We start from the raw sequence: 288358 nt of genomic DNA, 5'->3' as shown, positions 1-288358 counted from the left end.
CTCCAGTCTTGCTTTGAAGGCAAGATGATCAGAAGAGGTGGAAGAAACTAAAGCCCACTTCCAAGACTGAAGCTCCGGAAGTTTCCTAATCCAGGCAGAGTCAGACAAGGCTTCACATTTGCAGCTCTTGCCTGTCTTAAAAGCTTTCAAGGTTCTCGCTTTCTCCAGGGCCACTTATGCCCCCAAGATTTTCCAGTGCAAAGACATTAGCCAAAAAGGCTTTGATGTGATATCAAAGTAGAAGCATCCTATGGCTTTCTCTGTATGAAATCTTGAAGCTTTCCAAAATGTCTTTTGAGATTTAGCACCAAGAGAAGAAATAAATCACTATGATTTGGATAATGATCACAAGGAGAGACATCGTCTCTCTGAACTCTGAGGGAGTCAACAGGCAGATGCACAATGGGAGGAGTCACAAATGGGGTGAAACTCTGAAGATGAGCCCAGGAGTGAGAGAGAAGCTGCTCCCTTAAGGTCTCTTAGAAAATCTCTTGATACTTTCCACCCTGAAAAGAGAAGTTTGGGATGAATCTGAAATGTCAATCCTCAATCTGGATATAATTTATCCTGCTTTAAGGTGGACTTTAGCTGCCTTTATTAAGAGATGGGTGTATAGGAGATAACTGACCCCTTACATTTGACTTGGAAGCAAAGTGGTATCTAAGGCTGTTCATGGAGCAGAGAGGGGACCGGCAGCGCTCCTAATTCCCTGCAAAGAGCCCCGCGGATCTACGGAGCTCTAGCGGCAGACCGCCATTCCTCCGGAAGCTCCTCCTCCCATGTGCCTTCTTTGAGCACCCAATATAGCAGTCAACGTCAATAAACTTCAATGAACTTTGATAAACTGTGTTAAACATTAAAACAGTCCTTTGAGAGACCCAAACACTTCAGAGTCCTGAATTGGTTGGCTTCATCAGTCGGAATCTTGACAGTAGCTTAGGCAGCTGAATTCTACACCAACTGAAGTTTCTGGATACTTTTTAAGGGTAACCCCATGTAGAGCATATTTCAGAAGTCCAAACAGGAGATGAGAGTGGAGAACCTTCCAATTCTGGAAAAGGCATAATTGCTGCACAATGTAAACTTGAGCAAAGGCCCTCCTACCCACATCTGTCACCTGCTATTTGAGCTAGAGCAATTAGTCCAGGAGGATCCCAAGTTATGTATCAGATCTTTTTGGAGTAGTGCAACCTCATCCAAGACCAAAAATGATAAACTCCTGGCTACAGAGGGCTCCCCCCACAGAGATTCTGTCTTATCAGAGTCCAATAGAAGTCTGTTGTTTCCCATTTTGGCCCCACAGCCTTCAGGCACTGTGAAAGAAGGTCCACTTCACTCACTTGGGATTGAGATATATTGCTGACTATCATCAACAAACTGTTGATACCTCATCCCACGATGACAGATGATCTCACCCAGCAGTTTCATGTAGATGTTGAAATGGAGTGGAGGGATCAACTCTGTGCCACACCACAAAACAGGGACTATCAGCTGGACTTCTCGCTCCCTATTCATGCTGATTGGGACCCTCCATGGAGGAAGGTGCTGAACCCCCCCCCCCTCTAAAGGAAGACAGGAACTATCATGGTCCATGTTTAATCTATGTTCTGTTGCTTTTTGAGAACCTCTGTTTTTCTTCGCAGCTGTCCATATTCTTGGGCAATTCCCCCAGCATACTCTGAATCTGTATTCATATTTGCTCATTTGGCCTCTACTTGGATTAGGGGAGATTCAAAGCTCTGAGTTCTGTTCCTTGTGCTGCGACTGGAGGCTCAACACTCTCAGATTCTATGAGGGAATGTGCTGTAGTGACTGCATATCCTGCCTTGCCCCTCTCACCCCACTTTGATAAAACTGGGACCATCACAGTAAAGTTCAAAGTCTACATTAAAGCCCAGTTTGCTAAATCCTCCCTCAGCTTCATTGCTGCCATTCTAATAGCAACAGCAATACCACTTAGACTTATATACTGCTTTTACAGCCCACTCTAAGCAGTTTTACAGAGTCAACCTCTTGCCCCCAACAATCTGGGTCCTCGGTTTACCCACCTCGGAAGGATGGATGGCTGAGTCAACCTTGAGTCTGGTGGGATTTGAACTGCCAAATTGCAGGCAGCTCCCAGTCAGCAAAAGTAGCCTGCAGTACTGCACTCTAACCATTGCGCCACCCAGTGAGGTGCGGTGAGGTTTATGGCTGGTGAGGCTGGTGATGTCATCAGGAAGGCGGGGAATGGGACCACGTGTGCTGGAAGCTGAGGCTGCCTCAGCCTCCAGCACACGTGATCCCATTCCCCGCCTTCCTGAGCGTGCTCCGCCGGCTCGCGCTCCGCAGTCCTCGAAAGTGACTGGGGAACGACGAGAACCTTCCTGCCTCTGCTGGTCTTTGCACGTTCCTCGCGACTGCAATAGACGTCCAGAAGTGGCAGGGGCTGTTGGGCTGGAAGCCCAAACCCCATTAGCCACAAAAGACGCTTCTGGACATATATTGCAGTCGCAAGGAGCGCACGAAGTCCAGCAGAGGCAGGAAGGTTCTCCTCATTCCCCAGTCGCTTTCGTGGCTTCGTCATCCGGGAGCGCCGACAACATTTCTGCCTCCGCAGCTGCCGGGCACAGACGGACGGAGGTAGCCATAGTGGCGCCAAGGCAGTCCGGCGGGCGAGCGACCGAGGATCAGGCTGCCTGATCCTCCATCGCTCACTCGCTCGCTCTTTCGTCCACCCGGACCGCCTTGGCGTCACTCTGGCTACATCTGGCCGGCCGCGCCCGGGAGCTGCGGAGGCAGAAATGTTGTCTGCGCTCCCGGATGACGAAGCCACAAAAGCGACTGGGGAATGACGAGAACCTTCCTGCCTCTGCTGGACTTCGTGCGCTCCTTGCAACTACAATATATGTCCAGAAGCGGCTTTTGTGGCTAATGGGGTTTGGGCTTCCAGCCCAACAACCCCTGCCACTTCTGGATGTCTATTGCAGTGGCGAGGAGCGCGCAAAGTACAGCGGAGGCAGGAAGGTTATTGGCGCTTCCGAGAACCCTCCTGCCTCCGCCGGTTGCCCAGCTGGCACCGCCCCACGCACGCAACTCCTCCTCCTCCTCCTCCCTCCTCTTCCTCTTCACTCCCCAAAAGCTCTTCTCCTTACCGGAACTTAGCGGGAGCCATGTAAATGGGATGGGAGGAAATATATATTATTATTATATATTATTATTTCATGAAGAGAGGTGAGGCTCTGCCTCCCCTGCCTCCCCTGACCGCACGTCCCTGGCGCCACCGAGGTTCTAAAGGACAAACAGCCCTTATGCTCTGTCTGGGAGGCAGGAAGGATTCAGCTGGATTCTTAAGGGGGAACCTTCCAAACGTTAACACTTGAGTTTTGCCAAAGTGTCCTATTAATCAAGGCCTAATTCATCAAATGGCTATGAGCCCCAAACAAGAGAGTCGGTGGTTGGAGCTTCATAAAGGGGCTGGAGCTCTGGGGCCACTTACAGTAGCTCCCCTTGAAGCCCTACATGACAGGCGATGGGGATATTTGAAGGGCTGACGTTTCTCAATTTCATCTGCCCGTCCCACCAAATTTAACAGAATGGGGAAAATTATGGGTTCTGTCATCTAAGGAACTACATTTGGCAGTGCCCAGGTGGCAGGCTTTTCCTGCTGAAGTCCTCATTCTGTGGAATCACCTCCCCACAGATATGATGTTGTCCTCATCACTCCTGAACTTCCAAAGGTCCCTCAAGATCTGGTTATGCAACAGACCTGGGGACCCCAGAGGATGGGTGAGCTCTGAGATGGCTCCATTATTATTGATGTCCTTCCATCTACATTTACCTTCTTTCATGCTGCATTTATAGTTTCAATATTTTAATTATTAATAACATAATAACAGAGTTGGAATGGACCTTGGAGGGCTTTTAGTCCAACCCCTTTCTCAGGCAGGAAACTCTATACCATCTCAGACAAATGGATGTCCAGTCTCTTCTTGAAAGCCTCCAATGATGGAGCATTTACAATTTCTGGAGGCAAGCTGTTCCACTGGTTAATTGTTCTCACTGTCAGGAAGTTTCTCCTCAGTTCTAAGTTGCTTCTCTCCTTGATTAGTTTCCACCGATTGGTTCTTGTCCTATCTTCAGGGGCTTTGGAGAATAGCTTGACTCCCTCTTCTTTATGGCAGCCCCTGAGATATTGGAACACTGATATCATGTCTCCCCTAGTCCTTCTTTTCATTAAACCAGTCGTACTCAATTCCAGCAACCATTCTTTTTTTTTAAATTTTATTGGTTTTTTCAAATATTTTGGGGAAAAGGGTACATAAGTATGGAGAAAAATTTTGACAGCTACATCATACGGAAGGTGGTGCTTCCCCGGGATCTTACATCTCTCTCTTATTTTATACATATCAAAATATCATTACTACATACACATTAGCCGTTTAGATTTCAAATTCTTTAACATCTTCAGTCATTTATTACATCACTTCTAACCATTTCATTGTATTAACAATTGCAAGGTACTTTTAATTCATTTCTGTGACCTGAGCCTCATTGCTGCCTCCTCTCCCTTGTCCTTTGGCAGAGCCATGGCCCCTCTCTCTTTCATATCTTGTGCGCTGTCTCCTGTTCCGTCAAGAAGAGTTTTGTGTTTTTCCATGAAGGCTTCCACCTCCACCACTGTATTAATTCTCACTCTGCCTCCCTCCCAGAAAATTAACAACCCTTCTGGAATTAGCCATCTAAACCAGATATTTTTTTCATACAATTTTTTAGTTAAAGAGTAAAATTTCTTCCTCTTATCTCTTATTTTTTTTGGTATCTGTTTTAAGATTGTTATTTCTTTATCCTTATATCTTAAAGGTTCCCCCCTTTGAACCCTTAGAACCTCATCTCTTGCAATCTTTTTAAAAAATTTAACGTGAACTTCCCGTGGAACATTGTGTGTTCTAGCATATGCTGAATTAATTCTATATATCAAGTCAATATCCCACCCTAGCTGTTGTTTATCTCTTTAAATATAGTCTGCTAACATTGTTGTCATAGTCTCTCTCAAATCTTCACCCTCCGCTTCAGGTATATTTTGAAATCTAAGAAAGAAAGACATCCTTTCAAAGTCCATTTTTTCCATATAGTTTTCAGTTTTGTTTTTGTAGTGCCTTCACCTCTTCTCTCATCCCCACAGCACCCTCCTCCAGGACGTCTATTTTCTGTCTATTTTGTGAAGTTTGTTGTTGATTTTCTCTGAGTTGTTCCTTTAAGTCCACCAGCTGCTTTTTAATTTCATCCTATCCCTTTATAAGCGTCTGGAACATTTGTTGAAACGTTTCTTGAGACAGCTGTTCCCCCTCAGAAGTTTTAGGTTGTAAAAAAGAAGATAATTGTGTTTGTTGGGGAACAGGGCTTGAAACAGAAGATGTTGGAGCCGACGCCGATTTAGGGGGGGGCTTCTTCGCAGGCATTGCAAAACTTGGAGAAAGTTATAAGTCTAGACAAAAATATGGCATCTGTAGAAGTGAACTGTCAGGCGAGATCCACAGGCAGGCAAAGTCCAATGTGGGATATTAGTCTTTCAATACAGCTCCCCGCCAGTTAAAATCAATTTTTTCCAGTCCAAGGAAGATTATCCGAAGAGATGCCTCTAGGATTCACTGGGGTATAGTAATTCCAACCCAGAAGATTTTTCAGAAGAGACAGTTCATTTGTAAAGGCAGTGAGAAAGAGGGAAGAAACACCATTTTGGCTCAGCCCTCCCAGAGGATCAGAGAGCAACAGTTCAGAAAGTTTCCATACATAGTTTATAAAGTCAGCTCAGATTCTTTCTTTTGGAATTGTTCTAAAAAGTCCTTGCCCCATTGCTTAAGAGAAGTGAGTATCAAAAGAGTTTTTTTCAAATTCTCTCTCTCCCCTCTGAGAGTGAGATCGTATAAAGCCGCTTTTATACGTATAAATCCCCCCTCTCCAATCTTAACATTTTTCCAGGATTGAAGAGTCTTAGGAAAACTGCTAATCCTTATTTACAAGGCTATTCAGAAAAGAAAAAAGGAGACCCCGGGGGAACTCCCCTCTCACCGCATTTAAGCTGTTGCCTTCACGTATAGCATTTCTTCCGATCTCCTCAGGATGAAGGCGCGCGTGGCATTGCGCACCCCCTATGCCTCCCGGCCCTAGGGCAATGCTGGCAGCTCCCCTGCGGCTGCCGCCGCTCCAGGGGGCTCCAGCAAGCAGCCCCTCTGGCAGGACGCCCCTACAAGGCACCCTGTGCCCCCCCTAAATCAGGGGGAGCCCACCAAGATGGCGAACGGTGGACAGCATGTCCGTCGTCCCCAGAAACCGGAAGCGGAATCAATTCCAGCAACCATTCTTTATGTTTTAGCCTAATCATCTTTGTTGGTCTTCTCTTCTAATTACTTAGTTTTCAGATAATGATTTTTACATGTTTTATTGGATTGGGATACACTGCTCAGAATCACTTTCTGTGAGATGACTGGCCATATAAATTTGTTTCCTGGGTCCAACAAGACGTTATCGTTTCATAGAGGAGATGCCAAGAATATCTGTGCTAGCCCTGTCCTGGGCCATATTGGATGCCCAAAAGTTATTGACTCCCCCCACTGCACTCTCTGACTGACTCTTTAAAGATATCCAACCAAAGATGGTAGAGTAGCAAATAAAGTAAAGAAGTTTTATAGTTGGTAGATTTTATTAGATGGTAGATTTTACTAGATTTAGTTGCCTCAACAGATTTCATAGGTCTTTCATTTAAAACCTACATGCTATCCTAATTTTACCAATTTATTTATTATTCTCTAAAGATATCCCTATTTTCTCTTTTTGTACTGGTTTATGATGATAATCATCTTTTGGTTTCTACAATGAAGCAGAATAGCTACTTTCTTCAAAATTGAAATCCCCCGACAGTAAAACCTGCAGTCAAACTTTTTATGACCATAACAAATAAAAGTAATCCTCAGGGGATTTTGTTCTGGTTTGGTACCTTATAAGAGAGAAGAATTGGTCAAATGGTTGATCAAGATAAACCACCATCTCTTTAAAAATGCACTCAAAGCCCATCACAAATCAGGATCAACTGTAACTATATTGAGGATTGACATTTCAGACTCATGCTAATATTCTCTTTGGAAGATGGAATGTACCAAGAATCTTTCATGCGATACATTTGTGGAGCCTCTTCTCCCTCCCTCCTTGCTTCATCTTCAGAGTTTCACCCCATTTGTGACTCCTCCCATTGGGCAAACTTGCCTGTTGACTCACTCAGAGCTTAGAGACATGATGCTTCTCCTTGTGGCCATTATCCAAATTATAGTGATCTATTTCTGATCTTGGTGCAAAATCTCAAAAGACATTTTGGATTGCTTTCAAACATCACACAAACACAGCCATAGCATGTTTCCACTTATCAAAGCCTTGTTGGCCAATGTCTTTGCACTGAAATATCTTGGGGGCATAAATGGCCCTGGAGAAAGAACAAACCATGAAGGCTTTCATGACAGGGGATGCAGATGTGAAGACTTGGCTGGACTGTGAATGAGGAAACCTCTGGAGCTTCTGTCTTGAAAGAGAGCTTTGGTTTCTTCCACCTCTTCTTATCACTGTGTCTTCAAAGCAAGGCTTGAGACTTTATCAGGAACACAAATCATGTTGCTGCTTCTGCTGCCCCAGGAAGTTCTGGGAAGTCTCAGAGCCAAATGCATCCTGACTCTGAAGAGGGACGAGGTGCATCCAGAGAACTATCACAAGCCAGGAGAGTTTCTCATTGGTGGCATTGTCTCTGCAACGAGGATGTATCTTCTCCCATTAAGCTTCAACAAATCTCCTTTGACTCAATTTTCTTGGTATGTCAAAGTTCCTGCATAGAATTAAAACCTCTCCATTCCCCCCTGGATTCTAAAGTTCCAGCCACCTCTCTCATAACGAATGATCTCATTAATCTGCTACCTTTTCTCTTTTTATCTCATATCTGTTTTCCTCTTTTCAGCGATATGCCTGATTTGTAACATGTTTCCAAACAATGCAGGGCTTGTGAAAAGCATGGGGGAAGATTTTATCAATCAGGGAGGACTTGGGACATAGCTAAGACATTTTAGATAGCAATTGACACAATAATGCAAATAATTTGAAAAGCTAAAAACTGTGAAGGAAAAAAACATTCCTTTTATTGGGACTTTGGAATAATAAATTAGTAAAAAACATAGTGTTTGAATTTTATATATGGTAACTGCAGCAAAAATATGGTATGCACAATGATTGGAGAATCATGGAATTCACACAGTGGATGACTAAATTGTGAAAATGTCAGAATTTGCAGAAATGAAAAATAAACTATTGAAAAGAAGGTTGGAAGTTGGGTTTCCCCCCCTCTTTTTCATTTCTTGCACCTTTTCTTCCTATGTCTATTTATTCCTTCACTTTTTTATTTTGATTAATATTTCATTTTCTGTAATATGTCTTAATAAATATACATTTTAAAAAGAATTAGAGAAAGCTAATAATAAGTAGATTATTCCAGACATAATGTGCCTTCAGTATCCAAAAAGATTGCTGAGAGATTTTTGGGAGATTTCAAATCAAAACCACAACCACCATCAAATATATAATGAAATGCCTCCAAACTTCTCAACCTTAAATGGATTAGAAATACAATTGTTGAAGGAACAGTTAAATAAATTATTGCTACCATTGATTATATTCTAATATTTACATACTTTCAGGAAATCAGCAACAGAGTATTGGAAAATCCTATCTTTCCTTTTTGCAATCCAAGCGATCAACAAGGATCCCAACACTTTGCTCAATGTCACCCTGGGATACAACATCTACGACAATTATTTCAGAGCAGAAATGACCTCGGAGGCTTTGCTGGACCTGCTTTCAGAGGGGCAGGCCAACGTTCCCAACTACAGCTGTGGAAGGCAGAGAAACACAGTGGCTGTTCTGGAAGAGGCTGACACTGAAATCTCCTTCCAGATTTCGACCATGCTGGGAACCTACAAAATTGCACAGGTGTGTCTTTGTTGGGAAGACCATTTTCAGACATGAAACACAGCAAGATAAGATACCAACTTATCTTCATTTATAACTTAACTGTTGTAAATGAAGAGCAAAGTTCTATTATGGGAATTATATGAAATAAGGATGAAGGTTCTATCAAATGGAAGAGAAGGCTGCAAGCAGAGACGCCTTCTCCCTCGTACACTCATAATGGAAACTGTGTACATCTTTAACAGCCAAATGCTACACTGAAGTGAGAAGAGAAGCAATGTAAGGGCAGAATGACTAGAGACTCGCTACAGAGGGTTCTTCATTGCAAGGAGTGGAACAATTCCTCTGTTAAGGATATATATTTGGTTTGTTGTCTCCAATAAAATAAATGTTTTTTTTTTCATTTTCAGATCAGTTATGCTTTTGATTCCCAGGTTCTGAGTGATGAAAATCCTTCCTTCTACCCAATGCTCCCTGCTGAAGGAGCCCAATACCCAGGGATGGTGAAGCTGCTCCTCCATCTCAGGTGGACCTTGGTCGGTCTCTTTGCTCCAGACACTGAGAATGGACAAAGGTCCATGAGGACGTTGACTTCCATGCTGGTCAGGAATGGCATTTGCCCAGTTATATCACAAACCTTTTCCACAGCTCTTCTTAAAATGATCATAGACTTCAAACCATATCACAATTGGGGAAGAATGAAAGTCTTTATTTATGCTGCAGATATTAATACACTCGCTATCGGGATTAATCTTATGCTTCAAATATTTGAAAGGCTTCCTGAACCTCTTAGAGGAAAAGTCCTAATCGTCACAATCCGCTTGGACATCAGTAGATATTTGACAGAAATAACCTTTCCTGCTCAATACATTCACAGCATATTTTCCTTTCCAATGAAGAAAAAACAAGTTGGAAACTATGATGGGTATTTGAAATTTTACTCTCTTATGAGACGCTTTGTAGAGACCTCCTTCCTGTGTTCCTACACCCACGGTGCCTTTTCTGTGAAAGTCTGGAGAAAGTGCAGGCAGAGAGAAGACCTGGAGTTTCTCAAGAAAGAAGAAATAGATCCAATCCTGAGTGGAGACAACTATTTCATTTACAACACAGTCTGGGCTGTGGCATGGGCCTTAAATGCAGCTTATTTATCCAGATCCAGGAGGACATTTATAAGTGGCAAAAAGGTGAAAACTCCAAAGCTGAAGGCATGGCAGATACTTATTTTCTATTCTGACAATAGTTTTTACTGAATTCTGCATTCTGAATATAAAAATTAAATTAAACTCCAATTTTCCATTGCTCTGCATTCTGCATTCATTTCACCTTGCTAATTTCTTTTCCAATTTCTTTTTACAAGCTTTTCGGTAAATATATTTTCCTCCATCTCTTTCTTCTATGATTCGTTTTTTAAACAAGCAGGACCATTTCCATGTCAAACACTAAAAAGTGTGCTGTGTATTTTAAGCTATCTAACATCTCTGATCCTCTCCCTTCCTGGGCTGCTCTTCTGCTCCAGGACAGCCTTTACGCAGAGTGGGTCTCATTCTTTGGCTAAGAATCCCTTTGATTCTTCTTCCTTGGCTCAAACTTTCAGTAGAATCACAGATAACAAAAAATCTAATCAAGCAGCAACATTTGAAGAAGAAGCCAAGAAGGCTAAGTTCAGGTGAGAACATAAAGGGCTGGCCTGGGAAAAAATCTAGAAGCAGCAAGAGCGAAGGACGTTCCATAATTATTCTACATATGTTCCATAAAATTGAAAGGAGATGGTACCAAAGATCATCTTCCACAATGAAGATCTGGGTTCTTTTCTCCATGCATGTGACCCATCTCCACCTCAGTGCAGAGTTCCATAAGCACAGCCTACTAGCAGAAAAAGGCTTCCTTACTCATCCTCAAAGTGAGCAAAGATTTTTCTCTGCCTATCTGCCCATTGACCTGTACACCAGTTGTTTATGGCATTGTTTCTGTGTGGGGCACCTGATTTCATTTTGGCCTCCTTGCCAGAATTCCTTCTGTGTTGTTGTGCACAACATCCGTTTCCTTTTGGGTTTTAATTTTGGACCTCATTAGTTTGCACTGGAGGTATCCTTTGCCATACTTCTCTTTCGTTTTCCAAACTCTACAGTGACAATTATGAAAGGAAGAGATGAAGGACATCCTTCACCATCCTTATTTTCCAGGCCATTCTTGGTCCTTCTAAGAAGATGTTTATTCTACATTTCTCAGTACAGATCCTTCATGCCAGCTCAGATGGAGGAGTCTTACCAAAGACTCCTCCATCTTTATTCCCATTTTTATGTCCTGTGTAACATTGCCCATTTTCTCTTCCATTCCAGCTTCATCCTTTCCTTGAAACCTCTCAGTTTTATAATAATTCCATCGATGGGGTATATTTGGGTGAGAATGGAAAGCTGGTAGCAGACCTGGACATTGTGAACACGGTGGTTTTCTCCAATAAGTCTCTTAGCAAAGGGACAGTTGGGAGCCTAGAAAGAGTGGGATCCATGGATTTCAAGTTGATGATGAACCAGAGTGCTATTGCAGAGATGGAAATGACAAACAAGGTGGAGAACAGACATTATTCTATTTTTTTATATAAAAAGAATTTACCAAGAGAATTGCAGAGTTGGGTCAGGAACAGACCTGGGATGTCATCTCAGTTCTCCCCGATGGTAAACTTAATTTTTGGTTGGTTGTTCAGGAGTCTAGGAGAAAAATATGCTGAACTATTCCAGTTATCAGTGTGTCAGTCTTCTGCAAGAGAGCTAGAGTTAAATCATGGGACAAAATGGTTGATTTGGACAAAGCAGAAATCTATTCAACTTTCTTTTCAGTAGCCACACATTGAGAACTTAAAATAAAGTTGAAGTGGGAGAAGAATTAGAAGAGAAGATAAATAGCCAAACATCCGAATCAGTTTGATCAGCTTCAAGATTCTTAGAATCTTCAAATTTAGCTAAACCTTGAACTGAAAATGTCCAAACTTTTACCTTCTTTAAGAAATACAATAAATTATGCTGTGGATGTTATTTTTCTTTCTTTCTGGACAGCCCCTGCCTCCTTCCAGGTGTGTGGAAAGTTGTTCTCCTGGATTCATGAAGGTGGCTCAGGAAGGGAAGCCCATCTGCTGCTACAATTGTCGCCCATGTGCAGAAGGAACCATCTCCACCATGGAAGGTGGGTGACAGCAGGAGAAAGGAGAAGACTTTGGGGAGGACCAGAAATCCTGAGGCTTTCCATGAACATGCATTTTGGAAGGCTTAACCAGAATGGGTCCCACCTCTTTGAGTCTTGATCAAGATATACATTTATGTCATAGTGAATTATAAGAACAGATCTTGGAGTTTAATCTGGTATTCAATTTGATTTTTTTGAAGGATTGATCAGATTCTGGCAAGTGTCCATGTCTGATGGGTATTTTGGGCAGCCACAGTTTCAGGTTGCAACCACCTGCTTTTAATCAGAGGATTTACTTTTTTGCTGAAAGTGTGTCATAGGGTGTCTTGGCTTTGCTCTTCATTCTACTTTCTGAGAGCAGAAGGAGCTGGGCAGCCTTACATGATAATCCTTTGACTGCTCTATCTATTCAGATGGTCAGCCTGAGCAGCCTTTTGGCTCAGCCTCAAGTGACTCCTCTTTGTATTTCTTGAGGCTGACATTCCACAGGTTCTGCTGGAGGCTCCTCTTTAAAGTCATTGTCTGAGTCCTCACACATTACAGTTGAGTAGGGGAGGGGAGAGGAGAGGAGAGGAGGGGAGAGGAGAATCATGAGTTGGGACTGAACCACACTTCTTCCTTGACTTTAAGGAAGATGACCCTCTTTCTGCTTTTATAAACAGAGGAATGCATTTAGATGTCCTCACTCCATATCTAACTCATCTTCAATGGGAACTCCACCCAACCTTTCTGTCTCCATGGCAAAAGTAGTGTCCATCCACTTCAGCTCTCATAAGCTGCACTAAGCAATCCTTCACATGTACTTCATTCCATTGTAGGCAGGATCTCTTTGGTGCCTTAAAGCACAGACAAAAAGCTGGGCTCAATTTTCAAGAGGTTCAGCAGTGGAATGGTAGAATGATGGAACTTCCTTCCTTCCTTCCTTCCTTCCTTCCTTCCTTCCTTCCTTCCTTCCTTCCTTCCTTCCTTCCTTCCTTCCTTCCTTCTCTCTCAATGTTCATTGAGGAAATGGTGACATCAAAAAAATAATATTAAGATGTTCTAGATGGAGGGAAATGAAAAAACATTTTGCCTTCATCTTTACACATCTCTATATCTATTCACACCAAACAATGCATTTGATTAAAAGACATACTGTATTAAAGGGAGATGCTACTCTTGCTCTTTTTCAGATGCAGAAAAATGTACCCAATGTCCAGAAGATCAACATCCAAACACTAAGCGAATTTACTGTATCCCCAAGATTAAAAGTTATCTTTCTTATAAGGAAAATATGGGGATTATCCTGACTTCCATTGCCTTGTTCCTCTCTTTAACCACAGGCTTTGGCCTGTGGATCTTCATTAAATTCATGGAAACCCCAATTGTCAAAGCCAACAACCGGGACCTCTCCTACATCCTCCTGGTCTCCCTCCTGCTTTCCATCTTGACCTCCTTCCTGTTCATTGGCCGGCCAAGGAAGGTGACCTGCCTCCTCCGACAAACAACCTTCAGCATTGTCTTCTCCATTGCCATTTCTTCCATCTTGGCCAAAACGATCACAGTGGTGTTAGCCTTCTTGGCCACAAAACCAGGGAATAAAGTTCAGAGATGGTTGGGGAAGAGCTTGGCCAACTCCATTGTCCTTTCTTGCTCTGGTCTCCAAGTTGTCATTTGCATCATCTGGATGGGCACTTCCCCCCCATTCTCTGACTCTGACCTGCACTCCCAACCTAGAGAGATCATTCTCCAATGCAACGAAGGTTCTGTCACCATGTTTTATGTTGCCCTTGGGTACATGGGCTTCCTGTCTGCTGTCTGCTTCACGGTGGCTTTCCTGGCCAGGAATCTCCCTGGGGCCTTCAACGAAGCCAAGCTGATCTCCTTCAGCATGCTGGTCTTCTGCAGTGTCTGGGTGTCCTTTGTGCCAGCCTATCTGAGCACCAAGGGGAAGTACACAGTGGCTGTTCAGGTCTTCTCCATCTTGGCCTCCAGTGCTGGACTGCTGGGCTGCATCTTCATCCCCAAATGCTACATTATTACTTTTAGGCCAGATCTGAACACCAAAGAACATTTGATGTCAAAATAAAATTGAAAAAAAAAATGATTGTAACAAATATATTTTTTTAAAAAAAAACTCCATCCAGTCCTTCAACCATGTTAGTGTTACTGTATAACTCCCAATTTAGTAATGTTAAGCCTCCACAGAACTTTGGCTATAATATTGAATTAGATAAATGGGAAAAAAATTGGGGGACAAATTTAAAAATGACACTATCGTTTGCATACAAGAAAAAAACAGTACAAAATGTTTTACAGATGCCACCTACCACCAGCAAGGTTAGCAAAAATCTTAGCAAGTATATCATCAAAATGTTGGAAATGTGAAATAGCACACGGAACATATTATCACATATGGTGGAGGTGTGAGGAAGCCCAAAAGTATTGGGAAAAGATTAAAAATTGGTTAGAATTGATAACAGGAGTCAAACTTGACTGGAAACCAGAAGTGTTTTTATTAGGAATAATGACAACCAAATATAAAAAAGAAATCCAGTATTTAATTCTACACATAATTACGGCAGCAAGGATTGACTTTGCTCAGAAATGGGGGAAAAAATTGATACCAAGCGAAGACGAAATAATAAGAAAGGTTATGGACTGTGCCAAAATGGACAAATTAGCAAAAGAAATCCAGGGAAAAGAAGAGGCAGAATATTATCAGATATGGGGGAAATGGTATAGGTGGATGGAGGAAAGAAACAAGGGTCAATGAAAAAAGCCAATAAAGCCCAAAAGTAGAAGTTAAGGAGGATTACCACGTATATATGCACTCAAGAGAGTTGAAACGTATTAGAGGTAATCACCCATTATATCACATAGATAAGTAAAATAAGAGGGTTAAAAATGGTGAAACTCAAATGAAATATATTAGAAGGGGAAATAACATAAGGAGAATTGTACCGATTTGAAACTGCTATTAGAAGGAATATGAGGTTCCAAGTAAATTCCCCAAAGCTGTTACCTTTTTGGGAGTTCAACCTTGCTTTTACTATTTGTGTATGGAGTTGCACCTTCCTTGAGCATATGTGATTTTGCCCCTAGAGAGTTAAGCTCTACCTGTCCTTTTGTCCCCAATTGTTGTTTCTGCTGCTTGTCTTCTTGTTGCCAAAACTTGTAACTTCCTATATAATTTGAATAAGTGTTGTTACATTTCCTTTATTTCAAACTGACACAACTATACAGTTCTGATTCTAATAAACAAATTTAAATGCGCACCCCACACAAAAGTGACTTTGGATGGCTTATAACTTTAAATGTAACTGTCAGGGTTCCAAATAGCATCCAAAAGTAAACCAAGGCAAAAGCATTGCTCAAAGTTCCAATTTATGAAGAGAGCCATGTTGGCACATCTGGGAATATCTGAATCTGAAAGCTTCCCAGTTTTCCCCACCTAGTTGAAAGTTCAAGATCTTGCCCCCACACCCACAAGTCCATCCCAGGGTCCAATCTCCCACTGCCATGCTGGCAGCTTTCACGCATCCAGTTCTGGTCAGGTGCAGAAACAATTGATGACCTTGGCTTTCTAGAAAGAATTGTGTTATGGCTACATTGTATGTGACTCCTTACAATCCTCCCTCCCATTTTCCCACAATAGAAAATGCATAGTAGAATGAATGTGGCAGGCCAATGATCCAAAAAAAAAGACTGCTGCAGGCCTGACAATAAGAACATGAAAACTCATAAAAATCACATCACATTATGAGTTGGGATGGAAGACTATGATACGACTGTATCTCTTTGTTTGAAGGAGTTCTTCCTATGATTTGTCTCCAGGCCTTTAATCATCTTAATTGTGGGGAAGCCATCTTAATATTATTTGAGGGAGTTCCACCATAGCATGCAAATAAACACCGGAGTAGGAGTTCATTAGGGATGTTTATTCAGTTTGCCTTGGGCGTCCTGAAGCATTAAGGATCATAAAGCTTAGATATGAAACTACTAGCCATCACTTCCAGACAATATGTAGATAACAACAATGTCATTTACTTGAATTTGGTCTTGGAATTCCTGAGAAAACTGCTAGAATAATTCAAGGAGATTCCAGCTCTGAATACACAAAGGGTCTTAAAACACAGCATAAAAAGAAAGAGTCCAAGAAATCAGATGGGGGAAAAACACTCTTCTTCAATGAGGAGTCTTGGTGTGACTATGAGTGCCTAATAAAAATGTCTGTGACAAAATGGTATACAAATCATTAATTTTAGATAACATCAGACCATTGCTGATTTTAACGGGTTCTATTATAACAAAAGAGGTGGCTCAGTGGCTAAGATGCTGAGTTTGTTGATCAGAAAGGTCAGCAGTTCGGCGGTTCGAATCCCTAGCGCCACATAATGGAGTGAACTCCCGCTACTTCTCTCAGCTTCTGCCAACCTAGCAGTTCGAAAGCATGTAAACATGCAAGTAGAAAAATAGGAACCATCTTTGGTGGGAAGGTAACAGTGTTCCATGCACCTTCAGCGTTTGGTCATGCTGGCAACATGACCACTTTGGACAGTGCTGGCTCTTTGGCTTTGAAACAGATCCGAGCACCGCCCCCTAGAGTCAGGAATGACTAGCACCTATGTGTGAGGGGAGCCTTTACCTTCAGGAGTTCATTGCTTGCTTTGGGTCCTACATCTGATTTCCCCAAGCAGTAGAATACTGAACACAAGAAGGTACCAGAGAATAGAGGAATTTTCCCTTTTTAAAGAAAAAAAATATTTGTTTCCACTGCCAACCATCAAAGGTCACACTCTCTGATAAGGTGAGGATTTCCCCTTCAACCCTCTTCTGGTTACTCAGAGGGCTGGAGAGGAAGAAGGGAGGGAACAAGGAGAGCAAATTGGGCAGTAGCTGCCCCCCCCCCCCATAGCTGGGTCTCTTCAGAACTGAACGAGCTCAGAAGAAAAGAATGTTTGGCCTTGAGGACACTTTTTCCATCATTATAGGGTGGTAGAAGAGAAATATTGAACACTAGGGAGTAACTAGGGAATCAAAAGGTTTCTTTTTTACAAAAAATATCTTCCTTTGACAATCAGCAGAGTTCGCATACCAACCACAGGACTTTATTTATCCCCCCCACCCCCCTAGAAACTGGCAATGGTGGACAGGCTAGGTAATGCTAGAACAGGCACACAGCTGACAAGAGACAAAGACTACCAGTATGCCAATCCTCTCAGAAAGGCTCAGGCTACGAAGATCTCTGCTACAGAAGATTCCTCACCAGAAGGCAGAAAGTCTGTTCAGCACCTCAGCCCAGAGAAGCTGGAATGGGAGGCTAAGAGAGAGGAACCCATGAAAAGGGTGAAAGTTGATCTGGAGCTTAACTTAAGGGAGATTGATGAGAAAGAGCATCAAACCCAAATAGGGCTCTGGAAGTTGCAACACTGATTCATCTACACTAAACCTTCTCCTGCTGACAGAACCAGACCTTGAGGGAATTGAAATGCCAATTCTGAAAGAATCACGAATGGTTCATATATCTCCTCTCTTAAAGAATTGCTTAAACCAAATATTGGCTAAAATGCTGAGGAAAAGGAGGGAAAATTTTAAAATTAAAGTTTTAAAATACAAGTATTAACTATTTGTTAATTTTATTGTTTGATCATTATCTTGATTTTAATTTGATTTATGTAACTATTGTTATTTCCTTTAAATTTAAATAACTTAAATTGTAAAACAGAGGCAAACAAAGCATATAAACCAACAATTGGTCAAGAATCAAATGTTATGAGCATAAAAAACAATTTAATTATCAGGTCCCTGCTTTTATCATTAGTTGTTCCTTTGTGTTTAGATCTGGTCTCAGAAGGATAATGTAGCACTTGGGGATGAAGATGCAGCCCAACAGCCCAGCACCAGAGGCCAAGATGGAGAAGACCTGCACGGCTACCATGGACTTTCCTTTGCTGCTCAGGTAGGTGGGCAGGAAGGAGATCCAGACACTGCAGAAGACCAACATGCTGAAAGTGATCAGCTTGGCTTCATTGAAGGCCCCAGGCAGGTTCCTGGCCAAGAAAGCCACTGTGAAGCAAATGGCAGCTAGAAAACCCATGTAACCAAGGACAACATAAAACATGGTGGCGGAGCCTTCGTTGCATTGAAGGATGATCTCTCCAGGCTGGGAGTCCATGTCAGAGTCAGGTAATGGGGGAGAAACTCCCAGCCATATGGCACAGATGAAAATTTGGACACCAGAACAAGAAATGATGATGGAGTTGGCCAAGCTCTTCCCCAACCATCTTCTCATCCTGTTCCCTGGTTTTGAGGCCAGGAAGGCCAGCACCACCGTGATAGTTTTGGCCAACACAGAAGACACAGCTACTGAGAAGACAATGCTGAACATTGTTTGTCTGAGAAGACAGGTGGCTTTCCTTGGTTGCCCAATGAAGAAAAAGGGGGACAAAAAGAAAAGCAGGAGGGAGATCAGGAGGACGAAGGAGAGGTCCCGGTTGTTGGCTTTGACAATGGGAGTTTTTAAGGATTGAAGGAATAGGATTAAAATGAACACTGTGGTTAGGAACAAGAGTAGGGCAAAGGAGATGAGGATGATGCCCAGATGTTCTTCATAGGACAGGAAGATGATTCTTTTTGGGATACATTGAATTCGGTTCTTGTTTGGATATTGATCATCTGCGCACTTGGTGCATTTTTCAGTATCTAAGAAAACAAAGCAATATTTCTTTTATAGTATTTTCAAATTTCAATAAAACCTTTGGGTGAGATGCGATACTGAAAGATGGGAAAGCCTTAGTAAATTGTATATACACTCCAAACAAAAAATCCCCAGTGTATAAAACTATAAAAACAGGAACAAGACAAAAATAAAGTTTAAAGAAGAAATATCTGGTGGCACAAACTCCCTTCTCTGAGGTAATCCTCCAGATTCTTATCTTTCACTGACTTTAGTTTGAGTTAGTTAGTTAGTTAGTTTTAATTTTAATTTTTGACAGATGCTAGACATATGTTTCTCCCAGGAATGTTTAAACTCAGTTACTGATGATTGATCCACCAATTATGCTCTCAATCAATTGCTGTAAAAATCCTGGACACAGGGTAAAAGTTGTCTAACGTGGTTGGATCCATGGAGAGCCTCCTGAAAAGGGTTGTAACACTGCCTACTTTAGGAAGATTATACAGCTAAACTTTTAACCCTTCCAGTTAAAAATCACAGACTACCCTGGATTAGGGAGTATCTCCAAGCTGTAAAGCCTTCTAGAAATCCCCGAAAATGTGATTCTGTCAACAGCCCTGGGAATCACCTGGTAACAGAGCCCTGTGTGCTGGTTGTATAGTTGGTAGCATCTTCATGTATTCCTGTCTTGCTTTCTTGGAATTTATTTCTCCTTGTTCTAATTTTTAATTATTGCTTTAATTGCATGCCAACAAGGGTCTCTTTGTGTGAAATAGACAGCCATATAAATTTGATAAATAAATTTGAAAATAAAAATATCTTAAGAAAGATTAATTCATGAAATAATTCAAGAAGAGGAACTGAATCCATTTTGTAAATTTGGGCAACAATTTTAAATGGAGAATGAGTTCAACATTAGTATCAATGGATATTAAGTAGATTGATCTTTTATTAGTTCTCTCTCTCCCCACACACTTTCTTTTCTTTTTAATCCTAACACAGCATATTATACTTTTTTTCCCTTTCAAAAGTAGGACTATATTCCTTTTTTGTTGGTATTATAACTGTTTGTATCTCAATATTTAACAATATAAGAAAATTGGAAAGATAAGAAAAAGTGGATTAGATAAATTAGATATTTCAGCTTATTATGATTTATGATCTTACTAAAGATTAATTGATTAAATGTATGATTGATGTATCTTTTGGCCTGTAATATAAAGTTGGTTTGAGTGAGTAAAGCCCTTTGAACTAAAACCATTTCTCAAATTACAAAGAATTCATAGAAAGATCTATCTAAGAAGGATAAATATTGAAGGATACGTTCAAATTGGCAAATAAAATAAACATTTCCTAACCAATTCACAACGTCCTTTTCCTACCTCATCCTTCATAATCTTTTTCTTATCTCACCCATTATGGAAGGAATTGGACACCATGAAAATTAAGAACAAAACCATCATAATTTCATTTCTCCTTAAAATGCACCTTCCTGAGTGGAGATGGTCCCCTCTGGACAAGGAACGCAGTCATAGCAGCAAACTGGCTCTCCTTCTCGAGGCTTCCTGACAAATCCAGGCTGACATTTATCCACACAATTGGACTGAGGCAGAGACTGAGAAGAGAAAGAAGAAATGCCAAAGGAAATATGTTGAGGTTCATCATTCATGTAAGACGGAGGTAAACATGAACATTAGTTCACAAACCGTCTCTGGGTTCACTTAGGCCTATAGGAAATCTCTAGAAACTTCCAAATTGTTTCAGAAGATACAATTGCAGGCAGATGCCTCATTTACTTCCTCCTTTTTTTTCTTGGGACGTATCAGATAGCAAAAAATGTACCTTTCTACTTAACAAAGTCTGGAGGGATGAAATTGAGAAAACATTTAAGCATCAAGTGACAACCAGGGGATTCCGCCTAACAGTGGAAGTAACATGCATTCCTCTCTTCTTCATATAAGAATGATTGTGAAATAAGATCAGGGGTGAAATCCTCCCAGTTCGACCCAGTTCGCTCAAACTGGTTGCGATGATAGGCCATGGTTCTCTGAACCTGGGGTAAAAATCCCTTGTGGCCCCTCCCTCACCCGGTCGTCCGATCGCTTCTCTCATGGGTTCTCTTCCGGCCGCTTGGCACTTTGCTTCCACCCCACCCACCCCGCCTATGTAAGGTCCCTTTGCCACGTGGCCTAGCTACTCGGTTCACCAACCCCTGCTGGATCAGAAGCCTCTCCTGGAACTTCTAAGAAGCCTCCTGGACAGCCGCCCACTCAAAAAGGTAAGCATTGCCAGTTGCAGGCTAGAGTGGTTCCCCCCACCCACCCACCCGGATCCCCTGCCTCCCCTGCCTGGCCTGGCTAAGCCGCCTGGCTAACTGCCAACTTTCCCTCCAGCCTCCAGCTTGCTTCCCTTCGCCCTTCAGACCGAATCCGGAGCTGCCTTCCTGTTTCTGCTTTTGAAATCCCCGGCTTTCTGCCTGCAATCCATCTCTTTGGCTAGGAACTGAATCTGCCTTCTGCCTTCAATTGGGTAAGTAAGTGGGGTTTTTATTTTTACTTTTTTTAAAAAAAAAAGGTTACTTGGGGCTTTTTTTAGGAATTTATTTTTTAAGGAAATGATAGCCATTTATAAAGTTTTAGCTGCTTTTATAAATTTATAAATGTTATAAATTGTGCAGCTTTCTGAGATTTTGTGTGTTTCTGTAGTGTTTCACACACACTACACAAACACACACAATCACACCCAGCTGTATGTGACATTTTGAGGCTTGTGATAGTTGGTATTGTGAGTTCTCTGTGACTGTGATTTTGCTGCTTGTTGTTGCAGGGGACATTTTGTGTGCTTTTACATTGTGTGAGAGTTGCACAATGGCATTGTGTTTTTGTTAAGTGTGAAAGTTGCTCTTTGAGCTCTTTGTGGCTTTGTGAGTTTCCTGCTTGTGGCAGGGGCCATTTTGTGTGCATTTGCAATTCTGCTTGGGCAGGAGGTTGGACTAGATGACCGGCAAGGGCCCTTCCAACTCTGTTAATCTGTTAAATCTGTTTAGTCTGTTGTAGAGACTGTTGTAGTCTGTGAGGTACAGCTGTTTTTGCATTGTGTGTGAGTTGCACAATGTTGCATTGTGAGTTGAACAATGTTGTGAGTCAGTTTTGTTGTTTTTGTGTAAAGTGTGAGAGTTTCTTTTTGAGCCCTTTGTGGCTCTGTGAGTTTCCTGCTTCTGCAAGGAGCTCGTTTTTTTGTGAGGTGCAGCTGTTTCTGCATTGTGTGTGAGCTAGTTGTGTTGCTTTGTGTTGTTTTTGTGCAGTGTGAAAGTTTTCTGCGAGTTTTCTGCTTGTGGCAGGAGCTCTTTTGTGTGAGGTGCAACTGCTTCTGTGCTGTGTTGCTTTTGTGTTGTTTTTGTGTTAAAACTAGTTTGTGTTTTTGTGTTTTGTGTGCTTTTGTATTGCTCCCATCACTGGACCTCAGCTAACAAAACTCTTTTTCTTCCTTTTGCAGTAGCAGCCTTTACCAGCAAGAATGAAAAGGCAACAAACTTTTATTGCTCTTATGTAAGTATTCTTACTTAAGTATTCTTCATTATTCTTATTTAAGTATTAAATGCCTGAAATAATTGGTATATTTTCTTTTTGTAGGTCATAAAGGCAAAGAAGTGACGTTGACTTGGCCATGCCCACCCAGTCACATGACCACCAAGCCACGCCCACAGAACAGGTAGGGAAAATGTTTAGATTTCACCACTGAATAAGATATCTCATTTTAAAGTAAACTTTACTGTAAAAAGTTTCTTAAATGTTTAGTCCGTTGGATTTATTAAAATAAAACTGTGGTAAAGAAAGAAATATCTGACCAGTAGGATCTGGAAAGGTTTTTTTCTGGATTACCTAAAACATTGCAAAGTTGCTTCCCTTTGAAAGAAATCCAAAACTCTCCCTCACTTAAGATACAGAGGAAAAATTCCTTACAAACAAGGGATGACAACCTTAAAGGACACACTCTTTATTTCTACATTTATTTGTTCAATTTATATGGCTACTATGCTGGTAAACTAAAGCTAAAACTGATTGACTAGTTTCTAAAACTATAGTGCCCTCTTAAAAGCCAAAGTTCAAATTTAAGTAATTTTTCCCTTGAAATTGTCCCTTATTACTTCTGATATTAGGATTCTTTTGCACCAAAGTGAGTCTTGAGTACTTCAGTTTTCAAGCCATTATCACGGTAAAATGGGCAGCAAATAAATTTAATCAATGAATGGATAAATAAGCTCACATCAGACCAGCCATTATTATTTCATGTGAACTGAAAGCTTTGGACCTCCTTCCTAAATTCCACTATCCCAGTGGGGTTAAAGAGAGCACTGGAGGAGAAGCTCTCCAGGGCAGCCATTTCTAGGTGGGGGAGGGGAAAGGCTCTTCCAGGACTTCAGCCTCTCCTCCCTCTGCATTTCTCTCAGTTGTTTTTCTTCTTCTTCTCTTTCTCATCCCACTTAAAACTGTTTTTATTTCATCCTCATTTGAAATTCTCTCCCCTCCCCCACCTTTATCATTGTCTGTTCAATGTATTTATTTTAAAATCTTCTCCCCCCATCTTTATTTATTCAACCTCTTCTCCATGAGGGTGATTGGTGGCTAAGCTGCCAGGCAACCATTGTCTCTTCCCCTCTTGATTTATTGGCTGCTGCTGGGTTGCCATGATGACAGGGGCAGGGCAGGAACAGAAGCAGCCACTAGGAAGCAAGAGGGGTGGGGCTTCTCTATTCCCTCAGAACTGGAGGGGCTGAAGTGGAAAATATTCTCTCTTATAGATCAGAGGCAGCCCTGAGTGGGAAAAAACATGGAAGAATATTCAAAAATATTTTTTAAATGAAGGGAAAATTAGAGACCTTGAGAGAAGGAAAATGGGAAATGGGAACTAAAATCAGATTAAAAAGTAGAAGATGTAGTGAAATTGGACATTGAAGCAAAAGCCAAATGAAAGGCTTGGGAAGAGTCTTGAAGATAGTGGAGGCTTTCAATTTATTTGACTACTGGTTTCCTCGTGAGCATGTGACACTTTTTTACCGGTTCATCCGAAGTGGCAGAAATGCACCTCTGCTTGGAGACCACGGAGTCTCGTCTTTCTCGAACTCAGCAACTGTAAGAAGGTGTGGACCAACTCCCAGGATTGTTCAGGCAGAATGGAGTTGAAGTCTACACTTTTAAAAGTGGCTGAGATTTGAAAATCCTGTTCCAAGGATAAATATATAAACCAGAGGCTGGCTGGTTCCCCTCCCAGTTCTGCCTGCTGTAAGCTTGACGGGCATCTTCAAAGTTAATTAGCGAGGTCTCAAGCTCATCTCTTTCATGGTCTTTTATGAATTGGTTTCTCCATTCCTTCAACTTATGGGTTCTCCTGGGGAGAAGAGAGTTGGGGAAGATGACATGGTGTTGCAACTTCAAAGTCTCTCACTGGTGTTGGTGCTCCTTCTCTGTCTCTCTGTTGTTCTCTTTCTCAGCAACCTCCTTCATTTCAGCTCCAGATCGAGTTCTCTCCTCTTCATGGCTTCCTCTCTCAGAGCCTCCAGTTCCAGCTTCTCTGGGCTGAGGGGCTGAAGAGACTTTCTCACTATTAGTGAGTAATTTCCAATAGAAGACATTTATTTATAGCCTGTGACTTCCTGGAAGTTTTGGCATATCGGTATTCAAGTCGATCTGACTGAAGAGGATGGAAGATAAAATTCATCCTAGTCTCATTTGGGGAGTCAGTAGCTCAGCCAAGCTGAGGCAGGTCCAAGATGGCCATGGGTCAACTCCTGGATTTAAATGAAAATCAACTTTACTAAAGGTGTTGAAAGCAGATAATCTTTCACAAAGGAAACATCGTTAAAAAGGATTTTTTTTAAAAAAAAAAACCCAAAACCTAACACAATTGAAACAATTCAGTTTTCATCTTTCCCAGCTTCATCCCCTAATTCAGTATTTCAAAGTCTCTCAAAAGAAACCCAAAGTCTTTCCACCTGGTTTTCCATTATTGGCTTTCTGGTAAGTTGACTCTTATGGAGCCCATAAGGCCTGGCTTCATATTTAAAAGATCAGCTTCTCCTCAATACCCCACTCCTTTCCTTCACCCATATCCCTTCCCCTCCCTTTCTTCTCTCTCTCTCAACCCTCCCAGCTATATTTTCAACCAATCATCTGCAAGTACCACATTTTTGCCCATCAATCACTGCCTTAGAACTGGAATCCCAAATGTCCTCATTTTATACAGTTAGAAGGAAAATTTCCCCACAAATTTATTTTAGAAGCAAATTTGTGTCTTCAGTCCAAAATAAACCAAATAAAACCTAAATCAACCTTAACCTCCACATGCTTCAACAAAAAATCTTACATGCTTTTATTTTTATTTATATATTTAAATGGAGATGGTGCCATTCCCAAAGACTCTGTAGGCTTCACAGATTCAAACATTAGCCACAAGAAAAGTGGAGTAAGAGATTACAAAGAAAAAAAAATGGCAAGGATAATACAACAAGGATAGGAATGAAAAAGGAACCCACATAATCCAGGGAAGCTCATCAGTCACCTTGTCAATGTCCGGGGGGGGGGGGGCTCTGCATCATTCAGGGAAGAGCCCCTCTACAAGGGAGATGGGGGATTAAGAACTTTGATAAATAAACAATAAACAAACAAAACTTGTCCAATTCCTTAGGAGTCAGCATAGCAAACATGTCTGGGATTACACCACTAGGCCATGCCCCTTGCACCTTGACCTTCCCTGTCCAGGTCAGCACAAATCTCAATAGTTTTATCCTCCAGAGAGCCTGAATAAATCTCCCTGAGGCCCAGCAGATGTTCTGAGTCGATCTCCCTAAACAATAAGAAACAGGTCACCCTAGATAAAGCTACTGCATTACTATTAGCATATACAATGAGGGTGGGGAAAATATTCATGTTTCATGGCCCATATCTCCATGAAATTTGAAAGGATTATCTTAAGATGTTCTGTCCGACTCCCTTCATCTTTTCCTTCAATGGACTCCTTCAAGTCTTTCATTTTCTACCCCAAATTACACTCAAGGATTACCACATGGAGGGAGTCATTCAAGACCCAATCCACCTGCCCATTCCAGGTAGTGGCACAGGACTTACCTGGATTCACAAATCCTATGAAAGAAAACTTCTTATGCAAAAACCTGGTGTTCAAAAGCAACAATCAGAACTTGGTAGCTGGGCACTGAGAGTAGAAGCCATAGAGTGGGGTAAGCTTTGAGTAACAGATCAGATGACAGCAAGTATGGCCCACCTTCCATCTGTCACTCTCAGAATGGTCATATCTATTGCAAGAGCTCCTCTCTCTCATTCAAAACACAGGTCAACTCTTATAGGCCAAGGTGTAAGCATCAATATCCCTTCCTCCAGATAAGAGAAATTATCCCCCCAATTCTACACCCAGATATGTCATGAACACAGGGACTCTTAACCATGCCTACCAAGCACTTGGCAATATTTGGGGGCATGTTTACACACAGTCTCAGAGACGAGCCCCACCATACAAAGACTGTCTACACAAAAAGAAGAGTGATCAACCAAATCCCCCAAAACAGCTTCTGGGTTAATGTGTCAAGAAATCCTGTCTCATCATTCACCCTACTCGGGTTGAATACTGTTGCCATCAAAGCTTCAGACCTCACAGCTGAGAGTTTACTTAATAAGTTGAGATGCTTTTTTAAAAAACAAAATTTTATTGGTTTTTTAAAACAAAATATTCAAGGAAAGGGGTAATGGATAAAGTACAAATTTTGACAGTTACATTATGCAGGAAATGGCCCTCCTCCCCCATTCTCATAACTTTCATTTACTAATACATTGGTTTGTTATTACTTAGTACTATTTTGTCAGAAATAAACTTTTATCTTAAGATAATTTCAATCATTTTATATCACACAGATTTTCAAGTTCATTTTTGTGATCTGAGTTTTCTCAATGTTGCCTCTTCTCCCCCCCCCCCCCCTGGCAGAGCTCCGGCACCTCCTGTGTCCTGTATGTCCGGTGTAGTGTCTTTAGGTTTATCTAGGAGGACTTTATTTTTTTCCATAAAGGCCTCAGCCTCAGTGGTCATGTTGATTCTAACTCTTGTGTCCTCCCAGAATATTAGCATACCTTCTGGCAACAGCCATTGAAACCACACCCCTTTCTGGTATAATTTATTCGCTAAGAGCGAATATTTTTTTCTTTTATCTCTAACTTTCTTTGGGATCTGTTTCAGAATGGCTATTTCTCTATCCTTATATTTTAATGTTTGCCCCCTTTGTGCACTCAGAATCTCGTCTCTTGTGGTCTTTCTAAGAAATTTAATGTGTACCTCCCTTGTAACATTGTGTGTTCTAGCATATGTTGAGTTTACTCTATAAACCAGGTCCATCTCCCACCCCATCTGTTGAATAAGTTAAGATGCTTGAAAGGATCTCAGTATGTAACATAAATGTGGAAAAATAATAGAGAGAGTTTCAAGGAAGTAAAATAACAACTTCTATCCACTGTACAACTTTCTCCCTATTTATCAAATGGCACAATCCACAGGTGGTCCTATTCCTGTCTCTTAGTCAGCTGTCATCGAAAAATTAATATTTCTAGAACACATGAGAAATAAATTTCTCTCCAGTGAGAACCAATTTAAAATCAGCCCAATTTAGGATTGACGTATGAAATCTAATAGAAAATAAAGTCATGGGCCCCATTCTTAACACTAGGCAAGGTTCAAGGTAACTGTTTGCTTTCTTGGTGTAAGAAGATAGGAAGCATTGGAATTAAGTGTCACCAAATTCTGTAGCTCTGAGTGATCTTCCCCAGAACACACTGGGAGACATGACACCACATAGAAGGACAACAGAAGTCAATTCCCTGAGTATTGAACTTTCTTTCTCCAGCATCACTTTCTGGACTTGTTGTGGGTGTTTCTGTGACTTTTCACTAACTTGCATTTCTCACACAGCTCCTCTGCATGATGAAATTCAGAATCCTCGCAGGAGAAGTGCTTCTCACTGTAATTATCACCATTGTTGTCTTCAAGACTTTTTTAAGCCACTTCTCCATGGATGGACTTTGAAGTAAACATCAGGCTCAAGCAACATGGAGGTAATACTGCATCAGAAAAGTATAAATGCTTCAGGTCCTGCTCTATGAGACACAGGTTTTGGGACAGGCAGTGGCTATGCTCTCAAATCTAGCTTTCTTTCCTTTCTAGGAGAAGCTCAGTTTCTCTATGACTGAATCAGGAAAACCAAGGGCATTTCCATCTTGTGAGAATTATTTCAACTCTTCAAAGTCTTCTTCTCATTCTTATTTAGAAACAGGAAGGGGAATTGCTTCATCCCCATAAATTATGGAGCTCCAGCTGCTGGTTCTGATGCTGCTGGTGTCCCAGACAGTCTCTGGGAAGCTGAGAATGAAGTGCCCGCTGAGTTGGGAGCAGCAGGATAGACAAAAACCATGGAGCTATTACAGCCCAGGAGACCATCTCATTAGTATATTGACAACGATAACAGAAATATCACCTATAATGCAGACTTTCAACATACATCCTTCTAGTCAGTCTCACCAGTAAGTCATTCAGTGAGATGGAATTGCAAATCCTTCCGTTTGCAGTTCTAACATTGTCCCTCTTTTCTTCTTATTCACTTACTCCTAATAGCAGGACCTCTTTTCTTTCCTGAATTAGTTTGATTTCTTTATCTGCCCTCTTTTGTCTTATTTTGTGGGAGAGACACAGATGCAAAGATTGGACAGGAAAAAATCCTGAAACAAGTCCAGATTATTTTCCCCTCCCCATCAAATTCTGACTTCAACATTTGAATCATGACTTTTATTTAAAGTTTTTATCAAAAGGATCACAGCTGCCTCTGCCCAACCCATTTACATATTTTTATAAATGCTGATTGATATTCAATATTTGATCTTTGTATCCATAGAGGATGTCTTGTTTATAGAGCTGTTTTTCTGGGTCACTTATGAAACATCCTCTTTTTTTATGGTGATTCTGATTTTCATGATTCAATCATTTTGAATCCTTATAATTGGTAGATTAAAATGAGTAATTCTACAAATAATGGTGTATTTGTAATTATTAACTCCATCCCATCTTCTCAATATTCATGACAAATAAATGGTGAAAGATGGCATAATTTGCTTTTTGTTTGGGAATAAGACTGAATAAGAATTGTTCCTGTTGCTGATGATGTTTATGATAACATGAGCATTATTTTACAGAATTTTATCTACTGATAAGAATGGCACTGTGCGATTTATTTTTGCAATTGAGGAGGTCAACAAGAACCCCCAACTCTTGCACAATCTCACCCTTGGCTACAACATCCATGACAACTATTTGAACACACTTGGCACTTCAGATGCCTTGCTGGACATGCTCTCGACTGGAGAAGCCAATGTTCCCAACTACAGTTGCGGAAGGAAGGACAACATTTTGACTCTTCTTGATCTAGCTCACAGGGATTCCTCCACCCAAATGTCAACATTAGGAGGCCCCTACAAAATCCCACAGGTTTGTGTGTGTTTCTCTATCTGGTAATGCGCATGGGGAGGTTGGGGATCAGCAATATATCCAAACTATATTTTTCCTATGGAAATTCAAGAGCTGGTTTTCAGGACAGCCATTGTAGGTGTCATGGCTGGGATTGGGATACACAGTGGAGAAGAAACAAGAGTCCAAAGAGACGACACCATCCCCGTTGCTTCGAGGGCCTCTGCTACACAGTTGTGAAGGCGAGGAGAGGCTCTGTGTTCAATCAAAGGGACTTCTGTAGAATAGGAAGGTGCAGCACTGATGGAAAGCTCACATTTCACTCATGATCTTAACCAATATTATAATATTTCCATGAAATATACAATGGGAAGTAGTGAATGTGCTGCTTAAAACAATCATAGCTACCATCCTCCTCAGCCCCATTTATTAATGTATATAATGCCAAGGATGCCTCGTACTGTTATGGATTTAAATATATATCACTGGTAGACAAAATCCAATCACAGCATCTCAGAAGTATCTTGGGGGTCGATAAAAGGACTTCAGCTGCTGCTTTGTGAGTTGATTTTAGAATGTATACAATTCTATTTTTTGCCTAAAATCAAGGAATATAGTTATGGAGTCTGACAAACTTCCCAAATTCTCTCTTTTTGGAACAGACAAATGTATAAGTAATAACCTCTCAGAATTGACAGTTGACAAATTATAAATAAAAATATTGTTGCACATAGAATCTTGGATAACAAAGCAGAGAAAGATAAAACCATCCTCAGTATGTTTAGCATATTGAAATAGAAGCACTGCTACAAACAGAGTTTCCAAATCACCAAGTACTGAAATGCAGAAATATCAAACTATCTTATGGATAAACATGGAAGATACAACCAAGTCTCTTGTAATGAACAGAGTTGTATTTGTTAAGCTCCAGAGATAGAAAATGGTCTTTTATTATTTCAATGTCAGTTGTAAAAGAAAGAGAGAGATCAGTACCTTAGGCCATATTAGTAGCATGATCTATTGGGATTACTTTTTAAACAACATATATTCTCTGTGGTCAGAATTCAAAAATTACATATAAGAAGAACCTTTATTGGAAAAAAAAGAATTCAGTTGAAATTGGCAAATGTTGATCTGATTGTGGAAATTGTAGGGGTAAATAAATATAATTTGCATTTTATTCTTATTTCTTTTCACATAATTTGTTTCTCCTACTCCCTTTATATATACAGCATTATCACTATTCTGTGTTTATTAATTGGTATCTTATATGGTCTAATGGTTAATCAACAATAACCTATTTTTTGTATGTCAGAACAACGATGGATTTATTAAAAGCTCATATTTTGGATTCAATGTGACACCAATTATAACACAGTTTTCTTCGTTCCTGTTTCAGATCAGTTTTTTTCCTTCTTCAGTGACTCCAAGTGATAAAATGCAATTCCCTTTTTTACATCTGATGTTCCCCAAAGAAGGGTTCCAGTATCCTGGAATGGTCCAATTGCTTCTCCATTTCAGATGGACCTTGATTGGCCTCTTTGCTTCAGACACAGAGAAGGGAGAGAATTTCATGAAGACTTTTACTCCTATGCTTGTCAAGAAAGGAATTTGTATTGTTATGTCACAACGATTCTCAACAACCGGATATACAAAACCCCTCAGGGATGCCCTCTCTAAGTGGAGACAAGTCTATGTCTTTGTTCACTTCATAGAATTTGAGTCCCGTTTTCACAGAATTCTTCCTTTCCATTTAACGCTTATGCGTTTGCCTGGACCCATTGAAGGGAAAATCTGGATCACCACAACTTTGTCAATATATTCATTGAAAAAGCACAGACTTCTGAGATACGTGCATAGCATTTGGGCCTTTACATTTGTGCTAAAAGAAAGGCCAGAAAATGATGTCTTTGAACCTTATTTCTTTCTGGATCCCCAGTTTGAAGCTCAGTGTTTTTCCTGTTCTTTTTCAAAGCACGTGTTTTCTGTCAAAGGCCGGAGAAGATGCTCCCAGAAAGTGACACTGAAGTCCCAATCAGGATCGAACAGGATCAAAATGATAAATGCCGTCTATTCAGATAGTGTCATTAGGTCACTGGCACATATCTTGAAGGCTGCATATTCCTCCAGATCCAGGATAAGGAAAGAGGGTAAAGAGAAGTCGGAGGCTGTAAGGCTGCAGCCATGGCAGGTAAGGGTTTCCTTTAAGCATCCATCAAATTTAGTTCCTTTGGAGGAGGAATCCAAAAGAGAAGGAGGGGAACCATCTCAACTTCCTTCTACTATAAAACGGCAACAGATTTTACCAATTCAACCACTCAGAGCACAATGTTCCAAAGAGACAGGACTATGATAGATTAATTTTGATATTAAACACTGCTAATTTTAAAAGGATCTGTTTATTTTAAATAATTTTTTATACAAGTTTCTTTGTTTGTGATTAGCATCATACAGTTTTACCTTTATAAAATTGAAGGGGCACCTTAGACAATCTAGCCTAATTGCTCCCCTCTAGAGGGGTCCCAATTAAAGCTTTTCTTTTTATGCTTGCTTCCTCTTTGCATTAAGATAATCAATGAAGGGGGACTGAATTTCCCTGCTTTACTTGCTCAGTTCTGAAACTGTTCCACCTCTTGTTTGTATTTTGTATTTGTATTTATTTAGTTGTTGAAAATATACAAGATAAGAGGTATAAGTATAAACATGGACATGAACAGGGTGAAAACGGTCCTACGTGCAAACTGGAAGTCCATTACTGAACTTCCAGTTTGCCCTAAGGGCCATTTTTTTTCACTTTGGAGGCTTCAGGGAAGCCTCCGGAGTGAAAAATGGCCTCAAAAGAAGGCTGAAGTCAGCTGGCCAGTTGGATTGATGAAATTTACAGGGTCCATACAAGATACACTATAAGAAATAAATTACCCAGAGAGATACATGTAAGATTTAAGAAAACACTGAGAACAGAGATATAAAAAAATGAGTTAATTTCAGATGGTTAATACCAAAAGGAATACTAGTAACTTGGCAGGAATGAAGACATAGGCTGGATACAGTACAGAAGAGAGAGTTATTTTATGAACAATACTTTGGACCACAAGAAGAAGAGAGATAGAGAGAGGAAAGAGGAAGAAAACTACAAGAAGAGAACCCTAACCCTAAATAACAAGAAGAAAGAGCATTAAGAGAAGAAGCAAGAGCAAAAGAGATAAAAGAACAAATGGAGATGAGACTGACTAGATCAACTAAAACTACAAATAACTAAGACATGGAAGAAGAAATAAAAATAATCTCATTAAACATAAATAGACTAAATTCGAGCATAAAAAGAAAGAGGACATTTAATAAATTAGAGATATTGAAATTAGATATAATATGCCTGCAAGAAATACATATTAAAAAGCAACACAAAAATATTTGGATTATCTCAAATTGGGGAAGCTATATATGACAGTTGCTGATCAAAGCAAAAATGGTGTGGCACTATATATCAAAAAGTCAATACAATCAAAGCAAATATTTGAAGATGAAGAAAGAAGAATACTGATAGCGGAAATAATGATGAAGAATAAAAAAAATATTGATGGTGGTGATATATGCACCAAATGAGAATCAAGAAGGATTTTATGGAAAACACCACAAAAAGATACTAGAATATTAATTTGAAGAAATATGCATATTAAGGGACTTTAATGCGATAGTAAATAATGATTTGGATTATAAAACTACAAAGTCGAAAAAGAAGTTAAGGAGAACACTGCTTAAAACATTCTTTACAATGATGGATGAATTAAGTCTACAAGAAGAAGGAGAAGAAGACAATTGAGAGAAAACAATATACATTTTACTCAAACAGACATAGGGCATGGTCAAGAATCGATATGATTTGGGCAACAACAGATCTAATTGCTAAAACACAAAAAATTGATATAGAAACAAGTATATGGGCAGACCACAATCCAATAATAATGACGTGGAAAGGTCAGAGAAAAAAAAATAGTGTGGACATTAAATCAAAATCTATTAAATCAAAAAGAATTTCAGGAATATATGGAAAAAGAATTGATTTTTTAAAAAGACAATAAGTAGGAGTACACATCCCTACAGAATGTGTGGGATACCAGCAAGGCATATACTAAAGGACTAGTAATGACTTATCTGAGACAAAGAAGCAAACAAAACAGACAAACACAAAAGAAAATAGAGGAGGACCACAGGAGCCTGGAAATAGAACTACAAAGAAACCCACAAAATGCTAAAATTAAAAATTTGATGGACCTAGAAAATAATGGTTGGTGGATGATGGTTGGCATACAAGATGAAAAAAGTGAAAGAAAAAAAATCCTTAATCAATTATCAGACCAAGAAGGGAATATTTGTTATCAAAAGGAAGAAAAGGAAAAAAAAGTAGAAAAATGTTATAAGGAATTATACCAGCAAGACACAGTGGCAGAGGAAAAGATAAAACAGCATCTAGAGAAGGTTGAAATACCTAAGATTCCAGAAATTTTTTAAAAGGCACTAGAAGAGAGAATAACAATGATGGAAGTAATAGAAGCAATAAAAGGACCAAAAAAAGGGAAAACACCAGGTCTGGATGGTTTAACAGCAGAATTTTGCAAAACAGTACAAGATGTGTTAAACAACATCATGCTAGAAGTATTCAATGAACTGTTATTGAAAGCAAAAATACTGGATTCTTGGCCGGAGGCTTATATAACTCTTATCCCAAAAGAAGAAACAGACTTGCAGCAAATAAAGAACTATAGTCCAATTTTTTAATTAAATGTGGATTACAAAATCTTTGCATTTATAATGGCGGAAAGACTCAAAAGATTGTTAAGTGAATTTATACACTCAGATCAAAATGTGTTTTTTTTTACCCAAGAGACAGATTAGAGACAATATGTGGATTATATTGAATGCATTAGAATATTATGAAGCACACCCAGGGAAACAAATGGCATTGTTATTTTTGGATGCACAGAAATCTTTTGATAATGTAAATTGACCATTTATGATAATCCATTGCAAATGAGGGATTTGGGGGAGGGATTCATAAATATGGTTAAAACAATTTATAAAGAGCAACAGGCTAAAGTAATGGTAAATGGGGATATGACAGAAAAGGGACCTATTAGAAAAGGGACCAGGCAAGGATTCCTGCTATCTCCACTATTATTTATACTGACACTAGATGTTTTGAATAGAAAGATAAGGCAAGACAAAGATATAAAAGGACTGAAAGTTAAGAAAGAAGAATATAAATTGCAAGCATTCACGGATGACTTAGTATTTATTATGGAAGGTCCAATAAAAAAAGGTCCAAAACTACTTGAGCAAATAGAAGAGTATGGAGAAGTAGCTGGATTGAAAATTAATAAAGATAAAACAAAACATCTAGTGAAAAATATAACAGAAAAACAGAAAAGATAAATAATGGAGAAATTAGATATTCAAATAGTAAAGAAAGTGAAATATTTGGGGATACAGCTGACTTCAAGGTGTGTAACTATCAAGGAAGATAATTACTATAAATTAAGAAATCAAACTGAAATGAATGTAGATAAATGGAAAAACTTACAGTTATCATTAATGGGAAGAATAATGGTAATTAAGATGAATATACTATCAAGAATATTATTTTTGTTTCAAATAATACCAATAAAACTGGGAAAAAGTACTTTGAAAAATTAAATTAAATAATTGGAAAATATATTTGGCAAGGAAAGAAAGCAAGAAGTAGCATAAAAATGTTGCAAGATTCAAGAACTAGAGGTGGATTTGGTTTACCAAATCGGGAGTTATACTATTAAGCAGCAGCTTTAACGTGGATAAAAGAATGGATATTATCGAGAAATATGTGGTTATTGTCTTTGGAGGGAAGCAATATGCAACTGGGTTGTTAAACATTTTTGTGGTATGGGAAAAATAGCATACATAGTTATTTTCAGAGACATTAGGTAAAAAATGGTTTATTCACAGTATGGGAAAAAGTGAAAGAAAATACGAAAATACCAATGTGGCTTTCAACAGTGGAAGTTTTGACACACCCGGACATTAGTAGTATGAGAAATGTCATTAGATATAAAGATATATTGACAGCAAGGGGAGAATTAAAACAGAAGAAAGGATTAGAAGAACAAGGGATTGATATAGGATGGTTTAAACAAATGCAAATATAAACAAGATATGAGAAGGATGTTAAAGAGTACGTTTTTAACATGGAGAAATCAGAACTAGATAAGATACTCATGGGAATAGATGAAAAAATGATCAAAAATGTATAGCTACTTACTTTGAATAATCTTAGAAGAAGAAGAGGTTAAAGAAACAATGATAAGATGGGCAAAAAATTGGATACACAATAGAACTAGAAAACTGGCAACAATTATGGGAAAGCAACTGTAAATTAACAATGGCAACAGCATATAAAGAGAATTTGTATAAAATGTTTAATAGATGGCACATGCCACCTGAAAGATTAGCAAAAATGTTTAAGGATAAATCAGCCAAATGTTGGAAGTGTCATCAATTGCCAGGATCATATTATCATATGTGGTGGACATGCAGAGACGCAAAAAGCTATTAAACTAAAATACAAATATGGTTAAAGAAAATGATACACCAGCCCATAGACTTTAGACAGAGGTATTCTTATTGGGTATTCTACCAGAGAAATTTAGTAAAGAAGATTCATATCTGATTGTACAGATAATAAGAGCAGCTAGAATTGTATTCACACAAAATTGGAAAACAGATAAAATACCATCAGAAGGAGAGATGATAAACAAGACATTAGATTGCACAGAAATGAACAGGTTGACATTGAGAATAAAGGACAAAGAGGAATCAGTGTTCTACAGGACATGGGGGCGATTTTACAATTGGCTAGAAAAGAAATACAAATAGAAAGATGAAGGAACAAAGTGTAAAATAAAGAACTCTGATGATACATTATTAAATTTGGGGGGAATAGGAAAGTATTGAAATGCAAGTATACAAGTTAAAAAATGATACAAGTGGAATTATTATTAGAAATAAAATGTAACAGATAAAATTATTTGTATGTAAATATAAAGTTGGGATCACTGAAACACCACCCCGAGAACCCATCAGAGAAAGTAAATAAGCAAGGGCAACAACGGAAAGGAGGGAGGATGAGGAGGGAAAGGAAGACAGGGTAAAGCAGAAGAAGTAAGGGAGGAGAATTAAGAGAAGGAAAGAGGGTAAGAAGGAGGAGAAGAGAGAAGGAGTGGGGGAAAGAGAGGGGAAGAAGAAGGAAGGAAGGAGGGGAGGAAAGAAGAAGGCAGAGAAGGGAGGTTGAGAAGATGGAAGGAGCAAGGTTATTGCAAAATAAGCTGGACGCATGGGGTGGCATGAAAGTGACCCAAACTGCATTCTATATATTTGTAAGAAAATAACAATAAAGATTAATGATGAATAGATAAATGTTAATAGCAATTATAGGAATGTATATTTGTGAATGAATTTGAAAGGGAAAAATAAAACTTTTTATAAAAAAAAAAGAAGCCAAGGGCTCAGCTTTAAACATTCCTCCATGTTTCCATTATAGTTTCATCCATTTGTGGAGACAAATGAATTGTTCAATTTTTCCCCTTGTAAAATCTACTTGGACCAAAATGGAGATGTAGCAGCACATCTGGCCATTGCAAGCTTATTAGTTCTCCCCAAAGAGGATCCCATCATAGAAAAACTGGGGGATTTTGAAAGACAGAGACTTATTATCAACAAAGATAGTCTGTCACGTCTAAAGTTGCTCAACAAAGTGGGTGAAATATTTGTGCCTTTTCTCTCCCCCCCCCCCCCCCCGATAGCCTGAGAACCCATTTCAAGTAGACTAAGTCTACTCCCTAAAATGAATGAGTTTCCTTGAGAATTATCCTTAGAAATTAAATGTGGGAAGTAGAAATTCTACCGGGTAGAATAATAGCTCTTCAACTGTTTCTAGATGCCAGTTGGTTTTACCTAAGTGTAGTTCTTCAACAGAAAGGATCTTTTCTTGGCTATAGCTAGCTGGGTCTCTAAAATATCTCCTTCTGACAATGGGCTCTTACTCATGTCCCATGTGCAGCAACTTACCCTTCACTCCAGTTCTAGAACGTGGGCAGAATTTATTCCTAGTTTACCAGTGAGCTGAAGAAATAAATATATAATTAAACAATGAACATCTCCTTTAAGGTTGACAGATCTCATTTGTAAGGAATTTTCTTTGATGTCTTAATTGAAAGTTGGTTTTGGGCTACTTTCAAAGGAAAGAACCTTTGCTCTAACCCAAAATAAAAACTTCCAAATCTGAGGTTTCTCTTTTCATCACAGTGCTGTTCTATTTTAATAAATAGAATAGAATAAAAAATGTTTACAATACATTTTATTCTAAAATTTAATATGAGTAGATCATCATACTTTAACATTATGGGTGTAGGAAGAGTGGAGGAATTGATGTTAATACGGTCATCAGGAGGAATCCAATGGTTGCTGCTTAACTCTTAAATCGTTCTTCAATTGCATTCCTCCAGACTTTGTTAAATGCAAAAGTCTTATATTGAAAATTAATATGTTAATATTATTAATTCAAACTCATGTCATCACGGCTGCATCATGTGATATATCAGGACTTTTCCCCCTTCACTAAACCAGGTGTGGGTGTGGCCAGCAGGTGACAGAGGCTGGGAGTGTGACATCTCTGCCTTAGTCAATTGCTTAGTTTATTTATCAATGCTTCATACTTAACCACCTCTTTCCCTCACAGAGGGTCTTATACAGTTATAGTTATATCACCTATATCTGTTTGAAATCAGTCAGTGATTTCATATTTACCAAAGTGAAACCATTAGACAACTTGGCTAATGTTTTTCTCTACCTCCATGTTCCATGGATGATAAATCCTAACACATTTCCTTTGGCATTCCTTGTTTTTCTGCTTAGTCTCTGCCTGAGTCCCGATGTGTGGAAAAATGTCAGCCTGGAGTTGTCAAGAAGGCTCGAGAAGGAGAGCCAGTTTGCTGCTATGACTGTGTACCTTGTCCGGAGGGGACCATCTCCACTCAGGAAGGTGGGTGACACCAAAGAAAAGGGCAGGCCTCTATGGAATGGAGCATATCCAGAGCATTTACATGGGAATTTGAGTGAAATGATGCCTTGAAATGCAAGTGTTTTCTTCCTTATTGTATTTCTTATCAAAAAAAGACGCATACCAAAAAGATATTGAAAGAAGGACTGGGAAGAGTTAAGACGGGCAAGCTTTATTATTTTCAGAGAAAACTTCTTTTTTGAAAATGATATCCTTCTTAGTTTCTTTGTATGGAAATGTTAGGAAATGCATCTTAGGAAATTCTTCTGCTATGAGGTTTGGTGCAAGAAGGTCGCCCTTGGAAAGTCAAATATGCTAAAATATATATGTTTTGGATTTCTCAGATACAGAAAAATGCATCAAGTGTCCGGATGACAAATGCCCAAATGAGAATCGAGTTCAATGTATCCCCAGAGTTATAACCTTCCTGTCTTATGAAGAATATCTGGGCATCATCCTGGTCTCCATCGCTCTATTCTTCTTCCTAACCACAGGCCTTGTTTTAATCATCTTCATTAAATACCAAGAAACTCCCATTGTCAAAGCCAACAACCGGGACCTCTCTTACATCCTCCTGGCCTCCCTCCTGCTTTGCTTCTTGTCTCCTCTTCTCTTCATTGGTCAACCAAGGAAAGCCACCTGCCTTCTCCGACAAACAGTGTTCAGCATCATTTTCTCATTTGCAGTTTCTTCTCTCTTGGCCAAGACAATCACAGTGGTGCTGGCTTTCCTGGCCACAAAACCAGGAAACCAAGTGAAGAGATGGTTGGGGAAGAGCTTGGCCAACTCCATCATCCTTTCTTGTTCTAGTGTCCAAATTATCATCTGCTCCATCTGGTTGGGAGTTTCTCCCCCATTCCCTGACTCTGACCTCTACTCCCACTCTGGAGCGATCATCCTGCAATGCAATGAAGGCTCTGTTTTCATTTTCTATATCACACTCGGCTACTTGGGATTTCTGGCTTCCATCTGTTTCACAGTGGCTTTTCTGGCCAGGAATCTCCCTGGGGCCTTCAATGAAGCCAAGCTGATCACCTTCAGCATGCTGGTCTTCTGCAGTGTCTGGGTGACTTTTGTGCCCACCTACCTGAGCACCAAAGGGAAATACATGGTGGCTGTGCAGGTCTTCTCCATCTTGGCCTCCAGTGCTGGTCTGCTGGTCTGCATCTTCATCCCCAAGTGCTACATTATCACCCTGAAGCCAGACCTGAATACAAAAGAGCAACTTACAACAAGAAGAAATGTAGATATATGAGACAGAGGAATTTGAAATCTTAATTTAGCAACACCCACATCTTAAAAATGGTACAAACTGCTCCCCACACATAAGTATAAATATTGCTTGAAATATATAAAGTGTATTTAAATATTGTCCCCAACCTTGTATAGTAAAATTACCTAATACCCACTGAGCTTTTTGGGATCCTTAAGACACCATGTCTATCCAGTACCCTTAGCCTACCTGAGGCCTGAGATGCCACATCCGGTTTTTTTTTAAACATGACTCTTGTGCAATGGGAATCTTGTTGATACACCAGAAATATATAGTTGATGGTTGGTCTCTAAAAATTCCATTACTTTAAATGTGGTCCTTAGGGACAAGATTCTTTCAATCTCTTCCTGGGAGAGAATCCAAGTCATTTTTCTGCAGCCATCTTGTCCAGCCTTTCTCTGAAAATTGGTTTTTGGCAATTAGAAAAGTTAAATGATTTATCTACAACTTGTTTAATAGAAACAGAAAGGTACTGAATGTCACTGATTTTTTTTTCTTCTGAAACAGAGGATGGAAATATCACATTAATAGCATTCCATAGTGTCAGCTGCCTTTTTCACAGAGAAATAAAATTATTATAAAGATGGTAGTTGTTTTGGAGAAGCAAGCATTTTCTCCTCTTGCAGATGAAAACTTCAGCCCAGGAAATGCTTAGTTTCTCCTTATTTACAGTCATTCACCTCTTCTTATTGGGACCTACAACATGGGAAGAATGCTGTAGAATGAGATGGACATAACTGTAGTTAGGAATGTTGGCCTCCCCAGTTGAGAGCAGGTACAACACAGCATCCCAACTCATCCTTAGGTTTAAATAGATGTCATTGAGATTGCAACCCAGGTGGACATTGGGAAAGGTTGGAGAACCTGGTTGATCTCAGTTGACCTTGAGGTGTCCACTCAGATTCCAGAATACAACAGAGCAACTGGCAAAGCATAAGGTGACCATCCATTCTGATAACAGGTCGTCCCATCTCATTTGGCTCCTGATAACCTAATAATGAGATGATTAGAATGTGATCCTTGAAGAGATACTTTAACCTTTGCTACGTGGCTTCTTTGCCCACCTGAAAATACAAATCACCAGGTAATTTAAGCCAAGCAAAAAGCATTTATCAAAGGGGGAAAGGAGTCAAGTCTTTTTATAGGGTAGAGAAACACATGATACATACATTTGCAATATAGCAAGTGATCAAACAATAAAAGACATCGATGACATTTGAGGCTTCCACAATGGAAAACATGGATTCTACAGTAGAGAACATTCTCCAAGTGGCAGGTTTACTGCTTACAATACTCTTTAACTTAAAACTCACAGGTTTATTCAGGTGGGTTTAAGTCTATTTATGGGGGACAGGAACAAATGTTACATGCAATACATTTGGTGTGTGTAATACATCAGAAAGCAAGTGATCAAACTATAAAACTCAATGTTATTGATATTTTTTTTTCATTTTGATGTTGCACATTTGATCTAGTTTTTTCCCGATTGTTAGCCATCTAGAGTCACCTCTAGTCAAAGCATGCAGTATATAAATAATAAATAAATAAATAAATAAATAAATAAATAAATAAATAAATAATAAATAAATAAATAAATAAATCTCCACGTAACTTTTTCTTCTTTTTTGGGGGTACAATATTTCTTTTTGGAGGTATCAAAAAACCCTTATTCATCCAAGCTAACTCTGTCAGTCAAATTAGACTGGTGAGACTGTCCTGGTCAAAGTCCCCATCCCAGGAGGGGAGCCAAAGGCAGCAGGCCTGTTTCCTGGCTCCAACCTCTGATGCCAGAAGAGGGGAGGAGGGAAAGCATCATCCATGGAGGTAGCCCTCCTCTGTCCCCATCAGTCGGGAAATCACCATGGCAGAGGCTGTGCAGGAGCTACAGACAGAGAGGCTTCTTAAGAAAGGGGAGGAGCTGAAGGCCCTGCATGTCCTCCATCCTCCAAAGAATAACATGGCTATTAAAGGTTTAAACCCCAAAACTTCATTTTGGTCTTTGGGAATCCCTACCATATAACTTCACACGAGCATATGGACTGAATTTTGATCAGGGGGTTTCTCCTCCTCGATCCAAGAGAAAATTATGTTCCCTCTTAAACCCTTAAGTCAGTTCTCATAAAGAATTGCTTCGTTTTCTTTTTTTTTTAATATTGTAAAATTTTTATTGGTTTTTACAAATGTTTTAAGGAAAAGGGTAAATAGGTATAGAAAATTTTGACAGCTACATCATGCGGGAGGTAGAAATCCCCCCAAATCTCACAACGTTTACAAAAAAGAAGAAAAAAAACCATCAAAATTTGAATAAACATTGGCAGCTTTTGATTTTACATTCAATCATCAATATATTCAATCATCTTTTGAATCACTTCCAAAAATTACATTATAACAACAATTGAAATAATGTTTCAACTCATTTTTGTGACCTGGGTCTTCTGAATGTTGCATCCTCCCCCCTGTCTGCTGGCATAGCCACAGCCCCTCCCTCCTTCATATCTTGTGTACTGTCCCCTGTTTCATCTAGGAGGGCACTATGTTTTTTAATGAAGGCCTCCGCCTCCACATCTGTGTTGATTCTAATTCCGCTGCCCTCCCAGAAAAATCAGCATTCCTTCTGGCAATAACCATCAGAACCAGATTCCTTTATTATATAATTTCTTTGCTAAAGAGGAATATTTCTTCCTCTTATCTCTTACTTTCTTTGAAATCTGTTTAAGAATGGCTATTTCTTTGTGTTTATATTTTAGTGGTCCCACCCTTTGAGCTCCTAAGACCTAATCTCTTGTAGTCTTTCTAAGAAATTTAACATGTATTTCCCTTGGCACGTTGTGTGTCCTAGCGTATGCTGAATTAATCCTATAAATCAGATCAATATCCCACCATAGCTGTTGTTTATCTCTTTTAATATATTTTGCTAAGATTGTGGTCATGATCTCCTTGAGATCTTCATTCTCTGTTTCTGGCAAGTTTTGAAATCTAAGAAAAAAAGACATTCTCTCAAATTCCACCTTTATCATATGATTTTCAAATTCTACATTCCCCTTCTGGAATGTCTTAACCTCTTCCCTTAGCCCAGTCGTGCCCTCCTCCAGCACACCTATTCTCTGTTTATTTTGTGTTGTTTGTTGTTGCGTTTCTCTGAGCTGATCACTTAAATCTGCCAGTTGTTTTTTCAGTTCGTCCTGTCCCTTTATAATAGTTTGAAACATTTGATCAACAGTTCCTTTGAGCTATCTTCAGTCGCTTTAGGCTGTAAAAATGAAGCCAATGATGTCTTTTGGATGACCGGGCTGGACGTAGAAGATGTTGGGGCCGAAGACGGCTTACCAGGCGGTAATTTTTTAGGACCCATATTAAGTTCAGAGATAGCTATAATTCTGCACAAAGAAATGGTTTCTGTGGAAAGACACAACTGGGAGAAGTCATACGGCAAGCAAGTCCAGAGGAGAACCTTGGTCTCTATACAGCTCCAAGCCAGGTGATATAAATCAAATGTTCCAAATCCAAGGGAGATACGTGCAAGGAGAGGCTCCTGGAGATCTCTAGGGTGTGGTATAATGCAAAGCCAGAAATTCTTTCAAAAGGGAAACTTCATTCATAAGTGCAAAGAAGAAGGATGAAGTTGGCCATCTTGGCTCCGCCTTCACAGGAGATCAGAAAGCAACGTCCAAAGTTTCCATAAAATAGTTTAAAAGAATCCACTCAGCAGTCCTCCTTTGCAATTGTAGCAAGAAATCATCCTCCCATTGCTTAAAGGAAGAGAAAGTAACTTTTAACTCTCTCTCTCTCTTCCGAGAGAGAGGGATTTTCCAATTGTCGCTTTTCCGATGGGGGGTGGAAACCCCCCCTCCAATCTTAACACTTCAAAGGATTGAAACCACAGTTTAAGAAAGGCTGCTGTTCATCAATTAAGTAGTTAAAAAGGAGATTGAGGGAAGCTTCCCACCTCACCGCATTTCAGCTGTAACGTCCGATTAGTTGTTTCCTTCCAGGCTCCGCTCAGCTAAGGCACACTGTTGCACACACCCCACACTCCCCGGCTTCTGGGGTGAAGCTGGAGACCCCTCTACGGCCGCCGCCGATCCAGGGGGCCCCAACAAGCTGCTCTATGGCAGGGAGCCCCTCCAAGGCTCCCTGTGCTCCCCCTAAGCTTAAAGGGAGCCCACCGAGAAGACGAGCAGCGGACACAAACATCAGTCGCCTTCGGGGACCGGAACTGCTCTCCAAAATCCACACTTTTAACAGTGGCTGAGATTTGAAAATTCTGTTCCAGGGATAAATATGTAAACCAGAGGCTGCCTGGTTCCCCTCCCAGCTCTGCCTGCTGTAAGCTTAGCAAAGCATCTTCAAGGTTAATTAAGGAGGTCTGAAGCTCATCTCTTTCATGGTCCTTTATGAATTGGTATCTCCATTCCTTCAAGTTATGGGTTCTCCTGAGGAGAAGAGAGTTGGGGAAGATGACATGGTGTTGCAACTTCAAGGTCTCTCACTGGTGTTGGTGCTCCTTCTCTGTCTCCTGATGGGCTCTTTCTCAGCCACCTCCCTTCATTTCAGCTCCAGAACAGGTTCTCTCCTCTCCATGGCTCCCTCTCTCATAGCCTCCAGTTCCAGCTTCTCTGATCTGACTGAAGAGGATAGAAATTCATTCTAGTCTCATTTGGGTAGTCAGTAGCTCAGCTAAGCTGAGGCAGGTCCAGGATGGCCATGGGTCAACTCCCAGATTTAATTGAAAATCAACTTTACTAAAGGTGTTGAAAGAAGATAATCTTTCACAAAGGAAGCATCATTAAAAAGGTTTTTTTTTTAAAAAAAAAAAACTCCCAAAACCTAACACAGTTGAAACAATTCATTTCTCATCTTTCCCCGATTCATCTCCTTATTCAGTATTTCAAAGTCTTTCGAAACATCCCCAAAGTCTTTCCACCTTGTTTGCCATTATTGGCTTTCTGGTGAATTGTCTCTTCTGGAGCCCATAACGCTGGCTTGATTTTTAAAAGATCATTTTCTCCTCACTACCCAACTCCTTCCCTTTACCCATTTCCCTTCCCTTTTTCTTCCCCTCTCTCTCAACCCTCCCAGCTATATTTTCACCCCAATCATCTGCAAACACTACATTTTTGCCCATCAATCACAGCCCTAGAACTGCAATCCCAAATGTCCACATTTTATACAGTTAAAAGGAAAATTTCCCCACAAATTTATTTTAGAAGGAAATCTGTTTCTTCAGTCCAAAATAAACCCAAATAAAACCTACATCCACCTAAACCTCCACATGCTTCAACAAAATAAGTCATGTGCTTTTATATTTATTGATATATTTAAATGTAGATGGTGCCATTCCCAAAGACTCTGCAGGCTTCACAGATTGAAACATTAGCTACAAGAAAAGTGGAGTAAGAGATTGCAAAGAAAAAATGGGAAGGATAACAAAACCAGGACAGGAATAAAAAAGGAACCCACATAATCCATGGAAGCTCATGACTCAACTTGTCAATGCCCAGGTGGGGTGGGGGGCTCTGGATTTTTCAGGGAAGAGCCCCTCTACAAGGAAGATGGGGGCTAAGAGTTTGATGAATAAACAATAAACAAAAAAAACCCTGTCCAATTCCTTAGGAGTCACCTTGACCTTCCATGTCCAGGTCAGCACAAATCTTAATGATTTTATCCTCCAGAGAGCCTGAATAAATCTCCCTGAGGCCCAGCAGATGTTCTTAAGGTCTCTCCCTAACCTATAAGAAGCAGGTCACCCTAGATATAGCTACGGCATTACTATTAGCAGACACAATGAGGGTGGGAAAATACTGGTGTTTCATGGCCCATATCTCCATGAAATTTGAAAGGATTATCCTAACGTGTTCGGTCAGACTCCTTTCATGTTTTCCTTCAACAGACTCCTTCAAGTCTTTTATCTTCTACCTCAAATTACACTCAAGGATTACCACATGGAGGGTGTCATCCAAGACCCAATCCACCTGCCCAAGGACATACCTGGATTCACAAATCCAATGAAAGAAAGCTTCTTATGCAACAATCAGAACTTAGTAGCCTGGCAATAAGAGTAGAAGCCAGACAGTGGGGTAAGCTTTGGCTAATAGATCAGATGCCAACAAGCATGGCTTCCATCCATCACTCTCAGAATGGTCCTATCTATTGCAAGAGCTCCCCTCTCTCATTCAAAACACAACTTAACTCTTATAGGCCAAGGTGTACGTATCAATATCCCTTCCTCCAGATAAGAGAAATTATCCCCCCAATTCTATGCCCAGATATGTCATGAACACAGGGACTCTTAACCATGCCTACCAAGCACTTGGCAATCTTTGGGGGCATGTTCACACACAGTCTCAGAGACGGGCCCCACCACACAAAGACTGTCTACACAAAAAGAAGACGGATCACCCAAAAACCCCAAACCATCTTCTGGGTTAATGTATCAAGAAATCCGGTCTCATCATTCACCCTACTTTACTTTTACTTTTTTACTTTTATTCATATTTATAGACCGCCCCCTCTCCCAAAAGGGACTCGGGGCGGTGTACAGTCAATACATAAAAAGAATACATAGATAAATCAATACTTAGATATTTAAATACATAAATAATTAAATGCTTAGATGGAGGAGGTTAAAAGAACTGTACATTCAAGTAAAGTATTTTAAATACAATCTTTAAAAAGACCCCTAAAAACACCCCAAAGAATTAAATTTAAAATGGTTCCCCAGAAATTCCAATTAAAATATATCTGCCAGGAGGTAAAAACTATGAGTGTGCCAGGCCAGCTAATCGAAACAGGTGAGTCTTTAGTTTTTGTCGGAAGGAGCGGAAGTCGGTGGTGGTTCTAATGTTGGGGGGGAGGTCATTCCAGAGGGTTGGGCCCATCACAGAGAAGGCTCTACTCCTAGGCGCCGCCCATTGGCATTGCCTGGTGGACGGCACCAGGAGAAGTCCCTCTCTGTGAGAGCGAATTGGTCACAGGGATGTGTGCGGCAGGATGCGATCCCGCAGATAGCTAGGTCCTGTGCCATGGAGCTCTTTAAAGATGGTAATCAACACCTTGAAACGCACCCGAAAAACCACAGGCAGCCAGTGCAGCTCGCGCAGGAGAGGTGTTACGTGGGAGTACCTAGTACTCCCCATGATGGCCCGCGCGGCTGCGTTCTGGACTAGCTGTAGTCTTCGGGCGTGTCCCAAGGGAAGCCCCATGTAGAGAGCATTGCAGTAGTCCAGGCGAGACGTCACCAGCGCATGAGTGACCGTGCGTAGGGCATCCCGGTCCAGTAGGGGGCGCAATTGGCGCACCAGGCGAACCTGGTGGAACGCCCCCCTTGCCACGGCTGCCACATGGTCGTCCATCGACAGCTGGGCATCTAGGAGGACGCCCAAATTGCGCGCCCGTTCCACAGGAGGCAATTGCTCGCCCCCTATGGCCAGTGATGGAGTCAACTGGCTGAACCGAGGTGCTGGTAACCACAGCGACTCAGTGTTGGAGGGGTTGAGCTTGAGTCTGTTGTCCCCCATCCAGACCCCGACGGCTTCCAAACACCGGGACATCATTTCGACAGCCTCGTTGGGGTGGTTTGGGGTGGAAATGTACAGCTGAGTATCATCAGCGTACAGATGATACTCAACCCCAAAACCACGGATGATCTCCCCCAGTGGCTTCACATATGCGTTGAACATAGGGGCAAGAGGACCGACCCCTGTGGCACCCCACAAGTGAGTGGCCTCAGGGTCGACCTCTGCCCCCCTGCCAACACACATTGCGTCTGGTCGGAGAGGTAGGAGCCGAACCACCGCAAAACGGTGCCTCCAACTCCCATCCCCTCCAGCCGGCGCAATAAGATACCATGGTCGATGGTATCAAAAGCTGCTGACAGATCTAATAGGACTAGGATAGAGGAACAACCCCTATCTCTGGCCCTCCAGAGATCATCAACCAACGCGACCAAGGCCGTCTCCGTGCTGTGCCTGGGTCGGAAGCCGGACTGGCATGGGTCTAGATATTCGGATTCGTCAAGGTGTCGCGGAAATTGCTGCGCCACCACATTCTCTACAACCTTCGCTAAAAAGGGAAGGTTGGAGACTGGACGATAATTAGCTAGCTCCATCGGGTCAAGTGAAGGCCTCTTGAGTAAGGGCCTCACCACCGCTTCTTTCAAGGCGGTTGGTAAGGACCCCTCACCCAACGAGGCGTTCACCAGGCCCAGGAGCCAGCCTCGTGTCACTTCCCAGGATGCCAGTACCAGCCAGGAGGGACACGGGTCCTTTAAACATGTGGTGGGTCGCAGCCGTCCATGCAACCTGTCCAAATCCTCGGGGGCAACAGAATCAAACTCCTCCCAGAATGGTCTCACAAGACTCACTGTTGACGGCTCCCCTGGTCCACTGAAGGGGGCCCATCCGCTCTGGATCTGAGCGACTTTGTCCTGCAGATATTCCCCAAACTCCTCTGCTCTGCCCTGCAAGTGGGCTTCCCACGTCCTCTGCGATAAGAGGGAGCGGGTTACCCGAAACAGGGCGGCAGGGCGGTTATCGGCGGACGCAATAAGAGCGCACAATGTCTGCATTTGGCCGCTCTTAAAGCCACAAGGTAGGTCCGTAAATAGGCTCTTACCTTTGTTCGGTCAGATTCGGAGCGTGAGGACCTCCACCTGCTCTCTAGACGTCTCCTATGGCGCTTCATCACCCTCAGGTCCTCGGTGAACCAAGGAGCCCGGGTGGGTCGCTGCCGTAGGAGAGGCCGCAAAGGCGCAACCCGGTCCAAGGCCCCAGCCGCCGCCCTATTCCAGGCGGCCACTAGGTCCTCCGACCGAGAGCGGGTCAGGGCTACAGGTAGTGGCCCAAGCTCCGTCTGGAATCTATCCGGTTCCATCAGGTGCCTGGGGCGGTACCAACTTGGACAGTCTGGTTCCGCCTCCTCGCAGTGGGGGGCGGTGGGGGGTAGCGCCAGGGAAGTCCAGCCGGAGAGATGAGTGATCTGACCATGACAGGGGAGTAATAACTAAATCCCCTATTCCCAGATCACTCGTCCACTGCTCAGATACAAAAACAAGGTCCAGTGTGTGGCCACCTTCATGTGTGGGGCCCTGAATTAATTGGGTCAGGTCCATGGCCGTCATGGAAGCCATGAACTCCCGAGCTACCTCGGATGCTTCCCCCGTCGACGGCAGGTTGAAATCCCCCATAACCAGAAGTTTGGGGATCTCAACTGCCGTTTCTGAGATTAGCTCGAGGAGCTCGGGCAGGGCTGCTAATGCATAGCGAGGAGCCAAGTATACAATCAGCAGATCCCACTGCCTCCCTGGGCCCCATTTCACACCAAGGGACTCACACCCGGGTATCTGAGGGACAGTGAACTCCCTCGGCTCCAAACATCCCCGTATAACTACCGCCACCCCACCACCCTTACCCAGGGCCCGGGGCTGATGGAATGCACGGAAACCCGGTGGGCACATTTCCACGAGGGGTAAACCACCCTCGTGGCCCAGCCAGGTCTCCGTTATCCCTGCAAGGTCCAGCTCCCCCTCTGAGATCAACTCACTGATGAGGGGGGCCTTGTTGGTCACGGACCTTGCATTGCAAAGCATCAGCCGCAGGCCCTGGCTCTGTAGTTCCTGGCCACCTAGACTGCTGGGGTTGGTACAAACGACCGGGAGTAACCAACAGCCACGGTCTCCCAACCAACCTTGAGATCTTCTCCTGTCTTCGCATCCCCCCCTCCCCGCGACCGTTGTAATAAAACAACCCTCTGTTGAAATAGCCTTTTCCCTCCCCCCCCCACCACCACACTCACTTCCCTCCTGGACTCACCTGTTCGCCTGGCTCTGGCTCCCCTCCCGGCCTGATTAACCCACCCCCCCACCCTGGAACCCCCTAAAAAAGATACAAAAGATTTTGTTAAAAATCCCCTTAGCTTCCGCTTCCTCCACCTCTCGGGGTTCACAAACCCGTCATCAAGGCGGGCCCTTGAGAGAGCCAAGGGCCATGCCTGCGAGAGAGGGGCCTCCCGCAGGCGGGGCAGGTCTGACCTCAGGTAAATTGTTAAAAAACCCGGTGGAGTCAAGGTGCTGCTGATGGTAAATTAATAGTCAGTGGGTCAGGGTCTCAGCAGGAGGTAAGAGGCAGTGTCCTGTTTGTACTTGGATGAGGGGGGGGGGGGCAGAAAGTGGTCGAATGTCCAAATGTCCAAATGGTAAAAAGATGGCAAAGATGACAAAAGGTGGGTGGCAGTCCCCGGTGGTCCCAGGTGGGTGTGAGCTCATTGATAGAGATCTAGGGTCCTCAGTGGGTGGGGGGAGGCGTTCTTGGCCCAGGCGTTCTTGGCCCAGGCACCGCTCCGGCCTATCCATGGCCCTAGGGCAGGGCTTCTGGCGGCCTCCGATGTTCTGGACCACCCCCAGCCACTGTCCTGCATCTTCATACTCTCTCCTGGCTCCCACCCAAAAAACCCGGTGTCCCTGGCTCTCACCCAGCGCTCCGATGTTCCTGGCGTTAAGCTTTCAGCGTCTTCTGCTGGCGCCGGCAGGCCTGAGGGCATGGGAGCCGCCGGGAGATAACAAAACCTCAGCGGAGCCCCTGGCAGCGGCGTCACTCCTCTCGCTCTTCCCGCCGCCGCCGCCGTCCCCATCTGCTCTCCCGTCTGCTTCGGTATTGCCAGCCTCTCTCTCTCTCATTCGGTGTTGCCAGCCTCTCTCTCATTATCACCAGTCTCTCTCTCTCCGTCACCGCACGCCGCACGCCGCGCGCCATCGCCATTACTTTCCTGCTTTCTGCCCTGACCCTACTGGGGACACTCCTGTCATCACAGCTTCAGACCTCACAGCCGAGAGTTTACTTAATAAACTAAGACGCTTGAAAATATAGAGGATCTCAGTATCTTACTTAAATGTTGAAGAATAATAGAGTTTCAAGGAAATAAAATAACAACTTCTATCCACTGTACAAGTTTCAATCTATTTGCCAAATGGCACAATGGCAAATGGCACATTTTATTACTGCCTTTTAATCAGCTATCATCCAAAAATTAATATTTCTAGAACAGATGAGAAATAAATTTCTCTTCAGGCACAACCAATTTTGAAATCAGCCCAATTTAGGATTGATATATGAAACCTAATAGAAAATAAAATCATAGGCCCCATGCTTAACACTAGGCAGGGTTCAAGGTCAATGTTTGCTGTCTTGGTGTTAGAAGACAGGAAGCATTGGAAATGAGTGGTCTCTACTAGAGTGTAACCAAATTCTGTAGCTCTGAGTGATCTTCCCCAGAACACACTGGGAGACATGACACCACATAGAAGGACAACAAAAGTCTATTCCCCGAGTATTGAACTTTCTTCCTCCAGCATCACTTTCTAGACTTCTTGTGGGTGTTTCTATGACTTTTCACTAATATGTATTTTTCACACAGCTCCTCTGCACATGGAGCTCTGATGATATTCAGAATCCTCAAAGGAGAAATTGCTTCTCCCTGTAATTATCTCCATCTTTGTCTTTGAGAACCTCTTAAGCCACTTCTCCATGGATGGACTTTGATGTAAACATCAGGCTCAAGCAACATGGAGGGAATATTGCATCAGAAAAGTAGAGAGAATTATTTGAACTCTTCAAAGTCTTCTTCTCATTCTTATTTGGAAACAGGAAGGGGAATTGATTCATCCCCATAAATTATGGAGCTCCAGCTGCTGGTTCTGATGCTGCTGGTGTCCCAGCCGGTCTCTGGGAAGCTGAGAATGAAGTGCCCTCTGAGTTTGGACCTTCAGGATAGACAAAAACCATGGAGCTATTACAGGCCAGGAGACCATCTCATTGGTATGCTGCGCACTATAATACAAATATCACCTATGATGCAGACTTTCAACATACATCCTTCTAGTCAGTCTCACCAGTAAGTCATTCACTGTGATGAAATTGCAAATCCTTCCATTTGCAGTTCTAACATTCTCCTTCTTTTCTTCTTATTCACTTACTCCTAATAGCAGGAGCTCTTTTCTTTTCTGAATTTCTTTGATTTCTTTAGATGCCCTCATTTGTCTTATTTTGTGGGAGAGATACAGATGTGAAGAATGGGCAGAAAAAATCCTGAAAGAAGTCCAGATTATTTTCCCCTCCCTGTCAAATTCTGACTTCAACATTTGAATCATGACTTTTATTTAAAGTATTTATTGAGAGGATCATATTTGCCTCTGCCCATTTACATATTGTTATAAATGCTGATTGATATTCAATATTTGATTTTTACATCACTAGAGGATGACTTGTTTATAGAGCTGCTTTTCTGGGTCACTTATGAAACATCCTCTTTCTTTTAGGGTGATTCTACTTTAATGATTTGATTCTTTGTGTTTGTGATTCTTAACTCTAAAACAGGACTCTCTCCATTCCATCTTCTCAATATTCATAACAAATAAATGGTGACAGATGGCTATAATTTGCCTCTTATATTGGTAAAAACGGGTTTAAGACTGAATAAGAATTGTTCCTGCAGACAATGTTTATGATAACATGAGCATTATTTTACAGAATTTTATCTACTATTAAGGGTGAAATCCAAATAATAGTTTTAGCTTTTCAAGCAGTCAACAAGAACCCCCAACTCTTTCACAATCTCACCCTTGGCTACAACATGCATGACAACTATTTTCACACACTTGGCACTTCTGATGCCTTGCTGGACATGCTCTCGACTGGAGAAGCCAATGTTCCCAACTACAGCTGTGGAAGGAAGGACAACATTTTGGCTCTTCTTGATTTATCTAGGATGGATTCCTTCACCCTGATGTCAGCATTAGGAGCCCCCTACAAAGTACCACAGGTTTGTTTGTGTATGTTTCTCTATCTGTTAATGTGCGGGGGGGGGGGAGGATTAGCAGAGTATCTAAACTATACTTTTCCTATGGAAATTCAAGATCTGGTTTTCAGTACAGCCATTGTAGGTGTCATGACTGGGATTGGGAAATGCAGTGGAGAAGAAACAAGAGTCCAATGAGACTTGACATCATCCCCATTGCTTCGAGGGCTTCTGCTACACAGTTGTGAAGGTGAGGAGAGGCTCTGTGTTCAATCAAAGGGACTTCTGCATAAAAGGCAAGTGCAGCACTGATGGAAAGCTTACGTTTTGCTCATGATCTTAACCAAAATTACAATATTTCCATGGAATACACAATGGGAAGCAGTTAATATTCTGCTTAAAAATCACAGAAACCAATCTTCCTTAGCACCACTTATTAATGTCTATAATGCCAAGGATGTTCCCTTACTGTTTGGGATTTAAAATATATCATAATTAGGCGAAATCCAATCACAGCATCTCAGAAGTATCTTGGAGATGGATAAAAGGATTTCAGCTACTGCTCTAAGAGTTGATTTTGGAATGTATCCAATTTTATTCTATGCCTAAAATCAAGGAATATGGTTATGGAACCCAACAAACTTCCCAAATTATGTCTTATGAAAGAGACAAAATTATAATTAATGACCTCTCATAATTGAGAACTGACAAATTATATTAGGAGTTGTGGTCTCCAATGAACAATTGGAGAACAAGCTACAAAATAATCCAGGTGGTATACAAATAAATACAAATAATAAAACAAAAACAAAAAAGATTGCTGCACATAGAATCTGGGATATGGAAGCAGAGAAAGATATAGCCATTCTCAGTATTTTTAGCATATTAAATTAGAAGAGCTGCTACAAATGGACCTTCTAAATCACCAAGTACTGAAATGAGGAAATGTCAAACCATTGATTTTCATTTGAACTTTCCTGAGGCTGGTGATTGGAGCTTCTGGCTACAAGGGGGGGGGGGGAGTCAGAGGGACAAAGAGAACTAGGTAGAATCATCTATCTATAAACCAAAATAGCAATAATACATTCTAGATTAGTGCGCTTGAGATTGTGATTTGATTTTATTTCAAAATGACCAGCTTAGTTCAATGTAATAGTTGTTTAGCACCTATCTTTGGCAGCACTCTTTTCAAATTTGGATATGTCCCCTTTGTAAACAAATTATTAGTCTACATAGACAGATTACTATCTAGAATCTCTAATCTGCTAGCAGATATTAGGTGTCCAATTTGGCCATTCCACTCTATGAAAATGCCAAGCTATCAGCCTCCTCTACCTCAAAGATCCTGCAGGAGAAGAGCAGTCTGGACAACCCTGGGATCTGGCAGGATGAGAGCTGTGAACCATAAACACAAAGCTTTTGCTGTGACCTAGTATAACAGATATAGCGCTCTTGCTGACCTTAAAGGGGACACCAAAGGGACAGGTGTTAGGGTGTAACCAACAAGTTGGGTAGACAATATATTGCACAAGGCATGTTATATATCTTTAAGAGAGGAGATCTACTAATTAGTAGATTACAGCATATAAATTGCAGCTGATGTTCTCTCTCTCTCTCTCTCTTGCCTGATGTATGATAACTGCTGTCTAACTGTTATTACTGTTGCTACTACTTACTGTGTGTAAGTTATTGGACTGTTTTTCTCTGTGTATGACTTTTTGGCTGTGTTTATGGATTTTGCTATATTCTTCAGAAAGTAAAGTTTATTTTTGTTACTTTACTATCCATTATTCAGTGTGGTTGCTTTATATATCGCACGCTGCGTATACTTTACAGGGTTGCTCTGTTATAACCTCGACCTGGGGTTCATTGCTAGTGCTTAATCGCACTAGTACCACTAACATTGGTTATGGGCCCAGACACCCTGCCTTAATATTTTATTTTTAAGCACCACTTTTTGGATAGTTTATTTTTGTGAATATGGCACATGAACAGTCTGCTGCACTCTCCATGATTACCCGGTTTGATGGAACCAACTATGTTTCCTGGTCCTTGAAGTGTTCCCTACTTCTGCGTAGAGAAGGACTGTGGTCTGTGGTTCAGAACCCACCGGATGTTACAGATTGGGATCCTGCTGATAATGAGGATGCGAAGAAGATTGCGCAGTTTAACAGGGACAATGAGAGAGCTCTCTGCATTATTGGACTAACACTGAATGACCAGCAACTGGTCCATATTCGTGGCGAAGAGTCTGCTGCTAGGTGTTGGAACACATTACGGAGAATTTATGTTCGGGACAGTGTGGGTGCTCATATTCATCTCACACGGAAACTGTTTAGAGCCCGTTTGCAAAAAGGTGGTGATATGTTGGCTCATTTAGACTTCATGAAGAAAACTTTGCAGGATTTGCAAGAAAAAGAGTTAATTTTTTCTGAGCTTCAACAGGTGTATATTATTCTATCATCGCTTGATGAAAGCTACGACTCTTTTGTTTCCTCATTGGAAGTTCTTTCACGTGATGAACTGACATTATCTGAGGTTACCGGGAGATTGCTTGAAGAGTCCAGACGAAGAGAGGATAGAGTTCAGTTCAGAGACAATCAATCACAAGAAGAAACACAGTTTTCAACTGTAAATTTTGTTAAGAAATGTTATTCTTGTGGTGGTAAGGGGCATATTGCTAAGAACTGTAAAAATAGCAAGAAAAGGAGTGTTGCTAATAGTAAAAGAAAAAGCAACAATGTTACTGTAACTGTAGCTAAGGTAGATAAGCCTGTAAACCATAGTTTCTGGGTGGTTGACAGTGGCGCATCCCATTCTATAGCTAAGGTTAAAGAAAGGTTTGTTACTATGAAGGCTAGCAAACAGCACATTTCCTTAGCAAATGGTTGGAAAATTAAGGCTTCAGGTGAAGGTACAGCTTATTGTCCATGTATTAATGAAAAATTGGAAATGTTATATGTACCTAAAATGAAATTTAACCTATTATCTGTAAAAGACCTTGTGAAATGTGGGTTTACAGTAACATTTAAGAATGATAGATGCATTATTGAAAAGGAAGGTAATAGTGTTATTGCCAATTTGGAGAATAATTTATTTATTCTACATGAGAACTCTTTAAATATTGCGAGTTCTGAACCTGATTATAAGAATAAACAGCCCCATGATAACTGTATACATCTACTTCATAGACGTTTAGGCCATGTAAATTTTAAAATGGTACGTCAAACTGTTATTCTATCTAATGGAATCAATTTGAAACCTTGTTCAAAATATCTTAACTGTAATGCCTGTAACCAGGCTAAAAGTAAGGTTACTCCTGCAAACCGGTTTCAAGGATTCAAGACATCTAAACCCCTGGATGTAGTGTTTGCAGACCTAATTGGCCCTAAGAAACCTAGCTTAGGAGGTGCCTGCTATATACTCAGCATTATGGACCATTATTCTAGGTATGGTTTCTGTTATGTAATGAAATCAAAGGCAGAAACTTTCCAACATTTTACTAAATGGTTAAAGTTTGTTGAACGTAAGATGGATAAAAAAGTACTTTGCCTAGTCACTGATAATGGGTCTGAATTCACTAATCATAGGTTTACATCAATGTTGGAGAATGCTGGTATAGAACATAAGCGTTCTGCCCCCTATAGGCCAGAACATAATTCATTTATTGAAAGACGTGGTCAATCATTGCAGGCAATGACCAGAACTATGCTAGTTGATTCTGGTTTGTCAGAAAAGCTTTGGGGTGAGGCTATAATGTGTGCAAACCATATTCTGAACATAGTAGTTAACTCAACTACTGGTAAGATTCCTTATACTCTTTGGCATGGTAGGAAGCCTGATTTGAGTTATTTACACACATTTGGTGTCCCTGCTTGGGTGCATATTCCCTCACAGACTAGACGGAAGGATCAAAGCAGAGCTAGGAAGATGGTTTTTGTTGGGTACAATTCCAATCATAGATCGTTTAGGTTCTGGGAACCTGGAACTCGGAGAATTATGCACAGTGCTAGTGCTAAATTTTCAGAACATGTTGGTTGGGAGAAGCTAGAACAAGAGTTTCACAAGGTTTGTGATGATATAGATGTTGATCGTTTGGTTAATCATGATACACCAAATGAGCTGTTAGAGAATCAGGATAGTCCATCAATTACTCTGAAAGGGGAGGAAGATGTAGACGTAGAATCTACTCGTGAGGTGGAACAGGATGATCCTGCAAGTCCTGTATTGCCTAGGAGGTCTACTAGGGACAGGCATCCACCCGACAGATACCAAGCCAGTGTAGTATTGCAAGTTAGCATAGAACCTTCTAGTTTTGCAGAGTTAAGGCTGTATCCTGAAAAGGAAAAGAAATTGTGGAAGACAGCTATGGAGAAGGAGTTGAAATCCTTACAGGAATTGAAAGTTTATGAAGAAGCTAAGCTCCCTTCAGGGGAGAGTGCAATTGGCTGTAGATGGGTGTTTAAAATTAAAAACGATGCTGCTGGCAATGCTATTTATAAGGCTCGTTTAGTTGCTCAAGGGTTTTCCCAAACTGAGAGGGATTACGATGAGGTTTTTGCTCCGAGCTTGAAAGCCTCTACGTTGAGGGCAGCATTGGTGTGGGCTGCTAAGTATCGGTGTAATGTTACCCATATTGATGTTGAAACAGCGTATCTGCATGCTCCATTGCAGCATACCATTTATATGAAGATGCCACCAGGTGTGGATTCTAGTGGCCAGACTGGTTGTTGGAGACTTAAAAAGAGCCTTTATGGTTTAAAACAGTCCGGTTTTGAGTGGAACAGATGCATAGTAAATGAACTAAAAGCTATGGGATTTATTCCAGGTTTGGCTGATCCTTGTTTATTTAGACGGGTGAAAAATGGTTTGATCTCGTTGTTGCTTTTGTTCACGGACGATATAGCTATTATTACTAGGTCTGAGCAGGAAGCTATTGACATTGTTTCACAATTAGAGAGTAAATTTAAAATCCGGAATTTGGGTGAAATTAAGCATTATCTGGGCTTAGACGTGGTTAGAACCAGTAAAGGTTTTAAGCTGTCACAGGCTGGTAAAATTAATCATTTGCTTAAGAAATATAGCATGGAGCTATGTAAGACTGCAAAGACACCAATGGCATTGGAGTTTAAACCTGAGGTTACTGAGGGTACTGGTTTTGATAAGGGAATCTATCAATCTTTGATAGGTAGCCTAATGTACCTAAGTAATTGGTCTAGACCAGATATATCATTTAGTGTGAACCAACTGGCTAGATTCAATGATAGTCCTTCAGAGAGGCATTGGCAGGCAGCAAAGCGTGTGCTGCGTTATTTGAAGAAAACTATCCACTATTCATTGTATTTAGAACCAAATAGGGATTTAGTTTTGACTGTTTATGCTGATGCGAATTTTGCAGCTGCTATAGATAATAGGAAGTCAACTTCCGGCATAGCCTTTATGCTAGGTGGTGTACTGATTGGATGGAAGTCGATACGACAGAAACACATAAGCTTATCCACAATGGAAGCTGAGTTTTCATGTTTGTCGTTGACATGTACTGAGCTGATATATTATAAGCAGTTGCTTATAGATATGGGATTAAGTATGAATGAACCCTTTACTGTGTATGAAGATAATCAGGCAGCAATAAAAATGGCGACTAGTTTAGCTATAAAAACGAGGTCGAAGTATACTGATTTGAGGTATCTTAATGTTCGACAAAGCATTAAGGATGGCCTGATAAAGTTGGAATATTGTTCAATTGAAGACAATTTAGCAGACAACTTCACTAAGGCACAAAGTTCAGTGAAACATACCTCATCATGTGAAGGTTATCATCTTACATTGTGAGTGGATATATTGATCTACCCAAAGGGGAGAATGTTAGGGTGTAACCAACAAGTTGGGTAGACAATATATTGCACAAGGCATGTTATATATCTTTAAGAGAGGAGATCTACTAATTAGTAGATTACAGCATATAAATTGCAGCTGATGTTCTCTCTCTCTCTCTCTTGCCTGATGTATGATAACTGCTGTCTAACTGTTATTACTGTTGCTACTACTTACTGTGTGTAAGTTATTGGACTGTTTTTCTCTGTGTATGACTTTTTGGCTGTGTTTATGGATTTTGCTATATTCTTCAGAAAGTAAAGTTTATTTTTGTTACTTTACTATCCATTATTCAGTGTGGTTGCTTTATATATCGCACTCTGCGTATACTTTACAGGGTTGCTCTGTTATAACCTCGACCTGGGGTTCATTGCTAGTGCTTAATCGCACTAGTACCACTAACAACAGGTCAAGGTAGTTGTGATAATGATGATTCAAATAAGCAGGGGATCGTGGTCAAAAATGAAGAACTTACTTCAGCAAGGCGAAATGGGGAACCTGGTATCACAAATCAGTCGCACAAGAAGAGCAAGGTATGCAAAAAGAGAAGTCACCTTCTGGTTGATGATTCAATCGTAAGGGATGTAAATTTAGGAAAGGATATCAAGGTTTTAAAAGAGGTCATATGTCTGCCAGGTGCTACCGCCAGCAGAGACAAGAGGCGTGTTCTTAAGATAGTCAAGAATGTAAGTAAGGACTGTGGCGTTGATGCTATTATACATTTTGGCACAAATGATCTGTCCCAAAAACATGTACTTTCTATGCAGAATGATTTCCAGAGCTTGGGTATGAACTTACTAGTATAGGTTGGAGGCTTATCTTTTCAGAGGTTTTACCAGTATATAAGTAACAAAAAGGGAAGGGCCAGCATGTAGCAGAGTTTAATGTGTGGCTAAAGGAGTGGTGTAAAAGGGAAGGCTTTGGTTTTATTAGTCATGATTTTTGCAGCTGGTCCAATGAAAAACTGTACAAAAGAGATGGTTTGCACCCATCCAAGAAAGGGACTGAGTTACTTGGCATTAAATTCATAGATTTTCTGGATATACATTTAAACTGAAGAGCAGGGACAAAGAATTAATTGATACAGAACATTTCTGTCCCCAGCAATCTAAAATTCATAGGATTATCAGTGCATGCAACATAGATGTTTGTGTGGGTAAGATTATCACTCCTGCTGTCAAGCAAAACCAAGCATTTAATAATGAGTGCCATACCATGTGCATGAATCACACAAGTGGCAAGAAAATAGGGGCAGTCAGGCATAACACAGGTTATGTAGTCAGTAAACACAAGGTCAATCAAAATGGACTCAAATGTCTATACACCAATGGAGGAGGAGGAATAAACAGGGTGAATTAGAAATTCAAGTAAATGAGGACAGATACAATATTGCTGCCATTACAGAAACTTGGTGGGATGAAACCGGCAAAAGGAACATACAGCTAGAAGGATTTAAATTATTTAAAAGAAATAGACCAAATAAAACAGGAGGTGGAGTTGCACTATATATGAGAAATAACTACATCTCTACAGAAATAGAGCGCAACAATGATGAGAACTATCGTGAATGTATTTGGGTCAATATTAAAGGTTGTGGGGGAAATGACATTGCCATAGGTCTATACTAAAGGCCACCCAACCTAGCAGAGGAAGTAGATGCACTTTTTGCTAGTCAGCTAACTAAGGTATGTAGGAAGCACACCACGATAGTAATGGGAGATTTTAACTACCCTGACATCAACTGGGAAACAAACTCTGTACCAAGTGGAAGATCCAACAGGTTCCTAACAAACCTAGCAGACAACTTTGTTTCCTAAAAGGTAGAGAAGGGGATCAACCATATTAGACTTAATTCTCACTAACAGAGAGGAAATGATAGAAGGTATTGAAGCCACAGGAACCCGGGGGCAAGTGACCATGAAATATCGGAATTCAACATTATGCAAACACAAGTAGTAGAACAAAGTCAGACTAGAGTCTTGGACTTTAAGAGAGCTAATTTCAATAAACTTAGAGAGAGCTTGGGAAGAATTCCATGGATGAGAATCCTCAAGGGGAAAACAACTCAAGAAGCTTGGGAAATTTTGAAAAAAAATGAGATTACAAAAGCCCACTCTAGCACAATACCAATGAAGAAGAAAACTAACAGCTCCCAAAAGAAACCAGTATGGCTGCACAAAGAACTCTCTGACAAATTGAAAGACAAAATAGATAAGTATAAAAAGTGGAAAGAGGGGGACATACAGTAACTAAGGCAGAATATCAGCAAATAGCCCGACCCTGTAAAGATGAAGTGAGGAAAGTGAAGGTTCAAAATGACTAGAAGACCTCCAAGGTCCCCTCCAACTCTGCTATTGCATTGCATTGCACTGTATTGTATCTTAGGATGTGTTTATTCGAGCAAGATTTCAGCAGCTGGACACAATGGTTAAATATGGAAGATATAACCAAGTCTCTTGAAATGAAAACAATCATATTCGTGAAGCTCCAGAGATAGAAAATGGACTTCCATTATTTCAATATCAGTTGTAAAAGAAAGAGAGAGATCAGTACCTTAAGCCATATTAGTAGAATAATCTATTGGGATCCCCTTTTTTTAAAAAAAACATATATTCTCTGTGGTCAGAATTCAAAAATTGCACATAATAAAAACCTTATTGGAACAAAACAATTCAGTTCAGATTGGCAGATGTTGATCTGATTGTGGTAAATTGTAGGGGTAAATAAATAAAATTTGCATTTTTATTCTTATTTCTTTTTACTTAATTTGTTTCTTCTATTCCATTTACATATACAGTGTTGTCACTATTCTGTGTTTATTAATTGGTGTCTTGAGCTGGTCTAATGGTTAATCAACAATTATCTATTTTAACTTGTACATCAGAACAAATATGGATTTGTTAAAAGCTCATATTTTAAATTCAATGTGATCCCAAATATAACACAGTATTCTTTGTTGCCCTTTCAGATCCGTTTTATATCTTCTTCAGGGGCCCTGAGGGATAAAAATCAATTCCCTTTTTTCTATCCGTTAATCCCCAAACAAGGGACGCACTACCCAGGAATAGTCCAACTGCTTCTCCATTTCAGATGGACCTTGATTGGTCTCTTTGTTTCAGACACAGAGGAGGGAGAGAATTTCATGAGGACTTTTACTCCTATGCTTGTCAGGAGTGGAATTTGCATTGTTATGTCACAACGATTCTCAACAACTGGATATACAGGATCCCTCAGGGATGCCCTCTCTAAGTGGAGACAAGTCAATGTCTTTGTTCACTTCATGGAATATGAGTCCCGTTTGGACAGAATTCTTCCCTTCCATTCAACATTTGAAGATATGCCAGGACCCATTGAAGGCAAAGTCTGGATCATCACAGCTTTGAAAGAAATTTTCATGAAAAAGCACAGACTTCTGAGATACGTGCATAGCATTTTGACTTTTGCTTTTATGCTGAAAGAAAGTCCAGAAGATGATGGCTTTGAACCCTATTTCTCTCTGGATCCCCAGTTTGAAGCTCAGTGTTTTTCCTGTTCTTTTTCAAAGCACGTCTTTTCGGTCAAAGGCCGGAGAAGATGCAACCAGAAAATGACACTGAAGTCCCAACTGGGATCGAATAGGATCAAACTCAAAAAGGGCTTCTATATGTATAGTGCCTTTAGGACACTGGCACATGTCTTGAAGGCTGCCTATTCCTTCAGATCCAGGAGGAGGAAGGAGGGTGAAGGGAGGTTGGAGGCTCTAAGGCTGCAGCCGTGGCAGGTAAGGGTTTCCTTGAAGCATCCCTCACAATTAGTTCCCTTTGGAGGAGGAATCCAAAAGAGAAGGAGGGGAACCATCTCCATTTTCTCGTACTACAAAAAGGCAACAGATTTTACCAATTCAACCTCTCAGAGCACAATGTTCCAAACAGCCAGGACTGTGACATATTCATTTTGATATTAAAGACTGCATCATACTATTTTACCTTTATAAATTTGAAGGAGCACCTTAGTCTATCTAACCCAACCCTTCCTCTCTGCAGGAATCCCACTTAAAGCTTTTCTGACTGATGATTGCTTGCTCTTTGTATTAAGACAATCAGTAAAGAGGGACTGAACCTCTCTGCTTTATTGCTCAGTTCTGAAACTTCTCCCCGTCCTGGAATATTTTTCCTTTCATTCAGCCAGAATATCCTCTCTTGTCACTGGGTTCACCTAATATGTACCAGACATTGGAATAACAGCGAAAAGGCCTTACGCTTCTTTGTACCATATTTCAGCTATTGGAAGAGTGCTGTAACCTCCCTTCTCCAACTGAGAGGTTGTGTAAGGTGAAGAAGCTGTTGCAAGCTTCATTATTTTCCACTCCCATAGATTAACTTGGCTCTTCTCATGGTTGTCTTTCATTGAGGCTATGAGCTTTGATCTCTTTCTTGGCTTCTTTGCCATTCTCTAAAGCTAATCCAAGTTTCCTGAAATGTCTTTTGTAAGCCTGGTGCCTGCAACAGGACCTGAGATTGAGTGAGGGCGTCCCCCAGGGATGGGTTTCAATTCTTTTTACTACCTATTTTGTGGGTGTGGCCTATTTTGTGGGTGTGGCTTGGTGGTCATGTGACTGGATGGGTATGGCCAACTTGATGTCACTTACCAGGAGATGTCATGGATTGGGTAAAATGTGGTGAAGCTCACTTAACAATGCTGTTGCTTAGCAACCAAACTTTTGGCCTCAATTTTAGTCATACGTTAAGGACTATCTCTGCCTTCATCTGCCTGGCAGCAAAGTTTGGCAGCAAAGTTTGGCTCCATTCACAAGCAGGGAATCATCCAATCATCCTTTTAAAACACAAAGCCCATATTGCACAAACCCCAAAACTTCAAAAGCATAGAACCATATAAGAATCCTTCCTTTTATCCAGTTTGTTGTTCAGCTAACCCAGAAACAAACTGCTGAATGTTACTTTGCAAATTTCCTTTTGAGCAGCTTTTCAATTGAAAGCTTCCATTTAAAGTTTGCAGCATTAAGACTTGTGGACTTCAACTCCCAGAATTGTACAGCCAGGCATGCTCAGTTCCTATTTAAAGTGACAGCATTTGTTTTTCTCCGTTGCTGAAACTCCCAGCTGAAAAGCGAGTTTCCTTCTTTCCTTCTCATTTAACTCATTACTAAACAGTTTCTTTATAATTTGCTAAAACTGCGTTATATGAATATCACTCCCACAATCTATTGAGGAAGTGTAATGTTAAGTGAAAATGACTTCTGGGGAGGGAAGAAGAGATCTGCAGAGGGAATGATCAGTAAAGATCATTGCAGCTGGATAACAGGAAGAGAGAAAAAAAACAGCTGAAAAAACTTTCAACCTGCAAAACTTTCTAAATGTAGCCTTCCAATAAAGTAGAATTAACTCATCTGCTTGGGTTTCCTGTCTGTTTTACCAAGGAGAAGATTAACCAGGTAAACTTTCAACTTGAACAATCCATGCTTTCTATTTATCACCCTGTCGTTTTCTAAGAGTTTAGAGTAGAGTAGAGTAGAGTAGAGTAGAGTAGAGTAGAGTAGAGTAGAGTAGAGTAGAGTAGAATAGAATAGAATAGAATAGAATAACAGAATTGGAAAGGACTTTGGAGGTCTTCTAGTCTAACCACTTCAGACAAATGGCTATCCAATCTCTTCGTAAAAACTTCCAGGGTTGGAGCATTTACAACTTCTGAAGGCAAGCTGTTCCACTGTTTAATTGTTCTAATTGTCTATTTAGATCTAAGTTGCTTCTCTCCTTGATTAGTTTCTACCCATTGCTTCTTGTTCTACCCTCAGGTGCTTTAGAGAATAGTTTGACTTCCTATTCTTTGTGGCAATCCCTGAGATATTGGAATAATGCTATCATTTCACCCCAGTCCTTCTTTTAATAAGACTAGACATAGCCAGTTCCAACAACCATTCTATATGTTTTAGCCTCCAGTCCCCTCTTCTCTACACTCTTTCTAGAGTCTCCACATCTTTTTTACATTGTGGTGACCAAAACTGAATGCAGTATTCCAAGTGTGGCCTTACTAAGGCATTATAAAGTGGTATTAAAACTTCAAGTGATCTTAGTTCTATTAGGTTCAATATGGCTGATTCCCTTGTTCCCTTCTCTACTTTTTCCGAGTCAAAGTTTTCTACTAGGTTTGTCAGGAACCTGTTTGATCTTCTACTTAGTGCAGAGTTTGTCTCCCAGTTGATGTCAGGGTAGTTAAAATCCCCCAGGGCTATTGTGATGTGCTTTCTACATACCTTATTTAGCTGACTAGCAAAACGTTTGTCTATTTCCTCTCTTTGGTTGGGTGGCCTATACTATACACCTATGGCAATGTCATTTCTTTCCTCCCCACCTTTTACATTAACCCAAATGCATTCCTTGCAGTTTTCATCATTGTTGTGTTCTATTTCTGTAGACATTTAGTTATTTCTTATATATAGTGCAACTGCACCTCCTCTTTTATTTGGTCTTAGGAATAATGTCTTTTTTCTGTTGTTCAATTTAACTGGGTCCTACTATGACATATTTCCTATAAGTGACCAATTGCATTAATTGTGTTTTGTCAACCTATTTTATCAACATATTATTGACAAATTTTGCTGAACATTTTTCGTTCACTTATGAAGAGAGTGGTAAGACTTGTTCTACTAATTAAGCATATTTGTAAGTTATAAAACTGTAAGTTAGAAAATTTCAAATGTGAAAAGACCATGAGGTCTAAGAAGCCAAGTGTTCAGCTATAAACATTCCTCCACATTTCCACTGTAGTTTCATCCATTTCTGAAGAAGAATGAGTTTTTCAATTTTTCTGAATTTAAACTCTACTTGGACCAAAATGGAGAGGTCGCAGTAGATATGGACATCATGAGCATGTTGGTTCTCCCCAAAGAGGATCCCATCACGGAGCAACTGGGGGATTTTGAAAGACAGAGACTTTTTATCAGCAAAGATCGTCTGTCACGTCTAAAGTTGCTCAACAAAGTGGGTGAAATATTTGTGTCTTTTCTCTTTTTTCCCCATAGCCTGAGAACCCAATTCAAATGGACTAAGTCTATTCCCTAAGATGGACAACTTTCCTTGAGAATTCTCCTTAGAAATTAAATGTGGGAAGTAGAAACTCTACCGGAGAAAATAATAGGTCTTCAACTATTTTTACATGCCAGTTGGTTTTACCTAAGTGCAGTTCCTGAACAGAAAGGATCTTTTCTTGGACATACCTAGCTGGCCCTTTAAAATATCTCCTTCTGACAAGGGGCTCTTACTCATGTCCCATGTGCAGCAACTTATCCATCACTACAGTTCTAGAAACTGGGCAGAAATTATTCCTAGATTACCAGTGAGCTGAATTAGTAAATATATTATTAAACAATGAACATCTCCTTCAAGGTTGACTGATTTGTAAGGAATTTTCCTTGACATCTTAACTAAAAGTTGGTATTGGGCTACTTTCAAAGGAAAGAACCTTTGCTATAACCCAGAATAAAAGTTTCCAAATCTGAGGATTCTCTTTTCCTCACAGTTTTGTTCTATTTTAATAAATGGAATAGAATAAAAAGTTAATAAATTTTACAATACCTTTTATTCTAAATTTTGATATGAGTATGCTTTAACATTATGGGTGGAGGAAGCGATGTTAATACAGTCATCAGGAGGAATCTAATGATTGCCGCTTAACTGTTAAATCTTTTCTCAATTGCATTCCTCCAGGTTTTATTAAATGCAAAAGTCTTTTATTGCAAATTAATATTCCTTAGTTCAGGGGTGTCAAACTCATGTCATCATCGCTGCATCACGTGACATATCAGGATTTTTTTCTCCTTCGCTAAACCAGGCGTGGCCATGGCCATCACTTGACACAGGCCAGGATTTTGACAGCCCTGCCTTAGTCAGTCAGTCACTTAGTTTACTTATTTATTCTTCATACTTAACCATCCCTTTCCCTCACAGAGGGCTTATATAGTTATAGTTATGTCACCTACATCTGTTTGAATTCCATCAATGATTTCATATTTACCAAAGTGAACCTGTTAGACTTCTTGGCTCATGTTTTTGTCTACCTCCATGTTCCATGGATGATAAATCCTAACACATTTTCTTTGGCATTCCTTGTTTTTCTGCTTAGACTCTGCCTCAGTCCAAATGTGTGGAAAGTTGTCATCCTGGGTTTGTCAAGCGGAAGCGAGAAGAAGAGCCTGCTTGCTGCTATGACTGTGTTCCTTGTCCAGAGGGGACCATCTCCACTCAGGAAGGTGGGTGACACCAAAGAAAAGGGCAGGCCTCTATGGAAGTGGGTTTATCCAGATAATTCTCCATGGAAATCCGTTTGTTTGTTTGTTTGTTTTGTTTTATTGGATTTATATGCTGCCCTTCTCCCAAAGGACTCAGGGCGGTGTACAACATTAAAAAAAACACATCCCGAAAGTTAAAAAGAAATTAAATACATATCCAAAAAACCAAACCCAATTTATAGGACAATACATATAAAAAATGAGTTAAAATTAACAGGCCAGGCCGGCTTGCTAGAAAAGCCAACTTTTTAGGGCGCCTTGGAAGGACCAGAGGTCAGGGATTAGTGTGAAAGGATGCATTATTTTCAGAGAAAACGTCTCCTTTGCTTGGTACTTTGGATGTGTCCTTCCACTTTTACCTCTTTAAGAACATGTGAGTTCTTCGAAATGTGAGGAATTGTCTTAGGTTCATGTACTGAAATGATTATTGGAATGTCTTCTACATGGGCCTCCCCTTGAGGATAACTAAGGAAGCGTCACTGGTTCACAATGGGGAGAGTTATGAGTGCACCACACTACATCCATATCACCACTGTTCCCAGTATCCATTATAGATTATTTGCAGGACTAGCGTTCTTGGCCAGCTAACCTACATCGCACAAGCTCTAGGTAACCTCTGGATCCAGATTCTTATGGAGAACTCATAAAGTGTGCCTAGCAACATTAACTGATTTGTTATTTTCCTGTAATAAATTCCCTTGGAGGTTAAGCACATTAAACAAGCCATTCAGGTCTTAGGACTACCCCCAATTTCGTAGATCTTATCTGTGTCTGCCTGTCTCTCTCTCTCTCTGTCTGTCTGTCTCTGTCTCTCTCTCTGTCTCTCTCTCTCTGTCTCTCTGTCTGTCTCTGTATCTATCTATCTATCTATCTATCTATCTATCTATCTATCTATCATCTTTCTATTAGAAAATGGCATCCTTCTTAGCTTTGTTGTATGGAAATGCATCTTAGGAAATTCTTCTGCTATGAGGTTTTGCCCTGGAAGGTCACCCTTGAAAGGTCAAAGGACAGAATGCTACAATATATTTTTTTTTATTTCCCAGATACAGAAAAATGCACCAAGTGTCCGGGTGACAAATATCCAAATGAGAATCGAATTCAATGTATCCCCAAAGTTATAACCTTCCTGTCTTATGAAGAATATCTGGGCATCATCCTGGTCTCCATCGCTCTATTCTTCTTCCTAACCACAGGCTTTGTTTTAATCATCTTCATTAAATACCAAGAAACTCCCATTGTCAAAGCCAACAACCGGGACCTCTCTTACATCCTCCTGGCCTCCCTCCTGCTTTGCTTCCTGTCTCCTCTTCTCTTCATTGGTCAACCAAGGAAAGCCACTTGTCTTCTCCGACAAACAGTTTTCAGCATCGTCTTCTCAGTTGCCATTTCTTCTCTCTTGGCCAAAACAATCACGGTGGTGCTGGCTTTCCTGGCCACAAAACCAGGAAACCAAGTGAAGAGATGGTTGGGGAAGAGCTTGGCCAACTCCATCATCTTTTCTTGTTCTATTGTACAAATTATCATCTCCTCCATCTGGCTGGGAGTTTCTCCCCCATTCCCTGAATCTGACCTCCACTCCCAGTCTGGAACAAACATCCTGCAATGCAATGAAGGCTCTGTTGTCATGTTCTACATCACACTCAGCTACTTGGGATTTCTGGCTTCCATCTGTTTCACAATGGCTTTTCTGGCAAGGAATCTTCCTGGGGCCTTCAATGAAGCCAAGCTGATCACCTTCAGCATGCTGGTCTTCTGCAGCGTCTGGGTGACTTTTGTGCCCACCTACCTGAGCACTAAGGGGAAATACATGGTGGCTGTGCAGGTCTTCTCCATCTTGGCATCCAGTGCTGGATTGCTGGGCTGCATCTTCATCCCCAAGTGCTACATTATCACCCTGAAGCCAGACCTGAATACAAAAGAGCAACTGACCACAAGAAGAAATGTAGATATGTGAGACAGAGGAATTTGAAGTATTAATGTTTTCCAACATCCACATCTAATGTGGATTCCCTAATGTCCACTGAGCTTTTTGGGATTCTTAAGGCACCATGTCTATCCAGTACCCTTAGCCTACCTGAGGCCTGAGATGCCACATCCAGGTTTTTAAAATGTGACTCTTGTGCAATGGGAATCTTGTTGATACACCAGAAATATATAAAATTCCATTCTTTTAAATGTGGTCTTTAGGGACAAGATTCTTTCAATCTCATCCTAGGAGAGAGTCCAAGCCATCTTTCTGCAGCTATCTTATCCAGTCTTCCTCTGAAAATTGGTTTTTGGAATTAGAAAAGTTAAATGTTTTATCTATCAATTGTTTAATGTAAACAGAAAAAGCCTGAGTGTCACTGGGTTTTTTCCTTCCAAAAGAGGGAATGGAAATATGAAATTAATAGCATTCCATAGTGTGAGTTTACATTTTCACAGAAAAAGAAAATTATTATAAAGATGGTAGTTGTTATGGAGAAGCAAGCATTTTCTCCTCTTGCAGATGAATACTTGAGCCCTGGAAATGCTTATCTTCTCTTTATTTACAGTCATTCACCTCTTCCTAGTGATACCTGCAATAGAATGATGTGGACATACCTGGGGGAATTCTGCAGGTGGCCAACATGGTGGCAGTCTGAGAAGAAATCTCAGTCTTAGTCCCCTTCAAGGGCAGTGAAAAGGTCCTTCTGCCTTCCACAATTGTATTTAAGGATATTGACCTCCCCAGCTGAGAGCAAGTCATCCTTAGGTGCAAATAATTGTCACTGAGATTGCAACTCAGATAAATGTTGGGAAAATTTGGAGAACCTGGTTGGTTTGAAATGGTCTAAAGAAATTAGAGGAATTTCCACTAGCAGGTGAATCCTATTCTGAAAATGTAGGAGCATTGTTCATTCATCCTTCCTTTAGTCCATATAACACATTTCATTTTTACTGGTACCTGTATTTTTTGGAGTATAAGATGCACCGGAGTATAAGACGCACCAAGGTTTTGAAGAGGCTTTAAAGAAAAGTAGGTAGGTAGGTAGATAGAGGGATAGAGAGGGAGAGAAAGAGAGGGAAATAGAGTAGGGAGGGAGGGAGGGAGAGAGAGAGTAGTTAGGTAGGAAGGTAGGAAGGTATATAAAGGGATGCAGAGAGACAGAGAAAAAAATAGAGAGATAGAGAAAGGGTTAGGGTTAGAGGGTTCTCAAGGTAGGGAGAGGGAGAGTGTGTGTGTAGGTAGGTAGGTAGGTACGTAGGTAGGTAGATAGAGGGATAGACACAGAAATAGAGAGAGAGAGAGTAGATAAGTAGGGAGAGAGAGAGTAGGTATGTTGGTAGATAGAGGGGAGAGAGAGAGAAATGCAGTAGATAGGTAAGGAGAGAGGGGGGTAGGTAGGTAGATAGAGGGAGAGAGAGAGAGAGAGAGAGAGAGAGAGAGAGAGAGAGAGAGAGAGAGAGAAATACAGTAGGTAGATAGGGAGAGGTTTCCAGGTGTATTTATCCATGTGCTGGAAAAGGAAATCACTGACAATCTGCAGCACCTAAGACTTTGTTTCTGCTGGCAAAGCACTTGATCAATCTAATCAATTACTCATCAATCAGTTAAAGAGCTTTCCGAAAGGGGGAAAAAAGTTTTTCCACTCTGCAAACCTCCCAGCAATGGCCCGTTTTTATAGAAAATGGTCGTGTTTTTTTTTTAAAGGCATGAATGGCCTTGAGGGGCTTGCAGAGTGCTCCTGGGGGACAGGGGGAGCAAAAAATGGCTCGTTTTTCACTAAAAAGGGCCCATTTTTGGTCAAAAGAAATTGCATCCATAGTCTTGTGGAGGCTTATAGAGTGCTCCTGGGGGCTGAGGCGGCAAAATTGAGCAAAAAACAGCCCAATTTTTTGCTCATTTCTGCCCTTCCCAGCCCCTAGGAGCTCTCTGAAAGCCTCCATAAGGCTATGCACCACCATTTTTGTGGTGTCTTCAGTGTATAAGATGCACCCAGATTTTCAGCCTCTTCTTTGAGGGAAAAAAGGTGCGTCTTATATTCAGAAAAATACTGTACTTTTATTCTATACCGTAGTCCTTTGGAAGAAGAACTGTTGTGCAGCTCATTTGTGGATATGGACTTGGCTCTACAGTCCCAGCCTGGAGGCTCAGGGTCTATCACAAGGGGGCCCCTGAAAGTCCATTGTTCTATTAGCTGTGCCTGTTGTTCTGGGATGCTGGTTTTCTATCAGTTTTGGGTGGTGCTTGTCTGCAAAGCCAATGGAGGTTGCATAGCACAGGGCTTGCCAGAGGCTCTGTTAGCAACTGCAGCTTCTAGTTCCCTTGGCTGGATGTCACAGTGGCTTAGTGTTTCTGTCACAGAGTCCTTCTAGCTCTTCGACAGTTGACCTTGAGGTGTCCACTCAGATTCCAGAATACAACAGAAGAACTGGCAAAGCATAAGGAGACCATCCATTCTGATAACAGGTCCTCCCATCTCATTTGGGTCCTGATAACCTAATAATGAGATGATTGGAATGTGATCCTTGAAGAGATACTTTAACCTTTGCTAAGTGGCTTCTTTGCCCACCTGAAAATACAAATCCCCAGGTAATTCAAGCCAAGCAAAAAGCATTTATTAAAGGGGGAAAGGAGTCAAGTCTTTTTATAGGGTAGAGAAACACATGATACATACATTTGCAATATAGCAAGTGATCAAACAATAAAAGACATTGATGACATTTGAGGCTTCCACAATGGAAAACATGGATTCTACTGGAGAGAACATTCTCCAAGTGGCCGGTTTAGGGGTTACAATACTCTTTCCCAGCAGGGATTTCAGGTAACTTAAAACTCTCAAGTTTATTCAGGTGAGTTCAAGTTTATTTATGGGGTACAGCAACAAATGTTACATGCAGTACCTTTGGTGTATGAAATAAATCAGAAAGCGAGTGATCAAAGTATAGAACTCAAGTTTATTGTTATTTTTTAAATGTTGCACATTTGATCTAGTTTTTTCTTGATTGTAAGCTACTTAGAGTCACCTCTTGTCAAGGTGGGCAGTGTATAAATAAATAAATAAATCTCCATGTAACTTTTTCTTCTTTTTTTGGGTAAAATATTTCTTTTTGGAGGTGTCAAAAAAAAAACCATCCATCCCAGCCAACACTGTCAGTCAAATTAGACTGGTGAGACTGTCCTGGTCAAAGTCACCATCCCAGGAGGGGAGCCAAAGGCAGCAGGCCTGTTTCCTGGCTCCAACCTCTGATGCCAGAAGAGGGGAGGAGGGAGAGCATCATCCATGGAGGTAGCCCTCCTCTGTCCCCATCAGTCGGGAACTCACCATGGCGGAGGCTGTGCAGGAGCTCCAGACAGAGAGGCTTCTTAAGAAAGGGGAGGAGCTGAAGGCCCTGCATGTCCTCCATCCTCCAAAGAATAACATGGCTAAAGGTTCACACACAGAAACTTCATTTTGGTCTTCGGGAATCCCTACGATATTACTTCACACAAGCATATGGACTGACTTTTGATCAAGGGGTTTCCCCTTCTAAATCCAAGAGAAAGTTCTCTTGTCTCTTAAACCCTTAAGTCAGTTCTCATAAAGTCCTCTGAAGATTGACAGCAGAGACGGCATGATTGACAATCGTCTTTGCCTGAGACTCAAAATGACCCATGTACAGTGATGGGTTCCAAATTTTTTTACTACCGGTTCTGTGGCCCTGGTTTGGCAGACATGTGATCGGGTGGGAGTGGCTTGGTGGACATCTGACCAGGTGGGAGTGGCTTGGTGGTCATATGACTGGGTGGGAGTGGCTTTGCAGTCATGTGATTGGGTGGACGTGGCCAATTTAGCCGTCCATTAAACAATACATATTAGCCCCATTTTCTGTTCTTTTTAATACTGCATGAAGTTTGGCAATGCCTGGGGATTTCTGGGAATTTCTCCACTAGTGCCAGGTTTGTGGTCCTTCCTTCCTCTCCTTTTTGTCTCCCTCACTCTATCCATGCATCCATCCATGCATCCATCCATCCATATCTCATTCCCTTCCCTTCCCCCTTTCTCCCTTCCTGTGAAGAACCCCAGAAGGTCTTTGGTGGGAGGAAGAAAAGCCAGACGTTTTGATGTCCATTGATCATCTGGCATTCTTAGAGCTCCACTGTTGGTTAGCTTAGCCTGAGCAAGGATAGCTAGCAGACTTTTAATAAGCTCTCAACTCAAGCTCCATGCCACAGGTCTTCAAACTTGGCAACGTTAAGACTTGCAGAGCCAGCAGAGATGAATTCTGGAAGTTGAAGTCCACAAGTCTTAAAGTCCCCAAGTTTGAAGACCTCTCTGCTCCATTCACTTGAGGATCTCCAAACAGCGAGGATTTCTTTCTTTCTCCCATTTCTGCTCCCAGGGGGCTGCAGGGAGGTTTGTTAGCCCACCCCCCACTCTATTTTGGGCCTAGCAGGCCTCCCTGAAGCCCCTGGGAGCCAAAATGAGGCTGGCGGGGATCCCAGAAGGGGCAGGGGAAGGGAAGGTTGCAGGTCCGGTGGGGGTGGGGAGCAGCAAGCTCCATGTGTGGGGGGGGAGGAGGGGGGCTAGAGAGACTTGCCTGTAGGCAGGAGGAGGCGGCAGCTCAGTTGGGGCACAGGGCTGGCACCACGTGGCAGTTGAGGGTAGGGAAGCCACCCGGGAGGTGAGTAGTGACTGGGTGGGGTGGGTGGGCAGGGCATTTGCACTTAAAACGGTCTGCGCAAGCGAACAACAGTAAAAAAAGGGAAAAATCACATTTTCCCATGAAGATTGTTCTGAGCATGTGCAGAACAAAAAACCAAGATGGCGCCGTGGAGGTATGGCCGTGTGTCTGCTGGAGTTACTACCTATTCAACCGTACCGGACTGAATAGGTAGGAAGCCACCTCTGCACTAGAGCAACTCCAAGGTCCCTTCCAACTGTCTTGTTCTATGTTCTAAGTGCATCCACACAACTAGAGGAAGGGCCTCCTGTTTCCCTCAAAACCTCTCAATGGGTGTGGGAAGAAATCAGGTTGTATCATCTGCAAAGACCTCACATAAGAGGTCTTGCAATGGACCTCTTTTATTTAACGTAAGTATATAATTCAAAATATAAAGGATGTGTGTCTTATACGAATATGGAAGCACAATAGGGAGAGGGCCAAGGAAATAGAATAAAAAGTGATATCCATTCTATAACCTTTTTCCAAATTCTCCAACTATATAGTTGACAGTCTGTCAATTTCTTGTCTCTTTCTCAGCTCTAATATAAAAATTGATATATCTGGAATAGATATTCAACAAATGTCACTCCAGGCCCAAGGAATTGTAAATTAAGCTCCAATTTAGGATTATTACGTGAAGATCTAATAGAGATGAACAATCCAAAATAGTCCTATTCTTAACATTAGGCAGGGGTCAAGGTTATTGGTTCCTCTTTTTTGGGCATCAGAAGATGGGCAGTCAAAGAGTTAAATGTCATCAGCCTAGAGTGGCACCCAGCTCCACAGCTTTGGGTGGCCTTCCCCAGCAGTCTCTGTAGACAAGAGACTATGTTGAAGGACGGCAATCGTCCATTCCCTGGTTGTTGAAATATCTATCTCCAGCATCACTTCTTGCATATGTCCTGACTGGAAGCACCACAACCACTACAGAACAATGTCCCAAGGTGCGCACCTTGGATTTTTTCCTTACGTGCTTTTCTCCAGCTGACACTCTACACATGGAGCACCGAAGAAGTGAAATCCCCAGAAGATAATTTGCTTTTCATTGTAATTATCATCATCTCCGTCTATGAAGCCTCTTCTGCTACTTCTTCAGTAGAAAAAAGGTTCTTGGACGAGAGACAAGAAAGGTGCCTCTTGAAAAAGCATATTTGGGACTACCTTTGATGTAAATATCAGATTGAAGCAACATAGAAGGGATCTTGCATCAGAAAAGGATAAAAGGCAGAATATTTTGCACAAGATGTAGGACAGGCAGGGGCTGGGCTATTGGATCTACTTTCCCTTCCTTTCCATGGAAAGGAAAGCTTGATTTGTCTTTGCCTAAATCAGTAAAGCCACTAACATTTCCAACTTCTGAGAGTGCTTTGAATTCTTCTAACTCTTGTTGTTCTTGTTCAGGCACAGGAAGAGGGATTGATCCACTCCTATGAAATATGGAACTTCTTTTTATGATTCTCTCTCTGATGCTACTCAGGTCCCAGCCGGTCTCTGGGAAGCTTGGAATGAAGTGCCTGCTCACTTTTGAGGACCAGGATGGAAAAAGACCATGGAGCTATTACAGGCCAGGAGACCATCTCTTTAGTATAGTCGTCTCTACAACAAAAATATTCTCTACAACATTATCTTTCAACATGGTTCCTCATAGTCAGTCTCAACTGTAAGTCATTCAGTGTGTGAGTGTTGCGTTATAACCATCTGTGCTGCTAACACACTCTTTCTTTCGTATTCACTTACTTCTGCACTGCAGGACCTGCTTAATTTCTTGAATTGTTTTGATTTCCATGGCTTCCTCTTCCTCTTATTTAGTGGCAGGAAATAAACTGAAAGGAGTCCAGATTATTTTCCTCTTCCCATCCCATCCTGAGTTTATGACTTGGATCCTTTGTTTAAAGAATCTAAGTGATAAAGCAGTGCCCATTTCCATATTTTTCTAACCGCTCATTGATATTCAATGCCTAATCCTCAGAGAAATAGAGAAGGTGCTGTTTTTGGAATAGCTTTTCTCAATCATCGATGAAAAATCCTTTAATGATGGTCATAATTTAATTTATCATTTTCATTCCTTTTAGTGGGCAGATAAAAATAATCATTGATTCAAATAATGGGGTATTTTGTGATTCTTAACCTCTATAGAGGATTATGTGGAGACTCTAATAAGAGTGCAGAGAAGAGCAACAAAGAGGATTAGGGGACTGGAGGCTAAAACATATGAAGAACGGTTGCAGGAACTGGGTAGGTCTAGTTTAGTGAAAAGAAGGACTAGGGGAGACATGATAGAAGTCTTCCAATATCTCAGGGGTTGCCACAAAGAAGAGGGAGTCAAGCCATTCTCCAAGGCACCTGAGAGTAGAACAAGAAGCAATGGGTGGAAACTAATCAAGAAGAGAAGCAACCTAGAATTTAGGAGCAATTTCCTGACAGAACAATTAATCAGTGGAACAGCTTGCCTCCAGAAGTTGTGAATGCTCCAACATTGGATGTTTTAAAGAAGATGTTGGATAACCATTTGTCTGAAGTGGTGTAGGGTTTCATGCCTAAGCAGGAGGTGGGACTAGAAGACCTCCAAGATCCCTTCCAACTTTGTTATTCTATTCTGTTCTGTTCTATTCTATTCTATTCTATTCTCTCTATCTTGCCTTGTCAAAAGTCAGAAAATTTAAATGCTGATAGGTGACTATCATATGCCTCTGGTTTTGAATCAGCATCAGTTAAGACTTGGTTGGCTTGTAGAGAGAAAGAGAATACATTTTTAAAAGTATTTTGTTATTGCTGTTCATGACAGTGGTAATAACATAATTTTTTTTTATACTAGTGAACCTTTCAATCAGTTAAAAATACTCCAGTTCATTTCCACCATTCAAGTGGTCAACAAGAATTCCCAGTTCCTACACAATCTCACACTGGGCTACAACATCCACGATAACTTTTTTAACACACTCGGTACTTCAGAGGCCTTGCTGGACACGCTCTCTACTGGAGAAGCCAATATTCCCAACTACAGCTGTGGAAGGAAGGAAAACCTTTTGGCTCTTCTTGATGGAACTCACAGAGACATCTCCATCCAGATGTCAACATTAGTAGGCACCTACAAAGTTGCACAGGTGATTTTGTTTGTATCTCTATAGGTAATGTGAGTGGGATGGTGGTAGGTGAGCCATGGATCTAATCCTATCTTCTCCATGAAAATGAAAGGCTACTTTTTAATCGTGGTTGTTATAGGGTTGTGGCTGGGATTGGCATCCACCTGGTTGAGTGGGCGATGATGAAACTAACATGCAACCATGCCCATTGTTTTGGGGCCTCTTTTCCACCCTTGTGAAGGTGAGGAGTAATCCTGTGTCCACTCTAAAAGTCTTCTGTATAAAAAGGAAAGGAATATTTTGGATTTATCTGACCCCCCAAACATAACACAGCATTCTTCACTGCCTTTTCAGATCGGTCGCATGACTCCTTCAGAGGCTCTGAGTGATAAAAGTCAGTTCCCCTTTTTCTACCGGATGCTCCCCAAAGGAAGTTTCCACTACCCTGGGATTGTCCAAATGCTCCTCCATTTCGGTTGGACCTTGATTGGTCTCTTTGCGCCAGACACAGAGAATGGAGAGAACTTCATGAGGGCTTTCAGTCCTTTGCTGGTCAGTCATGGAATTTGTGTTGTTATATCACACCGATTCTCAATGGCTGGAAATATAGCACCCATCAGAGATGCCATCTATAAGTGGAGACAAGTCAACGTCTTTGTTCACTTTATAGGATATGATTCCATTTTTGACAGAATTCTTCCTTTCCATTTAATATTTATGCATTTGCCAGGACCCATTGAAGGGAAAATCTGGATCACGACTACCTTGGGAATATATGCAATAAAAAAGCATAGACTTCTCAAATACGTCCATAGCAGTTGGAGCTTTGCTTCTCTAGGAAAGAAAAGGCCAAAAGATGATGCCTTTGAACATTATTTATTTATAGATGTCTATTATAAAGATAAGACTTTCCTCTGTTCTTTTTCAAAGCACAATTTTTCTGTCAAAGGCCGGAGAAGATGCACTCAAAAAGCACCACTGGAGACCCAAAGGGGAATAAGAAAGGTCCCATTTCAAAATGACAGCTATTTTTACAGTGTCATTAAGACTCTGGCTCATGCCTTGGATGCTGCATATTCCTCCAGATTCAGGAGAAGGAAAAAAAGGGAGGGAAGTTTGGGAGTCCCAAAACTCCAGTCATGGCAGGTATGGCGTCTAGAACGAATTCATTATTCTTAGCTCCTTTTGAGAAAGAATCCACATGAGAAGGGGGGGGGGAGAAATCTAAACCTTCCTTACCTACAAAAAGGCAACAGATTTGGCAATCTAACTGTCTGGGGGATAATTTTCCAAAGAACCAGTACTATTGATATTAAAACCTGTTAATTTTAGAAGGATGTATGCATTTTAAATAAATTCCGGTAGCTACAGCCTTCTGAGGGAATTGTAGAATTTTACCTTTATAAATTTGAAGGAAAACCTAAGACCATCTAGCCCAACCCCGCCTCTCTGCAGGGATCCCAGTTACAGATTCTCTGAATGTTTTCATTTAGTTTCATCCATTTTTGGAGAAGAATGAATTTTGTAATTATTCCCAGAGGAAACTGTACTTGGACCAAAATGGAAATCTAGCAGCAGATTTGGGGATTACAAGCTTGTTGGTTTTCTCTAAGAAGAATAGTATTCAATATAGAATTGGGAGCTTTGAACAACAGAGACTTATTATCAGCCAAGATATTCCTTCACAGCTAAAGTCGATCAACAAGGTGGGTAGAATATTGCGGTGTTTTCTCTGTTTTACAAAGCCCATTTCAAGTGGTTTAAACCCTGTCACCAGGGTGGGTGATCTCAGTGAAATTAGTGATGATCTTAGAGATCTGAATATAGGGAATAGAAACCTTACCCTTTTCTTAGACGACTTGTGAGGCTTCTCTACTCTCCATACAGATGTTCTTCAGTTGCTATAATTTGGAACATCGATTTAAGCAGATTCAGCTGTTGGAAGAAATTTCCCCATTTCGTTCCCAGCTGGGAAGCAGTCACCGATGCTGAGAAGAAATAGACATGGAAGCAGCTAAAAGGGTTCCTTTAATTCAGGAAGGCAAGAAAAGTAGTGACACAGCTCCAGTGTTCCTGGCTTGCAAGAAAACTTGGAAGTCTGACTCTGAGCCTTTTATTCTTAACTCCCCTTTGAATCTCCTGCAGCTTGAGGGGTTTATTTGTGTGCCTCTAGTTAAATTGATTGCCCTTGATCCTGTCTTCCTGCCTTAATGGGTTAATTCTGATCCTGGGCCTTTGCCTTTCCTATCCTGAGGATTAATTCTGCCAGGAAAGAGGAATAGGGGAGTTCTGGGTGAGTTATTTTTAGCCCAATTCCCCTTATCTTAATGTATCTGCTTAAGTAGAGACATCTCCAGTCCGCCTAGGCAGGGGGTTGGACTAGAAGACCTCCAAGGTCCCTTCCAAACCTGCCATTGTATTGTAAGTATTTCTATTGTCAGCTCTGTTGGCAGGGTTGATTTGTGTTTTTCTTTCAGGTGGTGCTTCTTGGTTTTCTTAAAGGGGGGAGGTCTGGCTTGAGTTTCTTGACACTGTTTTCTGAGCTTTCTGGTGCTGTGAGGTTTCTGGCACTGTCATTTTGGGGTAGACTTCCCACACAGCCAACATTCCATACTGGGTGATTATTCTTTACAGTGGCTCTTCTGTGTCCCCTGCACAATTCAGAATCACCATCAAAGTGGCAAGAAACCCTGAAATATTGTGGATTGTGTTGCTAAGAGCCTCAGTTTAGGTAAAGGAAAAGGTTCCCCTCACACATATGTGCTAGTTGTTCCTGACTCTAGGGGGCGGTGCTCATCTCCGTTTCAAAGCTGAAGAGCCAGCACTGTCCGAAGACGGTCTCTGTGGTCATGTGGCCGGCAGGACTAAATGCCAAAGGCGCATGGAACGCTGTTACCTTCCCACCAAAGGTGGTTCCTATTTTTCTACTTGCATTTTTACATGCTTTTGAACTGCTAGGTTGGCAGAAGCCTCAAAGAGCAAAGAAGAAGGCGATTCTGTTGACTGATGATTGAATTCAGGTTTGGACTAAAACGGATGACATTGAATCATGGCTGGATAAAGGTCCCGTTTGTCTCACTGTGTACTATGTTTACCTTGTCCTGGTTCGGGAATGTGTCCCCTGAATGGGTAGGTCTGTGGCCTATAAGGTTTCAAGCCCAGACGTTGCCAGTTGCCAACTGGCAACGTCTGGGCTTGAAACCTTATAGGCCACAGACCTACCCATTCAGAGGACACATTCCCGAACCAGGACAAGGTACCTATTTGTACTTAAATAGAAAGAACATTTTCTTGGACACCTTCTCCTTCTGACGCAGGGCCCACACTCATGTCCCACATGGCATAGCAATGGACTACTGGCTTAATTCAGCAATCCCTTTTTGAGGGACACCTTCTCATTCATTCATCTCCATCTCCCTCCATCTCCCTTCACTGCAGTTCTAGAAACCAAACAGTCAGTTTTAGTCTCATTTCACCAGCATGGCAGCCATATGACTTGAAGAGATAAATAACAAATCTACAAAGAACAACTCCTTTAAAAGAGAGACCTAATTTTCCTTTATATCTTAATTGAAAGGTTTGGGGGACATTCTAGGTGAAAAGGTTTCTTAATGTTTTCTGTAACTTACAAGAAAACTTTCCAGATTCTACTGCTCAGAAATCTCTTCATCCAAATTTGACTCTATTTTATTAAATCTAATAGAATAAATATTTAATCAACCTGTTCAAATAAATTTTATTCTAAAATTTAATATGAGTAAATCATCACGCCGTAAAGTGATGAGTATCTGAAGACTGGAGGAATGCATGTTAATATGGCCACGAGGAGGAACCCACGGGTTTCCACTTAACGCTTAACTATTTTATCAGTTCTGTCCCTCCACAAATTATTAGGTACAGAAGTTCTTTGCAATAGTGGTGAATGTGTAGCTTGGGTGTAGGATGAGGGTAAAGGTTCATTCTCCGAGCTTGTGGGTAAGTAACTCACAGAGGTCCTTTAATACAGTGAGTTACTTCAAAGTGAAAGGAAGGAACGACATGAAGAATCTGCTTGTAATTGTATTTCCTACATCTGTTTAGAATGGGTAATATGTAAAGTCAAGAAACAAATGTTAATTTCCACCTTCATTTTGAGTGGTGAGTCTGACATGTTTCCTTGATATTCCTCATTTTTCCACTCAGTCTCTTCCTCAGTCCAAATGTGTGGATAATTGTCATCCTGGGTTTGTCAAGAAGGCTCGAGAAGGAGAGCCAGTTTGCTGCTATGACTGCGTTCCTTGTCCAGAGGGGACCATCTCCACTCAGGAAGGTGGGTGACCCCATAGGGAAAGGGAAGGCCTCGTGGAAGTGGACTCCTCCAGAACATGTGCAAGTTAAGATGCAGATTGAAACTTGACTGTTTTCTTCTTTATTTTCAACTGTTCTAGCAAATAGACCTTGAAGGAGAGGCTGGGAAGTGATAGGAGGCATGGCAGATTGGACAAGGTTTACCCCTCTCAAAGAAAATGCATTCTGCTTTTTAGTTTGGGTGCGTCCTTCCAATGTACTTCTCTAGGAATATCTCAGTCTTTTAAACATTTAGAAATTGACTTGGGCGAAACTCCTAGGTTTACTGCAACACAGTCTACATGGGCTGCCCTTGAGCAGTGGTGCATTAACCATTAAGCAGACTAAGCAAGTGCTTAGGGCACCAGGCCCAGGGGGGCACCACAAAGTTGAGAAAGAAAGAAAAAATAAATGGAGAATTGCACAGTATGTACAAAAGAGGGGGGGGGCACCAAGATTTGTCAGTGCTTAGGGCACCAGTAGGCCTTAATCCACCACTGCCCATGAGTATTCCTGAGGGGGTGTGGAGATTTATGGGTGCACCTTGTTGTGTACATATTACCACTGCTCAAAGTAGCCATTCCAGATTATTTGCAAGAGTAGCTGAATGCTCTTCCTCTGACTCCATTATATTAAAATGTGATATCTGGCAGGACTCGGCAAGGTTATCAAGAAGGTTAATGGCTTCATTATTTGCCTCTAATGATGTAGGTTCCTTTGAAGTTTCTGCATATTACACAGGAAATCCACTAGGACTTCCCCCAGTTTGACCAATGCAGACCCAGACACTCACACTCACACTGAGACAGAGGGGGGGGAGGGGAGGGAGATTTTATACAGGGACACAAACACACACACATGCACATTCTCCTACTTCTTTGAAAGTGGTATCAGCTATTGTCTTAAAAATATATTACTTAAAAAATTGTTGGAAGAAATGTCCTTCTGGGTTCAGTTCCAAGTGGGGAAAAAGAGACTGGAAACATGGAGGCTGCTTGGAAAGATGGTTTTAATGGTGGACAGGATCACATGGCTTGAGCTCCTGAACAGAAAAGGGGGAATCACATGCTTCCAGATGTTGGGTGAAGAAGAGAAAAGGGGCACAGATGTTGAAAGTCCCTGGTTTTATGCCCTCTCTGGGCTTTGATCTTGAGCTTGTCTTCTGATTGGTTGTCAGACTCCCATGGAGCCATGCAGGGGCAATAGCTGTATGCTGAATTTTGAGTTCAGGTTTGGTTGAGCATTGTTTCTTCCCAGGTGCCCTGTGGTGAGATGGGTAAAGGATACTATCATGCCTTAATCCCATCAACCTGGAGCTGAAGGGGCGATATCTTTGTCATGTAGAATAGACTGGCTCAGGCCTTTAATGGCTCATTGACAAAGGTGGGGGCTATTAAGAGTGAATCTGTTTCCTGGCTAAAAACATTTTTCTCCATTTCTTATCCATGGAAATATAATATTCTGCCATTTCAATATTTCCCAGGATATTTCATTCTTCTAGGAGAGGGGTGGGTTTTAGCTTCCTACAATATCAAAGGACAGAATGTTAAAGAAAAAATGCTTTTGGGTTTTCTCAGATACAGAAAAATGCACCAAGTGTCCTGATGATAAATATCCAAATGGGGACAGAATCCAATGTATCCCCAAAGTTATAACCTTCCTGTCCTATAAAGAATTTCTGGGCATCATCCTGGTTTCTTTTGCCCTATTCCTATTTCTAATCGCAGGCCTTGTTTTAATCCTATTCATTAAATACCGAGAAACTCCCATTGTCAAAGCCAACAACCGGGACCTCTCCTACAACCTCCTGGCCTCCCTCCTGCTTTGCTTCTTATCTCCATTTCTCTTCATTGGACAACCAAGGAAAGCCACCTGCCTTTTCCGACAAATGGTTTTCAGCAACATCTTCTCAATTGCCGTGTCTTCTCTCTTGGGCAAAACGATCACGGTGGTGCTGGCTTTCCTTGCAACAAAACCAGGAAGCCGAGTGACAAAATGGTTGGGGAAGAGCTTGGCCAACTCCATCATCCTTTCTTGTTCTGCTGTCCAAATTATCATCTCTTCCATCTGGCTTGGAGTTTCTCACCCATTCCCTGATGCTGATCTCTACACCCAGCCTGGAATGATTATCCTGCAATGCAATGAAGGATATTTTGTCATGTTCTACCTTACCCTCAGCTACTTGGGCTTCCTGGCTGCCATCTGCTTCCTGGTGGCTTTCCTGGCCAGGAATCTCCCTGGGGCCTTCAATGAAGCCAAGCTGATCACCTTCAGCATGCTGGTCTTCTGCAGCGTCTGGGTGACTTTTGTGCCCACCTACCTCAGCACCAAAGGGAAATACATGGTGGCTGTGCAGGTCTTCTCCATCTTGGCCTCCAGTGCTGGTCTCCTGGTCTGCATCTTCATCCCCAAGTGCTACATTATCCTTCTGCGGCCGGATCTGAATACAAAGGAGCAGCTTACAACCAGAGGAAATGACAAACTATGAGACAGAGGACCTTGACTATCAGCATATTCAATTTTAGAAATAGGCCATTTGTAGGAAATGGTTCCACCGTTCACAGTATATGAGCTGTGCCAATGATTTTGCTTGAAATAATTAAATGGCATCTGGAAGAAAATGTCTCTCAATCTTGTTCAGTAGAATTGCAGGATGGCTACCAAACTCTTTTGTGCCATCAACACAGCTTATCTGTCACATATAGTTGGCCTACCTAAGGCCTCAAATGCCACATTCACTTCTTTGAAGCATGACACTTATGCAAGTGGAACCTTAATAGGCTAGAAACAACTGAGTGAGGCCTCTAAAAATGCCATTATTTTTCTTCTATCACTGTTTATTTGCAATTGGCTTTCCTTGAGGTATTGGACTCAAGATCTCAGCATCATCAGCAGAAGGAGAGTAGAGAGATATCTGAAGGATAATAAATTGCATTTGTTCAACTAAATTATTATATAGTGGTAAATAAGAGAGGTATGCAGATAACACTTCTGCCCCAGTTTAGCGAGTTGGAGTCCACTTGGCTGGTTTTGCAGTACTGAAGCCAGAGTCAGAAAGTTCCACAACCTCAGCCAGCTGTGTGGAAAGGATCAGAAAGACTATAATAATAATTTTTTAATAATAATAATTTTATTTGATTAGCCGCAACCCTCTCCCGAAGGACTCGGGGCGGCGTACAATCAAAACGGATAAAAATACACATAGGACAAACATATATACAAAAAGAACAGAGACATATACATATGTGCATGGAGGAGAGTTGACTTATAAGTGAAAGACAATTAAAACACAATTTAAAATCCCCTTAAATAAAATTACTAAATTAAAAAACCCATCAGGAGCGTTACGAAGTTATGGTTGAGCCAGGCCAGCTATTTGGAAAAGGTGGGTCTTGAGCTTGACACGGAAGGAGCGGAGGTCAGTAGTGGTCCTAATATCCGGGGGGAGGTCATTCCACAGGGCTGGGCCCGCCACAGAGAAGGCTCTGCTCCTAGGCGCCGCCCCATGACACTGTCTGGTGGACGGCACCTGGAGAAGTCCCTCTCTGTGTGAGCGGATGGGTCGTAGGGATGTATGGGGCAGAATACGATCCCGCAGGTAACTAGGTCCTGAGCCATGGAGCGCTTTAAAGATCGTAATCAAGACCTTGAAACGCACTCGATAGACCACAGGAAGCCAGTGCAGCTTGCGCAGGAGAGGTGTCACATAATCACCCGCGCGGCCGCATTCTGGACCAACTGCAGTCTCCGAGTGCATTTCAAGGGAAGCCCCATGTAGAGAGCGTTACAGTAGTCCAGGCGAGACGTCACCAGCGCATGACTGTGCGTAGGGCGTCCCGGTCCAATAGGGGGCGCAATTGGCGCACCAGGCGAACCTGGTGGAATGCCCCCCTGGCCACGGCTGTCACATGTTCATCCATGGACAGCCTGGCATTCAGGAGGACGCCCAAATTGCGCGCCCGCTCCACGGGGGCAAGTTGAATGCCCCCAATGGCCAGAAATGGAATTATCTGGTTGAACCGGGGAGCCGGAACCCACAGCCACTCCGTCTTGGAAGGGTTGAGCCTGAGTCGGTTGTCATCCATCCAGACCCGTACGGCTTCCACACACCGGGACATCACTTCGACGGCCTCGTTGGGGTGGTTCGGGGTGGAAATGTACAGCTGAGTATCATCAGCGTACAGATGATATCCCACCCTGAAACCACGGATGATCTCACCCAGCGGCTTCATGTATGTGTTGAACAGGAGTGGCGAGAGGACCGACCCCTGTGGCACCCCACAAGTAAGGGGGCTTAGGGTCGACCTCTGCTCCCCTGCCAACACACGTTGCGTCTGGCCGGAGAGGCAAAACGGTGCCCCGGACCCCCAACCCCTCCAGTCGGTGCAACAGGATACCATGGTCGATGGTATCAAAAGCCGCCGAGAGGTCTAATAGGACCAGGATAGAGGAACAACCCCTATCTCTGGCCCTCCAGAGATCATCTACCAACGCGACCAAGGCCGTCTCTGTGCTGTGCCCAGGGCGAAAGCCGGACTGGCGCGGGTCTAGATAATCATTCTCCTCCAGATGTCGTGGAAACTGAGAAGCCACCACACTCTCTACAACCTTCGCCAAAAAGGGAAGGTTGGAGACAGGACGATAATTGGCCAGCTCCGTGGGGTCCAGGGAAGGCTTCTTGAGCAAGGGTCTCACCACCGCCTCTTTCAAGGCGGCCGGGAGAGACCCCTCACCCAACGAAGCGTTCACTAGGCCCAGGAGCCAGTGGCGTGTAACCTCCCAGGATGCCAGTACAAGCCAGGAGGGACACGGGTCCAGCAAACATGTGGTAGGTCGCAGTCGTCCACGCAATCTGTCCAAATCCTCGATGACAACCAAGTCAAACTCCTCCCAAAAAGGTTTCTCAAGACTCGCCACTGGCGTCTCGACTGGGCCACTGAAGGGGACCCAATCCTTCCGGATTTGAGCGACTTTATCCTGCAGATATTTCCCAAACTCCTCTGCCCTACCCTGTAAAGGGGCCTCCCGTGGCCTCTGAAACAGAAGGGAGCGGGACACCTGAAACAGGGCGGCAGGGCGGTTCTCTGCGGATGCAATGAGAGCGGCACAATATTGACGTTTGGCCGTTCTCAATGCCACTAGGTACGTCCTTAAATGGGCTCGTACCTGTGCTCGGTCAAATTCGGATCAGGAGGATCTCCAACGGCTCTCTAGGCATCTCTTGCGGCGCTTCATCACCCTTAGCTCCTCGGTGAACCAAGGAGCCAGGGTGGATCGTTGCCGCAGGAGAGGCCGCAAAGGCGCCACCCGGTTCAAGGCCCCGGTAGTCGCATTATTCCACGCGGCCACCAGGTCCTCTACCCGAGGGCTGGTCAGGGCTGCAGGAGGTGGCCCAAGCTCCGTCTGGAACCTGTCTGGTTCCATCAAGCGCCTGGGGCGAAACCATCTAGTGTTTTCCGGTTCCGCCTCCCCACAGCGGGGGGTAGCACCAGGGAAGTCAAGTCGGAGTAGTGAGTGATCTGACCATACAGAGGAGTGATGGTTAAATTCACTGCTCCCAGATCACTCAACCACTGGCGAGAGACAAAAACAAGGTCCAAGGTGTGACCTCCCTCGTGTGTCGGGCCCTGAATCATTTGAGTCAGGTCCATGGCTATCATGGAAGCCATGAACTCCCGAACCCCCTCTGATGCTTCTCCCACCGACGGCAGGTTAAAATCCCCCATCACTAAAAGTTTGGGGGTCTCAACCGCCACCGATGAGATCAGCTTGAGGAGCTCAGGCAGGGTCGCTGATGTATGGCGGGGAGCCAGGTATACTATCAGCAGGCCCAACTGCCTCCCAGGGCCCCATTTCACAACAAGGGATTCACATCCGGACGTCTGTGGCACAGTGGACTCCCTCGGCTCCAAGTCCTCCCAGATAATCACTGCTACCCCACCGCCCCTTCCCCGGGCCCGGGGCTGGTGAAATGCTTGGTAACCTGGTGGGCACATTTCCACGAGGGGTAACCCTCCCTCGTGGCCCAACCAGGTTTCCGTTATTCCCGCGAGGTCCGGCTCCCCCTCCAAAATTAGATCATGAATGAGGGGGGCCTTATTGACAACGGACCTCGCATTGCATAACAACAGCCTCAGGCCCTGGGCCTGCAGATCCTGACCACCTAGAACGCGGGGGTTGGTACAAGCGACCGGGTGTAACCAGCACCCACGGTCTCCCAACCGACTATGAGTTGTTAAACTGTCCTCGTATCTGCCCCTCCCTACGACTGTTGGAATCAAAGAGCCCTGTATAGGAATGATATCCTCTCCCCCCTCCTCCTCTCTGCTCCTTCTGCTCAAGACCCCACCTGGTGACCTGGCTCTGTCATCGCTCCTGATCTGACCCACCCACCCCCAACCCCTAAACCCCTAAAAGAATTTAAAAAACATAAGTGACAAAGCTTTTCAGAAGTGGTTTGCCATTGCCTCTTTCCAAGAGCTAAGTGAGATTGGCTGGCCCAGATTTACTCTGCTGTCTTTGTGCCCAAAGCAGGACTAGAACTCATGGTTGCCTGTTTACTACCCTGATGCCTTGACCATAGACATGGCTCTAATCACAGCTATATACAGCAACCCACTTAACCTGATCACTTCACTAATGACTGCATTCACACTTGCAACTTTTAAGCATAGTTTGTTTTTGGAGATTGTGTAAAAATGGCAGGAAGGATCCATTCTTGACTATGATAGCAAGTTGGCTGATGGGTCAATGAATTGTGTATATTAAATCAGCAGGGACTAGTTGAATAATCATTTATAACAGAAATAAGCTGAAGTCACTTTTTTTTCAGGTAAGTGCTGTAGGAAGTTAAAACCCACCTCTCTCCTAGAAAAGTGAAAAATTGTGGGAAATATTGAAAAGGCAGAATATTATATTTCCCTGGATAAGAAATGGAGAAACGTGTTTTTAGGCAGGAAACAGATTGCCTCTTAATAGCCCCCATCTTTGTCAATGGGCCATTAAAGGACTGAGCCAGTCTATTCTACATAACAAAGATCTCCCCCCTTCATCTCCAGGGTGATAGGATTAAGGCATGATAGTATTAGCCCTTTACCCATCTCACCACAGGGTGCCTGGGAAGAAGCAATGCTCAACCAAACCTGGGTCTCAACACAGCTACAGAGTTGCCCCTGCACCGCCCTCTGGGAGTCTCACCACCAATCAGAATGCATTTCTTACACAGGAACGGGAAGATCTGGGGTGGGGCCCAACAGAGGGCATAAAACCAGGGACTTTCAGTATCTCTGCCTCTTTTCTTCTTCACCCAAAATCTGGAAGCATGTGATTCTGCTCAGGAGCTCAAGCCTTGTGATCCTGTCCACCATTAAACCATCTTCCCAAGCAGCCTCTATGTTTCCAGTGTCTTTTTCCCCACTTGGAACTGAACCCAGAAGGACATTTTTTTCCAACAGCGCCAGATTCACACAACATACTTCACCAGGCTGAGGAAGTGTTCTAGCAGCCACCATGGGACAAAAAGACAGCTCTAGGGGCAGCCTCCTGAAAGGCTATCATAAACAAAGCCACCCCCTTCTCCACTTCCCTGGGCTCTCACCTGAGGCAAACCCACAAAATAGGTGGCCGCATTTCCAACTGAGGAAAGTTTTCCTCCCCTTAGGGTACAACTAGACTTCTGTGAGAGATGGCAGTAACATGAGAGAAGCCTTCTTACACACCAACCTGGCATTCAAAAACAACAGCAGGAACCTGAAGCCACCACAGATCTGATAGCAGGTACTGAGAGTAGAAGTTGAGAACGGTACAGTGGGACAACTTTCAAATAATGGACCTGGGATATTGGTCATCGTATGTTCCTCATTGTAAGGATGGACTTGCCCATCCCAGTAGCCCCCCCCCCCCTTCTCACTCAAATCCCCAGTTCTCCCTTCTAGGCCAAGCTGTAGATATTAACATCTCATGTAAGAAATATAATCCATCAACAATTGAGCAAGATAAACCAAGAACACAGGAGCTCCAAACTGGTCCTTTGAAGCACTTGTCACAATAGTTACACCACACCATGTGCATCTACAAAACCAGAGGAATTGCCACCAGGTTCCCCAACAACAACTTCTGAGTAGTTGTGGCAAGAAATTTGGTCATACTATCCAACACAGTGTGGGCACTGCCACCATCTCAACTGCAGATCTTACAGCACACTGTGGTTGTTAAGAAACCAAGAAATTTCAAACTTTAAAGGCTCTTTAAAGGTTTTTATCAGCATGGAAAAACAACACAGACTGTGTCAATGAAACTAAAACAGAAAATTCTACCAGCTCTATGATTTTCCCTCTCTTAGCCAATGATGTGGTCCACAGGCTGTCACTTTCCTGTCTCTTAGTCAGCCTCCCATGCAAACATTGGTATTTCTAGAATGGATGCCAAATGAAGTTACACTTCAGTTACAAGGAATTCTAAAATCACCTCCAATGTAGGATTGATGCATTGAGATCTCATTGATAAGAAAATCCCAAACAGGCCCTACTCTTAACATTAGGCTGGGTTACAAATGGCAGCCTACCCTCAGCCGGGACAAGCTGACCACAGCAATAAAATCAGCGCTGCCAACTGACCCCTGGCTCAATGACAACAAGGACATCCTGACGATGAGAGATGGCTTAGCCTGGAAAGGATCCAAAATGTATGTTCCCACGAACCTGAGGCTGGAAGTACTACAATGAAGCCACGATGCGAAATTAGGAGGCCACTTTGGATTCCTAAAAATGCTCCACCTCACCAAGCATCAATTTTGGTGGCCAAAAATGAAAGCAGAAGTGGAAGACTATGTGAAAAGCTGTGCCAGATGTGCAACCATGAAAATATGGCCAGGGAAGCCCCTGGATTATTGCAACAGGTGGCCAGTCCTGGCTGACCATGGGAAAAGATTGTAATGAACATCATCGAGCTCCCAGACAGCGGCGGCAATAAAGTAATTTGGAGAGTCATTGACTTATTTCCCAAACAAGCTCATTTCATTGCTTGCTCAGGATTACCATCCACAAAGAAGCTAGTGAAGATGTTTGTTAAATACATTTACCACCTGCACGGAGTACCCAGGAGGATCATCTCAGACCGTGGAGCTCAGTTCACCACCAAGTTCTGGAGAGAGCTCCTGAGGTCCATTGGGTCCACACAAGTTTTGCAAGACTGAAAATATTGCTCCCTTCCTCTTCTTGCACTCTCCAGAAAAATATGGAATATCTCTTCCCAAACATTTCCCATGCTCCCTCTTCCTCCGGTGGACTGTAGGTCTTTTACATGCCACTTGTCCAGTCTGTTGATCTTCCTCCTGTCTCACAAGTACATTTTCACATATCCTTACAATACTCTTCCCATATTTATTCAACCTATGTGTTGAATATATAATAAAGGAAACTGGATTCAAAGAAGATGAGTTTTGTTTGAAAACTGAAGGAAGAAAGATCAATAACCAAGCTTCAGAGCTGAAGAAGTTTCTTGGATGAGAAGCAAAATGCCTTCAAAGAAAAACCAAAAAGTCCAGTTGTCTCTTAAAACAGTACCTTTGGAATGATCAATAACCAATATCTTGCTGATGACACAACTTGCATAGCCAAAAATGCAAATGATCTCCAAGCTCTGATAGTGAAAGTAATTAAGCAGAGAGAAAAAATAGGACAGAAGTAAAATAGGACTCAAGTTCCAAATAAAGTTTAACCTGAACTCTTTTTCAGCTCTGTGGTTTTTCTCATAATGATGCCCAGATTCATTTCAAACTCCATGCCAGGTGCAAGGTTTTCAACCTTTCAGATCCTCCTATATGGATTAAGAGATCTGCTCTTATTATATGTCATTTCATAGTCCATTCGTTGTCCTGCATGGACAATATATTCAAAATGAAAGATTTTTTTAAAAAAATGGTGGCTCAACAAATATAAAAAGTCTCTAAGAGATGACAAAGAAAAGGCAGAATTACTTTATTTTTATTGGTCCCAGGTTTCTGAGAGTTTGGGATTCAACAAAGTTGTGATGCACCAATGGAGAAAACCAATGTTACACCAATGGAAAAAACAAACCTGTACCTTGAGACTGGGAAAATCTTGTATGTAGTTTAGGGAATAAATTTTTACTTTCAACCCATACAAATCTCAGGGCCAGGGAGAGATGAATTCAGTTCTAGGATCTTGAAGGAAATGGTCTGACTGATTTTTTTTTACCTTTGAGAAGCCAGAAGGAACCAGTGGCGTAGCGTGGGTTGTCAGCACCCGGGGCAAGGGAAGTAATTTGCGCCCCCTAACCCGTGGATTTTAGCACTCGAGTCTCTTCCACTAGATTAGTTAAAGAAACCCTTACCCCCTAAGCACATGTATTGTTTGTTATGAAAATACTGATGTAATTAAAGTAAAATGCATCTAAATACAAGTTTATTTTCAAACACTTTATTGAGTGCGAACATGCATTACACATTCTCCACATTTTCAGCAGGTCTATGAATACAAATCTACAAATGTAGTAACCTAGCATGGGCCATGACACTAGACTATCACGTTTTTCATGAGAAAATAAAGCCAATGCTTTTAACTTTTGCACGCATTGATCAAGCGCAAGTCCTTCTTGCTGCAGGTAGATCTGAGTATCATTTACTTCGGTTAGTACTGGGTTCCAAAAATGCAAGAAAGAGAAAAAAACATATGCCATTATGCAAACTAAAAGACTTCCTGCATCACCCCTGGTTTCAGAGGTTTCTTCTGGCCCATCTCTCAACGCTTCCAAAGCGTCTATTATTTTCTCAGTGTGTTCAGCAAGTACGCATACAGCTTCATGCTTTGAACTCCATCTTCAATAGTCCCTCGCTCTCTCTCCGCACCGCACCGCATGCCTGGCACCCCCCCCTCCACAGTGGGCGGCGACTCGGCGGCTCGGATCGGATTCGCACAGCCAGCACTGCAGTGAGAGAGAGTGAGTGAGCCAGGCAGGGGCAGAGAGCTGCGAGTGCGAGTGCGCCCCCCCAGATGTTGCGCCCGGTGCGGCTGGCCCCCCCTGCACCCCCCACGCTACGCCACTGGAAGGAACTGGTGTCATGCAAGAGTATATCAATAGGCAGGCAGAGCTCATTGTTAGTCCAGCCAAACAAAACCACTACTAAGAAAGTGTTACACTTAACATTCTAATGGGGTAACTTTCTTCAGATGGATGGATCCTCTATGTGTAATAACCTTCTCATGGAGTAATCCCAGTATTCTATTTAGCAAATGTTCAGGTTGACTGAATCAATATAGGATAAGAGTGTTTTAATGTCCATCTGGAAATAAATTGAAATGAGTCTTGAAAGACTGACATATCACATTTCTTAATAATATCTCTAGAAGAAAAGACTCATGAAGGCCAGAGTCTGAAATTATGCAGTGATTCGTAGTGTTTAAATTGTAGACTGAGCCAGGAATTATCTATATTTAGGGCTTTCTGGCTCAGGACAGGACATTACTTTGCATTATTTCTTGTATTTGCCATTCACTGAACCGGTTTCAAAAGGGACAGCTGGAAAACTCCCTGGAGAGAACAGAGGAAGAAAGAAATCCCCAGCACTCCCATAATTATAGGGGAGAAGTTGTACATTTGCCATGGCTTCTTTGCAGAGCTGGAAGTGAGCCAGTAAACAAGAACTCAATTGCAAAGACACATTCTCCTATTTTATGTGTGTGATATTTTTTTTAAACTATGCAAAGTTTTAATGATTACATTTTCACTAAACTTGATTTTGGATCAGGTTTTTAGTGGTGGTGCCCTTGAGCATTAGCTGTCAGAGTGAAGTAAAATTTTGCTCCCACTTAGCAAGCAGCTATTTCAGATCTGTGACATGCTCAGACATTAAATAGTCCCCAGGGTTCTCTCTTTAATCAGTATGACAACAAATAGCAGACTTCTTTTTCTTCAGTCACAATTGCCAGGTATTGAATTGGAAATCTTATTGTGTGGTAGTGGTGAACATATTATTGCTAAGGTCTATAAAAAGTAATTGAACTTAAATTTGGAAAGTGAACATGTAAAGCATTCTATCATTCAAAGGACAAGGAACTTTGGATATAATTTAATGCTTGAACAATGGAAGAACATATGGAAGAAAGATTTAAAATTTACATTAAATTACAATTTATAAGAAGACTTCTATAAGATGATATATCATTGGTATTTAGCTCCAGATAAATTATCACAAATGTATAAAGGTGTTTCAAATGAACGTTGGAAATGTAAATGTAAAGAAGGGAGTTTTTATCATTTATGGTGGACATGTGACAAAGGAAAGAAATATTGCAGTAGGATTCATATTCTAATACAGAAAATTATTAAAGTGAATATAAAGATAAAACCAGGGACTTTGCTTTAGGCCTTAATGGAAAAGGAGAAAAAAATGGATCTTTGATGCTATACAAGTTGACGGCAGCAAGATAACTTTATGCTCAAAAATGGAAGGACCCTTTGACCCTGACAATGGACGAATGGTTGCAAAAGTTGACGGAGTTGGAAGAGATGGCTAAATTGACTGCTTTGATTAAGGAAAAAAAAACCCACAAATACCTTTGTTTCTCCTTGGAAATCACTTCTGGACTTTGTGCTTGAGGTGGAAAAAAATGAAACTTTGATTTTGGGTTTTATTGATTAGCTGGATTCAATGGTGGGATCCTACTGGTTTAATAACAGGTTCAGGTATTGCACACTTTGTGTGTGTGTGCTCACTTTGCTCGTGCATGTGTCTGACACATTCAGAATCCACTGAGCCTGGTCACTTCACCAATGGCTGCATTTGTAACTTCTAACTATGGTTTGTTTTCTGAAGTCAAACCTGTTGACTGATGGATCAGTGACTTACTGGAACCCTGAAGTACTTTAATTAGTGGAGACAAGTTGAACAATAATTTGTAACTGAAATAACCAGGGATATTTTTCTTCCTGAAAGGATGATGTTCACACAACAGACTTCACCAAAACAGGGAAAGTTCTCATAGCCAAACTGAGACAAGAAGCAGGTCTAAGTCCAGCCTCCTGAAAGACCATAAAAAACCACAAATGACAACAGCCACCCTTCCTCTTCTCCCCTGGGGAAAAAAAACACTACATATTGGCAAGGGCACATATCTGACCGAAGAGGGAAATTCCTCCCATCTCAGGAGGCCCAGACCCTGAGAGTAGAAGTTGAAGGCCATACAGTGGGAAAATATTATCACTTTCTCTGTTCCTCCCTTCAGGATGGACCTGCCTATCCCCTCAACTCTCTCCTCTCACTCAAACCCCAGTTCTCCATTCAAAGCCAAGCTTTACATGTTAAGTGACAGTTCATTTCCATCTGTTCTCCAAGTAAGAAACATAACCTCAACCATAAATCACACAGATAAACCAGGAACTCAGGTCTCCCAAATGCTCCTCAAAGCCACACAAAGCGTGAGAGATGGGAATGTCAAATGGGGCCCATTCCACCGAGTCCATCCATAGAAGCAGAGAAAGGGCCACTATGCATCTTTAAACCAGTTTCTTCCTAAGTCTGGCAAGAAATCAGGTCACACCAGAGGTCGGTTCCTACCGGTTCAGTCTGGTTTGCCTGAATAGGTAGTAAAAATCTGGTGTACTTTTCCTAACCGATAGTAATGGCAGCCTGGCCACACACCCAAACTGTTTCCCTGCCGTTGCCGGCATGTTTTTTTGGCTGGAAAAGGAGGCAGAGGGAAACACTCCTATTGACAAGGTATGCAACAGAGGGGAAAAGAAATTCCAACTTCAGTCTCCTGGTGCGGCACGTGGCTTTGGGTGAAGGCAGGAGGGAGGTTGAGCAGCAGGTTGAGTGGGGGATGGGTGGTGGCGTTTTTCTCTTCTCCTCGCCTCCAGAAGCACTCTGCAGGCTTCAGCAGGGCTGGGGGAAGGGGAAAGTGCCCCTGTTTTTTGCAAAAATGGGGAGGTTTTTCCCTTCTCCCAGCCCTGCTGAGGCCTACAGAGTGTTCCCGGTGGCCGCGGAGGACAAAACCTTTTTTTCTTACTGCGTAGTTTGCAGGTGCTCCCTTAGCTCTGGTGAGGCTGGAGGCCCCCCCCCTCAAAACTTTTCAGCACCGTTTCAGTGGGTATGGCTTGGTGAGGGGACCGTGTGATTGAGTGTGCATGAGTGATGTCAAGTTGGCCACGCTGACTCAGTCACATGCCCCCCTCCCCCATCTAGCCATGCCCACAAAAGTGGTTTTTTTTAAAAAAAAAACCACCCCTGGATCACAATATACATCACACTATGAGCACCACCACCATCTCAGCTGCAGACTTCACCCCCATTCTTTATTTAATAAACTCTGAAACTTCAAAATATAAGGGATTTCAGTCTTGGACAACAGAGAGTCAAGGAAAATAAAATTTTCTATCCCTTCTATAAATTTCTTCCGATTTATTCAAGAATATAATCTACAGACTGGCTCTTTCCCGCCTCTTAGTCAGTTCTCATCCAAAAATATATATTTCTGCAACAGTTGGAAATGAAATATCAAAGAGCACTAGAGTTAAATGCCTCCAAACTGCATAGCTCCAAGTGACCTTCTCTAGCAATCTCTGGAGACCATAGGCCACAATGGTGGACAGCAGAAGTCAGTTCCCTCGGTATTGGAGCATCTTCCTCCAGCATCACTTTCTGGACATGTCCTGGCAGGAAGGGTGACAACCATTATTGAAGAGTGTCTCCAGGGGTGTATCTGCAACATTTCACAACAATCCTTTTCTCCAGCTGACCTTCTGTACATGGAGCCCTGGAAGAGATCTGAAGGACAAATTATCACTCATAGTAATTATCACAGTCCCAGACTTTGAGACATCTACTGCTACTTTTCCAGTGTCTGCCTTTGCTATAACATCAGAGACTGAAGCAACATGGAATGGATCTTGCGTCAGAAAAAGATATAAGCCTCTGCTAATGCTGAATGCTTTGCACAAGATTGAGGACACAGGCAGGGGCTGTGCTGCTGAATGTACCTTTCCCTCTTTTCCAGATGAAGCTCGGTTTGTTGGAAAAAGGAAAACCACTGGACATTCCATTTTCTGAGAGTGCTTTGAAATCATCTAACTCTTCTTTGGAATCAGGCGATTGATTCAGCTCTATGAATTATGGCCCTCCTGCTTCTGCTTTCGATGCTGCTGGTGTCCCAGACAGTCTCTGGGAAGCTTAGAATAAAGTGCCCACTGAATATGATGCACCTGGATAGAGAAAGACCATGGAGCTACTACAGGCCAGGAGACCATCTCATCGGTATGGTCACCAGTGCAGTAACACTAAAACAGGAAATGTTGTTTTTCAACCTGCTTCCTTATAGTCAGTCTCACTTGTAAGTTATTCAGTGTGATGAAATTGTATTCCTTTCATCTGCAATTCTAACACTCTCATTCTTCTCTCCTTATTCTGCTTACTCCTAGAGTTCAGGAATTGATTAATTTTGTTGATTGATCAGATTTCCATCGGTTTCCTCTTTTGTCTTATTTAATGGAAGAGACACAAATACAAAGATGGAGCAGAAAAATATACCTAAAAGAAGTCCACATTATTTTCCTCTCCAACTCCAATCTAGAATTTATAACTTGAATAATGATTTCTGTTTAAAATAGTGATTGTTGTAGTTAACCTTGACCAGATCATTTCCATATTTTTATAACTGCTCATTGATATTCAATGCTTGATCCTTACAGGAACAGAGGACTAATTGTTTTTAGAGCAGCTTTTCTGGGTCACTTATGAAATATCCTCTTCCTTTTATGATGGTTGTACTTTAAAACATGAGTTATTTTGCAGACTGGATAACGTACTGATGAAAATTACTGCTGCTATAAATAATAGACTATTTGTGATTCTTATCATCTTCCCATTTTCTCAACTTCAACAATTATGAAATGTTGAATGGGTGACTATCATTTGCCTCTTGTTCTTTGATCAATATTAGCTTCAGACTCAATAGTCACGTGTTGATAAAGAGGATGAAATTGGAAAAAGAGTATTTTATTACTGCTATTGATGATGCTTGTATTAACCAAAGCCTTTTTTCTACACTAGTGAACCTTATACTTCCAAAGGAATAGAACGCTTCATTTTCACCATTCAAGAGATCAACAAGAATATTCAGCTTCTGTGCAATCTCACACTTGGCTACAATATCCATGACAACTATTTGAACACACTTGGCACTTCAGAAGTCTTGATGGATGTTCTCTCTGCCGGAGAAGCCAATGTTCCCAATTACAGCTGTGGAAGGAAGGACAACATTTTGGCTCTTCTTGATGCAGCAGACAGGGAGAATTCCATCCAGATGTCAACATTAATAGGCCCCTACAAAGTCCCACAGGTTTGTGTGCATGTTTCTCCATATAGTGAAGTGAGTGGGATGGTAGTGGGTATATCATAGATCCATCCATATCTTCTCTGTGGAATTCAAGAGCTACTTTTCACTATGTCCATTATAGGAACTGGAAATTGGAATAAACATTAGAATGGGAGCATGTATGAAAATAGTGATATTCTCTCTTGATAGCATCTCTAGTGCTTTGGTGGCTTCTGCTGTGTGCTTGTGAAAATGAGGAGAGGCTCCGTGTCTAATCACAAGGTCTTCTGTAGAATAGAAAAGTGCAGCACTGATGGAAAGCTCACAGTTTGTACATGATCTTAGAAAAATGATAATGCTGAACAAATGCCATATTCATGAAAATAATTGTGAAAGAGATTATTCCCATCCATCAAAGAAAAGGACTGAATTACTTAAATAAGGCATTAAATTCATGGATTATCTAGAGAAACATTCAAACTGAACAATGGGGACAGACAGTAAATTGATACAGAACACATTCGTCCCCAGAAATCTAAAACTGATAGGATAATCAGTGATTGTAACATAGCTGTTTGCACAGGTAAGAATCTCAACCTTGCTGTCAATGAAAATCAAGCTTTTGATAGTGTGTGTTATATCGGGCACTAATCAAACAAGTGATAAGGAAGTAGTGGGACTCAGGCACAAAACAGATTATGTAGAAAGTAAACTCAGGGTCAGTTAAAATGCACTGAAATAGCTATACACAGAGTATGAGCAAGAGGAGGAATCAGAAATTCAAGTAAATGATGGCAGATACGATATTGTCCTTACAGAAACCTGGTGGGATGAAAGCCACAAATGGAATATACAGTTTGTTTTAATTAGTTAAAAGGAACAGACCAAATAAAAGGGAAAATGGAGTTCAACTACATATAAGAAATAACAGCATCTTTACAGAAATAGATCACAACAATGATGAAAACTGTCTTGAATGAATTTGTGTCTATATAAAAGAGGGGAAAATAACATTGCCACAGCTGTATACTATAGGTCACACAACCAAACAGAGGAAATAGATGAACTTTTTACTAGTCAGCCAACTAAGGTATGTAGGAAGCAAATCACAATAGTAATGGGGAACATTAACTACCCTGATACCAACTTGGAGACAAACTCCACAACAAGTGGAAGATGAAACAGATTCTTACCAAACCTAGCAGACAACTTTGACTCCCAAAAAGTGGGGAAGATAAGGAGGGAATCATCCATATTGGTCTTACTTCTCAGTAACAGAGGTGAAATGATAAAAAGTCTTGAAGCTACAGGAGACTTGTGGGGGGGAGTAATCATGTGATGTTGGAATTCAACATTATGGAAGCACAAGCAATAAAACAAAGTCAAACTAGAGTCTTGGACTTTAAGAGAGCTAATTTCAATAAACTTGGAGAGAGCTTGAGAAGGATTCCACGGATTAGAATCCTCAAAGGAAAACAACCCAAGTAGCTTGGGAAACTTTGAAAAGTGAGATTATAAAAGCCCAGTCTAGCACAATACAAATGAAGAAGAAAAATAACAGCTCTCAAAATAAAACAGCATGGCTGCATAAAGAACTCTCCATTAAATTGAAAGACAAAAAAGACAAGTATAAAAAGTGGAAAGAGAGACACATATCTAAGGCAGAATATCAGCAAATAGCCCGACCATGAAAAGATGAAGTGAGGACAGCTAAGGCTCAAAATGAACTCAGGCTGCAACAAAAGTAAAAAAAAAAAGCAAAAAACATCTCCTTTGTAAAAGGAGTAACATGTAAACATGTAAAAAAAACAAGACAAAAGTCAAGGAAATGATTAATCCACTAACAGGAGAAAGTGGCAAGAAGGTGAGAAGGGAAAATGCGGAACTGCTTAACTTGTTTTTTGCACCTGTCTTCACACAAAAGGGGGAAAAACAGTCCAACCTATCAAAAATAGTATCGTAAAGCACAGATTAGGAATGCAAGTTAAAATAGGCAAGAAAATGGCAATTCCATCCTAGATGAGTGCAAATCATCAAGACCAAATGGATTAAACCCCTATGTTCTGAAGGAATTGGCAGACGTGATCTCAGAACTACTGAACTATATCTTTCAAAAACCTTAGACCATTGGGAAACTGCCAGAGGACTAGAAAAGAGGTCATGTAGTTCCCATCTCCAAAAAAAAAAGGGGGGGGGGACCCATCAATCCAGAAAACTTTCAGCCTGACCTCCATACCTGGGGAGATTCTGAAAAAGATAATCAAGCAAAGAATCAGTGAAGACTTTATAAAGCCTTGGTAAGGCCACACTTGGAATATTGCATCCAGATTTGGTTGCCATGTTGTAAAAAAGATGTGGAGACTCTAGAAAGAGTGCAGAGAAGAGCAACAAAGATGATTAGGGGACTGGAGACTAAAACATTTGAAGAATGGTTGCAGGAACTGGGTATGTCTAGTTTAATGAAAAGAAGGACTAGGGGGTGACATGATAGCAGTGTTCCAATATCTCAGGGTTTGCCACAAAGATGACAGAGTCAGCCTACTCTCCAAAGCACCTGAGGGTAGGACAAGAAGCAACAGATGGAAATTAATCAAGGAGAGAAGCAACCTAGAACTAAGAAGAAATTTCCTGACAGAACAATCAAGCAGTGGAACAACTTGGCTCCAGAAGTTGTGAATGCTCCAACATTGAAAGTTTTTTGGGAGAGATTCAAGAACCATTTATTTGAAATGGTATAAGGTATAGAAGACCTCCACAGTCACTTCCAATGCTGTTATTCAGTTAATTCCAATCTTATCTACTGTTGATAAAAGATATATAGCTTATAGCCTCAAAGTGACAACTACCATTAATTAATCACTTTATTTAAAAAATGTTACAAGTATATTAGCCAAAATGTCAACTATCATCATTTTTATATAAAGTCTTCTTAATATTCTGTTTAATATTTTAAACAATGGCTAATCAACAAATTAGTCTAAGATGTTTATCAAAACAAAGTTGGATTTGTTAAAAACTCATATTTTGGAGTTGATCTGACTACAAATAAAACACAGCCTTCTTCATTGCTTTTCCAGATCAGTCACAGAGTTGCTTCAGAGATTCTGAGTGATAAAAGTAAATTCCCTTTTTTCCACCGGATGCTCCTCAAAGAAGGGTTTCAGTATTCAGCAATTGTCCGAGTGCTCCTGCACTTCAGGTGGACCTTGATTGGCCTCCTTGCTCCAGACACAGAGGAGGGAGAGGATTTCCTCAGGATTTTTCCTCCTTTGGTTGTCAGGAATGGAATTTGTGTTGTTATATCACAACAATTCTCAATGACTGGACATCTAGCACCCTTCAGGGATTCCAGCTTTTCTCAGTGGAAACAAGTCAATGTCTTTGTTCACTTCATAGAAAATATTATCATTTCAAACACGTTTCATATTTTTCATCTAACAATTGACATTTTGTCAGGACCCATTAGAGAGAAAATCTGGATCACCACGGCTTTGGGAAACTATATAATTGGGTATCGTGAATATAACAAATACATCCATAGTATTTGGAGCTTTGAATTTATACAAAAAATAAGGCCAAAATATGGTGCTTTTGAACCCTTTTCCTTTGTAGACTCCCAGTATGAAAAGAATAATTTTCAGTGTTATTTTTCAAAGAATCTTTTTTCTGTCAAAGGCCGGAAAAGATGCACCCAGAAAACTCCAGTGGAGACAGAGGATGAATTGAATGGGATATTAGTTGAAAACAGTGACTCTATTTACATTATCTTTATGACTCTGGCCCATGTCTTGAAGGCTGCATATTCATCCAGGTCCTGGAGGAGAAGGAAGTTGACCCAAGAGACACTGGAGGCTCCGAAGCTGCAGCCATGGCAGGTATGGGGTCCCAACAAGGATGTAACCAACTAAATGCCTCTGGAGAAGGAATCCATTAGAGAAAGAGGGGAATCATATCAACATATCATACCAATTCAGCCAGAATATCTTCGCTGAGTTCATTTTATCATGTTCCAGACTCTGGTTTAACCACGAACAAATCTTAAGCTTCTGTGTAACATTTTTCAGTTTTTGGAAGAGTGCTCTGTCCTTCCCTTCTCCAGTTGCAACCCTATTAGAAAAGGTGCTTCCTGACTTTTGATCCTCAGCTTCTGTAGATCAACATGACTTGAAAGATTCTGTTAATAGCACTCCAATAAAGTAGCATTAGCTCCTATGCTCATATTTCCTGTTTGGTTTACCTGGGAGCAGATTATCTTGGGAACTTTCATCTTGAAAAAAATCCATGCTTTTGGGCAATCAACCTTTAAGAAGTTTATGAATAATTTCTTTTTTTGCTATTGTTCAATTTATTTGATACCTGCTGTATTATAACAATAGTACTTATGGTTATTACATTTTCTCAATACATATATTTTCAATATATGATTGACAAATTTTGCTGAACCTTTCTCTTAGTGGTAATACTTGCTGTCCTAATTAAGCATGTTGGCACATTAAAAAAAACTGTACAAGAAAAATTCATACCTGAAAATACCAGTAGGGAATGAAGGTTTCTGCTTCTAAAACTCCTGGACATTTCCATTCCAGTTCCATCCCTTTCTGGAGAAGAATGACTTCTACAATCTTTCCCACTGGAATCTTTATGTGGATCATAATGGAGAAATAGCTGCAGATATGGACATTGAGTTCTTCGTGTTTTCTCCTGAGGGGGATTCGACAAAAAGAAAACTGGGGAGTATTGAAAGACAGAGTATTATTATTAACGAAATTGCTCTTTCATGGCTAAATCTGCTCAACAAGGTGAGTCAAATATTGCTGCGTTTTACCTTTTTTGTAAAGATTATGACCCATTTCTTTTTTTTAAAAATATATTTTTATTATTTTTACATTTAAAACAATGCAATACCGCGGAGTCGGAGTGACCATACATTCACATTATATACAGCTAGTTTAAACCATTAACAATTAATCTATTTAATACATTGTCTATCCTTCTGTCCAATCACAATATATACATTTGTTCCAGTCTTGTCATCTTGCCTTATACCAATCATAAAATCTATTCCATACTTCAAAATATTCTGATTCCCCTTTATTTTTAAGTTCAAGAGTGAGCCTACCTGCTTCTGCACAGGCCAACCCTTTTCTGATTATATCTAGCTCTGATGGTGTATTTTCTTTTTTCCAATACTGTGCATAGGTTATGCGTGCTGCAGTTAGTATATGTATAATTAAATAAAGTGTATCTTTCTTAAACCCCTCCAGTATTATGCCTAGGAGAAAAGTTTCTGGTTTAAACATAATTTGTTCTCCCACCATTTGTTCTAACCATGATTGAATCATTTTCCAATATTTTTTTGCCTCATTGCACGTCCACCACATATGATAGAAAGTGACTGGTGTTTTTTTACACTTCCAACAATTTGGGGCCAGATTTTTGAACATTTTGGAAAGCCGTGCTGGGGGGAGATGCTATCTGTAGAACATCTTATAAAGATTTTCTTTATACGCCGTAGCCAATGTTAGTTTCTGATTAAGTATCCAAAGTTTTTCCCACTTAGCCAATTCCACATTGTAACCGAAATTTTTCGCCCAGGTGACCATGGTTTCTTTGACATGTTCCTGGGAAAATAGCAGGTCTAAAGATAAATATGACAAAGACCAAAATGCTGACTAAAAATATGACATCAAAAGCAAAAGAGGAGTTAACGAAGAAATTGGGTATCCAAATTGTCAAAAAAGTTAAATATCTTGGTATACATTTATCTGCGAGGTGAACCATCAAAGAAGATAATTATACTAATTTGATTAATAAAACTAAGAAAGATCTAGAAAGATGGAAAAACCTACAACTGTCCCTGATGGGCAGGATCGCAGTTATAAAAATGAATATATTACCAAAATTTCTTTTCCTATTTCAGAATATTCCCATTAAATTAGAAAAAGGTGTCTTCAAGGATTTGAATCAATTGGTTTCAAAATTTATTTGGCAGGGAAGAAAACCAAGAATAAAACTTAAGGCTATGCAAGACACTAAGGAAAAGGGAGGATTTGGCGTACCAGATTGGGAACTCTATTATACTGCGGCCATACTAACATGGCTAAGGGAATGGATAATGCTGAGAAATAAAAGATTACTCAAATTGGAAGGCCATGACCTGCAAACAGGCTGGCATGCCTTCCTCTGGTATGAAAAAGGATCTGCACACAAATATTTTAGTAGACATTACATCAGACAATCTCTGTTACTAATATGGAACAAAATTAAACATGACCACTATACTAAAATACCTATTTGGCTATCTACGATGGAAACATACATACACCCAAATTTAATCAACATGGAAAATATAGTCACATATAAAGAGTTATTGAACAGGCAGGGGGAGATCAAAACTAGATCAGAATTGACATCACTAGGAGTACAAGTAGAACGGTGGTCTTATTTACAGATACAATCAAGGTATGCACAGGATAGGAAGAACGAAGGTATTGCCAAAGAATGCACAATATTAGATAAACTTTTGATACAGACAGAAAACAGACTGATCAAAGATTATGACTCATTTCAAGTGGGTGAACTCTAGTCACCATGGCTGATGATGACCTTCACTGGGAACTGAATGTAGAGAAGAGAAAACCTTTTGTTAGATGGCTTGTGAGGACTTCAATGCTGTTCACAAAAGTCTCCTTCAGATGCCATGATAAGGAAAATCCTTTTAATCTGATTCAGACATGTCCAATATTGGATGCTGGGCAGGGGTGGGATCCTACCCTTTTAACAACCGCTTTGCTGAGCACCTGCAGCTGACATGCATGGCACATGCGGAGTGTGCATGCGCAGTTCAAAGGAAAACAGCTGAGGCACCTCTGCTGCGCCAATCAGCTGGGCTAAAAACCAAGGAAATATAGGGGACTTTAACCTGGGGGTGGGCAAGTGGACCCACCTGAAGGTCGGAGGGAACCGGTTCGCTCTCAGCTGATCTTCGGACTTACCGGTTTGGCCGAATTGGTAGAACCCCCCAATTGATGCTGGGTGATTATTCTTTAGACCATGGATCTAGTTGGTGTCCCCCAACTGTAGTTCTTCAGTAGAAAAAAAACCCGGATCCAGAGCTGGACACAAGTCTCCTACTCTTGTCCCATGTGCTGAAGATGAAAAGATCCATTTTTGAGGGACTAGTTCTCATGCCCTCTCCTGCATCTCATCTCACCCCAGTTCTAGAAACTAGGCAGTCAGTTTTAGTCTTAATTGAGAACCATATGAATTGAGGGAAGAAACACACAAATAAATCAAGCCCTAATTTTTAAGGATTTCCTCCCCTTTCTACTTAGCTGGGGGATGGTTTTGGATCACTTTCAAAGGGAAGCAGTTTTGCCATGTTCTATATACTCCAGAAGAAGCCTATCCAGATCCTACTGGTATGAAGTTTCTTTCTTCATTACAATATTATTTTATTTAATAAATCTTATATAATAAAAATAATAATAAACCTTTCACAATAATTTCTTTTCCAAAATTTAATGCAAGCTCATTGTACTAAAATCATATTTATGTGAAGAATGGAGAAATGAATGTGAAGAAGGCTAAGGGGAGGAACCAAACTGGTTGTCACTTAAAGCTGAAGTCTTTTCAATTCAATCCCTCCAGTCTTTCTTAAGTTGAAACATCTTTTATTTCAATGTTAGAGGCCAAAAGCAAAGGGGAGTGATTAAATGAACAATCTGCCAGTATTTATCTCTCCTAAATCTGTTTGGAATGAGTCAATGTCTTCATATTTATCTAAGGGAAGCTGAGAAACTATTGGGCTAATGTTAATGTCTACATCCATTTTCATGCATGCTTCGTCACAATATATTTCCTTCGGCATTTCTTCTTTGTCTGCTTAGTCTCTGCCTCAGTCCCAATGTGTGGAAAGTTGTCATCCTGGATTTGTCAAGTGGAAGCGAGAAGGAGAGCCTGCTTGCTGCTATGACTGCATTCCTTGCCCTGAGGGGACCATCTCCATTCATGAAGGTGGGGGACACCAAGGAAAAGGGCAGGCCTTGTGGAAGTGGATTCATCTGAAACACTATCATGAAAGTGCAAGTTAAAAGAGACATTGAAGCTCAGTTGTTATTTTTTCTCTTTTTGCTAATAGTTTGGCAGTTCGATTCTCACCAGCTGAAGGTTGACTCAGCCTTCCATCCTTCTGAGATTGGTGAAATGAGGACCCAGGTTGTTGGGAGCAATAGGCTGATTCTAAACTGCTTAGAGAGGGCTGTAAAGCACATGAAGTGGTTTATAAGTCTAAACACTATTGCTATTATCTTCAAATTGCACAATTTTTACTTAGAGAGAGGAATAGTAGAAACACCCTGAGGGAGGGACTAGGAAGAGATAGGAGGTTAGGACGTTTTAGTTGGGATTCCTGATTATTTGCAGAACCAACTTTTTTTATAGCTCATTCAGTGTCAAAAGATAGGAATCCAGAATCAAGTATACTAAGAAGTGCATATCTGGCAGGATCCAGGAAAAGTGTCTAAAAAAATTAACTGATTTATTACCTACCTCTAATAACATAGATTCTTCAAATTACACAAGGAATAATACAGGTTCCAGGACTTCCTCCAATGTCATAAACTATAAAAATATATCTTGGTTTTTTTTTCTTCTTTTTAGAAAATGTTATTCTTCTTACCTACTTTCTGTAGAGATTTTAAGCAATGCTTTTCAGAAAATGTTGCTGGTAAGAGTTGTTGCCCTAAGAAGTTATTTCTTGATCTATGAAAGTACAGAATACTTTTTTAAAATGTTGCTTTTTTGTTTTACTCAGATACAGAAAAATGCACCAAATGTCCGGATGAAAAATATCCAAATGAGGACAGAATCCAATGTATCCACAAAGTTATATCTTTCCTTTCTTATGAAGAACATCTGGGAATCATTCTTGTGTCTTTTGCCCTACTCTTCTTCTTAGCCACAGGCCTTGTTTTAATCATATTCATTAAACATCAGGAAACTCCCATTGTGAAAGCCAACAACCGAGACCTCTCTTACATCCTCCTGGTCTCCCTACTGCTTTGCTTCTTGTCTCCTTTTCTCTTCATTGGTCAACCAAGGAAAGCCACTTGCCTTCTCCGACAAACAGTTTTCAGCATCATCTTCTCAGTTGCCGTTTCTTCTCTCTTGGCCAAAACCATCACAGTGGTGCTGGCTTTCCTGGCCACAAAACCAGGAAACCAAGTGAAGAAATGGTTGGGGAAGAGCTTGGCCAACTGCATCATCCTTTCTTGTTCTAGTGTCCAAATTGTGATCTGCTCCATCTGGTTGAGAATGTCTCCCCCATTCTGTGACTCAGACTTCCACTCCCAGCCTGGAGAGATCATCCTTCAATGCAATGAAGGCTCTGTTACCATGTTTTATGTTGTCCTTGGCTACATGGGTTTCCTTGCTGTCATTTGCTTCATGGTGGCTTTCTTGGCCAGGAACCTGCCTGGGGCCTTCAACGAAGCCAAACTGATCACCTTCAGCATGCTGGTCTTCTGCAATGTCTGGATCTCCTTCCTGCCCAGCTACCTGAGCACGAAGGGGAAATACATGGTGGCCGTGCAGGTCTTCTCCATCTTGGCCTCCAGTGCTGGGCTGCTTGTTTGCATCTTCATTCCCAAGTGTTACATTATCATTTTGAGGCCAGACTTAAATACAAAGGAGCATCTTACAACCAGAAGAAATGTGTAGATGTCAGTTAGAGGAATTTCCACTCTCAAAACATTCCAACAGACCAAGCATAGAAATTGTTTCAAACTGCCCCCGTACATGATCTGAGACAACAATTTTAAGTGAAATAATCAAAGGGCAATTGGAAGATAGGGTCCTCCATACTTATCAGTATAATTACAAGATGTGGATAATCTGGTGTTCTATCCTCACTACATGTCAGCCTGTGGGCAGCTTGACATGAAGCTAAACCCACCTATCCTCCAAGAAAACAGACCATATGCATAGATCTGAATACTTTTTTGAAAGAACAGGATATGGTGAAACTGGGGAAAATAGGAATACATACAATGAAAACCAAATACAAGATAGGCAGTATTGAGTTACTGCTGAAAATAACAATTTATACATACAAATATTTTAAATCTCACCAACGGTGCTCTATGTGTGGGTGTGTTTGTCCTTGGATGACCATGTGCCACAGATTAAGATGGATTCTTCTTTGTGCTTCTCCAAATGCTAAAGGAAATGGAGTCTGGCTTCCCAGCATGCACTTGTTTGAGAGTGTAGGCTGATGGGTAAAATGGGTTGGGTCAGCTTCAAACAATGTAATTGTTTCTCCGGCCACTAGATGGGGCGAGAGAGCAGCAACATATGTAAAATTTAGATGCTGGGGCATGACATCTAAATGATCCATCCAGCTGGTCAAATTATGTAGAAATAAAATGGGAGCTGAAATACATCCATATAAGAGTTTTACCAAACAATTCCTAAAGAATTGAGAGTGAAAGGATGAGACCATGCAAAGAGTGTAACTAACTCAGCTTTTGATATTCTTGCTGAGCTGAACTTCATTGTAGCCTAAAATGCATCACCTGCAGAGTTAAAAACTCCAGGCTAAATACCAAGCTTAGCCTTCTTAAGTGTAACCTTGGTGTAACTTTAAAATGTGTATTTTATCTGCTGTAACTCATCTTTTCAACAAATCCATGACAAAACCTCCCAGTTTAAAACTGAATTAGTTGTAGGATAGGGGAGAATGTTCATATAAAGTTAGGCTGAAAGAATACCTTATAGAAGACAAAAAGATGCAATGCGTGTTAATACAATATTGGGTGTTTTATGTGGGTTCTGCAGTCCCTTCATATAACTGCAATTATTGAATAAACCATGCCTAAGTGAATGGGGTTTCAATTAATCAATCAGAATAGAGCTGGACGGGACCTTGGAGGTCTTCTAGTCCAACCCCGTTCAAGCAGGAGACCCTATACATTTCAGATAGGTGGCTGTCCTGTCTCCAGTGCTGAAGCCCTTACAACCTCTGAAGACAAGCCATTCCATTGGTTAATTGTTTCTCTTTGATTTCCAATTTCTTCTCTCCTTGATTAGTTTCCATCCATTGTTTCTTGTCTTGCCTTCTAGTGCTTTGGAAAATAGATTGACCCTCTATTCTTTGTGGCAGTCCCACAAATACAGGAACATTGCTTCCCTATCCCCCTCCCCAAGTCCTTCTTATCCCTAGACTGGCCAAACCCAAATCCTGCAGCCCTTCTTCATATGTTTCTCTCTCCAGGCCTTCAATCATCTCACTTGCTCTTCTCTGTACTTTTTCCACAGTTTTCAAATATCTTTTTTTTTTCATGTGGTGACCAAAACCTGTAAAGGAAAGACCCAACCTAGAATGAAGGAAAACTTAATTCTGACAGTTGGAACAACAAACCCCCTGCTTGAGCAGAGGAAAGGACTAGAAGACCTCCAAGGTCCCTTCCAACTTTCATTCTGCTATTCGGTCTACAGTCACTGGGGAGACATTTCCATTTCCTAAAAGAAAACCTTACACATTTATTCAAAAAAGGAATGGCAAATTATAAGTATTTTCAACAAATGCCAAAATTAGTCTTCCTACTAAAATATTAAAACTGTTTCCTGTTTCAGCTATTTTCTATAAGCTCCTTATCCAGACTATTTCCTTTTATTGTACAATTTTACATCCATCTTCCTATCTTTTATCTGTTTTTAGTTTCTGTTCCCTCTTTTCCTTCTCTCAAGGTCTTTTCCCTTTATTTTTAAAATATTTGTAAAATATTCTTTCACGTTTTCCTATCGGGGGCTGCATCTGAGGAAGGTTTTTCCCTGAAAGAGAGAAGATTTCGCCTTCAACTCCTCCAGTTCTGAGGGAAGACAAAAGCCCCGCCCCCTCTCTCTCCCTAGTGGCTGCCTCTCTTGCTGGCCTACCCCTGTCGTCATGGCAACCCAGCAGCAGCCAATCAAACAGGAGGGAAGAGGCTATGGTTGCCTGGGAACTCAGCCACCAATCAGCCCCAGGGAGAAGGGGTTGAACAGACAAAAGTGGGGGAGGGGGGAGAGAATTTCAAATAAGGATAAAATAAAAAGGGTTTTAAGTGTTATGATAAAGAGGCAAAAACTCCCAATGCTCTGCTTTCCCCCCTCAGTGTCCTATGTGTGGAAGGGAGTGGCAGTGGAGCATGGGTCCCCCTTCCCTCCCTCCCTCCCTTCCGTGGGGTGAAAGGCATCCCTCATTTCTCCCATTGCAGAGAGACTGGCTCAGGCAGGAACAATCAGCCACAGGATTCAGCCAAAGGTCGACAAAATCAGCTCAGACAAAGGCCTGGGATTTGCATCCCCCCTTTGGCCTACAGAGCCAGCCATGAGCCCATAGGAATCTCACAAAAGCCCATGGACCATGAAAGGACATGTCCTTGCACAGGAACAGGAAGCTCAGAGAAGGGGCAAAGAGGGGATCAAAACCCTCCCACCCTAAACTCCATTTGCCCAGAATCACTTGTGGTTGGTGGTTCTGCTCCCTCAATAAAGAGAAACTTTCTTTCCAATCAGCCTCCCTTTTGTCTGCAGTGCCTTAGCTGGGAACTGAACCAGATGGGTTTTCCTTCCAACAAATGCAAAGCCCCCATGACTAGATTTTAACTAACATATTTGGGGGGGAGGGTTAGTGTTCACACTGTTGCATTAATCTTTTTGTGATGGAGCCTTTCAGCATTAACTTTCAAAACAAATTAAACTTTGGCTCTAACTCAGTAGGAAGCCATTTCAGTTCTGTGACATGTTCAGGCGTTAAATAATCCCCAGGGTTTTCTCTTTAACCTGCAAGCCAACAAATATCACACTTCTTCTCCTTCTTCAGCCACAGGTGCCGTTTATTCCCTCTGGGCCAATTTCAAGCATGGAGCTTTCAAACCTCTCAATTCTTGGTGACCGATTTAATTCCATCTCTATCTTATCATTTTGAACCCTGTGGGGATTGTTTCCCTTCCGTTTCTCTCCAGAGAAAAGCCCCACAAACTCTGAGTCCAAGAACTGGTTGAATTAGCCAGGGATCTCTAGTGAGAAGGAGAATTGTTATCCTCAGAGTTTCATCTCTGCTCTTTGGCCGAATCCTCCAGGGGAGACTTTGGGCAGAGACAGAGGGAGTCAGCTGCAGTTCCCTTCTCAGACTCACCCAGAAGTCCCTAAATGGAAAATCTTTCCCGGTGGAGAACTTGGCTTTAGGCAAAAAGTGTCACTGGATGATTTCAGACTTTGGACTTCCCTCCCCACTAAAGATCAGGGCTCTCTGTCTTCCTTCACATCAAAGTGTTTTACCCTGGAGAAAATAAGATCTGAATACAAATGCAGCCATGTTTCTGCTTGCAGGGGTCACCCACCACCACGAGATCCCCCTTTGCCATCTCTTTCCCCCAAATGTGAGCTCTTTCTTCAGGGGGTGAAAGCCTCCCCTTGACGTCCTTGCACCCCCATCGAGCTCTCTTTCTGGTGTGGAAGTGTTGGGGGTCCTGTTTCTATCCAGATGTGGTTTGGTGACATCTTCCCCTCTGGCTGGAGGCCTCCCCTCCTTCGATCATGCCCCAATGGGATGCTGCAGTGCTTGGGCCTGGTCCCCATTGCCTCCTGGAAGTGGCCCCCATTTTCCATACTCTGAGAAGACCTTGGAGAAATGCTGGCTGCTTTGGAAGCCTTCCACCATGATCCTCAGGCTGTTGGGAGACTGCAAACCTCTCCTGGCTCTTTCTAGCTTTGGGAATGCAGACACTGCTGGTCCAAGGCAGGTTCAGGATGAGCTTCCTACAAACTTTCCCTTCCTCCTTTGACGCCCTTCCTCCCCTCAAAACCCACATTTCTTCAATAAAGAACAAAAAAACCTGAGAGAGACAAATCCAATCCCCAAAAAAATTTGGTACTGAAATGAAACTCTCCACCTCTGCCCTCAAATCTCTACCCCCTTTAATAACTTAATGTGCTAAATATATCGCCTGCCTGAAGGAGAATAAAAGAATAACAGAGTTGTAAGGGACCTAAGAGGTCTTCTAGTCTCACTCTCGGCTCAAGCAGGAAACCCTCCTATTGGTTGTCCAATCTCTTCCTAGGAAGCTCCAGTGTTGGAAGACCCACAACTTCTAGAGGGAATCCATTCCACTGGTTCATTGTTCCAACTTTCAGGAAATTTCTTCTTAGTTCTAGGTTGGTTCGAAATCTGTAAGCTTCTTACTTTGACTGGAGAGAGTCAAAGAGTGGAGAACGGGAAGGAAGGAAGCAAATATTTATTTTATTTTTTGCTCTGTGTTGACAATGCTGACTTTGAGGTCATTGTGGCTCAACTGCTTGTGAGGTTTCTGACCACACCCAAGGCTGGGTCAAGTTGGCGGCTTCACCTGCCCATGCTGACCTTCCCAAAAAGGCCTCCAGACCTCCAGTAGCCCCCCTGTCACTCTGGGCTCTCTAGGACCCTTGCTTCATTGCCCCCCAGTTGCCTTCATGAGGACTGGAAATCCATGATTCTCCTTGTCAGGATTGGGAGTTTCTTGTTGCCTCTCTGCAGCAAAACCAGCTGCAAAAATCAGCCCAATATTAGTGAGTTGGAGGCCACCTGGCTGGACAGGACAAAGCCCGGCACAGCAAGGCTCACATCCTCACCAAATTGTCTGTAGGTGGTCAGAAAGACCCCAGGTGGAGCTGAGCCTGAGACCTTGGCAAGATTTTCAGGAAGTGATTTGCATCCTGACCTTCCCTGTCCAGGTCAGCACAAATCTCAACAATTTCATCCTCCAGAGAGCCTGAATAAATCTCCCTGAGGCCCAGCAGATGTTCTGAGTGGATCTCCCTAACCAATAAGAAGCAGGTCACCCTAGATAAAGCTACTGCATTACTATTAGCAGACACAATGAGGGTGGGGAAAATATTGGTGTTTCATGATCCATATCTCCATGAAATTTGAAAGGATTATCCTAATATGTTCGGTCGGACTCCCTTCATCTTTTCCTTCAATGGACTCCTTCAAGTCTTTCATTTTCTACCCAAAAGTACACTCACAGATTAACACATGAGGGATGTGATCCAAGGCCCACTCCAACTGCCCATTCCAGGTAGTGGCTAAGGACTTACCTGGATTCATTGATCTAATGAAAGAAAACTTCATATGCATAAACCTGGTGTTCAAAAGCAACAATCAGAACTTGGTAGCTGGACACTGAGAGTAGAAGCCATAGAGTGAGGTAAGCTTTGATCAGATGACAGCAAGTATGGCCCAACTTTCATCTGTCATTCTCAGAATGGTCCTATCTATTGCAAGACCTCCCCTCTCTAATTCCAAACACAAGTCAACTTTTATAGGCCAAGGTGTAAGTATCAATATCCCTTCCTCCAGATAAGAGAAATTATCCCCCCAATTCTATTCCCAGATATGTCATGAACACAGGGAGTCTTAACCATGCCTACCAAGCACTTGTCAATCTTTGGGGGCATGTTTACACACAGTCTCAGAGATGGGCCCCACCACACAAAGTCTGCCTGTACAAAAAGAAGAGGAATCCCCCAAATCCCCCAAAAGAGCTTCTGAGTTAATGTATCAAGAAATCCGGTCTCATTCACCCTACTAAGGACACTGCTGCCATCACAGCTTCAGACCTCACAGCCGAGAGTTTACTTAATAAACTAAGATACTTGAAAATATAGAGGATCTCAGTTTCTTATATCAATGTGGAAGAATAATAGAGTTTCAACTTTCGCCCTATTTACCAAAGGGCACAATCCACAGGTGGTCCTATTCCTGTCTCTTAGTCAGCTCTCATCCAAACATTTATATTTCTAGAACAGATGAGAAATACATTTATCTTCAGGCACAACCAATTTTAAAATCAGCCCATTTCAGGATTGATATATGAAACCAAATAGAAAATAAAATCATAGGCCCCATTCTTAACATTAGGCAGAGTAGCTGTTTGCTTTCTTGGTGTAAGAAGACAGGAAGCTCAACCTAGAACAGGGTTGCCAAACTTGAGGCCCATGGGCCAAATGCCAGTAGCCACTCCCATGCCCAGTTTAACAAAGGGGGGGAGAGGGTGGAAGTTGTGAGACGTCATGTGATATTGCTATGACTACATGAGTTTGACATCCCTGACCTAGAATGTCACCAAATTCTGAGGGGTCTTCCCCAGAACACACTGGGAGACATGACACCATATGGAAGGACAACAAAAGTCAATTCCCTGAGTATTGAACTTTCTTCCTCCAGCATCACTTTCTGGACTTGTTGTGGGTGTTTCTGTGACTTTTCACTAACATGCATTTCTCACACAGCTCCTCTGCACATGGAGCTCTGATGAAATTCAGAATCCTCAGAGGAGAAGTTGCTTCTCACTGTAATTATCACCATCTTTGTCTTTGAGACCTCTTAAGCCACTTCTCCATGGATGGACTTTGATGTAAACTCAAGCAACATGGAGGGAATATTACATCAGAAAAGTATAAATGATTCAGGTCCTGCTCTATGTCATACAGGTTTTGAGAAAGGCAGTGGCTATGCTCTCAAATCTACGTTCCTCTAGGAGAAGCTCAGTTTCTCTATGACTGAAGTAGGAAAACAAGTGGCATTTCCATCTTGTGAGAATTCTTTGAATTCTTCAAAGACTTTTGAAGATTTTTATTTAGAAACAGGAAGGGGAATTGATTTTTCCTCGTAAATTATGGCTCTCCAGCTGCTGGTTCTGATGCTGCTGGTGTCCCAGCCAGTCTCTGGGAAGCTGAGAATGAAGTGCCCGCTGAGTTGGGAGCAGCAGGATAGACAAAAACCATGGAGCTATTACAGCCCAGGAGACCATCTCATTAGTATATTGACAACGATAACAGAAATATCACCTATAATGCAGACTTTCAACATACATCCTTCTAGTCAGTCTCACCAGTAAGTCACTCAGTGAGATGGAATTGGACATCCTTCTGTTTGCAGTTCTAACATTCTCTTTCTTTTCTTCTTATTCACTTACTCCAAATAGCAGGACCTCTTTTCTTTCCTGAATTACTTTTATTTCTTTAGCTTCCCTCTTTTCTCTTATTTTGTGTGAGAGACACAGATTCAAAGATTGGGCAGAAAAAAATCCTGAAAGAAGTCCAGATTATTTTCCCCTCCCTGTCAAATTCTGACTAACATTTGAATCATGACTTTTATTTAAAGCATATATCAAAAGGATCATAGTTGCCTCTGCTCAGGTCATTTAGATATTTTTTTTTATCAATGTTGATTCACATTCAATATTTGATCTTTATATCAATAAAAATGACTTGTTTATAGAGCTGCTTTTCTGGGTCACTTATGAAACATCCTTTTTTCTTTTATGGAGATTCTACTTTTCGTGATTCAATTATTTTGAATCCTGGTAATGGGCAGATTAAAAGTACAACAAATAATGGTGTATTTTTGATTCTTAACTGATAAAGGACAATCTCCATCCCATCTTCTGAATATTCATAACAAATAAATGTTGATAGATGGGTATAATTTGCCTCTTATTTTGGTAAACATGGGAATAAGACTGAGTAAGAATTGTTCCTGTTGCAGATGATGTTTATGATAACATGAGCATTATTTTACAGAAATTTATCTGGTGATGTTGTACGATTCATTTTTGCCATTGAAGAGGTCAACAAGAACCCCCAACTCTTGCACAATCTCACCCTTGGCTACAACATCCATGACAACTTTTTGAACACACTTGGCACTTCAGATGCTTTGCTGGACATGCTCTCAACTGGAGAAGCCAATGTTCCCAACTACAGCTGTGGAAGGAAAGACAACGTTTTGGCTCTTCTTGATGCAGCTTGGAGGGATTCCTCCACCCAGATGTCAACATTAGGAGGCCCCTACAAAGTCCCACAGGTTTGTGTGTGTCGGTCTATCTGGTAATGCACGTGGGGAGGTTGGGGATCAGCAATATATCCAAACTATATTTTTCCTATGGAAAGTCAAGAGCTGGTTTTCAGTACAGCCATTGTAGGTGTCATGGCTGGGATTGGGATACACAGTGGGGAAGAAACAAGGATACAAAGAGACTTGACACCATCCCCGTTACTTCGAGGGCTTTTTCTATACAGTTGTGAAGGTGAGGAGAGGCTCTGTGTTCAATCAAAGGGACTTCTGTAGAATAGGAAGGTGCAGCACTGATGGAAAGCTCACATTTCACTCATGAAAGTTATAATATTTCCATGAAATACACAATGGGAAGTAGTGAATGTGCTGCTTAAAACAATCATAGCTACCAACCTTCCTGAACCCCATTTATTAATGTATATAATGCCAAGGAAGCCCCTTTACTGTTTTGGATTTAAAATATATCACTATTAGGTGAAGTCCAATAACAGGATCTTAGAAATATTTTGAGGTGGATAAAAGGGCTTCAGCTGCTGCTCTAAGAGTTGATTTTGGAATGTATATAATTCTACTCTTTGCCTAAAATCTAGTAATATAGTTATGGAATCTGAGAAACTTCCCAAACTCTGTCTTATGGAAAAGACAAAATGTTAATTAATGACCTATTATAATTGACAATTGACAAATTATATTAGGAGCTGTGGTCCCCAATCAACAATTGGAGAAAAAGCTAAAAAATAATCAAGATGGAATACAAATAAATAAAAATAATTAAAAGATTAAAAGATTGCTGCACATAGAATCTGGGATATGGAAGCAGAGAAAGATAAAGCCATCCTCAGTATGTTTAGCATATTGAAATAGAAGAACTGCTACAAACGAACCCTCCAAATCACCAAGTACTGAAATGCAGAAATGTCAAACCATCTTAGGGTGGTGTTTATTCGAGCAAGATTTGAGCAGCCGGACACAATGGTTAAATATGGAAGATATAACCAAGTCTCTTGAAATGAACCGAGTTTTGTTTGTGAAGCTCAAGATATAGAAAATGGACTTGTATTATTTCAATGTCAGTTTGATAAGAAAGAGGGAGATCAGTACCTTAGGCCATATTAGTAGAATGATCTACTGGGATCCCTTTTTAAACAACAAATATATCTCTATCTATCTATCTATCTGGTGTGGTCCAGAGGTGGGTTGCTCCCAGTTCGGACCAGTTCTGGAGAACCGGTAGTGATAATTGGCATGGGTTGCTGAACTGGTAGTGATGGCTGGCTGGCCATGCCCCTGAACCGGTATGCTCAGACCCTCGCCCTGCCTCGTCTTTGCCACGTGCATCCACACAACTGCCTCCTCATGCCTACACATAGGTAAGCAGCATTCGCACTAACCTTGCCCCCATTTCCCCACTGGCTTCGCATGCTGGAGAGGATGATGGGAGGAGAGAGCAGTGGCAGCAGGAGGAGAGGGCGGCAGGAGGAGAGAGCAGTGGTGGTGGGAGGAGAGTGCGGTGGGAGGAGAGAACAGTGCCGGTGGGGTGGGCAAGGTTAGGGTGCTCCCAGCCACACCCTACGGTGCCTGATTCCGCTGGCTCAGGACAGCAGGCTCAGCTGAAGCCGGCCGAGCTGGGGAAGTGCAGGGAGCCTCAGGTATGTTGCAGAGGGGGGCTAGCCTTTGCACATGCCTCCATGCAGGCCAGTGTCTCTGAAAGCTGCTGCCATTTCAGCTCATTCTATCTTTTTCCAAATTCAGTAAGTGAGGTTGAATGTGTATAGTTTCAGAAGAGCTCTGTGTGTGTGTGTGTGTGTGTGTGTGTGTGTACATACACATACAGTATATATAGTAGATAATGTATCATTTTGTATGTTTAACCCTAACAGTTAAACAAAAAAAAAGTATTTTAACTTGTACTTCAGAACAAAGATGGATTTATTAAAAGCTCATTGTCAGAGTTCCAAATAACATCCAAAATTAAATCAGAGTCGAAGGCAAAGTATTGCTCAAAGTTCCAATTTAGTAAGAGAATCATGTTGACGAATCATATATCTATAAACCAAAAATAGCAATAATAGGTTCTGGATTAATGCGCTTGAGGCTGTGATTTTATTTTATTTCAAAATGACCAGCTTAGTTCAATGCAATAGTTGTTTCGCACCTGTCTTTCGCAGTACTCTTTTCAAATTTGGATACTGTCCCCTTTGTAAACAAATTACTAGACTACATAGACACATTTCCTATCTTGAATCTTTAATCTGTGCTCTCCAAGCAGAAATTAGGTGCCCAATTTGGCCATTCCACTCTATAGAGATGCCACGCTACCAGCCCCCTCTACCACAAAGATCCCACAGGAGAAGAGCAGTCGGGACAACTGTGGGATAGGGCAGGGTGAGAGCTGTGAACCATAAACACAAAGCTTTTGCGGTTTCCCAGCATAACAGATATAGCGCCCTTGCTGACCCTAATGGGTACACTAAAGTGACAGGTCAAGGTAGTTGTGATAATGATGATTCAAATAAGTAGGGGATCGTGGTCCAAAATGAAGAACTTACTTTGGAAAGGTGAAATGGGGAACCAGGTATCACACATCAGTCACACAAGAAGAGCAAGGTATGCAAAAAGAGAAGTCACCTTCTGGTTGGTGATTCAATTGTAAGGGATGTAAATTTAGGAAAGGATATGGTGGTTTTGAAAGGGTTCAGGTGTCTGCCAGGTGCTACTGCCAGCAGAGACAAGAGGCGTATTCTTTTTTAAAAAAACAAGTTTTATTGGTTTTTATATTTTTTTTCAGGGAAAAGGGTCAAAAAGGGTATAAAAAAATTTGACAGCTACATCGTGCGAGGGAGAGCAGTCCCCCCAAGTTTCACAACATTTACAGACAAGGATAGAGATACGTCAACATTTAAATAGAAGTTAGCAGTTTTAAGTTTAACACTAAGTCATCAGTATATTTCAATCATTTTTTTTGTATCACTTCCGTAAAGGTACATTATAACAATAATTGCAAAAATGTTTCAAGTCACTTTTGTGATCTGAGTCTTCTAGTTGTTGCATCCTCCCCCCCCCCCCCCGTCCATTGGCAGAGCCTCAGCCCCTCCCTCCCTCATCTCTTGTGTACCATCCCTCATTTCATCTATGGGTCTGAGTGGGGTTCCTTCTTTGTGTATCTTGGGGAGACCATAGAGCTTAGGGCATCTGGATGATTTTTCTCTGGGAATGATTCGTTGCTGGAACTCTTTGCTGATGGGGGAGGCTTTTATTTTGGATCTGGTGGTCCAACCCCTAAGCACGGATCCCACCGCCTACTTAGAAAAAGCCACCAGATCCAAAATAAAAGCCTTCCCCATCAGCGAAGAGTTCCAGCAACGAATCATTCCCAGAGAAAAATCATCCAGATGCCCTAAGCTCTATGGTCTCCCCAAGATACACAAAGAAGGAACCCCACTCAGACCCATAGTCAGCTCCATAGGCTCACCTCTACAAAACCTAGCCAAATTTCTCACCAAACAACTACAGCCCTATGCAGAATCCATCACCTCACACGTAAAAAACTCATTCCAGTTCATAGAGATCATAAAGAAACAAAACTTACAGCCCAGCGACCTACTCGTGAGCTTCGATGTCGTATCACTCTTCACCCAAGTACCAATCAAAGAAGCATTGACAGCTATCCAAAACAAATACAACCCCCCCAAACATATCCTAGATCTGACCAACCACTGCCTATCCAACACATACTTCATCTATAATGGACAAAAATACAAACAAATAGAAGGAGCACCCATGGGATCACCCCTCTCACCTGTCATTGCCAACCTCTACATGGAACACTTTGAAACCCAAGCTCTAGAAAAATCCGATCACAAACCCAAACTCTGGCTCAGATACGTAGACGACACCTTCATAATCTGGCCACACGGGAAAGATAAACTGGACAACTTCCTCACACACCTCAACAGCCTACACCCCAAAATACAGTTCACCATGGAAACAGAAGCCAATAACCAACTCCCCTTCCTGGATGTCTTAGTCTATAAGAAATCCGATGGATCCCTAGGACACACCATCTACTAGAAGAAAACACACACAAACCGCTATTTGCACGCACTCTCACACCACCACCCAGCACAGATCAACTCTGTAGCCAAGACACTCATCTCCAGAACAAAACGCTTAGCTGACGAACAACACCTCAAAACCGAACTACACACTCTCACCAACGTACTAACATCCAATGGATTCCAAAGAAACAATATCACTAACCTAATCCAAAAAGAAAATCCCACTAAAATCCAAGACAGTGAACAAGAAAACGGCAAAGCCCTCCTCCCATACATAAAAGGCACCACAGACAGAATCAGCAAGATCCTCCACAAACACAACATCAAGACAGCATTCTACACAAACTGAAAAATATCCACCATCCTGAGAAACCCCAAAGACAAAATAGAGTTAGAAAATCAAGGAGTATATGAAATCCCATGCACCACCTGCCCCACCACATACATCGGACAAACCAACAGAAGAATAAAGGCACGCATTGAAGAACACAAAAACTCAGTCAGAAAGGAGGAACCAACTTCTTCCCTGGTCCAACACCTCAAAGCCACAGGGCATGATATAGACTTTAAAAAGACCAGAACTATTGCCAAAATTGAACACTTTAACAACAGAATAATCAGAGAAGCTATTGAGATAGAAAAACGACCACACAGCATGAATAAACGAGATGATACCTCCCGCCTACCAGCCATTTGGAAACCCGCCCTCACTGACAAACGAGTCCCTAACACTAAGAATGATACCAGACCCACACTCACGAAAACCACACAGGATGTCACTATCACACATCCACGCAAAAAGCAAGCCCAAACCCACACCGATAATGACCACAAACCAGAAGCCCGACCACAAACCAGAAGCCAGACCACAGCTGCATTATTAGCCACTTTAAACCCCTCCAATCCATACATCAAGCAAACTGATGCCCACCACGGAGATGTGGCACGACCACAAACGCGAAGCCAAACAACAGTAACGCAGCTCACCAGCTCAAATCCCTCTGCAACTCAGACTAACACAAGCACAACCAGGCCCCCACCCAAACAGAACACGCCCCCATCCAATCAGAGCACAGCCAAACTCCCATCCAATCAGAGCATAGCCAAGCCCCCTACCAATCAGAATACACCTCCACCCAATCAGAATGCAGCCAAGCTCCCACCCAATCAGCACAAACCCCCACTGGCAGTTAAAAAGAGGAACCGGCTGAGATCTCACATTGCTCCTGGAAGCACCAAGCCGGAAGCACCAAGCCGGAAGCAGCAGCCTGAAGATGATAAATGAGACTTCATCGAAACGTCGTGAAGATACTTCCAATTCTATGCAGGAGAAAACCCGAACAACCAAAGACGTACATACAAACACCCGCGAAAACCTCAGAAAACAAATATATTTTTTTTATATATATATATAAAATGTTGTATTTGTGTATTAGATCTATTTCAAGCTATTTAGCTCTCATCAGCTAGCCATACCCTTACTGGGATTTGAACCTGAGCTGTGTTACATATTAGGCAGATTTGTTAGCCACTAAGCCACAGGCTCTCCTCCTTATCAGCTGAGCCAGGGAAATAGGTATGTATTTGTGTTACAACCCCTGGTATGCCCAAATATGGGAGGGAGCTTAGTTCTTGGTTGCTTCTCTCCTTGATTAGTTTTCACCCATTGCTTTTTGTCCTGCACTCAGGTGCTTTGGAGAATAGCTTAACTCCTGCCTCTCTGTGGCAACTCCTGAGATATTGGAGCACTCCTATCATATATCCCCTGGTCCTTCTTTTTATTAAACTAGACATACCCAGTTCCTGCACCCATTCTTCATATGTTTTAGTCTCCAGTCCCCTAATCCTCTTTGTTGCTCTTCTCTGCACTCTTTCTAGAGTCTCCACATGTTTTTTACATCGTGGTGACCAAAACTGAGTGCAGTATTCCAAGTGTGGCCTTACCAAGGCATTATAATGTGGTATTAACACTTCACGTGATCTTGATTCCATCCCTCTGTTTATGCAGCCAAGAACTGTGTTGGCTTTTTTTGGCAGCTGCTGCACACGGCTGGCTCACATTTTCCACCTTATCTGTTAGAAAATCACTAGCCAGGATATTAGGAACAAGAATAGCTCGGTTGTAAGAAAAACACCCCCAAACCATAGAGCTGGCACATGAAACTAGGACACTTTGCAAGATATGCGTGACCTGGAGTGAAAAACATGTGAAGCAACATTTAGCTATTTAGCATAGCAAGCATAAAGGTTTTAGGGAGATGTAATCCAGATAACAAATCAATATTATCTGTTATGCATGTATTATTAGGAGAAAGGCAAAGGGTTAGATAAGACCATCCTCTGACTAAAAGAATTGCTTTAAGACTGTAATCGAGGCCTGGGTTAATTTTTTCCAAGTTCCTTATATCTTGGTACCAAAATAAAAGTATCATTCTGTATCACACCTTGTGTTCAGTGACTTATCGACTTTGAAATCAACACAGAACACAATTTTGGTGTCAACAACACCACATAGAAAGACAACAGAAGTCAATTCCCTGAGTATTGAACTTTCTTCCCCCAGCATCACTTTCTGGACTTCTTGTGGGTGTTTCTGTGACTTTTCACTAACATGCGTTTCTCACACAGCTCCTCTGCACATGGAGCTCTGATGAAATTCAGAATCCTCAGAGGAGAAGTTGCTTCTCACTGTAATTATCTCCATCTTTGTCTTTGAGAACCTCTTAAGCCTCTTCTCCATGGATGGACTTTGATGTAAACTCAAGCAACATGGAGGAAATATTACATCAGAAAAGTATAAATGCTTCAGGTCCTGCTCTATGTCATACAGATTTTGAGACAGGCAGTGGCTATGCTCTCAAATCTACGTTCCTCTAGGAGAAGCTCAGTTTCTCTATGACTGAAGTAGGAAAACCAGTGGCATTTCCATCTTGTGAGAATTCTTTGAATTCTTCAAAGACTTCTGATTTTTATTTAGAAACAGGAAGGGGAATTGATTCATCCCCATAAATTATGGAGCTCCAGCTGCTGGTTCTGATGCTGCTGGTGTCCCAGCCGGTCTCTGGGAAGCTGAGAATGAAGTGCCCGCTGAGTTTGGAGCTTCAGGATAGACAAAAACCATGGAGCTATTACAGCCCAGGAGACCATCTGATTAGTATACTGACCACTATAACACAAATATCACCTATAATGCAGACTTTCAACATGGCTCCTTCTAGTCAGTCTCGCCTGTAAGTCATTCAGTGAGATGGAATTGCAAATCCTTCCCTTTGCAGTTCTAACATTCTCCTTCTTTTCTTCTTATTCACTTACTCCTAATAGCAGGACCTCTTTTCTTTCCTGAATTACTCTTATTTTTTTTAGCTGCTCTCTTTTATCTTATTTTTGCAGAGACAAAGATTGGGCAGAAAAAAATCCTGAAAGAAGTTCAGATTATTTTCCTCTCCCTGTCAAATTCTGACTTCAACCCTTGAATCATGACTTTTACTTAAAGTTTATCGAAAGGATCATCGTTGCCTCTGTCCAGCCTATTTACATATTTTTATAAATGCCAATTGATATTCAATATTTGATCTTTATATCAATAGAAGATGACTTGTTTGTAGAGCTGCTTTTCTGGGTCACTTATGAAACATCCTCTTTCTCTTATGGTGATTCTACTTTTTGTGATTCAATCATTTTAAATCCTGGAAATGGGTAGATTAAAATGAGTAGTTCTGCAAATAATGGTTTATTTGTGATTCTTAACTCTGATACAGGACTATCTCCATCCCATCTTCTCAATATTCATAACAAATAAATGGTAACAGGTGGCTATAATTTGCCTCTTATTTTGGTAAATATGGACTTAAGACTGAATAAGAATTGTTCCTTTTGCAGTTGATGTTTATGATAGCATGAGCATTATTTTACAGAATTGTATCTACTAATAAGCGTGACACCCCGCTATTCATTTTTGGCATTCAAGAGGTCAACAATAACCCCCAATTCTTGCACAATCTCACCCTTGGCTACGACATCCATGACAACAATATGAACACACTTGGCACTTCAGATGCCTTGCTGGACATGCTCTCGACTGGAGAAGCCAATGTTCCCAACTACAGCTGCGGAAGGAAGGACAACATTTTGACTCTTCTTGATCTAGCTCACAGGGATTCCTCCATCCAGATGTCAACATTAGGAGGCCCCTACAAAATCCCACAGGTTTGTTTATGTGTGTTTCTCTATCTGGTAATGTGCATGGGGAGATTGGTGATCAGGAGCATATCCAAGCTGTATCTTTCCTATGAAAATTCAAGAGCTGGTTTTCAGTACAGCCATTGTAGGTGTCATGGCTCGGATTGGGATACACAGTGGGGAAGAAACAAGAGTCCAAAGAGGCGTGACACCATCCCCGTTGCTTCGAGGGCTTCTGCTACACAGTTGTGAAGGTGAGGGGAGGCTCTGTGTTCAATCAAAGGGGCTTCTGTATAATAGGGAGGTGCAGCACTGATGGAAAGCTCACATTTTGCTCGTGAAAGTTATAATATTTCCATGAAATACACAATGAGAAGTAGTGAATGTGCTGCTTAAAACAATCATAGCTACCAACCTTCCTGAGCCCCATTTATTAAAGTATATAATGCCAAGGATGCTCCCTTACTGTTTAGGATTTAAAATATATCATTATTAGGCGAAATCCAATCAAAGAATCTTAGAAATATTTCGGGGTGGGTAAAAGGACTTCAGCTGCTGCTCTAAGAGTTGATTTTGGAATGTACATAATTCTATTCTTTGCCTAAAATCAAGGAATATAATTATGGAATCTGACAAACTTCCCAAATTCTGTCTTTTGGAAGAGACAAAATTTTAATTAATGATTTCTTATAATTGCCAATAGACAAATTATATTAGGAGCTGTGGTTCCCAATCAACAATGGAAAAACAAGCTCAAAAAGAATCAAGGTGGAATGCAAATAAGTACAAGTAATGAAAAAATAAAAAGATTGCTGCGCATAGAATCTGGGATATGGAAGCAGAGAAAGATTTAGACATCCTCAGTGCATTTAGCATATTGAAATAGAAGAGCCGCTACAAACGGACGTTCCAAATCACTGAAATGCAGAAATATCAAACCATCTTAGGGTATGTTTATTCGAGCAGGATTTGAGCAGCTGGACACAATGGTACAATATGGAAGATGCAACCAATTCTCTTGTAATGAATATATTCGGTGTGGTCAGAATTTAAAAAAATTACAAATAATAAGAACCTTTATTGGAACAAAGCAATTTGGTTGAGATAGGCAGATGTTGATCTGATGGCTATAATTTGCATTTTTATTCCTTTTCACTTAATTTGTTTCTTCTATTCCCTTTATATATACAGTGTGGTCACTATTATGTGTTTATTAATTGGTATCTTGAGATGGTCTAATGGTTAATCAACAATAATCTATTTTAACTTGTACATCAGAACAAACATGGATTTATTAAAAGCTCATATTTTGGTTTCAATTTGATCCCAAATATAACACAGTATTCTTTTTTGCCCTTTCAGATCCGTTTTATATCTTCTTCAGGGGCCCTGAGTGATAAAAATCAATTCCCTTTTTTCCATCCAATGTTACCCAAACAAGGGATCCAGTATCCAGGAATGGTCCAATTGCTTCTCCATTTCAGATGGACCTTGATTGGCCTCTTTGCTCCAGACACAGAGAAGGGGGAGAATTTCATGAGGACTTTTACTCCTATGCTTGTCAGCAGTGGAATTTGTATTGTAATGTCACAACGATTCTCAACAACTAGATCTACAGGACCCCTCAGGGATGCCCTCTCTAAGTGGAGACAAGTCAATGTCTTTGTTCACTTCTTGGAATATGAGTCCGTTTGGGGCATAATTCTTCCCTTCCATTCAACGTTTGAAGATTTGCCAGGACCCATTGAAGGGAAAGTCTGGATCATTACAGCTTTGGGAGTATTTCCTGTGAAAAAGCAGAGACTTCTGAAATATGTGCATAGCATTTTGAACTTTGCTTTTGTGGGAAAAGAAAAGCCAGAAGATGATGGCTTTGAACCCTATTTCTTTCTGGATCCCCAGTTTGAAGCTCAGTGTTTTTCCTGTTCTTTTTCAAAGCACGTCTTTTCGGTCAAAGGCCGGAGAAGATGCTCCCAGAAAGTGACACTGAAGTCCCAACCGGGATCAAATAGGATCAAAATGAATAATACCTTCTTGATGTATAGTATTGTTAGGACACTGGCACATATCTTGAAGGCTGCGTATTCCTTCAGATCCAGGAGAAGGAAGGAGGGTAAAGGGAGGTTAGAGTCTCTAAGGCTTCAGCCATGGCAGGTAAGGGTTTCCTAGAATAATCCCTCACAATTAGTTCCCTTTGGAGGAGGAATCCAAAAGAGAAGGAGGGAAACCATTTCAATTTCCTCGTACTACAAAAGGCAACAGATTTCACCAATCCAACCACTAAGAGCACAATGTTCCAAAGAGCCAGAACTGATTAATTTTGATAGTAAGCACTGCTTATTTTAAAAGGAACTATTCATTTTAAATAAACTCCTTTATTTATGTGTTGATGATTAGCATCATACCATTTTACCTTGATAAATTTGAAGGGCACCTTAGTCTATCTAGCTCAACCCTTCCTCTCTGCAAGAATGCCCGTTTAAGCTTTTTCTGACTGATGATTGCTATCTTTTTGCATTAAGAAAATGAGTAAAGAGAGAGTGTACTTCTCTGCTTTACTGGCTAAGTTTTGAAACTGCTCCCCGTCTTGGGATATTTTCCCTTTAATTCAGCCAGAATATCCTCTCTTTTCACTGGATTCATTCAATATGTACCAGACATTGGAATAACAGCAAAAGGGCCTTAAGCTTCTTTGAACCATATTTCAGTTATTGGAAGAGTGCTGTAACCTCCCTTCTCCAACTGAGAGATTTTGTAAGTTGGAGACACTTTTGCCAGCTTCATTATTTTCCACTCCCATAGATTAACTTGGCTCTTCCCTTTGTTGTCTTTCATTGAGGCTATGAGCAGCTCCTTTGATCTCTTCCTTGGCTTCTTTGCCATTCCCTAAATCTGACCCAAGTTTTGTGAAATGTCTTCTCCAAGTGTGGTGCCTGCAACAGGACCTGGTATTGAGTGAGGGTCTCCCCAAACCATAACATGGATTTCCTGAGATTCTTATGGATGCACTTGCCTCCCTTCCATGAGGATCACACTGCTGACTCACAATTGGTTTGCAATCATCCAGTGTTTTGTGATCCTTTTCACAAAAATTCCTACAAGTTGGGTCACCCTTCTTTCAGTGCATGGTTAAGGTTCTTATAGAGGATGCTATCATTTGATCCTACTTGCTGAAAAGTTAATGACAGGACAAATTATTTTTTGTAACATCCCAGTTTTATAATAAATATCTAAATAATTAAAAATGTACAGATTTGAAGAAAGTTTTTATCCACTTAATTATCATACTATCTAACCTCACTTAACTATGTTCATAATCATTACTAAACAGTTTCTTTATAGTTTGCTGAAATGAGGTTATATGACCAACACTCCTACAATCTATTGAGGAAGTGTAATGTTATGTGAAAATGACTGCTGGGAAGGGAAGGAACCCTAAACCCCTAACCCCTAACCCCTGACCCTAACCCTAACCCTTCTTCTTTGTGGCTGCCTCTGAGATATCAGAACACTGCTATTATGTCACCTCTAATCCTTCTTTCCTTAAGACTAGGCATACCCACCTCCAACAACTGTTCCTCATATGTTTTAGCCTCAAGTCCCCTAATCATCTTTGTTGCTCTTCTCTGCACTCTTTCTAGAGTCTCCACATCTTTTCTACATTGTGGCGACCAAAACTGAATGCAGTATTCCAAGTGTGGCCTTACCAAGGCATTATAAAGTGGTATTAACCCTTCACGTGATCTTGATTCTATCCCTCTGTTGATGCAGCCTAGAACTGTGTATTGAGTAAGGTACCACATATGCTGTCCCTGTGCATTTTGTATTTCTTGCCTAAATGTAGAACTTTACCTTTTTCACCATTGATAGCTTTGTTAGATAGGGCCCAATGTTTGAGTCTGTCAAGATCCTTCTGCATCTTAAGCCAATCCTCTGGAGTTTTAGCTATTCCTGCTTAGCTTGGTGTCATCTACAAATTTGATGAGTTACCCATCTATTCCACTTGTTCAAATCATTGATGAAGATGTTGAAGAGTATTTGGACTAAAACAGAGCCCTGGGGTACCCCAATGAATACCTCCCTCCATGTAGGTGCAGATCCACTGAGGACTACATGTTGAGTGCAGTTGGTCAGCCAATTACGAATCCATCTAGTGATGATGCTGTCTAACCCACATTTATTTACTTTATCAAGTAGTACCATTGGTTATGGTCTACTTTATCAAATTCCTTACTGAAGTCCAAGTTAATTATATCGACAGCATTCCTCTAGTCCACTATTTTTTTCACTTTGTCAAATTATGCAATAAGATTATTTTGGCATGACCTGTTTTTGACAAACCCATGTTGGCTTTTGGTTATTATTTTGTGTTTGCTGATTTGTTGGTTGATTATCTCTTCCAGAATCTTCCCTGGTATTGAGGTCAGGCTGATGGGTCTATAGATTCCTGGATCTATTTTTTTTTCTTTTTTTGAATATGGGAACTACATTAGCTCTTTTCCAGTCCTCTGGCAGTTCTCTGGTGCTCCAGGATCTTTGAAAGATGTAGTTCAGTCGTTCTGAGATCACATCTGCCAGTTCTTTCAGAACCATGAGGTGTAATCCATCAGGTCCTGGTGCATTGAACTCGTGTAGGGTAGACAGGTGCTCACTTACCATTTTCTTCCCTATTTTAACTTGTGTTCCTAATCTGTTTTTTGTGCTGCTGTTTTTGATAGGTTAGTCTGTTTTTTTTCCCTTTGGGTAAATACAGAGGCAATAAATGAGTTAAGTAGTTCTGCTTTCTCCCTGTTGCTTGTCACCTTCTTGCCACTTTCTCCAAGCATTTGAGCCAATTGTTTCCTTGACTTTTTTCTTGTTTTTAACATATTGGAAGAAGCTTTTTTTAAAAAAAAAATCATAAGCCTTTGTTCATTGTAAGCCTTAGCTTTTCTCACTTCATCTTTGCAGGCTTGGGTTATTTTCTGATATTCTTCCTTTGTTATTCTGCCTTAGTTAGTGCCACACTTTCTACTTTTTATACTTGTCCTTTTTGTCTTTCAATTTGTCAGAGAGTTCTTTATGCAGCCATGCTGGTTTCTTTTGAGAGCTGTTTTTTTCTTCTTCTTCATCCGGAGAGGTTGGACCCACTCCAGTGCTCCAGTGGGGACGTCCGAGACTAGTCTTGAGAGACCATGCTGGGAGGAGTTTGACCCTGTTGTCATCAAAGATTTGGACAGGTTGCGCGGGCGACTGCGGGCCACCACATGTTTACTGGACCCGTGTCCCTCCTGGTTGGTGCTGGCCTCCTGGGAGGGCTCACGAGGCTGGCTACTGGGACTGGTGAACGCTTCGTTGGGGGAGGGCCGGATGCCGGCCGCCTTGAAAGAGGCGGTGGTCAGGCCCCTGCTCAAGAAGCCTTCTCTGGACCCAAAGGAACTAGCAAATTATCGTCCTGTCTCCAACCTTCCTTTTTTAGCAAAGGTTGTTGAGAGTGTGGTGGCTCAGCAGTTTCCGCGTCACCTGGAGGAAGATGATTATCTAGACCCGCGCCAGTCCGGCTTCCGACTCGGTCACAGCACGGAGACGGCCTTGGTCGCGTTGGTGGATGATCTCTGGAGGGCAAAGGATGAGGGTTGTTCCTCCATCCTTGTTCTATTAGATCTCTCGGCGGCCTTCGATACCATCGACCATGGTATCCTATTGTGCCGGCTGGAGGGGTTGGGGATTGGAGGCACCGTGCTACGGTGGTTCCACTCCTACCTCTCTGGCCGGACGCAATGTGTGTTGACGGGGGAGCAGAGGTCGACCGCAAGGCCCCTCATTTGTGGGGTCCCACAGGGGTCGATTCTCTCGCCTCTCTTGTTCAACATATATATGAAGCCGCTGGGCGAGATCGTCCGTGGTTTTGGGGTGAGTTACCATCTGTACGCTGATGATACTCAGTTGTACATTTCCACCCCAAACCACCCCAACGAGGCTGTCGAAGTGATGACCCGATGTCTGGAAGCCGTACGGGTCTGGATGGATGACAGCAGGCTCAGGCTCAACCCCTCCAAGACAGAGTGGCTGTGGTTCCCGGCTTCCCGATTCAATCAGCATATTCCATCGCTGACCATCGGGGATGAGCAATTAGCCCCGGTGGAAGGGGCGCGCAACTTGGGCGTCCTCCTTGACGATCGGCTGACCTTAGAAGATCACGTGGCGGCCGTGGCAAGGGGGGCGTTCCACCAGGTGCGCCTCGTGCGCCAGTTGCGGCCCCTTTTGGACCGGGAGGCCTTGCGCACAGTCACTCACGTGCTGGTGACGTCCCGCCTGGACTACTGTAACGCTCTCTACATGGGGCTCCCCTTGAGGTGCGCCCGGAGACTGCAGTTGGTCCAGAATGCAGCCGCGCGGGTTATTATGGGGAGATCGAGATTCTCCCATATAACACCTATCCTGCGCGAGCTGCACTGGCTTCCTGTGGCCTACCGGGTGCGCTTCAAGGTACTGGTTACCATCTTCAAAGCGCTCCATGGCACAGGGCCTAGTTACCTGCGGGATCGCGTCCTGCCCCATACATCCCTGCGACCCACTCGCTCACACAGGGAGGGGCTACTCCGGGTGCCGTCCTCTAGAGAGTGCCTGGGGACGGTGCCCAGGAGTAGGGCCTTCTCTGTGGTGGGCCCTACCCTTTGGAATGACCTCCCCCCAGACATCCGGACAACAACCGATCTTCGCTCCTTCCGTACGAAGCTGAAGACCTACCTGTTTTGTCAAGCCGGCCTGGCATAACGTTACTATCTTGCCACCCCAGGTCATTTTACAATGGGAAATTTTGTTTTTAATATTTTTGGGGTTTTAAACTTTGTAAGTATGCTTATTTATGGACTTATTTTTACCTCCTCTGCACGATTTTATGGTGCTATCTTGATTATTGCTCTGTACGTCGCCCCGAGTCCCTGTGGGGAGAGGGGGCGACTAATAAGTTCAATAAAATAAATAAATAAATAAATTAGTATTGTGCTAGACTGGGCTTTTATAATCTCACTTTTCAAAACTTCCCAATGTTCTTGAGTTGTTTTCCTCTTAAGGATTCTTATCCATGGAATCCTTCCCAATCTCTGTCTAAGTTTATTGAAATTAGCTTTCTTAAAGTCCAAGACTCTAGTTTGACTTTGTTCTATTGCTCGTGCTTGCATAATGTTGAATTCCATTATTGCATGATCACTCCCCCGCAAGATTCCTGTAGCTTCAACACCTCCAATCATTTCATCTCTGTTAGTGAGAATTAAGTCCAATATGGATGATCTCCTAGTTCCCTTCTCTACTTTTTGGGAGACAAAGGTGTCTGTTACGTTTGTCAGGAACCTGTTGGATCTTCAACTTGTTGCAGTGTGTCTCCCAGTTGATGTCAGGATAGTTAAAATCCCCCATTGATATTGTGATGTGCTTCCTACATATCTTAGTTAACTGTTTGTCTATTTCCTCTTTTTGGTTGGGTGGCCTATAGTATATACCTATGGCAATGTCATCCCCACCCCTTTTACATTGACCTAAATGCATTCCAGGCAGTTTTCACCATTGTTGTCCTCTATTTCTGCAGAGATGTAATTATTTCATATATAACGCAACTCTACCTCCTCTTTTATTTAGTCTTATGAATAATCTTTTTTTCCTGTTGTTCAATTTATTTGGTACCTGCTCTGATATATTTCCATAAGTGACCAATTTCATTAATTGTGTTTTGTCATCCAATTTTATCAACATATTATTGACAAATTTTGTTGAACATTTTTCATTCACATATTAAGATAGTGGTAAGGCTTAATCTACCAATTGAGCATATTTGTAAGTTAGGAAACTGTAAGTTAGAAAACTTCAATTGTGAAAGGACCATGAGGTATAAGAAGCCAAGAGTTCAGCTTTAAACATTCCTCCATATTTCCATTGTAGTTTCATCCATTTCTGAAGAAAAATGAGTTTTACAATTTTTCCCACTTTAAACTCTACTTGGACCAAAATGGAGATATAGCAGGAGAACTTGGCATAGCAAGCATTCTGGTTCTCCCCAAAGAGGATCCCATCATGGAGCAACTGGGGAATGTTGTAAGACAGAGACTTATTATCAGAAAAAAATGTCTGTCACGTCTAAAGTTGCTCAACAAAGTGGGTAAAATATTTGTATCTTCTCTCTCCTCCCCCCCACATAGCCTGAGAACCCATTTTAAGTAGACTACCGTATTTTTCGGAGTATAAGACACATCTTTTTCCCCCTTAAAAGAGTGTGGAAATATTGGTGCGTCTTATACAACAAATGCAACCATTTTTTGGCTCCCGAAGCAAAATGGGGGTGTTTTTGCCTTCTCTCTTCAACTTTATTTAGATATCAGTTGGTTTTAACCTAAGTGTACTTCCTGAACAGAAAGGATCTTTTCTTGGATGTAGTTAGCTGGGCCTTTAAAATATCTCCTTCTGACAAAGAGCTCTTACTTATTTCTTTTGTGTAGCAACTTACCCTTCACTACAGTTCTGCAAACTAGGCAGAATTTATTCCTAGATTACGAATGAGCTGAATTAGTAAACATATAATTACACAATGAGAAATCTCCTTTAAGGTTGACAGCCCTGATTTGTCGGGAATTTTCCTTGATGTTTCAATTGAAAGTTGGTTTTGGGCTACGTTCACCGTTGCTATAATCCAGAATAAAAGTTTCCAAATCTGAGATTTCTCTTTTCATTACAGTGTTGTTCTATATTAATAAATGGAATAGAATAAATAGAATAAATGGAAAAACAAAATTTTGTTACAAAACAATTTATTCTAAAATTTAATGTGAGCAGATTGTCATGCTTAAAAATTATGGATGTAGGAAGAGTGGAGGAATTGATGTTAATACAGTCATCAGGAGGAATCCAATGGTTGCCACTTAACACTTAAATGTTTTCTCAATTATATCCCTTCAAGCTTTATTAAATGCAAAAGTTTTTTTTAATTGCAAATTAATATGCCTTAGTTCAGGGGTGTCAAACTCACAGTGTCACAGCTGTGTCATGTGACATATCAGGACTTCCCCCCCTTTGCTAAACCAGATGTGGGTGTGGCCAGCGCATGACACAGGCTTGGAGTTTTACAGCTCTGCCTTAGTTAGTCAATTGCTTATTGCAATTTTTATTGCAATTTAATATGCCTTATTTAATCACTCACTCACTTACTTACTTTCCTTGTTTGTTTGTTTGTTTGTTTATTCTTCATATTTAACCACCCCTTTCCCTCACAGAGGGGCTTATATAGTTATGGTTACATAACCGTTATTTGTTTAAAATCTTTTTTTTCTCCTTCGCTAAACCAGGCATGGGTGTGGCCAGCACATGACATAGGCTGGGACTTTGACAGCTCTGCCTTAGTTAGTCAGTTACTAATTTATTTATTAATACTTAACCACCCATTTCCTTCACAGAGGGGCTTATATAGTTAGACTATTAGACCCATTAGACTATTTGGCTCATGTTTTGTCTACCTCCATGTTCCATGAATGGTGAGTCCCAACATATTTTCTTTGGCATTCCTTGTTTTTCTGCTTAGACTCTTCCTCAGTCCAAATGTGTGGAAAGTTGTCTTCCTGGATTTGACAAGCGGCCTCGAGAGGGAGAGCCAGTTTGCTGCTATGACTGTGTTCCTTGTCCAGAGGGAACCATCTCCACTCAGGAAGGTGGGTGACACCAAAGAAAAGGGCAATGAAAGTGGGGTTATCCAGATACTTTTTGGATGGAAATCGGTGTGAAAGGACACATTGAAATGCAAGTGCTATCATCTTTATTTAATTCTTTATATAAAAAAAAGAAGCATTCTAAAAAAACCTTGAAAGAAAGACTGGAAAGAGTTAAGAGGGAATTGCATATTGGGCTGCCATGTGACAGCCGTGGCAAGGGGGGCATTCCACCAGGTTCGCCTGGTGCGCCAATTGCGCCCCCTACTGGACCGGAGTGCCCTGCGCACGGTCACTCATGCGCTGGTGACATCTCGCCTGGACTACTGCAATGCTCTCTACATGGGGCTTCCCTTGGGACGCATCCGGAGACTGCAGCTGGTTCAGAACGCAGCCGCGCGGGTTATTATGGGAAGCACTCGTTACTCCCACGTAACACCTCTCCTGCGCGAGCTGCACTGGCTACCTGTAGCCTTTCGGGTGCGTTTCAAGGTATTGATTACCATCTTTAAAGCGCTCCATGGCAGAGGACCTAGTTATCTGCAGGATCGCATCCTACCACACACGTCCCTGCGACCTATCCGCTCACACAGGGAGGGGCTCCTCCTGGTGCCGTCTGCCAGGCAATGCCAGCGGGCGACACCTAGGAGTAGATCCTTCTCTGTGATGGGCCCAACCCTCTGGAACGACCTCCCCCCAGACATTCGAACCACCACCGACCTCCGCTCCTTCCGGCAAAAGTTAAAGACTCACCTATTTCAATCAGCTGGCCTGGCACCGTCTTAGTTTTACCTCCCGGGATTTATTTATTTTAATTGGGTTTTAAGGGTTTATAGGCTTTTAACGTATTATATTTATTATTCGATTACAGTCTCATAACCTCCTTCACCAGTATTAATTTAATTGTTTATGTATGTATTTTAGAATGTATTTTAGTGACTGTACACCGCCCCGAGTCCTTTCCGGGAGAGGGGGCGGTCTATAAGTGTGAATAATAAATAAATAAATAAATAAATAATATTTTCAGAGAAAAAACATCCTTTGCTCATTAATTTGAATGGGTCCTTTCACTTTTACCTCTCTAGAAACATGTGAGTTCTTTGAAATATGAGGAATTGTCTTAGGTCCACGTACTAGAATGATTATTAGAATGTCTTCTACATGGGCCTCCCCCTTTGAGGATAAATAAGAAGGTATCCCCGGTTCACAATGGGGACAGTTATGGGTGCACCACACTACATCTATATCACCACTGTTTCCAGTAGCCATTCCAGATTATTTGCAGGACTAGCATTCCCAGCCAGCTAAGCTACATCTCACAAGCTCTAGGTAATTTCTGGATCCAGAGTCTTACAGCAGAACTCATAAAATGTTCCTAGAAACATTAGCTGATTTATTATTTATCTCGAATAATATAGATTCCCATAGAGGTTAAGCACATTAAACAAGCCATTCAGGACTATCCCCAATTTTATAGATCTTAGCTCTCTGTGTATATATATATTTAGAAAACGATATCTTTTTTAGCTTCTTTGTAGGGAAATGTTAGGAAATGCATCTTAGGAAATTCTTCTGCTGTGAGGTTTTGCCCAAGAAGGTACCCTTGAAAGGTCAAATACGTTTGTATGTATGTATGTATGTATGTATGTTTGTTTTGGATTTCCCAGATAAAGAAAAATGCATCAAGTGTCCGGATGACAAATATCCAAATGAGAATAAAATTCAATGTATCCCCAAAGTTATAACCTTCCTGTCTTATGAAGAATATCTGGGCATCATCCTGGTCTCCATCGCTCTATTCTTCTTCCTAACCACAGGCCTTGTTTTAATCATCTTCATTAAATACCAAGAAACTCCCATTGTCAAAGCCAATAACCGGGACCTCTCTTACATCCTCCTGGCCTCCCTCCTGCTTTGCTTCTTGTCTCCTCTTCTCTTCATTGGTCAACCAATGAAAGCCACCTGCCTTCTCCGACAAACAGTGTTCAGCATCATTTTCTCATTTGCAGTTTCTTCTCTCTTGGCCAAGACAATCACAGTGGTGCTGGCCTTCTTAGCCACAAAACCAGGAAACCAAGTGAAGAAATGGTTGGGGAAGAGCTTGGCCAACTCCATCATCCTTTCTTGTTCTAGTGTCCAAATTATCATCTGTTCCACCTGGCTGGGAGTTTCTCCCCCATTCCCTGAATCTGACCTTCACTCCCAGTCTGGAGCGGTCATCCTGCAATGCAATGAAGGCTCTGTTTTCATGTTCTACATCACACTCAGCTACTTGGGATTTCTGGCTTCCATCTCTTTCACAGTGGCTTTTCTGGCCAGGAACCTACCTGGGGCCTTCAATGAAGCCAAGCTGATCACCTTCAGCATGCTGGTCTTCTGCAGTGTGTGGGTGAGTTTTGTGCCCACCTACCTGAGCACCAAAGGGAAATACATGGTAGCTGTTCAGGTCTTCTCCATCTTGGCCTCCAGTGCTGGTCTGCTGGTCTGCATCTTCATCCCCAAGTGCTACATTATCATACTGAAGCCAGACCTGAATACAAAAGAGCAACTGACCATGAGAAGAAATGTAGATATGTGAGACAGAGGAATTTGAAGTCTTAACATTTTCCAACATCCACAACTAAAAAATAGTCCAAACTGCTCCCCACACATAGGTATTTTCCAATATCCATATATAGAAATAGTCAAAGCTGCTCTCCAGACGTAAGTATACATATTGCTTGACATATTTAAAGGGTGTTTAATATATTTTCTTCAATGTTGTACAGTAAAATTCCCTAATGTACACTAAACTTGTTTGGATCCTTAAGGCACCATGTCTATCCAGTACCCTTAGCCTATCTGAGGCTTGAGATGCCACATTCAGGTTTTGTAAATGTGGCTCTTGTGCAATTGGAGTCTTGTTGATATGCCAGAGATAAATAGTACGTGGGGGTCTCTAACAATTCCATTCCTTTAAATGTTGTCCTTAGGGACAAGATTCTTTGAATCTCTTCCTGGGAGAGAGTCCAAATCATCTTTCTGCAGCCATCTTGTCCAGCCTTCCTCTGAAAATTGGTTTTTGGAATTAGAAAAGTTAAATGTTTGATTTACAAACTGTTTATTAGAAGCAGAAACATCACTTATTTTTTTCTTCCAAAACAGAGGATGAAAACATGACATTAAGAGCATCCCATAGTGTGAGCTGTCTTTTTCATAGAGAAATAAAATTATTATCAAGACGGTACTTTTTATGGAGAAGCAAGCACATTTCTCCTCTTGCAGATGAAAACTTGAGCCCAGGAAATGCTTGTTTTCTCATTAGTTACAATCATTCACTTATTTCTAGTGACACCTACAACATGGGAAGTATGCTATAGAATGATATGGACATACCTGGGGGATGATGGCAGTCTGAGATGAGATCTCAGTCTCAGTCCCTTCAAGGACAATGAAAAGGTCCTTCTGCCTTCCACAACTGTAGTTAGGAACATTGACTTCCCCAGCTGAGAAAAAGTCATCTTTAGGTTCAAACAATTGTAATTGAAATTGAGAACTCAGATGAATGTTGGGAAAAGTTGGAGAACCTGGTTGATCTCAGATGGCCTAAAGAAATGAGATGACTTTCCAGGAGTCGATGAATCCTCTTCTGGAAATATAGGAGCATCTTTCCTTTAGAGCATATAAGACATATCATTTCTACTGGTACCTTCACTCTATATGGTAGTCCTATGAAAGAAGAGCTGCTGTCACAGCCTGGAGGCTCAGGGTCTAGCACAAAGGGGGCACTGAATGTCCTTTGTTATATTAGCTGTGGGTGTTGTTCTGTGATGCTGGTTTTCTATCAGTTTTGGGTGGTGCTTGTCTGCAAAGCCAATGGAGGCTGCATAGCACAGGGCTTGCCAGAGGCTCTGTTAGAAGCTGCAGCTTCCAGTTCCCTTGGCTGGATGTCACAGTGGCATAGTGTTTCTTTCACGGAGTATTTCTAGCTCTTCCTCCCTTACTTTGAGTTGCAGCTGGTGCAGCTGGAGTGTGTTTGCAGTAGTGCCTCCCGGTTTTATTTTATCAATTTTTAGTACTCCCATTGGAAAGTTTTTTATTTAATTAACATTTTTGGTGGAGTTAACAGCGTAGAACATAATACAAACTTTTGTTGCTGCCGAGAATTAAAAAAACATGGGAAAAAGAAAGAAACGCCATGGCACCAGCCCAGGATCTCTCCCACCAGTGAAGACAGCAAAACAACCAAGAATTGAGGAGCTCTTTGTTGGCAAGAGATCTGTAAGTAAAACTAACCCCCATCCCCATCCCCAACAATCTGGAGATATTAGAATGGGACCAGCAAAAAGATGTGGCAAAACAGCATTTACTAGACTTTCCTGATCTGGCGGGGGGGGGGGGGCGGACCAAACTGAAAGCCAGTTCTTCTCACAAACAACTATCTCAATAACTTCCTATATGGAGACTGAGCTGAAGGCAAAAAAAGGCGACCAACAACCAGATAATTCAGAGTATGGAGGGTTTACCTTAGGAAAATTCAACTGAGTTTATGGCAAAGCAATGCCTTCTTACAGTGCAAATTGTGGTTTCAATATTTGAACAATTAATTGCCATCCAACATGATGTAGAGACATTGAAAAAAGATTTAGCTGTTTTTCTTCAAGTACAATATCTGGCCCAGGTACCCTCACTGAAGTTCTTGCAGAAGACTTGGTTAACTCCCATACACAGGATAAGGAAAAGGAAAAAGAGCAAAGAGCCAGAGAAACAGTTAAAGAGTCGGATAAAAGGTGGCAGTCCTCTCAGAAAAACCGTCCCTCCCCAGACAAGGCAACGAGAGGAAAAGGTATCAATAAAGAAGAAATCAGGAAAGAATCCCTCCCTCAATTACAACAATCACATCGCTCTCTACAAACCCAACGGATAGCTTTTAGAATCCATATGAATGGACTTAATTATGAATGTTGGAATTCCAGAAGTGCAATACTAAATTCCCTAAGCCAGCTTCTTCACTGTCACAGGGGCATGATTGATCTCCGTGCTGTGGAGTGGTTACCTGAGGCCCCAAATTGGAAGTGGATTCTCCTGTCTTTCAAACAGCCCACCATATCACAGATGTTATTAAAGATGAAGGCATGTTTAGCCTCCTTCCAAATCTTTCCCATCAGAGTCTTTGGTAAGGAAAGGGTTACTCCGTTAATAGCTAACATGCGAGCTCCCAAGGTGGCTGCCTCCTCCTCATTTTCAACCTTGGAAAAGAGAGATAGAAAGACAGTGGGACTCAACCAGCCCTGCCCAGTGAAGAGATACTTAACAGCTCAGAAGCTGGTATGATTAACGCTTTTGGCGCTCTCCCAAGGAAAGAACAAGACAATATATTATACAAGTTAGAAAATTTAAAGAAATTCTTCTTGGTCACAATGGACACAGCAGAGCTGCTTATAGATCTGGTTTCCCCAATAATTGAGCCTCTCACTTCTCCCCCAAAGGACAAGGGATTATATGAATACAAGATCATGGAAAATAGAAGCCAAGACCCAAAGGGGGTATTAGAAATCCCAGTAGAGATGGAGATGTTTTCATCCCTGTGTGAATATTCCATGGCACCTTCAGCACCTTCAGCACCAAACCAAGAAACTGAGAGCCAACCCACGTCAGAGCCACCATCTCAAAGAATGAAAGACGACCTAATAACGCCTTGATCTACACCCAGAGAAGAGGGAATGGCAAGCTCTGTTAGCTGGTGCTAAAACCTCTTACCCTGAACAAGTTCCTCAAGAGTCTACACATGACCTAGACGGGACCTCCCTATTTTTAAAGAAGGCCAATTTTGTGTGCAATGACACCTCAATCCATGGTAACAACCAGAAAACTTCCCTTTGTATAAATCAAGTTTCCTGATTGAGCTGCAAAAGATGACCCACTTTCCTTTATAACCTGGAATATAGCAGGTTGGTCTGTTCCATCAAAAGGCCAACTCTTTTTTGACTATATAGCACAATTAGACATCCTCTTCTTGCAGGAAACCTGGGCCTCCACAGAGATTCAGTTAGATGGCTATTGGGTTAACTCAAACCTGGCTGTCTCAAGTAAGGGGGGGGGAGCTAAAAGGGGTATTGTGACATTAGTTAATACATCCTTGCAATTTAAATGTGTACCACTGTCACCTTTCCAGCCATGGCTTGTAACTACATTACTCTTATTTAAACAGGTGGAGATTTTGTTTTTAATATCTATATTCCTCCACTTAATAAGAATAATGTGATTAACAAGATTTGCTACAGCATAGAAGATTCCCCAAAGCTGCAATAATTATAGGGGGGCGGGGCTTAAACACTAGAATGGGACCAAATGATCAAGCATTATTTAATCATTTTAAGATTCACTATGATGAAACTGTAACAGGAGAAACTTTGCATTCCAGACAATTTAAAGACCCTAAAGCTAATCGGGCAGGTTTGTGTGTAAGACAAATGACTGTATGTTTGGATCTTTGTATCCTTGATGGGTCCCCATGGGGTGACTTTCCAGCAGAATATACTTATCAGGGAGCAGGAAGAAACTCCACAGTTGATTACTGGACAATATCATATGACGTCCTGAAGCTCTTACAGAAGATGGAGGTAGACTCGTGACTGGAAAGCGATCATAATACAATACTCCTTACTCTCACATTGCACCAGAAATCTCGAAGGGCAGGCACAGCCTACCTACCCAGGTTAGAGACTCAAAATACCCAGGTAAAAATTAAATAGAATGAGAGAAACGCTAAGGAAGTTACCAAATGGATGTTAGCCCCTGAAACCATAAAGCTATGTACATCTCTACTAAGAAATAAGTGTGGAGGATCTTAACTAGAGGGGTTTGAATCCTTAATTTTAAATTTGAATTTGGTTCTCAGTAACAGATCACTAGCTCACTCCAAAAGGCCGGTTTCAAAGAACAAAAAATGGTTCGATAGAGATTGTGTGTAACTAAAAAGGATATATAATATGGAATACAGGAAAAGTAAAAGTGCCCCCTTTGAGGATCACGCTGACTACTTAAAGCAGCTGAAAGCACAATATAAGAACCTTCTAAAAGAAAAGAAAAGTGCGGCTCTGAAGGAGTCTTGGCATAGACAAATTACGGCAGTCAGGACAAAAAATACATCCCTTTTTTGGTACAACACCAGAGGATTGGGAAAACCTCCCCTACCCCCAACAAATCAGGTTCCGATTCATGCCTGGGAAGAGTATTTAGGGAACTTTATACAGATCCTGACTATGTAACTAAGGAGAGCCAAGCTAGTTTGGACCAAACTCCTTACTGGCCCCCTGTTACACCAGAAGAGATATCCCGGTTGATCGGAGCCCTAAAGGCTAATAAGGCACCCGGGGCTGATAATGTCCTGCCACAAATAATCAAAAAGAATGCCAGTTGGTGGGCTCCACTTTTAGCATCACTGTTTACATTTATAGATAAAACAGGCCATGTGCCTAGAGATTGGGGAGTAGCAATTATCATACCAATTTATAAAAAAGGTTATAGAAATGACCCAGACAATTAGAGACCCATTAGTCTTCTAAGCGTTATTAGTAAACTGTATGCCAAACACCTAAATTATAAACTTCAAAGATTGGCTAATTTCAGGGGGGATAATCAAAGATGAACAAGCCGGTTTTAGAGAAGGAAGATCTACAGTGGATCATATCTTGGTACTCCACCATTTAGTACAAAAATACATATATATATATATTTAAAAATCCTCTCTTTTTGTGGCCTTCCTTGATTTTAAGCAGGACTTTGATTCAATATCCAGGATCACCCTCTGGGAGAAATTAAAATGCACCACTGTCGATAAATGCCTCCCCTGACTGATTTCCAGTACTTGCACACTCACGACTCTATCCTTGGAGAATGGCCAGCAGTTAGGTGGTAGAATGATGCTTAGGAATACCTGTCAATCAGGCATGTGGACCAGGAGACTTTGACTTCCTTGGATTCTTCTGTTGCAATTCCAGGAAGTTAGATATTGGTTGAGATATCCCCCTCTGATGTTGGTGGTTCATCCCACCTTTCACTGGGAAGTTGTATTGTACTATCTGCGCATGATTTCCCTTCAAACTCTATACATCACTTTATGTGGAATCCCAAGTCAGGACCACAAAAAACACAACAATCAAGGCTTACTGCAGTTATTATTTATTCCGAATACACTGGAGGAATTCCCTCCAAAAAAGAGAGGGGGAAAATCCTTCAGAAAAAAAAATGCACTGACATTTATACATTTCAGGAAAGCAAGACATATGTGTGTGTCTGTGTGCGTGTGTGTGTGTGTGTTTATATGTGCATATTTAATACATCACATAAGAATCCTTAAGAAATATTTTTTGTCTAAATAAAAAGAAACATACCATTTAAACTGTGATGCCACGTTTGATGAAACATACTGAGAAATGATGCGTCAAGGTTACCTCATGCATTCCTTCCACCATTCTAACCTGTTAATATACTTCCACTCTTCTAAGAACTTATTTTCCGGACAAAGTCTTTTCCCTCTACACTTTAATAATTTCAAGGAAAAGAACTGGACCCTGGCATACATAGGGAACACCTTCGGCCATTTTCAAAGTTTAGCCTGTTTGTTTGCTTGTTTCCCTCTGGATTCCTTTTTGTTTTTATCTTTTGAATCAAATAAAAATTTAAATGGAAATTCCTCTGTGTCACATGTCTACATTTCTTCTTGTCGTAAGCTGATCCCTTGTATTCAAGTCTGGCCTCAGAAGAATTATGTAGCACTTGGGGATGAAGATGCAGCCCAGCAGCCCAGCATTGGAAGCCAAGATGGAGAAGACCTGAACAGCCACCATGTATTTCCCTTTAGTGCTAAGATAGGTGGGCACAAAACTCACCCACACACTGCAGAAGACCAGCATGCTGAAGGTGATCAGCTTGGCTTCATTGAAGGCCCCAGGGAGATTCCTGGCCAGGAAAGCCACTGTGAAGCAGATGACAGCCAGGAAGCCCATGTAGCTGAGGGTGATGTAGAACATGACAACAGAGCCTTCATTGCATTGAAGGATGATCTCTCCATTATGGGAGTGGGGGTCAGAGTCAGGGAAAGGGGGAGAAACTCCAATCCAGGTGGAGCAGATGATAATTGGGACAGCAGAACAAGAAAGAATGATGGAGTTAGCCAAGCTCTTCCCCAACCATTTCTTCACTTGGTTTCCTGGTTTTGTGGCCAGGAAAGCCAGCACCACTGTGATTGTCTTGGCCAAGAGAGAAGAAATGGCAACTGAGAAGATGATGTTGAACCCTGTTTGTCGGAGAAGGCAGGTGGCTTTCCTTGGTTGACCAATGAAGAGAAAAGGAGATAAGAAGCAAAGCAGGAGGGAGGCCAGGAGGATGTAAGAGAGGTCCCGGTTGTTGGCTTTGACAATGGGAGTTTCTTGGTATTTAATGAAGATGATTAAAACAAGGCCTGTGGTTAGGAACAAGAGTAGGGCAAAGGAGATGAGGATGATGCCCAGATGTTCTTCATAGGACAGGAAGGTTATTCTTTTGGGGATACATTGGACTCGGTTCTCATTTGGATATTGATCATCAGGGCACTTGGTGCATTTTTCAGTATCTGAGAAAATAGAATGTAATTTTTCTTATATAATCTCTCCTTTCATGTGAAGACAGACCTTCTTTTGATGTGCTGATACCGAGAGACCAGAAAGCCATAGTAAATATTAAATAGGAGCATGTATAGAAACACATATTTCTCCTTATGCAGCTCTATGATCTAAAAACAAAATTATAATTGATTGATTGATTGATGTTTGAGTGAGGTCAGGTCAAGAATCATTGACCTGAAACCATTTCTCAAGTTTTAAAAAATTCAAATGTTCCTAAGAAAGGTAAACATTTCCAACTGACAAATGGAAGAAATATTTCCTCCAGCAGAATTAACTTGCCCAATTCATGAATGTCCTTTGCTCTCTTCCTATCTCATCCTTCAAGATTGTTATTGTATTTTTCCAAATGTTGAAAATTAAGAACAATAAAATAGTCAGTTGATATGTCTCCTAAAACATGCACATTGATTGAAATGCTCTGGATGAATTCAGTAGCCTTTCCTCTGGTGTCACCCACCTTCCTGAGTGGAGATTGTCCCCTCTGAACAAGGAAGACAGTCATAGCAGCAAACAGGCTCTCCTTCTCGAGCCTGCTTGGCAAATCCAGGATGACATTTTTCTACACATTTGGACTGAGGCAGAGACTGAGGAGAAGAACAATGAATTCCAAAGAAAATATGTCAGGACTAAACATTAATGACAAATGGCAGTCAAGATGAAATTAGCTGTTTCTGAGCTTCATTTAGGTAAATATGAAATCTCTAGAAAGTTCCAAACAGTTGCAGGAGATACAACTACTCACAGATTCTATATTTTGTTCACCTCATTTACTTCTATCACATCTCATTGCATTAATGGGCTTTTCTACTTAATAAAGTCTGGAGAGATGGAATTGAGAAAAGATATAAGCATTGAGTGAGAACCAGTGGATTCCTCCTCTGACTGTATTTACATGCACTCCTCCATTCTTCATTTATCTGTGATTTTAAATTTTGATGATCTATTCATGTTTAGTTTTAGAATAAATTTAAAAAATAATTATTAAATTTTAATGTATCAGATTTAATGTCAGAAAACAAAAGTGTGATGAAGAAAGAAACGTATGACTGATAGAACACGGAAAGGTTTCTTCTGGACTACATAAAACATCACCAAACTGCTCCTCTTTAAACATAGTTCAAAACAGTCCCCCAGTTAAGATACAGAGGAAACCTCCTTAGAAATTAGGGCCATCAACTTTAAAGGAAATGTTCTTTGCCAAGGTGGCGCAGTGGTTAGAGTGCAGTACTGCAGGCTACTTCAGCTGACTGCTAGCTGCAAGTTCGGCAGTTCAAATCTCACCGGCTCAAGGTTGACTTAGCCTTCCATCCTTCCAAGGTGGGCAAAATGAGGACCCAGATTGTTGGAGGCAATATGCTGACTCTGTAAACCACTTAGAGTGGGATGTAAAAGCACCATGAAGCAGTATATAAGTCTAAGTGCTATTGCTAAGTGCTATCATTCCTCCGTTTATTCATTCAGTTGATATAGCTACCATGCTGGTAAAGTGGAACTGAAATTGATTGTTTAGTTTCTAGAACTGCAGTGACATAAGATGGAGGTGAGGCCATGAGAATTTTCCCCTCAAACAAGCTAAGACATGCATCTCTTGCTGCAGCAAGTGGGACATGAGTATAAGCCCTGGGTCAGGAGGAGAAATTTCTAACACCAGCTAGATATCGAAGACACAAAAGGACAATGATCAATCTAATGTATAATCACCAAGTTGACATCAAATGTTGGACATGGCTGAATCAGCTTAAAATGATGTCCCGTATTATGGCATCTGAAGAACAAAATAGTCCGTAGTACCGAAGCCTCCCAAATAGACTAAGGGCAGGGTAAGGGTTATACACCCCTCATACAGTTCTCAGTGACTGTCATTCATTTTGGGAACTTAGCCTTAGCCCACTGGAAATGACCCTCAATCCTTTGGAAAACAGAGAAAAGAGAACAATATTTTTCTCCACCTTGTTGAGCAACTTTAGCTGTGAAAGATGAGCTTGGTTGATAAAAAGTCTATTTCTTTCAAAACTCCCCAGTTTTTTGCTGATGGTATATTCCTTGGGGAGAACTGCCCAGCTGTTGATGGTCATATCTGCTGCCACCTCTCCATTTTGGTCCAAATAAATTTTCACCCAGGAAAAATTGCAGAACTTATTCTTCTTCAGAAAGGGATGGAACTAGAATTGAAACATCCAGAAAAAAATTAAAGCAGACAATCTGGTTTGTTATCCTACAGGGTCTATTTGAATTTGAATTTGAATCTTCCTTCTGCATGTTAGTAACTTGCAATCATGTTTACTTGATAAAACAGGTGTTACTGCTATCCTGAAAAATAAATAAATATTGAAAAAAGTTTTCAACCATATCACTTCTAATTGACCAAATATCATTGTCAGAATTTTTAATCATCAGGAATATTTTAAAGTGGACCATCTACAAAAATATATATATATGAAGAAATGAAGAGATTATTTACATCAGCTCCTTCAGAATTCCAACTCCTGGACAAGGACTTGTCAAGAAAAAAATTAGGCTAGTTAATTAGCTAGGCGAATCAGAACAGAACAGAATAACAGAGTTGGAAGGGACCTTGGAGGTCTTCTAGTCCAACCCCCTGCTTAGGCAAAAAAGCCTACACCATGTTCTGCCAGGTAGATCAGATAAGAAAAAATGACAAAAAATATGCATTAAAGCAATACACATACCCTGTCCCCGTGAGATGAATACTGAGATGTATATTTCAACAACAATAGTTCTCCCCTTGCAAAACAGATGCACAATTTGTGAACTCCTACAGCTCTATTTACCCAACCACCTTGACCTTCTCAAGTGTGAACTGCTTCTGACAACTATTAGAAAGACTTATTGCTGTTCAAGTTGCCAGAGAACTGGGTGAAAAGAAGAGTGAGAAGGAATGCAGGCAATCCAAGAATATACCGAATATACCTTGTGAGCCAAGAAACCACCAAGGTCACATCTGCAGGTGTCCAACAAAGAAATAAAGTCTTCTCAATTCATTATTGGACAGCATGATCATAATGATGGGTGGGAAGAAGGGAACCTTAATGTTTAACTATATAGTGTTGCACGGGAAAACCTCAGAGCTGGTTTTAATTCTTCAGTGTCAAAATGGTGTATCCGATAAATGTTTACTTTTGGGATTTTAAAGTTCTCAAGAGTGTCTACTTTATTTGGGGGGGGGGTTCTCTAGTTGGATGGTTGACAGACCTACTATGAATCAACTGAAAAAAAGGACAGTTAACAGATAAGCCCAACTGAAAAGCTAAACTTCAAAGACCTCTGTTAAAAATCTGTTCTTGTATTTAACATGCAGAAAATCCATAACCCAGTCATTGATCTCTATTGTAAATATCTAGACACCAGTGCTTATTTGTAAGGTTTTCCCACGAATGGAAGCACAGCATTCTTCATGAACAGAGGGATAGAATCAAGATCATGTGAAGTGTTAATACCACTTTATGATACCTTGATAAATCCACACTTGAAATACTGCATCCAGTTCTGGTTGCCATGATATAAAAAAAGTGTGGAGAGTCTAGAAAGAGTGCAGAGAAGAGCATCAAAGATGATTAGTGGATTGGAGGCTAAAACATGCAAAGAATGTTTGTGGGAACTGGGTATGTCTAGTTTAATGAAAAGAAGGACTAGGGGAGACATGATAGCAGTGTTCCAATATCTCAGGGGCTAGCACAAAGAAGAGGGGGTCAAGTTATTCTCCAAAGCATCCAAGAATAGGACAAGAAGCAATGGATGGAAACTAATCAAGGAGAGAACCAACCTAGAACTAAGAATGAATTTCCTGACAGTTAGAACAAGTAATAAGTGAAACAACTTGCCTCCAGAAATTGTAAATGCTCCAACATTGGAAGTTTTTAAAGAAGAGATTGGATAACGTTTTGTTTGAAGTGGAGTAGGGTTTCCTGCCTAAGCAGGGGGTTGGACTAGAAGACCTCCGAGGCCCCTTCCAACTCTGTTATTTTGTATTCAGCATTTCTTGACAGTCACCTTCTGATTGCATATGTCTGTTCCACAATCTCCATTGACCCCCATACCTGCCATGGCTGCAGTCTTTGGGCCCCCAACTGTCCCTCCCCTGTCTTCCTTCTTCTCCTGGATCTGGAGGAGTATGCATCAATCAAGGCGTGGGCCAAAGTCCTAAGGACACTGTAATAATGGTGTGCATTTGAGACCTTGACCTTGTTCCGAGAGTGGGACTCCAATAGCTTTTTCTGGGTGCATCTTCTCTGGCCTTTGACAGAAAAGACATGCTTTGAAAAAGAACAGTGAAAAGACTGATCTGGTTCCACAGAGAAAGAATTTTCATAGGCATCACCTTTTGGCTTTTCTTTCATCTGAAAACCAAAGGTCCAAATACTATGGATATATTCATGGGATCTATGCCTCGTCCAAGACAGCTGGCCCCAAACTGTGCTGATCCAGACTTTCCCTTCAATGGGTCCTGGCAAAAGCGTAAGTGCTAAATGGAAAAAAATAATCATGTCCCAAATAGCAACATATTCCATGAAGTGAACAAAGACATTGACTTGTCTCCACTTAAAGAGGGCATCCCTGAGGGGAGTTGCAGATGAGATTTGTTGTGATATAACAACACAAATTCCACTCTTGATAAGCATAGGAGTCAAAGTCATAATGAATTTCTCTCCATTTTCGGTGTTTTCAGCTAAGAGACCAGTCAAGGTCCATCTGAAATAGAGAAGCAGTTGGACAATTGTTGGGTAGAAGATCCTTCTTTTTGGGAAAAGCCAGTGGTAAAAGGGCAATTGACTTTTATCACTCAGAGCCTCTGAAAAAATTTCATATCTTATCTGAAAAAGTAATGAAGGACACTGCGTTATATTTAGGGTTGAATCAATTTCTAAACATCAATTTTTCATAAATCCAACTGGGTTCTCATGAGCATATAGAATAATTTATTATTGATTAGTCATTAGGCAATTCAAGATACAGGATATAAAAACCCATAAGATTACACGATCGCATATAAAATACTATCAAAATGAAATTAAGTAAAAAGAATAAAAATAAAGAATGTGATTCATATTTCTATATCACTCCTACAATTTACTCCAGTCAGACCCACATGTGTAGATTGCAAATGAACTAGGATTTTTTTTTTACCACACAGGAAATACGCTGTTTCAGTATAAGAATCTAAATAAGTGGGATCCTGATCTCTCTTCTTCTTATATCACTGGCACGTAAATAATAGATATGTTACATCTTCTAGCATCACAAATATATGTCCTTCCATTACAAGGAAGTTTGTTACATTTTTCATGTTTAACCATTGTGTCCAGCTACTCAAATCTTTCTCTGTTAACTATGACTCTAAGATGTTTAGAGATTTCTGTGTTTGAAGAGTTGGAAATCAGGAAATTGTGTTTATAGTAGCTTGTTTGTTTCAAGGTGCCAACCATATTAAGGATGACTATTCTCTTCCTCTATACTGGGATTTTTTGTGCGTCAGTCTTTGGACCTTGTTCTCCAGTTGTACAAGAGAAATGGAGACCACAGCTCCTAAGATAATTTATCAGTTCTACAACCCCACAGATCCTTAACTGAAATTTTGTCTGTTCTAGCAAATGCAATTTTGTCAGCTTCCATAGCTTTAATATTACACCAAAAACTATATGCCCTGATTGTAGACAAATTGTATGCATTCCATGTCAGTTCTGAGGGCAGAAGATGAAGTCCATTAATCCACTCCCATGATTCTGTGCTGTGATCATTTTTATTCCAGTAGTTGTGTATTTTAACCTCCAAATTTCAGCCTCATATAAGAACATGTGGTTAACCTTGGTGTTATATACCTTAATGATTGTGACTAGGGAAGTTGGATTTTTTCCCCAATTTTAACAGTACATTCATTCGTTACTTTGTTCTAAGTGAGTTGAATTGATGGTGCGTGAGTCAATATCTCATCTCAGAGAAAAATACTCCAGCTAAGGACATGCATTAACTTGCTGTACCATCAATGAGGTGCATGTGGTTATGACATCATGTTTAAAAGATCACAATTTTTGACTTTGATTTATTAACAATCAGAGAATTATTATGAATGTATGAATGAACTTTTTTTCCCAACAAACTACACAATCCAACTTGAAACTATAATAATATCATACCATCTGTCAGATGAAATCATGGGGTTACAATAGGCATGGGGTAATTCAGGATCCTTCATTAGCCCCAATAGGTCATTAATGTCTAGACTGAATAACAGTGGTTCAAATATACATCCTTGCCTTGACTCTTTGTAATTAGCGGTCCTAATTCTCACGCCTCCATTGGTCCAAACCTGAAAGTGATTGTCAATAATGGACCAGCTCTGTCTAAAGCCTTCTTCTTCCCTCGCAATGAATGCATTTTTTACATCCATCAACTCACTGTTCTACTCCTGTGGAACCCAGCATACATTAGACAAATGGCTCAATAGTTCAAATATATTTATATCTCTGAAGGAACCTCAAATAGACTCCCACCTGTCTGGATATTTCTTGAATAGTTTTACCCTGTGGAAAAGTCCTCTCCAGGAGCTTTATTGCTCTCCAAGTCTTTTATGATTAATTTTATCACAGACATAATAGGGTAAAAATAGCTGACATGTTGGCAAATATGCTTGGCATTTTTTAACAAGGTGACTATGTAACAATTCCCACAAGTCCATAAGACATACATGTTTTATCCACCATAAGAATCAATTATAATGATAATCCATGATATGATAATGATAATCCAATTGGATTCCTTTCAAAAAGTAGGGAATCTGGGATTTTTTTCACCACTGTAATTATCATTATTTTGGCCAACATTATAAAAAAAGTTATCGACTTCCCATCACTGCTGCAGTTTCCTTTTATATAGAATGCCTTTTGATTGGTCCCAGAGCCTCTCCTCACCTTCAGGAGCCTGCAAAGCAGCAAGGACGGTGTCCTGATTTGAAACGGCTGCTTTGATCCTTGCTCCCTCCCCACTGAGGATCCCAATTCTTGGCCATGGCAACCAAAATGGCCATGGTGAAAAGCAGATCTTGTATTCCAAAGACAAGTGGCAGTTTAGAACTGCCACTGGTATATGACCACCTTAAACAATGTACAAGATAGAGAAACATACACAAACCTGTGGGATTTTGTAAGTGCCTCCTAATGTTGACATCTGGATGGAGGTGTCACTGTCACTTGCATCGAGAAGAACCAAAATGTTGTCTTTCCTTCCACAGCTGTAGTTGGGAATATTGGCTTCTCCAGTGGAGAGAATGTCCAGCAAGGCATCCAAAGTGCCAAGGGTGTTCAAATAGTTGTTGTGGATGTTGTAGCCAAGGGTGAGGTTGTGCAGGAATTGGGGTTCTTTGTTAACCGTTTGAATATTGAAAATGAAGCACAATATGCTTGACTCACTAAAGGGTAAGCTAGGGTAAAAAAAACGTTAAAGTTATTACCAGCATCATCAACATCAGTAACAAAATACTTTTTAAAATTTAATTGCCTTTGTCTCCATAAGCCCATTTAGTCTTAAGCCAAGACTGATCCAAATTCAGACACAAATCAGAGTTATTCATCACCGCTTAATTTTAATGACTGTTGAGAAGACATAAATAGTCCTCCATCAGGGTAAAGAAACACAAATAACTACTATTCCAAACTTCAAAATCATTCAATCACTACAATAGAACCAGCAAAATAGGAGGAAGCCATTTGTCATAAGTGACAAAGAAAAGCAATTCCAAAAACAAGCCATTATCTAGTCCTGTCAGCTGTTAGATATCAAAGAGCAGTTAAGAAACCATGGAAATGGGCTGGGTGGGCTATGGAAACTACAACAACCCATTGAAAAACTACTTCAAAGAAACATTGGTATTCAAGTATCGAACTAGAGGATTGGAAGGAGAAGGAGAAGTAATATGAACTGTTTTCCTTCTTTGTTTCTCCTCTGGATTTAAGGCTCTTTCGGAAAATAAGACGAAAGTTGGAAGTCACGGAAGACAAGGTAATTCAAGAAATTAGTATGGTCTCGTTTTTACCAAAGTAAATGAAGAAAAGAAGGAGAAAAGGAGAGTTTTAGGACCACAAATGGAGGGAATACAGCTCCATCACACAGAACAACTTACGAGTTAAACTGACTATAAGGAGCCGCATTGAAAGGCTGCACTATAGGCAATCCTTCTGTTGCAGTGTTGATGATACTAATGAGATGGTCTCCTGCCCTGTAGTAGCTCCACGGTCTTTTTCCATCCTGGTGCTCGAAATTCAGAAGGCACTTTGTTCTAAGTTTTCCAGAGAGTGGCTGGGACACCAGCAGTATCAGAAGCAGAAGCAGGAGGTCCATAACTCACGGTGTGGAATCAATGCGCTTCCATTTTCTAGACAAGAACAACAAGAAGAAATAGGACAAGTTAAGAATTCTTGCAAGATGGGAATGCCAGTGACAAACTGAGTTCCCCGTGGAAAGGAGGGAAAGGAACATTCAAGAGTACAGACCCTGCCTGTCTCAAAACTTGTGGCACCCAGAGGAGGACCTGAGACGTTTATCCTTTTCTGATGCAAGATCCTTTCTATATGGCTTTAGTCTGATGTTGACATCAAAGGCAGCCACTGCAGGAGGAGGAGAAGAGGACTTGTTGACTGGGATGGGGATAATTAAAGTGAGAAGTAACTTGTCCTCTGGGGACCCTGAAATGTTTTGCTCTTTTTCTCCATGTGGAAAAAGGAACCGGAGAAAAGTGTGTTTATGAAAGATCTTAGATGTACCTCTAGAGGGCACTATTCTGTAGTGATGGTGTCCTTCCTATCAGGACATGTCCAGAAAGAGATGCTGGAGGAAGATCGTTCAAGACCAGGGAATTGACTTCTACTGTTTTTCCACATGGTGTCTTGTCTCCAAGGTCTGCTAAGGAAGGTCACTCAGGGCTATGGAGTTTGGTGCCATGATAGATGGATGACATGTAGCTTGTAGTGCTGCCTGCATCCTAACACCAAGGAAGGAAGCATTACTTGAACCATGTCCAGTGTTAAGAATAAGGCCTGTTTCTTGGGTTTTTTTTTAAAATTAGATCTCCATGGATTATTTCTCAATTGAAGCTGATTTTACAATTGCTTGTTTCTGAAGTGAGGTTTTACACTGTGTATATTTTGAAGCATTTTTTAAAATAAACAGTGGGGCTGTGAGTCCCAGGAGGGTGCTCTTTCAAAAGGCAACTGGACTTTGTTTTTCCTTGAAGATGTTTCACTTCTCATCCGAAGAGCTTCTTCAGCTCTAACTGAATGACAGAGGATGGAATGATTTGGGTTCCTTGTTCCTGGCTGTTAGCTCTCTTTCTTGAGGCCCTTTGGAGGTTTATATGTGCCCTCGGGGACACCTGGATAGTGCAAATGGGTGTGGAACCTCCTTGGACCTGCAGAAAGGACTGTGTTGTAAATGGGAGATAGGTGGTGTCATGTCCCACCCACCCTCTCTTGAGAGAGGGCTGTTCAACGTCAATGTAGACGGCCTCTTTGACCTCACTTTCAAATCAAAAAGTACAGTTGCCTTTTGAAAAAGCACTTTTGGAACAAGCAGGACCTCCACAGAATCTCCACAGGGAGTGGGGTTGGGAGGTTTGCAGCTGAGATGATGGTATGTCCCATCTGGTGGATGGGGTTACTTCACCTGGAGTGAATACTCTTAATGGGTTGGGGTCATGTTGGCGTTTTGATCTCTTGAATGTTAAGAGTTAAATGCAAATGTACCCATGTTTCTGCTTGCAGGGGTCACCCACCACCACGAGAGCCCCCTTTGCCATCTCCTTCCCCCAAATGTGAGCTCTGTCTTCAGGGGGTGCAAGCCTCCCCTTGACATCGTTGTACCCCCATCGAGCTCTCTTTCTGGTGCAGAAATGTTGGGGCTCCTGTATCCATCCAGATGCCAGGTTTGGTAACATCTTCCCCTCTGGCTGGAGGCCTCCCTTCTATCTTGCCCCAAGGGGCCCCTGAAGTGCTTGGGCCTGATCCCCATTGCCTCCTGGAAGTGGCCCCCATTTTCCATACTCTGACAAGACCTTGTAGAAATGGAGGCTGCTTTTGAAGCCTTCCACTCTGATCCTCAGGCTGTTGGGAGACTGCAAACCTCTCCTGGCTCTTTCTAGCTTTGGGGAACCAGACACTGCATGCAGTGGTGGCAGGTTCAGGATGAGCTTCCTAAAAACTTTCCCTTCCTCCTTTCACCCCCTTCCTCCTCCCAAAACCCAAATTTCTTCAATAAAGAAAGACAAAGGAAACCTGGGAGAGACAAATGTCTTTATATTTCACTTCTTCCCCCTCCCCCCAGAATTAGGTGCTAACACCAAACTCTCCACTCTATCCTTAAATCTCCATCCCCCTTAACAATTTGCTAAAAATGCAGCACGCCTGAAACAGAATAACAGAGTTGGAAGGAACTTTGGAGGTCTTTTAGTCTAACCCTATGTTAGCAACCCTAGTTGCTATGTTGTTAATTAGGGCATACAAAACCTTTGCTAGACCAATACTTGTATACTGCTCACCTGCCTGGAATCCACACTGTATTTTTGACATCAATACATTAGACAGGGTCCAGAGGTATTTTACAAGAGGTGTACTCAACCCCACTACTCGTAATAAAATTCCATATACCACAAGGCTTGAAATTTTAGACCTGGATAACCTTGAACTACGTAGTCTACATTCCGACCTGAGTTTAGTGCACAAGATAATCTGCCATAATGTCCTACCTATTAATGACTACTTTTACTTCAATAACACAAAGGCTATCAATAGATACAAACTAAATGTAATCCGTTCTAATCTTGATTGCAGGAAGAACGATTTCAGCAATAGAATAGTAAACGTGTGGAATACATCTCCAATCCTGTTGTTAGTTCCTATAATCCCCATACCTTTTACGTTAAGCTTTCTACCATGGACCTTGTGCATTTCTTAAGAGGTCCCTAAGGGGGCGTGTATGAGCTCTGTCCTACTGTCCCATTTATATATACTCTTTTTGTGTGTTTATTTTTATGTTTTATTTATTTATATCCATTTATTTGTGCCATTTTATGTGTTTTTCATACTTGTTTCCTTGTACTTGTTGACAAATAAAAATAAATAAATAAAAATAAATAAATAGAACCTCCTGATCAAGCATACACCATGCCTGAAACAGAATAACATAGTTGGAAGGAACTTTGGAGGTCTTCTAGTCTAACCCACTGCTCCAGCAGGCAACTTACAATTTACCATCTCAGACAAACCGTTCTGCAATCTCTTTGTACAATTCCCCAGTGTTGGAGCGCCCATAACTTCTGGAGGCAAATCCTTCCACTGATTGATTATTCCCTCTGCCAGGAAATTTCTCCTTAGTTTTAGGTTGGTTCGAAGTTACTCACTTTGATTCCAGGGAGTCAAAGTGAAAAGGAAAGAAGGAAGGAAAGAATTTTTTTTCTTCTCTGTTGGCAAAGCAAAATCTGAGTTCAGTGTTGCCTCAAGTGCCCCACCGCATGTGAGGAGGTCCCCTCCCTCAGAAGAGAGGTTTCTGAACACACCTAAGGCTGCCCTGACTGGATGGGTTGGGGGGCTCCATCCACCTTCCTCTTTTCCAGCATGCCCTCCTTTCCCTTGACAGGAAGGGACCTCCACCTCTTGCAGCCCATCTGGCCTTCAAGGAATCCTGCTTTATCTCCTTCCCTGCAGCTTTCATGATATTTGAAATTCATGGTCAAAATTGGAGATTTCCTGCTGCTTCTACAGAGACCAAACTGCCTGAGTTTAGTAAGTTGGAGCCCACTTGGCTGGTCTTGCAAGACTGAAGCCAGACTCAGGAAGGTCAGAGCCTCAGTCAGTTGTGTGTGAAAGCTATCAGAAAGACCATAGGGGAAAAGGTTTTTCAGAAGTGGTTTGCCATTGTCTCTTTCCTGGGGCATCAGAGATTGGCTGGCCAAGGTTCACCTAGCTGGCTTTGTGCCCAAGGGAAGACTAGAATTCATGGTCTCCTGGTTACTATCCTGAAGTCTTGACCATAGACAGGCTCTGCTCAAAGCCATACAACCCACTTAACCTGGTCACTTCACCAATGGCTGCATTCACACTTGCAACTTTTAACTCTGGTTTATTTTCTGAGGTTGAACCTGTTGGCCAATGTGTTAGTGAATCATGTGTATTAATTCAGCAGGGAACAGCTCAACAATCATTTATAACAGAAATAAGATGGAGACAGTTTTCTTCTTATAAGGGTCACATTCACACAACATAATTCACCAGACTGAGGAAATGTTCTTGCAGCCACCCTGGGACAAAAGACAGTTCTAGGTGAAGCCTCCTGAAAGGCTATAATAAACCATGGATGACCACAGTCACCTCTCCTCCACTTCCCTGGGCTCTCTCCAGATGCAAACCCATAAACTAGGTTGCCACATTTCCAACTGAGGAGAGTTTTCCTCCCCTCTGGGCTAGGCTTCAGTGAGACATGTCAGTAACATGATGGACAGGAGAAGCCATGTTACACATCAACCTGGCACTCCAATTCACAGACATCAACTGGAACCTGGAGCCACTAGCAGACACTGAGAGTGGACACTGAGGACTCTACAATAGGAAGACTTTGAAATAATGGAGCTGGGATATTGGTCATCCTGTGCTCCCCATTGTAAGGTTGGACCTGCCTGCTCCTTCTGCTTCCCCTCTCACTCAACCCTCACCTCCCCATTTCTCCCTTCTAGGCCAAGCTGTACATATTAACATTCCCCCTCCAGATAAGAATCCTAATCCATCAACAATTAACCACCTTAAACAGAGACTCCAAACTGGCCCTTTGAAGCACTTGGAGGTCTTCTGGGTGGAGTTTTACATAAAGCCTCAGAGATGAGAATGTCACAGGAGTTGCACCATCTACAAAACCAGAGAAACTTACATCAGGTCCTCCTAAACCAACTACTGGGTGGTTGTGGCAAAATAAATCAGGTTACACCATCCACCAGACTCTGGGTGCTCCCACCATCTCAGCTGTAGACCTCACAGCACACGGTGAATGCTAAGAAACCATGAAATTTGAAAATTTAAAGGCTCTCAGTGTGGAAGAGACAACACAGAAAGTAAAAAGAAAACAAAAACAAAAACTTATATTTATATCATTCTATAATCATCTTTCTATCAACTAATGATACAGTCAACAGGCTTTCCCTTTCTTGTCTCTGAGTCTGCTCTCATGCAAACATTGATATTTCTAGAAAAAATGGCAAATTAAATTTCTCTTTAGTTATAAGGAATTCAAAAATAATCTCTAATTTGGGATGAATATATGGACATCCCATTGAAAAGAAAATCCCAAACTCTTAACATTAAGTTGGGGTCAAGGATAATGATTGCTTCCATGGCATTAGAGCAAAGGCAGCACTAGAGTTAAGTGGCACCAATGTAGAGTGGCACAAAATTCCTCAGCAGTCTCTGGAGGCAAAAGGCCACATTGAAGGACATCAGAAGTCACTTTTCTGGCTGTTGAGGTATCTTGCTCCAGCATCACTTTCTGGACATGTCCTAACAGGAAGGACTGTGACCACTACACAACACTGTCCCAAGAGGTCTATCTGTGATTTTTCACTGATATGTTTTTCTCCACCTGCCCCTCATCAGATGGAAGAGGTTCAGGATCCCAAAAGGATAAGTTCCTTCTCATTGTAATTATCACCTCATAGGCCTTGAGACCTCTCCTCCTCCTCCTCCTCCTCCTCCTCCTCCTCCTCCTCCTCCTCCTCCTCCTCCTCCTCCTCCAGTGACTGCCTTTGATGTAAACATCACATTGAATGACATGGAATGGATCTTGCATTAGAAAAGGATAAATACTACAAGTTATGCTTTTTGTGGCTCGAGTTACAGGACAGGCAGGAGCTGTGATCTTCTATGTACTTTCTCTCTCTTCCAGCAGAATCTTGGTTTGTCTCGGTTTGAGTCATGAAAGCCATTGGATATTCCCTCCTGTGTGACTGCTTCCAATTCTTCTAATTGTTCTTTAGAAACAGGAAGGAGATTGATTCAACCCCATGAATTATGGACCTCCTGCTTCTGTTTCTGATGCTGCTGGCGCCCCAGTCAGTCTCTGGGAAACTTAGAATAAAGTGCCCATTGAATTTGGACCACCAGGATGGGGAAAAGCCATGGAGCTATTACAGGCCAGGAGATCTTCTCATTGGTATAGTCATCTCTGCATCTGAAATAACACCTGCAATATTACCTTTCAACATGGCTCCTTCTAGTCAGATTCGGTTGTAAGTCATTCACTGTGATGGAGATTCATTCCCTCCATTTGCAAGTCTAAAACCTTCTTTCTTTTTTCTTCTTATTTTAGTTACTCTTATATTGCAGGACCTGACAAATTTCTTGAATCCTTTTGATTTTCCGCATCCTCTCTCTTTTGCCTTATTTTCCTGGAGAGGCTCAAATCCATATTATGAGGAAAATAAAACCTTATAGAAACCCACATTATTTTCCTCTTCCTGTTCAGTCCTCAGTTGATGACTTGAACACTAAGTTTTCTTGAAAGCAGTGATACTTGTAGTTTCCTCTAGCCAGGTCATTTCTATATTTTTATGACTGTAGATTGATATTTATTCCTAAAAAATAAGGGATTGAAAAAATAAGAGGATGACATCTTTAAAAAACAACAACAGTTTTTCTGAATCACTTATCCTCTTCCATGTATTATGTTTTTGTTTTCATGACTGAAATATTCTCCATTGGGCTGATGAAAATTAGTTATGCTACAAATAATGGTATATTTCTTAATTTTAGTCCTTTTGGAGAACTATCTCCATCCAATCTTCTCAACATTCACAATATTAAAGAATGATGGGTGACTATCATTTGTCTCTGATTTGGATCCATATTGACTTAAGTCTCAGTTACCTTGTGGAGGAAAAAAGGTTTGAACAGAGAAAAAGTGTTTAATTTTTACTACTGATGATCCTAACATTAACATGATTTTACACTAGTTTACCTCATTTCAAGGCTAGAATACTACGCATGATTTTCAATATTGAGATGGTTACCAAAAATCCCCAGCTCTTGCACAATCTCACTCTTGGCTACAACATCCATGACAACTATGTAAACACACTTGGGGCTTCAGATGCCTTGCTGGACATGCTGTCTACTGGAGAAGCCAATGTTCCCAACTACAGTTGTGGAAGGAAGGACAGCCTGGTGGTTCTTCTTGATGCAGCTTTTGAAGACATCTCCATCCAGAAGTCAACATTAGTAAGCCTCTACAAAGTTGCCCAGGTTTGTCTTTGCGTTTCTGTATCTGGTAAAGTGAGTGGATTGTTGGTGTGTGAGTGATGAGTGAGTGATAGATCCAACCATTTCATCTCTATGGAATTCAACCTTTGCTTTTCATCATGGCATTTTAGGTGTCATGACTCAGGATTGGGACAACAATGGGGAGGGAGCAATGTGGAAAAAAGAAATATTTACTCATGGCAGCCTCCCCATTGCTTGAGGGCTTATGTTGCATGTTTGTGAAGGTGAGGAGAGGCTCTGTGTTCAATTAAAGGGTCTTCTGTACAATTGGAAGGTTGTGGAATGGAAAGCTCACATTTATTTCACAATATTAGCCAATGTAATGATATTATCAAATATTAATTAATCATTTTATAAAAGAATTATAAATATGTAATTCTACAAGATGGCCATTATAGTTTGTACATATGAAAAGGGAATAATAAGGACCCTAATTCTCTAACAGATGTTGTGTCTAAAATACATGCCATCTTCCCCTTGACTAGAGTTGAGAGTAGGTAGATGAAAAGTGCATTCCTTGTAGAAGAACCAGAAGCAGATTTGATCCACTCTTGGTAATTCTGTTGCTTTGAACCATCGAACTATAAAAAATATCAGACAGAGGAAAGAATGCCTCTGCTGCCTTTATAGCATTTGACACAGTAAACAAAGGAATATTATGGAGGAAACTGATGGCTTTTACAATGGAGCTGAGAATGTTGACCCTGCTCAGAGTCCCTTCTAAAAGCACTGGCAGTGAGAACAATTAACCAGTGGAAGAAGCTCATGAAGCTTATGGTGCTCCATTACTGAAGGTTTTCCAAAAGAGCTGGGCTTTCATACTTGGAAGGGCATACGATCTGCTCTATGAGCAAAGGGTTGGACTGGAAGACCTCCAAGTTCCCTTCCGTCCCAATTCTTCCATGTTCTACATTCATTTGTTTGAGAGTGTGTTTTAGGACAGAGTTCCCCAATGTTTCCCAGCTTTGCAGATTGGGGGGGGGGGGTATTAAAGGGGACGTTTCTGTGCAAGTGGATCATTTAAATAGACCATGTGTGCACATACTCGCATGCTGCTCAGGCAAGTGAGGATGCACTTGTGCACGTGGATGCTTGCCATCCGTTTCTATGGCCTCATTGCAAACCCCTCATGGACCACTCGTCAGCCGTGGCTCATTGGTTGGGGAACCCTGTTTAAGGACCCATGAAGCCCTGAGAAGTAGGACTGATTCTTACCAGAAGGCAAGACCAGGGTGCTGCCTATATGACCTTTGGTTTCATATACTGTTAAGAAGACTTGGCTCCTGTTCTTGTAGCAATTATCTGATTATTGATAAGTCAACCTCAAAAGTTATGATCTTTAGAAAATGGTATCATTGCCATATAGGGCTATTTGATGATGAGTCAATAGAGCAAGTTCACACCTTTCCTTACCTGGGAGTATTTTTCTCTCTGATTGGATCTTGGCTCCCTCAACTTTGAAGGAGGTCATTTAGACCAAAGGGACAAGTGAATGTACTATTTCTTTCTTTTTTAAAAAATCACAACTATGCAGCTTCCTTAACCTAAATTATCAAAGTCATCCTCTGAGAAGAATCTTAAGGATGGATAAAAGAACTTCAGCTGCTGCCCTCAGAGCTGAATAGGGAATGTATACAATTTACAAAATTTGGGCATGCATTTTTTAAACAAAATTAATGATATGCAAACTGTAAGAGTCTCAAAACTCTGTTAGAACAAACAAATTTCAATTAAAATGTATTGAAGTGTGCAATTGATAAATTATTTTGGTAACTGTGGTCTCCCTGTCTTTTTACAACTGAAGAAAAATTGGGGAAAAAAGCTTCAAAAGAATCAAGGTTGGCAAAACAGAGAAAGATCATAGCTCTACTCAGTAAGGTTGGCATATTGAAATGCATCAGATGCTACAAATGAACCTTCCAAGTATTGAGTTGAACCTTCCAAATCCCTTTCAGTGAACATACTTTTATTTATGGAGGTTCAGAGAGAGAAGAAGTGATACATCTATTACTTGAATGTTAATTATAGAAGAAAGAGGGAGATCAACTTCCTGGATTGCACGTTAGATAAATGACCTATTGAGATCCTAATATTAAAAAAGGTATTTCCTGGGTGCTCAGAATTCAAAAATTACATATAATGAAACCCTTTTTGGAAGGAAATTATGGTCTGATTGTTGTAAATTCAGGGGTCATAAAATACTATTTTCATTCTTTATGCTTTTTCTATTGAACTATATATTTTTAAAAAATCTACATTGACATGCTATTTTGTTAATGCTCTGCCTTTTATGTTCTGTATCTTGATATGTCCTTATGACTAATCAACAAGAAACTGTTCCATGAGAAAAAAGTTGGATTCATTGAAAGCTAAAAATTGGAACTTGGTAAGACCCTAAAAGTAACAGAATTCTTCACTGCTTTTTTCAGGTCAGTTGGAAAATTGCTTCAGAGGCTCTGAGTGATAAAAGTCAATTCCCTTTTGTCTATCCGATGTTCCCCAAAGAAGGATTTCAATACCCAGCAATTGTCCAACTGCTCCTCCATTTCAGATGGACCCTGATTGGCCTCTTTGCTTCGGACACAGAGAAGGGAGAGCATTTCATGAGAACTTTTACTCCTATGCTTGTCAGGAATAGAATTTGTGTTGTTATATCACAACAATTCTCAAAAACCACACACACAGCATCCCTCGGGAATGCCATCTCTAAGTGGAGGCAAGTTAATGTCTTTGTTCATTTCATGGAGTTTGATGGCATTTGGAACAGAATTATTCCCTTCCATTCAATACTTGAAGGTTTCCCAAGACCCATTGAAGGGAAAGTCTGGATCATGACATTAGTTGGGATCTTTGCCATGGGTAACCATCATCTTCTCAAGTATGTCCATAGTTTTTGGACCTTTCCTATTCAGTGGCAAAAGAATTGGCACACAGATGATGCCTATAAACAATATTTCTTTGTGGAACCTGAATTTCAAAAAGAGTATTTTCACTGTTCTGTTTCAAAACACGTCTTTTCTGTCAAAGGCCGGAGAAGATGCATCCAGAAAGCACCAGTGGGGACCCAAGAGAAAAAGAATAGGATGCAGATCGGAAATGACAGGTATACTTACAATTTCATTAAGATTCTGGCTCATGCCTTAAATGCTGCATCCAAATCCAAGAGGAGAAGGGAGAAGGGAGAAGAGAGGTTGGGGGCTCCAAGGCTGCAGCCATGGAAGGTAAGGGGTCCCAACAAGGATCCATCAGACTAAATTCCTTTTCAAAGTCTTTAGTTCAATTTCCTCTAGTTGTTTAAGATCCTAAGCTTCTGCACAGCATCTTATACTTACTGGAAGAGCTTTGCACCCTCCCTTCTACAACCAAGATGTTTTGCACATTCAAAAAAAAAAATCTTTTTTTCTGATTTTTAAGCTTCTGTAAACCAGCATGGCTCTTCTCCTTGCAGTCTTTCCTCATGGCTAAAAGCAGCTCCTTTGATCTCTTCCTCATCTCCTTTGTCCTTCCCTAAAACAGGTAAAAATTTTCTTCTCCAAGTGTGGCTCCTTCAAGAGGACTTTTATGATTCAACTGGGTCATCAATGACATTATTGTTATTATTATTTGACATTATTATTTTAAAGACAATTGTATCCATTTAATTATCATGCCATGCATTGCTCAATTAAGAAGATCCCCATGCACCACATCAGGAAGGATTTTGTTGATTCTTTGCTAAAATCAAGTTATATCACCACCATTCACACATTTTAATAAGGAAATGTGATGATATGTTGGAATGAATTTGGAGGATGAGAGAAAGAGATGCTGCATAGGGAAGAATCTGATAAGATGTGGGGGAGGAAACGAGCAGCTGCATAAGAGGCAGAAAAAGAAAGTCAGATAAGTTCCTCCCTAATTTTTTGGACCGTTAAAAGAGTTCATTAAAATATTTGGACCTTCCCATTGATAATATAGTCTTACAATAAAGTAGGATTGGTTCATCTGATCATTCCCCCCTTCTGCTCTACTTGAATGAAGATTAGCCTTGCAACTATTTTCTTGACAAATCCTTGCTTTCTCCTAATCACCTTGTTGTTTTCAAGGAGTTTATGAATACCCTAGTTATTTGTGTTTTTTCTTCAAATGATTTATGACCTTCTCTAAAATGAACCCTAAGTTTCAGGTAATGCACCCATTGAAAGCAGAACCCCGAGGCAGATAGATTCCTCAAAGAACAGTTTATTGGATACGTCATATTGACAAAATGTTGAACGCTGACTCTGAAAGGTCCCGTTTTTTTCACCTAATATAAAAATGAAAGTTCCCCCTGTCCTCCAAGTCATCAGTCACATTGTCTAATAAAGGTTCTGGCAGGTTGCTTGGTTACTCCACTCCTCCTCTCTAAGCCATCTGTTGGAATGACCTTTGTTCCCATAGGAAAACCTTTTTTTCTTTTGATGGCAAAATTCCAGCTATCTAATTTTCCCCCTCCCTCTCTCCTCCTCTGCATTGTGGCCACCCTGAAGCCAAAAAAATGGCCTCAGCCAGGTTCACTTCAAGGTTGACATAGATCTTCTCTCTATACTTTTGGTCAATAAACTAAGTGATTGAGAACTATGACTGAACCTTTGTTCTTGAGTTTTGAAGCTAGTGGCAACACTTGTTCTCCCAACTCACAATACTTAGAAATTAAACAACCACAGAAGAAAGATTCAAATGTGAAAAAGCCATTTGAGGCAGAAAAAAAATTCAAGATTTCTGCTTTTAAAATTCCTGGATGTTTCCATTCTAGCTCCATCCATTTCTAAAGAAAAAAGAATTGTACAATATTTCCCTGATGAAAATCTACTTGGATCAAAATGGAGACCTAGCAGTAGATGTGAGGATTATTAGTAGGTTAGTTCTTCCCAAGGAGGATCCCATCAACAAGCATTTGGGATCGTTTGAAAGGCAGCGACTTATAATTAAACACGATGCTTTGTCACAGCTACAGTTGCTCAACAAGGTGGGGAAAATCTTGGTGTCTTTTTTTCATTTTTTCCAAAGAAGTAGGACCCTTTTCAAGTGTGGTAAACCTAGTCAAAAAAGTGGTTAACCTTCACTTAGAATTGAATATGTGGAGTAAAACTAATAATTATATTAGATATATGGGGACCTTCAGTTCTATTGACCAAAGTATCCTTTAGATACTATAATGCTGAAGCTGTTATGATCTGATTCAGCTATATCAAAAATTGAGATTTGGGGAGATTATTATTTGGGACACAAGTCATTGCCAATTAATGTCTCTTTTGAAATTTATCACCATGAAACCGGTGAGAGAGACACTCATATACTGAAGAACTTCAGATTAATAGCTTCAGGTTCACTTGTTCCTTGTCTTCAAATATTAGGGATGAAGGCAATTCTGTTAACCAGAGCCTAACTTCAGGTTTGGATTGAATCCAATGAAATGAAAACAAGATTTGATGGAAATTCTGTTGGTCCAATTAGGAATAACAGGGAAAAAAAGAGTCGAAAGGCACCTTGTAGGCCATTTAGTCCAACCCCCCTCTAAAGCAGGAGACCCTACATCATTTCTGACAGATGGCAGTCCAGTCTCTTCTTGAAACCCTCCAGTGATGAAGCTCCCACAATTTCTGAAGGCAACTTCTGTTCCATCGGTTGATTGCTCTCACTGTCAGAAAATTTCTCCTTATTTCCAGGTTTAATCTCTCCTTGTTCAGTTTCCCTCCATTATTCCTTGTCTGGCCTTCAGGTATTTTGGAAATAGCTTGACCCCCTCCTCTCTTTGACAGCCCCTCAACTATGATCCTCAAATATGAGAGAGAGAGAGAGAGAGAGAGAGAGAGAGAGAGAAAGAGAGAGAGAGAGAGAGAGAGATGGGAGGAGAGAGGGAGGGAAAGAGAGAAAGAGGAGAGAGAGAAAAGGAGAGAAAAAGAGAGAGGAAGATAAGAAAATGATGGAGGGAGAGAATGAGAGGAAAAAGGGATAAGCAAATGAGCAAGAGAGAAGGGGTGAGAAAGGGAGAGGAACAGAAATGAGAGAGTTGGAGGGAGAGAAAAGAGAGGGGGGGAGGGAGTGATCCATTTCCCACAGAAAAACTGGGAGCCACAAAACCCAGGTAGGTGTGGCTGTGTGTACCATGTGACTGGATGGGAGTGATGTTGAGTTGGCTACACCCACCTAGGTATTGTGGGTCCCAGTGTTTTCTGTGGGAAATGGTTCCAAATGGCTCTTTGGGTATTTAAAATTGCAACCCCTGGCCTAAGTGAAGCCCAGCGACTACTTGGGTAATGTTCATGTCTACCTCCATCTTACATGAATAATGAACCTCAACATATTTTCTTTGGCGTTTCTTCTTTCTCTTCTCAGTCTCTGCCTCAGTCCAAATGTGTGGATAAATGTCAGCCTGGATTTGTCAAGAAGGCTCAAGAAGGAGAGCCAGTTTGCTGCTATGACTGCGTTCCTTGTCCAGAGGGGACCATCTCCGCTCAGGAAGGTGGGTGACATTATGCATTTTAAAGACAAATGTAAGTTTGAGGGTTTTGTTCTTAATTTTCATTGTGTCCAATTACTACCACAATGGGAGAGATAAGAAAAGGATTTTGAAGGATGAGGTAGGAAGAAGGATATTGTGAATTGGTTAGGAAATCTCTCTTTTATTTGCCAATTTGGATGTGTCCTTCCATATTTATCTTCCTTAGGAACTTCTGAATTCTTTGTAACTTGAGGAATGGTTTTAGTGAATGAAGTTTGCTCACTCAAACCAACTTTATATTACAGGCCAAAAGATAGATCAATCATACATTTTATCAATTAATCTTTATTAAGATCATAAATCCTAATAAGCTGAAATATCTAACTGGAAGGAACAATTGAGGGAGAGATTTTGGGTTGAAGGAACAATGATCAAGTGGATATTTCCTTCTCACCTTTTCTTATCTTTCCAATTTTCTTTATTGTTAAATATTGAGATACAAACAGTTATAACAATAAAAAAGAAATATAGTCCTCATTTTGAATGGGGAAAAAATCCTAAAAAGCTGTGTGAGGATTAAAAGGAACAGAAAGTAGGGGTGGAGGGACAGAACAAATAAAAGATCAATCTACTTAATATCCATTGATATCAATGTTTAATCCATTCTCTATTTAAAATTGTTGCCAAATCTAGAGAGAATAAAATATACTGCTTGAATGTTTGAACATTGGAAATTTTTAAGAAGTGGGGTAGGGTTTCCTGCCTAAGCAGGAGGTTGGAATAGAAGACCTCCAAGGTCCCTTCCAACTCTGTTATTCTATTCTATTCCATTCCTTTCCATTCCTTTCCATTCCTTTCCATTCCTTTCCATTCCTTTCCATTCCTTTCCATTCCTTTCCATTCCTTTCCATTCCTTTCCATTCCTTTCCATTCCTTTCCATTCCTTTCCATTCCTTTCCATTCCTTTCCATTCTTTTTCATTCCTTTCCATTCCATTCCATTCCATTCAAAGTGACTCTTTTTTTTTAAACAAAGTTTTATTGGTTTTTTTTAAATTTACAAGGAAAAAGGCAGTGGAAAGGTGTACAAATTTTGGAAGTTGCAAAGTGTGGTAGGCGCCCCCTCCCTCCAAACTCATAGTATACATCTGAGTATAAAACATTAATACATAGTCATATATAATCAGCATATTAGTTCTATTGGTACTTTCAATCAGTTTAATACATTGTAATATATAGTCCACATGTTAATTCCATTACTATTTTCGGTCAATTTATATCAATGAGATTTTCTTATTCATTTTTGTGATCTGAGCTTTCTTGGTATTGCCCCTTCTCCCCTGCTGGCAGAGCTCTGGCCCCTCCTGTGTCCTGCATATCCGTTGTAGGATCTTCTGTTTTTTCTAGGTGTATTTTGTTTTTTTCCATAAAGGCCTGTGCCTCTATGGGTGTGTTAATTCTAATTCTTGTCTCCTCCCAGAATATCAACATACCTTCAGGCATCAACCATGTAAACCACACCCCCTTCTGGTATAATTTATTCGCCAATTGCAAATAATTTTTCCTTTTTTCCCTAATTTTCTTGGGGATCTGCTTCAAGATAGTTGTTTCCCTATCATGGTATGTCAGGGCCTGCCCCCTTTGTACACCCAGAATTTCGTCTCTTGTGCTTTTTCTAAGAAATTTAATATGTACCTCCCTGGGCACATTGTGTGTTCTGGCATAAGCTGAATTTACTCTATAGACCAGATCTATCTCCCATTCCATCTGTTGTTTTTCTTTGTGTATATATTCAGCCAAAATGTTTGTCATGATGTCCCTTATGTTTTCATCATCTGCTTCTATCACGTTTTGAAATCTAAGATAAAAGGACATTCTCTCAAATTCTGTTTTCATTTGTTGGGTATCAAGTTCTTTGTTTCCCTTCTGCACCGCTTCTATCCCACCCTCACCTCCGCCACCCCACCCTCCACAAGGTCCAGTCTCTGTGAGTTCTTATAAATTTGGACTTGGTTCTCTTTAATTTCTTCTTTCATTTCCTTTAATTGTTTCTTAATTTCCTCTTGGCCCTGTATGAGTTGTTGAAGCATTTGTTGCAAATCCATGTCTGTACTTTTAGGTTGCATCAGGTCTGTAATCTTTGATTCTGTAGCAGGGCTGGATGTTGGTGATGTCGGGGCAGAGGTAGCAAAGCCAGGTTTTCCAGGGGGTGGTCATTTAGGAGACATAGTTTATAGAATAGAGAGTTCAGTCAGTGTAGAGACTGGACAGCTGGAGCGGCAGAGCAGCCAGATGAGTCCAGGAGGCAGAAGATCCAAGCAGGAGAGAATTTCTCTAGTCAGCCTGGCAATAGAGTAAAAATTTTCCCCCCAGAGAGTTCAAAGAATAACAATCCACAAGAGATTCTTCTAGGTAACACGGAGACAAAGACCGGAAGCCTGAGTTTTTAAAGGTGGAGTCAGGTTTCACAGTTCATGAAGACAACGGAAGTGTGCCATCTTGCCCTGCCAACTTCAGGCTCAGAGGCATAACAAAGTTTTCAAAGTTCCCAAAATCCTCAGATCATCAGTAAATTATGGGGTTAAGTTCAATGAAAGTCACTTTAGGCAAGGGTGTGGCATCATTGGTTGGCTCTCTCCCCTCCTCCTTCCCCTGGGGCTGAGAGCAAAATTGTTCCAAGCCGCCTGTCCGAGGGGGGGGGAATCCCCCTCCCTCCAACCGCGCCTCCAAAGTTAGCCGAGAGTAAAAGTTTTAAAATGCTGAAAGGTTCTTCAAATCAACAAGGGGAGTGAAGGGGGGCCTGACCACACCACCGCTGCTTCCTTCTGCTTTTTCATTCTCCGATCAGCCTGTTGCGAAGACGCTTTACGCGCCCTCCGATACTGCTCCCCGGTGCCTGGAGCGAGGCAGCCCCCCCCATCAGCCGCCGCCGATGCAGGGAACCTCCGTGATGCCACCCCTCCGGCAGGACGCCTCTTCGGGGCGTCCTGTGCCCCCCAAGGAGTGGGGAAGCCCACCGGGGAGCCGGAGTGAGCAAACGAGTTGCCCGTCGCCGTCAGCTGCCGGAACCAGAAGTCTCATTCAAAGTGACTCTTGTTGGCATATAATTAAAGCAATAATTAAAAATTAATATAATGAGAAATAAACACTAAGAAAGCAAGAGAGGAATGCCTCAAGATGCTACCAACTATACAACCAGCATGCAGGGCTCTGTTACCAGGTGATTCCCAGGACTGTTGACAGAATCACATTTTCAGGGGTTTCTAGAAGGCCTCAAAGTTTGGAGATACTCCCTAATCCAGAGTAGTTAATGGTTTTTAAGTGGAAGGGGCTGTACAATCTCCCCTGAAATAGGCAATGTTGCAACCCTTCTCAAGAGGCTCTCCATGGATCCAACCATGTTTGAAAACTTTTACCCTGTGTCCAGGATCTTTAGAGCAATTGATTGAGAGCACAGTTCGTAGGTCAATCATCAATAATCGAGTTTATTCCTGGGAGAAACATATATGTAGATCTGTCAAAAATTAAAATTAAAACAAACTCAAAGTAAAGTCAGTGAAAGATAAGAATCTGGTGGATTACCTCAGAGAAGGGAGTTTATGGCACCAAATATTTCTTCTTTTAATTTGATTTTGGTGTTCTTATTTTTGTACAGTTGTATATAGGGGAATTTTTTGCTGGAATGTAGGTATATATCATTTACTGAGGCTTTCTTGTCCCTCAGTATCAAATCTCATCTAAACGATTTTTTGAAATTTGAAAGACTATGACAGAAATATTACTTTGTTTCCTCAGATACTGAAAAATGCACCAAATGCCCAGATGAACAATATCCAACCAAGAAGCGAGTCCAATGTATCCCAAAAAGAATAACCTTCCTGTCCTGTGAAGAACATCTGAGCATAATCCTTGTGTTCTTTGCTCTCCTCTTATTCTTAACCACAAGCCTTGTTTTAATCATATTCCTTAAATATTTAGAAACTCCCATTGTCAAAGCCAACAACCGGGACCTCTCCTTCATCCTCTTGATCTCCCTCCTGCTTTGTTTTTTGTCCTCCATTCTCTTCATCGGACAACCAAGGAAAGCCACCTGTCTTCTCCGACAAACAATGTTCAGCATTGTTTTCTCAGTAGCCGTGTCGTCTGTGTTGGCCAAAACTATCACGGTGGTGTTGGCCTTCCTGGCCTCAAAACCAGGGATCAGCATGAGAAGATGGTTAGGGAAGAGCTTGGCCAACTGCATCATCCTTTCTTGTTCTGGTGTCCAAATTTCCATTTGTGCCATATGGCTGGGAGTTTCTCCCCCATTCCCAGATTCTGACATGCGCTCCCAGCCTGGAGAGATCATCCTTCAATGCAACGAAGGTTCTGTCACCATGTTTTATATTGTCCTCGGCTACATGGGTTTCCTAGCTTCTGTTTGTTTCATGGTGGCTTTCTTGGCCAGGAACCTCCCTGGGGCCTTCAATGAAGCCAAACTGATAACTTTCAGCATGCTGGTCTTCTGTAGCGTCTGGATCTCTTTCCTTCCCACCTACCTGAGCACCAAAGGAAAGTCCATGGTCGCCATGCAGATCTTCTCCATCTTGGCCTCCAGTGCTGGACTGCTGGGCTGCATCTTCTTCCCCAAGTGCTACATTATCCTCCTGAGACCAGATCTAAACACAAAGGAACATCTAATGATAAAAGTAGGGAACTGATCATTAAATTGTTTCTTAGGTTCATGACAGTTATTGATTGAAATTTGTTGTTGGTTTATATGTTTCATTTGCCTCTGTTTGACATGGAACATTGAACAATGGAGTTGGAAGGACCTTGGAGGTCTTGTAGTCCAACCCCCTGCTCAAGCAAGAGATCCTATACCATTTCAGACAAATGATTGTCCAGTAACTTTTTAAAAGCCTCTAGTGCTGGATCACCCACAACTTCTGGAGGCAAACTATTCCAAACTATTCACATGCATCCTGCCATCAAAGGAGAGGGAGAAGGAGAAGGGAATTTGGGTATTAAACCTATATGCTTCTATGGTGGGAATTTGGGAGGGGGGAGAATGACAGTTGAAGGGGTGCAAAGCAATTGGGGAACAGATTATGCCAGGCATCTTTGAGGTCATTCACCCTGTGGATTTCACCAGCCCAAACACCTCAGCATTTCCCAAAACATCTCAGTGATGTCGGATTGGCTAAATCCGGACTAGACATGGGGGAGGGATGGGGAACTGAGCGTTTCATTTTTGTATTGCTACATGGGAACTTCAGATTCCTCCTGACTTTACTGCAGCCAGCATTTTAAAATAAAGGTTCTTTTCACTACAGACAAATACATTTGAGAGTTTTACTTTCCGAAGGGATCAGACTGAGCCAGGACTGACATTTGGTGGAATCTGATATGGTGGTCAACCAGGAGAGGACATCATCTCTACTGTGGGGACCATATGCACATGATATCAGCTCAAGGAAGAAATTACGGGGAGATTGAATGGTGGGGGGAGGCTTTGAAGAGGGACTGGATCTTTCGGAGTGGACAGGAGAGGTGGAAAGCTGTGGCAATCTGATGAGATCCAGGAGGTCTCTGGGCATTGGGCAAAAGGAGGAATGGGAGGGGAAGCCCATGGGGTGACTTTCACTCATGGAAGCTGTGACAGTTGCTGGCAGGAACACAATGAGTGGAGCTGGAGGAGGAAGAAGAAGAGGGTGAAGAATTCAATAAAGCTGACTGGATGATGGAGAAAGCCATCAAGTTCACGTGGGGGCTTTCAAGAACCTAAAGGTGTGTAAATACCAAGTCAGGGACACGCAACCTGATGACCTCCAGCCACAATCGGAGCCTGAGCAACAACACCCACCACCACAGCCAGCACCTCAGTCAACCCAATGGCAGCAGCAGCCAGTTAACCTTAGTCAATATTCATTATTTAGTTACACATTTGCTTCATTTTTATTTACATATCGTCCTTGATTCTAAATTTCTAACTTCTGCTTCTTTCTTCTAATCTTTGCTAATATAATTCCCAAGTCAAAAAGTATTCTGTTTCCTCTTCAAGCTTCATTGCCCCCAAGTTGCCTTCATGAGGACTGGAAACCTATTCTCCTTGTCAGGATTAGGAGCATCTCGTCACCTCTCTGCAACACAACCAGCTACAAAAATCAGGCCAATTTTAGTGAGCTGGTAGCCACTTGGCTGGGCTTGGAAGGACAAAGCCAGGCAGAGGAAGGCTCACAGCCTCAGGCTCACAACTGTGTGAAGGTGGTCAGAAAGACCCCAGGTGGAGCTGAGCCAGAGACTTTGGCAAAGTTATGAGGAAGTGGTTTGCCACTGAAGGAAAGGCTGAAACCCCTCATTCTCTAAAATCTTTATAGGAAGAAGCTAAAATCTTAAAGCAGGGAGGCCTTCATTCTTAGTAACCTGCTAGTGTGCAAGAAAGGTCAAGAATGCTTCTGAAAGCAAAAGTAGTCAAGAATGCTTGTTCAAGGGAAACCCCAGACATCGTGCATAAGACAAGGCACCAGCTGGGGAAAAGAGGGATTGAGGGGCAAAACCTGAGGTGCTCCTTCCTTTGCAAAACAGGATCACAAACTAAACTGATCCCTTGTCTTATGAATGTTGCCATGCTGGATAGCCATGGACCCTGAATCCATAACCAGATTGTGTAAAAAGATTTCAAACTTCTGTGGAAAAAATACTCCCTTGGCCATCACATAGATGGTTTGTGGTAAATCCAGATGAGCTCACACAACACCCTTAACTTAAAGGTTAAGGAAAGAGAACTGCTACATAGGCCTAATGCACCATGCCAAAATATATACCCCACATGCTGGTTTTAGCATGATGACCTGCTTCAAAGATTTGCACAGGAGAAAGTTCCCAACCACTGGAATGGATGAAATAAGATAAACCTTTTTTTAAAAAAATCTCACTCAATATTTACAGGGTCTTTGTGGCCAACCATAGCTGAGCCCCCAGTTCCTTAGAGGTTTCTCTGGGGGTGCAAGGGAGAAAGAAGCCACTTTTAATCTGGTTCCCTCTGAAGACCAACATCTTTGCATCTCCCTGTGGGCAGTGCCAGGCTGAGATGGTCCCAGCTAGCTAAAACTAATGTAGAGATGACTGAAAAAAACTGGATGACCTAAACATCAACTTTGAACGCTGCCTGTTAATTCAGTTGATGACTCCACACAGCTCAGGAAAGAGGGTTTCTCCCCAATCCACATTAAGGAGAACACAGGCTTCCATGGTGGTCAATGGAGTTTAACTCACTTGGCTCAATTCTGCAGAGAACGCACAACTGTCAACCACCTGGTGGGACACGCACCCAACACACTCACAGGGACTCTGCAATTGTCCTGCAAAGGGGACTGACGGGGACCCACCAACTCTGGGTGTGGTGAGGTTGTCCTAATGCAAGCATGATTGTAAATAGCTTAGACTCTGGTGAGCTCTCCTAGCCTTTAAGTCTCTGGGACTCTCCTCCTGAGAGGCCTCCTGATTGACCATCCATGCTGCAATGGGCTGCCAACCGAGAGGGGTGCTTTGACCTGGACCCCCAAATTAGCTATTCTACATATCAACCTGGCATTCAAAAACTGCAGCTGGAGCCTGGAATCACTAAAGATCTGGTAGCAGGCACTGAGAGTGGAAGCTGAGGATCTTACAGTGGGACAGCTTTCAAATAATGGAAATAGGTATATTGGTCCTCCTATGGCTCCTTATTGTGAGGATGGACCTCTCCATCCCATCAGCTTCCCCTCTCACTCAACCTCCCAGTTCTCCTTTCCAGGCCGAGCTATAGATATTAACTTCCCCCCTGCAGATAGGAAACATAATCCATATACAATCAGCCAAGAAAACACAGAACACGGGGATTCTGAACTGCACCTTTGAAGCACTTGGAGGTCTTCTGGGGTGGAGTTTCAAATAAAGCCTCAGAGATGGGAATGTCACAATAGTCGTACCACACCAAGTGCACCTACACAACCAAAGGAAATGCAACAAGGTCCTCCTAAACCAACTTCTGTGTGGTTGTGGCAAAAAAATCTGCCACCATCTCAACCGCAGACCTCACAGCACCATTTTATTATTCAAACTAAGAAACATCAACATTTAATGGCTCTCATTGTATCAATATGGAAAGACAACACAGAGAGTGTCAAGGAAACCAAAACAAAAACTTCCATCCACTCCATAATTTTCTATCTCTTAGCCAATGATGCATTCCAAAGGCTGTCACTTTCCTGTCACTCAGTCAGCTCTCATGCAAATTGATATTTCTAAGAATTGATAGCAAATGAAATTTCAATTTCAGTAACCAGGAATTATAAAGCCAGCTCTAATTTAGGATTAACACATGGAAATTTCATTGAAAAGAAAAGAAAAAACTCTTAACATTAAGTTGGGTTAAAGTATCCTGATTGCTTCCATGGAGTGAGACCACAGGGAACACTAAAGTTCAGTGGCACCAACCTAGAGTGGCACTGAACTCCACAGAAAGTAGAACTCCGAGGCAGATATATTCCTCAAAAAACAGTTTATTGGATACATCATATTGACAAAATGGTGAAAGCCAACTCTGAAGGGTCCCACGGTTTTCACCTAATATAAAATTGATATTTTCCCCCTGTCCTCCAAGTCATCATTCATTGTCCAATAAAGATGGTGGCAGGTTGATTAATTACTCCACTCCTCCTCTCTAAGCCACCTATTGGAATGACATTGGTTCCCATAGGAAAACCTTTTTTTCTTTTGAAGGCAAAATTCCAGCTATCTAATTTCCCCCCTCCCTGTCCCCTCTTCTGCCTTGTGGCCACCCTGAAGCCAAAAAAATGGCCTCAGCCAGGGTCACTTCAACGTTGACATATAATTTCTCACTATACTTTTGGTCAATATACTAAGTGATTGAGAACTATTACTGAACCTTTATTATTGAGTTTTGAAAACAATGACAACACTTGTTCTCCCAACTCACAATATTTAGAGTTTAAACAACCACACTGTTAGTGGTACTAGCACTAGCAATGAACCCCAGGTCGAGGTTATAACAGAGCAACCCTGTAAAGTATACGCAGCGTGCGATAGATAAAGCAACCACACTGAATAATGGATAGTAAAGTAACAAAATAAACTTTACTTTTTGAAGAATATAGCAAAATCCATAAACACAGCCAAAAAAGTCATACACAGAAAAAACAGTCCAATACTACCAAGATAACTTGGATACAAGTAGCAAATAACTTACACACAGTAAGTAGTAGCAACAGTAGTAACAGTTAGACAGCAGTTATCATACATCAATCAAGAGAGAGAGAGAGAGAGACAACATCAGCTGCAATTTAAATGCTGTAATCTACTAATTAGCAGATCTCCTCTCTTAAAGATACATAACATGCCTTGTGCAATATATTGTCTACCCAACTTGTTGGTTACACCCTAACATTCTCCCCTTTGGGTAGATCAATATATCCACTCACAATGTAAGATGATAACCTTCACATGATGAGGTATGTTTCACTGAACTTTGTGCCTTAGTGAAGTTGTCTGCTAAATTGTCTTCAGTTGAACAATATTCCAACTTTATCAGGCCATCCTTAATGCTTTGTCGAACATTAAGATACCTCAAATCAGTATACTTCGATCTCGTCTTAATAGCTAAACTAGTCGCCATTTTTATTGCTGCCTGATTATCTTCATAAACTGTAAAAGGTTCATTGATACTTAATCCCATATCTATAAGCAACTGCTTATAATATATCAGCTCAGTACATGTCAACGACAAACATGAAAACTCAGCTTCCATTGTGGATAAGCTTATGTGTTTCTGTCGTATCGACCTCCATCCAATCAGTACACCACCTAGCATAAAGGCTATGCCGGAAGTTGACTTCCTATTATCTATAGCAGCTGAAAAATTCGCATCAGCATAAACAGTCAAAACTAAATCCCTATTCGGTTCTAAATACAATGCATAGTGGATAGTTTTCTTCAAATAACGCAGCACACGCTTTGCTGCTTGCCAATGCCTCTCTGAAGGACTATCATTGAATCTAGCCAGTTGGTTCACACTAAATGATATATCTGGTCTAGACCAATTACTTAGGTACATTAGGCTACCTATCAAAGATTGATAGATTCCCTTATCAAAACCAGTACCCTCAATTACCTCAGGTTTAAACTCCAATGCCATTGGTGTCTTTGCAGTCTTACATAGCTCCATGCTATATTTTTTAAGCAAATGATTAATTTTACCAGCCTGCGACAGCTTAAAACCTTTACTGGTTCTAACCACGTCTAAGCCCAGATAATGCTTAATTTCACCCAAATTCCGGATTTTAAATTTACTCTCTAATTGTGAAACAATGTCAATAGCTTCCTGTTCAGACCTAGTAATAATAGCTATATCGTCCGTGAACAAAAGCAACAACGAGATCAAACCATTTTTCACCCGTCTAAATAAACAAGGATCAGCCAAACCTGGAATAAATCCCATAGCTTTTAATTCATTTACTATGCATCTGTTCCACTCAAAACCGGACTGTTTTAAACCATAAAGGCTTTTTTTAAGTCTCCAACAACCAGTCTGGCCATTAGAATCCATACCTGGTGGCATCTTCATATAAATGGTATGCTGCAATGGAGCATGCAGATACGCTGTTTCAACATCAATATGGGTAACATTACACTGATACTTAGCAGCCCACACCAATGATGCCCTCAACGTAGAGGCTTTCAAGCTCGGAGCAAAAACCTCATCGTAATCCCTCTCAGTTTGGGAAAACCCTTGAGCAACTAAACGAGCCTTATAAATAGCATTGCCAGCAGCATCGTTTTTAATTTTAAACACCCATCTACAGCCAATTGCACTCTCCCCTGAAGGGAGCCTAGCTTCTTCATAAACTTTCAATTCCTGTAAGGATTTCAACTCCTTCTCCATAGCTGTCTTCCACAATTTCTTTTCCTTTTCAGGATACAGCCTTAACTCTGCAAAACTAGAAGGTTCTATGCTAACTTGCAATACTACACTGGCTTGGTATCTGTCGGGTGGATGCCTGTCCCTAGTAGACCTCCTAGGCAATACAGGACTTGCAGGATCATCCTGTTCCACCTCACGAGTAGATTCTACATCTACATCTTCCTCCCCTTTCAGAGTAATAGATGGACCATCCTGATTCTCTAACTGCTCATTTGGTGTATCATGATTAACCAAACGATCAACATCTATATCATCACAAACCTTGTGAAACTCTTGTTCTAGCTTCTCCCAACCAACATGTTCTGAAAATTTAGCACTAGCACTGTGCATAATTCTCCGAGTTCCAGGTTCCCAGAACCTAAACGATCTATGATTGGAATTGTACCCAACAAAAACCATCTTCCTAGCTCTGCTTTGATCCTTCCGTCTAGTCTGTGAGGGAATATGCACCCAAGCAGGGACACCAAATGTGTGTAAATAACTCAAATCAGGCTTCCTACCATGCCAAAGAGTATAAGGAATCTTACCAGTAGTTGAGTTAACTACTATGTTCAGAATATGGTTTGCACACATTATAGCCTCACCCCAAAGCTTTTCTGACAAACCAGAATCAACTAGCATAGTTCTGGTCATTGCCTGCAATGATTGACCACGTCTTTCAATAAATGAATTATGTTCTGGCCTGTAGGGGGCAGAACGCCTATGTTCTATACCAGCATTCTCCAACATTGATGTAAACCTATGATTAGTGAATTCAGACCCATTATCAGTGACTAGGCAAAGTACTTTTTTATCCATCTTACGTTCAACAAACTTTAACCATTTAGTAAAATGTTGGAAAGTTTCTGCCTTTGATTTCATTACATAACAGAAACCATACCTAGAATAATGGTCCATAATGCTGAGTATATAGCAGGCACCTCCTAAGCTAGGTTTCTTAGGGCCAATTAGGTCTGCAAACACTACATCCAGTGGTTTAGATGTCTTGAATCCTTGAAACCGGTTTGCAGGAGTAACCTTACTTTTAGCCTGGTTACAGGCATTACAGTTAAGATATTTTGAACAAGGTTTCAAATTGATTCCATTAGATAGAATAACAGTTTGACGTACCATTTTATAATTTACATGGCCTAAACGTCTATGAAGTAGATGTATACAGTTATCATGGGGCTGTTTATTCTTATAATCAGGTTCAGAACTCGCAATATTTAAAGAGTTCTCATGTAGAATAAATAAATTATTCTCCAAATTGGCAATAACACTATTACCTTCTTTTTCAATAATGCATCTATCATTCTTAAATGTTACTGTAAACCCACATTTCACAAGGTCTTTTACAGATAATAGGTTAAATTTCATTTTAGGTACATATAACATTTCCAATTTTTCATTAATACATGGACAATAAGCTGTACCTTCACCTGAAGCCTTGATTTTCCAACCATTTGCTAAGGAAATATGCTGTTTGCTAGCCTTCATAGTAACAAACCTTTCTTTAACCTTAGTTATAGAATGGGATGCGCCACTGTCAACCACCCAGAAACTATGGTTTACAGCCTTATCAACCTTAGCTACAGTAACAGTAACATTGTTGCTTTTTCTTTTACTATTAGCAACACTCCTTTTCTTGCTATTTTTACAGTTCTTAGCAATATGCCCCTTACCACCACAAGAATAACATTTCTTAACAAAATTTACAGTTGAAAACTGTGTTTCTTCTTGTGATTGATTGTCTCTGAACTGAACTCTATCCTCTCTTCGTCTGGACTCTTCAAGCAATCTCCCGGTAACCTCAGATAATGTCAGTTCATCACGTGAAAGAACTTCCAATGAGGAAACAAAAGAGTCGTAGCTTTCATCAAGCGATGATAGAATAATATACACCTGTTGAAGCTCAGAAAAAATTAACTCTTTTTCTTGCAAATCCTGCAAAGTTTTCTTCATGAAGTCTAAATGAGCCAACATATCACCACCTTTTTGCAAACGGGCTCTAAACAGTTTCCGTGTGAGATGAATATGAGCACCCACACTGTCCCGAACATAAATTCTCCGCAATGTGTTCCAACACCTAGCAGCAGACTCTTCGCCACGAATATGGACCAGTTTCTGGTCATTCAGTGTTAGTCCAATAATGCAGAGAGCTCTCTCATTGTCCCTGTTAAACTGCGCAATCTTCTTCGCATCCTCATTATCAGCAGGATCCCAACCTGAAACATCTGGTGGGTTCTGAACCACAGACCACAGTCCTTCTCTACGCAGAAGTAGGGAACACTTCAAGGACCAGGAAACATAGTTGGTTCCATCAAACCGGGTAATCATGGAGAGTGCAGCAGACTGTTCTTGTGCCATATTCACAAAAATAAACTATCCAAAAAGTGGTGCATAAAAATAAAAAAAAAATATGATTAAGGCAGGGCGTCTGGGCCCATAACCAATGTTAGTGGTACTAGTGCGATTAAGCACTAGCAATGAACCCCAGGTCGAGGTTATAACAGAGCAACCCTGTAAAGTATACGCAGCGTGCGATAGATAAAGCAACCACACTGAATAATGGATAGTAAAGTAACAAAATAAACTTTACTTTTTGAAGAATATAGCAAAATCCATAAACACAGCCAAAAAAGTCATACACAGAAAAAACAGTCCAATACTACCAAGATAACTTGGATACAAGTAGCAAATAACTTACACACAGTAAGTAGTAGCAACAGTAGTAACAGTTAGACAGCAGTTATCATACATCAATCAAGAGAGAGAGAGAGAGAGACAACATCAGCTGCAATTTAAATGCTGTAATCTACTAATTAGCAGATCTCCTCTCTTAAAGATACATAACATGCCTTGTGCAATATATTGTCTACCCAACTTGTTGGTTACACCCTAACACACACACAAAAAAATTCAAATGTGAAAGGTAACATGAAATAAAAAGACCCAAGATTTCTGCTTTTTAAATTCCTGGATGTTTCCATTCTAGTTCCATCCATTTCTAAAGAATCGGGAATTGTACAATCTTTCCCTGATGAAAATCTACTTGCATCAAAATGGAGACCTAGCAGCAGATCTGGAGATCGTTAGTAGGGTGGTTCTTCCCAAGAAGGATCCCATCGACATGTATTTGGGATGGTTTGAAAGGCAACGACTTATAATTAAACACGATGCTTTGTCACAGCTACAGTTGCTCAACAAGGTGGGGAAAATCTTGGTGTCTTTTTTTCATTTTTTTCCAAAGAAGTAGGACTCTTTTCAAGTGTGGTAAACCTAGTCAAAAAAGTGGTTGACCTTCACTTAGAATTGAATATGTGAAGTAAAACTAATAATTATATTAGATAGATAAGGGGCCTTCAGTTCTATTGACCAAAGTATCCTTCAGTTACTATAATGCTGAGCCTGTTATAATCTGATTCAGCTATATCAAAAATGAGATTTGGGGAGATCATTATTTAGGACACAAGTCATTGCCAATTAATGTCTCTTTTGAAATTTATCACCATGAAACTGGTGAGAGAGACACTCATATGCTGAGGAACTTCAGATTAATAGCTTCAGGTTCACTTGTTCCTTGTCTTCAAATATTAGGGATGAAGGCAATTCTTTTAACCAGAGCCTAACTTCAGGTTTGGATTGAGTCCAATGAAATGAAAACAAGATTTGATGGAAATTCTGTTGGTCCAATTGGGAAATAACAGGGGACAAAAGAGTCGAAAGGGACCTTGTAGGCCATCTAGTCCAATCCCCCTCTAAAGCAGGAGACTCTACATCATTTCTGACAGATGGAAGTCCAGTCTTTTCTTGAAACCCTCCAGTGATGAAGCTCTCACAATTTCTGAAGGCAACTTCTGTTCCATTGGTTGATTGCTCTCACTGTCAGAAAATTTCTCCTTATTTCCAGGTTGAATCTCTCCTTGTTCAGTTTCCATCCATTATTCCTTGTCTGGCCTTCAGGTATTTTGGAAAATAGCTTGACCCCCTCTTCTCTTTGACATCCCCTCAAATATGATCCTCAAATATGAGAGAGAGAGAGAGAGAGAGAGAGAGAGAGAGAGAGAGAGAGAGAGAGAGAGAGAGAGAGAGAGAGATGAGATGGATAGATGGGGGAGAGAGAAAAGGGGAGAAAAAGAGAGAGGAATGTGAGAAAATGAGAGGGAGAGAATGGGAGGAAAAGGGGATAAGCAAATGAGAAAGAGAGAAGGGGGGGAGAAAGGAACAGAAATGAGAGAGTTGGAGGGAGAGAAAAACAAGAGAGAGGGAGATAGGGAGTGAGTGATCCATTTCCCACAGAAAAACTGGGATCCACAAAACCCAGGTAGGTGTGGCTGTGTGAGCCATGTGACTGGCTGGGAGTGATGTTGAGTTGGCCACACCCACCTAGGTATTGTGGGTCCCAGTTTTCTGTGGGAAATGGTTCCAAATGGCTCTTTGAGTATTTAAAATTGCAGACCCCTGGCCTAAGTGAAGCCCAGAGACTACTTGGGTAAAGTTCATGTCTACCTCCATCTTTCATGAATAATGAACCTCAACATATTTCCTTTGGCATTTCTTCTTTCTCTTCTCAGTCTCTGCCTCAGTCCAAATGTGTGGATAAATGTCAGCCTGGATTTGTCAGGAAGGCTCGAGAAGGAGAGCCAGTTTGCTGCTATGACTGCGTTCCTTGTCCAGAGGGGACCATCTCCACTCAGAAAGGTGGGTGAAATTATGCATTTTAAAGACAAATGTAAGTTTGATGGTTTTGTTCTTAATTTTCATGGTGTCCAATTACTGCCACAATGGGAGAGATAAGAAAAAGATTTTGAAGGATGAGGTAGGAAGAAGGATGTTGTGAATTGGTTAGGAAATTTCTCTTTAATTTGCCAATTTGGATGTGTCCTTCCATATTTCTCTTTCTTAGGAACTTCTGAATTCTTTGTAACTTGAGGAATGGTTTTAATTCAATGAAGTTTGCTCACTCAAACCAACTTTATATTACAGGCCAAAAGATAAATCAATTATTCTTTATTAAGATCATAAATTCTTTCTCTTTATATATAAAGGTTTTTATTTTTTTCATTTTCATAAGATATAATCACATATATACTATTACATAGCCAAAATTGTATTGTATTATTAATTCAGCTTACCATCAACTCCCACAAACAATTATTGGCTCTTCTGCTCTCCATACACCATATTTGTATGTTATACATCACTTTCATCTCCCTCTCTCCTTCCCCTTCCTTTCCTCCTTTCTTCCCTCTGTCACCCTTCTTTTCTCTCCTTCCCCTTCCTCTCTCCTTTCCACTTCTCCTTTCTCTCCTCCTCTCTCCCCCCTGCCATCTCTCCTATCCCTCTCTTCTTCCCTTACCTCTCTCATCTACTCCACACTCTTCATCTCATTTACTTGGTTGTATTTCAGTTTCTGAGCGAGCTCAATTTTATATTGATGGTATTTATAGTTCCTTTTCAATATACATATTTAATTTTAAAATATACCTTCCTCCTTTTTTAAAAAAATAGAACAAAAAAGTATACATATATAGTCATTGTGCTTTTAAAACCCCACCCCACCCCCAGCCTATTTTTTGGGCGAGATGTAGACCTGGTTACAATTCCCACCTATTCTCATCATTATATTTATATAATTATACATCCTTACACGCCCCCAATTTGTGATTCTGTCTTTAAATCTCAATAGTTTCCCATCATAAGTATATTTCATGTTTCCTCTCCATTTTTACAGATCTTGGATTAGATTACCCTTAATTGTCTATAAAGGGTAATCTTCACTGTTCAATTTTCATTACAATTCCCTTAATCTACTATATAGAATAACAAGTAGTACGTATCTCACTTTGTTCATCCTCTTTAGAGTTCTATATATGTCCATGTTTCATATATTTTAACTCAGGCTTAATTTTCCTTCTATTGTCATATTCAATCAATTAGCAACTCAGTTTAATTATCATGTATAAAAGTGAATCACAAACCTCTGCTTTATACTCTTCCCATAGCAGTTTCATATTTGTCCATATTCCACATATATTAACCTCTATTTAATTATCTTTCCATTATCATATTCAACCAGTTAGCAACTCCATTTTATTATCATATTTAGGCATAATCTTAGCTTTATATTTTCCCATATAATGATTTCTAGTTGTTTGATTTTTTCCTAGTAAGTCTTTTGTCCCCGTTCTCTGTTCCTGCCTTCTCCCTTTTCTTTGTTTTGACATGTCCACCCCCTTCAATTTTCCCTAAGCCACCATCAAAAAAAAAATTTATATTTCTTTTGTTGGGGCGTAACCTCTTGCTTCAATTTTCCTTATGCCATTGACAGCCTCCAAAACATCTTTTGTCTGCTTGTTATTTCCTTTTTTTTGGGACACATCATCCTTTTACAATTTTCCCTATACCACTGCCAAGCCCATGGAGTTTTTTGTCTGCTTTTTATTTCCCACCGTTTCTACCCCTTCATTTTCTTTTCCCCTTTCTTCTTTGCCTTCTTCTGTAAATACCTGCTTCTCTGGGTTCAGAATTCTATTTAGGCTTAATTTTAATTATTTATGCATATTTTTTTTATAATTTCATGTAGTTCTTCAAATTCCCAGCTTTCCATGATGTCCAATTCCAAAGTTACAGTTAGTTATACAGTTCTTATTTCAGGGTTCTGGTCCACCTTAAATTTATCTACAGCTGCTGTGGGGAAGAGCAATGGGAGCCATCTTGGTCTTTTGTTCTTCCTTAATGTCCTGTTCCAAAATTGCAGTTAGTTATACAAATCTTATTTCGAGGTTCTGGTCCACCTTAAATTTAGTTAATTCAACTACTTTGAAAATGGAAGAGAAGCTGGAATCAACTTAATCTTTTGAAGAAAAAAAAGGGGGGGAAACACCTTCATATTTCCCCGTTCTTAATTTTGTTATTATTTTTTTCTTGCTACTTTTCACCTCTTGTTGTTTATAGATGTTCAAAATATATTAATTGGAACCAGCTTGCATACAGCCAAAACTCAGGTATGTTTCTTCTTTGCCTCCTGCTTTTCCAAGTTCTGATTTATGGCAATTGGTTAATTAGAATTTCCCACACAGGCAAGATTAGGTTATCAGTTGTCAGTGAGGAGATAGTGTTTTTTTCTTGATCTTTCTCCCTTGTTACATTCCACCCCTCATTAATTGGGGTTGCTTAAGATATGTTAGTTAAAAGACACTTGGACAAAGTAAATCTTCACATTCCTAGACTCCTTTAAAAACACAATCTTTTCAAGTCCAAAACAAAATTTAGAGTTTGTGTTTGAGTGGGTTTGTCACTTCTCTACTTTCTTCCTTTCTGTCTGAGTTGTTTCAAACAAATGGCTTTTGGGGGGAGGGGGGGCTAGTTTTTCAACCCTCCATTTTCCCTTTCTTTCTATGTCTTTTTAAAAAATCCTGATCTGACCATCAATATTATTTATGCTCTCAAGATTCTCTGCCTTTCCTAAGTTTGATTTATGACTGTGGGTTAGATGAATTTTCTTACCGGTCTTTCATCTCTTCCTCACACTCCTGTTCATTTCCTTTAACTGGAAGTCAGCTTCTTGATCAGGCTTGTGTATTGGTTTTTGTTAATCCATTCATTTTAAAAGGCTTGCATAAATTCCATCCATAAAAATAGCATTTAAGAAGCAAGATAACACACTGATCAAAACCATTCAAAGTTTAATTCTGCCACTTATTTCTTCTGTTCTCAGATTTAAATTAATTTTAAGTTTTTTGTGGGCAGTCTCTTTTAAAACGGTAAAAATTCCTCACCAGCTGTAAACGCTTTCTCTTTCCATTTCCTTCTGATCGGAGCCGTCACAACTTCATCAGCCTAGGGGCTGTGCTTTTATCGCCAGCTAGAAGAACTTCTTCTGGATCGATCAGGGACTTTGCGGTGTCCCTGTGATAAACAGGACATATTATTCCCATTCACCATCATTGCGGGATTGTTTAGGTCCGATTGGACCACCCAGCGATAAATGTTTCGGCAACGATCTCAGAGCATTGAGATTGCTTGTCCGTGTCGTAGCGACGTTGGCTCCTCCTCCTTTTTGTTTTATTTTCTTGTTGCTCTTGTTTTTATAGTTTTCTATTCTGGGGATTTTTTGTCTGTCTGGAGTGTATATACAATTTACTAAAGCTTTCCTATCTTTCAATATCACATCTCACCCAAAGGTTTTATTGAAATTTGAAAGACTATAAAATATATATTGCTTTGTTCCCTCAGATACTGAAAAATGCACCAAATGTCCAGATGATCAATATCCAAACAAGAATCAAGTCAGATGTATCCCCAAAAGAACCATCTTTCTGTCCTATGAAGAACATCTGGGGATCATCCTCATCTCCTTTGCCCTACTCTTGTTCCTAACCACAGTGTTCATTTTAATCCTATTCCTTCAATCCCTAGAAAGTCCCATTGTCAAATCCAACAACCAGGACCTCTCCTTCATCCTCCTGATCTCTCTCTTGCTTTGCTTTTTGTCCCCCTTTTTCTTCATTGGGAAACCAAGGAAAGCCACCTGTCTTCTCCGACAAACAATGTTCAGCATTGTCTTCTCAGTAGCTGTGTCTTCTGTGTTGGCCAAAACTATCATGGTGGTGCTGGCCTTCCTGGCCTCAAAACCAGGAAACAGGATGAGAAGATGGTTAGGGAAGAGCTTAGCCAACTCCATCATCATTTCTTGTTCTGGTGTCCAAATTTTCATCTGTGCCATGTGGCTGGGAATTTCTCCCCCATTCCCTGACTCTGACATGCACTCCCAGCCTGGAAATATCATCCTTCAATGCAACGAAGGCTCTGCCACCATGTTTTATGTTGTCCTTTGTTACATGGGTTTTCTAGCTGTCATTTGTTTCACAGTGGCTTTCCTGGCCAGGAACCTGCCTGGGGCCTTTAATGAAGCCAAGCTGATCACTTTCAGCATGCTGGTCTTCTGCAGTGTCTGGATCTCCTTCCTGCCCACCTACCTGAGTACCAAAGGAAAGTCCATGGTAGCCGTGCAGGTCTTCTCCATCTTGGCCTCTGGTGCTGGCCTGCTGGGCTGCATCTTCTTCCCCAAGTGCTACATTATCCTCCCGAGACCAGATCTAAACATAAAGGAACAACTAATGATAAAAGCAGGGACCTGATTTTGAAATTAGTTCTCCGGATTATAACATTTAATTTTTGATTGCAGTTGTTGGTTTATATGCTTCATTTGCCTCTGTTTGACAACTGATGTTGTTTAAAACTGAAGGAGATAAAAGTAGTTATTTTAATCAATGTAATAATAATATAACAATAAATAATGAAACAATAAAATAAGTTAACAGTTATTATTTGTATTTTAAACCAATTGGTAGCCCTTCTTTTCCTCAGCACACAAGTTAGCCAATATCTGGCTTAAGCAATCCTTTAAGAGAGGATACATATGAACCATATCCTGGGTTTTTGACTGCTTTTAGCATGGTAGGTATCTTCAGAGTTAGCTAGGAAGGTCTCAGCCTCATCTCCTTCATGGTTCTTTCAGAATTGGTATTTCAATTTTCCCAAGGTCTGGTTCTGTCAGGAGGAGAAGGTTTAGTGTAGATGAATAAGTGCTGCAACTGCCAGAGCCTTATTTGGGTTTGATGCTCTTTCTCATCAATCTCCCTTCAGTTAAGCTCCAGATAAACTTTCACCCTTTTCATGTCTTCCTCTCTCTTAGCCTCCCATTCCAGCTTCTCTGGGCTGAGGTGCTGAACAGACTTTTTGCCTTCTTGTGAGGAATCCTCTGTGGCAGAGATCTTCATAGCCTGAGCCTTTCTGAGAGGGTTGGCATCCAAGTATCTTTGTCACTTCTCAGCTGTGTGATTGTCCTAGTACTACCTACCCTGTCTATCATTGGCACTTTTTAGGTGCGGGTGGGGGATAAAAACCTGTGGTTGGTATTTGACCGTTGCTGATTGTCAGAGGATTTTTTTTAAAGGAAAAAACCTCTTGATTCCCTATTTACCCCCAAGTGTTCAATATCCCACTTCTACCACCATATAATAATGGAAAAGGTGTCCTCAGGGTCGAACCTGTCCCTCCTCTGAGCTACTTCAGTTCTGAAGAGACCCACCTGTGGGGGAGCAGCTATTGGCCAATTTGCTCTCCTTGCTCTCTCCCTTCCTCCATCCAGAACTCTGGGGAACCAGAAGAGGATTGAAGGCAAAATCCTCACCCATCTTGAATGCCTGTAGTTAGAGTGTGACCTCTGACAGCTGACAGTGGAAAGAAATTATTTGTCTTGAAGGAGGGAAAATTCCTCTATTCTCTGGTACCTTCCGGTGTTCAGTATTTTACTACTTCTGGAATCAGATGTAGGACCCAAAACAAGTAATGAACTGTTACTGCACTGTTTATTTGCATGCTCTGGTGGGAGTCCCTCAAATAACATGGAGAGAAGGCCCCACAGAACAAAGAGTTGTATTCATATCATCTCAAAATGAAAGGAGAGACTAACACATAAGAAACAAATGATGTAAGCACACAGATGTAAGTATTCAGAGGTAAAGGGTGTCAACTTTCTATATGCTAGTGAGCTCACGTTCCTTCTTCTGTCTGTTTTCCTTCAGGGAAGGAAGGACTAAGGCAAAAAAAACCAAAAACCAATCAAGCAATAAAACAGGGAAGAAAAGCTAAATCAAAAGGAGGAGCCACTTTGATAATGCCAGACCCCTAAAAGAAAGCATTTTCCATTGCAAATCTTTAGGATTGTTGTATTGAGATAAGAAAGGTTGGCCTTATATTGCTTTATGGCAACTTGATTGAGTCAATTCCATTTATCTAAGACCTGATTTTCCCCACAGTCCTGTCTCCCCATTTGACCTCAAGGGGGTCACCATATGGATCTCCCAAGAGAACAGGGTTAAGCCTTGCACTCTCCTGGGAACAATAACTCAAAAGTCCTAAACATTGCCCTGAGCAGAGTAATAGGATAATGGCAGTCAGGAGAATTGGGAATTCTAGAGCCAGGTGTCATAGCCCACCAGTCCCAGGCAAGCTGAGATCATCCAATTCTAGAAACTCCTGGAGGGATTGTTGTGTGATTCGCTTAGCTGGATCTTCCAAATCCTGCATGGTAACTTTTATTTGCAAGGAATAGTTGGTGACTTTGGGTGCCCTGCTCTCATCCCTGGTCACAGAGTTTCTGTAGAATCAATACACTGGACCCAAAGTGACCAATCAGGGCAGTGTTTATTACACGTTACATACTGGGAGTGGATCTTTTCCACAACAGAGAGAAATTCCCTGAGACAAAGGGATACATTCACATCCTCCACTCATATCCCACTCATACTGCTGTGGGATTTTAATGAGCTTTTAATATTGTGAATGTTAAAGTTGTAATCTGCTCAGTGGAACTTATAGGTGAATGTGGCAGCCTTATACATTTGTTTAATAGAAATATATAAATATTTATAAATTGCAGAAAAGAGGGTGAAATGATGGAAAACAGGAGGAGAAAATGGGTTATACGTACATAAATAATAACATAAGAAATCTCAGATTATTTCTTGCCCTTCTGTTATCTGCAAAGAAAAATGGTCTTAGTTCTAAGGAGCCTTTTCATCGTCAGATTCAGGGATTGCTGTGGGAATGTTCTGATAAAACTTCCCACAGGTCAATAGGAGCTGCAAAGCTACATTCCTTTTGTCTCCATTTCCTTACTGGAAAGACTCATTCATCTGGAAAATGACTTTACCGACATTATCAAGACTAAAAATAAGACTTCATATATTATTATTGGTCTGTTTAGGAATACAGAAGAATAGGAACAGGAGTAGCTTTAGGAATAGGAGGGATATCTGTTCTACCTGTGCACCTTCCTCCTCACCTCTTCCCTCCTTTATCGATTTTAAAACAATTTTAGTGATACTATTTATTCTGTGAATGATTTAAAGTTTCACTTGTTTTTATTGATTGTAAGCTTCATAGAGTCATCTTTAGGCAAGACGGGAAACATGTAAGTTCGATAAATAAATGATAAATGAACCTAAATCTGTTAATTAAGACTATAAAATGCCATTTTGGAAAAATAATGAATTTGTAAAAGTTATTTTTCTATTTTATTTTGACATGAGATGTTCTTTGGTATTCAGATCTGGCCTAAAAATAATAATGAAGCACTTAGGGATGAAGATGCAGCCCAGCAGTCCAGCACTGGAGGCCAAGATGGAGAAGACCTGAACAGCCACCGTGTACTTCCCCTTGGTGCTCAGGTAGGCAGGCACAAAGGACACCCAGACACTGCAGAAGACCAGCATGCTGAAGGAGATCATCTTGGCTTCATTGAAGGCCCCAGGGAGATTCCTGGCCAGGAAAGCCACCGTGAAGCAGACAGCAGACAAGAAGCCCATGTATCCAAGGGCAACATAAAACATGGTGACAGAACCTTCGTTGCATTGTAGGATGATCTCTCTAGGTTGGGAATGCAGGTCAGAGTCTGGGAATGGGGGGAAAGTGCCCAACCAGATGATGCAAATGACAACTTGGAGACCAGAACAAGAAAGGACAATGGAGTTGGCCAAGCTCTTCCCCAACCATCTCTGCACTTTGTTCCCTGGTTTTGTGGCCAAGAAGGCTAACACCACTGTGATTGTTTTGGCCAAGATGGAAGAAATGGCAATGGAGAAGACAATGCTGAAGGCTGTTTGTCGGAGGAGGCAGGTCACCTTGGCCGGCCAATGAACAGGAAGGAGGTCAAGATGGAAAGCAGGAGGGAGACCAGGAGGATGTAGGAGAGGTCCCGGTTGTTGGCTTTGACAATTGGGGTTTCCATGAATTTGATGAAGATCCCCAAGCCAAAGCCTGTGGTTAAAGAGAGGAGGAAAACAATGGAAGTCAGGATGAGCCCCAGATTTTCCTTGTAAGAAAGATAACTTTTAATCTTGGGGATACAGTGAACTCGCTTGGTGTTTGGATGTTGATCTTCTGGACATTTGGTACATTTGTCTGCATCTGAAAAAGAGCAAGATTTAAAGTTCCTTTAACATGTCCTTTAATCAAATGCATTGTTTGGGTAACATTGTTTTTGTTGTGAATAACTGGGTTGGTGAAGAAAGTATGTGTATCTTCATTTCTCTCCAGTTAGAACAGCTAAATATGTCTTTTCTTTTTATGTCACCATTTCATCAATGGACATTGAGAGAGAAGGAAGGAAGGAAGGAAGGAAGGAAGGAAGGAAGGAAGGAAGGAAGGAAGGAAGGAAGGAAGGAAGGAAGTTCTACCATTTTACCTTTTCACTGCTGAACCTCTTGAAAATTGGAGCCCAGCCGTTTGTCAATGTCTTAAGGCAGCAATAGAAATCAGTTTATAATGGGATGAAGACATCTGAGAGATTGCTTAGTGTAGCTTTATGCCAGCTGAATTGGATAATCAGCCCTTTTGCCATGGAGCTAAATAACATTAGGTAGAGGTGAAGATGAATTGGATCTGGAGTGAGGATATTAAAATGCTTTCCTCAATTTTCTATAAGCAACAATAGCTTTGCACAAGGTCAAGAAGGACGTTAGCTTCTCTCCTCTCCTCTCCTCTCCTCTTTTTAGGTCAGGAGTGAGACAATGGATCTAAAGAAGAGCCTCTAGGAGAACCCATGGAATGTCACCCTCAGGAAAAAATGTTCATGAAAAATGTCAGCATTATCGTCCTCCCAAAAAGACTTTCTCCTGCTGTCACTCACCTTCCATGGTGGAGATGGTTCCTTCTGCACATGGGTGACAATTGTAGCAGCAGATGGGCTTCCCTTCTTGAGACATCTTCATGAATCCAGGAGAACAACTTTCCACACATCTGGAAGGAGGGAAGGGCTGGGCAGAGAGGGGGAAATTTAAAAAAATCCACAAGTGAATTATTGTATTTCCTAAAGGAAGTAAAAGGAAAAGTTTGGAGCTCTCCAGTTCAAGGCTTCTCTTTGCTAACTTTGAAGAGGTTCTCAAGTCTAATTCCTTGCTCAAGCAGGAGACCTTATACCATTATGGACAAATGGCTGTCCAATTTCTTCTTAAAACCCTCCAGTGGTGGAGCACCCACCACTTCTGTAGGCCAGATGTTCCACTGATTAAGTGTTCTTACTAATGGGTCATTTCTCCTTAATTCTTGCTTGCTTGGATCTCTCTTTGATCAGCTTCCATCTGTCACTTCTTGCCTTGTCTGCTGATGATTTGGAGAATGGGTTGAGATCTTCTCTGTGACAGCCCCCAAATATTGGGAGACTGCTATCATGTCACCCCTAATCTTTCTTTTCGTTTGAATTGGCATTTCCAGTTTCCACAACTGTTGATGATACAGTTGAGCCTCCAGTCCCCCCAATCATCTTTGTAACTCTTGTCATGTACATACTCAAGGGAAAGTTGGAAGGATTCTCTGCTTTGGAGAAGGGAATCATGTTGCCCTATGATTTAAGTCTTGCTCCCCCACAGAAAACTGATAGACTACTAACTGGAAGTAAGGATATTTTTTTCTCAGACAGCTGAACATGTAACCAAAGAAGATGTTTCCTCTCTGGGAGAACTGAAATGACACCACTGCCCCAATTCTGCAATCCTCTTGGTGAGACCTTCAGAAAGGGTTGGATAAAGTCTTTCCCCCACCTTGTCTAGCATTTCCATCACTGCAGTAGCATTCTGGAGGATCATCAACTTGAAATCTTGGTATCCCTCTCTTTCTAGACTTCCAAATGTCACTTTGTTGATAGATACATTAGATAAAATAATCCAATGCATAATGTCCAGGTCTGCCACCAGCTCTCCATTCTGATCTAAATATACTCCATTGATGCAATTATTATAAAACTGAGAGTTTTGAAAGAAGGAATGAAGCTGGAATGGAAGAGAAAAATGACCACATTACAAACGACATACAAAGCTCTATGGCAAAAAAATCCTCAGTTTGTGCTGGAATGATCTGTACTGAGGAATATGCAATAAAATATCTATTAAAAGGACTAAAAATGACCATTCAGAGCAAAGACTGGTAAAAGTTGTCCTTTATCTCTCCCCATTCATAACTGTCACTCCAGAGAGGGATATTAGAAAACCAAAGGGAAGTTTAGGAAAGGAGACACCCAGTGTGAGCTAGTGAGGTCCAAAGTTAAGACCCTGAAGGAAGGGGATGCAGTGCACAAGCACATTGAAAGAATTCTGCCAGTGAGGTCAACATGAAATAAAATGCCCCACAGAGAAACCAGGCTATAAAGAACTGTTTAACGATCAATGGGAGGATAGGAAGAGAAAAATCTTGGCTCACCTTGGGGTTACCTATCGGAGCTTTTGCTCTAGTAGCATGTTGTGCTTAAGAATCTTGTATTATCAACTTGCACTGAGGCGAGAGATGAGCTATTTGGTTTGGAGAAGAGACCCCAGATCCTCACTGGGAAAGACGATTCTCTCTCACCAGTTAAGGTCACCTCCATATAATTTTATGCAAAGTCTATGGAATGTTTTATGGAATGTTCTTCAATCTTGCTCCCTCTAGAATTTCTCCTAGTTAAACCTTTCACCTTGTGAGCTGACCTCAGCCTTCTTAGCTTCTTGGCCCAAAGATGTTTACCACTTTTTGACGTCTCAGATCCTGCTGAGAGTTTAAAGCAGGGGAAGAGGAGTCCAAAGGGGGGTCTTAGAACAGGAATGAGACCCCTCTGAGTCAAGTCTCCTTTGGAGCAGAGGGGCAGCCCAGGAGGTGAGAGGATCAGAGTGTTTAACTGCCTAATATGGACAGCACATTTTCTGAGGTTGGGTGGGACAGGGCAGTGCTCCTGCTTGTGAAGAAAAGAGCCCAAGATAAAAGAGCTGAATGTAAATCAGAAGTTAGCAAGAAGCTTTTGTTAAAAAACAAAACAAAAGAAGTTGGAGGCTAAACATACGAAGAACGGCTACAGGAATTTGGTATGTCTTGTTTAGTGAAAGAAAGAACTGAGGGGATATGAGGGGGTTTCCAATATTTGAGGGGCTGCTACAAGGATGAGGGTATCAAACCATTTTCCAAAGCAGCTGAAGGCAGGACAAGAGGCAATGGGTGGAAACTAATTAAGGAAAGAAGCAACCTAGAACTTAGGAGAAATTTCCTAACGGTGAGAACAACCAATCCATCGAATGGGTTGCCTTCAGAAGTTGTGGTTGCTCCATCATTGGAGGCTTTTAAGAAGAGACTGGACAGCCATTTGTATGAAATGGTATAGGGTCTCCTGCTTGAGCAGGGGGTGGGACTGGATGACCTTCATGGTCCCTTCCAGCTCTGTTGTTCTATGTTTTAGAAATGAGCAAGATAAAATGAAAGCAACAGGGAGACCAATGGAAAGTTGGAACTCAATTTAATTTTTCTATATTTTGATTAAATTATTACTATTGTCAGAATAGTTACACAGTTGTTACAATTGTAAAATTCTCAACATCAGTGGAGAGCTGTGAAAAAGAAAATAAGTACCTGCCAGGCCTTCAGCACTGGAATTTTGAAGCTTTCAATATTTTTAAATGTTGTCCTCCTGGATCTGGATAAATAAGCTGTATTTAAGGCCCGTCCCACAGCCCAGACTGTGTTGTAAATGAAATAGCTGTCCAGAGTCAGGATCCGATCCTGTTCCTCTTTCCTCAGAGTTTCCAGGTCTACTTTCTGCTTGCACCGTCTCCAGACTTTCACCGAAAAGGCATCCTTGGTGTAGGAGCACAAGAAAGACTTCTCCACCAAGCGCCTCATGGAATCATAAAGCTCTATAGACCAATCATCATTTGCCATTTGATTTGTCTTCAAAAGAAAGGAAAAAATGCTATGGAAGTATTGGAAGGAAATACTTTTATTTTTCAAATAATAACTGAAGCTCAAGAGGATTGTTGTGATCATAACTTTTCCTCTAAGAGGTTCAGCAATAAATGCAAATATCTGATGCATAATTTTAAACCCTGAAGCACCTGTATTCACGTCTGCACCATAAATAAAGACATTCACTTTTCTCCACCTGAGGTATTGGTTCAGGTATACAAGTGGGTCCCCAATAGCTGTGGGAAAGGTTTGTGATATAACTGGGCAAATGCCATTCTTGACCAGAATAGAAGTCATTGTCCTCATGAACCTTTGTCCATTCTCCTTGTCTGGAGCAAGGAGACCAACCAAGGTCCACTTCAAATAGAGGAGAAGCTGGACCATCCCTGGGTACTGGGCTCCTTCCGCAGGGAGCAGGGGGTAGAAGAAAGGAAACTGAGTTTTATCCCTCAGAATCTGAAAGTCAGAACTGTAACTGATCTGAAAAGGAAAACAAAGAAACTCTATTTTACTGAAGAGCAGGGGGGGGGGGGAATAACTTTAATGGAGGAATTGTTTCACTCCTTGTAATGAAGAGGTTTCCCTAGACACATTTAGCAGAGTTGTACAATCTGCTTTAAGAGTGGGCCAGAGAGAGGATTGTCTTCTCTGCTCCTTCTCTGCCATTTGATAGAACCTCCATCCTTACTTCATGCAATTCCCACAATGGAACTTTGCTCTTCATTTACAAGAGAGGCTGTGTGGCTGTATGTTGCATGTCTCCAAATGGTCTTCCCAACAAAGACACACCTGAGGGATTTTGTAGGTTCCCAACATGGTCGAAATCTGGAAGGAGATGTCAGTGTCAGCCTCTTCCAGAACAGCCACTGTGTTTCTCTGCCTTCCACAGCTGTAGTTGGGAACGTTGGCCTTTCCCTCCGAAAGCAGGTCCAGCAAAGCCTCCGAGGTCATTTCTGCTCTGAAATAATTGTCATAGATGTTGTATCCCAGGGTGACATTGAACGAAATGTTGGGATCCTTGTTGATCGCTTGGATCGCAAAAAGGAAGGACAGGATTTTCCAGTACTCTGTTAAAGCTTCCCTGAAAGTATGAATATATCAGGACATAATCAATGAAAGCAACATGTCATTTAACTTTCTTTCAACAATTGTATTTCTTTAAAAAAAATTTTTTTTTGTTTTAATTAAACCAAAAAACCACACAAAAACATTCTTCATTACATCTTCCAGAAAGCATGTCGATTGGTTACAAATAAATTTCGTGCTTTACTACAATCATTCTTTATATTTCATTCATATTGAATTGTACATTTTAAATCAAAAATCTTTATACCATCAATATACCATCATTCTCATTTAACTATATTTGTTTAAACGTGCTTTTGTCTAGAATCATTTATATTTATATTATAATAAATCTAGACAAAAATTTATTACTAGAATTTATAAGTATCCAGGAGAGATTACATCTTTATAACAAAATCTAAACAAAAAATATTAATAAAATTAATAAATCTTTTCCCCAGGTCCCATATTATAGTTTATATCCAAATTGTTTTTACCAGTTAGAGTTATTATTTCATTATTATTGTCATGATGGGTTATCTGTTAACGAATAAACATTTTAAAAACAAAAACATTCTATAAGCAGCTACAACGTTCTACTTATTAATTACCAAAAATTAACTAAGTTTTTATTTTTATTTTTATTATTTTTTTCCCATTCAATTATGTTTTATTTGGGTTTCACCATTCTTAACTTTCTTATTTTACCCACAACTATTATTTTTGAGTTTTGTTACATTCCTTCATTGATTCTTGTTTCTTTCCTCCATCCACCTATACCATTTATCCCATATCTGGTAGAATTCTGATTCTTCTGTTCCCTGAATTTCTTTAGTTAGTTTGTCCATTTCAGCACAGTCCATAACCTTTCTTATTATTTCATCTTCACTTGGAGTTAGTTTGTTTTTCCATTTCTGGGCATAGGCAATCCTTGCCGCCGTTATTATATGTAGTATTAAATACTGGATTTCTTTTTTGTATTTCGCAGACATTATTCCTAATAAGAAGATTTCCGGTTTCCCTTCTATTTTAACTCCCGTTATTGCCTCCAGCCAATTTTTGATCTTTTTCCAAAACTTTTTAGCCTCCTCACAAGTCCACGATAAATGGTAATACATTCTGTGTATCGATTCACATTTCCAACATTTTGGGGAGGTATTTGATGATATTTTAGCTAACCTTGTTGGTGCCAGGTGCCATCTATAAAACATTTTGTACTGGTTTTCCTTGTATGCAACTGAGAGTGTCATTTTTAAATTCAACAATTGTATTTCTAATCCACGTAAGGTTGAGAGGTTTGGAGGCATTTTCAAATCTCCAAAATATATATTTATCTCACCTATCTGAATGGAACTCTAGGATTCTTTCATTTAGGGATATTGAATGCATATTATGTCTGGATTTATTTAGTTATAGCTATATTATGTCTGAGTTTATCGAGTTTATCGAGTATTACTTCCCTAACTCTTTTTACATTTAAATTGATTAAGAATTTTTCCAAAAAATGAAATGTTAATCAAAAAGGAAAAAAAGGAAATAAATAAATAAATAAGGAGAATTCAAGAAATAAAAAGAGAAAAATAACCTGATTTCCTACCTTCTTTTCAACAGAAATTTTTCATTTCTTTAAGTTCTTTAAATTTTTCACAGTCAAGTCTCCCACTCTGAGAATTCCATGATTCTTCCATCCTTGAGCATACAGCAGCCTTGCTGCAATTAGCATACATAAAATCCATCTGCTACGAATGCCTTTTAATTCATTGTTCTGAAGTCCCAATAAAAAATAATTCTGGTTTCTTCACAATTTTTTGCCTTTCTAATTCTTTGCATGATTGTGTCAATTAGTATCTAGTTTTCTCACCAATCCACCCTGCATGAAAAAATGTTCCTCTATGCTTTTCACAATTCCTGCTTTTGTTTGAAATATGTTTTACACGGTTTTGATAAAGTCTCTGGTGTCATATACCAAGAATAGAACATTTTATTTTTTTTAAAAAAGCATTCTCTTAAATTATGACAGAGTGCAAATTGAATACCAGTTACCCAAATTCTACCCATTTAATTTCCAAATTTAACAGTGCATTCAGTCATGCAAATTTAATTTGTTCATCTTGTTTCAAATGCTTAAAACTTTATACATTTTTGTTATTACATGTTCACCATTTGTACCTAATTCAGTTTTAAATTTAGCTTTAGCTTATTGTTCATATTATCCTTATTCTTGCTGTTGATTAAGATTTCAGACTGCTTTTCCATTTCTTTCTGTCCCTTTGCCTAATTATCTTTTCTAATAATTAACATTTGGAAGAGTGACAATTGGAAAGGAACATACAGAAACACCCACAATGGCACACAAAAAATGAGCAGCTATGACTGTTAATAAATGGGATAAGTGCTTAGTTGCTGAAGGTGTTGATATATCCACAATAGAGACTTAACTGACATTTAATTCATCGTGTGGTAAAGATACTGGCAATCACTCAAATGGGATTCAGGCATTTAAGAAAAGTCAATTCTGAACTGGGATCCATTCATTGAACAGGTGGTACAGAATAAAATTGAGGATATCTCATTTCTACTTCAGAGAAAAAAACCCAACATTTCTGCATTTTTCTACCCATTCTGATGACCTTATTGGGCATGAGAGTGGTAGAAGAGAAGAACCATCCTCTCTTCTCCATCCACAGTCCAACTCTGCTGAGAGGATGTCAAGAAAAGCAGAAGCTGCTTCTTCAAGGTCAAGAAAAATAGAAAACCTCTACTGGTTATTTACTTGAGAATTTCAAATCAGGTCATCAGCTGAAAAGGATGATCCAAGGATGAAATGAAAGAGAAAGAGAGAAGAACTAGCAAATCAAAGAGATCATTCATTGTAAGAGAGGCGGCTGGAACTTTAGAACTTAGGGTGGAATGGAGAGGCCCTAATTCTGAGCAGGAATTTTGACGTACTGAGAAATTTGAGTCAAATGAGATTTGTTGAAGCTTAATGGAAGAAGAAACATCCTTGTTGCAGAGACAATGCCACCAATGACAAAATCTCCTGGCTTGTAATAGTTCACTGGATGCACCTCGTCCCTCTTCAGAGTCAGGATGCATTTGGCTCTGAGACGTCCCAGAACTTCCTGGGACAGAAGAAGCAGCAGAAGCAGCAACATGACTTGTGTTCCTGATGGAGTCTCCAGTCTTGCTTTGAAGGCAAGATGATCGGAAGAGGTGGAAGAAACTAAAGCCCACTTCCAAGACGGAAGGTCCGGAGGTTTCCTAATCCAGGCAGAGTCAGACAAGGCTTCACATTTGCAGCTCTTGCTTGTCTTAAAAGCCTTCAAGGTTCTCTCTTTCTCCAGGGCCCCTTATGCCCCCAAGATTTTCCAGTGCAAAGATATTAGCCAAAAAGGCTTTGATGTACTATCATCCTATGGCTTTCTCTGTATGACACCTTGAAGCTTTCCAAAATGTCTTTTGAGATTTAGCACCAAGAGAAGAAATAAATCACTATGATTTAGATAATGGCCACAAGGAGAGACATCGTCTCTCTAAACTCTGAGGGAGTCAACAGGCAGATGCGCAATGGGAGGGGTAACAAATGGGGTGAAACTCTGAAGATGAGCCCAGGAGTGAGAGAGAAGCTGCTCCCTAAACGTCTCTTAGAAAATCTCTTGATAATTTCCACCCTGAAAAGAGAAGTTTGGGATGAATCTGAAATGTCAATCCTCAATCTGGATACAGTTTATCCTGCTTTAAGGTGGACTTTGGCTGCCTTTATGAAGAGAAGGGTGCCTGCTCTTCATTCTATGACTACTTCCTCTCTCTTATAATGTACCAAACTGGAACAAAATCCCTGAAAATGATTTTTATTCATTATTTGAAAAGGTTGAGTTCAGGTTCTAGTATTGGAGCATTTCAACTCTGGAAAAAATAACTATTGTTCTGCAATAGAGAGAAAATACACTGTTCTTTGTAAAGGTAGAATTAAACCATAGAAGAAACCAGAATGTCTTTCAGGGACCACTAAGAAAAGAGAGAGAGAGAAAAAAATACAACAGCATATGTACATCTTTAGAGATAAATTAATAAATAGGTCAAATTAGGACAGCATAACATTTTTAGATGTAAAACCTTTGAAACCTGTTGAGGAGATCTAGGCAACCAAATTGAATAAAATCTACCATCTATAAAACTTTTTCACTTTATTTAATACTTTACAGCAGGGGTGTCAAAACGGCGGCCCATGGGCTGGATGCATCATGTGTAGGCCACACCCACCCCGGTGCCACAAAGGGGGAAAAGTCGTGAAATGTCACATGACGGCAATGTGACGCAGTTACCGTATTTTTGGGAGTATAAGACACACCTTAGTTTTGGGGGAGGAAAATAAATTCTGCCTCTGCCTCCCAGCATCCATAGTATTCAGCTGACACATGGGAACAAGGTCAGCCAATGAATAGGCATAGCCACTAAGACAGCAAATTAGGGCTATTTGGACTCTGAAATTTGCTGTTTGAGCAAGAAGGAGACAGGAAGGAGCCTGGCTTAGCCGAGAACTGAAAGTGAAACTGCTTGTGATTTACAATACAATAGCAGAGTTGGAAGGGACCTTGGAGGTCTTCTAGTCCAACCCCCTGCCTAGGCAGGAAACCCTATACCGTTTGATTTTATTTACTGCTACATTGGAAAACCTGTTTTTAGTAATATATTGTATATTATTATTATTTTGAATCCTGCTGAATCAGTTACTTGTGTGGGATTCCCGAATGTGATTACGGCTGCAAACTCTGATCGGCCAGGTCAGCTTCAGCACTTATTGCAGCCTGATTCAGCACAGCTGATTGGCAGGTGGATCAGACTGCCAGAATACCCCCAATCAGCTGTCCCAGGCTGCAGGGATTGCCACAGACCAGCAGTGCCTCCATGCCTCGCATGTTTGGCCTTTGGTGGGGGGGTGGGGGTGGGGCTACGTTCAGTGTATAAGATGCACCATCTTTTGGGGGGCAAAGGGTGTGTCTTATACTCTGAAAAATAAGGAAGTTTGACACGCATGCTCCACAACCTTTGGTTAGATGAATGTAAAGGATTGGTCAGAACATGGAGTGTATTAATTCAATGACCTTTTGGCAACCAAGGTGGCCCAGGGCAAAAGGCTCAGAGGAGATTCCTTGTGAGGGATGGGTTCTCTGGGGAGAGAGGAACCATTTGGACCTCAGGAAGTGGACAGGATCCTTAGGACTGAGAGCTCAGCCATTAGGCCTTTAGACTCACGCCCTTTATGGCTGATGAAAGAGCCGTGGTGGCACAGTGGTTAGAATGCAGTACTGCAGGCTATTTATGCTGACTGCCAAATGCCAGAAGTTCGGCAGTTCGATTCTCACTGGTTGAAGGTTAACTCATCCTTCCGTCCTTCGGAGGTCAGTAAAATGTGGACCCAGATTGCTGAGGTAATATGTTAACCCTGTAAACTGACTGGAAAGAGTTGTAAAACACTGGCATATATGTCTAAGTGCTATTACTATGGCTATTAAAGCAGCCTGGAGGCTTCCCTGGGGCCTGCTTGGCCAAAAATGGGAGGGGACATTTTTACCCCCAGGAGGCTTCCCTGAAGCCTACTAGGCCAAAAATGGGGGGTCTGTTTTTACCCCCTGCTACGCCAAAAATGGGTAGGGGGCATTTTTACTCCCAGAAGGCTTTCCTGAGGGCTGCTAGGCCAAAAATGGGGTGGGGGTGGGGTTCTGCAAATGGAAGGAAGGAAAGGAGGAAGAAAGAGAGGGAGGGAGGGAAAAAGGAGAGGGAGGAAGGACCAGAAACCTGGCACTAGACGCAGCTTCAGAGGATACCTTGAAAGAGCATAGCAATCCAGGGCTTGAAAGTACCTGGAGGTCATCTAGTCCAACCCCCTGCTCCAGCAGGATATTGTTAAAGGGAGATTCTGTATTTTGACCCCATAGTCACGTGATTACATAGCCACACCCTCCTAGTCACATGACCCCCTTCCCCACTAAGACACACCCACAGAACCAGAAGGAAATGTTTTCAGATTTCTTCCCTGATTCAGTGTTTCAGCCAGATTTGTTTTTATGACCAAATGATGGTCAGAAACTACTGTACAACACCAGCACAGTTTAAAATAGTATTGTTGCAGAAAATGACAGGCTTAGACTTCTCAGGGTGTGTTGTGGCCCAGCAGCGTCCGTCTGAGCTATTGGTGGACTCTGACAGCTCAGACCATGATGGGACTGCTCTGGAGGATGAGGAAGACTCTGGAGGGTGTTTGGAGTCAGAGCAGGAACTAGAGAGGCCTGTTGGGCACCAGGTGGCATCTGAGTCAGGGAGCAGTGAGGAGGAACAGAGGGAGGTTGTCCCTGATGTGCGGATGCGTAGAATTGATAAGAGAAATGAACAGCTGTGGAGTAGACGTCATAGAAGGAAGTAGGGAAAGCTGGCTAAGGTTGTGGCCCCCCCCAAAGAGTTTATAGGTGGAGCGACGAGAGGGGAATCTTTGCAGGAAACAACAGCCCATTTTACTAGCCGTTGAGAAAGCATTCCGTAAGTCTAATTTTGGTTTCTTTTCTTTTTTTAAACATATATTTTATTTTTATTTTTAAAACAAACAAACACAAACAAAACAGCACATACAAAAAGAAAACTTCATCACTTTCATCAAGCATGTCGTTTGGTTACACTAAGTCTAAGTTCCAAATGGGTAGATTTTTGAGCTGGTTGTGCTGTGCAGAGTTGAAAGGAAACCCCAACCTTTACATGAGAACAACTTTAAAGCCTTCGTGAAGGAAGTGACAGGGTGATGGAGCAGGGGTGACATTAAAGGCCAGGATATTACAGGAGGTCCATGTCTCTTCATCGGTGAGGGCATGAAAGATGTGCTGAAAGAGAGGTCACTTGCCCACACTCCATACCCAGTCTGGCCTAGGCAGCCTCAGGCATAATTGGACATCTCTCCTCTGAGTAAGGGGCCTCCTTGTGTACCGTGAGGCTGGAAGAGCGGCGGTGATATCACTGGCATGGGTGGGTCAAAGTGCCACCATGCAACATCTCTTGCCAGAATCTTAGTTTGGCTAACCAGCTTTGGATCCACTCATGTGGGTGTTATTACCCCAGGTGTTAGGTGTTGTGTTCCAAATAGCATCCAAAAGTAAATATCATTTACTTAGGTTCCAAATAGGTTCCAAATAGCATCCAAAAGTCAATCGGAGTCCAAGGCAAAGTATTGCTCAAAGTTCCAGTTGATGAAGAGAGCCATGTTGGCACATCTGGGAAAACACGAACCTGAAAGCTTCCAAGCTTCCCCCACCAAGTTGAAAGTTCAAGATCTTGCCCCCCACACCCAAAAGTCCATCACATGGTCCAATCTCCCACTGTCATGCTGGCAGTTCCACCCCTCCAGTTCCGGTCAGGTGCAGAGGTGCAAAGACAAAGGATGACCTTGGCTTTCTAGAAAGAATTTTGGGGTGGCTACATCGCATCTCACTCCTTACAATCCCCCCCCACCCATTTTCCCACAATAGAAAAGGCATAGCAGAATAATAGAAAGTGTGGAGGGCCAAAGATCCAAAAGAAAAGATGACTGTGTGAGCCAATAGATTTACTGGTCCTGACTAGAAGACCAGGCTGAGGCAGAATCGGAGCTTGTTGTGCTTCTCTTGGGGGATTCACTGGGCTTTCAATGCCTCTCAGGGTACTAGAGTTGGATTGGCTCAGCCTCAGGCAAGCCCAGCATTGGTGGGGCCCCTTCAGTATCTCACCGTAGAGCCACTTTAAGGACCTTGTGTGAATGTCTTCCTAGGGTGTTGACAGTTCTGGGTGCCCAGCAGAATTGTTAATCATTATGTGAGTGTCTGGTCTCCCAGAACTCCCCACCCTGCTAAAGTTGAGAAATACTGGTATAATAGCTGTTTTTTTTAATGTTTATAACAATTTTATTAGTTTATGATATAACAGCTAAAAAAATACAAAAGCAAAAAGAAGGAGAAATGGGGAAGGAAGGGAAAGGGGAAGGGAAAAGCGTGGAGAAGAAGAGAAAAAAAGAAAGAAAAGTATTCTTTGTACAGTAGAGTAAGGCATTAACATCAAACCTCAACTTTTTACTTTTACATACTAGTTTAAACTAGCCATTACTGTAACAACAAATCTATGTAATCAGTAAAACCCAAATTCAAAGTTTCTTTTTTTCCACCTCAAGCACAAAGTCCAGAAGTGATTTCCAAGGAGGAACAAAGGTATTTGTGGTTTTTTTTCCCTTGATCAAAGTAGTCAATTTAGCCATCTCTTCTAACTCCGTCAACTTTTGCAACCATTCGTCCATTGTCAGGGTCAAAGTGTCCTTCCATTTTTTAGCATAAAGTTATATTTTGGCTGCCAACATGTATAGCATCAAAGTTCCATTTTTTCCTCCTTTTCCATTAAAGCAAAGTCTTTGGCTTTATCTTTATATTCACTTTAAGAATTTTCTGTATTAGAATATGAATCCTACTGAAATATTTCTTTCCTTTGTCACATGTCCACCATAAATGATAAAAAGTCCCTTTTTTACATTTACATTTCCAACGTTCATTTGAAATACCTTTATACGTTCGTGATAATTACCTGGAGCTAAATATCAATGATACACCAACTTATAGAAGTTTTCTTTTAAATTGTAATTTAATGTAAATTTTAAATCTTTCTTCCATATGTTCTTCCATTGTTCATGCATTAAACTATATCCAAAGTTCCTTGTCCTTTGAATGATAGAATGCTTTACATGTTCACTTTCCAAATTTAAGTTCAATAATTTTTATAGACCTTAGTGATAATGTGTTCACCACTACCACACAATAAGATATCCAATTCGATACACAGCAATTGTGACTGAAGAAAAAGAAATTTGCTATTTGTTGTCATAGTGGTTAAAGAGAAAACCCTGGGGACTATTTAACGTCTGATCATGTCACAGATCTGAAATAGCTGCCTGCTAAGTGGGAGCAAAAATTTACTTCACTTGGAAAGCTAATGCTCAAGGGCACCACCACAGAAGAAGCTGATGCAATAGTCCAAAATCAAGTTTAGTCAAAATGTAATCATTAAAACTTTGCATAGTTTAAAAAAAATATCACACACATAAAATAGGAGAATGTGTCTTTGCCATTGAGTTCTTGTTTACTGGCTCACTTCCAGCTCTGCAAAGAAGCCATGGCAATTGTACAACTTCTCCCCTATAATTATGGAAGTGCTGGGGATTTCTTTCTTCCTCTGTTCTCTCCAGGGAGTTTTCCATCTGTCCCTTTTGAAATCGGTTCAGTGAATGGCAAATACAAGAAATAATGTAAAGTAATGTCCTGTCCTGAGCCAGAAAGCCCTAAATATAGATAATTCCTGTCTCAGTCTACAATTTAAACACTATGAATAACTGCATAATTTCAGACTCTGGCCTTCATGAGTCTTTTCTTCTAAAGATATTATTAAAAATGTGATATGTCAGTTTTTCAAGACTCATTTCAATTTATTTCCAGATGGACATTATCCTATATTGATTCAGTCAACCTGAACATTTGCTAAATAGAATACTGGGATAACTCCATGAGAAGGTTATTACATATATAGGATCTATCCATCCTAAGAAAGTTACCCATTAGAATGTTAACTGTAACACTTTATTAGTAGTGGTTTTGTTTGGCTGGACTAACAATGAGCTCTGCCTGCCTTTTCATATACTCTTGCATGACATCAGTTCCTTCTGGTTTCTCAAAGATAAAAAAAATCAGTCAGACCATTTCCTTCAAGATCCTAGAACTTAATTCATCTCTCTCTGGCCCTGAGATTTGTATGGGTTGAAAGTAAAAATCTATCCCCTAAACTATATACAAGATTTCCCCAGTCTCAAGGTACAGGTTTGTTTTTTCCATTGGGGCTACATTTGCTTTCTCCATTGGTGCATCACAACTCTTGTTGAATCCCAAACTCTCAGAAACTTGGGACCAATAAAAATAGAGAGATTCTGCCCTTTTTTTGTCATCTCTTAGAGATTTTTTATATTTGTTGAGCCACCATTTTTTTAAAAAAATATCTTTCATTTTGAATATATTGTCCATGCAGGACAGCGAATGGACGATGAAATGACATATAATAAGAGCAGATCTCTTTTTTTTAATTAAAATTTTTAATAAATTTTGCAATTATCACCCCCCTTAGCCCCCTCTTCCCGCCCTTCCTCCCCCCGACCTCCCAGAGCAAAATTTTTTTTTTTCAAATTTATTAGCCGCTCCCTTTCCAGAACAGGACTCGGGGCGGCGTACAATAGAACATATAAAACACAAAACATATGTACAGACACATAAACATACATATATACAAGGACATACATGCACGGAGGAGGTAACAAACTACATCACATTTAGACAGTTAAAAAATCACCGTTAAAATACCCCAGTTATAATAACACAATTTAAAATTTAAAATTTAAAAAATTTAAAAGGACTGTCAGGAGGAATAAGAAAAAAATTACGGTTGAGCCAGGCCAGATAATTGAAAGAGGTGGGTCTTCAGCTGTACACGGAAGGAGCGGAGATCGGAAATGATCCTGATGTCACGGGGGAGGTCATTCCACAGGGCTGGGCCCAAAATACAGGATATAAACATTTAACAACCATATGCTAACATAAGCTAACTAATTTTAACATGTTACTATTCTTATGCTTTAACTCCCCCTTTATTAAATTAACTTTGATTAAATTGTAACATTCTTTATGCCTTCATTCATAAGCTAACTGAAATTTTTTAGTCCGGTATCTGTTTTGAATATAGTCAATCCATCTTGTCCAATTCAGCTTGTACTTCTCATCCGAATGATCTTTCGAATACGCTGAAATTTTGGCCATCTCTCCTAAGTTTGCTACTTTTAACGTCCATTCTTGGATAGTAGGCAACTCTTCCTTCTTCCAGTATTGCGCCACCAACAATGTTGCTGCCGTTGTTAGGTTCAAGATCAGGTTAGTCTCTATGACAGTACAGTCTGAAACTATACCTAACAAAAACAACTGGGGTGTAAACTTTATCCTCTTTTTCAACATATTTTGAATAACCCACCATATTTTTATCCAAAATGCTTTAACTTTTTTATAAGTCCACCAAATATGGTAGTACGTGGCATTAACATAATCACATCTCCAACATTTAGATTGTAAATTCGGATACATACAGGCTAGCCTTTTTGGATCTAAATGCCATCTGTACAACATCTTATAGAAATTCTCTCTCAAGTTCTGAGCTTGTGTAAATTTTACATTTCTTACCCAAATCTCTTCCCATGTTTCCATCATTATTGGTTCCTCAAACTTTTGTGCCCATTTTATCATACAATCTTTAACTAATTCTGTTTCTGAGTCTATTTCTATCAATACATTGTACAACCTTTTTATATGCATTGGACCCTGATCCCTAATTTGTTTTATCAAGTTATCCTCACTTTGGATAATGCCGGATTTCTGGTCTTTTTTCCATCTAGCCTGTAACTGACCATACTGGAACCAGGTTTGAATTACCCTTTTATCTCTTAATACATTCAAAGATTTCAGCTGCAGCGCACCTCTATCCATACTAAGAAGTTCTGCATATGTAGTTACATCTTGTTTTTGTTATATACTTATGTTCTTTATAGCGTGTCTAGGCACCCCCCACATAGGTGTCTTGTCCTGAGGGAGCGTCCTCCAAGGCCAGCGGTGCCACCGGAAGTCTCTGTTTTTGCTTTTAGAAGGCTGCAGGAGGCTGTAGGACTGAAAATGGAGCCCGATGTGTAACATCGAGGTAGCCATACCCACCCTGCCCCCTCAAGGTCAAGCACAACCCTGATGCAGCCCTCAATGAAATCAAGTTTGACACCCCTGGTCTACATCTATTTGGAATGAGTCAGTGATTTCATATTTACTTGAGTGAAACTCAGATGCTACTTGGCTATTGTTCATGTCTACTTTTATTTCCCATGGATGCCAAGCATTAACATGTTTTCTTTGGCATTCCTTGTTTCTCTCTTTAGTCCCTGCCTCAGTCCAAATGTGTGGAAAACTGCCTTCCTGGATTTGTCAAGCGGAAGCGTGAAGCAGAACCATTTTGCTGATATGACTGTGTTCGTTGCCCAGAGGGGACCATCTGCACTCAGAAAGGTGGGTAGCACCAAAGAAAAGAGCAGGCCTTATAGAATAACAGAGTTGGAAGTGACCTTCAAGGTCTTCTAGTCCAACCCCCTGCTTAGGCAGGAAACCCTACGCCACTTCAGTCAAATGGATATCCATTATCTTTTTTAAAATGTCCAGTGTTTTAGCATTCACAACTTCTGGAAACAAATTGTTCCACTGATTAATTGTTCTAACAGTCAGGAAATTTCTCTTTAGATCTAAGTTGCTTCTCTCCTTGATTAGTTTCCATACATTGCTTCTTGTTCTACCCACAGGTGCTTCGGAGAATAGCTTCACTCCCTTTTCTTTTTGGCAGCTCCTGAGATATTGGAACACTGCTGTCATGTCTCCCCTAGTCCTTCTTTTCATTAAACTAGACATACCAAATTCTTCCAACCGTTCTTCATATGTTTTGGCCTCCAGTCCCCTAATCATCTTTGTTGCTCTTCTCTGCACCCTTTCTAGAATCTTGTGCAAGTGGATTCATCCAGAGTGTTTAGATGAAAGGGCAAGTTATAAAATGTATTGAAGCTCAACTGTGTTTCTGTATGTTTTCAACCTGTATATTTTATTTATTTATTTATGGAATCGATATATGGCATTCCATTACACAAATGAGAGTAACTCTTGATAGCATACATAGAACTAACAATAAAACAGTTTATAAAACCCAAAGGAACAATAATGAAACATTGGAAATAAAACTCATGATAGTGAAAGGAGAATGCATCAAGATGTTACACATGATGCAACCAGTGACAGAGCCCTTGTTACTACGGGATCCTCAGCACTTTAAAAAGAATCACATTTTTAAAGGATTTCTAGGAGAATTGGAGCTATTTCCCCCTTGGGGGTAGTTATTCTTACTTCTAGGTTATTTCTCTCCTTGATTAGTTTCCATTCACTGCTTGCTTTGTCTTGGTGGAAAACAGGTTGACTCCTCCCCCTCCTTCCTTACGGCAGCCCCTTAAATATTTGAACACTATTGTAATGTCACATCTAGTTCTTCTTTTCATTAGACTAGACATACCCAGTTACTGAAACATTCTACCTATATTTTAGGTACGTTAATTATTTTTGTTGCTCTTTGCACTCTTTCTAGAGCAGGGGTGTCAAACTCACGGTATCATAGCAGTGTCACACAACATATCAGGATTTCCCGCCCCCCTTTGCTAAGCTGGGTGTGGGTGTGGCCAGCATGTGACGCATCCAGCCTGCAGGCAGGGACTTTCACAGCCCTGTTCTAGAGCAGTGGTTCCCAAACTTTTTCAGTCCACCGGCCCCTTGGTGTTATGGTCCTCAGCTTCCTCTCTCAGTGCCTGGTAACCAGAAATTTGGTGGCTCCAGGTTCCAGCTGTTGTTTTTGAATGCCAACATGGCTTCTCTTGTCCATGGTGTTACCTGCATTGTCTCACTGAACTCTCGATGTGCCCAGAGCTGCACACCAAGAATTCAGTGGCCACATTTCTAACTCTTCTCAGTTAGAAATGTGGCCACCTAATTTGTGGCCTCAGGTGAGAGCCCAAGAAAGTGGAGGAGGGGTGGCTGTGGTCATCCATGGTTTGTCATTGGCTCTTAGGAGGCTGCACCTGGAAATGCCTTTTGTCCCAGGGTGGCTGCAAGAACATTTCCCCAGCCTGGTGAAGTAGGTTGTGTGAATGTGAGACTTATCTAGAGTCTCAACATCTTTTTTTTTTGGCAACCAAAACTGGATGTAATATTCCTATCAGATCTGAAACTGACCTGGCTATGGCTATCTATTTTCTGTGGGATTTCTTTTTTCAGAGCTTTAAGCTGGCACAGCTTGGATCTCTGAGAAAAGAAACCCCAAAGAAAATAATTTCAATATTAAAAGATTTTGGAGGAGCTCCCAACTTTTTAAGGCTCCCCTCAGACAAATTTCCACCCCCAAAGCTGGGGGAAGTTCCCAGTGGTGGGATGCAGCTGGTTTAACAGCCAGTTCGGTGAGTGTGCACTTTGTATGCATGCACAATTTGAGTGCATGTACAGCACTGAAAATGGAGCATTTAGAAGCTCAGCTGCTTAACTTCCAAGTCAGCAATGGTAAGTAAAAGCGCTGGGGGGGGGGGTATCAGCTGTGCCGCACAATTGAGATGAGCTAGAAAGCAGGAAATAAAGGACAGGGCACAGCAGGGGCTTTTTTTGGGGGTGGGGGCAGCTGATCTATGGAGTGAACCGGTTCGCCCAAACCAGTCCAAACCAGTAGAATCCTACCCCTGGAAGTTTCCCAAGGTTTCCCATGTTCTTCCACATTACATCCCTGTTGTGTGAACTACACAAATTCCTAATTTCTTTCAAAGTGCAGTTACACTCACTTTAAAGCAATACGGGGACCAGGGCAATGATGCATTTATCTCCTTCTGCCACCAGAGCAAGTATAATAGGCACGGTACAGGTCTGTTCCCCAAAACCTTGCCACTTTCTGGGACCTCACTTCCTGCCAGTTGTATTTCATCCCCATTGAAACCCAACAGGCCCCCTCTGTCAGGTCCCAGGTATTTCTATTGGGATGCTGGCATTCTGGTGGGAGGGAGGGGGGAGGATTGGAGAGATCTCTATATGAAGTTTCTGTTTCCTGCATTGCTGTGCTGTGGGAGGGGTTTGATTAGCTGTGAGCAAAGAAATCTCTATGGGATTTCCTGGGAGGCCCTTTGGGTAATACTGGTATTGAATTGCGTGTCTTGCTCCAGTGAGAGGGGTGCAGGTGGGGGGTTTGGGGGCCAGAGAAAATGTGGTTTTGGGATCCAAAGGATGAAGGGGTGATCTCCCCTCCCTCCTCCATCCTGCTGCAGGGCCGCCATGAAGCTCATGCAGGGTAGTGTGATTGTTGGCAAAGGAGGCCCTGGCAGGCTGGTGGATGGGGAGGTGCTCCAGAGATCTGGGCCGAGTTGTCTGGCCTTTGCTGGCTGAGCTGACTTGTGAGCCGCAATTAAGGGACCAAGCCTCCATGAAATGACCAAGGAAGGGAAGGGCTGCCCCAGTGCTGGCCACCCCCACCCCCTTCACTAGGCCTTATATTTTGGGTAGGCCTTACCTTCAGAGTAGGTCATATTTTTGGGGAAACATAGTATATGCACAAAGGTGGAAAAATTCTGCACTACCAAATTATGGAGAAATGGTTGGTAAAAATGATAGAACTTGCCAAGATGGACAAACTGACTTTTTCATATATTAGAGAAAGGGTATAACAGCTACCTTTATTGGTGATTGAGACATCCTTAGTGTCTTTTGGAATAAAAAGTCCACAAAAGTCATTTTGCAATTTATACCTTTAATAATTGGACAGGATTGATAATAGAAAGAAGAGAGTTACAACATCATTTTAAGAAAAAGGAGGTGAAAATATAATTCAGCTTATAACTGCTGTGAAAAGTATTGGAGATTACTTCTTTATATTTCTATAGCTTTATTTATATCATTCTGGGTTTTTTTCAGCTTTTCTATTGTCTTTTCTTGTTACACTTTTAGCCTTTTCTATTATTTCTATCTTTCTTTTTGGTTCTCTCTATTTTAATTAATTCATATTAATTAGTGAGACAGAGGGAACAATCAACCCATGAAAAAGAAGTTGCCTTTGGAAGTTTTGGAACTGGAGGCTTTCAAGAAGAGACTGAACTGCCATTTGTCAGAAATGGTGCAATGGACTCCTTCATGGGCAGGGGATTGGAGTAGATGACCTTATAAGGTCCCTTCCAACTCTGTTAAATCTAATTTAATCTAATATTAGCTTTTACTAGGAGAGCGTCCATCCAGACCCCTGTTTCTTTTTTGCATCTTCACTTGCACAAACAGCAGGTGCGCACTTGTGCATGCGTTACATTTGCATGAGCAGCAGATGTGCATGCATGCCACTCATGCAAATGGAGCTGCATGAGAGAGAATCTGCTTTCTGGCTGCTCATGCAAGCCAACCCCTCTACCCTCCCCCGGCCGGTCTGCAAAGGCAGAGACATTGGAGAACTCTGATATAGAGTGTCAACAAGCATAAGACATCTCCTTTACATCACACCCATGGGACTGTCCATCATCCCATTCTGTAGGAAATCTTATGAGGATCTACATTAGCTCCTTTCTTGCTTAATTTCTATTTAGTAAACCAGTTGGATAATCCAGATTATCCTCATCCTAATTTGTCTGGAGGTGTCTCTCTCCTCTTCTTATGCTGATGCTGCTGAGATGTTGTTCAATATTTCAAAGAACCACAACTGCAGATGAACCTTCATACACCTAAAGTAATAAATGATGCAGTTATTTCTGGCACATCAAAAAAATTCCCATTTCACAAGCGTCATGCTTAAGATATCTTGGTGGGGCATTTCAGGGCTCATCTAAGGGCTCAGGAGAGATAGGATACTTTGACTGCTCAAAAGAGCTCAGTAGCCATCTTGGAATTCTAGAGTACAAAGAAGAAGGACTATTGCACAACTAAACCTTAAATTATTTCAAATAAAAATATTGCCCTGCTCATTTATTGAGGACAGCTTGGTCCATGTTGGAAATTACACTGCCTTACATTATTACATTTCTTCTGGTTGTAAGCTGCTCCTTTGTATTCAGATCTGGCCTAGTGATGATGATGTAGCACTTGGGAATGAAGATGCAGCCCAGCAGTCCAGAACTGGAGGCCAAGATGGAGAAGACCTGCACAGCCACCATGAATTTTCCCTTAGTGCTCAGGTAGGTGGGCACAAAACTGACCCAGATACTGCAGAAGACCAGCATGCTGAAGGTGATCAGCTTGGCTTCATTGAAGCCACCAGGCAGATTCCTGGCCAGGAAAGCCACCATGAAGCAGACGGCAGACAGGAAACCCATGTAGCTGAGGATGATGTAGAACATGAGAACAGAGCCTTCATTGCATTGCAGAATGATCATTCTAGGTTGGGAGTGGAAGTCAGAGTCAGGGAATGGGGGAGAAATTCCAAGCCAGATGGAGCAGATGATAATTTGGACAGCAGAACCAGTAAGGATGATGGAGTTGGCCATGCTCTTCCCCAACCATCTCTTCACTTGGTTTCCTGGTTTTGTGGCCAGGAAAGCCAGCACCACTGTGATGGTTTTGGCCAAGAGAGAAGAAAGGGCAACTGAGAAGATGGTGCTGAAAACTGTTTGTTGGAGAAGGCAAGTGGCTTTCCTTGGTTGACCAATGAAGAGAGGAGGACACAAGAAACAAAACAGGAGGGAGACCAAGAGGATGTAAGAGAGGTCCCGGTTGTTGGCTTTGACAATGGCAGTTTCTCGGTATTGAATGAAGATGATTAAAACAAAGCCTGAGATCAGAAACAAGAGTAGGCCAAAAGAGACCAAGATGATGCCCAAATATTCTTTATAAGACAGGAAGGTTATAATTTTGGGGATGCATTGGACTCGGTCCTCATTCACATATTTATCATCCGAACACTTGGTGCATTTTTCTGTATCTGAGAAAAGGAGAGAGAGAGAGAGAGAGAGAGAGAATTTCTTCAATATATTGTCCTTTCACATTTCCAGAAATACCTTCTTATGAGAACAAATTTTCCAAGATGAATTTCTTATAATCTCCTCAGAAAGAGGAATAATAATAAAAGAAACCTTAGCTGTATTTCTAATAGTTTATGAAATAAATCCTAGGAACACATTGAGTTCCAGTGTAATGCAAACCTACACCATTAGAAGTAAATACTGAATTAGTTAATCGATCTAGAATAGCCGCTATTACCACTTTTTTTTCCACAGAATTTGTTAACAGTAGAGATTTCAAACTTTCTTTTAACTTGCAGTTCCATGAAAATGTTCTGAATAAACCTGCTTCCACAACCCATTCCATTATCTTCAATATGACCCACCTTCCTGAGTGGAGATGGTCCCCTCCGGACAAGGAACACAGTCATAGCAGCAAACTGGCTCTCCTTCCCGAGCCTTCTTGACATGTCCAGGCTGACATTTTTCCACACATTTGGACTGAGGCAGAGACTGAAAAGAAAACGAGGAATTCCAAAGGAAATATGCTAGCATTAACCATCCTGACATGCCCACATGCTCTTGAAATAAGAGTAAAAGAAAGTACTCCGTTTCTAGAACTATAGCAATATGAGATTCAGGTGACAGCATGAGAACTTGTCCTTCAAAGAAGATGAGTCAGGCATTTTTTGCTGCAGCACGTGAGACTTGAGTATGAGTTATTTGTCAGAAAAATATATTTCTAGGCCCATCTGGGTACCCAAACTCCTTTCTGTTGAAGAACTAAAATCAGATAACAATAACTGGCATCAAAGAACAAACCTATATTTGTTATTAGTTAAATTAGGAAGCCTCATTTTTTGACAGAGAGACTCGAGGAGGCTAGTAATCAAATGTCTATGGAGATTCCTATCATCCAGGTCATAGTTACCCAAAGGTGTTTTTTCAAGAGGCAAATGGACTTCCTTGTTTTTCTTTTAAGACGTTTCACTTCTCATCCAAGAAGCTGCTTCAGCTCTGACTGGATTGTGGAGAATGGAAGGATTTATTCTCCTTGCAGACAGGACAAGATTCAGCTGTCAATCTGCATTTAAAAGACAAAGACCACTCTTCTGAAGACAACAAAGTCCACATTTTGGACAGAGAAAACCACTGGCTTGAAAGAGGCCATCTATGTCAAAACTGAACAGCCCTCTCTCAACTGAAGGGGGGGTGGGATACGACGTCATCTAATCTCCAGTCTACAACACAGTCCTTTCAGCAGTTCCAAGAAGGTTCCACACCCATTTGCACTACTCAGGTGACCCTCAAAGTGGCCTTAACTACCCACTAAAAGAATGTAAATGACCAGCTGCCTGCAAGGAGTATCAATCCTTCCATTCCCCACCATCCAGTCAGAGCTGAAGAAGCTTCTTGGATGAGAAATGAAACATCTTCCAACCCACCCACCCCCAAGAAACTCCAGTTACCTGTTGAAAAAGCACCTTTGGACTAACAGTCAAGGTGAACAATTGCATTCAAGAAGTTTTCAGGTGAGATGCCCTCTTAGAAGCCAAAGGCCAAATCTAAGCAGAATTTTCTTTCAAATTGTCCTTCATTATTCAAATATCAGGAAGGGCTTTTCCCTGAGTCAAAACCATGTTTCAGTGCTTCAGTTTTCTGGATCAGGGCCTCATCTCTCATCGGACCAATCACTATGCATCATTCGTACCAACTTGGTCAATAAAAAGAAAAGATTCCCACAGCCATTGCAGTAGAAGGTATGCTTACGAAGGACAGATTAGCGAAGCCTAACCCTTGGGATCCATCCCTTTCTACATTATCAGAGAATATCCAAGTGCTTTGAAATAAATTGTTTTGGTAACTGTCCCCAGCTGTGGGGGCTTGAAAGCAGGAGTGGTATTCTCTTACTTTCCCTACCGGTTCACAAATGTGAGCGCATGTTTGCACTCTCTTCCATCACACACTGTTATGGAGTCCATGCATGCGCTCAGCCTTCCATGCATGCGCTTTGGCTTGAAAGCGTCCCTAAATAGGACGGCAGAGGTCCAGTGCAGATGGATGGGCCCACCTGCAATTTTCACTACTGGTTCGAAAGTGTTGCATTCCATTGGGTGACCTTGGAGCTTTCGCTTTCCTTTCCTCATCTGCTTCCACCCCCTTCGCCCTCCTCTCATCTCTCTCTTCCCCCATTACTATGACAGCCTGACATCGAGGTAAGCAGAGCCAATGCAGCGGGATGGCAGGTCTGACATCTGATTTCAAGTAAACAAAAATTCTTGGGCCTCCTTCATAGGAGCAGAAGGCCTTTTGTGCTATACATTTGGGGTGAAAGGTTGAAATGGATAACTCTGGCCAGGTCTGGGTTGGTTAAAATCTTTTCATGGGACATTGGCCCCAATCAGGATAAGGACTAATCTTACTTGTATAAGGACTATTTCCTATACTATTTACGTGGTCTTGGTAGTTTTGTGATGGATTGCACCAGTAGAGGCTAAACCAATTTTGTTGCATACATGATATACAATGACAATAAAGGCTTTGTTGTTGTTGTTTACTTTATTCATTAAACATGAAGCTCAGCCAACTGAACATTCAAAAATGTGTCACAAATACCATTGACTGGTGCTGATGGTTGATATGGGTTGGAGCCAGAGTCCTAGGTATCAACCAAGTACCTTCTTAAGATGCACGATGTTCTGAGGAGTACATTTTTTGCAGTTCCACTAGTGTTATTTCAGGAAGCTGCTTCTGCTGCTGCTGCTGCTATTATTATTATTATTATTATTATTATTATTATTATTATTATTATTATTATTATTATTATTATTATTATTATTATTAACTACTACTACTAGTATTTGAATCCTAACTCCAAAGGTAAATTGGGCACAACCTCCATCCAAAGCTGATTCAAAGTGATGTCCCGGTGTTTGGAAGCCGTACGGGTCTGGATGGGAGACAACAGACTCAGACTCAACCCCTCCAAGACGGAGTGGCTGTGGCTACTGGCCTCCCGGTTCAACCAGTGCATTCCATCGCTGGCCATTGGGGGCGAGCAACTGGCCCCTGTGGAGCGGGTGCGTAATTTGGGCGTCCTCCTCGACGCCTGGCTGTCTATGGATGACCATGTGGCAGCCGTGGCGAGGGGGGCATTCCACCAGGTTCGCCTGGTGCACCAATTGCGCCCCCTATTGGACCGGGATGCCCTCCACACAGTCACTCATGCGCTGGTGACGTCTCGCCTGGACTACTGTAACGCTCTCTACATGGGGCTTCCCTTGAGATGCACCCGAAGACTGCAACTGGTCCAGAATGCGGCCGCGCGGGCAATCATGGGGAGAACGAGGTTCTCCCATATAACACCTCTCCTGCGTGAGCCGCACTGGCTCCTTGTGGTCTACCGGGTGTGCTTCAAGGTGTTAGTTACCATCTTCAAAGCGCTCCATGGCACAGGACCTAGCTTTCTGTGGGATCGCATTCTGCCCCATACATCCCTGCGGCCAATTCGCTCTCACAGAGAGGGACTCCTCCGGGTGCCGTACACCAGGCAGTGTCAGAGGGTGGTGCCCAGGAATAGGGCCTTCTCTGTGATGGGCCCAGCCCTTTGGAATGACCTCCCCCCAGATATCAGGACAACGACCGATCTCCGCTCCTTCCGCACGAAACTCAAGACCCACCTGTTCCAACTAGCCGGCCTGGCTTAACTAGAACTTTTTAACCTCCCTGGCAATTTTAATATTTTATACGTAAATTTTGGGGTTTTTAACTGTTTTAATTTATTGTTATTTATTTGAACCTAGTGGCTTCTATTTGTATTTGACTGTTAAATATTGGTGTTACCTCCTCCATGCCACACTTGTCTTTTGATTTAATTGTACGTCGCCCCGAGTCCCTTTGCGGAGAGGGGGCGACTGATAAATCGAAATAAATAAATAAATAAATAAATAAATAAAATAAAATAAAATAAAATAAAATAAATTCCTCCAATTCAATCCAGACATGAATTCAGGCACTGGTAAAAAAAAAGTCTTCTTCTTTGCAAAAGTGAGAAGAGAACCTGAGGCTATTAGCTGTTGCAATTGAGGTCCTCTCTTACCATTTTCATGCAGCTTCTCTAATTCAGCACTAAGCATTGGTGCATAGGCTAAGCCCAACTGATATGGATTGGAACCCTTTGGGAAATAGATAAAAGGCATCAAATTATCACCCACCCTGTTGAGCAACTTTAGCTGGGACAGAAAATGTTGATTGATAGTAAACCTCTGTCGTTCAAATTTCACCAGAATCTGTGCGATGCGCTCCCTCTTGGGGAAAACTGCCCAGTTCATGATCTCCAGATCAGCTGCTAAATCTCCATTTTGGTCCCAGTACAGTTTGAATGTGGAAAGATTGAGGAATTCATTCTTCTCCAGAAAGGGATGGAACTAGAATGGGAACATCCAGGAATTGTAAAAGTAGTAAACTTGGTAACTTATCCTTTTTTTTTCTTTGTTTGGTCTGTTCTCATTTGAATCTTTCTTCTACCAATCTAATTTGAAAATATTCTTATTTGGGAGAACAAGTTTTACCAAAAGTGGAAAGAAAGATTCAGCACAATTCGTCAATCATATATTTACAATATATGTATGACAAAAATATAATTGACAAAATCTGTCAATCATAGGGAACAATCTAAAGCAGGTGCAAAATACATTGGACAAAGAGAATATTCATAAACCTATTGGGGGGGAACAGGGTAGTTAACAGAAAGCACAAATTTGTCACAAAGAAATTGCTAGGCTAATCTTCTCCAGGGTAGACCAGGTGGGAAACATGACTGATAAGCTAATTCTAGATTTTTTATAAATTTGATTTAGGAGAATATTTATTTATCCAATTGATAAGCTACTCATTTTGGGGTGTGAGTCAACAATGCATGTCTGAAAGTATAAATCTCCCACCAATTCTTTTTTACTACCTGAGAAAATCTTTTCTGAATTTCTTGTTCTGCTCATCATTCAGTTGTCCGCCGCCCACCAGCCCTTTTCTGATTCTGTGCTTTGCTAGATCTCAGTCTGCCATATGTTATGGGGGGGATGAGGGAGTGAGAAGGAGGTGTGGGGAGGGAAATAAGAGCACTTGAGGCAGAAACCTGGGAAACTAAAAGCGACAGTTGTACTGTCCCGAGGCACCCCGAGGCCATGGTCCTGGGAATGGAATGCAGCACCTATCCATCAGGGGTGGGTTTCAGCCAGTGTTACTACCAGTTCTCTCGTGCATGCACCTTGCATGCGGGCTGGATGCATGCTGCACACACATGCGTAGTTCAATGGAAATTGTTCAGCGTATGCACAGAACTAAAAAAAACATGGTGATGGTGGCAACTGGGGAACTGGTTCAGGGGTATGGCCAGCCTGAGTAGCTGCTGGTTCTGTGACCAAGGCCGGAATACCACTACTGGTCACACTTGGAGTACTGCATCCAGTTTTGGTCACCATGATGTAGAAAAGATGTGGAGAATCTAGAAAGAGTGCAGAGAAGAGCAGCAAAGAGGATTAGGGGAATGGAGGCTAAAACATATGAAGAACGGTTGCAGGAACTGGGTATGTCTAGTTCAATAGAAAGAAGGACTAGGGGAGACGTGAAAGAAGAGGGAGTCAAGCTATCCTCCAAAGCACCTGAGGGCAGGACAAGAAGCAATGGATGGAAACTAATTAAGGAGAGAAACAACCTAAAGCTAAGAAGAAATTTCCTGACAGTTAGAATAATTAATCCATGGAATGACTTGCCTCCAGAAGTTGTGAATGCTCCAACACTGGAAGTTTTTCAGAAGAGATTGGACAACTTTTATCTGAAATGGTATAGGATCTCCTGCCTGAGCAGGGGGTTGGACTAGAAGACCCACAAGATTCCTTCAACTCTATTATTCTGTATTCTGTAAAATGCATGTCTTTTGTCAGCTGTAATAGAGTTGGTTTGCCACTGCCTCTTCTGAGATAGTAGGGTTTTTTTGGGGGGGGGGGTCGGTTTTGAGTCTAGTCCCCACCCTCAACTTTCCTAGGAGAAAACTCCCATTAAAGTACTAACTTCAGTTAACTTTGAGGTAAGTTAATATATCCTGCCACTTTGGGCTTGGTTTAGTTTGTCTGAATATGTTACCACAAAGGAGAGGAATCTTCTTCCTATCAAACCATGGTCTACCAAACAATGCTGTTACTTTTGATACCAAGTATGATAGATGTACATGATCTATTCTTTGATTAGTAATATCTTATCAGACTTGCTAACTTATAATAACACCAATATCTTAACCACATTTTTTTTCTTAAATTGGGAAACTAATTCATTTTCTCAGTTAGTTTCTGTCAATTTCACTCCATTGTGTAAAACGCTTTAAAAAAAACCTACAGCTGTTTGTGAGTTTTTCATGTTTATCATGATGGATATGAAACTTCCCCAAAGCTGGGAAAACAGCTTTGAGTACGGAATTCAAAAGGACAGTCTTCAATCTGGTAGTTCTCAAGTCAGATTTTTACAAATCCTTGTGATCTGAATCTCAAGGTCAACACATTCATGTTACTAAGTTTGGTTGACATTGGTGGATGTGGAAGTGAGGGAGTAACACACCTTGTTAGTAAACCAAGAAAAGATCATGTGAAGTATTAGTACCACTTTATAAAACCTTAGTAAGACCACACCTGGAAAACTGCAACCAATTTTGGTCACCGTATTACAAAAAAGATGTTGAGACTTTGGAAAAAGTTCAGAGAAGAGCAACTAAAATGATCAAAGGCCCAGGACACTAAAACATACAAAGAATGGCTGCAGGATTTGTGTTTGGCTGGTCTACAGAAAAGAAGAATGAGGAGTGACATGATAGTAGTATCCCAGTATTTGAGGGGCTACCACAAAGAGAGGGGGTCAAATTATTTTCCAAAACACCAGAGGACAGGACAAGAAACAATGATTTGCAACTAATCAAGGAGAGGAGCAATCTGGAATCGAGGAGAAGCTTCCTAACAGTGAGAACAATTAACCAGTGGAACAGCTGGCCTTCAGAAATCATGGGTTTCATTGGAGGTTTTTAAGGAAAGTCTGGACAGTCACTTATCTGAAATGAAATAGGTTCTCCTGCTTGAGCAGGGACTGGATTAGAAGACTCCCCAAAGTCAATTCCAGTTCTATTCTACTCTATAGAATTTGGAAAATGTGTTACTTGCCAAAAACAAGTTAAGCAAAAGGAGAGGAGCAACTTAGAATTAAGGAGAAATTTCCTGACAGAACAATTAATCAGTGGAACAGAAGTTGCCTCCAGAAGGACGCGCCTGCATCTCGCCCCATGCCGATCGGAGAACGCAAAACTGAAGGAAGCAGCGGCGGTGCGGTGAGATGCTTCCTCTCTTCATCCCCTTACTTTTGAATTGATGGACTTTTCAGTAATTTTAAAAGTTAATCTTTCGGATTTATTCTTGGAGGAGCGGCTAGAGGGGAGGGGGATTCCCCCCCCTTGGACAAGCGGCTTGTAAAAATTCTGCTCTCGCCTCCAGGGGAAGGAGGAGGGGGGAGAGCTAACTAATGATGCCTCACCCCAGTAAAAGTGTTTTTCATGGGACTTAGTTCCAGAACTTATTGATGACCTGAGAACTTTTTGAACTTTTAAAATTTTTCCTATGCCTCTGAGCCCAAGGCTGGCAGGGCAAGATGGCACACTTCCGTTGTCTTCATGAACTGTGAAACCTGAGTCCACCTTTAAAATTCAGGCTTCCGGTCTTTGTCTCCGTGTCACCCAGAGGAATCTCTTGTGGATTGTTATTTCCTGAACTCTTTGGAGAAAAAAACTTTCATCTATCGCTAGAGTGACTAAAGAAACTCCCACCTGTTTGGATCCTCTGCCTTCAGGACTCATCTGCCTGCTCTACTTCTCCAGCTGCCCAGTCTCTACATTGACTGATCTCTTTGTTTTATAAACCATGTCTCCAAAAAGACCACCTCCTGGAAAACCTGGCTTTGCTACTTCTGCACCGACATCTGCAACATCCAGCCCAGCCACACAGTCAAAGATTACAGAACTGATGCAACCTAAGAGTACAGAGATGGATTTGCAACAAATGCTCCAGCAACTCATACAGGGCCAGGAAGAAATTAAGAAACAATTAAAAGAAATGAAGGAAGAAATTAAAGAGAATCAAGTCCAAATTTATAAGAACTCACAGAGACTGGACCTTGTGGAGGGTGGGGTGGCGGAGGCGAGAGGGGGGGGTAGAGGCTTTACAGAAGGGAAACAAAGAACTTGATATCCAACAAATGAAAACAGAGTTTGAGAGAATGTCCTTTTATCTTAGATTTCAAAATGTAATAGAAGCAGATGGGGAAAATATAAGGGACATTATGACTAATATTCTAGCTGAATACATACACAAAGATAAACAGCAGATGGAATGGGAGATAGATCTGGTCTATAGAGTGAATTCAGCATATGCCAGAACACACAATGTACCCAGGGAGGTTCATATCAAATTCCTTAGGAAAAGCACAAGAGATGAAATTCTGGGTGTACAAAGGGGGCAAACATTGACATATCATGACAGGGAGATAACCATCCTGAAGCAGATCCCCCAAAAAATTAGGGAGAAAAGGAAAAACTATTCGCAATTGGCGAATAAACTATACCAGAAGGGGGTGTGGTTTAGATGGTTGATGCCTGAAGGTATGCTGATATTCTGGGAGGAGACAAGAATCAGAATCAACACACCCATAGAGGCACAGGCCTTTATGGAAAAAAATAAAGTGAACCTAGAAAAAACAGAAGACACCACAATGGTCACACAGGACACGGGAGGGGCCGGAGCTCTGCCAGCGGGGGGTGAAGGGGCAACACCAAGAAAGCTCAGATCACAAAAATGAATAAGAAAATCACATTGTTATAAACAGACCGAAAGTAATAATGAAATTATATCTAGACTATATATCATAACTATATAAACTGATTGAAAACTATTTTTTTCTAGAATTAATATGCTGATTTTTTATAATTATGTATTAATGTTTTATATTTAGATGTATCCTATGAGTTTGGAGGGAGGGGGCGTCTGCCACACTTGCAACTGCCAAAATTTGTAACCATTCCACTTACCCTTTTCCTTATAAATGTTTTAAAAAACCAATAAAACTTTTTGAAAAAAAAAAAGAAGTTGCCTCCAGAAGTCATGGGTGCTCCAACACTGAAAATTTTTAAGAAGAGATTGGACAACCATTTGTCTGAAGTGGTGTAGGGATCGTGCCTGAGCAGGGGGTTGGACTAGAAGACCTACAAGGTCCCTTCCAACTCTGTTATACTAAATGAAAGGAAAAACATCCCCAAAGGAGGTGCAGTTTCAGAGTTGAACCAGTGAACCTGAGACTTTAAGTCTCCCCTTCACTGAATGCCTTCAATGCAAAGACTGAGCAGCTATCAGTCAGAGAAGCTTGAACTGGGATTCCAACAGAGATGGGGGATTGGACTACATAATCTAAGGTGTTCCTTCAAATTTATGAAAGTAAAATTCTACAATGCTAACCATAAAACTTCACATACAGGAATGTATTTTTAAAAAATGCATGCATCTTTTATAAAATGTAGTTTTTTTAAAAAAAAGTTTAAAAATGTTAAATATCAAACTATATCTATCATAGTTCCCACTGTTTGTAATATTATGCACCAAGTGATTAGATTGGCCAAGCCTGTTGGCCTCTTGTAGCACAAGACGGTTGAGGTGGTTCCTCTCCTTTGGATTCCTTCCCAAAAGGAAGGAAGCTGGGTGGAACCTTGTTGGGGCTTCATACCTGCCATGGCTGCAGCCTTGGATCCCCCAAAGTCTGTGCGCCATCCTTCATTCTCCTCCTGTATCTGGAGGAATACGCATCCTTCATGGCATAAGCCAGAGTCTTAATGGTACTGTAAAAATGGTGGGGATTCGCGAACCTTTCCAACTTTCTTTTGTTTTGGGTCGCCAATGGTTCTTTCTGGATGCACCTTCTCCGGCCTTTGACAGACAATACATGCTTTGAAAAAGAGCAGTGAAATGACTGATACCCAAAGGGTGGGTTCACAAAGAAGTTGTGTACATAGGCATCTGCCTTTGGTTGTGTTCTTCTCACTAAACCAAGAGTCCACACATTAGTAACATATTTGAAAAGTCCCTTTTTCATTGGATTTAATCCAATGACTGTTGTGATCCAGAGTTTCCCTACAATGGGTCCTGACAAACCATCGAATATTAACTGGAAAGTAAGAAGTCTGTCCCAAATGGCTCGATATTCTATGTAGTGAACATAGACGTTGACTTCTCTCCACTTAGAGAGGGCATCCCTGAGGGTTGCCGTACTTCCAGTCCTTGAGAATTGTTGTGATATAACCACACAGATTCCACTCTTGACAAGCATAGGAGTTAAAGTCCTCATGAAATTCTCTCCATTCTCTGTGTCTGGAGCAAAGAGGCCAATCAAGGTCCATTCAAAGTGCAGAAGTACTTGGATAATTTGTGGGTAGAAGCCTTTTTTGGGGAAAGGGGAGTGGTAAAACGGCAACTGACTTTTATCATGCAGCGATTCTGTAAGTAATTGAAAATTCATCTAAAAAAAGCAATGAAGAATACTGTGTTATATCTGGGATCAGATCAATTCCAAAATCTTAGCTTTATAGAAACCCAATTTGATTCTCATAGAGATATTAGAATCATTTATTGTTGATTAGACATTAAGCCATATGAAAATCAGGAATAAAGAAAACCAACATTATCCAAACTGTATAAAACTTTAGTAATGTAGAAAATATATTAAATTAAAAAGAATGAGAATAGAAATGCAAATCATATTTCTCTTTCATCCCTATTGGAGATTACAATCAGACATGCATATGCAGATCTCACCTGAATGTTTTGTTTAAACAAAGAGCTGCTGATCCCTCAAAAGCAATGGGTATGAGGTCATGAGAGGCTATGGCAGCTTTGATCCTTACCCCATCCACAATGTGGATCAATGTGGAGAATAGAGTGGAGTGGAGTGGAGTGGAGTGGAGTGGAGTGGAGTAGAGTAGAGTAGAGTAGAGTAGAGTAGAGTAGAGTAGAGTAGAGTAGAGTAGAATAGAATAGAATAGAATAGAATAGAAGAATGAAATGAGAATAGAATAGAATAATGGAGTTGGAAGGGACCTTTCAGGTCTTCTACTCCAACCCCCTGCTTAGGCTGGAAACCCTCCACCACTTCAGACAAATGGATATCCAACATCTTCTTAAAAACATCCAGTGTTGGAGCATTCACAACTTTTGACGGCAAGTTGTTCCACTGATTAATTGTTCTAACTGTCGGAAAATTTCTCATCAGTTCTAAGTTGCTTCTCTCCTTGATTTGTTTCCACCCGTTGCTTCTTGTTCTACCCTCAGGTGCTTTGGAGAATAGCTTGACACCCTCTTCTCTGTGGCAGCCCCTGAAATGTCTTTGTTCACTACAAATTTACAAGACATATACATTATACCAGCTACAGATAAGACAATCCATTTGGATTCTTTTCATGAAGCTTGGATTTGCGTACCATTGAAAATATTGGAGTTTTTTTAAAGATTATGTACAACACATGAGTTTTCCATCTTTGCTGCACTTTCCATTTGTACAGAAGAGCTTTTGATTGGATACATAGCCTTCCTAAACCTTCCTAAGTGTGAAGAAGAAGATCCAAAGCAACAAAGATAATGTGAGAGGTTATCACTGCTTTCATTCCTTTAATCCAATCCCTGTCAATGACACCTAAAAGGGGGACGAATAGCTCTTCATTTTCAAAAAGAAGATATGGTTGGATCTAACACTCATGCACCCGCCACCCCACTAAATTTATCAATAGGAAACACAAGTACAAACCTGGGGGACTTTGTAGATGTCTCCTAATCTTGACATCTCAATGGAGATGTCATCAGCTGTTGCATCAACAAGAGCCAAAATGTTGTCCTTCCTTCCACAGCTGTAGTTTGGAACATTGGCTTCTCCAGTAGAGAGTGTGTCCATCAAGGCATCTGAAGTGCCAAATATGTTCAGATAGTTGTCATGAATGGTGTATCCAAGCGTGAGATTTTGCGGAAGCCACGGAGTCTTGTTGGCTTCTTGAATGTTGAAAATGTACCATAGAAATGTTTGTTTATCACTAAGTATACTAAAAAAAGTGTTTGTGTTATCATCATCATCCATGACAGCAATAACAAAATACTTTTTCAATTGAATCCTCTTTGTCTCCACAAGCATTCTGAGTATTAAACTAATATTCACCCCAAAATCAAACGCAAATGAGGGTCACCTATCACCATTTCCTTTTAATGAATATTGGGAAGATGGGATTTAGAGAGGGGTCCACTAAGCTTAAGAATCACAAACACACCATTATTTGTAGCTGTACTAATTTTCATCTGCCCAAGATGATTCTGAATGATTCAAAATCAAGAGGGGGTCAAATTATTCTACAAAGCACCAGAGGGCAGGAGAAGAAACAATGGTTGGAAACTAATCAAAGAGAGAAGCAACCTGGAATTAAGGAGAAACTTCCTAACAGTGAGGGCAGCTAACCAGTGGAACACCTTGCCTGCAGAAATTTTGAGCCCCCATCACTGAAGGTTTTGAAGAAGAATTGAGATAGTCACTTATCTGAAATGATATAGGTTTTCGTGCCTGAGCAGGGGGCTGGACTAGAAGACCTCCAAAGTCCCTCCAAGTTTATTCTGTTCTGTTCATATCATATATCATATCATATTGTATTGTATCATATTGTATTGTATAACATCACACCACACCACACAATACAATACAATATAATACAATATATATATATATACCACCCTCTATTCCAGAAGTATTAAGTACTGAATATGAATAAATGGTTATAAAAATATGGAAATATGCTGGGTACAATCCGTAACTAAAGTCAGCATTGAAGTGAACTGAGAAAATTTTATAACCTGGACTTAGATTAGGTTTATAACCTGGGGGATAAATTTATATTTGAGTCTCTTCCACAAACTATAACAAAAGACGGAAACTGTGAAATCAAAATGATTTGGGAAATTAGCCAAGTTTGGGAACACAGGAATAAAGGAAATAAGAAGAAAAGAAGGAGAACGTTAGAAGTGCCAATGGAGGGAATGCACCAGACTGAATGACTTACAAGCTTGCCTGAAGAGAAGGAGCCCTGTTGAAAGGCAATGTTGTGGTATGCGATATTATTGTTGCAGTGGTGATCACAGTAACGAGATGGTCTCCTGGCTTGTAAAAGTTCCTTGGTCTTTTTTCATCCCGGTACTCCAAATTCAGGGGGCACTTCATTCCAAGCTTCCCAGAGTTTGGCTGGGACATCAGCAGCATCAGAGCCAGGAGCAGGAGGTCCATAATTTGTGGGGCTGAATCAATCCTCTTCCTTTTTCTAATCAAGAACGAGAAGAATTAGAATTCAAAGCTTCCTCCCACAATGGAAAGGCCAACAGCTTTCCTGATTCAGGCAGAGAGAAACTGAGCTTCACCTAGAAAGGAGAGAAGGAGATATTCAAAAGCCCAGCCCAGCCTGTCCCTTACCTTCCACCACACAGAATAGGACCCAAGGCATTTATCTTCTTCTGATGCAAGATCCCTTTCATCTTTTTTTCAATCTGATGTTTACATCAAAGGCAAGAAGTAGCAGAAGAGATTTCAAAGACTAGAATTGCAAAAATTACAGTGAGGAGAAACTTCTCCTCTTGGGACCCTGAACTCTTGGGTGCCACCTGTAAAAGGCAGCTGAAGAATCTTAGCATCTTGGTGAAAAATCACAAATCCACCTTTGGAGGCACTATTTCTTAATGGTTGTGGTCCTTCTTGTCAGGACATGTCCAGAAAGTGATGCTGGAGGAAGATAGTTCAACACTCTGATAATGTCCTTCAATGTGGTATGTTGTCTCCAGAGACCACTGGAGATAACATCAGCCAAAGCTATGGAGTTTGGTGACATTTTAGGTTGCTGGCACTTAACTCTAGTGCTGCCTAAAACTGTGAGGCTTGAGTTCCCTCAAAGTTCCACTTTATTAGAGATGTCATGTTGGCACATCTGGGAAAACCCAAATCTGAAAGCTTCCAGGTTTTTCCACCCAACTGAAAATTCAAGATCCTGCCCCAACACCCACAAGTCCATCACATGGTCCAATCCTTCAATGCCACGAAGACAGATTCTTCCCATCCACATCTGGCCAGGTGCAGGACAAAAGCGACCTTGACTTTCTGAGAAAGAATGTTATTATGGCTACACATCACCCAACTCCGTATAACACCCCCCCTCCTACTTTCCCTCAGTAGAAAAGTGTGGCAGGCCTGAAATCCAAAAAGAAAAGATGGCTTGCAGGTCTGACAGGCAGCCTTCCCTCAGAAGAAAAGCATGTCCTGAAAAGAGAATAATGCAGGGGGTTAACATTTACTAACTAACCACCTCTTCCCCCACTCCCCCAGGGGGACCCTTTGGCTTATCTGGAAATTTGTCATGAAATTGCTTCACTAATGTGGAATGTTAGCTTTCACATCCCAACTTTTTACCCCTTAGCTTCAGACAAAGGGTAACCCTTCCGATGCACTAAATATTGTAAATGACCTCTGTACAATCTAGAATCTAGTATTTCTTTCACTTCGTAATGCGTTTCTCCTTGTATTACTGCAGGAGGAGGGGGTGGTTGGGTCTGTGGTCTTAAACTAGACCCAGTCACAGGTTTCAGCAGGCTACAATGAAACACTGGGTGTTATTTTCCCTAGAATTCTAGGCAGACTGAACCATTACTGGGTTGATTATTTTGACTTTATTATTTATTTATTTATATGGGATCTTTATTAGATCTCCATATATGAATTGTAAATGCGAGCTGATTTTAAAATTGCTTGTATCTGGAGTGAAATTTTATGTCCCACATTTTCTATAAACATCAATTTTTGCTCAATATCAATTTCAACTTTCTTTCTCCTTGACACACTTTCTGTAGTCTTTAATTGTTGTGTAAGCACTGAGAAACGTTATATTTTTTAAAATTTATTTTTATTAGGTGACGAGGTCTATAGCTCTGACAGTGGCAATTTCCACAGCATGGTCAATGGTGTGATCTGATTTCGTGCCACAACCTCCCAAAAACAGGTTTAGGGAGACTTTGTGGTTCTTCTTTTTCTGTGGGCTGAGTTAGCGTATTGGGGCCCCTTAGGCCTACCCATCTCTAAGTCTGTGTGAATCTCTCCACCCCAAAAAAGAATGCCAAGTGCTAAGTAGGTGTGGTTGGGAGTGGCTGTGTCCCTGAAGTCTCTGGGTCAGTTTTTGTCTTGGGATTCTATTTCTTGGTCTGGAGGGGGAGGACACTGAGATGTGCACCTTGGCCTATAAGAGTCACCTGAGGGTTTGAGTGAGAGAAGAAGCTGACAGGATAGGTATCCTGATTGTGACAAGTAAAACATGGGTCATACTTTATGACATCTGATCTGCTACTCAAAGGTTGTCCCACTGTATGGACTTAGGCTTCTATTTATAATGCCTGGCTACCAGTGTTGTGGCCAGCAGAGATGGGAGCAGAGTCGGACAGTGAGGAGATTGGGGAGGAACATGGGCCAGTCCCGGGAGTTGAGGAAAGCTCAGACGAGGGCTCTGCATCAGAGGCAGAGAGGGAGTTAGACAGCAGTGAGGCAGAGGAACAGCTGGAGCCTGTTCCCAGTGTGCGCATGTGCAGAACTGCCTGAAGACAAGAAGAACTAAGAAAGCAGGGTCAATTTAAGAGTTTGGAGGTGATTGGCCCCTCCCAGAGTAAACAAAAGAGGAACGAATGAGGAGTGGGCTTTTGCAAGAAACAATTCGTTCATTTCGGTGCGGAAGGTTCTGTTCGGGATTATAAGAGACTCTGTGCCAAGTTTTGTTTTGCCTTGTGTTTGGAAGCTAGTTATCTGGCATGCTCTAAATGAGATAAGGTGTGTGTAGATAAACATTCCTCTGAAAAACTGTTTGTTAAAGCCTTGCTGACTGTGAATGAAAGGAATTCACAGTTGTGTAAATAAAAGAGGTTTTGTTGGGACCAAAACTTTGCTTCTTGCTTTCTAAGGAAGCCTGGGTCAGAATAACCAGTCCCTTGGGGGCTCCAGGTTCCAGCTGTTATTCTGAATGTCAGGTTGATGCCTAACAAGGTTGTGTTCACCAGGTCTTCTGATCCAAGTAAGGCCTCATTTGCTGCCTAGACTGGCCAGGTGGATTGGGCCTTGGATCACACTTCCATCCTGTGCTACTTCTGGGTTGTACTTTGATTTATAGAGAAGCTTCAAAAATGGAACAACTTAATAGTGTGTAGGTCAGTAAAAAAATAAGGTATAAGTAATGTGGCTTGAGATGGGTATGGTGTCCTTTGCCAGATAGTGATCCCTGAGGTACTTGCTGTTTGCTCTAAAGGAACCCATTGCAATGGAAATTAGAAAGTTTTGTTGTGCAATTGCATTCTTATGTTGGCTTTTCATGTTCAAAATTGTTCATGAAACAATAAACCTCTGATCTTAAAGAAAGATTTATTGCTTGTGGGTGCTTGTTTTTTATATAGGGATATTTTTATGACAGCTTCAACTACAATAATACATGAGCACACAATAGATACAAACTTAAGGTAAATCGCTCCAAACTTGATTGCAGAAAATATGACTTCAGTAACAGAGTGGTCAATGCCTGGAATGCACTAGCTGACTCTGTTGTTACATCTTCAAATCCCCAAAACTTTCTATTATTGACCTCACCCCATTCCTAAGAGGTCTGTAAGGAGTGTGCATAAGTGCACCAGTGTGCCTACTGTCCCTGCCTACTGTCTCCATTTATCCATACCTATTTCATTCATACTCATGTTTATTCTTATACCTATTAACTTGTAAAATGATTGACAAATTGAATAAATAAAATAAATAAATAGACCTATAATTAATGTAAAATACCATAATCAGGGATTACCAGATTATTAGAGGGCTCACTTTCCCACTCTATGAGATTTGATGAAGGACAATGAAGTTGTGTGAAAGCACACATTCCAGTGGTGGGATTCAAAAAAAAATTACTCTTGGTTCTGTGGGCATGGCTTGGTGGGTGTAGTGTGGCTTGATGGGTGTGGTGTGGCTTGGCAGGCATGGCAGGAGAAGGATAATGCAAAATCCCCATTCTCTCCCCACCCCACTAACCTGATGTGGGAAGTAATTGACTCCTTCCCAGTTCATTTCCCCAAGTAAAATATTAGTCATAAGAAAAGGCTCCCAGAAATGCAAGGAGAAATCAAGCTGCTAACAAAGAAACCTGCCTGAGGCTCATTTCACATTCCAGCCAGCTGCCTAAAGGAAACTTTGTAACAAGAAAACAGCTACCGGTGCTTAGCGATAATGAGCCTATAGAAAGTGGAAGCCAGACATTCGGCTACATTTACAAGCAGGCAAACAGATTGGTAGAAAACACATTCAAGACAGCCTGGGAGGCAGCAAATAGATTGTGGGCGGGGCCAGCCAGAGGTGGCATTTGCCGGTTCTCTGAACTACTCAAAATTTCCGCTGCCAGTTTGCCAGAACCAGTCAGAACTGGCTGAATACCACTTCTGACACATTCCATGTTGGGCAATATGACTCTACCTTTTACTTGTGGACACACAAGTGGCATCTGTATGTTCACTGTAAATTTGAAATGGACCTTGGTCTGATTCGGGAGAACTTTTCTTACCATATTAAACTGGAATTTGCAAAGAGATCTGATTCACACTTAGAAACCTACGACTGATTATCAGATTATCAGAAATATGTGTGGTTGGAAAGCAGGATACTTGCCATGAGTCCATGTTCCTAGCACCCAAGAAGTCCCATTTTTTGCCCTCCCTCATCCCCTGTTTAGACCTGAATGAATACATAGCTTCTAATGCTCTGGGTTGTTCTGGCATTCCAATGGGTGTGGTGGAAAATCATACACAATGTGGTTGGAGCTTGGCTTGTACTGCTTCCATCTAGTTTATTTTCACACACAATCTCTTAAAACACATACACTGTAATCCACTGTCTAACAGAGGGATTAATTGCTCCAATTGTTTATTTAAAAGTATTGCTGAATACCAAATTCCATTGTATGACATTCATGGAATTCTCTTTGGCAAGATTTATTGAGTACAAAGGAAAGGGAGTTAAATGAATTCCAGTTATTTAATCATTACCCACTTAGAAACATGTATATCTGATATTATTTCACTCCTGCATATACAGTTTGAAGAAAGCGTAATTAGTATCTTCATTCAAATACAATTAACTTTTAATCCTTGCAACATCTTAATGGATTTGGTCTCATGTTTTTACATTTATTCTGCCTATAAGCTGCTCCTTTGTATTCAGGTCTGGCCTCAGAATGATAACGTAGCACTTGGGGATGAAGATGCAGCCCAAGAGACCAGCACTGGAGGCCAAGATGGAGAAGACCTGAACAGCCACCATGTATTTCCCCTTAGTGCTCAGGTAGGTGGGCACAAAAGTCACCCAGACACTGCAGAAGACCAGCATGCTGAAAGTGATCAGCTTGGCTTCATTGAAGGCCCCAGGGAGATTCCTGGCCAGGAAAGCCACTGTGAAGCAGATGGCAGCCAGGAAGCCCATGTAGCTAAGGGTGATGTAGAACATGACAACAGAGCCTTCGTTGCATTGCAGGATGATTACTTCAGTCTGGGAGGGGAAGTCAGAGTCAGGAAATGGGGGAGAAATTCTCAACCAGATGGAGCAGATAATAATTTGGACACTAGAACAAGAAAGGATGATGGAGTTGACCAAGCTCTTCCCCAACCATCTCTTCACTCGGTTGCCTGGTTTTGTGGCTAGGAAAGCCAGCACCACTGTGATTGTCTTAGCCAAGAGAGAAGAAATGGCAACTGAGAAGATGATGCTGAAAACTGTTTGTCGGAGAAGGCAAGTGGCTTTCCTTGGTTGACCAATGAAGAGAAGAGGAGACAAGAAGCAAAGCAGGAGGGAGACCAGGAAGATATAAGAGAGATCTCGGTTGTTGGCTTTGACAATGGGGGTTTCTCGATATTTAATGAAAATAATTAAGACAAGTCCTGTGGTTAGGAACAAGAGTAGGACAAAGGATATGAGGATGATGCCCAGTTGTTCTTCATAAGACAGAAAGGTTATTCTTTTGGAGATACATTGGATTCGATTCTCATTTGGATATTTATCATCTGGACACTTGGTGCATTTCTCTGTATCTGAGAAAACCCAAAATTAGATTCTTTACATTGAGAAACTAAAAGAAATATATTCATACATTTTTTAGGCCAACTATCTCCTTTTGATTCTGCATCATTTATTATTATTAAAAAAACAGAAAACAAATAAATCCTGAATGGCCTGAAAAACCCTTTCAAGCCCAAATTCCACCCACCAGGGGCTCAACATCACTCTGTCTCAGAGTCTAGGACAGTGATGGCTAACATTTTTGTTATTGGGTGCCAAAAATATGAGTGCGAGCGCAATAGCATGCACATGTGCTGGCACCCATAATGCAAAGCGTGTCTCCACATGGGCCCTCGTGCTCAAACCCCACCCTCACCCCCAAGCTGAGCTTTTTATTTCCTCTGGAGGGCCCGGGGAGGCTGTTTTTGCCCTCCCCATGCTCCATGAAAGCCTCTGGAGTCTGGGGAGGACATAAACCAGGCCCAATGAGCCTACTGGAACTTTGTAAAAAAAATATTTCCAGCTTCCGGAGGCCCTCTAGGGGGCCAAGGGAGGTCGTTTTCACCCTCCCCAGACTCCGGAGGCTTTCCTGAAGCCTGGGGAGGGTGAAAACGGCCTTTGCTGGCCCCCGTGGAGGCCCTTCAGAAGTGAGAAATGGACTGTTTCCAAACAGAGATGTTTTCTCTGGCACCAGTAAAGGTCTCCCAATCTCTTCTTAGCCCTCCTTCTAGATCATTTTGCGATTTATCTCTTTAGATAAGAAATCGTGAAAATAAACAAGTAAACTGTTGAGCATCAATTTATCTTTTTATTTGCACTTTCATGAAAATGCTCTGAAGGAATCCATTTTCAGAAGCCCTGCCCCTGTTGTCACCCACCTTCCTGAGTGGAGATGGTCCCCTCTGGACAAGGAATGCAGTCATAGCAGCAAACTGGCTCTCCTTCTCGAGCCCGCTTGACAAATCCAGGACGACAATTTTCTCCACATCTGGACTGAGGCAGAGGCTAATCAGAAAAACAGGAATGCCCAAGAAAATATGTTAGGACTGATTGTCTATGAAAAGAGATGTTCTTTTGATAGAACCTCACATTCTTACTTCCTGAAGGCCTCTCAAGTAGAATGCAACAATATAACTTTCTTATAAATAAAGGCTATCGCAAGACATTGATATTTCTGGTCAAAGAATGAGGTGTCAAAATGACCCCGTAGTTGCTAGGGTAAAGATAAAGGTTCTCCTCGTACATATGTGTTAGTCATTCCTGACTATAGGGGGCGGTGCTCATCTCAGTTTCTAAGCCAAAGAGCCAGCACTGTCCAAAGAAGTCTCCATGGTCATGTGGCCGGCATGACTAAACATCAAAAGCGCATGGAACACTGTTACCTTCCCACCAAATTGATCCCTATTTTTCTACTTGCATTTTTTCGTGCTTTCGAACTGCTAGGTTGGTAGAAGCTGAGACAAGTAATGGGAGCTCACTCCTTTACACGGCACCAAGGATTCAAACCGCCAAACTGCCAAACTTTCTGATTGACAAGCTCAGCATCTTAGCCACTGAGCCACTGCATCCCATAGTTGCTAGGGTAGTAAATGTATAACATTTCTGAAGTTAGGAACTGGAGGAGCTGAAGTCAGGAGAATGTATCCCTCAAAAAGGCTAGTAAGTCAAATTTTGCTGCAGTAAAAGGGATGTGAAATTTGCCCTACTGGAAAGTTTTATTTCTATGGCTAAGCATCCAAGAAACGATCCTTTCTGCTCAAGAACTACAGTTCCAAACCTAACCAAGGGCACTGGCCAATGACATCTCCTCCTTTGGCACTTGAGAGCTGTGAGCAAGAGAACTAGAAGCTATCAGCACCACAAACCCCCGTTTCCTGTGCCCACCCATGGCAGTTTTTATGGTGGAAATGAATGGCAGAAGGATAGATCTGGTTTGTGCTCTATATGCACCCATGTTGGATGTGGTTGAATCTTTGTAAAACAGTGCTCCAAATGACAGGATCTGCCAACTAGTGTCAGACCTGGAAACCATCTTTTACTTTTTGGATTTCAGGCCTGCCATACTTTCTACTGTGGGAAAAGGAGAGGGGCGATTACACAGAGTGTGAGTGATGTGTAGCCATAATAACATTCCTTCTCAGAAAGTCATGGTCATTTTGTCTCTGCACCTGGCTGGATGTGGACAGGAGGAATCTGTCTTTGTGGAAGTGAAAGATTGGACCATGTGATGGACTTCTGGGTGTTGGGGCAGGGTCTTGAACTTTCAACTGGGTGGGAAAACCTGGAAGCTTTCAGATTTGGGTTTTCCCAGATGTGCCAATGTGACATCTCTAATAAAATGGAGGAACTTTGAAGAAACTCAAGCCTTGGAGTTTTCTTTCATTGGGGGTGTTACTTGGAACCCTGACAACTAGTTCGGAAGGGTACCTTGGTCAATAATACTGAAACTTTTCAAGAAGTCTAAGAAAACCACTAGAGCTTCGTTCCCCATGTCCAGTACTGTATTCATTGCCCTACAGTTGGTCATCCACCACAGTGTCTAGTCTTGTCCTATTGAAATGGGTTCTGATCATTATGTGTCCTCCTATAATGTGTCTCTAGGCATTATTAAACAGTGAAAAGAAGCCAAGATTTTCCAGACCTTCTCCAGCTCCATATATGAGATATCATCCTGGTTGATGGTTAGTCTTTCTCTTTTAAGACTCCCCAGGGTCATAATGCTTATTCTGAAAGCAGATAAAGCCACCCAGCTCTTGATATTCAAGTCAGCTCCTATGTCTCCATTCTTGTCCAAATACAGTTTCTCTTGGGAAATATTACAAAACACAGAAAGTTCCAGGAAGGGATGAAACTAGAATGGGGAAAATAATGCAAATAGGAAGACCTCTTATCTCACTTGTTTTTTTTTTTTTTTTACATATGGAAACTCTCAAATTTGTTTAAAGGTAAAAAGTTCCCCCCAGTGGTGGGTTGCCAATTTTTTTACTACCCATTTGGGCACGCTCCCGCAGGCATGCGACCCTTCTGCACATGTGCAGAAGCATCCGGGCGGGTGGGCGGAGCCTCCTGCCGCTGCTATTACCAGTTCACCCAATCCGGGCTGAACCGGGAGCAACCCACCTCTGGTTTTCCCACACATGTGTGCTAGTCATTTCTGACTCTAAGGGCAGTGCTCATCTCCGCTCCAAAGCCGAAAAGCCAGCACTGTCCAAAGATGTTTCCGTGGACATGTGACTGATATGTGCTAATCACTGAAGGCACACAGAATGCTGTTATCTTTCCACCAAAGTGGTCCCTATTTTTCTAACTGGTAGGTTGGCAGAAGCTGGGACAAGTAACAGGAGCTCCCTCCGTTACATGGCACTAGGGATTTGAACTGCTTAACTGACAACCTTCTGGTCGAGAAGCTCAGCGCCTTAGCCACTGAGGCATTGTGTCCCTACAATTTGTTTACAGTGTAATAATTCACTCATAATTCATAGGAACATCAAAGTCCTCCCCTGCCCCATAACTCATGACTTCCTTGTCCATCTCATTCTGTTCAGAAAATACTTATTAGAAAATATGGAGGCATAATGAGAACATGTTGAGAAATTAATACAGCCCGATCAAAAAAAAAAAAAAAAACCCACCTCCAAAACCATTTCCTCCAACATTTCCAGAGCAAACCACTCAGAATATAAACTGAGAGCAAATCACACTCCTTACTAGCACTGAAGATGTTACCTAGTTGGGTAATGAAACATCTGCAAGAAAACAACCAAGCTCAGAGAGCACCAAGGACCCCTCATTTCAACCCTGAGATACAAATATTGTCCTTTACTGGCAAAACATTCCAAGCAGGAGAGAAGGTTAAGAGATGAGCCAGTAACCAGAGAAAATTCAGGCTTCCTTTCCTTGAAGATCTGAATGCAAAGACCAGGCAAGCCTGCAAGCTCACTCCTAGTCCTCTTACCTGCAACTTTCCAATGGATATTTTTCTCCCCTCACACTTTTAAAAGGTAAAATACCTAAATAGCAAAGCATATGCAGAGACAGACACTTAAGCATCCCCACCCATAAATACTTGCATTTCCTGGAAATACAGGCATAACGTAAAAAAGACTCAAAGAGATACCCAGAAATCTCTCCTTGTTGGGTTCCTCAAAACCATTGAGTGGGAAGAATTAAGGAAGCAGTGGGTCAAAAGAAAGAGCAGAAGGTGATAGAAGAGCAGAAGGACGAGAAGAATGTTCTCTTCCCTCTTTATTTTTCAATTCCTGCTCAGAAGGAACTATGTTTGATGGATCCTTGTCAGGACCTCATACCTGCCATGGCTGCATCCTTGTTATCCCCAGCTTCTTTCTCCCCTCCTTCCCTCTCCTGGATCTGGAGGAATACGCAGCATTCAAGGTGTGGGCCAGAGTCTTCATGACACTGTAAACATAGGGGTCATTACTCATCTCGTTGCTGTTTTCTTCCGTTTGGGTCTCCAGTGGTGCTTTCTGTGTGCATCTTCTCCGCTGTTTGACAGAAAAGAGGTACTTTGAGAAAGAACAGTTAAAGATCTTATCTTCAAACTGGGGTTCCACAGAGATCTCACTTTGAAAGTCATCGTTCTCTGGCCTTTCTTTTTCCTCAGTATAAAAGATCCAAATACTATGAAGATGTTTCATCAGCAACAGATTTCCCATTGGGAATTTCCCCAATGTTGTGATCCAGACTTTCCCTTCAATGGGTCGTGGCAAACGATTCAGAATTGAGTGAACATGTCGAATTCCACCTCCTGGGGAACCGTATTCCAGAAAGTACACAAAGACATTGACTTGCCTCCATTTATAGAAGGGACCTCTGACAACTGCTGTACGTCTAGTAATTGAGAATCTTTGTGATATAACCACACAAATTCCATTCCTGACAAGCACAGGAGTAAAAGTCCTCATGAAATTATCTCCTTTCTCTGTGTCTGAAGCAAAGAGGCCAATCAAGGTCCACCTGAAATGGAGGAGCAGTTGGACAATTCCTGGATTGTGGACTCCATCTTTGGGGGACATCCGGTGAGAAAAGGGGAAATGATTTTTATCACTCAGAGCCTCTGAAACAAGTTTATAGCTGATCTGAAATAAAAGGAAGAATATATCTGCTCAGAACTCACCCAGAATGCTAGATTTTTATCCATCCATCTTGGTTCCCATAAACATATTTGTGTAGAACATTCAAGGGCATATGGGTGATATATTTTAGTGGTACAATGTGACTATAAGCCAGGGGTGGGATTCAGCCAGTTCACACCAGACTGGCTGGCCATGCCCAGCCTCCCCTCCCAGGAGTCTCCACACGGTCCATTTTGGTTGCCAGGTAAGTGCAGGGCCCGCGTAGAGGCTCTGGGAGGGCAAAAAAACAAGCCTCCAAGAAGTCCAGAGACACCCCCTTTCCAACCTCTGGAAGGCATCTGGAGGGCCTCTGGAGCCCTTCCAAGGACATTTTCTTCCCCCTGGAGGCTCAAGGAAAGTCTCTGGAGCCTGGGGAGGGCAAAAAACGCACCTCCCCGCTGTGGTGCAAGAGGCCGAGTAAGCCATGTTCACCATGGCCCTGCTCATCCAGCAACTGGGCAAAGAACCATTGTTAACATTTTTCAATCCCACCCCTGCTATAAGCCCTAATATTTTACAACTAGAGAAGAAAATTCATGGGGATTCTTTTCAAGAATGGGGATATTTCTCACCATTGGAAATATTATTCTTTTGAGGAAGAATCATGGATTTAAAAAAACCAGCTTCCATTTTTGCTGCCTCTTCCTTTTCTACAGAAGACCTTTTGATAGGATTCTGCATCTCTTCTCACCCTTTTCATTTCTTGGACCTTCCCAGTGGGCAACCTCTTGTTAACAAAATCTGGCTCACTTTGAAGATACAACAGAGGTTTATGAAGCATGCAAACAAACAACCTTGCACACCAGGCCCCAACCACTGGCAGATTGCTGAGCAAAAGCAGAACAACCACATCTATACATTTCAATCTATCGATCCATTAATGGATCAGAATAGATCTGGAAGGGACATTGGAGGTCTTCTAGTTCAGTCCCTTGCTCAAGCAGGAGATCCTAAACCTATCAGGGATTGAACCATTGCCCTAATTAAATCATCAACACCCATCTCCCTGCCTATGGTAACTCAAGAGCAGGTCAGGAATGCTTTGTGAGTTGACAATAGCCTTTCAGACAAGTGAATGTCCAGTCTCTTCAATGCACCTATGCACTTATGCACCAATGCTCTTATGCACCTATAAGGCAGACTGTTCTACTGGTTAATTTGGCCTGTTTCACTTCAATGTCAATGTCAAACAAAGAAAGAGGCAATCACAGTGTAACTTATCCCATGATGGTTGGAATGGTTTTGATAAGCTCATTTGGGTGACCTTCTCATTCCTTATGCCTCCCTACTAGGTCCACATCTCTCTTTTATAAGCTTCCATTCATTGCTTCTTGAATTCAGTGACACCCCCATTGAACTTGAAGGAACTTTTCAGGAAGTATGTTCCACCCACATTTGTTTTTATATCTCAAAAAATCAAAAATCTTTAGGCACATAAAGAGCCAATCTTTTGGCAATTGAAAAGCAAGCATAAGGGTGGGAAAATCTAAATTCAGATCTGTCCTCAGCTACAGCTCCTTGCTAAGAAACCAGTCATTGTCTCTCAGCCCAATCTAGCTCTGAATCATGGTTATTAGAAAAAATTGGAAGAATGAATCTGGATAAATGATGGAACATAAAATATAGAACAGTAGGAGCCAACATCGTGATGATATGGACGTGCGGTCACTTAAATTTGGGGATTAAGTGAACTATTTGGACTCAATAAGTTGGCTGCTGGAAAGTGTGATTTGGATATTTGGAAATGTCTTTAAAACAAACTAACATAAGTGCCTCTAAGAGTGCTGGAACGGATATACAAATGGTGACATTTGAAGCTCTCCCGGGCACTTTGGAGGCACAAGTTTTGTTTCTATAGGAGGGGATTGCAACTGCCCTTAAAAATGTGTCTGATGAAATGTCTGAAATTAAGGACTTAATTCAAACCTGTAGTCCACAAATAAGAGACGCTACAGTGGATGTGTTTAAGGGTTTGTTTGTTCTTGCAACATCATTGGATGATAGGGTGGAAGAAATTACTTCGTCTAATGAGAATTTGGAGAATAAAGTCGATGAGCTTCAAATCAAGATTGAAAAATCAGAGGCAGAAGTTACAATGATACAATACACAGTGATGGCATTTGCTTTGAGAATAAGAGGTTTGAAAGAATATAACGAAGAAAATGTGAAAGAAATTTTTGTAGAAGCTTTCGCTCAGTTAACTGGTGAACTAAAAGCAGAATATGGTTGGCAGATTGCAAAAAATTATCTGGCTAATTCATGGATCGTCAGACAGAGACAACTATCAAGAGATATTGCAATCTACTTTATCAGGAAAACAAGGAATGGAATGCTACAAGCGTTTTACGATCCAGGATAAATCCAAAAGAAGAATTAGAAAAATTAATAGGATATGAGATAGTAAAAAAAGGTTACATATTTAGAAGTTTATATTACAATTTTAAATGGGAGATTACATAAGTATAATTAAGAACATTAGGGCATAAAATATTGATAGAGACGGTAAATGGGAGAATTCACAATAGTTTTTAATAATGATGGGAATGTGGAAAAAGTCTTGGGTAAGAAATGATAATTTATGCAAGAATAAAATTTGATAGAGACTCTTTATAAGATGTTTTTAGATGGTTCTTAGATTTTAAAAAGTTAGCTTGTGTGTATCTCAACTTATAATTTAAATGGAAATGTGATTGTGTTGATGCTATGTATTATTATATATGGTGGATTTGTAAGGAAACTAAATCATTTTAGATAAAAATATGGTGGATTATTTAAAATATCCCCCCCCCCCCGAAAAAAAGGATAAAGTTCACTCCTCAGTTGTTTTTGCTAGGTATAATTACAGACTGTATATTTATAGAGACTAGGTTGATTTTGAACTTAATAATGGCAACAAGATTGCTGGAAGAAGGAAGAATTGCTTATCATTCAAGATTGGACGTTAAAGGTAGTAAACTTAGCAGAGATGGCGAAAATTTCAGTATATTGGAAAGAATGTTCAGAAGAGAAATACAAGTCGAAATGGAGAAGATGGACTGACTATATTTAAAATAAACATTGGATGAAGGAACTTTAATTAGTCTATGAATGAATAAGGAATGTTATAGTTTACCTAAATTTGGTTTAATAAAAGGGGAGTTAAAGTACAAGGGGAGCAAAGATGTTATAGTTAGTTAGCTTATGTTAGTGTATGATTTTTAAATGTTTACACCCTGTATTTGCTTTGGGAAGTTGGGGGGAGGGAGGTTTGGAAGGGTGGTAGGGCTGGGGTGGAGGGAGGGGAGGGGAAGGGGAAAATATTTGTAAAAATTTATTAAAACTTTTCAATTAAAAAAAGAACTAAGTTAGATACAGTTAAGTCTTGATTACTAGGGGGAAATGTTATGATGCAGGATATAGTTAAATAAAGGAGGGATAATGATAACAACGTATATACAAGTATGGGTACAACATAAGGAAACTGGATGTAAATTGTAAACAGTGATTTGGAAAGGAGGATTAGGAATTTTTGTTATTAAATATTATGGATGTTTAGCTAGAATAGGACATAAGGATTCAGTGTTATTGGATGATTTTAGAAATACCAGTATGTGGTTATGTATTAAATCTCGGTATATTTTATGATGAAGGCTGTTTAAACAATTATAGTCAAATGAAAATGGAGGTATGATGATGGTAATATGTATAAATATATCTGAATTAAAATACTTTCGTTAATATGAATTATGGTTGATGACTGTGGAAGAGATGCACGAAAGTCTTTTGTAACCAACTGATACACTTTCTACAGTATGTAAAGAAAGAGGATTCTTTGTGTTGTGTTTGTTTTGAAAATAAAAAATAAAAAAATATTTAAAAAAAATATAGAACAGTAGAGTTTAAAGAGACTTTGGAGATTTTTAGTTTTCCCTAATCCTCTTTGTTGCTCTTTTCTGCACTATTTCTAGAGTCTCAACATCTTTTTTACATCATGGCAACCAAAACTGAGTGTAGTATTCCAAGTGCGGCCTTCCCATAAAAATTCAGTGTGAGAGAAGGGATGTAAGCTAAATTCTCCACCATTAAGGAGAATCCTTGGCTTTTTTCTCTCCAACGCTCCAATGGTCCTTGTTGTGAATTAAGAGATAAACACAAATATTGTTTATAAGCCAGTTCAACAGTCTCAAGTTTACATAACCACCATCATAGATTCCTTGATAGGATTGAAACTGGACTTCCTCCTTCATTTTATGTTTCTAAATTTCTTGGTTATTAAATATAGAATAGACTAGAATACAATACAATAGCAGAGTTGGAAGGGACCTTGGAGGTCTTCTAATCCAACCCCCTGCCTAGGCAGGAAACCCTATACCGTTTCAGGCAAATGGCTATCCAACATCTTCGTAAAGACTTCCAGTGTTGGGGCATTCATAACTTCTGGAGGCATCTTCTGTTCCACTGATTAATTGTTCTAACTGTCAGGAAGTTTCTCCTCAGTTCTAAGTTGCTTCTCTCCTTGATTAGTTTCCACCTATTGCTTCTTGTCCTACCCTCCTATATGAATAGGAGCTTAAGAAAACTGAGATAAATATCAAGAAATGAAGTTTCAAATTCACTTCTGTACTGTGTCAGCAACTACTTGTACAAAATATTATTCTGATGAATGGATCATTCAGGGGCCAAGCTTTATTGACACAATTATGGAAAGCTCATTAGATGCTTTCTCAAATCTATGAACTCTTAGATGTGGCAACAGGGCACTCAAAATAATGTATTCCTTTCCTGGAATTCAACTACATATTTTTAAGGAGCTAAAGATAAAGAAAGTCAGCCAAGGGTTAAGATAACTTCCTGAAATGCCAACACAAAAAAACTAATATTGGCTGTAACCTGTAAGCCTATCCAGGACCTTCAACACATTGTAATATAAATTAATGCCATCTCCTTCTGATTTATCACTTTGGAAAGCACAGGTTTCCATGGGGATTAACAAATGCACAAATATTCAGTAATCCTCAAATCCTCTATTTGAATTTGAAGGCTCCAGTGAAAATAAGAATAATAAGACCCATTGGTTGGATAGAGAATCTCTTCCCATTCTTTTCTCCTCTTACAACTTCACAAGTGTGAATTACCTGGAGAGGAAAAGCTGGAATTATCCTTCAATCCATTCATTTTTCCAGATAAAGAAACACACGCACACACACACACCTGTGGGATTTTGTAGGGGCTCCCCATGGTTGACATCTGGATGGAGATGTCACCAAATGCTCCATCAAGAAGAGCCAAGAGGTTGTCCTTCTTTCCACAACTGTAGTTGGGAACATTGGCTTCCCCAGTAGACAGCGTGTCCAGCAAGGCATCTGAAGTGACAAGGGTGTTCCTGTGGTCCTCATAGATGTTGTAGCCAAGAGTGAGATTGTGCATAAATTGGGGATTCTTGTTGACCACTTGAAAGGAGAAAATGAAGGGTGGGATAACTGATACATCAGTTATGATCCTACAGTAAAAAAAATGTTGGTGTTATCATCCTCATCACCATCAATAGCAATAACATTTCAATTTTTTTAATTAATTTAATTTATTCCACAAGCCTATTGAATCTTAAGGCAACACTGTTCCAAAATCAGAGTTAAATGAGTGTCCCCCATCACTGTTTGATTTTTACAAGGGTTGAGAAGATAGTATAGAAATGTTCTCCCACCAGGGTTAATACTCATAAATATATATATCATATTTTTAGCAATTCTGTTTTTTTGTTTCTACAATAACCAGGATGCAAAACAATTCAACCATTAAAGTAGAGTTCTAATAACATCATCCTTATTTCTATATTTAATATGGACTGGCAGAAACAGCTACAACCCCATCGATAAATACAATATTCAATATTCAAAGAATAAGTTCAGGACTGGAAAAGGAGGGGAAGATCCAGAAGACTTTTGCCTCTCTTGTTCTCAAGTTCTGTTAGGGTTACTTCTGCCCCACCCATTCACTTGAGTGTCTTGCAGAAGAGAAGAGAGAAGAGGAGTTAAATCAAAATGATCTGAGAACTTACACATGTCCTGTTACTTTAGGATTAAGTGGAAGAAGACAAAAGGAAGAAGAGTGTAAAAGATGCAAATGGAGAGATTGCAGCTCCGCACACTGAGTGGTGCTGGAGAAGACTCCTGCAAGTCCCTTGGACTGCAAGGCGATCACACCGGTCCGTCCTAGAGGAGATCCACCCTGACTGCTCTTTAGAAGGCCAGATCCTGAAGAGGAAACTCAAATACTTTGGCCACTTAATGAGAAGAAAGGACTCCTTGGAGAATGCTGGGAATGATTGAGGGCAAAAGAAGAAGGGGACAACAGAGAATGAGGTGGCTGAATGGAGTCACCGAAGCAGTTGCTGTGAGCTTAAATGGACTCCAGAGGATGGTAGAGGACAGGAAGGCCTGGAGGAACGTTGTCCATGGGATTGCATTGGGCTGGACCTGACTTTGCAACTAACAACAAGACTGAATGACTTACACAGGAGCGGCAATAAAAGGAGGCCTGTTGAAATGTAACAGCTTAAGTGAAGTTTTTGTTGCGCTAACAACTACACCAATGAGGTGGTCTCCTGGCCTGTAATAGTTACGTGGATTGTCTCTGTCCTGCTCCTTTAAGGTAGGGGGACATTTGGTTCTGAGACTCACACAGCTTCTCTGGGTCAGCAAAAGCAGCAACGGAACAAGCAGAAATAGGAGGTCCATTCCTCCTTGACCTGAATCAGCCACTTCTCTGTTTGTGAACCACAAGATATTAGAAAAATTCAATGCGCTCTCACAAGATGGAAATGCCAGTGGCTTTCCTGATTCAAACAGAAATAAAAATAACTTCACCTAGAAAAGAAGGGAAGGTACATTTAAGAACTCAACCCCTGCGTGTCCCAAAATTTGTGCCACACAGAGTGTGACCTGTGCCATTTATCCTTTTCTGATGCAAGTTCCTTTCTATGTTGCTTCAGTCTGATGTTTACCTCAAAGGCAGTCACTGGAGAAGGAGCAGAAGAGGTCTCAAACACTGGGACGGTGATTGCTAAACTGAGAAGCAACTTTTCCTCTGGGGACCCTCAATCTACCAGGGCTCTAACTGTAGAAAAACATGCTAGTGAAAAAGCACAAACACAGCTCTGGGGAACAATTCTGCAGTGGTTCTCTCCTTTCCCACTAGAACATTTTGGAGAAATTTACATAGGAGGGTGAGAATTGAACCCAATGGTGAAATTCAAAATTGTTCCCTACTGGTTCTGTGGGTGTGGCTTGGTGGGGGGGCATGTGACTTAGTGGGCATGGCCAACTCGACATCACTCATGGCCACGCCCACTCAGTCACATGACTCCACCACCAAGCCACGCCCACAGAACCAGTTGAAAAGTTTTTTTGAATTTCTTTTCTACCTATTTTCTGCCCAGGCCTGGCCTAATCTGTCAAAAGCCTCCCACTCTCCTTTCACCATGTGATGCGTCCTTACCTTCCTTCTTTTTTTAAAAAATAAACTTTTATTTTTTAAACAAACATAAACAAACAAGACATATAACATGAAAAACGTCTTCCATTCCATACAGTGTGTCGATTGGTTACAAGGTTTTGTGCATCCTTTCCATAGTCATCCCTTAAATTTTATATAAAATAGCATATTGTCAATCAAGTGTATTTGTATACATTGTTATTATAGTACTTCATTTGTCTGACTGTCACTATTATTTCTTCATTTTAAATGAGGTATTCTAAATATGGCTTCATTTGTATTATAATAGTTTGTTACTTCATCTTCAACATGTCCAATAATAAGTATTTTTTTAATATCCTATTTTAAATCATTCTATTGTTTTGGTATTGGTAACATTCTCTAATAAGTTTTCAATTCAATTTTTTAATCTAACCACTAATTAGATAGATCACATATCCTATAAAATTGTTTATCTTCTTATTCTCTAATTTCATATGTCAACATATTCATTTCAGCACATTCCATTGCTCATATCATCAATCTAATATATATACATACAACTATTATGATTATTAAACATTCATTGAATATAACTGTTATTACATCCTATTTATGTGAAGCCTACTAAATGTAAAGTAAATGTATATTATGGCATTTCATTACATCATCCTGGACTCATCCAATGGTGTTACACCTTTATATTCTCTTCTATACATCTTTTATAAAAAAGGCTTTTCCACATCATCTCCATAGTCCTCATTTACAGCTTATATAAAATTCCATATTATCAATCTAGTATATATAAATGCATTATTATCATTATTAATCATTTATTTGACTATAACTATTATTACTTTGTCTTATACATAGTACTCAAAGTTTAACTAAGTTTAATTTAATTTTATTGTAACATTTCATTTCACCATCCTGTATCCTTCCAGTAGTAGTGCAGTCCAATATCTCTTGCCATTTGTAGAATCTGTAGTCTAAGTGTTTTCTTGATAAGTCTTACGTGAACTTCTCTTAGCAACTTGTTGTTTGTTGCATATTTTGCAATGACTCTAAACCCTCCATCTGTTCCTTTCATCAGCTTCCCTTTGGTTATCACTGGTGCTTCTGCCAAAAATGCGATCATTGTTTCTGCCAAATTCCCCCCCCCCTTTCTTCATCTATATTTTGAAGTATGAGATAGAGTTCCAGTTCTTCTACCTCTCCTTTCAGTATTCCAGAGGTATCATTTCCCTCCACACTCGGTTTACTGTAAGTATCAACAATTTTCATGTCACTTTGTTCATATTTTTCTGAGATTTTTTTGAACTCTATCTTCAAGTTTCGTCAATATTCTCAACTCTTCCCTCCATTCTTTCTGTTCTTTGTTCTATAATCCCCAAATTCTTTTCAATTCTTTCTGTGCTTATTAGGACTTTTTGAATTTCTAGCATAATTCTTTGCAAAGTTATTTCCTTTTCTTCTGCATATTGCACCATTTTTCCAAGTTGTAAGCACTGCCACTAGGATATCCAAGACCTTTTGCTAGGTTTCAAATAAATTCAGTGTAATCTTTCAAGTCAGGGCTTTCTCTTTACTCCAAAAGAGCACCTGTATAAACAAGGTGTGTTTTCTCTCTGTCCCTTTCAATAAGCCAAGCCAATGGCTTTGAGATAACAGATGTAACCAATCCTCCAGCCTCTAGATGGCAGTGTTTCTTCTTTTCCCTCTGTTTATAGCTCTCTCTTTAAACTCTGAGTTTCAGCAAAAAGAAAAAAATGGTTAAAACACTTAGAAGTTCCGATCCGGCATTCAGAAGAAAGAGATTCTTAGTCCACAAATACAAATATTTATCTATTTGGAGAAAAATAGAGGAAGATGTGAAAAAAAGACCAGTCCAACAGCGCAACACAGCCATTTGACCCTGAGGCTGTGCCCGGCTCTTTGGGAGCCGCTCACAAGAGAGCAGCTACCCCGAACCCCCCCTATTCAGCTGGGCACAGCGACGCTGACCGACCTAGTGATAGCCTGAAAATACCAAGTAATGTGAGCACCTTTGCCCCTCACCTCATTCCCATGGCTTGGTGCGTTCGGGATACCGCTAGTTCGGCAAGCGGTACTCTGCCTGGCCAGAGGGGGGGTTGTCCAGGGGATTTATTTTTTGGGGGGGGATATTTTTGCCCACCCAAAATATGTGGCAAGGCTTTAGTTTCAGGACAGGTTGTATTTTCGGGAAAACACTGTAGTCTTCATTTTTCAAAATTTGGTAGAATAGAATAGAACAGAAAACAGAATAGAACAGAAGCTGGAAGGGACCTTGGAGGTCTTCTAGTCCAACCCCCTGCTCAAGCAAGAGAACCTATACCATTTTAGACAAATGAATGTCTAGTCTGAAATGATAATTAATTAATCTTCCTTTGTTTTTAAACTGTTTGTAGTCTTCATTTTTTCCAAAATTTGGTAGAATAAAAGACAAGAGAACAGAACAGAACAGGAGCTGGATGGGACCTTGGAGGTCTTCTAGTCCAGCCCCCTGCTCAAGGAGGAGAACCCATACCATTTTAGACAAGTGATTGTCTAGTCTTAAATGATATAGGTTCCCCTGCTTGAGCAGGGGGCTGGACCAGTGTTGGGTTCCGGATCTCGTCACAACTGGTACTCTGCGATGGGGCTGGGTGTCCACCACGTACATGTGTATGCAGCACACATGTGCAACCATCACCCTGTGATGCTCCAGCTGCTCAGCGGAGCATCGTGCAGGTGCCGTACACCATGTGCGTGTGCGCAAATGGCCAGGTTGGGTCAAATACAGGTAAGGGACATGGGTGGGTGGGCCCTCCAAAGCACTGCACTGGAACAGTTCCTGCTGCTTCCAGCAGGCACCGGTACACCTGTATCGGGGCGTACCAGCCGGAACCCACCACTGGGCTGGACAAGAAGACCTCCAATACTTAAGCAACCTTTCAAGAGAGTCATGCCCAGGGCCTTGGGGTACTTTAGGCTTGCCAAATAACTTCAAATTTAGTTAGGAAACCTCAGCCTCATCTCATTGCAGGGTCCTTGGGAATTACTATTTCCATTTCTCTGAGATCTGGGACGAGATGGGTTAGTGAGGATGATGTGGTGTTGCACCTTGAACAGCTCTAAGTGGTATCCTCTTTCTCCCGAGGTTCACTTTTTTAGCAAATTATATTTGGAGCATTCACAACTTCTAGAGGCAACTTCTGTTCCACTGATTAATTGTTCTTGTTAAAGAATGGGAAGTTTCCCTCCCACCTTCAATTAACGAGGTGCGGATCACAGCCCTTCCGAGACGCATATCTCTTGATAGGAAATTACTAAAACCTGAGAACATGTTCTAATGAAAACAACTTTAATATGAAAATAAAAATAAAACCTTACTATCTAAACCTTACATTTTTGCAAGAGCAATTGTCGCCCACCTCCTCCGGCAGGCTAACGAAGATCAGAAGGAAAGTACAAGAATGTGTGACGTATTATGAAACGTGTTAGGAGGCATGCGCAGTAAATCATTGTCAGATAAGAAAAATATTTCTACAGTATAGCTCAGAATGGAAGCTCAATTGACAAACAAATTAACGTAGTGACAGTTCTGTCAGGAAATTTCTCCATAGTTCTAAGTTGCTTCTCTCCTTGATCAGTTTTCACCCATTGCTTCTTGTTCTACCCTCACGTGCCTTGGAGAATAGTTTGACTCCCTCTTCTTTGTGGCAACCCCTGAGATATTGGAAGACTGCTATCATGTCTCCCCTAGTCCTTCTTTCTCTTAAGCTGGACATACCCAGTTCCTGCAACCGTTCTTCATATGTTTTAGCCTCCAGTCCCCTAATCATCTTTGTTGCTCTTCTCTGCACTCTGATTGGATGATGATTGAATGGCTGAGGGCTAAAATATATGATGAACTGGACATGTGAAATAGTCTAATGGAAAAAAAAAGACTAGGGTCTTCTAATATTTGAGGGGCTGCCACAAAGGAGATAGAAACAACCATTTATCCAAAGCACTTAAGGGTTAGGGTTGAAATAATGGATGGAAAGAGAGATCCAATCTAGATTTAAGGAGAAATTTCCAAAGAAAGAACAATCAACCAGTGGAACAAATGACTATGAAGATTCTCAGTCATCCAGGTCATGGTTGTCCCAAAGGTGCTTTTACAAGAGACAACTGAAGTTTCCTGTTTTTCTTTGAAGACATTTCGCTTCTCATCCAGGAAGCTTCTTCAGTTCTGATTAGATGGTGGGGAATGGAAGGATATATACTGTATATTCCTTGCAGACAGCTGGTCATTGCTTTATTTTAGAGAGTATGATGCTACTTGGAGGTTTTTCTGTGTCCTTAGGGCCAGCTGAGTAGTGAGAAATGGTGTGGAGGCTTTTGGAACTGCTGAAAGGACCGTGTTGTAGAGAGGAGATAGATGTTGTCATATCCCTCCCTCTCTGTAGAGAGAGGGCTGTTCAATTTTGACATACATGACCTCTTTGAGGCCTCTTTCAAACCAGCAATGCTCCCCAAGGATAAAACACCCAGACACAAATTGAGGAATGTTGTATATGCAGTACACTGCAATGAGCCATGTGAAGATCTGTGTATTGGGGAAACAAAACAACTACTTCACAAACGCATGGTGCAACATGGGAGAACGAATGCATCAGGACAAGATTCAGCAATACATCTGCATTTGAATAACAACGGCCACACTTGAAGACAGCAAGCCCACATTTTGGACAGAGAGGATAGCAACAGCACTAAGACTTATATACCACTTTACAGTGCTTTACAGCTCTCTCTAAGCAGTTTAGAGTCAGCATATTGCCTCCAACAATTTGGGTTCTCATTTTACACATCTTGGAAGGATGGTAGGCTGAGTCAACCTTGAGCCTGGTGAGATTTGAACTGCCAAATTGCAGTTACCTGGCAGTCAGCAGAAGTAGCCTGCAGTACTGCACTTTAACCACTGTGCCACCAGTCTGTACCGACTGAATCCCACCCCTGGGTGGGATCTCTCAAAGCCTCTGGAGAGTCCCACCAGCATGTCCTCCAAAGACTGCAGTAAGCCTTCATTATTTGCATCAAGTACTGGATATCAAACACTAGAATGTACCAGAGAATAGAGGAATTTTCCTCCTTAAAAATTATCCTGTCAAGGAGAAGATAAACATATCTCTAGCTATTTACAATAGCAGAGTTGGAAGGGACCTTGGAAGTCTTCTTGTCTAACCCCCTGCCTAGGCAGGAAACCCTATACCGTTTCAGACAGATGGCTATCCAACATCTTCTTAAAGACTTCACAACTTCTGGAGGCAAGATGTTCCACTGATTAATTGTTCTAACTGTCAGGAAATTTCTCCTCAGTTCTAAGTTGCTTCTCTCCTTGATTAGTTTCCACCCGTTGCTTCTTATTCTACCCTCAGGTGCCTTGGAGAATAGTTTGACTCCCTCTTCTTTGTGATAACCCCTGAGATATTGGAACACTACTATCATGTCTCCCCTAGTCCTTCTTTCTCTTAAGCTAAACATACCCAGTTCCTGCAACCGTTCTTTATATTGTATTAACCTTCAGTCCCCTAATCCTCTTTGTTGCTTTTCTCTGCACTCTTTCTAGAGTCTCCACATCTTTTCTACATGGTTCTATCCCTCTGTTTATACAGCCAAGAACTGTGTTGGCTTTTTTGGCAGCTGCTGCACACTGCTGGCTCATATTTAAATGGTTGTCCACTAGGACTCCAAGATCCCTCTCACAGTTACTACTATTGAGCAAGGTAGTACCACTTATACTGTACCTCTGCATTCAATTTTTGTTGCCTAAATGTAGAACCTTACTCTTTTCACCATTGAATGTCATTTTATTAGATAGTGCCCAATGTTCAAGTTTGTCAAGATCCTTCTGTATCTTAAGCCTAATTTCTGGAGTGTCGGCTATTGATGTCACACACTAACCACTGTTTCTCCAACTGGGAACAACTACATTAGATAGTGGTAGAGCAGACAGTCATCTGAAAAGTAAGAAAAGTAAGGATAAAGGTTCCCATCACACATACCATATTTTTCGGACTATAAGATGCACCAGAGTGTAAAATGCACCAAGATTTTGAAGATGTAAATTAAGAAATGTTTTGTCTTCCCCTGGCCCCAGGAGCACTCTGCAGGCCTCCCAAATCCTCTGCATTCAGAGAGTTCAGAGAGTTTGGGAGGCCTGCAAAGTGCTCCTGGGGACCAGAGAGGGCAAAAACACAATGTGTGGGGGTTTGAGAGGCAAAAACAGGCCCATTTGTTGCAAAAATTCAGTGTGCAGAGGGTTTGGGAGGCCTGTAGAGTGCTCCTGGGGTCTGGGAGGGCAGAAACAAGCAAAAAACGGTCAATTTTTCATGAAAATGGGACCATTTTTTGCAAAAAATGGGGTGTGCAGAGAGTTTGGAAGGCCTGCAGAATGCTCCTGGGGGTTTGGGAGGGCAATAACAACCCCATTTCTTTTGAAAAATTGGTTCTTTTTCATTCATTTTGCCCTCAGGAGCAAGTTTCGGGAGTCCAAAGATACTTCATTCAGTCTATAAGATGCGCTCAGATTTTCACCCTCTTTTTTTGGGGGGGGGGGAAGGTGTGTCTTATACTCTGAAAAATATGGCATGTACTAGTCATTCACAACTCTAGGGGTCACCTCCGTTTCAAAGCCAAAGAGCCAGTGCTGTCCAAAGAGTTCTCTATGGTCATGTGACCAGCATGACCGAATGCTGAAGTTGCAGAAAATGTTGTTACCTTCCCACCAAAGGTGGTTCCTATTTTTCTATTTGTATTTTTTACATGCTTTCAAATTGCTAGGTTGGCAGAAACTGGGACAAGTAACTAGAGATCACTCCGTTATGCAGCACTAGGGATTTGAACTGCCAACCTTTCTGATAAATAGCTCAGCATCTTAGACACTGAGCCACCATGTCCCAACCACAGTTTCTCCAAACTAGGAACAACTACACTAGATAGTGGTTGGGCAGACAGTCAGCTGAAAAGCAAGAAAGAGCACCTGTATTTCAACCCTTTTAAGGAGGCAGACAGTAAATGTCACAGTCACTCCATCCAGCCACCTTATTCTCTGTCATCCCTTTCTTCTTTTGCCCTCAGTCTTTCCCAGCATTAGGCTCTTCTCCAGTGAGTGGAAAAAAGTATGTTGGTGAAAACTCCCAGTTACATCACTGGGGTCATTGTTCTACAATGGGTCATGCCATTTCTACCAGAACATGTTAGGAAATTAATGCTGGAAGATGGAAATTCAACTCTTAGGGAAAAGTCTTCTGATGATATTGTCCTTTGGGATGATATTGTCTTTACTTTTCAACATTATCAGAGACCATTGGGAAGATCATCCCCCAATCCTTGCTCTTTGGTACTACAGTATATTGATGACACCCATCTCTACTGCTGAATGTTCCACCCAAAGCCTTGGTCAATGCTTTGAATAAATGGGTGGGTGTTGCTGAGATATTGGAGCAGAACTGGTCCGTGTGACTCTCCCCTCTTTGAAGTCCCATCACTCTAAGTAGGTCAAGGAGGAGTTAAGGGAACTGAAACAAGACACAAGATGTTTGGAACATTGCTGGTGCTTAGCAAAGGACAATCAAACAGACATTGGAGCTTCTATTAAGGACTATCTTGACCTTAAGGGAGGAAAACAGTACATATCCCCTTTTGTTAACTCAGATAGCTTCTCCACATGGTCCTGTTTCACTTGACACGAGTCCTCTTGGTTAAAAGGGGGCTCAGACAATCTCTGGTAGGGGTGTGTGAAGGAATTTGTTCACCATCTGTTTTACGGTTGGATAGATTTGCTCATACTTTGATGACAGCCATGTTTACTCATACTTTGATGACAGCCATGTTGCAGGACCAGTAGAGGTTCCTGGGGAAATCACTTGGTTATCTGGGAATGGTTTGAACCTCTCGGTTCTCAGGACATCGACAGGATCCTTAGACTGGGAGCTTGACTCCCTGCTGTTCAGATCTAATCACCTCCTAACTTTGAAGGAAGGTATAGGAAAGTCCAAATGCATTCCAAAAGTCACAAAAAGGCCAAATTGAGTGGTCACCATGTCCAAGAGTTCAAGGATCATGAACAAAAAGCAGGAACCCTAGTTTTCAGAGCAAGAAAAGCCAAGAAAGACTGCAAGCGGGGGGGGGGAGATAATTAAATATATTTACAGCAATTATTCATGGCATGCCTTTTGCTTAGCAAGGAGACATCTTCGGACAGCGCTGGCTCTTTGGCTTTGAAATGGAGATGAGCACCCTCCCCTACAGTCGGGAACCAGCACATATGTGTGAAGGGAACCTTTACTTTTACCTTAACCTTACGATAAAGATAGAGCGATTACTCTTGTCTGGACTACCTAGAGAGACTAAGATTAATTTTGCCAGACTGAAAATATTTCTCCCTTCCTCTTCTTGTACTCTCCAGAAAAATATGGAATGTCTCTTCCCAAACATTTCCCATGCTCCCTCTTCCTCCCGTGGACTGTAGATCTTTTACATGCCACTTGTCCAGTCTGTTGATCTTCCTCCTGTCTCACAAGCACATTTTCACATATCATTACAATAATCTTCCCCTATTTATTCAACCTATGTGTTGAATATATATTAAAGGAAACTGGATTTGAAGAAGATGAGTTTTGTTTGAAAACTGAAGGAAGAAACATCAATAACCAAACTTCAGAGCTGAAGAAGCTTCTTGGATGAAAAGCAAAATGTCTTCAAAGAAAAACCAAAAAGTCCAGTTGTCCCTTGAAAAAGTACCTTTGGGATGATCAATAACAAATGTTTTGCTGATGACACAACTTGCATAGCCAAAAATGCAAATGATCTCCAAGCTCTGATAGTGAAAGTCATTAAGCAGAGAGAAAAAAATAGGACTGAAGTTACAAATAAAGTTTAACCTGAACTCTTTTTCAGCTCTGTGGTTTTTCTCATAATGATGCCCAGATTCATTTCAAACTCCATGCCAGGTGCAAGGTTTTCAACCTTTCAGATCCTCTTACATGGATTAAGAGATCTGCTCTTATTATATGTCGTTTCATAGTCCATTCGTTGTCCTGCATGGACAATATATTCAAAATGAAAGATTTTTTTTAAAAAATGGTGGCTCAACAAATATAAAAAGTCTCTAAGAGATGACAAAGAAAAGGCAGAATTACTTTATTTTTATTGGTCCCAGGTTTCTGAGCGTTTGGGATCCAACAAGAGTTGTGATGAACCAATGGAGAAAACCAATGTTGCACCAATGGAGAAAACAAACCTGTACCTTGAGACTGGGGAAATCCTGTTTAGGGGATAGATTTTTACTTTCAACCCATACAAATCTCAGGGCCAGGGAGAGATGAATTCAGTTCTAGGATCTTGAAGGAAATGGTCTGACTGATTTTTTTTGTCTTTGAGAAACCAGAAGGAACTGATGTCATGCAAGAGTATATCAATAGGCAGGCAGAGCTCATTGTTAGTCCAGCCAAACAAAACCACTACTAAGAAAGTGTTACACTTAACATTCTAATGGGGTAACTTTCTTCGGAAGGATAGATCCTCTGCGTGTAATAACCTTCTCATGGAGTTATCCCAGTATTCTATTTAGCAAATGTTCAGGTGGACTGAATCAAGATAGGATAAAATAAGAGTGTTTTAATGTCCATCTGGAAATAAATTGAAATGAGTCTTGAAGGACTCATATATCACATTTTTTAATAATATCTCTAGAAGAAAAGACTCATGAAGGCCAGAGTCTGAAATTATGGAGTGATTCGTAGTGTTTAAATTGTAGGCTGAGCCAGGAATTATCTATATTTAGGGCTTTCTGGCTCAGGACAGGACATAACTTTGCATTATTTCTTGTATTTGCCATTCACTGAACCAGTTTCAAAAGGGACAGATGGAAAACTCCCTGGAGAGAACAGAGGAAGAAAGAAATCCCCAGCACTTCCATAATTATAGGGGAGAAGTTGTACATTTGCCCTGGCTTCTTTGCAGAGCTGGAAATGAGCCAGTAAACAAGAACTCAATGGCAAAGACACATTCTCCTATTTTATGTGTGTGATATTTTTTTTAAACTATGCAAAGTTTTAATGATTACATTTTGACTAAACTTGATTTTGGACTATTGCATCAGCTTCTTCTGTGGTGGTGCCCTTGAGCATTAGCTGTCAAAGTGAAGTAAAATTTTGCTCCCACTTAGCAGGCAGCTATTTCAGATCTGTGACATGCTCAGGCATTAAATAGTCCACAGGGTTTTCTCTTTAACCACTATGACAACAAATAGCAGATTTCTTTTTCTTCAGTCACAATTGCCATGTATTGAACTGGAAATCTTATTGTGTGGTAGTGGTGAACACATTATCACTAAGGTCTATAAAAAATTATTGAACTTAAATTTGGAAAGTGAACATGTAAAGTATTGTATGATTCAATGAACAAGGAACTTTGGATATAATTTAATGCTTGAACAATGGAAGAACATATGGAAGAAAGATTTAAAATTTACATTAAATTACAATTTAAAAGAAAACTTCTATAAGATGATGTATCATTGGTATTTAGCTCCAGGTAAGATATCACGAACGTATAAAGGTGTTTCAAATGAACATTGGAAATGTAAATTTATTTATTTATTTTATTTATTTTTCAGTATTTATAGACCGCCCCCTCTCCCCGAAGGGACTCGGGGCGGTGTACAGGTGTCTCATTAAAACGAATACAAAAGACGAATATCCTATACCCTTAAAAACGAATTAAACCTCATACAACTGTACAAAAAGTAAAAATTAAAAATTAAATTAAAAACAACTAAAAGTATACCCCTAGAAAATTTAAAAAATGCAGGCTTGAGGAACTAAAATTGGGAATTAGGAATTAGGCCAGGCCGGCTAAATTGAACAGGTGGGTCTTTAGTTTCTTACGGAAGGAGCGGAGGTCGGTGGTAGTCCTGATATCTGGGGGGAGGTCATTCCAAAGGGTCGGGCCCATCACAGAGAAGGCCCTACTCCTGGGCGTCACCCGCTGGCATTGCCTAGTGGACGGCACCCGGAGGAGTCCCTCTCTGTGAGAGCGAATCGGCCGAAGGGATGTATGGGGCAGGATACGATCCCGCAGATAACTAGGTCCTGTGCCATGGAGCGCTTTGAAGATGATGACCAACACCTTGAAACGCACCCGAAAAGCCACAGGTAGCCAGTGCAGCCCGCGCAGCCAAGGTGTTATGTGGGAGTATCTAGTGGCTCCCACAATTGTCCGTGCGGCCGCATTCTGAACCAACTGCAGCCTTCGGGTGCATCTCAAGGGGAGCCCCACGTAGAGAGCATTACAGTAGTCCAGTCGAGATGTAAAGAATAAATGTAAAGAAGGGACTTTTTATCATTTATGGTGGGCATGTGACAAAGGAAATAAATATTTCAGTAGGATTCATATTCTAATGCAGAAAATTCTTAAAGTGAATATAAAGATAAAGCCAAAGACTTTGCTTTAATGGAAAAGGAGAAAAAATGGAACTTTGGTGCTATACATGTTGGCAGACAAAATATAACTTTATGCTCAAAAATGGAAGGACCCTTTGACCCTGACAATGGACGAATGGTTGCAAAAGTTGACGGAGTTAGAAGAGATGGCTAAATTGACTACTTTGATCAAGGAAAAAAAACACAAATACCTTTGTTCCTCCTTGGAAATCACTTCTGGACTTTGTGCTTGAGTGGAAAAAAATGAAACTTTGAATTTGGGTGTTATTGATTACATAGATTTGTTGTTACAGTAATGTCTAGTTTGAACTAGTATGTAAAAGTAAAAAGTTGAGGTTTGCTGTTAATGCCTTACTCAACTGTACAAAGAGTACTTTTCTTTCTTTTTTTCTCTTCTTCTCCACACTTTTCCCTTCCCCTTCCTTCCCCATTTCTCCTTCTTTTTGCTTTTGTATTTTTTTAGCTGTTATATCATAAACTAATAAGATTGTTATAAACATTAAAAAAACAGCTATTATACCAGTATTTCTCAACTTTAGCAGGGTGGGGAGTTCTGGGAGACCAGACACTCACATAATGATTAACAATTCTGCTGGGCGCCCAGAACTGTCAACACCCTAGGAAGACATTCACACAACGTCCTTAAAGTGGCTCTACAGTGAGATACTGAAGGGGCCCCACCAATGCTGGGCTTGCCTGAGGCTGAGCCAATCCAACTCTAGTACCCTGAGAGGCATTGAAAGCCCAGTGAACCCCCCAAGAGATGCACAACAAGCTCCGATTCTGCCTCAGCCTGATCTTCTAGTCAGGACCAGTAAATCTATTGGCTCACACAGTCATCTTTTCTTTTGGATCTTTGGCCCTCCACACTTTCTATTATTCTGATATGCCTTTTCTATTGTGGGAAAATGGTAGTGGGGGATTGTAGGGAGTTAGATGAGAGGTAGCCATAACAAAATTCTTTCTAGAAAATCAAGGTCATCCTTTGTCTTCGCACCTCTGCACCTGACTGGGACTGGAGGGGTGGAACTGCCAGCATGACAGTGGGAGATTGGACCATGTGATGGACTTTTGGGTGTGGGGGCAAGATCTTGAACTTTCAACTTGGTGGGGGAAACTTGGAAGCTTTCAGGTTTGTGTTTTCCCAGATGTGCCAACATGGCTCTCTTCATCAACTGGAACTTTGAGCAATACTTTGCCTTGGACTCCGATTGACTTTTGGATGCTATTTGGAACCTATTTGGAACCTAAGTAAATGATATTTACTTTTGGATGCTATTTGGAACCTATTTGGAACCTAAGTAAATGCTATTTAGTTTTGGATGCTATTTGGAACACAACACCTAACACCTGGGGTAATAACACCCACATGAGTGGATCCAAAGCTGGTTAGCCAAACTAAGATTCTGGCAAGAGATGTTGCATGGTGGCACTTTGACCCACCCATGCCAGTGATATCACCGCCGCTCTTCCAGCCTCACGGTACACAAGGAGGCCCCTTACTCAGAGGAGAGATGTCCGATTATGCCTGAGGCTGCCTAGGCCAGACTGGGTGTGGGGTGTGGGCAAGTGACCTCTCTTCCAGCACATCTTTCATGCCCTCACCGATGAAGAGACATGGACCTCCTGTAATATCCTGGCCTTTAATGTCACCCCTGCTCCATCACCCTGTCACTTCCTTCACGAAGGCTTTAAAGTTGTTCTCATGCAAAGGTTGGGGTTTCCTTTCAACTCTGCACAGCACAACCAGCTCAGAAATCTACCCATTTGGAACTTGGACTTAGTGTAACCAAACGACATGCTTGACGAAAGTGATGAAGTTTTCTTTTTGTATGTGCTGTTTTGTTTGTGTTTGTTTGTTTTAAAAATAAAAATAAAATATATATTAAAAAAAGAAAAGAAAACAAGATTAGACTTACGGAATGCTTTCTCAACGGCTAGTAAAATGGACTGTTGTTTCCTGCAAAGATTCCCCTCCCGTCGCTCCACCTATAAACTCTTTGGGAGGGGCCACAACCTTAGCCAGCTTTCCCTACTTCCTTCTATGACATCTACTCCACAGCTGTTCCTTTCTCCTCTCAGCTCTACGCATCCGCACATCAGGGACAACCTCCCTCTGTTCTTCCTCACTGCTCCCTGACTCAGATGCCACCTGGTGCCCAACAGGCCTCTCTAGTTCCTGCTCTGACTCCAAACACCCTCCAGAGCCTTCCTCATCCTCCAGAGCAGTCCCATCATGGTCTGAGCTGTCAGAGTCCACCAACAGCTCAGCCGGCCACTGCTGGGCCACAACATATCCTGAGAAGTCTAAGCCTGTCATTTTCTGCAACAATACTATAATACGAAAGGAGCACAGGAGGCTCAGAAATAGAGTCTCCTGCCGAAAGGCGGCTTGCTGGGACCCCCCGCAGTGGCGGCAGTCGGTGGGGGCGTTTTCCCAGCTTCACCTAGGCACCAGGGAGCAGTGGGGGGGCGAGTGACGTCACCTCTTTGCCGGACGGCTCTGGGAGGTTTCTAACTAAAGAAAAAGATACAGCTGAAGTGCGGTGAGGGGGAAATCTCCCCAAATCTTTTACTGCTTTGTCTACTGAATAAACTGCAGTCTGCTCAGAACTTGTTTCAATCTTGGAAGAATTAAGATTGGAGGGGGGGGGAAATCCACCCCCCTCGGAAAAGCGGCGTTTGTAAAATCTCTCTCCATGCAGGAGAGAGAGGGAGTTTTAAAAACTATTTTCACTCTTCTTAAATGATTGGAAAATAACTTTAGACTGCAATTGCGGGAGGAAGGATGTGAACTGGCTTCTCTTTGAACTGTGTATGGAAACTTGAGATCTGTTGCTTCCCCACCCTGTGAAGGCTGAGCCAAGATGGCCACTTCCTCCTTCTTCTTCACTCTGATGGAAAAGATTCCTTCTTTGCAAGATCTTATGGCTTTGAACTAGTCTCTACCCCAGAGATCTCTAGGAGCCTCTTTAAAAACTTTATTCCCTTGGATCTGGATTACCTGGAACATTTGGATTTATATAACTGAGTTGGTTGAAAGATTTATTCTCCCTTTGATTTGTTTACCCTGTGATTTCTACCGGCTGTGCCCTCCTGCAGACGCCATTTCTCTGCAAAGATTTATAACAGTCTCTGAGCTTCACGATGGCCCCGAAAAAAGTACCGCCTGCCAAGATTTCTTCGGCCCTGACATCGACTACTTCCAGTCCTGTCACTCATCAATCACAATTGGGGTCTTTTTTACAACCTAAGGCCCCAGAAGAAAGTTCAAAGGACTTATCTACCCAGCACATGCTTCAATCTCTCTTAAAGGGACAGGATAAAATTAAAAAACAACTTGCAGACCTAAATGATCGGCTCGGACAAACACAACAACAAGTCACACAAAATGAACAGAAGATAGGTGTACTGGAAGAGGGGGCGGTTGGGGTGAGAGAGGAGATTAGAGCAGTTCAAAGGGGGAATGTAGAATTTGAAAACCACGTTATAAAGGTAGAATTTGAAAGGATGTCTTTTTTCCTTAGGTTTCAAAACTTGGAAGAAGCAGTGGATGAAGATCTTAAGGAGATTATGACCACAATATTAGCTGAATACATTAATAAAGATAAACAACAATTAGGTTGGGATATCGACCTGATTTATAGGATTAACTCAGCATATGCAAGAACACATAATGTTCCAAGGGAAGTTCATGTAAAATTTCTTAGAAAAACCACAAGAGATGAGGTTCTACAAGCTCAAAGGGGTGGTCCACTAAAATATAAAGATAAAGAAATAACTATCCTAAAACAGATCCCAAAGAAAGTAAGAGATAAGAGGAAGAAATATTCTTCTTTAGCTAAAAAATTATATGACAAGGGGGTCTGGTTTAAATGGTTATTACCAGAAGGCATGCTGATTTTCTGGGAGAGCAGTAGAACTAGAATCACTACAGTCATGGAAGCTGAGGCTTTTATGAAGAAGTATAGTGCTCTCCTATATGGAGAAGGGGATCCTACACTAGAGATGAGGGAGGGAGCGGCTGAGGCTCTGCCAACAGACGGGAGGGGGGGGACAAGCAACATCTAGAAGACTCAGATCACAAAAATGATTTGAAATATTACCGCAATTGTTGTTATAATGTTTTATGAAGTGATCTAAAAAAAGAAATGATAGAAACAGAATGACTATTTGCTAGACCTGAACTGCTATCACTTAATCTTGATGTTTTTTTCTATTTTTTTAAAATATAATGTAAAAGTACTGAGATTTGGGGGATTCTCTTTTCGCCCACACGATGTAGCTGTCTAAAATTTTTCTTATATCCCTATGTACCCTTTTTCCCTGAAAAATTTGTAAAAATCAATAAAACTTTTAATACAAAAAAAAATACTATTTTAAACAGTGCTGATGTTGTATAATAGTTTCTGACCATCATTTGGTCATAAAAACAAATCTGGCTGAAACTCTGAATCAGGGGAGAAATCTGAAAACATTTCCTTCTGGTTCTGTGGGTGTGGCTTAGTGGGGAAGGGGGTCATGTGACTGGATGGACGTGGCTATTTAGTCATGTGACTATGGGGTCAAAATACAGAATCTCCCTTTAACAATATCCTGCTGGAGCAGGGGGTTGGACTAGATGACCTCCAGGTCCCTTCCAGCCCTGGATTGCTATGCTCTTTCAAGGTATCCTCTGAAGCTGCGTCTAGTGCCAGGTTTCTGGTCCTTTCTCCCTCTTCTTTCTCCCTCCCTCCCTCCCTCTCTTTCTTCTTCCTTCCTTCCTTCCTTCCTTCCTTCCTTCCTTCCTTCCTTCCTTCCTTCCTTCCATTTGCAGAACCCCACCCCTACCCTGTTTTTGGCCTAGCAGCCCTCAGGAAAGCTTTCTGGGAGTAAAAATGCCCTCCCCATTTTTGGCATAGTAGGGGGTAAAAACAGACCCCCCTTTTTTTTAGCCTAGTAGGCTTCAGGGAAGCCTCCTGGGGTAAAAACAGAACACCCCCCCCATTTTTGGCATAGCAGACCTCAGGGAAGCCTCCAGGCTGCTTTAATAGCCATAGTAATAGCACTTAGACATATATGCCAGTGTTTTACAAGTCTTTCCAGTCGGTTTCCAGGGTCAACATATTGCCTCAGCAATCTGGGTCCACATTTTACTGACCTCCGAAGGACGGAAGGATGAGTTAACCTTGAACCAGTGAGAATCGAACTGCTGAACTTCTGGCCTTTGGCAGTCAGCAGAAATAGCCTGCAGTACTGCATTCTAACCACTGTGCCTTTAATGAGCCATAAAGGGCGTGAGTCTAAAGGCAATGGCTGAGCTCTCAGTCCTAAGGATCCTGTCCACTTCCTGAGGTCCAAATGGTTCCTCTCTCCCCAGAGATCCAATCCATCACAAGGAATCTCCTCTGGACCTTTTGCCCTGGGCCACCTCGGTTGCCAAAAGGTCATTGGATTAATACACTCCGTTTTCTGACCAATCCTTTACATCCATCTAACCAAAGGTTGTGGAGCATGGGTGTCACCCACCCCCACCAAAGGCCAAAAATGCGAGGCATGGAGGCACTGATGGTCTGTGGCAATCCCTGAAGCCTGGGACAGCTGATTGGGGGTATTCGGGCAGTCCGATCCACCCGCCAATCAGCTGTGCTGAATCAGGCTGCAATAAGGGATGAAGCTGACCTGGCCGACCAGAGTTTGCAGCCGTAATCACTTTCAGGAATCACACACAAGTAACTGATTCAGCAGGATTCAAAATAATAATAATAATAATATACAATATATTACCAAAAGCAGGTTTTCCAAGGTAGCAGTAAATACAAGCAAACGGTATAGGGTATCCTGCCTAGGCAGGGGGTTGGACTAGAAGACCTCCAAGGTCCCTTCCAACTCTGCTATTGTATTGTAAATCACAAGCAGTTTCACTTTCAGTTCTTGGCTAAGCCAGGCTCCTTCCTGTCTCCTTCTTGCTCAAACAGCAAATTTCAGAGTCCAAATAGCCCTAATTGGCTGCCTTAGTGGCTATGCTTATTCATTGGCTGACCTTGTTCCCATGTGTCAGCTGAATACCATGGATGCTAGGAGGCAGAGGCAGAATTTATTTTCCTCCCCCAAAACTAAGGTGTGTCTTATACTCCCAAAAATACGGTAACTGTGTCACATTGCCGTCATGTGACATTTCACGACTTTTCCCCCTTTGTGGCACTGGGGTGTGTGTGGCCTACACATGATGCATCCAGCCCATGGGCCGCCATTTTGACACCCCTGCTGTAAAGTATTAAATATAGTGAACAAGTTTTATAGATGGTAGATTTTATTCCGTTTGATTGCCCAGACCTCCTCAACAGGTTTCAAAGGTTTTACATCTAAAAATGTTATGCTGTCCTAATTTGACTTATTTATTAACTTTTCCTCAAGATGTACATATGTTGTATTTTTTTCTCTTTTCTGAAACACATTCTGGTTTCTTCTATGGTTTTATTGTACCTTTACAAAGAACAGTGTATTATTTCTCTATTGAAAAACAATAGTTATTTTTTCCAGAGTTGAAATGCTCCAATAATAGAACCTAAACTCAACCTTTTCAAATAATGAATAAAAGTCATTTTCAGGGATTTTGTTCTAGTTTGGTACATTATAAGAGAGAGGAAGTAGTCATAGAAAGAAGGGCAGGCACCCATCTCTTCATAAAGGCAGCCACAGTCCACCTTGAAGCAGGATAAACTGTATCCAGATTGAGGATTGACATTTCAGATTCATCCCAAACTTCTCTTTTCAGGGTGGAAAATATCAAGATATTTTCTAAGAGACCTTAAGGGAGCAGCTTCTCTCTCACTCCTGGGCTCATCTTCAGAGTTTCACCCCATTTGTGACTCCTCCCATTGTGCATCTGCCTGTTGACTCCCTCAGAGTTTAGAGAGATGATGTCTCTCCTTGTGGTCATTATCCAAATCATAGTGATTTATTTCTTCTCTTGGTGCTAAATCTCAAAAGACATTTTGGAAAGCTTCAAGATGCCATACAAAGACAGACATAACATGGTTCCCCTTTGATAGTACATCAAAGACTTTTTGGCCAATGTCTTTGCACTAGAAAATCTTGGGGGCATGAGTGGCCCTGGAGAAAGAGAGAACCTTGAAGGCTTTTAAGACAGGCAAGAGCTGCAAATGTGAAGCCTTGTCTGACTCTTCCTGGATTAGGAAACTTCTGGAGCTTCAGTCTTGGAAGTGGGCTTTAGTTTCTTCCACCTCTTCCTATCATCTTGCCTTCAAAGCAAGACTGGAGACTCCATCAGGAGCACAAGTCATGTTGCTGCTTCTTCTGCTTCTGCTGCCCCAGGAAGTTCTGGGACGTCTCAGAGCCAAATGCATCCTGACTCTGAAGAGGGATGAGGTGCATCCAAAGAACTATTATAAGCCAGGAGAGTTCCTCATTGGTGGCATTGTCTCTGCAACAAAGATGCTTCTTCTTCCATTAAGCTTCAACAAATCTCCTTTGACTCAAATTGCTCAGTATGTCAAAATTCCTGCTCAGAATTAGGGCCTCTCCATTCCACCCTAAGTTCTAAAGTTCCAGCCGCCTCTTTTACAATGAATGATCTCTTTGATCTGCTAGTTTTTCTCTCTTTCTGTCTCATTTCATCCTTGGATCATCCTTTTCAGCTGATGAACCTGATTTGAAATTCTCAAATAAATAACCAGTAGAGGTTGTCTATTTTTCTTGACCTTGAATAAGCAGCTTCTGCTTTTCTTGACATCATCTTAGCAGAGTTGGACTTTGGATGGAGAAGAGAGGATGGTTCTTCTCTTCTACCACTCTCATGCCCAATAAGGTCATCAGAATGGGTAGAAAAATACAAAAATATTGTTGTTTTTTTCTCTGAAGTAAAAATGAGATATCCTCAATTTTATTCAGTACCACCTGTTAAATGAATGGGTCCCATTTCAGAATTGACTTTTCTTAAATGCCTGAATCCCATTTGAGTGATTGCCAGTAACTTTATCACACAATGAATTAAATGTCAGCTAAGTCTCTATTGTGGATATATAAACAACTTCAGCAACTGAGCACTTATCCCATTTGTTAACAGTCATAGCTGCTCATTTTTTTGTGCCATTGTGGGTGTCTCTGTATGTTCCCTTTCCAATTGTCACACTTCCAATTGTTAATTATTAGAAAACAAAAATAGGCAAAGGGACAGAAAGAAATGGAAAAGCAGTCTGATATGTTAATCAACAGCAAGAATAACGACAATATGAAGAATAAGCTAAAGCTAAATTTAAAACTGAATTAGGTACAAATGGTGAACATGTAATAACAAAAATGTATAAAGTTTTAAGCATTTGAAACAAGATGAACAAATTAAATTTGCATGACTGAATGCACTGTTAAATATGGAAATTAAATAGGTAGAATTTGGGTAACTGGTATTCAATTTGCACTCTGTCATAATTTAAGAGAATGCTTTTTTAGAAAAAAATAAAATGTTCTATTCTTGGTATATGACACCAGAGACTTTATCAAAACCATGTAAAACATATTTCAAACAAAAGCAGGAATTGTGAAAAGCATGGAGGAACATTTTATCAGACAGGGTGGATTGGTGAGAAAACTAGATACTAATTGACACAATCATGCAAAGAATTAGAAAGGCAAAAAATTGTGAAGAAACCAGAATTATTTTTGATTGGGACTTCAGAACAATGAATTAAAAGGCATTCGTAGCAGATGGATTTTATGTATGCTAATTGCAGCAAGGCTGCTGTATGCTCAAGGATGGAAGAATCATGGAATTCTCAGAGTGGGAGACTACAGTGTGAAAAATGTAGAATTTAAAGAAATGAAAAATTTCTGTTGAAAAGAAAGTTGGAAATCAGGTTATTTTTCTCTCCTTTATTTCTTTAATTCTCATTTATTTATTTATTTCCTTTTTTTCCCTTTTGATTAACATTTCATTTTTTTGGAAAAATTCTTAATCAATTTAAATATAAAAAGAGTTAGGGAAGTAATACTAGATAAACTAGATAAACTCAGACATAATATAGCTATAACTAAATAAATCCAGACATAGTATGCGTTCAATATCCCTAAATGAAAGAATCCCCGAGTTCCATTCAGATAGGTGAGATATATATTTTGGAGATTTGAAAATGCCTCTAAACCTCTCAGCCTTATGTGGATTAGAAATACGATTGTTGAAAGAAAAGTTAAATGACATGTCGCTTTCATTGATTATGTCCTGATATATTCATACTTTCAGGAAAACATTAACAGAGTACTGGAAAAGCCTGTCCTTCCTTTTTGCGATCCAAGCAATCAACAAGGATCCCAACATTTCGTTCAATGTCACCCTGGGATACAACATCTATGACAATTATTTCAGAGCAGAAATGACCTCGGAGGCTTTGCTGGACCTGCTTTCGGAGGGAAAGGCCAACGTTCCCAACTACAGCTGTGGAAGGCAGAGAAACACAGTGGCTGTTCTGGAAGAGGCTGACACTGACATCTCCTTCCAGATTTCGACCATGATGGGAACCTACAAAATCCCACAGGTGTGTCTTTGTTGGGAAGACCGTTTGTAGACATGCAACATGCAGCCACACAGCCTCTCTTGTAAATGAAGAGCAAAGTTCCATTGTGGGAATTGCATGAAGTAAGGATGGAGGTTCTATCAAATGGCAGAGAAAGAGCAGAGAAGACAATCCTCTCTCTGGCACACTCTTAAAGCAGATTGTACAACTCTGCTGAATGTGTCTAGGGAAAGTTCTTCATTACAAGGAGTGAAACAATTCCTCCATTAAAGTTATTCCCCTCCCCTACTCTTCAGTAAAATAGAGTTTCTTTGTTTTCCTTTTCAGATCAGTTACAGTTTTGACTCCCAGATTCTGAGTGATAAAACTCAGTTTCCTTTCTTCTACCCAATGCTCCCTGCGGAAGGAGCCCAGTACCCAGGGATGGTCCAGCTTCTCCTCCATTTCAGGTGGACCTTGGTTGGTCTCCTTGCTCCAGACACTGAGAATGGACAAAGGTTCATGAGGACGATGACTTCTATTCTGGTCAGGAATGGCATTTGCCCAGTTATATCACAAACCTTTCCCACAGCTCTTAGGAAAGCACACATGTACATAGAACAAGAACTCATGTGGAGAAAAGTGAACGTCTTTATTTATGGTGCAGACATGAATACATGTTCTTTAGGGTTTAAAATTATGTCTGAGATATTTGCATTTCTTGCTGAACCTCTTAGAGGAAAAGTTATGATCACAACAATCCGCTGGGGCTTCAGTCGTTATTTGAAAAATAAAAGAATTCCCTTTCAATACTTCCGTAGCATTTTTTCCTTTCTTATGAAGACAAATCAAATGGCAAACGATAATTGGCATACAGAGCTTTATGATTCAATGAGGCGCTTGGTAGAGAACTCTTTCTTGTGCTCCTACACCAAGGATGCCTTTTCGGTGAAAGTCTGGAGACGGTGCAAGCAGAAAGTAGACCTGGAAACTCTGAGGAAAGAGGAACAGGATTGGATCCTGACTATGGACAACTATTTCATTTACAACACAGTCTGGGCTGTGGGACTGGCCTTAAATGCAGCTTATTTATCCAGATCCAGGAGGACAACATTTAAAAATATTAAAAACTTCAAAATTCCAGTGCTGAAGGCCTGGCAGGTACTTATTTTCTTTTTCACAGCTCTCCACTGATGTTGAGAATCAATTTTACAATTGTAACAACTGTGTAATTGTTCTGACAATAGTAATTGTTTAGTCTGAATATAAAAATTAAATTGAGTTCCAACTTTCGATTGGTCTCTCTGTTGCTTTCATTTTATCTTGCTCATTTCTAAAACATAGAACAACAGAGCTGGACGGGACCATGAAGGTCATCCAGTCCCACCCCCTGCTCAAGCAGGAGACACTATACCATTTCAGACAAATGGCTGTCCAGTCTCTCCTTTTTTTTTTAACAAAATTTTTATTGGTTTAAAAAAAAATAATCGGGAAAAGGGATGGTGGATAGGGTACAAATTTTGACAGCTACATTATGCAGGAAATGGCCCTCCCCCCCATTCTCATAACTTTCATTTATTAATACATTAAGTTGTTACTACTTCATAATAATTTCTCAGCATATTTTAACCTTTTATCTTCAAATGATTTCAATCATTTTATATCAAACAGATTTTCTAGTTCATTTTTTTGATCTAAGTTTTCTCAGTGTTGCCTCTCCCCCCCCCCCACCAGCAAGGCTCCAGCACCTCCCGTGTCCTGTGTATCCCGTGTAGTGTCATCGGATTTATCCAGGAGGACCTTGTTTTTTTCCGTGAAGGCCTCAGCCTCCATAGTTGTGTTGATTCTAACTCTAGTGTCCTCCCAGAATATTAGCATACCTTCTGGCAAAAGCCATCGAAACCACACCCCTTTCTGGTATAATTTCTTCGCTAGAAGCGAATATTTTTTTTTCTTTTATCTCTAACTTTCTTTGGGATTTGTTTCAAGATGGCTATTTCTCTATCCTTATATTTAATACTTGCCCCCTTTGTGCACTCAGAATCTCATCTCTTGTAGTCTTTCTGAGAAATTTAATATGGACCTCTCTTGGAACATTGTGTGTTCTGGCATATGCTGAATTTACTCTATAGACCAGGTCAATGTCCCACCCCATCTGTTGTCTGTCTTTTTTGATATATTCAGCCAATAAATTTGCCATGATGTCCCTCAAATCTTCATCATCAGCTTCAATTACATTTTGAAATCTAAGAAAAAAAGACATCCTTTCAAACTCTATTTTTATCTGATGGTTCTCAAGTTCTTGGTTTCCTTTCTGGAACCCCCCCCCCCCACCTCTCTCCTCATCTCAGCCATCCCCTCCTCCAAAAGTTCCAGTCTTTGTGTATTTTGGGCCGTTCGGTTCTGGTTTTCTCTGAGCTGCTCATTCATTTCTCTTAATTGACTCTTTAGCTTCCTCCTGCCCCTTTAAGATCGTTTGGAACATCTGTTGAGTTAGGTCCACCTCAAGGGGCTTAGGCTGAAGCAAAGATGTTAAGGTCGGTTGTCCACTGGGGCTGGATGTTGAGGATGTTGGGGCAAAGCCTGGTTTCCCTGGTGGTGGTTTTTTTGGTGCCATTGTGGTAGGGAAAGCTCAGAAATGTCTGTATCAATACAGGGAAACAGCAATTGTAAAAGTGGATTGCCGAGAGAGGTCATGAGGCAGGCAGTCCAGACAAGTAAAGACCTTTTCTAAAGTCTAAATCCAAACAGTAAAATCCATTGTTCCAAGTCCAGGAAAGGATGTATCAAGAGATATCTCTGAGTGTCACGGAGATATAGACAAAGTGCCAGCAATTTCTGTGGGTGGAGTCAAATTTCAAAGTACATGAAGACAACGGAAGTGTGCCATCTTGCCTTGCCAGCTCCGGGATCAGAAGGCAACAAACCAAAAGTTTTCAAAGTTTTCAAAAAGTCAGATCATCACCTCATTTCACAGTTGCAGTAAGATAAATCTGCTGCTTGCTAGGAGCGTGACTTCATTCCAAAGCTCACCCCCTCCTCCTCCTCTGGGGGCAGAGAGCAGTTTAAAGCCGCTTATCCAAGGGGGGGGGAGAAATCCCCCTCCCTCCAGCCACACTTCCCAGGAGCGGATTGAATGTTTTTTTTTAAAAAGCTGACATTCCTTTTTTTTTCCTCAGTCAAGAAAGGGAACGGGGGGAATTTCCATCTCACCGCATTGCAGCTGCAGCCTTCAAATCGTCAATCTTGCCCAGCTGCTTCGACGCGAAGCCACAGAGAAGCGCCTCCCCTTTTGCCTCCCGGTGCCTAGGGCGATGCAGGGAGCCCCCCCCAGCCGCCGCCGACACAGGGGGTCCCCCACTATGCCGCCCCTCGGCAGGGGGCCCCTACGAGGCTCCCTGTGCCCCCGATCAGGGGGGAGCCCACTAAGAGCACGTGGGGCGAGCAAAGCATCCCCGTCCCGATCCGCAGCCGGAACCGGAAAACGGCTGTCCAGTCTCTTCTTAAAAGCCTCCAATGATGGAGCAGCCACAACTTCTGAAGGCAACCCATTCGATGGGTTGATTGTTCTCACCGTTAGGAAATTTCTCCTAAGTTCTAGGTTGCTTCTTCCCTTAATTAGTTTCCACCCATTGCCTCTTGTCCCGCTTTCAGCTGATTTGGAAAATGGTTTGATCCCCTCATCCTTGTAGCAGCCCCTCAAATATTGGAAACCCCCTCATATCACCTCAGTTCTTTCTTTCACTAGACAAGACATACCAAATTCCTGTAGTTTTTCTTCATATGTTTAACCTCCAACTTCTTTTGTTTTGTTTTGTTTTTTAACAAAAGCTTCTTGCTAACTTCTGATTTACATTCAGCTCTTTTATCTTGGACTCTTTTCTTCACAAGCAGGAGCACTGCCCTGTCCCTCCCAACCTCAGAAAATGTGCTGTCCATATTAAGCAGTTAAACACTCTGATCCTCTCACCTCCTGGGCTGCCCCTCTGCTCCAAAGGAGCCTTTATTTATTTATTTTTTTATTTTATTATTCACACTTATAGACCGCCCCCTCTCCCGGAGAGGACTCGGGGCGGTGTACAGTCACTAAAATACATTGTAAAATACATACATAAACAATTAAATTAATACTGGTGAAGGAGGTTATGAGACTGTAATCGAATAATAAATATAATACGTTAAAAGCCTATAAAACCCTTAAAACCCAATTAAAATAAATAAATCCTCAGAGGGTCTTATTCCTGACTCAGAGGGTCTTATTCCTGTGCTAAGACCACCCTTTGGATTCCTCTTTCCGTGCTTTAAACTCTCAGCAGGATCTGAGACGTCAAAAAGTGGTAAACATCTTTGGGCCAAGAAGCTAAGAGGGCTGAGGTCACTTCACAAGGTGAAAGGTTTAACTAGGAGAAAGTCTAGAAGGAGCAAGAGTGAAGAACATTCCATAAAACATTCCATAGACGTTGCATAAAATTATATGGAGGTGACCTTAACTGGTGTGAGAGAATCATCTTTCCCAGTGAGGATCTGGGGTCTCTTCTCCAAATCAAATAGCTCATCTCTCACCTCAATGCAAGTTGATAATGCAAGATTCGTAAGCACAACATGGTACTAGAGCAAAAGCTCCGATAGGTAACCCCAAGGTGAGCCAAGATTTTTCTCTTCCTATCCTCCCATTGATCGTTAACCAGTTCTTTATAGCCTTGTTTCTCTGTGGGGCATTTTATTTCATGTTGACCTCACTGGCAGAATTCCTTCAATGTACTTGTGCACTGCATCCCCTTCCATCAGGGTCTTAACTTTGGACCTCACTATCTCACACTGGGTGTCTCCTTTCCTAAACTTCCCTTTGGTTTTCTAATCTCCCTCTGCAGTGACAGTTATGAATGGGGAGAGATAAAGGACAACTTTTATCAGTCTGTGCTTTGAATGGTCATTTTTAGTCCTTTTAATAGATATTTTATTGCATATTCCTCAGTACAGATCATTCCAGCAAAAACTGAGGATGTTTGTGCCATAGAGCTTTGTATGTCGTTTGTAACGTGGTCATTTTTCTCTTCCATTCCAGCTTCATTCCTCCTTTCAAAATTCTCAGTTTTATAATAATTGCATGAATGGAGTATATTTAGATCAGAATGGAGAGCTGATGGCAGACCTGGACATTATGCATTGGATTATTTTATCTAATATATCTATCAACAAAGTGACATTTGGAAGTCTAAAAAGAGAGGGATACCAGGATTTCAAGTTGATGATCAACCAGAATGCTACTGCAAAGATGGAAATGCTAGACAAGGTGGGGAAAAGACTTTATTCAACCCTTTCTGAAGGTCTCACCAAGAGGATTGCAGAGTTGGGGCAGGGATGTCATCTTAGTTCTCCTAGACAGGAAACATCTTCTTTACAATACAATACAATACAATACAATACAATACAATAAAATACAATAGCAGAGTTGGAAGGGACCTTGGAGGTCTTCTAGTCCAACCCCCTGCCTAGGCAGGAAACCCTATACCATTTCAGACAAATGGTTATCCAACATCTTCTTAAAGACTTCCAGTGTTGGGGCATTCCCAATTTCTGGAGGCAACTTCTGTTCCACTGATTAATTGTTCTAACTGTCAGGAAATTTCTCCTCAGTTCTAAGTTGCTTCTCTCCTTGATTAGTTTCCACCCATTGTTTCTTGTTCTACCCTCAGGTGCCTTGGAGAATAGTTTGACTCCCTCTTCTTTGTGGCAACCCCTGAGATATTGGAACACTGCTATCATGTCTCCCCTAGTCCTTCTTTTCATCAAACTAGACATACCCAGTTCCTGAAAGCGTTCTTCATATGTTTTAATCTCCAGTCCCCTAATCATCTTTGTTGCTCTTCTCTGCACTCTCTCTAGAGTCTCCACATCTTTTCTACATCGTGGTGACCAAAACTGGATGCAGTATTCCAAGTGTGGCCTTACCAAGGCCTTATAAAGTGGTATTAACACTTCACGTGATCTTGATTCTATCCCTCTGTTGATGCAGCCTAGAACTGTGTTGGCTTTTTTGGCAGCTGCTGCACAGGGCTGGCTCCTATTTAAATGGTTGTCCACTAGGATTCCAAGATCCCTCTCACAGTTACTACTATTGAGCAAGGTACCATCTATACTGTACCGGTGCATTTTGTTTTTTTACATGTTCATCTGTCTGAGAAAAACATCCTTACATCCAGTTAGTAGTCTATCAATTTCTGTGCAGGAGCAAGACTTAAATCACAGGGCAACATGATTCCCTTCTCCAAAGCAGAGAATCCTTCCAACTTTCCCTTGAGTATGTACAAAACAAGAGTAACAAAGATGATTGTGGGGACTGGAGGCTCAACTATACATTCAAAGGTTGTGGAAACTGGAAATGCCAATTCAAACAAAAAGAAAGATTAGGGGTGACATGATAGCAGTCTCCCAATATTTGGGGGCTCTCACAGAGAAGGTCTCAACCCATTCTCCCAATCATCAGCAGACAACGCAAGAAGTAACAGATGGAAGCTGATCAAAGAGAGATCCAAGCAAGCAAGAATTAAGGAGAAATCACCCATCAGTAAGAACACTTAATCAGTGGAACATCTGGCCTAGAGAAGTGGTGGGTGCTCCACCACTGGAGGGTTTTAAGAAGAAATTGGACAGTCATTTGTCCATAATGGTATAAGGTCTCCTGCTTAAGCAAGGAATTAGACTTGAGGACCTCTTCAAAGTTAGCAAAGCTAAGCCTTGAACAGAGAGCTCCAAACTTTTCCTTTTACTTCTTTTGGAAAATACAATAATTCATTTGTGGATTTTTTAAAATTTCCCCCTCTCTGCCCAGCCCTTCCCTCCTTCCAGATGTGTGGAAAGCTGTTCTCCTGGATTCATGAAGGTGGCTCAAGAAGGGAAGCCCATCTGCTGCTACAATTGTCGCTCATGTGCAGAAGGAACCATCTCAACCATGGAAGGTGAGTGACAGCAGGAGAAAGTCTTTTTGGGAGGATGATAATGCTGACATTTTCCATGAACATTTTTCCTAAGGGTGACATTCCATGGGTTCTTCTAGAGGCTCTTCTTTAGATCCATTGTCTCACTCCTGACCTAAAAGGAAGAGAGGAGAGGAGAGAAAAGAAGAGAATCATGGCTCAAGGCCAAGGCGAACTTCCTTCTTGACCTTTTGCAAAGTTGTTGTTGCTTATAGAAAATAGAGGAATCCCTTTTAATATCCTCACTCCATATCCAATTCATCTTCACCTCCACCTAATGTTTCTTTGCTCCATGGCAAAAGGGCTGATTATCTAATTCAGCTGGCATAAAGCTACACTAAGCATTTTTTCACACATCCTTCATTCCATTGTAAGTTGAATTCTATTGCTCCCTTAAGGCCCTGAAACAAGGCTGGGCTCCAATTTTCAAGAGGTGAAAAGGTAAAATGGTAGAACTATTGTCCTTCCTTCCTTCCTTCTCTCTCAACCTTCATTGATGAAATGGTGACATCAAAAATGAAAAGACATATTTAGCTTTTCTAGCTGGAGAGAAATGAAGATAGACATACTGTCTTCACCGACACACAGTTATTCACACCAAAAAACAATTTTATCCAAACAATGCATTTGATTAAAGGACATGTTTATGGGACTTTAACTCTTGCTCTTTTTCAGATGCAGACAAATGTACCAAATGTCCAGAAGATCAACATCCAAACACCAAGCGAGTTCACTGTACTCCCAAGATTAAAAGTTATCTTTCTTATAAGGAAAATCTGGGCATTATCCTGACTTCGATTGCATCATTCCTCTCTTTAACCACAGGCTTTGGCTTGGGGATCTTCATTAAATTCATGGAAACACCAATTGTCAAAGCCAACAATCGAGACCTCTCCTTCATCCTCCTGGTCTCCCTCCTGCTTTCCATCTTGACTTCCTTCCTGTTCATTGGCCGGCCAAGGAAGGTGATCTGCCTCCTCCGACAAACAGCCTTCAGCATTGTCTTCTCCATTGCCATTTCTTCCATCTTGGCCAAAACAATAACAGTGGTGTTAGCCTTCTTGGCCACAAAACCAGGGAATAAAATGCAGAGATGGTTGGGGAAGAGCTTGGCCAACTCCATTGTCCTTTCTTGTTCTGGTCTCCAAGTTGTCATTTGCATCATCTGGATGGGCACTTTCCCCCCATTCCCTGACTCTGACCTGCACTCCCAACCTAGAGAGATAATCCTACAATGCAATGAAGGTTCTGTCACCATGTTTTATGTTGCCCTTGGGTACATGGGCTTCCTGTCTGCTGTCTGCTTCATGGTGGCTTTCCTGGCCAGGAATCTCCCTGGGGCCTTCAACGAAGCCAAGCTGATCTCCTTCAGCATGCTGGTCTTCTGCAGTGTCTGGGTGTCCTTTGCGCCTGCCTACCTGAGCACCAAGGGGAAGTACACGGTGGCTGTTCAGGTCTTCTCCATCTTGGCCTCCAGTGCTGGACTGCTGGGCTGCATCTTCATCCCCAAGAGCTTCATAATTATTTTTAGGCCAGATCTCAATACCAAAGAACATCTCATGTCAAAATAAAAATTTTTTTAAATAACTTTTACAAATTCATTATTTTTCAAAAATGGCATTTTGTAGTCTCAATTAACAGGTTTTGATCATTTAACATTTATGTATTGAACTTATACAATTCTCATCTTGTCTAAACTCAATGCAGCTTACAATCAATAAAAACAAGTGAAACTTTAAAACCTTCAAATAATAAATAGTATCACTAAAATTGCTTTACAATTGATAAAGGTGGTGAGTGGTGAGGAGGAAGATGCACAGGTGGAGCAGATATCCCTCCTATTCCTAAAGCTACTCCTGTTCCTGTTCTTCTGTATTCCTAAGCAAGACAATCACAAAATACCAAGTCTTATTTTTAGTCATGATAATGTAGGTAAAATCTGTTTCCAGATGAATCAGTTTTTCCATTAAGCAAATGGGGGCCACACACATTTAAGAAACCTCCCAATAAGGAATGGAGCCTTGCAGCTCCTAGTGACCTGTGGGAAGTTATATCAGAACATTCGCACAGCAATTCCTAAATCTGAAGATGAAAATGTGTCTTATAACTAAGACTATTTTTCTTTGAAGATAACAGAAGGGCAAGAAATAATCTGAGATTTCTTATGTTACCCCAGCCTAGTTGAAAATTACAGACCAATCTCACTATGTTATGTCACCTGCAAAGTCATGGAGTCAATCATTAATCAATCCATTACCCACCAATTAGAGACAAACAACCTATTCTCTAACAAGCAGTTTGGTTTCAGAAAAAACTTGTCCTGTGATCTGCAACTCCTACACTCCAAAAACATATAGACTACACAAATCAACCAGGATAAAGCAATAGATGCAATTTAGATAGACTTCTGCAAAGCCTTTGATTCAGTGGTACACGACAAACCACTGTTAAAACTAAAATCTTATGGCATTTCTGGATCCTTACATAAGTGGATAGCTGTGTTCCCATCAAATAGGCAACAAATAGTCAAAATAGGGATTTGTATGCCCTAGTTAGCAATACAATGTTACCAGAGAAGAAGCTTTGCAAAATTAGGTTAACAACTCTTAATGCCCTTTTGACAATGCTGTTACAGTGAGCTCTGGGGCTTAGATCTTTTGAGATGACTACTCCTAGGTCCTTGACAGAGTGAGGATCATCTATGAGGCCGTATCTGCCCAGCTTGTATTTGGTGTTCTGATTTTTGTTGCCAATGTGTAAGACAGAGCATGTCTTTTCTTATCACCAATGGAAGACTGCACACATGTAACAGAAGCGGGCCATGTCCCAATTCAATCACACCCACCAAAGGGATGTGTGGAAACTGTGTCATCTCCTATTTTCTGCCAGATGCTTCAGGAGGCTCCCTGTGGCACAGGGCACTTGTTCTCTTTTCATGCAATGCCAGTTGATCAAAACTACACTCATAAACCCAAGGAAGTGTGCAGGAACATCAACCTCATTGGGGGCTTTCCATGGGACAGTAGAATTGTGATGACCTTATGGGGTAATTAAACACAGAGACTCTTATGGACTTGCTACCTCTATAATTGGCTCAACAGTCATAGCAGCCGATTTCTACCTCAATAATAGAAAAGTGGCTTGTTTAGTAATAAAAAGTATTAACCAAACTTCAAATGCTCCTGCTCTCCTGAACAAAGATTAGGAACAGCCAAGAACAGCAATTTTGAAGAACATCTTGGCCGTTGACTTTCTGTTGTGATTGTGAGGTGTTTCCAGATCCTCAAACTACGGCCCATTGGCTGGATTCGGCCTTCAAAATCAAAGTATCCAGCCTGCAGAGTGGTGGGATTCAGCCCCTCCCCTCGCCTCGCCTCTCACCATTGGCTTTATCTTCCAGTGAGCATCTACTCCAGCTGCACTTCTGGTTAGTTATTTCACCGGTTGAGGTGCACTTCTGATCACACGGCTGCTGCCCGAAGGTTAGGCTGGAGGGGGCTGGGGAGGACCAGCTGACTGAGGGGTGATCTCTCCAGTGCAGCCACATGATCCAGGGCTGGTGTGTGAGTAGGAGAGGGGCTGCTGCTGGCTTGAAAAGCAGCTCTGCTGCCAGCCTGTAAATCAGTGCTTTAAAAGTCTTTAAAAATGCTTTAAAAACAGCCTTTTGGGATGTTTTTCATAGTCATATGATCCAGGGCTGGTGGGTGACTAGGGGAGGGGCAAGTACAGCAGGGACAAAGGCAAATGGAATGCTACATTTGCCATGCCCACCTAGTCACATGACCACTTCAATCAAGTTGCCATAAAGGAATATAAGGCAAACTTTTGTTATCTCAATACAACAATCCCAAATATTTGCAATGGAAAATGCTTTCTTTTGGGGGGGTTGGCTTTATCAAAGTGGCTCCTCCTTTTGGTTTATGTTTTCTTCCCTGTTTTATTGCTCATTTGTTTTGTTTTGTTTTGCCTTAGTCCTTCCTTCCCTGAAGGAAAACAGGCAGAAGTAGGAACTTGAACTCACTTACGTATAGTAAGTTGACACCCTTTACCTCTGAATACTTACATCTGTGTGCTTACATCATTTGCTTCTTATGTGTTAGCCTCTCCTGTCATTTTGAAATGATATGAATACAACTCTTTGTTCTGTGGGGCCTTCTCTTCATGTTATTTGAGGGACCCTCACAAGAGCATGCAAATAAACAGTGCAGTAACAGTTCATTACTTGTTTTGTATCCTACATCTGATTCCACAAGTAGTAAAATACTGAACACCGGAAGGTACCAGAGAATAGAGGAATTTTCCCTCCTTTAAGACAAATAATTTCCACTGTCAGCTGTCAGAGGTCACACTCTAACTACAGGCATTCAAGATGGGTGAGGATTTTCCCTTCAATCCTCTTCTGGTTCCCCAGAGGTCTGGATGAAGGAAGGGAGGGAGCAAGGAGGCCAAATTGGGCAGTAGCTGCTCCCCCACAGTTGGGTCTCTTCAGAACTGAAGGAGCTCAGAGGAGGGGCAGGTCCGACCCTGAGGACACCTTTTCCATTATTATATGGTGGTAGAAGTGGGATATTGAACACTTGGGGGTAAATAGGGAATCAAGAGAGTTTTTTTCCTTTTAAAAAATCATCTGACAATCAGCAAAGGTCAAATACCAACCACAGGTCTTTATCCCCTACCTCTAAAAACTGCCAATGATAGATAGGCTAGGTAGTACTAGGACAATCACACAGCTGACAAGGGACAAAGATAGTTGGATGCCAACCCTTTCAGAAAGGCTCAGGCTATGAAGATCTCTGCTACAGAAGATTCCTCACCAGGAGGCAGAAAGTCTGTTCAGCACCTCAGCCCAGAGAAGCTGGAATGGGAGGCTAAGAGAGAGGAACCCATGAAAAGGGTGAAAGTTGATCTGGAGATTAACTGAAGGGAGATTGCTGAGAAAGAGCATCAAACCCAAACAGAGCTCTGGAAGTAGCAACACTGATTCATCTACACTAAACCTTCTCCTCCTGACAGAACCAGACCTTGGGGGAATTGAAATACCAATTCTGAAAGAACCATGAAGGAGATGAGGCTGAGACCTTCCTAGCTAACTCTGAAGATACCTACCACGCTAAAAGCAGTCAAAAACTGAGGATATGGTTCATATATCTCCTCTCTTAAAGGATTCCTTAAGCCAAATATTGTCTAACTTGCATGCTGAGGAAAAGAAGGGCTACCAATTGGTTTAAAATACAAATAATAACTGTTAACTTATTTTATTGTTTGATTATTTATTGTTATATTATTATTATATTGATTAAAATAACTATTTTTATCTCCTTCAGTTTTAAATAACATCAGTTGTCAAACAGAGGCAAATGAAGCATATAAACCAACAACTGCAATCAAAAATTAAATGTTTTAATCCAGAGAACCAATTTCAAAATCAGGTCCCTGCTTTTATCATTAGGTGTTCCTTTGTGTTTAGATCTGGTCTCAGGAGGATAATGTAGCACTTGGGGATGAAGATGCAACCCAACAGCCCGGCACCAGAGGCCAAGATGGAGAAGACCTGCACGGCTACCATGGACTTTCCTTTGGTACTCAGGTAGGTGGGCAGGAAAGAGACCCAGACACTGCAGAAGACCAGCATGCTGAAGGTGATCAGTTTGGCTTCATTGAAGGCCCCAGGCAGGTTCCTGGCCATGAAAGCCACTATGAAGCAAATGACAGCTAGAAAACCCATGTAACCAAGGACAACATAAAACATGGTGGTTGAGCCTTCGTTGCATTGAAGGATGATCTCTCCAGGCTGGGAGTCCATGTCAAAGTCAGGGAATGGGGGAGAAACTCCCAGCCACATGGCACAGATGAAAATTTGGACACCAGAACAAGAAAGGATGATGGAGTTGGCTAAGCTCTTCCCTAACCATCTTCTCATCCTTTTTCCTGGTTTTGAGGCCAGGAAGGCCAGCACCACCATGATAGTTTTGGCCAATACAGAAGACACAGCTACTGAGAAGACAATGCTAAACATTGTTTGTTGGAGAAGACAGGTGGCTTTCCTTGGTTTCCCTATGAAGAAAAAGGGGGACAAAAAGCAAAGCAGGAGAGAAATCAGGAGGATGAAGGAGAGGTCCCGGTTGTTGGATTTGACAATGGGACTTTCAAGGGATTGAAGGAATATGATTAAAATGAACACTGTGGTTAGGAACAAGAGTAAGGCAAAGGAGATGAGGATGATCCCCAAATGTTCTTCATAGGACAGGAAGATGGTTCTTTTGGGGATACATTTGATTTGATTCTTGTTTGGATATTGATCATCTGGACATTTGGTGCATTTTTCACTATCTGAGGGAACAAAATAATATTTATTTTATAGTCTTTCAAATTTCAATAAAACCTTTGGCTGAGATGTGATACTGAAAGATAGAAAAGCCTTAGTAAATTGTATATACACTCCAGACAAAAAATCCCCAGTATATAAAACTATAAAAACAAGAACAAGAAAATAAAACTAAAAGGAGGAGGAGCCAATGTCTCTACGACACAGACAAGCGATCTCAATGCTCTGTGATCGCTGCCGAAACATTTATCGCTGGGTGGTCCAATTGGATCTAAACCGTCCCGCAGAGATGCTGAACGGGAAGAATACGACCTGTTGATCTCAGTGACACCGCAAAGTCCCTGATCGATCCAGGAGAAGTTCTTCTAGCTGGCAATAAAAGCACAGCCCCTAGGCTGATTAAGTTGGGATGGAAAGAAATGGAAAGAGAAAGTGTTTACAGCTGGTGATGAATTTTTACCATTTTAAAAGAGACTGCCCACAAAAAACTTAAAATTAATTTAAATCTGAGAACAGAAGAAATAAGTGGTGGAATTAAATTTTGAATGGTTTTGGTCAGTATGTTATCTTGCTTCTTAAATGCTATTTTTATGGATGGAATTTATGCAAGCCTTTTAAAGCAAATGGAATAAGTTTTCTTCTATCTTTTTTGTTATTATTTTTGCAACCTATGGACTAACATTTTCCTTCTTCATTACTATGTGTGTTTTCCTCTTTTTCTCTTCTATTTTACTCAAGAGTTTGATTTTTATTTCTTTAACTTGGAATATTAAAAAAAGGAAACAAAGAGAATTCTAACAACAGAGGGAAAGTTAGTGCTGCTGCTCGGAGGCTGGAGGCTTGTGTATTGGGAACAAAGCACTTTCACTTTCCTCACTGAACAGTCTGGCTTGGCAATTCAAAGTCTCACAGTTGGTTTATAGAGATTGATAAGAACCAAAGGACGAATTGTTTACACAGGTGTCCTTTTGAACTATATCTCTAACCAGAGAAAGAGAAAAGAAGATTTTACTGTGAATTTATGTTTAACCTTGTAAAAATCCTTCCAGCTAAAGTAGCAGTATTTGTCAGCTGGAAATTATGGCACAATTTCAACAGCAGAAAGAAGCTTTAAGTTTGCAAAAGATAAAGTTTGAAATTCAGAAATGATCACACACATTTGAGAGGATGGGGAAGAAGTGGGAAAATCTAGAGCATCTAACAGTAAAATATGATGAAGAAGTTGGAGATGTTTATCAAGTGAAAAAAGTGGAGGTTAGAGTCCTAAAAACCGAAGAGAAAAATGATCACAAAGAAATCAAATCGACTGACATCTATGGTGATTGGTTTGTGTCTGGAAATGGAAAGAGTGGAATACAGAAGAGGAGTTAGATGGATGGGAACTGTACCCCAGATGGCAAGGCACAGTAGAAGAAAAAAACAAAAGGATTTATGGAAAAATTATATGAGAGACTCAATAAGTAATGAGTTGCAAAGTGGAGTCCATGCAAATTTGATTAAGGAGATGATTAGAGGACTGATACCACAAATGGGAGAAGACATGAGATTGTTTTGCTACTGGAAAGATACAGGTTGATAGATGAATGTGTATAATCTAAACCTGGTTAAATTTAGTGAAATTTAGTGGCAATAGATATGGTTAAATAAACAACTGAGAATGATAATAATGTACACATATGTATTGGTATGACAAGTAGTAATTGGATATGAATATTGAATGGTACCTATGAAAGGAAGATTAGAAATTATTTGGTTATATATAAAGGTTAATAAAAAAAGAACTAAGTTGAATTTAGCTAAGTTTTGATTATTGTGGGGAAAATTCTATGATAATGGATAGAGTTAAATGATGGAGGGATAATGATAATAATGTGTGTGTGTATGTATGTATGTATGTATGTATGTATGTATGTATATATATATATATATATATATATATATATATATATATATATATATATATATATATATATATATATATATATATATTTGTGTTACAACCCCTGGTATGCCTGAATATGGGAGGAAGGTCACACTCCCTCTTTCTGTCCTTCGGCTTCATCACAGAAGACTATGCAGGCAGAAAACCATATTTTTATTTTTAATGTTGCCTTTTATATTTGTGTTGTATTTGTACTGATAAATAAATAAAGGGAGACTAGTATAGATCTATTTCGAGCTAATTAACTCTCATCAGCTAGCCATACCCTTACTGGGTTCAAATCCCAGTAAGGGTATGGCTAGCTGATGAGAGCTAATTAGCTCGAAATAGATCTATACTAGTCTCCCTTTATTTATTTATCAGTACAAATACAACACACACACACACACACACACACACACACACACACACACACACACACACACACACACACACACACATATATATATATATATATATATATATATATATATATATATATATATATGTATGGACACACATAAGGAAATTGGATGTATATTGTAAACAGTGATTTGGAAAGGAGGATTAGAAATTTTTGTTACTAAATATTATTGATATTTTGCCAGAATAGGCCATAAGGATATAGTGTTATTGGGGGATATTAGAAATAACAAATGAAATGCCAATATGTGATCAGGTTTTAAATCTTGATACATTTTATGATGAAGGACAATTAAACAATTATAGTCAAATGAAAATGGAGGCATGATGATGGTAATATGTATAAAAATATCTGATTTAAAATACCTGAGTTAATACGACTTTTTGTGACAATGGTGGAAGAGACGCACGAAAGCTTTTTGTAATCAACTGATATACTTTCTACCATATGTAAAGAAGGAGGATTCTTTGTGTTGTGTTTGTTTTGAAAATTAAAAATAAAAAAACTTAAAAAAAACTAAAAGAAGAAATATCTGGAGCCACAAACTCCCTTCTCTGAGGTAATCCTCCAGATTCTTATCTTTCACTGACTTTACTTTGAGTTTCTTTGTTTGTTTTAATTTTTAAATTTTTGACAGATGCTACATACATTTTTCCCAGGAATATTTAAACTCAGTTATTGATGATTGACCCACCAACTATGCTCTCAATAAATTCTGTAAAAATCTTGGACACAGGGTAAAAGTTGTCTAACATGGTTGGATCCATGGGGAGCCTCTAGAGAAGGGTTGTAATATTGCCAACTTCAGGGGAGATTGTACAGCCCCTTCCCATTAAAAATCATTATCTACCCTGGATTAGATAGTATCTCCAAGCTGTAGAAATCCCTGAAAATGTGATTCTGTCAAGAGTCCTGGGAATCACTTGGTAATAGAGCCCTGTGTGCTTGTTGCATAGTTGGTAGCATCTTGAGGCATTCCTCTCTTGCTGTCTTAGCGTTTATTTCTCATTATATTAATTTTTAATTATTGCTTTAATTGTATGCCAACAAGAGTCACTTTGTATGAAATAAACAGCCATATAAATTCAATAAATAAATTTGAAAATAAAGAGATCTTAAGAAAGATTAATTCATGAAAGAATTCAAGAAGAGGAACTGAATCCATCCTCTGTAGATTTGGGCAGCAATTTTAAATAGAGAATGAATTCAACATTAGTATCAATGGATATTAAGTATATTCATCTTTTATTAGTTTCCCACCACCACCACCACTTTCTGTTATCTTTTATCCTAATACAGCATCTTCAACTTTTTTCCCTTTTTCAAAATCAGGACTATATTCCTTTTTTTTGTTCATGTTATAACTGTTCCTACATCTGAATATTTAACAAAAAAGAAAATTGAAAAGATAAGAAAAAGTGGGAAGGAAATATCCACTTGACGGTTTTATGATGAGACATCTCTTTGGTTTTTATTGTTCCTTCAACCCAAATCTCTCCCTCAGTTGTTCCTCCCAATTAGATATTTCAACTAATTAGGATTTATGACCGGACGTTGACCAGAAGTTCTCCAGTTGGACAGATGTCGGGATGAGAGGGCTCTCAAGAGCCTCACATGGACCCCGTCTGACAAACTATCTCCAAGATCTTTTTTAGATCAGAGCCCCCCTGGACGGGGGCGAAGAAGTGCCAGTGTCTCATCAGACCCAGGGGGACGCAACAGGTCCCTTGCATGTCGGAGATTTGCCTTCTGAATCAGAGTAGGGGCGGCAGCATGGCAACATGGCTGAACAAGAAGCTGACTTCCAGCCAAAGCAAATTAACAGGAATGTGAGGAAGAGATGAAAGACAGATAAGAAAATTCATCTAACCCACAGTCATAATTCAAACTTGGGAAAGACAGAGAATCTTGAGAGCATAAATAATATTGATGGTCAGATCAGGATTTTTTTTCAAACAGAAAGAAAGAAAAGGAAAATGGAGGGTTGGAACAGTAGCTCCCCCTCCCAAAAAAGCCATTTGTTTGAAACAATTCAGACAGAAAGGAAGAAAGTAGAGAAATGACAAACCCACTCAAACACAAACTCTAAATTTGGTTTTGGACTTGAAAAGATTGTGTTTTTAAAGAAGTCTAGGAGTGTGAAGATTTACTTCGTCCAAGTGTCTTTTAACTAACATATCTTAAGCAACCCCAATTAATGAGGGGTGGAATGTAACAAGGGAGAAAGATGAAGAAAAAAGCACCTCACTCCTCACTGACAACTGATAACCTAATCTTGCCTGTGTGGAAAATTCTAATTAACCAATTGCCATAAATCAGAACTTGGAAAAGCAGGAGGCAAAGAAGAAACATACCTGAGTTTTGGCTGTATGCAAACTGGTTCCAATTAATATATTTTGAGCAGCTATAACCAATGAGAGGTGAAAAGTAGCAAGAAAAATAATAATAACAAAATTAAAAACTGGGAAATACAAAGGGTTCCCCCCCCTTTTTTTCTGCAAAAGATTAAGATGGTTCCAGCTTCTCTTCCATTTTCACAGTAGCTGAATTAAGGTGGACCAGAACCTCAAAATAAGATTTGTATAACTAACTGCAATTTTGGAACAGGACATTAAGGAAGAACAAAAGACCATGATGTGTCCCATTGCTCTTCCCCACAGCAGCTGAAGTATATAAATTTAAGGTGGACCAGAACCCTGAAATAAGAACTGTATAACTAACTGTAACTTTGGAATTGGACATCATAGAAAGCTGGGAATTTGAAGAACTACATGAAATTATAAAAATATGCATAAATCATTGAAATTAAGCCTAAATAGAATTCTGAACCCAGAGAAGCAGATATTTACAGAAGAAGGCAAAGAAGAAGGGGGAAAAGAAAATGAAGGGGTAGAAACAGTGGGAAATAAAAAGCAGACAAAAGACTCCATGGGCTTGGCAGTGGTATAGGGAAAATTGTAAAAGGATGATGTGTCCGAAAAAAAAGGAAATAACAAGCAGACAAAAGATGTTTTGGAGGCTGTCAATGGCATAAGGAAAATTGAAGCAAGAGGTTATGCCCCAACAAAAGAAATATAAAATATTTTTTTGATGGTGGCTTAGGGAAAATTGAAGAGGGTAGACATGTCAAAACAAAGAAAAGGGAGAAGGCAGGAAAAGAGAACTGGGACAAAAGACTTACTAGGAAAAAATCAAACAACTAGAAATCGTTATATGGGAAAATATAAAGCTAAGATAAGGGGTTTATGCCTAAATATGATAATAAAATGGAGTTGCTAACTGGTTGAATATGATAATGGAAAATGGAAAGGGAACATAAAATATGCTTATGATGGGAAACTATTGAGATTTAAAGACAGAATCACAAATTGGGGGCGTGTAAGGATGTATAATTATATAAATATAATGATGAGAATAGTAGGGAATTGTAACCAGGTCTACATCTCGCCCAAAAATAGGCTGGGGGTGGGGTGGGGTTTTAAAAGCACAATGACTATATATGTATACTTTTTGTTCTTTTTTTTTAAAGGAGGAAGATATATTTTAAAATTAAATATATATATTGAAAAGGAAATATAAATAGCATCAACATAAAATGGAGCTCGCTCAGAAGCTGAAATACACCAAGTAGATGAGATGAAGAGTGTGGAGTAGAGGAGAGAGGTAAGGGAAGAAGAGAGGGATAGGAGAGAGGGCAGGGGGGAGAGAGGAGGAGAGAAAGGGGAAGTGGAAAGGGGAGAGGAAGGGGAAAGAGAGAAGAGAAGGGTGACAGAGGGAAGAAAGGAGGAAGGGAAGGGGAAGGAGAGAGGGAGATGAAAGTGATGGATAACGTACAAATATGGTCTATGGAGAACAGAAGAGCCAATAACTGTTTTTGGGAGTTGATGGTAAGCTGAATTAATAATACAATACAATTTTGGCTATGTAATAGTATATATGTGATTATATGTGTTATGAAAATGAAAAAAACTTTATATATAAAGAGAAACATTTTATGATCTTAATAAAGAGTAATTGATTAAATATGATTGATGTATCTTTTGGCCTGTAATATAAAGTTGGTTTGAGTGAGCAAACTTCATTAAACTAAAACCATTCCTCAAGTTACAAAGAATTCAAATGTTCCTAAGAAAGATAAATATGGAAGGACACATCCAAATTGGCAAATAAAAGAGAGATTTCCTAACCAATTCACAACCTCCTTCTTCCTACCTCATCCTTCAAAATCTTTTCTTATCTCTCCCATTGTGGTAGTAATTGGACACCATGAAAATTAAGAACAAAACCATCAAACTTACATTTGTCTTTAAAATGCATAATGTCACCCACCTTCCTGAGTGGAGATGGTCCCCTCCGGACAAGGAACGCAGTCATAGCAGCAAACTGGCTCTCCTTCTCGAGCCTTCATGACAAATCCAGGCTGACATTGATCCACACATTTGGACTGAGGCAGAGACTGAGAAGAGAAAGAAGAAATGCCAAAGGAAATATGCTGAGGTTCATTATTCATGAAAGATGGAGGTAGACATGAACATGACCCAAGAAGTCTCTGGGCTTCACTTAGGCCAGGGGTCCACAATTTTAAATACCCAAAGAGCCATTTGGAACCATTTCCCATAGAAAACACTGGGACCCAGAATACCTAGGTGGGTGTGGCCAACTCAATATTACTCCCGCCCATTCACATGGCCCACACAGCTACACCTACCTGGGTTTTGTGGATCCCAGTGTTTTCTGTGGGAAATGGATCCCTCCCTCCCTCCCTCTCCCTTGTTTTTCTCTCCTACAACTCTCTCATTTCTGTCCCTCTCCCTTTCTCCCCACTTCTCTCTTTCTCATTTGCTTATCCCTTTTTCCTCTCATTCTCTCCCTCCATCATTTTCTTATTTTCCTCTCTCTTTTTCTCCCCTTTTCTCTCTCTCCTCTCTCTCTCTTTCCCTCCCTCTCCTCCTCCCATCTCTCTCTCTCTCTCTCTCTGTCTATCTCTCTCTCTCTCCCTCTCATATTTGAGGATCATATTTGACAGGCTGTTAAAGAGAGGAGGAGGTCAAGCTATTTTCCAAAATACCTGAAGGCCAGACAAGGAATAATGGAGGGAAACTGAACAAGGAGAGATTCAAACTGGAAATAAGGAGAAATTTTCTGACAGTGAGAGCATCAACCGATGGAACAGAAGTTGCCTTCAGAAATTGTGGGAGCTTCATCACTGGAGGGTTTCAGGAAGAGACTGGACTGTCATCTGTCAGAAATGATGTAGGGTCTCCTGCTTTAGTGGGGGGTTGGACTAGATGGCCTACAAGGTCCCTTTCGACTCTTTTTTTTCCTGTTACTTCCCAAATGGACCAACAGAATTTCCATCAAATCTTGTTTTCATTTCATTGGATTCAATCCAAACCTGAAGTTGGGCTCTGGTTAACATAAATTGCCTTCATCCCTAATATTTGAACACAAGGAACAAGTGAACCTGAAGGTATTAATCTGACGTTCTTCAGTATATGAGTGTCTCTCTCACCGGTTTCATGGTGATAAATTTCAAAAGAGACATTAATTGGCAATGACTTGTGTCCTAAATAATAATCTCCCCAAATCTCAATTTTTGATATAGCTGAATCAGATCATAACAGCTTCAGCATTATAGTATCTGAAGGATACTTTGGTCAATAGAACTGAAGGCCCCCTATCTATCTAATATAATTATTAGTTTTACTCCACATATTCAATTCTAAGTGAAGGTTAACCACTTTTTTGACTAGGTTTACCACACTTGAAAAGGGTCCCACTTCTTTGGAAAAAATGAAAAAAAGACACCAAGATTTTCCCCACCTTGTTGAGCAACTGTAGCTCTGACAAAGCATCGTGTTTAATTATAAGTCGCTGCCTTTCAAACGATCCCAAATGCTTGTTGATGGGATCCTCCATGGGAAGAACCACCCTACTAATAATCCTCATATCTGTTGCTAGGTCTCCATTTTGATCCAAGTACAATTTCATCAGGGAAGCATTGTACAATTCCTTTTTCTTTAGAAATGGATGGAACTAGAATGGAAACATCCAGGAATTTAAAAAGCAGAAATCTTGAATTTTTTTTCTGCCTGAAATGGCTTTTTCACATTTGAATCTTTCTTCTGTGGTTGTTTAATTTCTAAATATTGTGAGTTGGGAGAACAAGTGTTGCCACTATCTTCAAAACTCAAGAACAAAGGTTCAGTCATAGTTTTCAATCACTTAGTATATTGACCAAAAGTATAGTGAGAAGATCTATGTCAACCTTGAAGTGAAACTGGCTGAGGCCATTTTTTTTGGCTTCAGGGTGGCCACAAGGCAGAAGAGGAGAGAGGGAGGGGGGAAATTAGATAGCTGGAATTTTGCCATCAAAAGAAAAAAAAAGGTTTTCCAATCGGAACCAAGGTCATTCCAACAGATGGCTTAGACAGGAGGAGTGGAGTAACCAAGCAACCTGCCAGCGCCTTTATTTGACAATGTGACTGACGACTTGGAGGACAGGGGGAACTTTCATTTTTATATTAGGTGAAAAAAATATGACCTTTCAGAGTCAGTTTTCAACATTTTGTCAATATGACGTATCCAATAAACTGTTCTTTGAGGAATCTATCTGCCTTGGAGTTCTGCTTTCAATGGGTGCATTACCTGAAACTTAGGGTACATTTTAGGGAAGGTCATCAATCAATTGAAGAAAAAACACAAATAAGTAGGGTATTCATAAACTCCTTGAAAACAACAAGGTGATTAGGAGAAAGCAAGTATTTGTCAAGAAAATAGTTGCAAGGCGAATCTTCATTCAAGTAGAGCAGGGGGGTGGGTGATGATCAGATGAACCAATTCTACTTTATTGTAAGACTATATTATCAATGAGAAGGTCCAAATCTTTTATCGAACACTTTTAACGGTCCAAAAAATTAGGGAGGAACTTATCTGACTTTCTTTTTCTGCCTGTTATGCAGCTGCTGATTTCCTCCCCCACATCTTATCTCATTCTTCCCTATGCAGCATCTCTTTCTCTCATCAATAATAATGTCAAATAATAATAACAATAATGTCATCGATGACCCAGTTGAATCATAAAAGTCCTCTTGAAGGAGCCACACTTGGAGAGGAAAAATTTCACCTGCTTTAGGGAAGGACAAAGGAGGCAAGGAAGAGATCAAAGGAGCTGCTTTTAGCCTTGAGGAAAGACTACAAGGAGAAGAGCCATGCTGGTTTACAGAAGCTTAAAAATCAGAAAAAACCTGGGAAGATTTTTTTTGAATATGCAAAACATCTTGGTTATAGAAGGGAGGGTGCAGAGCTCTTCCAGTAAGTATAAGATGCTGTGCAGAAGCTTAGGATCTTAAACAACTAAGGGGAAAGAGCACCAAAGACTTTGAAAAGGAATTTAGTTTGATGGATCCTTGTTGGGACCCCTTACCTTCCATGGCTGCAGCCTTGGAGCCCTCAACCTCTCTTCTCCCTTCTCCCTTCTCCTCTTGGATTTGGATGCAGCATTTAAGGCATGGTTTACTGAGGAGCTTAGGGTGATGAAGCGCCACAGGAGACGTCTAGAGAGCAGGTGGAGGTCCTCACGCTCCGAATCTGACCGAACACAGGTAAGAGCCTATTTGCGGACTTACCTTGTGGCAATAAGAGCGGCCAAACGTAGACATTGTGCTGCTCTTATTGCGTCCGCGGATAACCGCCCTGCCGCCCTGTTTAGGGTGACTCGCTCCCTTCTATCGCAGAGGGTGCGGGAGACACCCTTACAGGGTAGAGCAGAGGAGTTTGGGGAATATCTTCAGGACAAAATCGATCAGATCCGGAGCGGGTGGACCTCCGTCAGTGGACCAGACGAGCCGCCAACAGCGAGTCTTGAGAGACCACTCTGGGAGGAGTTTGACTCTGTTGCCCCCGAGGATTTGGACAGGTTGCGTGGACGGCTGCGACCCACCACTTGTTTAACGGACCCGTGCCCCTCCTGGCTGGTACTGGCAGCCTGGGAGGTGACACGAGGCTGGCTCCTGGGCCTGGTGAGCGCATCACTGGGTGAGGGATACTTACCAACCGCCTTGAAAGAGGCGGTGGTGAGACCCTTGCTCAAGAGGCCTTCGCTCGACCCAATGGAGCTAGCTAACTATCGTCCAGTCTCCAACCTCCCCTTCGTGGCGAAGGTTGTTGAGAATGTGGTGGCGCAGCAGCTCCCGCGACACCTAGACGAATCCGATTATCTAGACCCACGCCAGTCCGGCTTCCGACCCGGGCACAGCACCGAGACAGCCTTGGTCGCGTTGGTCGATGATCTCTGGAGGGCCAGAGATAGGGGTTGCTCCTCTATCCTGGTCCTATTAGACCTCTCGGCGGCTTTTGATACCATCGACCATGGTATCCTATTGCGCCGGTTGGAGGGGATGGGAGTCGGAGGCACCGTTTTGCGGTGGTTCGGCTCCTACCTCTCCGACCGGAAGCAATGTGTGTTGACAGGGGGACAGAGGTCGTCCCTGAGGCCACTCACTTGTGGGGTGCCACAGGGGTCGGTCCTCTCGCCTCTCCTGTTCAACGCATATGTGAAGCCGCTGGGTGAGATCATCCGTGGTTTTGGGGTTGAGTACCATCTCTACGCTGATGATACTCAGCTGTATATTTCAACCCCAAACCACCCCAACGAGGCTGTCGAAGTGATGTCCCGGTGTTTGGAGGCCGTCGGGGTCTGGATGGGGGACAACAGACTCAAACTCAACCCCTCCAAGACCGAGTGGCTGTGGTTGCCGGCACCTCGGTTCAGCCAGCTGACTCCATCGCTGGCCATAGGGGGCGAACAGTTGTCCCCTGTGGAGCGGGCGCGCAATTTGGGTGTCCTCCTTGATGCCCGGCTGTCAATGGAGGACCAAGTGGCAGCCGTGGCAAGGGGGGCATTCCACCAGGTTCGCCTGGTGCGCCAATTGCGCCCCCTACTGGACCGGAGTGCCTTGCGCACGGTCACTCATGCACTGGTGACGTCTCGCCTGGACTACTGCAATGCCCTCTACATGGGGCTTCCCTTGGGACGCGTCCGGAGACTGCAGCTAGTTCAGAACGCAGCCGCGCGGGTTATTATGGGAAGTACCCGTTACTCCCACGTAACACCTCTCCTGCGCGAGCTGCACTGGCTACCTGTAGCCTTTCGGGTGCGTTTCAAGGTATTGATCACCATCTTTAAAGCGCTCCATGGCAGAGGACCTAGTTATCTGCAGGATCGCATCCTACCACACACGTCCCTGCGACCTATCCGCTCACACAGGGAGGGGCTCCTCCTGGTGCC

At 41.2% G+C, this 288358-nt stretch overlaps 1 protein-coding gene and 1 long non-coding RNA gene across 2 annotated transcripts; both read left to right on the top strand.

Annotated features, from left to right (window-relative positions):
* The first annotated feature begins 78393 nt into the window (after positions 1-78393).
* On the top strand, positions 78394-263931 carry LOC309392074. Its single transcript, XR_014175389.1, has 3 exons — positions 78394-78688; positions 263173-263464; positions 263771-263931. It is a non-coding gene; the product is annotated as an uncharacterized lncRNA (long non-coding RNA).
* LOC309384581 (vomeronasal type-2 receptor 1-like) lies at positions 95884-138519 on the top strand (the record flags this gene model as incomplete). The annotated part of the gene is made up of 6 exons (XM_081938284.1): positions 95884-95992; positions 96788-97076; positions 101639-101851; positions 104942-105068; positions 116527-116579; positions 138307-138519. Exons 1-6 carry the CDS (start codon positions 95958-95960, stop codon positions 138517-138519), a joined length of 930 nt encoding a protein of 309 aa, XP_081794410.1. The 5' UTR covers positions 95884-95957.
* Positions 263932-288358: the final 24427 nt, after the last annotated feature.

The sequence above is a fragment of the Natrix helvetica genome (genome assembly GCF_964273705.1).
Source record: "Natrix helvetica genome assembly, chromosome: 1".
Taxonomy (NCBI): Eukaryota; Metazoa; Chordata; class Lepidosauria; order Squamata; family Natricidae; genus Natrix; species Natrix helvetica.
Note: the sequence above shows the minus strand (reverse complement) of the source record. Positions and strands in the feature narration are given on the sequence as shown.